At 43.6% G+C, this 285024-nt stretch overlaps 11 protein-coding genes across 20 annotated transcripts in view; 7 read left to right on the top strand and 4 right to left on the bottom strand.

Moving 5' to 3' along the window:
* RMND5A (required for meiotic nuclear division 5 homolog A) overlaps positions 1-43590 on the bottom strand; it is a 52576-nt gene extending 8986 nt beyond the window's left edge. Inside the window, exons 1-10 of one of the 3 annotated variants that reach the window (XM_082281965.1) lie at positions 43328-43590; positions 38651-38793; positions 32243-32377; positions 31989-32089; positions 27216-27382; positions 26349-26514; positions 23713-23815; positions 21483-21637; positions 19899-19985; positions 18251-18630 (exon numbers count right to left, since the gene is read on the bottom strand). In XM_082281965.1, coding sequence (XP_082138091.1) covers positions 19922-19985; positions 21483-21637; positions 23713-23815; positions 26349-26514; positions 27216-27382; positions 31989-32089; positions 32243-32377; positions 38651-38793; positions 43328-43469 — 1176 coding nt within the window. In that variant the 5' untranslated portion in view covers positions 43470-43590 and the 3' untranslated portion in view covers positions 18251-18630; positions 19899-19921. Of the gene's footprint in view, positions 1-18250; positions 19986-21482; positions 21638-23712; positions 23816-26348; positions 26515-27215; positions 27383-31988; positions 32090-32242; positions 32378-38650; positions 38794-43327 lie in introns of those variants that run through there. The other 2 variants (XM_082281966.1, XM_082281964.1) reach the window with 2 other exon arrangements.
* On the top strand, positions 1205-6734 carry LOC309573243 (T-cell surface glycoprotein CD8 alpha chain-like; the record flags this gene model as incomplete). Its single annotated transcript, XM_082282006.1, has 6 exons — positions 1205-1290; positions 1832-2194; positions 2789-2875; positions 3273-3389; positions 4375-4405; positions 6689-6734. The coding sequence occupies exons 1-6, from the start codon at positions 1245-1247 to the stop codon at positions 6732-6734; spliced, it is 690 nt and encodes a 229-aa protein (XP_082138132.1). The 5' UTR covers positions 1205-1244.
* Positions 10900-12551, top strand: LOC309573242 (T-cell surface glycoprotein CD8 alpha chain-like; the record flags this gene model as incomplete). The annotated part of the gene is made up of 3 exons (XM_082282005.1): positions 10900-11230; positions 11823-11930; positions 12409-12551. 3 exons carry the CDS (start codon positions 10900-10902, stop codon positions 12549-12551), a joined length of 582 nt encoding a protein of 193 aa, XP_082138131.1.
* Positions 43591-48029: 4439 nt separating the features above from the next.
* RNF103 (ring finger protein 103) lies at positions 48030-65532 on the top strand. 4 transcript variants are annotated; one of them, XM_082282196.1, is made up of 5 exons: positions 48030-49091; positions 49420-49675; positions 51734-51873; positions 61267-61382; positions 63416-65532. In XM_082282196.1, exons 2-5 carry the CDS (start codon positions 49450-49452, stop codon positions 64992-64994), a joined length of 2061 nt encoding a protein of 686 aa, XP_082138322.1. In that variant the 5' UTR covers positions 48030-49091; positions 49420-49449; the 3' UTR covers positions 64995-65532. The 4 variants fall into 4 exon arrangements, with proteins under 4 accessions (XP_082138322.1, XP_082138323.1, XP_082138321.1 ...); XM_082282197.1 differs by lacking the exon at positions 48030-49091 and having other exon boundaries at positions 49339-49675; positions 63416-63826; positions 64375-64515; XM_082282195.1 differs by lacking the exon at positions 48030-49091 and having other exon boundaries at positions 49339-49675.
* Positions 65533-69123: 3591 nt separating this feature from the next.
* Positions 69124-83692, top strand: CHMP3 (charged multivesicular body protein 3). The gene is made up of 6 exons (XM_082282202.1): positions 69124-69213; positions 74005-74065; positions 77463-77642; positions 80174-80295; positions 82094-82208; positions 83184-83692. Exons 1-6 carry the CDS (start codon positions 69169-69171, stop codon positions 83318-83320), a joined length of 660 nt encoding a protein of 219 aa, XP_082138328.1. The 5' UTR covers positions 69124-69168; the 3' UTR covers positions 83321-83692.
* Positions 83693-85498: 1806 nt separating this feature from the next.
* On the bottom strand, positions 85499-115186 carry KDM3A (lysine demethylase 3A). 2 transcript variants are annotated; one of them, XM_082282192.1, is made up of 26 exons: positions 115129-115186; positions 114527-114715; positions 111859-112008; positions 109566-109676; positions 107905-108007; positions 107161-107285; positions 106608-106680; positions 106439-106527; positions 104122-104273; positions 102572-103143; positions 101115-101316; positions 99464-99678; positions 96657-96809; positions 96331-96426; positions 95871-95998; positions 93996-94182; positions 93343-93509; positions 92333-92569; positions 91772-91943; positions 90742-90832; positions 90055-90185; positions 89125-89244; positions 88899-89038; positions 86943-87119; positions 86727-86861; positions 85499-86250 (listed from the first exon to the last, which is right to left on the bottom strand). In XM_082282192.1, exons 2-26 carry the CDS (start codon positions 114695-114697, stop codon positions 86170-86172), a joined length of 3978 nt encoding a protein of 1325 aa, XP_082138318.1. In that variant the 5' UTR covers positions 114698-114715; positions 115129-115186; the 3' UTR covers positions 85499-86169. The 2 variants fall into 2 exon arrangements, with proteins under 2 accessions (XP_082138318.1, XP_082138319.1); XM_082282193.1 differs by having other exon boundaries at positions 88899-89035.
* Positions 115187-132459: 17273 nt separating this feature from the next.
* Positions 132460-199759, top strand: REEP1 (receptor accessory protein 1). 3 transcript variants are annotated; one of them, XM_082282199.1, is made up of 10 exons: positions 132460-132629; positions 159567-159639; positions 162418-162494; positions 164347-164467; positions 166012-166125; positions 173029-173079; positions 178922-179090; positions 185432-185467; positions 193668-193807; positions 195807-199759. In XM_082282199.1, exons 1-10 carry the CDS (start codon positions 132598-132600, stop codon positions 195876-195878), a joined length of 885 nt encoding a protein of 294 aa, XP_082138325.1. In that variant the 5' UTR covers positions 132460-132597; the 3' UTR covers positions 195879-199759. The 3 variants fall into 3 exon arrangements, with proteins under 3 accessions (XP_082138325.1, XP_082138326.1, XP_082138327.1); XM_082282201.1 differs by lacking the exon at positions 132460-132629 and adding an exon at positions 132789-132805; XM_082282200.1 differs by lacking the exon at positions 173029-173079.
* An 851-nt stretch (positions 199760-200610) lies between these two features.
* On the bottom strand, positions 200611-202989 carry MRPL35 (mitochondrial ribosomal protein L35). Its single transcript, XM_082282072.1, has 4 exons — positions 202943-202989; positions 202704-202854; positions 201203-201347; positions 200611-200966 (listed from the first exon to the last, which is right to left on the bottom strand). The coding sequence occupies exons 1-4, from the start codon at positions 202974-202976 to the stop codon at positions 200778-200780; spliced, it is 519 nt and encodes a 172-aa protein (XP_082138198.1). The 5' UTR covers positions 202977-202989; the 3' UTR covers positions 200611-200777.
* Positions 202990-204150: 1161 nt separating this feature from the next.
* IMMT (inner membrane mitochondrial protein) lies at positions 204151-225277 on the top strand. Its single transcript, XM_082282069.1, has 14 exons — positions 204151-204285; positions 209091-209167; positions 209565-209754; positions 211113-211233; positions 214542-214643; positions 215113-215249; positions 216266-216369; positions 218228-218363; positions 219389-219518; positions 221262-221276; positions 222278-222501; positions 223339-223470; positions 223862-223991; positions 224332-225277. Exons 1-14 carry the CDS (start codon positions 204241-204243, stop codon positions 224937-224939), a joined length of 2151 nt encoding a protein of 716 aa, XP_082138195.1. The 5' UTR covers positions 204151-204240; the 3' UTR covers positions 224940-225277.
* Positions 225278-225647: 370 nt separating this feature from the next.
* PTCD3 (pentatricopeptide repeat domain 3) lies at positions 225648-242975 on the bottom strand. The gene is made up of 24 exons (XM_082281623.1): positions 242864-242975; positions 241186-241235; positions 240479-240518; positions 239448-239493; positions 238665-238733; positions 238144-238248; positions 237664-237787; positions 236891-237009; positions 236420-236493; positions 236018-236105; positions 235871-235931; positions 235505-235587; positions 234707-234851; positions 234072-234122; positions 233157-233240; positions 232233-232261; positions 231835-231938; positions 231047-231125; positions 230867-230957; positions 230139-230224; positions 228891-229039; positions 228033-228074; positions 226988-227146; positions 225648-226329 (listed from the first exon to the last, which is right to left on the bottom strand). The coding sequence occupies exons 1-24, from the start codon at positions 242953-242955 to the stop codon at positions 226251-226253; spliced, it is 2049 nt and encodes a 682-aa protein (XP_082137749.1). The 5' UTR covers positions 242956-242975; the 3' UTR covers positions 225648-226250.
* Positions 242976-243092: 117 nt separating this feature from the next.
* On the top strand, positions 243093-272968 carry POLR1A (RNA polymerase I subunit A). 2 transcript variants are annotated; one of them, XM_082282603.1, is made up of 34 exons: positions 243093-243224; positions 243700-243904; positions 244999-245148; positions 245239-245346; positions 246298-246383; positions 246487-246596; positions 248169-248255; positions 248918-249020; positions 249486-249645; positions 250601-250774; positions 250945-251067; positions 251855-252082; positions 253057-253311; positions 253667-253858; positions 254298-254441; positions 254879-255062; positions 256319-256401; positions 256513-256671; positions 257005-257103; positions 257969-258121; positions 258314-258396; positions 259150-259315; positions 259806-260027; positions 261111-261325; positions 261969-262136; positions 262808-262943; positions 263685-263842; positions 264763-264877; positions 265491-265607; positions 266326-266607; positions 267194-267394; positions 268135-268252; positions 269459-269623; positions 272086-272968. In XM_082282603.1, exons 1-34 carry the CDS (start codon positions 243148-243150, stop codon positions 272184-272186), a joined length of 5127 nt encoding a protein of 1708 aa, XP_082138729.1. In that variant the 5' UTR covers positions 243093-243147; the 3' UTR covers positions 272187-272968. The 2 variants fall into 2 exon arrangements, with proteins under 2 accessions (XP_082138729.1, XP_082138730.1); XM_082282604.1 differs by lacking the exon at positions 243093-243224 and adding an exon at positions 243382-243535.
* The last annotated feature ends 12056 nt before the right edge of the window (positions 272969-285024 follow it).

Raw genomic sequence — 285024 nt, 5'->3', positions numbered from 1 at the left:
TTCACTTCCATTTTACTTTCATTTGGTCTATTTAAGATAGACATCACAAGTCTCCCAGCCTAACAAAAGCATGAATTTCACACATCTCAGCAGGCCTAACACGAGCTTTCTTCACTCACCAACACACACTGAAGCCCAGAGAAATAAACCCAGTTCCTAAATCATTTTCAGTTATTCAGCTCTGAGCCCCAATAGAAACAGCATTAAACCCAGCAGCACCTACTTTCTGGCAGACCCAGGAAAAAGGGGATTTCTTTACAACAGGGTAAAGGGAAAAAAAATGCATATAGAAAAATGATCAACAGGAAAGCCAGGAAGAAAGAAAGAAATCAGCCCAGCCCCTTGCAGGCTTTGAAACCCGTGTTACCGTGTGTGCAAAGCTCCAGCAAGCATCGCTCACCCCCACGTGCAAGTGATCACCTGGAGGCAGCAGCAAGGGCCCTCTCCACTGAGGCACACAAGGGGTTTTTTTTGGCAGAGAGGAAGCACCTGTGGTGAGAGAGCCATGAGCTGTTAAAAAAAAACAAAAAGCAAAGCACGCCCTGGACACTGGGCACTCCTGTGAGGTTTCTGCTCACAGACCACCTGCCTTGTGCAAAGAGATTTGCAATTACAAAGAAGAATTAAACAAAGAAGAATTGCAAACAGAACAATCAAGCACCTGAAGAACCCAGCTGTGTGCCAGCAACACGTGTGCTTGGAGATAAATGATACGTATGATCTATGCCATGAAACACCTGCGTCTCGCCGGGTAACAAAATCGTGTGGGCTCTGCCATCCACACGGGATTCCCTGAGTGTGCTCAAGGGTAGGAGGCAGAATCCCTGCCAAGAAAAGCGAAGTGCAGCCTGCACCAAAAGCATGGGACTCATCCATAACTTCTGTGGAGCTGGGGCTGCTGTGGACCCCCAGAAGGCTGGGGACAGCAGGCTGTGGTGGCTGATGCTACCTCAGTCATGAGTGGCATCACTCTGGATCTCTAGGGAAGTCATCCAGGAAAAATCCTTGAGGCACCATTAAGAACTGATAAGGATAAAAGAACCCAGATTCTGATCTAGAAACTAATTTCTGCAGAAATACTTTTTTCCTCGTTATGCCACAGATGCTGAGCATGAGCTCCTTACCCAAGAGGGTCTGGATGACATCACATCCTCCCCAAAAAGCGACACAGCCTCCCAAGTGAAGGGACAAAGATCATCTCAGCTGTGCTGCACCAGCCCCAAGCGCAGACACCCCAGGAGAAGATGGACAGGCCTCCTGCCCTGCTCCTGCTGCTCACTCTGGGACTCTGTGAGTACCGACACGGGGTTGTGCAGCCCCTCCACCGGGACGGGCAAGGAAAACCCTTCCACTGGATCCAATAAAATGTGATAAATAGTTAAGGGGGGGAAATCAAACCAGACAGGCTGGCTTTGAGGTGTGCTCAGTAGGTTTGGAAGGAAAGGTGGCATCACCTCAGCCGGCAAAGGGCAGCCGCCCTGGGAAGGGAGACTGCTCTGATGAGTGGCCCTGGAAGGGAGGGAGAAGGGCAGAAAAAAAGGGGCTTTGCAAAAAGTGATTTCAGGAAGTCACTTTGGAGAAGCAGGGAAGGGGTAATGTCCCTGAGAAGGCACTGGAAGGGCAGCACCCACCGTAAAAGCCCGGGTGGCTGATTGCTGAGCACCCTCCTTGCACCAGCCCAGCAAGGACTCCAAGAAAACCTTCACATCATCCAGACAGCGCGGTCTTCCCTCTGCATTTGTACCTCCAGCCCATGGCCGGGGAGGGAGGTGTCCTCAGAGAACCCCTTTAGTCTTCCCAAGAGGTTCCAGCAAGGATTTCTCTCCTGCAGGCTGCCCTGGGATCCATGGCCAGTCACTTGAGATGAAGGTCAAGTCTCCCAAGGACATCACCCAGCTCCGTGTGGGGCAGAGGCTGGAGCTGGAGTGTCAGACTGACAAGAACAGTGGCGCATTCTGGATCCACCAGGACAAGAGTGGGACCCTTCACTTCATCGTCTTCATCAGTTCTGTTTCCCGGACCACATTCAGCAGGGATCAGAGAACATCCCCTCGCTTTGAGGCGGGCAAACACAACTCGGGCTATCTGTTGGTAGTGAAGTCTTTCACACCGCAGGACGAGGGGAACTATTTCTGCATGGTGAATTTCAACCAGATGCTGTTCTTCAGCCCTGGCCAGCCTGCCTTCCTTCCAGGTCAGCAACACCTTCACCCAATTTCACTCAGCCCTGACAAAATGCCCAGCACCTCCTGCCCACACCCTTTTTCACAGCTGTCTCTCCCACAAACCCCATTTCCCTGCTTGCTTGCCCAAGGCATCCTGTGACCAACCCACAGGTCCTCCTGCCAGAGGCTCCCTGCTTGCCACCTCTGTTCCTGGGACTGCTCCTGCCCAAAGGCAAAGATGACTGGGCAGACCCAGCATTGCCTCCCCATCTTCACTGCCCCATGCCACCCATGGCTCTGAAGGGAGAAGGCTAAAGCAAAGTCCACCACCACCACCCCCTGCTTCCTCAGCACACACAGGTCCCAAAAGTACTGCCAGGCTCAGGGGCTCAGGCTTTCTGAGCATGGTGTCAGAAAGTGAGAAATAAGGAGGCTGCAGCTCCCTCCTGGCTCTTGGGAGACCCTCCCTGGGGGAGTCCCCCTGCAAAACAGGCTCCATGAAGCTGTCCTGGAGCTGAACTCAGGAGCACCTGTGCCCTGGCAAGGTTAGGAGAGCAGAAGGGCAGGAAAGACCTGTTTTATTGTATTTCCCTACCTTCTGAATTAATCCATTTCACTTACAGTCACCACGACAGTGGCACCCACCACACGTGGACCCATCCCCAAGCGTGGCATAACTGAGGACTCCTACCCCAAGACTCCGGATCCAGGTAACCTGAATGGAGGGAGGGAGAGGGGAAGGGCTGGACTCTGCTCCACTAACACCAAGGGGGATCCTGCAGGCATTTTGGGATTGGGAGGGAGAGAGAAGATCCACAGAGCTTCTTTATCACAGATGCAAGGATTAAATTCCAGCATTTCATCTAACCTAATAAAGGCTAAAGATGATGTAAAAAGCACGAGCATGTCCCATGCCTGGGCACACCAGGAACAGGGGAGGGAGGGTAGAGCCTTGGGGGCTGGGGCTGCTTTTAGCCTCAGCAGGTGACGAGAAAACTTTTGCCCACATATTCTCCCTCGAGTCCCCAGGAGAATGGCTACACCAGAACTGGCCATAACACCGGCCATGAGCACCTGGTGGACCTTTCCTCCTCTCTATTCCTGCAGACAGAAGAACACAGGAAGATCTGGATTTCTCCTGTCACATCTTCATCTGGGTCCCCTTGGCAGGTGCCTGCCTCCTGCTCCTCATCGCCCTGGTGATCACCATCGTGCTGTGTCGACGTAAGGCTCACCACAACCCCCTCCAAATGCACCTCTGGCCTGAGACCACATCCCTGTCCCTCAGGGAGATAGATGGATGTTCTGGCTGCTTTGGGAGGCAGCAGATAACCAGAACACAGTCAATGCAAGAGAAGGACCACTGCTAAAATCAGTGTCTGTATTTTAATCCTCATCAGAGGGATTAAGATGAGAAAGAATTATCAACTTAGAATCATAGAGTCAGAAAATTATTTATGTTGGAAAAGACCTTCAAGGAAAAACCATACATTAGGAAGAGACAGTATTTACTCTATCAACTGTCTTGGCTCTACCAAATGGGTGTCTCAGAGGTTAAAGTCCCAGAGCCTGAAACATTCTGACCTAACTGGGTAAATATGCTCCAGTAAATGCTGAGAGTCCCATTAGCAGCTCAAGCTGGAGCCAGATGAGAAACTTCATTACATTATGATCAGTGAAAAGACCTCAGCTATAGTCAATTTCAGCTTCAGACCAAGCCCCTGAGGACGGATTTTTACCTTGATCTGAAATTAATGGCTGGACATTTTATTTTGCTGCATCCACCCCAAAGGAACAACACAGAGGCTAAGATAGGGAAGAGCATAATTAACTTAGGTGCATGCCATGTGGCCTCATTGCCATCACCTGCTGTAGAAATAATTGCTGCTGAGGGATTTTCAGCAATGTGCCAAAGTCAACAGAGACAGCAAATAGAAATAATTCACCCTCAGTATTCCCAGGCTGAGCCTGCTGCTGCTACCCACCCTAAAGATGAATTCACGAGAATATTTAAGTGGATTACTGGGGTAACATGAGCTGCAGCACCATTCCCTGGCATGGATTTCCTCAAAAATAGGTTTGGTTTATCCATTGTTAGTCTTAAAGATATCAGCTTCTGGGGAACACCAGCCCTGCCTCACTGGAGTGGTTCTTTCCTGAGCTGGGACTTAGTACCTTTGAACTAAAACATTTTCTCTCCTTTTTTTAGGAACCAGAAGACGAAGATGCAGGTGTAAGAGGTGAGTGATAGGCATTGGCATTTTTCTGTTCAACTTGGCAACATCTCACCCTCAAGAGATAAAGGAGGCTGGTGCCAAAAGGCAACCTAAAAATTCTTCATCTGATAGAAGGTGGTTGGGAGGGGCCTGAGTAATGACTTAAGGGCAAAAACAGAACAGAAGCTTCTCCTGTGCTCTGTTCTTGGTTTTGTTTGGGGCTTTTTGTTTGTTTGGAGGGTTTTTTTTTTGTTTTCATCTATTAAGTAATTCAAATCACTGAGCTCCAACCCTGCAGCAGATAGGAAACAGAAAGACAGGAGGTGCTTGTGGCAGCCCAAAAACTTTGTGCATCACCCAGTTCTCATAATTATCCACATTTCTGTGCTCCCAATGCACCACTCCCAACTTCAGCCTGAGGGGGACTGTATTTCATCCCTTCCCATCCCCAAAACAGTTCTGTGATTTCACCACTACACATTCAGATGTCCCCATGGATTACATGCGAGTTCCTGGATCCCAAATCCCCCTCTGCACCATTTTGGACCAACAGCACCATGGCTTCCTGACTCTGTTTCCCCAACAGGCACCAAGGAACAGTAGCAGAGAGGCTGCTGCAGCCTGGCATGACTCTCCTGAGAAACACTGGTGCAGACAGCAATAGGTTGAGGGGTAACCCAGTTTCTAGGGCACTCAGGAACCTTTTCTTTATGCTTTCCCTCCTGCCTCCCAGCCCACCCCTCACCCTGAGTCACCAGGAAAACAAGATCAGCATGAGAATTGCAATTCCCCATTTTGGAAGAGGAAATGCCTTTGCCCACACACATTTTGCTTCTGCAGATTGACCTCCCTGCAGCTGGTTTCTCACCTCTCCTGCTCTGCAGGAAACCACTTCTACACTTTTGCAAGCCTTGTGCACCCTGGGGCTTGTGGCAAGAGAGACACCGAGAAATCCCCACTACTGCTCAAGGGCAGCCAGGGCTGGGCTGGTGCTTGGAACAGCTGGGTTGCCAAGAAACTTTGGAACAGCACGTTCACAGCTCTGAAGCCTCATTCTTTGCCAGTTAAAGCATCTTTTAAATCAGATAAATTCCTGGTCCTTGTTATACATCCATGGTTTCACAGTAACAAAGGAAATTGTTGTTTACTTCTCCAAATTAATACAATCATTCAGAAAGAACCTCTCTCCCCAACATTAGCAGAAAATGGATCCCTACAAATTTATTTTTCTTTTAAAGGCAGGTTGTATTTTTTTTTACCTATCTGTGAAAGGGAACAGACTGTCATTTTCACAGGGGATATTTATTACACCCAGCACCCTCTTGATCCTCGCCTGCCTTTCCAGGGGAGAAATGATAAGGAAGAGCTCTTTGTGCAGCCTTGTTTAGGACTGTGTTTGCATTCTTCATTTATCTCAACCCCTGTTGCCAGCTCTGTGCAGGGATGATCTGTCTCTGTGGGGAGAAAAACACCCTGCAGAGCTCTCCAGTGTTGCCCTGATGCAGTGGTCATTAGACAGGGGTGTCAGGAAATCACCTCCTCAGGATGGCTCTCCTGCAGCAGCCCTAACTTGACAGAGCTGTGCCTTTAGCTATTGTAGCACATTTCAGTTTTTGTTTAGAGACGAAATTCCTGCTGCTCTGAGCAGCTCCTGCTTATTGAAAGGAAGCTCTTTGGAAGTTCACAGTGCAATTCACTCCATTAAGGAGCACCCCAGGATCTGGCCTGCAATCCTTGCTGGCAGCAGCAAGATTCATTTTCCACCACCAATTAATCTGCCCTGAAAATGGGTGCCAAATCCCCAACTCATTAGATCAGCATAAAACTCTCCGTCGATGGACACCAGTCATTTCTATAATTCCGTGTGCACGTTGACTCTCTGGAAAGCCTCCTTTCAAACTTCTCTGCAGGCAACACGTTCCAACAAGAAAAACTCTCTCTGAATTGATAACACCTTGTCTAACTCAAAAAAATCCCTGCAAACCCTGAGCTCTTCATTTCTTTCTGAATGTGGAGAAAGGTATAATGACAGGGCAGGAGAATGCAGAAAGTCGGAGGTAAATTTTAAAAGCCCACTTTACTTTTTAATTAATAAAAGAATTGACCATCAGTGTATGTTGAGAATATCCTTCTGGTGCCTGTCACTACTGGAAATGGTGGCAGATCTTTCCCTTGCACAAAGATGATTTAGGGACACTTTGCAGCCTCCTCTTGGAGGTCCCTGGCTGCAGCCCAAGGCTCAAGGAGCCTTAATTGCCTTCTTGCTCCTGTCCCATCTGAGTAAACCAAACCCTCTTCTCTCTCCAGGCCTGCAAACGGGAAGCCCCCCACAAAACCCAGGACCCCAAACTAACACAAATCAGCATCTGCACCTTCTGGCTTCTGGATCTTCTCCCAGGAGCTGTCAGCACAGAAATCCACCTCCTACGTTATCCACAATGTGACTGCACCTCACCCACTCTGCCAGGTTTGAAGAGACAAGATCTTGGGAGCACAGGCACACAGACAAGCAGCAGCATTTCCCTGTGAACCACAGGGGAAAGCACAGCTCCTTCCAAACCCTGAGCTTCTCCTGTCAATGCCCAAGGCCAGAGGCCGTCTCTCTTCCCAGTGACGGGGTTCAGGCACAACAGCCAGGCCAATCCTGATGCTGATGTGCCTCAGTGAGAAGCTGATGAGAAATAAGGACTTGAGCTGGACCTCTGCTCAAGGTTGTGAGCAATTTCCTCCCAAAATGCAGCCAAAGGTGGAATTTGCCACACGATGCCTTACAAATTATTATCCTCAACACATCCTCTTGTGGTACCCTCTCTCCTGGGGTTTTTATTGTGTCACGTAATGGAATATAAGACTGCACTGAGAAGCTAAATATGGATTAAAGGGGCTTATTTTGGAGGTTTTTACAGGGTTTTTACACTGTTCACCTCATAGTAGCCTGGTTCTGCTGCTACCCCCAACCCACCTATCTCTGCAGGAGTTTGGCCCCAGCAAGGAAAGTGGGATTTGCTTTCTTTCTGAGGGAAATGGCTGAGGGATCAAAATAAAAAGATCTTTGTCACTTGTTTTGGTTAAACAGCACATTTAACATGCTGATTTTTTTGGGACATGTTACAGACTACTGCAAGTTCTGTTTTTTCAGCTCTATATTTCATGTAAATATTTCCTTAGTACACTTGCAATTCAAGAACTGAGACAAAAAATAAAATTATTCTAGTCAGATTCATGACCATTATTGCTTTCTTTCTTCAGTTCCTAGTTTCACAAAAGCTAAAATCCTTCAGGAAGATAATAAAAAAGTGTTTGAGAAAGTTTTGGGTAACAGAAAAGCCAGTGATTTATACACCATCCTGAGCTTTAGGATGGCAGACTCCAGCTTCCAGCTTACCACAGCCTAAAATCATCTAAAGGTATCTTCCCAGGGATTTGCTGATGGGCCCAGTAACACTCCCACATCCCAGGAAGCTGCCATGAAAGTGCCTGAGATAAAGAGTCTGCGGGTACTCTGGAATTCCTGTCACGGGGATGATAAAAACCTGGCAAAACAAGGAGTGGAAGAAACCCTTTGATAATCTCCTCCTCTGTAAAGAAGATAGGAAGGAGAGAAAATCAGAGAAAAACAAAGTTCTTCCCAACTTACTTGTTTGTAAGAATTTTTAAAGAAATACAAAATAATTTGGGACTAGATAAGTGTATCTGAGCAAGAGCGGGCAAATACTGAATGACAACTACATGGCTCTACACACACTATGAAGAAAAAATTAACAGAAAAGCCTCAAAATTTGGGATATAAGAACAATTTAATTGTTGGGTGGTCTCTTACTGAATCAGTGAGCTAAAAGTTTACCTTAAAAAGCTATAGGTTTTGCCTCAGTATTCTCAGTCACTCTATCCACTTTTTCACATTACACATCACACCGCGTTCCTGCAGCCCAGGCAGAAGGGCAATGTGATCCTTCTGCTCTGGTGCTGATCCCCACACAGAAATCTTCTTCAAGCAGATGAAGAAATAGAAGCAGGATCTGTTTGCTTTGAGGGTTTTATTTGTTTCAGAGGGGTTTCTTTGTTGTTTGTTATTTCAGAACACACCTGATCACTTTCAAGCCCAGTGCCAAATTCAGGAGGCTCTGGGATGGCTCCTGCCTCCCTCAACACATCCTCACACTGATCCTCCAACCCACACTCTGCAGGCCACAGTTCACACAGCACCAGTGACCCTCACACATCTCAGCAGCCCAGCAGCAGCTTTCCCCACTCACCAACACACTCTGATGCCCAGTAATATAAACACAGTTCCTAAGCCATTTTCCATAACTCAGCTCTCAGTAGCAGCACAAATAGCAATGGCATCAAAGCCAGGGGCACCTGGATTCTGACAGATCCAGGAAACAAGAGGCTTCCTGGGAAAGGGTTAATTAAAAAAAAAACAAACAAAAAACCCAAACAAAAACCTTACACAGAAAGATAATCAACAGGAAAGCCTGTGTGTGCAAAGTTCCAGGAAACATCACTCGTCCCCCTGTGCCAGTGGTCACCCAGAGACAGCAGCAAGGGCTCTCCACTGGAGCACTCAAGGGGGTTTGGGGCAGGACAGAAGCAACCTGTGGTGAGACAAAAGAACCACAAGTAGGTAAAACAATAAGCAAATTACAAATTCTGGACTAGACACTAATTTCTTCAGAAATTCTTTTTTTCCTCAATGTTTTGCCACAGATGCCAAGCATTGTCACTTTACCCAAGAGGGTCCTGATGACATCACATGCTCCCCAAAGAGCGGCACACCCTCCCAAGCCAAGTGACAAAGATCATCTCAGCTGTGCTGCACTGTCTCCAAGGACAGACGCCCCAGGACAAGATGGCCTGGTCATCTCATGCTCTGAGTAGCAGCACCAATATCAAGGGCATCAAACTCAGCAGCACCTGGTTTCAGACAGACCAAGGAAAATAAGGAGCTTCTCTGCAAAGGTGTAATAAAAAAAGAAAAGCAATCAACAGGAAAGTAAAGAAGAAAGAAATAAATCAAACATCAGCCCAGCCCCTTGCACTCTGGTGAAACGTTTCTTTCCGTGCATGAAAAGGTCCAGGAAGCATCACCCATCCCCATGTGCAAGTGGTCACCTCGAGGCAGCAGCAAGGGCCCTCTCTGGTGAAGCATAGAAGGGTATTTTTGAAGAGCAGAAGACCCTGTGGTGAAAGAAGAGAACCACAAGTTTTGAAAACAAAGAGAAAGCAAAACACTCAGTTGTGCAAGGGGCAGTCTCAACAGGTTCCAGCTCCTAGACCAACTACCTTGTATGAAAAGGCTTTTGCTGAGCAATAGCAAAGAAGAACTGAACAAAGAAGAAGTGCAACAAGAACAATAGAGAAATACCTGTCTGTGTGCCAGAAACCTGTGCTTGGAGACAAACCACACCTGTGGATCTACACCATGAAGCACCTGTGTCACTGTGGGCTCTGCCATGTACACGGGACTCCATGAATGTGCTCAAGAGAAAGAGGCAGAATCCCTGCCAAGAAAAGCATTCTAGGGCCTGCACCAAAGGATGGGACTGGTCTGTATCTTCTGCACAGAATCTGTGAGGAGGGAACAGCAGGCTGTGGTGCCTGATACTACCTCAGTCATGAGCAGCATCACTCTGGATCTCTATGAAAGTCATCCAGGAAAAATCCTTGAGGTGCTTCTAAGAAATGATGAGGTTAAAGGGACCCAAATTTTGGACTTGAACTGAATGTGTCCTGATGGTGGGGTCTTGATGACATCACATCCTCCCCAAAGAGCGACACAGCCTCCCAAGTGAAGGGACAAAGATCATCTCAGCTGTGCTGCACCAGCCCCAAGCGCAGACACCCCAGGAGAAGATGGACAGGCCTCCTGCCCTGCTCCTGCTGCTTGCTCTGGGACTCTGTGAGTACCGACACGGGGTTGTGCAGCCCCTCCACCGGGACGGGCAAGGAAAACCCTTCTATCAAATTCAAGACATAGGACTAACTAGTTAAAGGGGAGGAAAAAAATCGAAGCAGAAAGGCTGGCTTTGAGGAGTGCTCAGTAATTGTGGGGGGAGAGGCAGAATCACCTCAGCCGGCAAAGGGCAGCCAGAGGGGTGGCTGCAGCACCACCCGCCCTGGGAAGGGAGACTGCTCTGATGAGTGGTTCTGGAAGGGAGGGAGAAGGGCAGAAAAAAAGAGGTTTATAAGTTAAGAGTTTATAGGGAGCTTGTATAGCTTATCACTTTGGAGAAGCAGGGAAGGGGTAATGTCCCTGAGAAGGCACTGGAAGGGCAGCACCCACCGTAAAAGCCCGGGTGGCTGATTGCTGAGCACCCTCCTTGCACCAGCCCAGCAAGGACTCCAAGAAAACCTTCACATCATCCAGACAGCGCGGTCTTCCCTCTGCATTTGTACCTCCAGCCCATGGCTGGGGAGGGAGGTGTCCTCAGAGAACCCCTTTAGTCTTCCCAAGAGGTTCCAGCAAGGATTTCTCTCCTGCAGGCTGCCCTGGGATCCATGGCCAGTCACTTGAGATGAAGGTCAAGTCTCCCAAGGACATCACCCAGCTCCGTGTGGGGCAGAGGCTGGAGCTGGAGTGTCAGACTGACAAGAACAGTGGCGCATTCTGGATCCACCAGGACAAGAGTGGGACCCTTCACTTCATCGTCTTCATCAGTTCTGTTTCCCAGCCCACATTCAGCAGGGATCAGAGAACATCCCCTCGCTTTGAGGCGGGCAAACACAACTCGGGCTATCTGTTGGTAGTGAAGTCTTTCACACCGCAGGACGAGGGGAACTATTTCTGCATGGTGAATTTCAACCAGATGCTGTTCTTCAGCCCTGGCCAGCCTGCCTTCCTTCCAGGTCAGCAACACCTTCACCCAACTTCACTCAGCCCTGACAAAATGCCCAGCACCTCCTGCCCACACCCTTTTTCACAGCTGTCTCTCCCACAAACCCCATTTCCCTGCTTGCCCAAGGCATCCTGTGACCAACCCACAGGTCCTCCTGCCAGAGGCTCCCTGCTTGCCACCTCTGTTCCTGGGACTGCTCCTGCCCAAAGGCAAAGATGACTGGGCAGACCCAGCATTGCCTCCCCATCTTCACTGCCCCATGCCACCCATGGCTCTGAAGGGAGAAGGCTAAAGCAAAGTCCACCACCACCACCCCCTGCTTCCTCAGCACACACAGGTCCCAAAAGTACTGCCAGGCTCAGGGGCTCAGGCTTTGAGCGTGGTGTCAGAAAGTGAGAAATAAGGAGGCTGCAGCTCCCTCCTGGCTCTTGGGAGACCCTCCCTGGGGGACACCCCATCCAAATGGGCTCTATGTAAAGTTCCCCCCAGCTGAGCCCTTTGCTGTGCACAGGAACAGCAGCGCCCGGGTAGGAGAGAAGAAAGGCAGGAGAGTTATTTCACTGTATTTCCCTACATTCTGAATTCATCTATTTCACTTATAGTCACCACCACTGTACCAGCAGCCACCACACCAGGACCCACCACACCAGGATACACCACCCAGTGCGGCATCACTGAAAAGGATTCCTGCCAGAAGGCATCAGATCCAGGTAGCCTGGATGCAGGGAGGAAAAGGGAAGAGCTGGATTCTCATCACTGATAACAAGGGGCATCCTGCAGATATTTTGGGTTGGGGGAAGAGTGAAAATCCATACAGCTTTAGCAGAATAGGAAGGATTAAATTCCAGTGTTTCATCCCCCCATAGGAAAGGCTAAGGATGATGTAAAAAGCATGAGCACATCCCATGCCTGGGCACACCAGAAACAGGGTGCAAGAGGGTAGGACCTTGGGGTCCAGGGCTGCTTTTAGCCTCATCAGAGGACACAGAAGAGCTTTTGGCCACGTGTCCTTCCTCCAATGCCCAAGAAAACACTGACAGGAGTAGAACATCTCTGCAGGCCCAGGGGAAGCTCTCTGCCTCAGGCACACCAGGCAGGGCCCTGGGCAGCTCCCTTGGCTCCACCAGAACTGGCAGTAACACCAGCTGTGAGCACCTGGTGGACCTTCCCTCTTCTCTATTCCTGCAGACAGAAGAATGCAGGAAGATCTGGAGTACTTCTGTCTCATCTTCATCTGGGTCCCCTTGGCAGGCCTCTGTCTCCTGCTTCTCCAGCTGCTGGCCACCACCATCGTGCTGTGTCGACATAAGGCTCACCACAACCCCCTCTAGGTTCATCTCCGGCCAGAAACCACAGCCCTGTCCTTCAGGAAGATAGATGGATGTTCTGGCTGCTTTGCAAGGCATGGGATAAACAGGTCAATGCAAGAGAAGGATCCCTGTTACCATCACTGCCTGGTATCTTCCAAAAAATCATCTCCACACTTCCAGAGTGACCTTCCCCTCCCACTCCAGCTCTTTCCAAAGATTTTATACAAATGAGGTGCAATAATCTGACTGCAGCATCAGAGCTTCTTTCCCAACAAAAGGCCACACATTATGAATGGGAAGCTTTGCCTTGAAAAAGTATTTTCTCTATTCAGTGTTGTTGAATGTGACAGGTGACACACACCAAAATTAAATGTATAAACATTGAACAGAAAGCCGTTCAGAAAACTGAGTGAAAGCATTTTTCTGTATTTCAATCCCTATAAGTTTTGTTATTCTTCCTAATTAAATTACTATGTCATGACCTAGAGATTAATTTATTGCCTGTTGTAGTGCTTGGGAGCCTACAGAGGACAATCATGTGGGGAGAGGCAGGACATAGGTATTTAAATTCAAAAAAGCATTTCAATAAGATGAACACATGCACAACAAAGTCCTCACTACTGCATTGAATCCTACTGTAGGATAAACAGAGAGAAATAAAACCCCAAGCAATAAAAAAGACCTATATTTGGGCATTAACTGATGTTACTAACAGTGATGCTCCACCATGCAGTGCTGCACTAAGACCCCAGTCCTGAAGCAATATTGATCCAGGAAAGTTCTTCTTGCAGTGAAGAACTGGAAGTAGGAAATCTTTGGGTTCGGTTTTTTTGGTCATTTTGCAGGGCTTGCTTGTTAGTGCTTTTTCTGCAATCTTTCATTTGCACAGGAAATCAACGTCCAGAAAAAGAATTGCAACATTGACAGTGGTAATTACCCCCCTGAACACAGCTCCAAATCCACTGCACAGTGGAATCTTCCCATTTTGGACCTCTAGTACCACTGTAACAGACATAATGAGTTAGCATAAGCCTATAAGTGAAGGGAGTTGAAAAGCAAATCCAGCTCTCCAGCTGTGGGTTTTCTGCGAGATCCTACACATTCATGGACTGCTGCCCATCCCAAGATACCTGGGGGTAAAACTCATCCTTTTGTCTCTTCTTACATGAGGTTTTCTATCACTGAGCTCCTTAAATTTTAGTATGTTTTACAAATATACCCAATACGCTGCACTGAACTGCTCTGATTCCACCTTTGCTGCAAAAGCAGCACAATCCTCTTTGCAGAAGGTCAGAAGGCTGAGGGGGCCAGAACAGCTTGGAGCAAGCACTAAAACCCTTTTGTAGTCACTGCCCCAGTTTCTCCCTGAATACCCCAAAAATTACCAACTTCACCACGGAAGCCTCCAGCAGAGGCAGTGACCCAGCACAGCTCTCCAAAGCAACACTGACTTTGCTTTGCAAGCTCTTCATTCCTCATTGATCAGCTCATGTTCCAGCACAGCTCAGCTTCACCCAGCACTGCACCCTGGCTCTAAACCTATGGCTCAAAAGAGCCTCTGATGTTTTCCATTGACGGGTGGAGCTGAGGAACAATATTCTTTATAATCCACTTACAATCTGGATTTTCTTTAGAAGACCTTTGCACCCCTACTAATAAGGTACCAGTAGAAGGCAAAACCAAACCCACATCTTTTGCACTAAAATGTTAAGAAGCAATTGCAAATATAAGTGCAGCAGTGAGAAGGGAAAGTCCCAAGAGCAACTCCAGCCCTGCATGCATACACCTCTAGCAAATCATGCAAGTTCAGAGCAGACTGGCTGGGTTTGTGGTCGAGTGGCAATGTCTGGGCAAGGAGCCTGGACTGCTGCTTGCTACTAATAAAAAGAGGAGGACTGGCTGCACTGGAGTCCAGAGAAGCAGCTCAAGGGTGCTTGCTTGTGCATGCAGGAAGCTGCTGTTGGACAGGCCCTAGACACCAGACAGCTTTTTGCTTACAGCATATGGAAGAGGTTCTAGTTCCACAAAAAGGAGACAGAGCAGGGTGCAGAGGCAAAGGCTGGAAGCCGCTACAGGCTGACACAAAGCAAACTGGAGCCTGGCATAAAGAATGACTTTCAAAGAGGAGCAGAAGGAATACATTTGTTCAGAGCTTGATGGTTACCTAATTGCACACTTGCTCTATACTAATAATGGAGTAGCTCAAAACTCTCAGAATCTGATGGGCTACAGACAAACAACCCAGGAGTTAACACTTAATGGTGGGGAGAGCAAGAGCTGTTGCACAACCTAAGCACAACCTCAACTAATAAAGGAAAAAAGAGTACAAGATGGTCACTGAAAGCCTATGAAGATAAGGCAGGCATCAGATGCCCCCAAAACAGAGCATCCAGAATTTATTGATAAACCCCTGGTTCTACCCCATCCACGGCTTCACTTACTCAGTGAACTTTTCTGAGTGAGCACGGATTTTGATAAATAAGCTCCAGATACATAATACAGCCAAGATGACCCCACCAGAGCCAGTAACTGGACGGGTCAGTTAAAGTCACTTTGTCTGTTCAAGCCTGTATTTGACAGATGACCTCCACAGGGAAGGCACCTAAACTCCACCCAGACTCCTCAGACTAATTCTGTGGTGCATTTTGTGCAAGTGCTTGGAACCATACCCTTGGTGCTGTTTCTGCAGCATTCAACACAGAAAAGCAGATTTAGGCAAGGAAAAAAAGTACAAAAGCCCGTGGAAGAACAGTAAATAGGCAGTGAAACACAACCTTCCCGTAAGTAGGTTTCTTTCTTCTGATTCATCTGACATCAAATCTGTTTGACATGCAGGATCAGCACAACCTATCCATTCTGATCATTGCTGATTCCCATCCTGATTTGTGCTGAATAAATTGACTACATGTAAATTTTTGTCATGGGAGATCAATCACATCTGTTTGTGTTCCACATTCCTGGAAACCTCCCAGGCAACTTAGAAACCTTGCAAAATACTGAATTTACTCTCAGTTCTGAGGGGAAAAAACTGTCAGTCAAAATAGCTATGTTCATATATTTATTTCCTCTCCCCCCAGGCAAATGTCTCATGGATAATGCTCAAGACTTGAATGGAGCATTCAAGGTGCATTATTTGCACCTTCCCCAACCCCTTGTTTCTTTAGCAAAGTAAAGGAAAAGTTACAGCCATAACCTGACAGTAAGAAGGAGGAAACCAAGAGCAGTGCCACCAGGTCTGAAAATAAACACAAGGCAGAGGAAATGCAGGAGAAAAGGGGATCTCCTTTTACAACTGCTGAACTCAGGGAAAGTTTGCTCACTGCAGCCCAGGTCACAGCACCCACCAGCTTCTGAGTCTGCAGCAAAGCACTAAGTCTCTGTGCCAGTCTGCACTGCTGTTCTACAACACCCTCTAGAAAGTGAGAAGTTCTGAAGTGAAATAGGAACTGGATACTTCCAGGGCTTTTGCATTTGAATACATAGATACAGCTGTCCTGTAAAAATTAGTTCAAGTTAATGTGATCCAAAACACCAGTTCCTACATATAGGCCCAGCAGGACTCAGTAAGAGCTTGTAAGAGGCCGTAAACAACTCCAGTTTCCGTATTTCTCTGCAGGACTGCTAATTTAATGCAAACTTGAAGTCACAGAGAAAGATTAAGTCACTCTCATCTCACATATATACATTTTTGTAAAACACTCTTCCTTTTTACATACTAACACTTGAATTAAATTCAGAGTAGTGATGTAACACCACGTTACAGTGTTACTCACTACAAATCATTGCTGCCACTTTTATTTTTTTCTCTGGTACTCAAAGCTTCTTTTCCTATTTCTCTTATTCACAAAAGGAAAATAGTAAGAACTGGGATGTATTAAAGAGCATTATATCCCTCCCTGCCCAAGAGACAAATCAACCTCTGAAGTGATAAGCACAGAAAGAAAAACTGTATCTTGCAGTGGGCAAACAAACCTTGCAAGGAAAATCTAACCCAAACTTACTGCCTTTAACTTGGCAAGTTGGCTCCGAGTGGTAACTCCAACCTTGAATTTTAGCAGCAGCCATCCTGTAAAGTGTCAAGAAGAAAGATTCAAAGCAACAGGATGGAGACAGTTCTAAGCTACCAGGGATCAGAAGCTCTGACTCATTACTGGTAACACACAGCATCCACTTCAGTTTCTCCACAAAATTAACCGGACAGAAAGAAGACTGAAATCAATACAGTGTTTCCATTGAGGAACACTCATTTTAGGAGGGAAGATTGCTAGCTCATCCATGTCTAGTTGCAATGTGCAGTGCTGAGGTCACAGCAGGAAAAGACTTAATTAAGAAATACTTCAGAGAGCAGCTGCACATCGAGAGTGCTAACAGGAGGTGAGGACATGAACTTTGTGTTAATGACAGCCAAAAAGGAACAAAACCTTTGAAGCTTAAAAAGGCTATATACTAATTCACTTTCTACTCTTTTTAAGTTTTGATAATGCTTTATAACACAAGTCAGACTCGAAACCCCACAAGAACACATCACAATACATTTCCTATTAAAGGCATTTACAAAAATTAAAACTCAAGTCTATTAATAGACATTGAACTAACACTACAAATAAGCTGCTGCTACAAAAAAACAAGTTTATAAACATCCATTCCTTTCAGAGCACCCAGAAGTTAAACTTGATATAAGCATGGTCAAAAAATTCTTGGCTTGATGCCCATCCACACCACTAACCAGTGCACTTGCTGCCACAGAGCTGCTGTTCTGACACAGTTTGCAAAGAGGAGAAGCATCAGCCAAGAATTTTTTGACCATGCTTATATCAAGTCCTGTACAGTCCAAGGAGTGACACAGTGATCTGGATACAGATACAAACATGCTGAATGTCTTTACTCCCATCCTGCAGCACTAAAAAACTCTTGGGGCACACAGGGCTAGTTTAGGGACTAGTTAAAGGCTTCACAACCTGGTCCAAAAGTGTAATGGAGACAGATCTCAGATACCACTGTAGCTTCAACATCCAACACTTTTTTTACTGTGGATACTCCCACCCCCTGTTACAGACAATGCACATCAGGTGCCAACAATATTTTAAGTATGAAAACCACAGGGTTTTATTCACTTTTCCCCTGCAAGTACTTTCTCCAGTTACCAGAAGTGTATCAGGCAGGAGAGAACCCACATCACAGGGCAAAATGTGCCAACCAAACTGCAGAACTGCTTCCCAAATGCCCAGCACAGCCTCCAGTTAGGGTGAGCACACAGGCTCTCAACACTGAACCGTGAGCATCATCTGTTGGTGGAGCTGCACAACTGCAGGCAAGGACTTTTGAGTCAACATAGAGGCAGATAGGAAAAGAATGGCAATGATCTGGTGAAAACAGCTGAGTTTTTGAATTAGCTATGGATCTATAACATGCACTAGTGAAGTGGTATTTAATACCTAAGGTGAATTTGTACCTTATTTCCGTTTAACAACTGTTCTATTCTTGGACTCTAAGCTATCAACATTTACTGGTGTTCACGCCAGTGCCAAAATACCATCAGTGTAAGAGAGAAAGATACAGCAGCACTCATACTTCAGGCTGGTTGTGAGGGGGTTTGTTATTATTGGTTGGGTTTGCTGAGTTTTTAATTACTTCATATGCCATTTCATAGAGATCCAAAGCATTAAGCAGTTCCAGTCAAAAGAAAATATTAAAAGCAATTTCAGCAAGACTAGGAAACCTACATGGAAAATAATATCCTCACCCGTTTATTGTTGATTTTACCACTTGGTAACGCGGCTGTTTGGAACTCAGTGTGAATACAATGAGGTTTTGCAGAAAATCACACACCAGTATTTTTTCACATGTATCAAACACATCTGAAGTTTAAAATTTGTGTGCCTTGACTCGCTCCTCATTTTATAATGCCTCTGTAGGTTTGTCCATTGTCACTGCTCCCATAAGAGTCCGACTCAGTCTCTCCAGACAGGTGACAGACAAATTCAAAAGGTGTAGATTTCCCAAAGACGGTCTTCTCTGTAGTGCATTGTGCTAGTGCATTCAACCAGTGTGTCAGTGTTCAACCAGACAAGCTCGGGGTTGGTTGGTTGTTGTTTTTTAACTACACAATACAGAAATATAATTTTACATGTAGCTTTGCATGCCTTATGGCTGCTTTGCCCTACTATAGGACAGTGCAATAAATACAAATATATGCACACTAAAAAAGATTTAACTGCCGTGATCTACATCTCCTTTATGAGTACAAATTTACCTAGTCAACAATATGACAAATTTAGCAGAAAAAGTGGCAATGGCAGTAATATTCTACTACAAAAACAAGGCTAGAAGCAAAGTGTTCTCAAGCTACAGAAAACTTGCTACCTCCTAATATATGATGTAGGGCCCAGTTCTGCCAAGTGCAGAGTCATGATCAGTAGATTGCATCAGAACATGCTTTTCCCCCCATTTAACAATGAATACTTCTACAATTTATTTGGTTTTGATAACTGTTTATAAATAGCACACTATAATGACTATTAAACTATACAGCAACATGACGTTTATAGCCTAATCCTGAATACAAAGTTCAAAGAACATGACTACAAAGGCCAGAGAGCAAATGTCATCGACTAAAAGCATTTCCACTTCAGAATTTATTGAATGTTCTCTTACACAAACACTTCTCGATCGTGAAACCAGAGGAACAGGATTTCCTACTCCCTCTCTGCCCCAGTAGTAATTTAGCCACACATCACCCTTATAAATTAGTGATGGATTTTAACAGGTAGCCCCTTGGGGCTATATATTTTATATACTTTATATATATGCACATTTACTTTGAATTCTAGGTAAAAGTTGAAAAAATGTTTGAAAGAAAAACTCAGAATATATCACAGCATTTTCAGCGAAAAAAATACAAATTAGTTTTATAACGACTATTCAATTTATCAAACTTTTTTTTTTCTGAAGTATTGACCTTTAATTATGTACACATTACAGGAAATAAAACTTTGTCCACAAACATTCTCTAAGATGACAGTTATCAGTAAAATGATAGAATAATAGCAGGAAGAATATTAAACAAATGGGGGTGATCAATTTCTGCTTCTAAAAAGTAAAAAGTCACCATATAATTAAGTACAAAAACCTGCATTGAATGACAACTGCTGGTGTAGTAACTTGATCAGGTATGGAGACCAAGAGTATAGTAAAGCCCTATGGTAATATTTCTGTAGCATTTCCACTTGGTATGTATTTACTAAATGTTGGCAAAGTTTCTGTAGCATTATCTTATACAAACATAGGAGTCCTCAGTCTGCTGCATAAAAGGGAACAAGTGTGTTTTAATTCTCCTGAAATGCACCTGAAATCCAGAGTGTCACTTACAAACTGCATAATGAAACTTTTCTTCAGAAAAATATCTGTTTGGCATCTCCAGGGCTCTGTTCCATTGGACAATAGGGGCATTTTAATCTGGGGACAAAGACAACGTGTTAGAATTGGGGCAATGTGTGACAACAGAGCATTAAAGGTATTGAGTTTTCCCCCTGTAGCATGAAACAACTGCACTCTTTAAGCCACAACACTTTACTCAGCTCCACTGAAAGTCACCTTTAGCTGAGAGAGGACTTACCATGCTTTTCCTTCTAGTTATAATCTTTTTCATCTTTCACCCACAAGCCCCTGAATTATTAGATTAATCATAAAGAGCAATTTCTTTGTAGTTATAATTTCTACTTCTGTATTCACTTGTTGCATTTTAGAATCACAGAATGGTTTGGGTTGGAAGGGACATTAAGGACCATCTCGTTCCAACCCTGCTGCCATGGGCAGGGACACTTTCCACTCGACCAGGTTGCCTGGAGCCCCATCCAGCCTGGCCCTGCAGTAATTTTAAATCAGCTGGTAGCTTTCCACTGTGACTTCCTCAATATCCAGTTCATTTTACTGTCTGGTTCCCAAAATGCTGTCATTTTCCAACCCACTTAGACCAGCTCTGGCAGGCTATAACTGAAGGATCTCCCTGTTGAGGTCTCCACTGATACAATCATACCTGCTTACAATATTTTTTCTTTTTAAACAAATAGGGATTTTTTGAAGCATTGATCCATTTTGCCCCCCATCTCATACATTTGGGTACTTTACCTTCTCCCCCCACCCCAAGTTAATACCATCAGAGCTGTGCTGTCACTAAAGCTGGTCAATGAAAGCATCGGGACTGAGTGATCAGGGACAGGAACAATGTAGCAGCAACTTTACTGCTTAAAATGGCTAAAGTCACCCAAAATCACCCACAAAGGCATCCCTTAAGGCTTTTCTAACAGGGCACAGAATGCAAACATCACTTGATATTTTCATTCATAGCCTCACTTACTTTCACACTGGATTTCCCAGAATGACTTACAGCTCTAAATTAAGCTGACAGCCTCCACAGAAGCTGTATATATTCAATCCAAATAACCACTGTTCTTCCTCAAGAAAATCTGTATAGCTTTCTTTCTCCTGTTTCCTGCTTCCCAAAAGCCTGAAGCACCCCACAGATGTCTAAGGAGGAGTATTTCCAGTTATAATCCCCCTTCTTGCTCAATTACTAAGCCATATTTCCCCCAGAGGTTTGATTTTATTTTTTTAAGAGATTTTTCAAGCATTACTAACCTTGTTCCTAAGGAAAAGCTGTGTGTAAAGCCTTCCAGTTTGAATTTAAGACAACACAATGGTGGTTACAACGTGAAAAATTACTCTGCTCACTGCATTCCTTCACGCAAGCTCACTTTCAACAACATCAGAGTGTTTATTTATGCTTTTCTCCAGTGCCTCAGCCCAGCTTTTCCAGCTTTTAAGCCATTCTCCAAGATTAACATGCTTCCACCAATAACATAATTATGGACTCAGTTTTCCCAAAACACAGCATTCTAGTTTTAAGATTAGACCTTGTGTATATGTTGCTTGAAATAAAAGAATGGTACTTACTTGCTGCCATTAAACATTTTATTCAAAGCATCTCTTGATATAATATGACCACAGACTAATTTCATAGGTGGATTATTATCTGTTGTTTGCTGACGAAGAATGGGACAGGCAAATATTGAATGATACCAGCACTTTTTACCGAGGTCCACTTCAATCTGTGAAAGAAATTAACATAAAAATTTATCTTGGGAAATTACATTTCCAGATAATTATCCCTTTAGGTCATGGCCCTTACTTAACAGATTTCACAATTCAGCTGTAAAAGCAACAAAATCCAATGTGTGGATGCCTGGCAATTTCCCACCCAAAAATACTTAATTGTGATCTTAAAATGGTGATTTATGTTGGGGATGGGGAGTAACAACAAAACAGCATATTCTGCCAAGGAACAAGTCCAAATTTTGTTGCAGATCTATGCCCTGGCAGGAAAACTGAGCTGGTGACCCAACAAGACTTTCTGGAAATTACTGGCCAGGAAATAAAATGTAGCTTATAGATTTCATTTTAGGGGGAAATTTTAAAAGAGAAAAAACCCTTGGATTGACTCTGTTCATGTCCTACAGCTTCTTGAAAGGCTCTGCCAACACCTTCATGTCATGTGAATAATAAAGTGTATCAGAATCACTAATTTTCAGTACCAACATAGAAGATACTTGCGCAGCACAACTCTTGCCATAAGGACAAAATTATTTCAGAAAGGGACATGTAACAGAGAAGAACAGGGCTGTGGCTTCAGTAATTAACAGAGAACTGCAAAAATTACAGCTTGTGTACCTAAAGCACCTGGCTCTGACCAGTCCTCTGTTCCAAAAGCTTAACCTTCAACAAAACCTGACAATGCGACCTTTTCATGCTACTTAATCTGTCTTTGCACCATGAAAGTAAAGTTTCCCACCCCCATACTGCCTTAGCAGAACACACTAGAGACCTTTCAGTTTAGAAAATGCAAGAAGACACATGTGTATTATTAACTTATTTGCATGGGACACCAATCTTTTTCCAAATGCTCCCTAGCTATTCATTCCTGGCTGGACAGCACAGCAGAAATCTGCCACGCTTGGAGGTTACACTCTCAGCATTACAGAAAACACAGCTGGGAGAAAACTCAGCACTCATCCATACTCTATAAATGAATCTCTTCCAGCTGCAGTCGAAGAGGCTAACTCAGTTCATGCCCAGTTTGCACTAAATAAGTTTCCTTTCCAAATCAGGAGCAGGTCACTGGAGAGCTGCACTCGCTCGGTAAGAGCTATAAAGGGAAATGGGGGTTTCGTAACAACTGAACTTCATTTCAACTGATATAAATGAGATGTGCTGGAAGCATAATGCACTGGATCCCAATCCCCATGTCCCCAGATGCAGCACTAATTCTTTCATCTCCTGTCTGCCTGATAAAGAGCCAGTGCAATGCAAGCTCTGGACTGAGCTCAAGCCTAGCTAGGGGAAGTGAATGTTTCTCTGTGGGATCTATTTTCTTTCCAGTTATACAGAAACATCTCTGGGTAAGTGGAAGGTGAGAGCATCATTTTCTTTAAGGTCATTTATCAAAGACCTTTGCAATGCAAAAGGGGATAACAAGCGAAAGGGGGAGCAGCAAACAAAACTGAGAGGTACAAACCTGACAGACAAAAAGAATGGAGACAAAAACAAGAAACAACCTTCACGGCTACACTGAGAGGTCATCAAGAAACTGCAACCAAACCCGGACTTTGCAACAGACAGGAATCTAAACCTGAGGGTCTCTGAGGAGAGGGGGCCAGTAGAAGTATACAAACTGCAAGAGAAAAGTGCAGGGGAAGGGGACTGGGAAGGAACAGCTGGAAAAGGGTGTAAAAGGGGCTAGAAGGGCCATGCTGTGATTGAGGACCTATGGGCAGGTGTTTACCTGTGAATCTGGAGTTGTGCTTTTACTGGTGAATGTCAATCACTTCCAGCCAAGGAGAAGGAAGGGATCTGGGCTGACTGTACTTGTGTTTTGTGCAAGTCCTGCGTGGGAGCTGCTGAGGGCAGTGCTGTGTCTGCGGCAGCCTGTGTGGCCAGTTGGGTCAGTGTCTGGGTGTGTGGGGTTATCTGTGAGCCCCAGGGCCCTGGGCAGCAGAGAGCCACAAGCCCCAGAGCTGCTGGAGGTGGTGGCCACATAAAACATCCCATAACATGCAGCACAAAAGAAACCTGAGAACAGCATTTTGCTGTTAGAAACCTGCCCTGGGACAGCTCAGCATCAACTCACCGGGAGTTCGTCCTTCTGGTTCCAAACCCCTGTGCACTGCCTTTGCTCAATTACTGCCTTGATATTAATTAGAGCTGGTAATGCTACACAACCTGCCGAAAAACTGCAGAAAAAGGACACATTACTACAAGGTGCATGTTAGGAGACCATTTTTCACATTTCTACTTTAAAGGTTAACTGGGACACATGGGTTTTGTATTTTTTCATTCACATTTTGTTCTACTTGGAGGGAGCTTAGAAGTACAGACCAGCAAGAGTTTTGGGGCAGGTTATCAGTTATCCTGTATTTTAGGCTGGGGCCCTCAGGTACTACATTCTGGACAGAAAACAACAGTTAATCACTCCTCTGAGTCTTATAATTAATTGATTTCTTCTACCACCTACTTTGATTTGATTTTGAGCTGTACAGGAAGAAGACATCACATTAGTTTGGTTGCTCTCAGCTATGGTAGAGTACGTGCAGCCTAAGAGTTTCCATGTAACCCACGCATACACACAACCCATAATCCTTTAATCACACATAATTACCATGTAAAGAAACATGTCTTTCCACTTTTACCTTAAACCAAGAAAAGAAATGTAGAAAAAACAGGTAGGTAAGGGAAGGAAGGAAACCAGGGCTTGTGATAAGAACAGCAGTATAAAACTGCCCAAAGTCTGTGTCCCAACAAACAGTTCAGCCTCCTCTGGGATTTACCCACTACCAGAATTTAGCACATTATTTGGAAATACTTCAGTGTGTTACAAAAGAGAGTATGACACAGTTTCCACAAGTTAACAGATGATTTGATGAGTTTAAGTCTAATGACAGTACTGCAAATCGCCAGCAACAGAAACAGGATTTGACCTTGGTATCAGCCTGCTCTGTTTGCTTGGCAGATTATTTTACTCTTTGTGCAAGTTTTATTGTCTACATAAGTCATGCCCTTCCTCTGCCTGAAACCTGTGGATCTCTTGCCTAAGCTAAAATATATATACATATATGTATAAATAAATTATATATCTCATCTCCAACTGGCCATTTTAACCTTTACACTTTGCTTTTTTGTTATTTCAGCCCTGAGTGTAACTTGTGTTAACCCTGTGAAAAGTTTAGACAAATAGTATTTGTGTGAAAACATCTCTGAAGAGTCCTTTCAGAGTATAAAAACTCAAGTAAATAGTAAATTCAAATTCCTGTAGTCCTTCAAGACCCTGAACCACAACCTCCATAACACTAGAGTTTTTCCACTGTCTCCACACTAAGTCAGACCATGAGGCCTGTACAGGATTAGATAAATACTGGAGAAGCCAATCAGCATTAAAAAAGTGCCCACTACTAATGTTGTAGTAAGCAAAGTATTTTATAGCAGGGATTTCACTTCAAGCTTGTTTAATTCCTAAAGGATCTGCAGCACTCCAAGGTCACACCAATTTAGAACAGTCTTGTTTATGATAAGAGCATCAATACCACCTATATAGTAAATACATTTCAGCACAATCAGTTCCACACCAGGAGCAGAGCAAATATCCAACCACTCCAAACATCAGTAACAGGGATTTTCCACTTCACCGAAAATCTCTTGGCCATTTGCACTGAAAACTGCATTGGAGCACCAGTGCATGAGCAATGAAAATCTAAAGGACTGCTGCTAACTTGAATGAAACCAGAGGAAGATGAAAGTAAAAACCAGAGATTTAAGCTCTAGATACATCTAAAACTCTCAAACTGAAACTTGAAAGTTTATTGTAGAAAAACAATTAGTCTGAAGTGCTCCCTTTTTGTTGTTTCTGTTGTATTTTGTGACAGGTACAAACAGGAAAAGCAGAAGGCGAGCTCTAAACCAAGCACAGAAGTCTAACAACAGTGAATGGAAACAGGGAAAAAAAAATCCCAAAACAAAAAAACCAAAAACAAAAAGAGGAAGCAGTGAAGCTTCTGTTAAGTACCAAATCCAGCCTAGAAAGATACATATAAATTATTTTCACTTTAACATCTGAAATGAAAATGAGAACATCAGGGGAATGTATTGGGGGAATTGACATGCAAAGGCTGAATAGCAGCTGATCTGTTTTATCTTCAGAGAAGCTCCAAAGAGATTAGGTTGGGTTTTCTTCATATTTCCAAGCCTCCTACAGATTTGCATTTTGTCAGATTAGCTACTGAGCTTAAAAGTGCCTCTTTCTTCTTTGCAAATGAGGCTCAGCAGACAGTTTAGAAATTTTAGCAGCTGAAACCACAACATAACTCTTAAACATTCTTCTAAGAAGACCAGTAATGTGTGGATTAAAAACCAAAATTATCAAATGCTGATGTAATCATGGCCACGTTTTTGGGGTTATTTTTCAGTTAAACAGCAGGGACAGTTGTCACACATTTGCTGTGGGAATAACTGGTTGATTGCCATCCTCATCTTTCGCACTTATGTCTGAACTATGGAAGATAAATTTCACCCAGGAATGCTTCCTCTTGAGCTGCAGTGGTGCAGGGTGAAGCCCAGCACACAGGAACCTCTGGTTATTAATCTTTGCAGATACCCTGTATTTAATGTAAGCTAGATGAGACTAACTTAAGAGCCACTTCTTTTGTCCTTAACAAGAAATAGGAACCAAACCACAAAGTACCTGGTCTCAAAAGCAAGAGAAAAGCAGCATACCTAACACTGAGAGGGGATTCAACTGAGAGGCCCAGGAGAGCACAGGCATCCCTTGTGAAGATGTCACAGATGTCAGCCCACTGGTTTGCATCCAAGAGGTGAACGTAAGGGGAGTTCTCGATGCCTTGCCGCAGGTACACCAGGCTGCCCATCAGAACCTGGATATCTGGGAGGGACCAGGAACAGCAGAGTTTGTGCAACAAACAAAAGCTTGTGGCTCCAGCTTTCACATGGAAAACAGGCAGATACACCGGATCAACAGCACACAGCCTCACCTCTACAAAGCACAATTACAGCCACCACTGCCAGGAGAGCTCCGCTCCACTAAGGACTGACGGGGGAGTTGCCAGGGTGTGCTGCCTGGGAATTTGCTTCTAGCAGGTTTACTTTTTGTAAGCTTTCTGACACACACAGTACCCTAAAAAATAGGCTTTCATGGATTCAGCTTGAGATGGTTCATTTAACTCACATGTTCTCCATTTTCCAAAAGTTTAATTTCTCTTTGTATTACCCCATGCAGCAGAAAATAGCAGATGACTATTCCAAGAACATTCCTCTGCATTTTTAGCACTTTACTCTGGCAGCAGGCCTATTCTGGATGTAATCTACATTTTATTTGAAGAGTCAAAAACCTTAAATTTACGCAAATGTGCAAACATTCAGATATTATTTTTGTGCTCTCTTGAAGAAAAAAAGAAGATAACTCAAAATGTAAGGATTTGGGTTATACATGTTAAATACAAAAAGAAGAAGCCTTTAACAAGCTGAAAATAATGGAGTAAAACATATTTGGAACATGATTTATATCTTACTACAAGGTGCCATATCCCAGTGCTTTAAATCCCCTTAATGTGACCAAAAATTTACCTTTCTGATGATTTAGGGCGAACGGCTGGAAGTTTTTCGCATACTGAAGTGCTTCTCTTTGATTTGCTGTTCCACCCATCAATAAACTAATGAAATATAATCTGTGCAGTTTAAATTCCAACGAACTGTTCTGTGCCATGAGCATCTCTCTGTTGGATACCGCCCACCTGGAAGAAGCGAGGAGGTACAATGGGACATGACACGAGAGTAATTAAGTGTCAGCCCACACCACATGAAATCATTGCAATTATCTATTATCTACCATCTATTTCAAGGAAAGTGTGACTGTTCCCTGAACTTCTGAGAGCCTCTACAGAGCACAGAAAATGACAAGGCCCTTTACAAGTAATGGAGCTACACAGGGTGCACAAAATGTGGACGATGTTAATTCTGGTGCTGCTGTAGAGGTTAAGCACTGCAAAATTCAACATTCGCTGGCTGAAAGACAAGACTAAATTAGGCACAATATAAGGCAGAAATAGCTCAAGCCTATTGTATTTCAATTAATAGCACTCTCAATCTTAACAATTACGGACAGTTCTTCAGCTGCATGTTGAGAAGTTTGACCGAGAACATTTTCCAACATCCTCATTCACTAAACATGTTGTCCAAGCCACTATGTTTGTGTGTGTGCATCCGTTGCCCTGGAGAGGGGAATTGCATCTATGGGATCTCAAAGACCGACATTATCAAGATCCCACAGTGGGGGAAAGAAAATCAGTTTTAATATCATACTTTACCCTGCTTAAACTTTGCTTTCTGTGCTATTTTCAACTTGGACAATAGAAACATTTTTCACGTTCTGTCTCTCATTCACCACGACAACACACATGTTTGGCTACTAAATAAAATGAAAGAATTCTTAAACATACATAGAATAACAGGAACTAAAATTTTCAAAGCATTTTATACAAGTTTTTTATTATTTAGAATTTATCCATCCCTTTCTTGGTTTTTTGGAAGGTTTTTCTGGTGCCGGCTTTTTTTTCTTTAATTCAAATTAGACAGGCCTAAATCAATCCAATCTTTCTCTTAAGAACATCAAGTTTCAATGGTCTCCAGTACATCTGTTTCTCATTAGTGGTAATTAATTCTACTATTTTCACTTTTTACAAGGAAGTGAGGAAGCTTCTGTTCCTTAAAAAAAACAGGGTATGTGAGGCTTCTTTTCAATCAATACTAAAATGAGAAAATTTAGTATTCTTACAGTATTGGGAAGGCTTTCAAAGCAAGTCAGCCTTCTGCATTAGGATGTAGCATTAATGAGCAAGTATCCACTTTCAATTTGTTGTGATGGAAGTATCAGGAGTCTGACTTCACTGTCAAGGCTTTGTAAAGACACAGTAACCTTTCAGTCAGAAACAGTGACAAATGGAGCCTTTGAACTAAGAACAAGCCCTACTGTCCCCAGTTTCAGGCAGTTTCAGTTGAGCAGCCCCAGAATCTCCACCAGGAGGGAGGAGCACACTCACTAACCATGGGTGGTGGGTGGGTTTTGGGGTGGTTTCGTAAGTTCAGGGATTTTTTAAATTGCATTTTTATGATCAGTGTGCACAGTTTAAACAGGATATAGTGGCAATAAAGTTCAATCCCAGCTACAAAAACAAGAGCCTGAAGCTTAGGCTCTGAAGTTTCTTATGAAAACCATAGACTAGTAAGTAGATGAAGGACAAAAAGCTATTATAAATAAACACTAAGACTAGTCCCACAGTGCCCTCAATGAGATATTAATCTCTACTGCATCAAAAGGGCCTCCATCCTCTCCCTGCCAATATTTGCACCCACATGACAGAGTACTTCATCTTGCTGAGGTCAAGTCTATTTTTCCAAATTAGCTTTTAGGCAGGCTTTCCATTTTTAGTTATTTGAGTGGCAGCACAGATTTGTATCAAAAGAAAGCAACCACAGAGGCAAGGCCTGAGGTGCTCGGTCTGGGACGTGCTGTTCCTGTTTCCAATAGAAAAACAAAAAAACCAGCAAGGGAGGTTTAAAACATTCAACCCACATATTCTCTATGAATGTCCAAAATTACTAGCAATCACATCACCTGTCTTTCTACCTCCTCTCAAAATGACACTCAGTGTTTTCACTTCTGAGACTCAAATCCATCTGAATTTTTTTAAAGTTTACACTATACTTTGCAAACCAAAAGTACACAGAACTCTCTTCAGCTCTCACATGGGATTTAGATGCTAAAATTAGTTTAACAAGCCCTAGTAAAGATTAAATTTAGATCATACTCCAAGGACCTAGCAAATACCAGGACCTGTGCACCTTGGTGTTTACAGGCAGAAAAGAAAGCACTTCTTTCCCAAATTATAGCCAAAGCTTTGAACTTCCAAGTCATTTCCACCAGGACCTCACATGGAGACCTACCCTGGGCTCTGAAGGGCCAGAATACACCCAGAAAAATAACTATGGATTTCCTTTTCCCATCTCCAAATCCGAGTGAGAAAAGTCACTGGAAATTAATGGGATCTTGCAGGTGTACAGAGATTACACATCTTAGAGTGCAGTGCCACACTAGGCATCTACAAAAGCACACCCCACAAGGGAAAACAAAAAAGTTATGGCCAGTAGCATTCTATTGAATCTGAAAGGTCGTATTTTTAAGCGTTGAAATTTGTACGAGAAAGAAAACCTGGACAACAAAAACAGTTAGGGTCTTTGAAACACAAATACTAATTTCTATCATCTCAGCAGGGCTTTGAAAGCCTTTTTGAAAAGTCATTAATCTGACAACTACCTTCCCGTGGCAGTGACCAGGAGCTACCTGTGTTTGTTTGGTTTCCAGCACTGAGTTAAGCTGAGCACAAGCACAGAGTGCTGGCAGAGCCAGAGAGACTGGTTACCTTTTAATCTCAGCCTTTCACAACTTTGCATGGATAAAACCTGCTACACTCCATTTTCTGGTTCAGGAGACTGTAATTAACCAGCCTTGTGCGACACTTTGCTTCAACACCACAGTCAGCAGCCTGACCCTGCAATGGGCCCATCTGGGACTGCTTGATGCATCCCTGAAGCTTTATTTACTGATGCCAATTTTAGCCCAAGGAGCACAGTGCCACTCTCTCTGTCTGTCATAGGGAGGCCATTCACACAGGAGTGGTTTCTATCCCTCCTCCTGAACAGTCATGTGTGCTAGGAAATAAAAAGGTAAATACCTTCACAAGCATCAGCAGTTCTGTGGGCAGTTAAGGCATGGGTTACCTCCTAAACCAGAGAGGCTAAACTGTGACATTTTGTCACATGTTGATCATCCTCCCCAAGAGCCATGGTTTTTACATCAGCAGCACCACTATAAATAAGGCCCCTGTGTGCCCAGCAGCAGCCAAGAGAGGCAGACAGCTTTTGCACTGTCCAGTTTAAACAGAATAAACATTATACACAGAAATAAGATGAGGAGGGAGAAGACCAACACACAAACTGTGCTGACAATACACCCTATTGTCTGCCCATTCAGCTGGAAAATAAAAATTCCTTTGAGGGACAACCATGCCTTGTCCTTTGTTTGAAAAATATTAAATAAATTGCAGAAACTACAAGATACAACTCAGTAGCAACAAGTAAGGCCTAAAGCACTCCAAACTGGAGCTAAAACAAATTTAGAGATTTCAAGAGAACAGACATAACAGCAAGTTACTGCTCCTCAGGGATTATCCTTTACAACAGCTCTGTTATTATTTGAACTACATGAGATATGTGGTGTAGGTGACAGTAAATCTTGTTTCAGTTGTAATACCAGTGCTGCTTCCCTTCAATTAGCCAATTCAACAGCAATAAACCACCCCAGCTTTCCACCTGTGTAACTAGATTCAAAGACCAACTATTTAGGTCAAACTTTGCATGACCCAGAGGCATTACCCAGGATTTAGTCGATGAACACCAGGGTTTGAACATCAGTGTCCCCGCACTTAGTTTAGATGCCAGTTAAGTGCTCAACTGACACACCCATGTTGCTTCATGTTAAAGGGAAAAGAAAATGTTGTTAATATGAAAATGTACTTAAGTGAACTATGCAAAAAATTCTATCTCAAGTATATGATTTATGCTCTGGAATGAAAAACAAATTTTAAATTTGTTTTGGTTTCGCTGTTTGTATTTTTGAAAGGTCACTTTAAAGTTGGTTAGGTTGTTTTGTTTGGTTGGTTGTTTCTTGTGTTTTGATTTTTTTTTTCTTACTTTTGAGACCAATCTTAGAAGAGTTTAAAAAAAATAGGATGAGGAGGTTTCAGGGGGATTCTCATTGTTTTGTTCAGGAGGAATCCCACTAACAAGTGTCACTGTCAGCTACAGGCTCTTCCCACCCTCTGGTCCCTTGTCTGGAAAGGGAGGGTGACTGGAGGACAAGCGAGAACTTTGACCCCAAGTCAGGTTCTGCTCACCCCAAAGCCTTCATGGTACCCAACATCTTTAATAAGTGCTGGTATCCTTCACAATGGGACCTTTTAAAAAGTTCACTAATGATTCAATAAAAGGCCAAGCACCATCACTGGCAGACAACTTTTCTTCCACATGATGTTTCTACCTTAAATCAGCACCACAAATGATTAAGTGAACCCTTAATCTAAGAAAGAGACCCTCAGTTAAGCACTTCCCATGGGGAGTGACACAGAGGGGATGGAAAAGGAAAGGTCCCCTCAGTAACTACTCCTCTCAAAGGACAAGCAGGGACACATCAGAATATACTAAAGTGAGTATTGAAAGTGAAAACTGAAGAACTGCTAAAAGCATTCTTTAAAAAAAGTGATGAGGAAAAAAGAGTAGACTCACTCTAGTGCAGGTCTCAAAACTCTAACTTTTAATGCTTCCAATATTCGATTTAACTCCACAAATGGTTCTTTTTGACTTTGATCTATTGATAGACCAGATTCCTGAAAAAAAAAAAAAAAAGGCGCTTTTTAATTAAAGCATGAAAAACAATGGGTTTTCTGACAGTTTAAATATTCACCTGAAACATTCAAATAAGGAAGCTAAACACAAAGCTAACACAGTGGATAACCTTCAACATCCACACTTATCATTACCTGACAAAGTTCCTCAGCTACATCCAGCATTCCCTGCCGGAAGAAGTGCTCCACCATCACCTCATTGAGGATTCTCTGGCTGTCAGCCTGCCAGCACCCATCTATCCCCACACTGCTGATGTCCGAGTCAAAATTCTGAAACACACAAATTAACAGTTAATATGCTGGAACAAATCATCCCACATCATTTTTCTTTAATTATGCAGGACACCTGAGTCTCCACCCTGATGCCTTGTGCCTATGACTCAGTTGGCCCTCAATTATCTCCAAAGGGAAATAAATATATGTCAGCTTCCTTCCTTACCTCCTGTGTAGGAAGAAGAAGAAATCTTTTAGCTTGCTCATTTCAAGTATGAATATTATTCACTACAAGGAATTACACCAACAAATTACAAGTCTAGCTAGAAAGTTAGAAATCTAGTTAACTAATAAAGGGGGTTCCAGCCCATGATGTATTTCTAAAGGAAACATCTGCAGAAAAGGCTTTTTCCACATGTGAAAACTGAAAACAGAGAATAGAAAATAAAATCACACTAGAATCAAAGCACCATTATCAATGCATCTCTGTCACTACAGCACACCAAACTACAAGCAAAAGCTTTAACCCAATGATTTTTTACATAGCTGGGTGGTAGACTGAAAAAGCAAAAGTCACTTCTCCCCACATCCAAACAGTGAAACTGAAATCTCTGAACACCTCAACATCCCAACAACAGGATGAGCTTTGAAGATCCAAGAGGTCTTTTTTAGATCCAACCCAGATGATCCCAGTGCCATGTATTTTTAGGCCAGTGGCCTACGGACATATTCCAGGAATAACTAAAGATACTGTCACGCTGACTCCTTGGTAACACTTGACACTGCTTGGCACTTTGCCTCTTGGCAGCAGGAGAGCAACATTTATTCTAATCCAAGATATAAAGTAGGATTTTTAACTGCTAACATGTTTTATGATCAGGGCAAGCAGGTTAATTTTAATAAAAATCCACTGCTTAAAACAAACCTCTTGCAAAATAGAGAGTCTAGAAGTCAGTGCATTGCTTGCTGCCTGACCTGATGACCATGGCTCCCTCTCAAGGACCTTCAGAAACCAGAATTTCAGTGAAAATAGCAGTGCTTCAGCTGTGGCTATGTGAGGATCCACAGCCCTGCACAACATGGGAACACCAACCTCACACAAACACAGGCTTCTGTCCCAGCAGGCAGGGTAGGTAACACCCAACTGGTACCAGCTATCTTCCCATGCACAGCTCAGCTTCACACTGCACCTTCCTGTTACTCACCACTTACTAATTTCCTTCATCAGCACCCCTTTGATGCTCCTCTGTGTCATCATGAGAAAGGGGCATCCCTGCACACACAGCTCCAAAGCCACTTCTCCCTTCAGGGCTCCCAGCAAACTTCCAGTAAAACATTAACCTTACTCTACCAAACTGTCTCTTCCATCTTTCTGAGATGGTGGAGCAAGGTGAGCATTTGAATTATTGCCATTGATTCATGTCTCACATTTAACAACATTTTTATTTGGGTGTCTTAACCTGTAAGCTCCTTGTCATGCTGTTCATCTCTAAGCTGTATCTTGAAAAACTTAAGCATCCTGAAGACTAAATAATACTGTTCTTATTTGTGCCACCATTTGAATCCTTAAAGGTTCACCACCATTTGCTGAGTCTGGTCTCAGTGTCCAACCACCAGCAGCAGGTAACACAAACTCACCAACAAAGCACTAAAGCTGTCTCACAGCTATGAGAGACAAGATTCAGAATGCACAAGCTTGCTTTTATTACCCAGCTCCAGGGTGGAGATCGTCAGTAATCTAAAAATAATCGACTTCAAGTTATTCTTCATGCAATTCCAAGTACCAGCAATGATACAACCCCCTAAGCAGAAACTATCCTTCTGGGCAGTTACCAACGATTAAAGCTGCACCCTATGCCTCAAACACCATCACATCATTCTTAGTGCTTGGGGGCAGAGGTGGTGTAACTAATCAGCTCCATGCTCTCACAAAATGCTCATTTTCTTCTGAAACAGCAAACCTTGTAAATCTTTACAAAACCTCACCATTAGATCTTTTCAAGTCACATAAAAGAAGTTATCAAGTTCCATCATACAACCTGAGGACCTCGGTCGTTCTCTGACCAACCCAGTCTTGACCATGCTCTCATTTCAATATTTTTTTTTTAGTTTCTTTTAAACGATTCTGAGGTCTGTATTATACATGGGATTCTACAGCTCTGCCTCCTCTGGGTCCCAAAAAGTTTCAGAAACTGACTGCACAGATTACAGTGAGTGACTGCCACATGTCAGAACAAATTATCACTTGCCTTTGGCTTATATATTTCACAACTGTCACGCGTACAGAATCTGCTGGTGACTGCAACCCTCAGTTTTGTTTTGTAAATGCTAACAGTATGCTAACTGACAGCATGTGGGGTTAGATAAGATTTCAAAAGTTAAAAGAACTTCTGGAAGTTAAAAACTCCACAAAGCTTAAAACCCAAAAACCACAAAATAACGCAAGTGTCAGTTAGTATTCCTGAGAAACATCTTTTTTAAAAGCTTAACTAGCAAGCCTACGGCCAAAATGCAGAGTATTATGTGCTAAATACACCAATGATACAATGTACAGCACATTACCAATAATTGCTAGAATGTGATGACTTCAAGATGCTCACAAACACAGGATGGACCTTTTTAACCAACATACAACTCTCCATGTTATTCATAACAGGATACAAAGAAGGACAATGATTAAGGACAGTTCTATTCCTCAGTTACTCAGTTGAGATTATTTTGTGTGTTCCTCCCTTCTGAATTATTACCCAAAATACAAATAAAACATTTGTTTACCTTCTCTGTTCAATCTGTTTACGTTTAAGATAAAGCTCAACTTGCAAGGACTCTGTATTTATGTAGCCCCATTTTTCAAAACAACATATTAAATTATGTTCAGTAAAGGTTTTTTAGTATTTCATATAGAAGTTTTTACATGAAACAAACACTAACTTAGGCAAAAGTTTGCTTTCCCAAAACAAAGACTGGATTATAATGTTGGCCTTATAACAGACACAAAATTCAAGGGGAAAATGGAAGGAACTACCCTTTACTCTGCTTACTTTCCTAAATGAAGGCATTTAACCATTACTCAGACTGATTGCTGCTAGAGGGAAAACATTTACCAGCCCATCAAACATACTTTGAGATGAATTCAAACCATTCTAGAAGAGTGATTGATTGACAGGGACGATGCTGGGTCTTGCTGAACAACGGCGACATGATGAGTTCTGGAAGCAGAGCGACTGCTAGTACAATACAGAAAAAGCTGGATACAAACACTTCCTTTCAAAGGAGAAAATGCTCTTTGGAAGAAAGGGTAGCCTTTCATGGATCAGAAGCATGCAATCCACACAGAACTACCACGACAAAAGGTTTAGTTTATTAGATAAACTTTCCAAGCAACACACAATGCTCTGGCTTTTCAGACTTTAATGTGCTTGACGCCAAATTTGAACTTCATTTTGCTCTAAGGGTTTCTGTTCTCAGAGTGGACCCTGCAGGCAGACAAGTCTAGGGCCCATCCAAGTTTGCAAGCAATTACTACAGTAACTTAAAAACTGACCAGACTAAACTTTTTATGTAGGTATAACCCTGCCTCAATACGTGAAAAAAAGAAATTTACCTGAAACTGCCACGAGCAGATAATACAGCAAGCTCTTTCACAATCCAAGCTTGCTAAATAGGAAGTCTATTGATTCTACATGCAGCAACAGCTACCATTTGGCTGTGTCACATGAAATTGGTACCAGTATTAGCGTGTTTCCCAATCTCAAACCAGGCCATTTACGTGTGCCTGAGCATGCACAGGTAGTAAGACCATAAGCAGTGCTTTGGAGATGTTCATCTGTCTGTAAAGTGAAGACTTACATGGGACAGAAACAAAACCAGTCCCATGAATCAAGGCAAGGGCTGTGCTTCCTTAAATTCTATTGACTGTTTTATTTTGGAAGCAGCAGTATTTTGACCAAGATGTGTTGAGAATCAATTCACTACATCAATTACACTTAATTACTTCTACTGGTTTAAGCTTAAGTATATTATGGTGAAGGGACAGGGGAGGGCAATTCCAGTTTGGGAACTGGGTGCCAACAAAGATTTTGCTGACAGGTTGTAAGCATATTTTCCAGCAGCACAGGGAAATTGCATTAAGTACATATGGAAGACTTGCTTCAAATGTTACTGTTCAGGGAAATGCTGAATTCCACCTGGATTTAAACATTACACATACTCATCTGACAAACAGGCCAAGACTTTGGTGTATATTTTAAAGTAGTCCTCTTAAGGTACTACATTTGGGGAAAACTAATAAAATTCAAACTATTGGCATTAAAAAAAAAAAAAAAAGTTCTACCAAGCACATATTTAAGGAGACAATCCTAACTTGTGCTCTGAACTTCATGGAACTACACTTCCTTTGTTACAAGCAGAACTGGGTATTTGTGCAGTTCCCAATTTTTAATTTTTTAATGCAAGCACCACAGACAATAACTGACATTGAAAATCCAGAGGAGCAAGCACACTGCACACAGCCAGTTGAGCTCATTTTTGAAGACCTCACTGAAACAGCCTGACACTCAACAGGAACAGAGCATATTAATGGGATCCTTTCTACTATTTTACCAAGCCACATATTTGAAATTTTAAAAATGCTTTTATTTACATCAACTTTTTTTCAAATAAAAAAGGTAGATAAACTTAAAACAGCAGGACAGAATACTGGAAAAACTATTCCCATGACAACTGAAACAGCAATTTGGAGATTAGACTCAAGCCTAAGCTTCACTAAGCTTGCAAGTGTTTTCTTTGGCTTATAAGAAATAACATTACCAATTTCTACTGAACACTTACACCCTCTCCATACAACCTGGGGCTGTTCCACGTCAGAGGATTTAAATGGAGAAAGCATGGCTAAACCTGAAAGTGTATTTGTAAAAGTCCACTTGCTAAAGCAGAATTGGAAAGTTTAAAAACTTAGGACAAGATTACATAGATTTATTTCAGGCTTCAAGCTGGTAATAAGGATGGAATTTTACTCTAGTTAATTGGTTTAGATACAGCAGCAAGGATTTGAGACAGATGCATCCTTAAGCTTTGGATAACAGTGACATGGATTAAAGCTATTAGTACAAAGGATGAACTCTCCATGATGGTCAGTCAGATATAAACAAAAAATGTAAGTTTCGTGGACGTTCTGCCCAACAGTGCAGCATTATGTACTTTGTTTCTTCATCACATTATTGTTACATTATGCTTTAGCAGATTATCATTACTAGCAAAGTTTAAATGAGATTCCCAAAGGATAAATCAGTGCTGTGTAATGCTGCAAATGTCTTTGTCCCGGTGAACATTATCTTCCTTAATAAGATAATAAGGTGCACCTCAAACCGAATGTTCAGACCCTGTCAGAGTCATGTTCTGATGTGAAGCTATCACAAAATGTCCATAAAAGCAAGTACCAGACTCCCTGCATACAGAACTATCTTTATATAAGAACAGAGATGGAGAAAAGCATGCCCTGAAAGTATACATGTAGCACCACTTCAGTATCATTTCAAAGAATTGTTAATATTTACCTAAAAATAGTTACAAAAATATTCCTGCCCAGTTATAGTTGAACTGGAATTCATATCTCATATGTAAAGCACCAAAGATAAGCTGCCCTACCTTATGATTTATTACAGCACAGACATAGACTGAGATGCTGAATCCACTCTCTTCACATTAAGAATACTGTCACAAAATTAACCCCCAAAACCAGTAACATCCCTGAAATAGATACAAAATGCCTTTCTTAAAAAATTCTCTGGTCTTACAGAACCACTGAATGTTTTAGATTGGACCTTAAAGATACCTTGTTCCAACCCCCTGCTATGGGCAGGGACTTTCCATTGGACCAGACTGCTCAAAATCCCATCCAGACTGGCCTTGAACACTTCCAGGGATGGGGCAGCCACTTACACTGCAAAATGGCACTTCTGAGTTATCTGCTATGGACAATTAACTAGAAATACATATAAAAACCCCACAGTGTTTCTTACTGAGGCAGACATCGAAGCAAACATTTTGCTAAATTGATAACACACAAAATATTTCTAAGTCCTGTAGCATCTATAGGGTATGTTCTGTAAGAAATTAGGAGATTTGAGCTGTCCCAGAAGGACTAGGCTGAGTTTCTGCAGTGACATCCAAAAGCAAATACTGTGCAACCCACTGGCTCGCCTTTGCTTCTGTAGCTGGCAGAAGATTTAGTTAAGACTAACTGTAGCAAAAATTCCAATTTTGGAAAGCAGAGCACACACCACACGTGTGCTGTAATGTGATAATGCAGTCAAACCACAAAATAAATACCTTATCAATGGCTTTTCCAACTCGGGATACACTGCTGTGAATATCTTTATGATCCGAGGCCAGTTTTTGGACTGTGTCTTTTATTCTTTTACAACACTGGGTCATAACAAGTGAAATCGTCCCCGACAAGTCCCCATCTTGATCTAGACAAAAGAGAGGAAAATTACCAACTTTGTTACAAACAAATGGCAATATTAAATCTCTTAATATGCAACAAAATAAAAAGATAAAAAGTGGTATTAAAAGAAAGAAATGCAATCTAGAGAGTATTTGCAAAGCAAGATCAGCTTAACTGGAGGCAGATGTACAGGAATTCACCTATGTGAGAACTCTCCCGTGGAATTAGGAATCCAGCTGGGTGCACAGTAACATTGAACAAGTGCAAGACTTTAAAAAATTAATGTAAAGTTCTCATGTGTCTCAGTCACAGCAGATGAATAAACATCTCAAGAAACAGTTCACAAATCTCTCAGGATGTAACAGAAGGATACTGAAGCTACTACAGGATCAGTTTTACCCAAAGGTACATGGGAACATCCTGTTCAACAAGGTGCCAACAAAATAAGGGTGCAAGCAAAATGCGGATTAATGATGGCCCAATTAATTCTTGCCCCCACAAGCCACCCACTGCTATTGGACTCTGTGTTTGAGCTGCATGAAACTTTTGCTTCCTGACTTGTGGCAGTAGCTCTGAACTGTCTCCAATTCCCCTCAATAGATGAGAAGCAGTCTGTGGAGGACCTGTGGACCTTGTTATGAGATTTATTCTCTAGAAACTGTGACATTTCTTAGCTGATGTCCAACAGGTTCAGTGCTGTATGACCTATTCTGTGAACAAAATAATAAACAGGACAGGCTTACAGGCCCCTGACCACATCACAGCACTTCACAGCTAACACCCTTTGTGCCTTGATTCAAACATCACTCAGAAGCTTGAGTCAGGAAAAAAAAACAACTTTTTTTTTTTTGAGCTTTATTCTGGTCCTTTCTTCCTGCTTTTGATTTAAAAATACAAGAAAAATCTCCTTTCCAGTCTTACCTCTGAAGGTCTCTCCTTTCTCAAAGTTCATTCTACACGAAGAATTTTTCCTTTAGGGACACAGACTTGGCAGCCTTCCACTGCATGGGAAGGCTACTTTAAGTGGGAGAGCAGCTCAGAAATGTCTCCCTAATATTCCAGACCCAAAACCTTCATGTGAAAAAAACAAAACCACCAAAATATCTCTGTAGAAGAAGGATTTTATAGAAAACATGTTCGCTTTTTAAGTTTGTTCCTTTTTCATTTCATATTTTAAAACATCTTTGGTTTCAGCAGCATGTTAAGAGCCCAGCTTCTGGAGAGAGCAAAGGAAATCCAGAAAAAACTGCAATCATAGGGAGTAGATAATTTCACAGCCACTTTTTCTAGGCACCTTCCTTCATGCACCCTCTGAAGGCTGCTGCTGACACTGTTAGACACTGAGCCACCTCCCTCTGACCCGCAAACTGCTGCTGTCCAGCCCCACAAGCCCCAGCTGAGGAAGTTTCAACAGCATCTTTCTAACAGCCAGAGGTTTTAAGAAAGAAAATAAGCTTTACCCTGCTTTTTTCTCCCTCCAGCCCCATGAAGCCAAGGATCATCTCCTGGGCAAAAGGCTAATGGGGCTCTGTATTTTTTTTCTAGTGGATGACTGAGGAGTAATAGGACTGAAACAGTCACTGCAGTGATTCTGTGCATCCCAAATTAAAATCAAAAATTCCACTCAGCTATTCAAAAAAGTTCATCTCCCAAAACTATTTCAAGAATAATGATTATTTCTTAGTTTCTACTTAATTTTTTTGACAAACGTTTAAAATAACATGAAGGATCTTCAACTGTCTCGCGAACTTTGCTATGGCAAAATGACCAGCCAGAGATTATGCAACGAGCAAAACGGATATACTCATTCCCCAACAGAGAGAGGCTAAAATGCACTTTCTGAAAGCCATTAAGATAAAACCCAAACAATCCACATGGGTGCCTGCTTTTACCCCAAGCAAATAAGTGAATTACTGACCCCTGACACTGTAGCAAAACCCCAACTCCAGTAAAGCAATGAAAATGACTACAGAGGAAAAGGCATCAGAGCTGTAAAAGGTTTCTCCTCTGCACCCCTCTCTTTCAGCTCCAATCAAACTATGAGCTACTTGCACTAAATCAGCAGGAGAAAGCCTGCAGCCATCCCTGCTGGTAATTCAGGGTTCACAGGACACCACAGCCCCACAGCTTCTCTGTGTGTGCACAGTCACAATTAAAAAAAATTTAAATATATCGGCCCACAAACACTGAGCACAGAGCAGAGTCCAATGCCAAGTTTACTCAGCCAGACACACTTATACCACTGAAGAATATGCAATCCTTGGGTACTCCAGAAGGACAGATATATTAAGGGAATAGAGAAGAAAAGCAAACTTTGTCTTCCCATTCACAGGCCTGAGCATAGGGCTGGTCTGTCCTTAGGCTTTAACATGAAAGCAGCTTAAGTTTTAGAAACTGTGTGAGGGGAGGAAAAGAAAACCAGTTTAGAGGTTAAAGCAGTTTCTAATAGTTTCTTTTTCTCCACCCACTTCCTTTTTATATCCACTGCCTATTTAAGGTCTTTTCATACATCATTGCTCTCAGATCTTGTCCTACAGCATTAACCTCTTCTTCAGCACTGAGGGCCTTCATTTCTCTTTCTTTTTTTTCCTTCATTACATCCAGGAGCCTATTTCTGCAGTTCATATCCCTGAATTAGGGTTCCATATTAAGATGTCTGGCTGCTTTCAATCCCATACATTTCAAAAATCCTGAAGATAGTGTATAAAAGCTGAAAATACCTGTTCTTTTTAGAAAGTTATAAATAACATGTTAAATAAAAGAGAAAATAGTAAAAAATTTGGCCCCTATGAAGCCAGCTCACCCTCAGATGCCAAAACTGAGGAGTCAGAGTGCACTAACAATGTACTGGCTTCATTCTAAAGCATTTACTCAAAGAAAGCTCAATTTAGGATGTGCTCTCTGGGACAGCATCACTTGGTAAGCACTGAAAATATGTCCAAAGCCTTCACTGGAGAGTGCCAAAAACTGCTGACCCAAGCCTGGATAGAAAACCCAAAGAGGACCCTGAAGGAATCACACACTGGAATCTTCTACATTTATTACAAAGAGAGTAAAAGCTCTGGATCTTCAACAGGAATCTCACAGTCAAACCTTTACAGCCCAACAAAGACCAACACAAGCATGAGGGTCACACACACAGCTCTCCAGGCAAGGTCAGCACCTCAGTTTGTGAAGACACATATTTTAGTGACTGCCCTCAATGCCCAAGCCCAGGCTGTTTTAAACAGCACAAATAACAGTTACTGAAACACAGTTCAGAACAATGTCAAAAAGACTAAGCCTTATTTCATCCCAAATAAACACCTCACAATTGGAATTCACTGTTTGCTCTCTATAGAAACTGCTGGGTACACACAGAGCAGCTCCAGCACACTCGTGCTTGTGTTCCTGGAATTATCCACGCTACTGAGTGAGCTTTGCACCTGTATTTACACAGGACCACGGGAAACACATTTTTCCCCGACCCAAACAAAAACAAATGCAGAGCAGCAGCACAGTTGCTCTCAAGTTTGTTCTCAGGAGCCTGCAAGTTCCTATTTTTAATCCCTGAGCCATCACTCGCTTCCTGCATGGCCTTGGGTAAATCACTTCAGCTGCCTCTCCGTTCCCTCCCACTCCATCAATAAACACGGCACTACCTCCATCTCCGGGATTTCGCAAGGTTTAAATGCCCCGTGTTTACAGCCCTCGCAACTGCCCAGCATCAGCTGTGGCACAGAGACAAGGTTTGTTTGCCTCCTGCTAAGCGCGGCTTTACCCCGATCACCGCCAAACCCAGCCACAGCAAAGGAACGCAAAGGGACACAGGAAAAGAGAGACAAAAAAAAAGAAATGGGGGCAGAGAATGGAGCAGGGAAAGCAAACAGGTCAGCTCTGCCATATTTCCACGGTCTTTCCCCTGGGGTGACCAACCCCTTTGTAACCCAACATAAAGGGTTATGAACACACTGACCAGGGTCACGCCAGACCTGCTGACCAGGAACAAACAAACCTCTCCAGCAGCACACACGAGGCAGGAGAGGCCCGCCAGGGCCGAGAGCGATCACAGACTCATGGAATATGCTGACTTGGAAGGGTCCCACCAGAATCATCGAGTCCGGCTCCTGGCCCTGTACAGGACAACCCCAACAATCCCACCCTGCGCCTGAGAGCATTGTCCAAACGCTTCTTGAACTCTGCCAGCCTTGGTGCTGTGACCACTGCCCTGAGGAGCCTTTACAGTGCCCAACCACTCTCTGGGCGAAAAACCTTTTTCTGATATCCAATCTAAACCTCCCCTGCTCCCACCTTTTGAATCTTCCCTGTCAACAACGACCCCAAAGCTCCGGGGGCCGAGGGGGAAGACCCCCGGCTCAACCCCCAGCACAGAACCCTCAAGCTGGGGGGGTCCCTGGAGCAAGGACTCTCCTTAGGGGGGTTCCCAGCCCACAAAGGCCAAAGTTTTGGGGGGTGTCCAGCCCACATCGCCCCAAATTTTGGGCTTCCCCTCCCCGGGAGGAGGAGCGGGGCAGCGTCCCCTCGGCAGAGGGGGGCGCGGGGGGGGTGTCTCCACGTACTCTCGGTCTGCAGGATCTCCCTGCGCAGCCCTCCCGCGTACTGGATCAGCTCCTCCAGGCTGCGCTCGCAGAGCTGCCCGTATCCCGAGAACTTCTGCAGCACCTTCTCCAGCTCCCGCTCCACCGTCACGCACTGGTCCATCGCGCCCGGGCCGCGCTCCTCCTCCTCCTCCTCCTGCTCCTGCTCCTCCTGCTGCCCCGCGCCCGGGCCCCCCGCTCCGCCCGGGCCCCCCGCCAGCCCCGGCCCTCGGGCGGCCCCGGCCCCGCTCCCGCGCGGCACCGTCGCCTCGGGCCGCCGCACTTCCGCGCAGGCAGCGCCGCAGACACGCAGGGGCCTCGCAGCGCTCCGCGCAGGCAGCGCCGCGGACGCCTCAGTCAGGGACCTTCGCGCAACGCAGGGCGGAGCGGCGGGTTTCAGTCAGGCGGCGCGGCGGGCACCTCTAAACCCCCCCCGCCGGCGGGGGTGGGCGGGTCGCTTTTCCCGGTGTCCCGGTGGGATCAGGAAGCGTTTCCCGGTCAGGTGGCGCGTGGGAGTCAGCCTGGGGAAGGGTGTCCGGCAGGTGTTGCGGATCAGGCAGGGAGGTGGGCAGCTAAGCGCGGGGGCCTTGAGGGCGCTGTTGTCATGGCGACGCCGAGGCCTGAAGAGGGGCCGGGCCCGGGGAGGCCTTGGGGGGGGGTGTTGTGGTGTCTCCTTCGGTTCTTGATCCTTTGGGTCGAGGAGCGGCTTAGGGCCGTGGGGTGGGTGTGGTGCTATCGGTGGGGTGACCCCCGGGTGGTGCCCGCGGCACAAAGCGTTCTCTCCCAGCCCCTTGTGGGGGTGGCGTTTCGTAGCTCCCGCAAACATCGCAGAAGTAACGCCGAGCAGCGGCTCTAAGCTGCGCCAGGGCTGAGTTAAGAAGCCCGGCGAGCCGAAAACGAAATATTTAACCTGTTGTTGGGTTGTTAACTGGTTGGTAAACTTCCTGCTGGGTTTTGTTGGCCGACAGACTGAAGTGCATTGCACTGGCAGCGGCTTATGAAAATGTGCTCTAAGAGATGCCTCAGATCGAATTCCACTTGGTTAACACCAGCTCCAGGCGAATTCAGAGGAGACCACCAAGTTGATGAGAGGATGAATTTTCTGACTTCTATGAGAAAAGGTTGAGAAAATTCGGATTGCTCAGCCTGGAAGAGAGGAGGCTTTGGGGTGACCTGATTGTGTCATTTCAGTACCTGAAGGGAACTTACAGGAAGATGGGGCAAGAGTATTGACAAGGGCATGTCGTGACAGGACAAGGGGGAATGGCTTCAAACTGAAAGAGACTGGGTTTAGATTGGATATTAGGAAAAACATTCTTTGTTGTGAGGGTGGGGAGGCACTGGAACAGACTGCCCAGGGAAGTTGTGGATGCCCCATCCCTGGGAGAATTCAAGGCCAGGCTGGATGGGGCTTTGAGTAACCTGGATTAGTGGAAGGTGTCCCTGTGTATGGCAGGGGGTTCAAACTAAATGGTCTTCAAGGTCTCTTCCACCTCAAGCCATGCTTTGATTTTATGATGATGAACTTCGGTATTGGGAGGCAGTAGCCCAGGACACACAGGACTCTGTGTTTTTGTGTAGTACAGTACAAGTAAAGCTCCTAATAAATTTGGACAGAGTTGACTGGAAAACTAGCATTTGGTCTGAGCCTGGGGCAGTGTTGCTTCATCTGTGTCCACTTTGCTGGGCAGGATGGGAAAATCAAGAGTTCTGTATTCTCACAAGAACACAGGACTTGTGTGATGCTTACGTTCAGAAATTGGTCAGATTTCGGCCCAAACTGCTGTTTTATGTGTTTTTGCTCTTTATTCATCACAAATTATGCTTAAACACAAGCACTATCTTTGGTTTCATAGATCATCAGCACAGGGGTTTAATTTGTGAAGTTCTCTAGTGCTGTGGGCTCCTTGGTCATCTCAGCACACTCAAGCAAGGTCTCCTTATTTATTTATTTTGGACATTAAACAGAGCTTATCTTCTCCAAGGGGACAACAAATAGTTCTTCGCTAGTGCAAAAACAGAAAATGCAAACTGCCAAGGAAAAAAGTGTCTTTATTTGAAGCTTTAATTAATCTATTCTGCTCCTGTAGGTTGGTTTGTCCCGGTTGATGTCCGTTTCTGTGCCGTTAGCACTCTGTGTTTATAGGCAAATCAGATTCCCGCAGGGGGTGTCCATCAGCTCCAGCTGTGGCTGCAGAAAGCCCTGATCACCTGCCGGGGTGTCACAGCTGACCATGAACAGGGGGTTGGGCTTCAGAACCTCCTGGCGTCCTGTCCAACCTGAATTCCTGTGTGAATCACCAGCAGATCACCGGGATTGCCTCACCCAAACGGCAGGGGGTGGAACTGGATGGTCTTTGAGGTCCCTCCCAACCCAAACCATGCCAGGATTCCGTGGTTTAACAGTCAGGACTTTAGCTGAGCTGTCAGTAGTGGTCACTATGTTACAGATTCTCACTTCTGTTAAATCTACTTCCCATTGGCCACTAGTAGATAGCCGGAAACATCTTCTGATTTAAAATTCCTCTGCCTACGACACAATAATGTCTGGGCTGCTGCCGTCTTGCTTTGAGAGTGTTATAAAAGCTTCTTTGTTTTATTTAATATCAGATTACGCGGAGGTACAGTTTCATATCACACCTGAAAACATGTTGAGATGCACCCACGTTGATAAAGAAGCCCATCAAGAATTTCTGTGTTAGTGAATTCCCAGAAATTCACAGAATCATAGAACATCCTGAGTTGGAAGGGACCCACAAGGATCATCGAGGTCCAATTCTTGTCATCGAAGTAAATTGTATTTACAGAGTTGGCTCTTGGGAAAACTGTCTTTCAGGTTGTTTGAATACTAGTTTGCTGAACTCTTACCTTGAAAAACTCATAAAAAAGGTGTGACGTTATTTTAACATGGTAAAGGATTGAATTACGATTTTAAATCCTCTGTTTTACTGATTTCAAAATGACAGTACTTATGTTCCCCACAGAAGTCTGGAAAGCGGATTATTGTCCGTATTCCCAGGCTGCACAGTCAGCAACTGCTCGTAGGAAAAGATGGGGGAGGAGAGGGAATCCTTGCCATTTATCAAGGGGCAGCAGATAAAAAGACTGCAGGTTTGGCTGTCTGACAGGGAAAGGTGGCTGTCCCAGTTCTCAGCATTTGGGCTCATTAGCTCCTAAATGATAGTAAAATAGTGTTGCTGCCAAAATTATTTAAAAGCAGATCCTTGCTTTGGGCTTTTGTTTAAAGGTGGAATTTATATTCTCCATTCTCGTCACATTTGTAATATTTGCTCTGTGAGCATAGGACTGACTGACTGATGACTGTTTAATGCTGTTAATTAAGTAGTGTTAACCCTGGGGTCTTTAAAAATGCCAGCACGTGTCATCTTTGTGTTCAGCCCAAATTAATTTCAATTCACTGTTAAGATATTTAGATTTTCCAGATAATTAAAACTCCCTGAAAGATTGTTTGCAGGTGACATGTCAAAGACATTCTAGTTGCAACTGAAAACCAAAGGACAGCTACATCTAGAAAACAGAACCTTTTCTGGAAAGGTCATCTTGGTGCATCAGATATGTGGAGATGGGGAGGGAAAAGAGGACCAGAGGGCCTGGGAGAGGTGCTGGATCCATTTAGGTTTGCTCTGCCAGACTTTTGGTCAGCTCATCACCTGCAGTTCCTGGTTGTACCCACCCCTCACCTGGCTGCTTCAGTGCTGGCAGCTGCTTTGTTTTGGGTTGTTTCTGGGGATTTTGAACACTGGCTTGAAATACCATTTGTACTTTCCTGAAACGACCCCAGGGCTTCTTGAGTTCTGGCAGATGATTGGCTTTGTCTCTGCAGGGGCCTCATTTAGTTCAGCCCATGAGCACTCGGAAATGACACACTGGTGACAGCCTCCCCAGCAGTTGGTGTTGCAAATAGTTCAGCTGTGAGTGTAGTAATTGTTGTGAGGTGCCTTCCTGCCGGGGGAAGCGAGGGCATCCCCGAAGAAATTACAGGGGAGAAACACAGGGATCTACTGGAGTAGGGTCTGAGGTGCTCATGTAAAACAAACCAGAACAAAACCCAAACCAAAACAAACAAAAAACCCCAACCCAACCATGTTTTCCAACTAAACATACAAAGTTCTTCTTCAAACTCCCACCCATCACTTCACACGGGTGGGAGTTACTTCACACTCACTTGAAACAAAAGGTAGAGAAATCAGGCAAGTTCTTGTATGTGTGACAAAAGAAAGGGGCCTTCACAAAGCTTCTGAAAAAGAACCTGGGGCACTTCAGGGTTCAGAGCCTGCCTGAGCCCCCCTGACAGGTGATGGGAAATGCCTATTTTATTGACTGTCCCCTGGCTCCACCAGCTGCAGGGACAAAGCCACTCCTTTGGTTTTTGCCAAGGGCAAAGGATTCATTTTATTGATGCTTTGCCACCTGCTCATTAGGGAGATGGGCCCTGGCTTTGGCAGGGGAAGTTCCCCAGGCTGCAGTGGCTGTGAAGGAAGAGAAGAGCACTTGACCCCCTCTGTGAGCCCCTCCACCCCTGGTACCTTCTGTCCGACCTGGACCTGCCACCCGAAGCTCACTGCAAACCCAGCAGAGCTGCCAAAATCCCTTTGTATTTAACCAAGCAACACCAGCAGATACAAGGTTTGCAGTCCACTTTTATGTTTTCCAGATAAAAATGTTGAAGAATAACGTTGTATGTGACTCCCAGTAGAAGAGCACAACATTTACCAGCCCGTAAGGGCATTGAGAGCAGCTACATCTGCAATCCCTCCACTCTTCCCTTTTCAAGAACTAAAATGAGCCCATTCTTGAAGAACACAGTGTCATGATTTTCTTCTGAAAGAGGCTGTGGTGGCTGTGTCACAGAACGAGCTGAACCTGGATTGTTGATTTTTTTTTTCCTTTTTAAATCATATCAGCACACTGAGAAACCTGTAAATGTGCTTTAAAGGCTCTGAGGAGTACAGTGATTTAAATGCTTTTTTCCAGATCAATATTAGTGTGCCTTTTTGAAAATTGATAGTACAGAATTACAGCGTGTACACTCTGGGGAGTTCTCAGTGTTTTTAAAATTAAGCTGTGCTATTTTTGTGCTCATCTGTGTGAGCTGCCAATTTTCATGCAAATTATGGATTCTTAAAATAACTAAACATACAAAAGCAACGTTGAGTTTCCTTCAGAGGAGAGCCTTCATCTCAACGCAGCAGCTTGATTTTAGTACGTTTTTTGTAGCAGACTAAATTGTATCTTTGCAGGCCAACATCTCTGGTACAGCCCGGGATGGTTCTTCGTGGATCCACTTCAGCGGGGACCCACGCTGTGCTCCAAAATGCTTCCAATGTGAGCACAGATCCAACCTAAACCCTTATCCGAAGTCGGGGTGCAGCTCACGCTTGCCTTTGGCTGTCCCTTTGGCACAAGCTCTCAGCGCTCGAGTGCCAAGGCAAAGCTGCAGAGTCCGGGTTCCGACCCGTGCAGATGAATCTCGCTGTGGAATTTGCTTTCGCGCCAGCCAGGGGCTGGGAACGGGGCTGGCGTGCAGGAATGAGGAGCGGAGGGATCATCCCTACACCCAGCAGCCCGAATCCAAATAAACTCTGTCCACTAAGCTGCCCTAAAACTGCCCGAACAGATCGGCCCTGCAAATATCGGCCCCCAGTTCTGGCTCTGTAAATATTTTTCTTCTCATGAAAAGTGCCGGCCGGGTCGGATCCTGCCCTCTCCCTCCCCGATATCGGAGGTATTTTATATGTTATTTTTCTCGCAGCAAGCACAGCCGCAGGGTCCAAAGTTGCAGCCGGGGGCAGGGACGCGACCGCCCCCCGAGCCCGGTGATGCGGGGTCGGGCCGCAGTGCTGAATCACGGCGGGGGAGAAGGAGAAGGGGAAGGGGAAAAGGGGAAGGGGGAAAAGGGGAAAAAGGGGCAGGGGGGCGGTGCCGCCTGCTCACGTCACTGTTATGTCTCCGCGGCTCCGCCGGGGCGGGGACAGCGACAGCGGCGGGCGGGAGGCGGGGGGGCCGCGGCCCCGCTCCCCTGACAGCCCCCGCTCCCCTCCCTCCCTCCCCAGCCCGGCCTCCGGCTCGGCGCTCCCGGGAAGATGTGGGTGAAGCTGTGCTGTTTGCTGCTCTACTTCCTGGCGCTCTTCGTGCTGGCCCGGGTGTTCGAGGCCGTGGCGTGGTACGAGAGCGGCTTCCTCGCCACGCAGCTGGTGGACCCGGTGGCGCTGAGCTTCAGGAAGCTGCGGACCATCCTGGAGTGCCGCGGGCTGGGGCACTCGGGGCTGCCCGAGAAGAAGGATGTGCGGGAGCTGGTGGAGAAGTCAGGTACGCGGAGCTCCCCGTGACCCGGGGGGACGAACGGAGGTCGGTGTCCGGCCACCCCGCGTGGGCTCTGGCCGCCCTTGGATGGAGACCCGGGCGCTGCTTCCCTTCGCAGGGCGGGTTTGGGGAGCGAGCTGGCTCCCCCCAGCAAGGGGGCCCATGGAGGGAGGCCGGGGACCTCGGGGGGTGACGGTCAAAGCCCGGCGGCGTTGTGAGCCCGAGCGGGCTGCGCCGAGGGAAAGGCCTGCGCTGGACGGGGCACCAGCAGCGGCCCTTCCCTCCCCTTCGCCGGGAGTTCCGCTGCGGGCGGTCGGGTCAGTGCGGGGGGCACAGATGGGAGCGAATGTCGTCTGCCGTGAAAAACGAAGAGGAGAGACACCAAATAGCTGCGGTAGGCTACTGTTTACAGCTGGGGCCAGCTTGGTCCCGTGTATTCCCACCCGTTTGCTGGGTTTATTACAGGTACGGCTATCAAGATGGGCCTCAAGGAAAGCGATGATTTCATAGCTGAGGAGCAGAAGGGATGGGTACCCAAGGTTGAGGTGGTTTTATACAAGGGGAGCAGAATTAGTTCCTGCATACAAAAAACAGCTTGGAAAAAGGCAGGGAGGCATTTCGGCAGTAAGGAGAACCAGATGAAGGAGGTGGACTTCTTGGGGGTGATGAACAGCGAGGGATGGAGAGCAGTGGAGATGTAAGAATGGCAGAAGTGTCCTGAAAGTAAGGATGCTGCCTGGAGCAGTCAGAGGGAGCTGGCCCCAAGGACTGGGAGGTGGGGCTGATGTAATAGCTGTAGTGCCAGCCAAGCAGGAAAATGTGCGTAGCTGGTTTTAAATCAATGATGGAAGGGCTGCTGATCCAGGAGAGAGAGAAATCCCAGCGATCAGGATAGGCAGTGAGGGTCTCTAATATCTGGACAGAGAGGGAGAAGGATTTAGAAGGATGTAGTGCCTGCCATATAACCTTAAAAATTCTAGTTTAAATAATTGATATTAATCCTGGGCATTTAAATCTAATTTGCTGTTACTGTTCATTGTTTGTTTATGTTTTTATGTTGGTTATTGGCTTTGCTGCTCCAACAGTAAAAAGCACTTTCACTTTTGTTTCCAATCACTTTCACTCCTTGGCTGTCAGGTACTTTCATGATGTCATGATGTTTGGGTTGCATATGCTGCAGGGAAGTGTTTAACTCCAAACAAACTGTATTAACCAACTTCTTCAAATGTCATGGAAACACTTCTCATACCAACAGGCTTTGCAGCATTTTTCCGTGGTTGTGTTTTGGTGGTTGTTTTTCCTCTAAATTTTATGAATATTTTTACAAACCCCTCAAGGGTTTCAGCTGTTACACTTATTTTTGTATTTTTAAGGAAACTGGTTTTGGACAAGACTTCATTTCTTAAAGCTTAGTAGATTAGTTACTAGAATGCTGGTTGTCATTAACAGTGTTTGTAATGATTGTGAAACAAAACATGAGAAGGAAATGAGATTGCGAAGGAATCATAATCAGATGATTTTACTGTGAGCTCTTTACATCGCTGCAACTGGAGTTCATGGGAACTTTTCCCAACTGTGCAAACAGAAGCCAACAGCTAAACTGCCTGAGATTTTTACTTTACATTGGGTTTTGGTCCAGAATTAATGATTGACATTTTGGAAGTCTGTTTGAATTATCAGTGTTAAGAAGTTGCTTGCTGCAAAATTGCAAGCCTGTGAAATGAAAGCAAAGATGTACTGACTAAAATTGCTCTCAACCACTGAATGTTGTTATTTGCAGAGAATGAACCTTAGATGTTTTTATTCCTTTGTGTGCTCATGCGTGTGGTACATCTGTGTAATCAGAAACAGAGCGTTCGTGTCTTCTGTGGTCTTACTGAAGTCAATTTGTTCATAGTCATGTCACCAGAGATAGAATTATAGTAACAACTTTAGCTACCTTTGTACTGAAAAGGTTCTCTGAGCAACCATTCAAATATAGTTAGTTAAGCTGTTACTAGAATTCGTGAAGTAATCTTTCTCCAGTGCCATTTTAGCTGAATTTCTCCAATTGTCCTTTTTCAGGAGACCTCATGGAAGGAGAGCTTTATTCAGCTCTCAAAGAGGAAGAGGCCTCTGAATCAGTTTCCAGTACAAACTTCAGTGGTGAAATGCATTTCTATGAGCTTGTAGAAGACACAAAAGATGGGATCTGGCTGGTACAGGTATATAAATTTTATTGTTTATTTTTGTATATTTATCACATGCAAAATGTGTTTCAAAGGAGGAGTTTATGAGGGCAGTTAACTAGTTGTAAAAATGTGTAACAAAGAGATGGTGACAAAGATAAACTTCATCTGGGAGATGAGGAATAAAAGAATAAAACAAGAAAGGCTGGAAGTGCCAGAGTTCCTATACAGACAGGAAGAAAAAAAAGCCTGTTATTCTTTAGATTGCTTTTTGAAAAGCAGTCACTTTAGAACCCGAAAACAAGTGAAGCAGCACACACTGAAGTACACAGAATATGTGAGTCCCTGGCCCTGGGATTGTAAGAGCCTGTGTAATGTGTGAAGTAGGTGCATTAGTACAGATGCTCCCAGCTGGTACAGGCTCCTGGAGCTGCTCTTCCTTTTGGCTGCATTACATGCTCAGACCCAACCAGTTTAAGTTTCTGCTTGTCTGAGAGGTTAGAGCACTTGTAAAATCTCTGTTGGCTCTTCACAAAGGCAGGAAGGATCTCAGTCTGCTAACTTCCCAGACTAGCAGACTGCTTCTACAACATATTCCAGTGGCTTAAAGTTAACTTTCTCCCAAACATTTTGGGCCCAGCAATTTTAGAGCATGCTTCCCTACAGCTGCATGAGAACAAGAGATCATTTTGGAAAATAAAGACAGACTTTTTCCAATAGGATTCTGAAGCAATTAATCATCATTCCTGAGAACATAAGTAGCCTAGACCAAAATGTAGAAATTATTTTTCTGTGTCAACTTCTCTGTTGATAAGAGGGTGTTTTTAAGTCATAAGTTCCCTGCTAACAGCCACATCAGGCAAATCCCCCACCAGGCAATTAATTGTTCAGTTGACAGCTCCTACCTGATTTGTCTGGTTTCACTTCATGTTTTCTCTTTAACAGCAAGTCATTAAATCTTGATAATCTATTTATTAGACCTGCGCTGTCACCACATCAGATCTCACCCCAAAATAGACAAGAGGACAGATTATCTTCAGACTTGAAACGGCATTTGTGTTTTTGGAAAGATGTATTTGGAGTTTATTGAATCTGAGTTTGTGGTTTAAATCATACAGGAGGGCAGAGAGAGAGTGTTGAAAGGAAGTTTACATGTCCCCAAGCTAGTTGACAAATACAAGCATGAATATGCTGTGAAAAACCTTCCCTCCTCCCCGTGCAGTGCCAAGGGGTGAAATACGGTAGTTCTCTGTTGTCTGTTGCTTGCAGAATTTTACTTGTAATATATTTTCCACTAGCATCCTAATAGCAGGTCAGATAGGCTGTGTTTTGATATCTCTAGTGTGATGAATGTTGTCATCATTCTGGGAGTATTTGCACAGCTATTCAGTTGGTCACAATAGCTGTGGAAAAAAAAATAGTGGAATTTACTGGATAATTTACTTGCTCAACACTATTTGTCTGTTTCTCTACAATAAAAACCACAAGACATGTCTAATTTCTATTTTTCATTCTTGCTTTTCTAGTTTTCATCACTTTGGAGTTTTCGTTTGTTCCATTCCCCACCACAACTCCTGTCTGGATAACTCCCATGCTGGATTCTTTATGTCCTTTTCACAGGTTTTCCCACACTCTTTTCTTAGACCTCATCCCTGCAGAGCTAGTTTTTGCCATCACTTCTCGGTTCTAACTCTTGATTCTCTCCCTTGCCCATCCTCCTTTGCCATTAGGAATCCTGTGGAAACTTTCCAGCTAATTAACCAGCTCAATGCTCGTGCAGGGGAGTGAGGATGCCTCATGGTTGGGTTTGGTGACCATGGGCAAGGTTGGAGATTCCCCTGCTGTGTTGCTACTGGCTGGGAAGCAGAAAGGATCTCCAGATCCTTTTCAGTATCCTGAGCCTTGAATCCCTGTTCTATGGGGTTGCTGCAAAGGAGCAGAGGGAGAGGAGCAGTTCTGGCTCAGCTGGCACAGTGGCTGTCGCTTGAGTTGGTTTGAACACTGTGATGATGTATGAGAGGACTGAGATTTTGAAGATGATTTTTATTTTCCAGTGCATATAAATGAAATTTCTGGTGTGGCACAGGCTGAGAATGTGACAGTCATCACTGTCTGCAGAGAATCAAAAGGAAAAAAAGAGGAAAGGATTACTATTTTTTAATATGTTTGACAAAAATTGAGGTGTGAATTTATTATTTAGAGTCAGCAAGATGAATTCCTTGAAGAAAGTCAAAGTCAATACACAAGGAATCAGTGTTTTGTGGCTTTGTTTCTTTATTTTCTGGAAATCCACATGCAAGGCATCCCGGTTCAGTGGGAATATGTTTACCAGTGTAGCTGTTCACAGGTCCCGTGTGGCGCTTCTGTAGAGGCACAGACAGCAGCATGTTCTTTCTCCTATTAGCTCATGATCTCATCACCTTTCCTTTTATGCCATTCTTGCTTGTCAGCTGCTGTGTGCACTTCTTTGGCTGGCAAGGAGGGTGACTGATAGTTTCTGGAGCTGCTTCTCTTGTTGGTTAGGAGAGTAACATGCCTTACTTTTCCAGGCTCTGGTTGGTCTCTAGAAGCCTGTCACATCCAACAATATTGTAGTCACTATGGCTTTTGAAAAGGATCTACAGATAAAAATCCTCTTTGAATGAAGTTAAAATCTAAATGAATGTGTATTTTTTATTTTAAAAGTCTCTGCTGTAACATAGTGGCAGAGAGAAGTAAAGGGAACTTTCTTCCTGGCATTGAAGTATTAGGACGGACATTTTGATTGTGTCTGGTAGAGGTGCAAAGGCCATTATTATGGATATAAAATTCTGCAGTCTGTTCTGCATCTCAGTTTCTAGTTCAAGTGGTGTAGTCACAGGGCAAGGGATGTGCTTGCAGTGTTCTGGTGGTGATGGTTTGTTCTTTCTTTTGCTTGCATGTAGGATGAATAATTTTCATATTTATTTGCCTTTTGAGTTTTACCAGGTGATCAGCTGTTTTTGCTAGAAGGACACAAAGTAGAAACACTCAATCTTTCAAAACACATCATTCAGTATTTGTGTCTTTTCCAATAGCCCTTCAGGATCATTTACCATAGGATACCTGATTTTAAGTTTCTGTTTTCTTCTTGAGAGGCTTCATATCCAGTCAAGGGTGCATGATACCATCAGCTGGAATGTAATAGTCCTTGTATTGCCTGTGTGTCTGTGTTAATTCATTGCAGAAGCTCATTTATTCTCAACCTCTGACTTAACTGAGAGCTTAACTGACTGTCCAGATCAGTGCATAGATCACCTCACCTCCCTTGAGAAACTACACGTAATTTTGAGGTGGTTAATTTTTGCGTGCTATGATGGATGTAGTCTTTGTCTATTTTAACGTGATTTCTCTCAATCTCTTTCTCAGTTAAGAAAGGCAAAAAATCTTCAGATATCTTCAGTCCATATGGGTGGATTCTGAATGAGTTGTGAATTCTTAGGAAAGAGAGTCTAAGTGGAAATTCAGTTCCATCAACACATTGTCAAATAATAAACAGAAAGTGAGATGTCTCAGAGTTAACAGAAGTGCAGACATTCATGTAGAAACCTACTGACATTATGTGGAATAAGTGAGCTTTTTTCCAAGTTTCTAATAAGTAAATTACCCATCCATTTATACTTAATTGTATGTTTACTTCTATTTTATCTATAGAAGCAGAGTTTGCAGCATAGTTGTTGATGAGAAAGGGTTCTGTGACTAGAGTGTTTGAAACTTTTTATCTTTGTGGATCCCTAAAAATCCTCCAGGGCGTGCATGGAATCTTTACAGTAATACTGAGTTTCCTCTGCTCTTTTACCCTCTGCAAGCACTGTAGCAGAGTTCATGGGTGTCTCAAACTGGAAACCACTGAACCAAACAGACAATTCTCATGTTTATACAACCTTACCAGTTAGTTAAATCAGTTAGAAATCAGTTTTGTCTTTGGCAAAACTACACAGGTTTTTTCCAATTCAAATGTCTGTATTCCCTTACGTGGAGAGTGACTTGCTGAGGCAGGGTGAGGACTGACTGCTCCTGAGAGAATTACCTGTATGTGTGTATGTGCAGCAGGGAATGATGTCTCTTACTTATTGGGTTTTGTTCTTCCTGGTGGTTTGAAGTCTGTCACAGTGCCCTAGTGTCCAGAGTTGAGGAGCACTTGAAGTTGTCGTCTTCATGGCTGAGCTGTAAAACCAAGTTTTGACTGTGTGTTCAAAATTGTGTGCTGTTGGTATGAGCAGGTGTGCCTGACACTTGCCATCCCAGCTAGAATTGGTTAAAATAATGAGAGCTGGAGTACATGAGGTGTTTGTTCTGCATTTGCCCATCTCTGGCTCATTGTCATGCCTTGTGATATTCGAGCACTTTTAGTTGTGAGTGAGCTTCAAAACTTACTGAGAACAAATCTCGTTCCTGTGACCTGCTTTGAAATCTCTGCATGCCTGTCTGAAAGAAATTGAACAAAATCTGATTTAAATGCACAGAAAACAGGAGAATGCTCAAGTGAGGTCATTATCATGCCATGCTCAAGTACTTCAGGGGTTCCAGGAGAGGAGTCTGTCTTTGCATATTGCATTGCTACAGCAAATTCTAACATCAGCTGTTTCCTCAAGTCTCCTCAATTTCAGTCATACTTCTACTTGTATTTTAGGAATCTATGTTTCATAAAATAATTTTTAAAATGCTTAATGATACCTGGAAATTAAGGAGTAGCTGGATTGATGATGGTTATAAAGTAGCTATTGCAATATTGATGCACCTGTCCAATACATGTTGGGTTTAGATTAGGTGAGAGAGTCAAAGTGCTTTGCTGACTTAGTCCTGTTTTTCCAAGTGTTGGTATCTTTCTGGCTCCAGGATATTTGCTTTTAAAGTCTATTCTTTAATATCATAACTATGACTACTTTAACATATAGATCAAAAAAATTATATTTTTCTAATTTACTAATTTTTCTAATTACTTTCTTGATTGAACTCTTTGGGAATAATTCTGTGTAATTCAATGTCATGAGAACTCTTCCAATGCAAAAGCTCCCTATTCAACTGTCTTTTGAAATCATCAGGATCTCAGCATTTTCAGTATTACAGAGATGGTAATTCAGACCCTGCAGTCAGAGCCAATCCTCTGGCCTGGGTTAGGTGTGAGTTAGGGAGCAGATCCATTCTGTGATGTGCAGTTGTTGAGTAGCAGGGTTACTGTGATCCTGTTGGATTCCCTTAGCCTATTAAGATGATTAATGAATTAATTGAGTTACCCTCATTGTCTTACTTGTCACTCTGACATGTGATATGTCACAGATTGTGAACATAGCTAATAATAAGCAAAGCTGGAAGGATTTGGCTTCTCCAAACGTGGTGTTTGTTTCCCAGCTGTGTTAGCTGATCTCCTAAAAGGTACCTTCTATGAGCTTGGGCTTTATTTCTGTAACATTAAATGGAGTGTATGATTGAAAAGGATCTTTTTGATGAGCTAGTTCAGCTTTCTGCTACACTGTAAAATTTGTGTTTAGAAAATATCTTGCTGTCTTTCTTACACTGTAAGTTGTTCAAATACTCCTGTTGACTGTTTTCTTCTTGGAAATGTGTGTCTGACTTCTGCTTGACTGTATTCAGGGCTAATTTGTATTGGGCATAAATTGACATTGCCTTTTAGTTTCACTGAGTCCTGATGTCAACCCCACTCCTCCCAGTAAGTGAGGTCAATCAACCAGTTTGTTTTGTAAGGTGTGATATATCCTGGGCTTTGCTTGTTTTGCAGCCAGTTAATATTGATGGCTCATGTTTTCTTGTGGAGCAACTGATAGCCCCAAGCATTTCTTCCCATCGCTGTTTCTAACTGATGAACTCCCCAAGTGTCCTGTTCATTACTGAATTCAATTTCATGTGTGACACTCTGCATTACAAGATTTGTGCAGCTCTTCCTACATGGTGTTATAATCCTCTTTCCCACATAGATGTGCTTCTCAGTTTTATGTCTTCTACAAATGGCTTTGGGAGACTTCAAGTTCCCACAGGAAGGGCATTAATGGGAATATATGCTGAACTGAGCTCTAAGGTAAATCTATTAAGATGTCTGTTAGCACCTTTCTGGCATTTTGATGTCTTTTTGCTGTAGCCGCTTTCTTGCTCATTTTAAAACTTTTTTTTTTTACTTACTATAAAAGCCTATATGCAGCTCTCATGTAAATTTTCCATGTGGCATAATACATGATATAAACTACAGACAGGGTACTACATTCCCTTTTTCTCTTAAAGCTTTGTTCTTTTCCTTCAGGGAAAATATCTCTCAATCAGGAATGATGTATCTTTAGTAATTACATGCTGGAAAGGGGTAGAAAATGCCATTGTCTCAGCATCTCTAAAATTTCTTCTACACTTTTGCATCCTATTGAAATCAAACTGGTGGGATTTTTTTTTTTTTCATTTGCTCTTTAAATATAGCTACAAACTTGTTATTGTCCTGTCAAAATGTGAATTGTTCTGACATTCTGACAGGGTTTTGTAAGAATTTTTCACAGGTTCACCTGTGATCCTGTGTGTGTGCTTGTGCTACACTTCTGGAATGGAGATTTCCTGCTTATTCTGATTTAAGTGCATTAAGTTATGTGAGTTCTGCTTTCACCTTCAGGTTGATACAGTTTCTTCCCATTAATTTGCTAACTGGTCCATAGCCAGCTGCCTCCTCTTCACAAAAAACTGAGTCACAGCATTAATTTAACTTTAAAACGAAAATTATCTTACATTTCTATCCTGTCTTCATTGTTTGGTGATCCTGATGCTTCTCCCCCTGTTCTATTCTTATTCATATGACTGAAAAACCTTTTGGTACAACTTTTAATAGTCTTTGTATGGTCTAACTTGAATAGCTCATTTTTCCTTACTTTTTTTTTCCTTGCATATCTTCCTTTGATAGCTCTTCCTTTTGACCTTTTTTCAATCTTTGTAGATTGTCAAACTATTTCTAACCTCTCTTTGGAAGTGATTGCTAGGAAGAAGTAAAGGACTTGACAACCTTTTTTTCTTCCTTACTTGAAATATAAAATTCTGATAGCTTTAACACCATGGGCTTGAAGAACTTCCAGGCCTCTTCCACGTTCAAATTCCCAGTCTCCTCAGTCACAGGTTTTTAAGCTAAATTTCTTAACTTACCAAAATTCACACTTCTTAAATAAAATCTGTTACAAGTGTTTGCAGGTTATTTTTAATTTAAACTGAAGTACATTTTGATTGCTTAACCTGCAGTATTTTCTTGGACTCCCTCATGCACAGAGGTGGTGACTGCTTTCCAAAATACAAAGCCTTGCCTCGGCTTGGTGAACTCCCAGTGCTGTAAGTGGGTGTTGTCTGCAAGGAGCAGCTGCAATGGACATGTTTATTTGGATTTTTTTCCATAATGACATAAAAAAGCATGAGCCCAAAATATTTTACAAAGCTTCAGTGTGCAAAACCATAGTAGGGTTCCTCTACGTAGTTACAAAATACAGACTGCTACTTAGGTCGTTGTTCGTCAATATAAATAACTTTCTCCAAGAGGACTTTTTCATAGGAAAGGAATTAAGCTGGTGTTAAAAATTCCACCAGTACAGGCAGATGACAGTAAAATATAATGGTGACTGTAATAATGGTAACAAATTTTTGTCTTGACATTTAAAGTGAATGTTGTGGTGCCAGGCAGAAGGAACAGTGAGCAGGATCTATCCTCCTGCACACAACATTAACATTCTCTCATTACTGTTTTGGAACATGCACACAAGAGTTTTGGAAGAAGCCAATCTCTGAGTAGTTGTACCAAGGAGTAATTCAGTCACAAGTTTTACTTCTGTGCCTACTAATATAGTAATTCCTTGCCATGTTGGATGCATTTATCATGCCATAGTAGCTCCGAGGATATTCTGGCTTTAAGGTGTCCTTAGGAATTTGGTCTCTCTTGATTGAAGTGTATAAAAGGAAGAAGTTTAAAATATCCAAGGCTTCAGTTACATTGGGTGATTAAAGAAGCCTCAGTAATACAGCAGATTTCCCACCTGGTTGTCTCGGTGCATGATGGTTACATTTATCTAATGAAAAAGGGGTTTCTATGTGATGTGTATGTTTTGAGAGTAACTTGAAGGATTCTTACCTAAGTTTTCACCTCTAGTGTTATTTAAACATTTTGGGTTTAGTGGAATGGGAATGTAATCTGTGACTTCAGTTTGTTTCCCTATGTAGAACGTTCTGCTTGGTGAATTCTTTTATTTTAAGATTCTGCGAGGCTGCTACTTAGCACAAAGCAGATAATATGTATGAGTCTCAAAGGCTGGACTCGCTTTCTAGGTTGAATCTCAGCATGTCCACAGAGAACTGTTAATCATGGTGACAGCCCAACTTCCAGGGGCAAGCTGACATTTGAGGTTATTAAGTCAGAAAACGATTGGAATAAGTTTACTGGCGAGTAAACAAATATCTAACAAATGGAAGTTTCAAGATTTAATTTAAAAATATATTTTAAGTGGCTGCCAGTCAGCCTGCAGAAGCATGTGAGGCATTTCTAAAATAGAAAATGTGACGGCTCATGGAATAGTGCATGATCAGTCATGTCATTCAAAATTACCTGTCAGCTGCAGGAAGGCAGGGTTTTCTTTTCCTTGTGGGTTTTTTCCCCCTCCCTATACAGTTATAAGTCAGAGGATGAATGCTGCTGCTCTGTCATCTGTGTCAGCAGAAGCTTACGGCAAGGTAACCTGAAGTATGACTTTAATATACTGTGTTAGAACAAATTAAACCTTGGGATAGATCACAGCAAATGATCATCCTGAAATGGCAGATGGGACACTGGAGTTGGTGGAACAGTCACATAAAGTTGCAGAGTGAGTCACAGGCAAAGCTAGAAAGGAGTCAAGATTCTTAGGGATTATCTGGGAGTTTAATCAGTAGTTTCCACTGCTCAGGAATGGCTGTTGGCAGTTTAATCTGGTACCAGGTACATGCATTCCCACTCATTCTACTTGCTCTGAGACAACGTTTCTTTGGTATGTTGTAACTTTTGAGGGAGAATTGAAATGAAATAATGGTCTTTTTTTTATTGCAAAGAAGAGGAACCTGCTGCATCCCTTTCCTTTCTCCCCTACTGTCGACTGTTAATGATAGTTTTGTTATTTTACCACAAAGTGGTAAAGTTTTTGTTAACTACCACTGATTTTAGTATCTTTACATGTACTCAATATGATGATGCACTTCTGTCTCTCTGTAGAAACCACATTTCTGTCTTAGAGCTCACTTGCCAAAGACATTTACCATGATTCCGAGTTGTACATTCCTGCTCTATGTCCTAACAGAAGGGGAAAGAGTATCAAGCATGACTGTCTCTGTTTTCTTGAAACTTGATCTTCATTTCAGGAACCAAACTGACTAATATTGTGATACTAAACTAATACTTCTTTTTGGCAATAGGTCATAGCAAATGACAGAAGCCCACTGGTGGGTAAAGTCCACTGGGAGAAAATGGTGAAGAAAGTCTCAAGATTCGGCATACGTACTGGCACTTTTAACTGTTCCAGTGACCCCAGGTATATCCTTAAAGGATTATCTAAATCCCAAGAATATCTTAAGACTCAGCTGTGTTCTGGCAGCAGGGCTTGCTGTGACAGAAGGTGGCTTTATTCATGTTTTTATCTCTCCTAAAGTCTGCTTAGAATGCTCCATTACATTATTTATCAGCTCTGCAGCTTCCTAAAGCGTAGTGTGGGAAATGCATGATTAGACTGTGGACAGGATAATACCGCAGTGGAGAGGAATGAACAGAAGAGTTTGGCCTTCCAGTCCAGGCATTCAGGGACAGGAATTGTGCTTGCTTAGGACAAAGCCAAATATATCAGTTTTAGAGTTGTTATATCACCATCTGGAAGGGGGAAGCACAGGTTAGCATGAACCTCCCAGAATTACTGACAAATCCTGTTCCCTGACAAATGTATGTTTATATATAAACTGGCACACACCCTTGGACAACACACAGCGTGCTGTGCAAGAGTCACTGTGTTTGCATATGATTTCGAACAAGGAAGAAAAGCAGAGCCAAAGAAGCTATTAATAATTCTCTGCTACTGTAAAAAGAGGCTTTTTTTTTAACATTTTGTTGGAGGCGTTTGCTTTACATGACAGGAGACTTTGTCTAGAATTCCAGTGGCATGTATGGATACACACATCTTATACAGCTTAAGTCCTAAATGTTTACAGAAATCTCAATGTTAATCATAAGAGGAAATTCTTAGGCTTTGTAGTGCTTATGCAAAATAATCTTGTATAATCAAAACTCTGGTATTTGAACATCTTAAAAATTTGGCAGTGCTTCTCTTTGCATAGCTCCTAAGTAACCTTAATGTTCTGATCAAATACTATGTTTTAAATTAATTCCTTTTTTTTATGTTTTGTCAGAAAGAAATGTTTTGTCAGGTAAACCCGTGTAAATAGATTTCATCAGGTTGCAGCTGAAATTCAGAAGAATACTGCATGCTGCAGTAATCAGGATACCTTTATTAGTAGGGTAATATCTTATGGCTCCTTCTAAAAATGCTGCATTCAGATTCCTGGGAAGGGGAGTTGCAATTGTCTAAATACATGTTGACAGACCAAAATGAGAGCGGATGTAGGTAAGATGGCTGGTGAATGAGGCTGGTGGTCCCCAATGTGCAGGGTTGTCAGAGATAGTTTGTGTGCCTGTTGGCTCTGTCATATTTTGATTGTTGAAGCTTGCCAGATATTTCCTTAAAGGAGGACTAGATAATTTGGTGTAGTGATATTGGTAGGAAAGATGCATGAGAGAAGGGATCTTGTGAGTCAGCAGATTAATCTCAAGAGTTACTGGGCTCTGGACCATGGGTCAGGGTTCAGCCATGAAGAGCCTCTTCTTTTAGGTGTGGATTTGGGGTTCATCCCATCTTCCTGCCAGACAGGATTATTTTTTAGCCCAAATCATCCAGCAGCATGTGTCTGCTTCCCGCTCCGCTGGTTTTGTGGCCAGCTCTCTCACCTCACCCCTTAGCCTGTCTGCATCCTGCCAAAACGGTCCCAGTAGGAAGTGGCACTTGTCAGCTTCATTAAAGGAACTGCGAACAGAGCAGTGTCTGCTCAACTTCACCCCATGTCTGCTTAGCAAAACCAGGATGGAAGGAATCACTGGGAAAGCTGTGGGATATTGAGTTACACTGGAGTGGTTTTCTTCTTGGCTGGAAGGCCAAGGAAAAGTAGCTTCTAATACTAAAGCTTTAAAGTAAAGAGTCAGCTTGTGTATTATTCAAATCCAGTTACAAAGCATGAATGGCTCCATGGCTTTGTTTTCTTTAATGACCTGTGAAAATTAACACTATTTCTCTTCCTGTTTTATGAATACATAATCTCTTTACAATATTCCTGTAAAATATAAACATATGGTAAGAACAAATATGCTTTGCCAGAGAATATTGGGTGCCCTTATTTCCTGCTGTTATATTGTAAGGGTTCCCAGGTGCTCAGCATGTCTCATTTTTGGGCTTAGAATAGAAATGTAAGGACTCAGTTCTGGGGCTATGAAACTCTGTAATCTAACCTGCTGTTTTCTTTGTAGATACTGCAAGAGGAGGGGCTGGCTGAAATCCACCCTCATTATGTCAGTTCCACAAACCAGTACCTCCAAGGGAAAAGTCATGCTTAAGGAATACAGCGGGCGCAAGATTGAAGTGGAGCACATTTTCAAATGGATCACGGCCCACGCTGCCTCTCGGATCAAAACCATCTACAACTCAGAACATCTGAAAGAAGAATGGAACAAAAGTGACCAGTACCGAGTGAAAATTTACCTATTTGCCAACCTCGACCAGCCTCCAGCGTTCTTCTCTGCACTAAGTGTAAAGTTTACTGGAAGAGTAGAGTTTATTTTTGTGAACGTGGAAAAGTGGGACAATAAAAGTTACATGGCAGAAATCGGTATCTACAAGACACCATCATACATACTTAGGACTCCTGAGGGGATTTACAGGTATGGAAATAACACTGGTGAATTTATATCACTACGTGCCATGGATTCCTTTTTGCGCTCATTGCAACCAGAAGTTAATGATTTATTTGTTTTAAGTTTAGTTTTGGTTAATCTGATGGCTTGGATGGACCTGTTTATTACACAAGGTGCCACTATAAAGCGTTTTGTGGTTCTTATAAGCACTTTAGGGACGTACAATTCACTATTAATTATTTCCTGGCTACCAGTGTTAGGTTTTTTGCAACTACCCTACTTAGACAGCTTTTATGAGTACAGTTTAAAACTCTTCAGGTACTCTAACACAACTACTTTGGCTTCTTGGGTGAGGGCTGATTGGATGTTCTACTCTTCACATCCAGCCCTCTTCCTCAGCACATACCTTGGCCATGGTTTACTAATTGATTACTTTGAGAAGAAGCGAAGACGCAATAACAACACGGATGAAGTAAACGCTAATAATCTGGAGTGGCTGTCGAGCCTGTGGGACTGGTACACCAGCTACTTGTTTCATCCCATTGCTTCTTTTCAACATTTCCCTTTTGACTCAGATTGGGATGAAGACCCAGATTTGTTCTTGGAGCGGTTGGCCTTCCCTGATCTCTGGCTTCACCCTCTGATACCAACTGATTATATAAAAAACTTACCCATGTGGAGGTTTCAATGCCTCGGCGCCCATTCTGATGAGGAAATGCTGGAAACCTTTCCAGACAGCGAAAGTGACTCTGACAGTGAAAACAAAGAGGTCTTCAGTAGCGACAGAGAAGTCTCGGAGGACGATGAGCTGAGCACGTTTCACAGGTGCAGTGAAGGAGAGCGTCGGTGCGGCGTCGAGACCTGTTTGTGTGCCAGTCAGTATTGTCACCGTGAGCCATCTGAACGCAAAGCCAGGTCCTACGGCTCGTACAGCTCCACAGGTGACATGGAGCCAGACTGGTCCGCCTGGCCCTCCGACATGTTGCACTGTACGGAATGTGTGGTGTGTCTAGAAAATTTTGCAAAGGGCTGCCTGCTGATGGGCTTGCCGTGCGGCCATGTGTTCCACCAGAATTGCATCGTGATGTGGCTGGCGGGTGGGCGACACTGCTGCCCCGTCTGCAGGTGGGCGTCCTACAAAAAAAAGCAGCCATACATACACCCGCAGCCTTTGTCGAGTGAGCCCCCGTCTTAGCTGTGTGCCCATGTCCTTTGTAAGCTTTCAGGATATTACTGCTTGCCTTTTAAATGTTAGTCACTTAAAAGATTACGTGGTTTGAAGTTTTAGTTTAAATGTTAGTGCAGTGAACTAAAATATACATGATGCTAACGTTAATGACAGAATCATTTGGTTGCCTTGTATGTTGAACTGAATGCAAACTTACCGTACAATAACTTGTCCTCTTCAACATCTGGAAACTTGATGCTGTTTTTGTAAGCACAAAAATCAAGCCTACAAGAGAAGCGTATTCCAGCAAACGTTTACAAGTTAGGATGTGGGTGAAATTGAAATTCTAATCGGAGACAATTGCTTAATTTAAGTGTTTCTTATTTTAGAGTCTGTTCTGGACATCTTTGTTGAATAATGTATGTTGTAAGACAGTACCATTTAAAAAGAAATGGATGAAATAAATTATTTTAAAAGGAGATTTGTAATGTTAATTGTTTTGATAAATATTTTTTGTGTATGGTTACGGATGTCTTGCTGGCCTGATTTATCTGTGAAGACAATAAAAATATAACACAACTTTTATGACTAATAAATCATCTCCTAGGGATGCAGGAATTTAGTGCTCTGAGCCACTAGCCAAGGAGAAGGCAATGGTGTTTCACTGGGAACTACTTCCTTCATAAGTCTGCTGTGTTGATGTGCTTCTCTGCTTGATCAGTGGTTTTCAGTTGATTACAAGCTGCTTTTCCAGATGGAGACCCTCTTCTACCAGCTGTCTCTCCAGCACCCTCATCTGCGGACATCTAGGGAGACTTTAGGATAGCTCCCTCTACAGCCTCAAAGTAAACTGTTGTGAAGGAGCAGAGTATTGTCATGCAGTGACAAAAGTGGTTCGTAATGGTAAAAATTGCCAGCTTCCAACTGTGCTGGTATTCTGAAGTGATTTCTGGTTTCTCTGATAGTTCTTTGGTGCCATAAAAAATTGAGTCTGTTGTTTTCTTTATATTTTAATATGAAGTTCTGATTTTGGTTGTACCTTTCAGAAATCATCTGGCAGAAAATAGAGAGGAACTGTTGGTTGGAAAGAAAAAGGTGTGTGGGGGGGAAGAGCAGGAGATGATATGAGTAGAGGAAAAGGCTAAACTAGAAAGATATTTTCTATTGTCTTGTTTCATTTCTTTCCTAAATCTTGCCTATGTGATATGAAAGGAGAATAATGACAAAAAGATGATGATAATAGGAAATACAAACACAGTTCCCTGTTGCAGTTACAACCCTCTCCCTCTGTCTTTATAGATTTGTGGGGCTGGTGCTCACAGAGCTGCTGACATTTTTTTATCTGTCCAGGGTACCTGGGCACACTCTTTTTTATAAACAAATGTTTCACAGCTCTGTCACCAGGTGTGTTCCCAAGAGGATCTTCATGTAATTAGCAGAAGAGCTGTTTTTAATTTACTGAGTCCTTTTTCCTCTCTCATTTCCTTTTTCCCGTGGCAGTACTGAAGCAGAGAGGTTCAAGGGGCACAATATCAGCAACTCTCCTGTGGTCCAGAAAGTCATTTTCATTCCAGTTGAGACCTGCCAGTACATGCCCTGTCTCTGTCATTACAGCCTCAGCAGAGCAGTGGAGAGGCATAATGAGGGCAAAGATCATTTCTGCTTCCAATTTGTGCAGCACTGTGGCATATGTGCTTGTCATGAGTAGCTGAAATCCACATTGTTTCAGGATTGTTTTGAAACCTGCGCTGAGGCCAAGGCAATGGAGAAGTTTTGTGAGTATAGATAAGGCTGTAGCTGAGGTGCTGACACAAGCGAGGTGCTGTATCACAGCCTGCTGTAGCCTTCGCTGGTACGTCGGCAATTTGCCAAACGCTGTGAGTGCTAAGCTGGAGTAATGCTGTGTCCTTGAAGCACTGAGTGCTTGTGGAGCGCACCTCTGCTGCTGAAGGCTGACCTCCTCACCCTCACTCACAGCCCCAGCAGCTCTGCCTCTGTGCCCTGGGTCAGCCTTGTTTGCAAACCTTTGTGCACACCTGTTTCAGCTAAAGACTTGTTTTAATGGTCTCAGTTGCGCTACTCATCCAGTTCTTTTGATGGATGACCCAAACTGCTGTTTAATTAGCAGGAGGGCCACTGAGGGCACATCCATAGGAGCAGGTAATTATGACCAGTAGGTAGCTGTGGCAGAAGGTTTGGTCCCCTCGTGTCTGGGTTTATATAAATTGTTGTGGTTCAGTTCCCAGCAACGCATCTGTTACAGAATCTTGAGCAGCTGGCACAGTGTATTGGGAGTCCCAGCAGGACAGAAAAAGCAGTTGGATGTGTTTATTTTATGAAATGCTTGTGTCAATAGCAGCAGAAGCATCCAAGTAACATTGTTTTCTACCGAGTGCAGGATCTCAGACAACCCTTCCTCACAGGCTGACAGTTGAACATCCGGAGAAGGGAGCAAAGGAGCAAAGACTGTGCCTGTAGCAGGGTCAGCAGTTTCGCTGCTCACATGTTTTGCCTCGCAGGGCTGGGTTGTGCTAGTACTTGTGAAGTGTCTTAACTGAGATGCTAAACATTCCTAAAGTGGTATTTTATTCTCTCATGCCTCGTGCCTGGAAGCTAGAGACCAATTGCAAACAGAAAATGTCAAAACACTTGAGGTGAGGGTATTAACTTATTTGTTAGGTTTAATAAAGGTGATGGATGTTTTGTGCTGCTATTACAAAGGATGAATTTAAATAATCTCTGAAGCTCTTTGCCACTCTTGATTTCACCAATTCTTGTTTTATTAACACTGGCTTTCCCACTGCTGGTGCTCAGTCCAAAATGAGAGGAGCTCTCCTTTCCAAAGCTTGTTTAGATCTTTGTTCTGCATTAGATTTTGGAGGGAAAGATGACAAAAAGTGAAACTGTACATTTTTGTAACTGTCATTAAAATGTCTGTCTCCAGTAATTAAATAATGAGGGTAAGCATAATTGTAAGGTATTAAGAGTTAGATTAAGTTAATAGCACCTTTTCCTTCCTAAACTTTTGCACTCTGGGCATCACTGATTTATTTCTAGTGCTTACAGTCTCAGATTGCTCACCGAGGTGTGAAGAGATGGAATGACTCGCTGGAGCTCCAGCAGAGCAGCTCCAAGCTGTCCCTTCATTTCAGCCAGGTGATCCTGCGGAGAGGAGGGTGGAGATGAGCCAGGCCTGGCTGGTGGGATTTCTCCAAAACAGCCCCGGCAGCTGGGGACGAGGTGGGCACCGGCTTGTACGGGCTTTGCCCTCGGTGTCCTGCGGGCCGTCCCAGGGGAAAGAGCAGAGTGGGAGTCAGCCCTTGCACCAACAGGTCATCGAGGTGCTGGGGTCCCAGAGAAGGGAGCGGAGCTGGGGAAGGGTCTGGAGCACAGGTGTGATAAGGAGCAGCTGAGGGAGCTGGGGGTAGCTCCGCCTGGAGAAAAGGAATCTCAGGGGAGACCTTATTGCTCTCTACGGCTCTCTGATAGGAAGGTGTAGCCAGGTGGTGGTCAGGCTCTGCTCCCAGGAAACCAGCGACAGGACGAGAGGACGGAATTTAAAGCTGGGCCAGCGGAGGTTGCGCTTTAGGAGGAACTTCTTCACAGAAACGGTGACTGGACATTGGAATGGGCTGCGCAGGGCGATGGGGTTAACAAACCCCGGAGGTGTTTTAAGGAAAGACTGGATGTGGCACTCAGTGCCGTGTCGGTGTTCGGTCATGGCTGCACTCGGTAATCTCAAGAAGTCTTTTCCAACCTAATTGACCCTGTGAATGGGTTATCAACACGCTCAGTGTGAGAGACCGAGCACTCCCGCCGCCACCAGCGCCCGCCCCGCCCCGCTGCCCTCAGAGCCTTCCCGCCCCTCCCGCGCGAGGCGGGGCCGTGCGCAGCGCCACGTGACCGGCGGGACGCCGCGAGGGGCGGGGCGAGGGGCGGGGCGAGGGGCGAGGGGCGAGGGGCGGGGCGAGGGGCGGGGCGAGGGGCGGGGCGAGGGGCGGGGCGAGGGGCGGGGAGAGGGGCGGGGAGAGGGGCGGGGAGAGGGGCGGGGAGAGGGGCGGGGAGAGGGGCGGGGCGGTGCGCTCGGCACCGCCCCCCCAGCGGAGGGGGCGGGGTCTGCGGTGCCGGTGGCGCGTGCGCAGTGCGGTCTCCGCCCGGCCCGGCCGAGGGGAACCCGGAAGTGCCGGGCGGTGCGGCCGCCATGGGGCTGTTCGGGAAGACCCCCGAGAAGCCGCCCAAGGAGCTGGTGAGGGGCCGGAGCCGCCAGGGCGGGGCTGGGGTGCGGCGGGGGCCGGAGGCTTGCGGGGGGACTGGCGGCAGGGCCGTGTGGCGTTGCTATGGCGTCGGGCGGGGACTGCGGAGGGGCCTGGCCCTGGCCCTGGCCCCGGCCCCGACCCCGACCCCGGCCCCGGCCCTGGCCCTGGCTACACCCGGCCCTGGCTACAACCGGCCCGGGACCGGGCGTGTGGAGACCTCACAACACCATCCAGTATCTGAAGGGGCCTACAGGGAAGCCGGAGAGGGGCTCTTTGTCAGGAACTGGAGTGACGGGACAAGGGGGAATGGGTGCAAGTTGATAGAGGGGAAGTTTAGGTTAGATACTGAGAAGAAATTCTTCCCTGTGAGGGCGGTGAGACACTGGAACAGGTTGCCCAGAGAAGCTGTGGCTGCCCCATCCCTGCAAGTGTTCAAGGCCAGGTTGGATAAGACGTCGAGCAGCCTGGTCTAGTGGAAGGTGTCCCTGCCCAGGTTGGAGCTATATGGTCTTTAAAGTCCCTTCCAACCCCTTAATATTCTATGATTCTAGCTCCTCTTGCAGATATAGCCTTAAAATTAGGAAATAGTAGCTGAAATGTTGGGACTTGGAGGGGGAAGGTGAGTCTGTAGACAAACTGTGTGTTTCCACGAACAGCTTTCTGATGTCACAGTGAAATGAAATAATGAAGACACTGGTGAATTTCACTTTTGCCTTTCGTAAGTAGCTACTAATGTGTTAGTGAAAAAGTCTGCTCTTTGGGGAGAGGAAGATCAAGTACATTAGAGGTACTGGAAAAGCAGCAGGAAGAAGGATGACAGGCACAGAAGTTGAAGGCTTAGACAAGCTGTGGATGTTCACAGGTGTCCCCTGGTGCTTTGTAGCAGCTGAGTCTGAGGGGAGTAGGTTGTGGTTGTTTCTTGTCAGGTGAGAGAATCAGATGAGGAATGTGCCTTTGGGAGTGTCCTTTCCTTTCCTGCTCTGCCTGTGTCTGAGCATTCTGTGGGCTGGGTCAGTCTCCTGTGTTCCTGAGTGTGGTACAGGAGACCACAGGGAGAGCTGGGATTGGGGACTGCTGCTCTCAGGGCTGGGGTAACACATCAGACAGCTGTGTAACCCACACATGTGGTCGTGCTGCACTGAGGCGTTCCTGCCTCGTGTCTGAGGGCTGCTCTTTTGCCTTCCCTGGTGAACTTGTCATGTTTTACAGTAGCACAGTGCCTGCTGGTCATCTTGGAGCTCTTGGAGGATGGTGCCATCCACCTTGAACCTTCTTCTTCTTTTTCGTGGTGCACAGCAACAGGACAAGGAGCAAGGGCCATAAACTAAACCACAATAATTTCCACCTCTGCATGAGGAAGAACTTCTTCACGCTGAGAGTGGCAGAGCCCTGGAATAGCTGCCTAGGGAAGTTCTGGAGTCTTCCTCTCTGGGGACATTCCAAACACACCTGGACACGTTCCTGTGTCACCTGCTCTGGGTGACCTTGCCTTGGCAGGGGGTTTGGACTGGATGATCTCCAGAGATCCCTTCCTAACCCAGGGATTCTGTGATTCTTTGCAGAAAACCCTGCCCAGGCTCTATGGAACAGGTGTAGGGAGAGGTGACGTGAGTCTCTGAGGGCTGCAGGCTGGCATGGTGACTTTACAGGCCACAACAGTGATATTGAGAAACCCATTAATAGTAAAAAATTCCTTTCCTCCTGTACCTAACTGCAGCTTTAGAAGGAAGAAAAAGTAGTTCCTAGCTGATGGGGAAACAGCACCGCTTATCTTGTGTCTGCCAGCAGCTGTGCACAAGATACAGTCCCTGAGCAGGGCTGGAGGGAGCCATCCAAGCACTGCAGAACGTGGATAATGATGGGGAGAGGTTGAGATTTTGTGATGGCAATGTTTTGCCCTTGGTTCATTTGTCTGCCCACTCTGCTGATATGAGATAATTTATTTATGATCAATACAAGGCAAACATCTCAGTCCTTGTGAAGAGCTGGTGATGCATTCCAGTCTGTCTAAAACTGGGGATTTATTATACTTTTAATGCCATGTCTGGATCGTTTGAACTTAAAAAGTGGGTTTTCCTCCAGTGTAGTCTGAGTTGGCTCTTTTCAGCCGAGTGCTTTGCTGGCTGACTCTGGTGTGATGCAGTGCTGTGAGAGTGATGGTTTTGTTTAGATCAGGAGTGGAAGCAGAATAGCTTCATCAGCGTGGAGTTGTGCTCAGGGTAATTGTCTTTGCTCAGCTGGACCACATACTCCTGTTCCCAGCACTGCTGCCTTGTGCCATGGTTTGTATCCATGTCCCTGTGTCCTGTGTGAGATGGGCAGTGTGGCTTCTTTGCAGCTCAACAAATTGCTGTCTTACGTAGCTGGGAGCATGGAGTAGCCTGGATGAGAGTCAATGGGATTTCCTCCTCCTCTTACACAAAACAGGAGATGAGTTGGGAACACCAGGGAAGGTGTAAGCACCCAGCTCTGCCTTTAGGACTGTTGTGTCAAGCAGCTGATTCCTGTCAAAGCTAGGGATGAGCTGTGAGAGTTTTCAGCTATCAGAGTTGGCAGGGATTGATGACAGCACACAACCAGTCTTGATTTAATGCTGTCTTTGTGCTGGGTTGTGCATCCCAGAGACAGAAGCTGGAAATCCTGCTGTGGTTCATTTGACAGTTGCTGATTGTGCTTGTATGTGAAGGCTTGTTGTGTGTTCATTTGTTCTAGAATACAAGTTGTAGAGCAAATCTCTGGTAGCTGTTGCATCTGAGACAGGACAGTTGGCCAGCCAGAGCTCTCTCATGTTTTACTTCAGTCTCTTCCCCCTGCTTTTTTTCCCTCTCATGTAGCCCATACTCAAAAAAGGAACCTTCTTAGCTTTCTGTCAGGGTGAGGAATGACTCTCCAGGACAATATTTCCTCCACTCTGAAGAACAAGAGGGGACGCTGCAGTCAGTCCTGCAAGGGTTTGGGTTTTTTTTCCCTGTAAAACCAGGATTTAACTAAAGGTACAGGAGCTTTCTGAAACCTGTTAGAAACTTCTGCACCAATGCAGGGCTTTGGGTTGTTTGTGGGGGTTTTTAAGCAGATTTTGTGCTTGGGCACCTCAAATGGTGGCTGTTGTCTGCAGTCAAAACGTGGTCTTGTTCTCCATGACCAAGAGAATGTCCTTTGAGACTGGTAAAAGTCTAAATGTGTTGCTCTGCTGGGCTTGTGCACTGAAGAGAACTTGCATTACAAGTTTTCAGTGCACAAGTTCTCTTCACTCTGCTTCCCTAGAGGGGTGGTCTTTTAGGTCTGTTAATAAACTTCTTTATATTAAGTTTTGTGCGTGCTTTGCTTTCTCCTAATTCTTATCTCACAGAAGGAAAATAAGTAAGTAATGGATGTTTTGAACCGAACCACTACATCAGGGCAAGTGGAGCTCCCCACCTCCTGGGTGAGCCAGACGGTCTGGAACAGAGAGATCTTGGCAAGTGCCAGGAGGGAGCTGTCAAAGGAGTGGCTGTGTTTGAACCCCACCAAAGACAGGGGAAGGGAAGCTGGAGGGCAGAGGGACCTGAGCAAGTGGGAGGAACGTAGCAGGAACCTCATGATGTTGAGCAATGCAAGACTGTGCAGGTGAGACAGCCATCCCTGCACGCAGGGATGTGCAGCCTGGGACTGGCTGGGCACCAGCTCTGCAGGAAAGGATCTGATTTCCCATGGATAATAAACATGAGTTCCCAGTGCACCTTTGCAGCAATGAAGGCAAATGGGGCTGTGTTAGGAAACTGTAGTCACAGTGCTGAGCATTCAGTCACTGTGCTACACAGCATTAAAGAGGCCACATCTGCAGAACAGTGTCCCAGTGTGGGCACCCAGTTCAGGAAGGATCTCAGCAAACTGGGGAAGTGTGGCAGAGGGCCATCAGGATGGTGGAGGGCTGGAGCCCTTGATGCAGGAGGAGTGGCTTAGGGAACTGGGCTCATTTTGGCTTGGAGAAGAGAAGGGGGTTTTTTGAGGTGTCTTCAGTGATAGGAGAGGTGCTACAGCCACAGGTGGCCAGAGGAGAGTTTTGAATTGGACATGAAAGGCCAGATTGGATGGAGCTCTGAGCAATCTGGTTTAGTGGAAGGTGGCCCCACCAACAGCAGGATGTAGATGGTCTTTAAGGTCCCTTCCAACCCAAACTGTTCAGGATTCTGTGAGGAAAGGTCTTCCTCACAGGAGTAATTTAAGTGCAGTTGCTCAGAGTGGCTGTGAAGTCTCTGCCCTCAAACAGTATCAAAACTCAGTGGATGAGGCCCTGAACAACCTGTCTGAAGTCTGAACTTGATCCTGCTTTGAGTAAGGGTTGGTTTGGAGACCTCCTGGGGATCCTCCTGACTGAAATGGGCAGTAGCATTCTTGCTGCTGTCATCCTGTGTCAAAGTCTGTCCCTTCTGCTGAAATTCCCTGTGGCAAGTTCACTCTGTACAGTGACATGGCTGTGATGTGGGAAGTTAGCCACGCACTGAGCGTCTGACTCACAAATCACATCATGGAATCATTGAAGAGTTTTGGTTGGAAGGGATCTGTAAAGGTCCTCCTTAACTGCTTGTCTGAGCATTAAGAGCAGTGCAGTAACTGGTGGTATCTCTGCAATGTTTTGGGGTTTTATTATTTGAATAATGAAGTATTTTAACATCACTCATAACTTAAAGCTTGTGCATTTTGAAGTGCTGCTTTGATACTGAATGTTTAAGTTACATGCAAATATAAAAGCATAGTTTTAAAGATGGAATTTCAAGTAACTCTCTCTTTCTCTTTTTAAGGTCAATGAATGGTCCTTGAAGATAAGGAAAGAAATGAGAGTGATTGATAGACAGATCAGAGGTTTGTACTTGTGTCTCGTTTTTTTTTTTACTCTCCCTGTCTGCCTTCAAGTTTTTTTTGCTTTAATTGAGGTAGGCTGTGAAATTTAATAACCTGGGGTAGTCTATCGCGTTTGGAATAAAGGAAGATGAATGTGATCCTGGGGCCAGACTTAGTCTGTGCTACAAAATGATGTCGCTGTGAAGTTATCCAAGTAAAATTTTCAAAAGAATATGAATATTTCATGCTCCCAGTAAGACATAATGCTCTTAAATCCCTTTGGATAACATGTATTAGACTTATTATCCAGAATTTCACCCACATTGATTTAATAAGTAGTATCAGTGTGGTATATAATTCCACATGTAGGAAGTTCCACTGATATGTACTGGTGTGAAAAGTGCACAACCCAAGCAAAAGTAGCTTGCTGTCAGCTTGGGAAAATTACAAACAGAAGAGAGGAAGGGAAAAAAAGAAGTATTTTCACAGCAGGTGGGTGTTCTGCTATTAAATGATGAGCATTACACTGCTGAATGTGTTTTGAAAAACAGAGGAGTTCCTTTTTATTGCACTGCTGTTAGTTCAGAATTTCTTCTGTCTGCCATCCCTGAGCCTGAAAATAGGTTTGGGTCTAGGTTTTGTTTTCCCCTTCTTTGTCTTCTACCCTGTCCCTGGGATTTGCCCATGGGATGTGCTGGTGAAGGATATTTTGTGTCAGCATCTGGTTACTAGGCACATGCCTGTTTTGTTCTCCCTTCCCTATTCCTCCTCAGCCCTGTGCCTCTGGAGTAACCTGACAGGGTTTGTGTCTTCTCCCTCCCATAGACTCGTGTGATTTGGTTGGAGAAGGTTGCTTGTGCAGTACAAGGTCTGTCCTTGTCTCTAATATGAGGAACAGAGTTTGTCTTTCCCGGGAAAACCAATGTACAAGAATGTGAATTCTTTTGCTTTCTCCAGAGCACTTTGTGTGGCTGTATCAGGCACAGAGGAACTGCAACTCTGATCTTACTAGCAAAATGTGTTTTAGAGGTTACATCTTCCACAGGAACAAAATACCCACATGTTCACTACTGATGTTTCTTGAAATTTCGGGTTTCTGTTAACTTTTTACATGCCATAATACTTTTAATGGCCTATACAGATACTAGGTTACGTGGTAGTGTGATATTTTGATGTGGATGCAAATCTAATTATTTTAGTGTCTCTAAGCATGTCTGTATTTCAGAGTCCTACTTTCAAAGAAATACAGTTCAGCACTAACCACCAACCATCTGCTATTGTGATAATTTCCCTTAAAATAAACTACAGAATATCTTTGTGCCAGGATTTCACATTTTACCAAGTGTCACCTATGGAAGTACGTGGTTCTGCTGGACACTTCCCAGGCTAGCAGGCTGCTCCTGAAGGATAACAGCCACGTACCACTGAAGGTTTTCTCAAAAATTACTTACTGTAGTTGGATTCTGCTGTGCTTTCTCCTTTCAGCTGAGCCTTACACAGGAAATCCCTGCAATCTCTAAGGATGCTAAGCTGGAACCTGCCTTAGTTTCCTTGGGGAAGGCTGTGCTAGATGTGTTTGGACAAGGCAATGCTAGATCCACCTGGGATGAACTGAGTGGGCTTGGATCACTGGAACACTTGGCTTGCCTGGTCAGTGCAGTTACTAAAATAGCAACACAGTTTGAAACCATCTGTTGTTGGACTCTTGCTGCTCTAGTGATTTCTCTTTGGGGTAGGTTGTTTTTCAGGGCTTGGAAGGTTAGGAGAAATGAAAGGTATCCTTGTTAGTTCAGAATTAAATTTTTTGAGTTGATAGAGTTGGAGTAATACAGTAACTTTGTGTTTAGCTGAGCTTTCAAGTCCCTCTCACATGTGCTTGGGCTGCTTTGTGCCTCTTGTGCTTGATAGTGCTGCAGAGAGACTGGGGAAGTGACTTTGGCTTCCTTGAGGAGTGTAGCTGGCACTGACCTTCAGAGATGGAGTTGGCTGTTCTTTCATACTTGTGCTGCTGATCTCATACTCAGCAGTTGGTCATGCCAGTGAAAGCATTCACTCGAGTACAGGCTGCCCTACACTAGACTGAGTGTAGCAACACAATACTTGTGGTTGTTTTCAGCCTGAATGCTGTAATTCCTCACTGCTGCTGGAGTTCTTCTGGTGCTTTCTGTTTCGTGCTGGAGCACTTCAACTCTTTCTTATCTGCTCTGATATGCTGGGACTTGGCTCAGTCCCGTGTCTGACATACAAATGTCTTCAAGTTCATGGTATTTCTGAAAATAATAGTGGGAAAGCAGCAAGGGTATGTTTTTCTGATTATGATCCTGCAGCTTTCTGCTAGTCCTTTGAGGTAAAGACCCCAGTGAATGATAGTGAGAGAATAACTGGTCTTGAGTACAGAGTTCATTAACTCCCACTCGAGAAGCTGTGTTGAAGTCTCCAAGTCAGCCTGTGCCTGAAAGTGTGTGTTGATGCCTTTATTTTTATAAAAGGGCAACTTCTTATTCTTCCAATGTGTAACTTCGTCTGGCATAAATCAAGAAGACTCAAAACTAAATTTGAACTGAGGCTTTCCTTGAAATAATTGTTCTTGTGGTCATTTCAATCAACTCTTTGCAGGAAGGTGAGGCTAATCCTTATTATCTGAATTCTTTATTTACTTTAGGATCATTTTTCTTGTGGAATCTTAGATCCACGTTTCGTCAGTGGTTGATGTATTGCTGAGTCTGGAAAAGGAAGGAGGTTGATATTGTCCCTGCTTATTCTTGCAGTTTTTGCTCTGGGCTTTTTGGAGTACCTGGCTCCTGCTGTTCACAGCCAGTGTTACCTGGCAGGGCAGAACTGTGAACAATCTCATCAGATTTGCTGGAGAAACCAATGGTATTTAAGGAGGCCTATTTAGTGTTTAATATTTCAAATCCAACCAACTCTTTGGTGCTCATGCTTAGTTCAGTATTCCTGCTTCAGCACACTCTTAAAAAACAGCTATTGAACAAAGCTGGATGCCAGGAGAGTTTGAACAGGATGTTTTAAATTGGATGTTTATTTTGTATATATATATTTATATCAGGCCAGTTTAATAGGAAGTTATTTTGAAGTTGTAAATTAAATCATCCTCTCAGAGTGCTTTGTTCTTAGCTCAGCATCGTGGACATTCTCAGACAGTCCTTTAGAGTACTCTTGGCTGCAAAGGCAATTACAGAGCTGGATGTTCAGTAATAAGAATTTTCCTATTAAGATTTAGCTGAATTATTCAACTGACATGTAAATCAGCCTAGAACAAGGTCTGTGAGTAACAGAGGGAAACTGAAATCAAGCAGAAACAATTCTTTGCATTGGAAACATACCCCAACAAATGACTAATTTCTCTTCCATATTCTTGGGAGTTCATCACTATTTGCTGTGTTTTTCTGTACTCCAGATATCCAGAGGGAAGAGGAGAAGGTGAAGAGGTCAATAAAGGACGCTGCCAAAAAGAATCAGAGAGATGTGTGTGTGATCTTGGCAAAGGAGCTGATCCGCTCTCGGAGGGCCGTAAGCAAACTCTATGCATCCAAAGCTCACATGAACTCTGTTCTCATGGGGATGAAGAACCAGCTTGGTAAGAACAAATTCTGAGCCCAAGCACAATGACTGCTCTGACAGTAGAGGTGAGATCTGAGGTTTTCTTGTCCAGAACCAAAGTCAAATGCAGGCAGGGCTTGAATGTGGAAGCAGCCATGCTCTTGTGAAAGGCAGCTGATTCCAGTGGGCTTCAGGAACCTGGGAAGATCCTCCCATAGCAAGCCCAGAGCTGTGAGGCTGCTGCAGTTCTACCCCCTAATCCCAGCAGGCACATGCACCCACAATCTCAGAGCAGAGCCTTTGCCACCACCCCATAAACACACACAGCTTTCACAGACACATGAACAGCTCCATCCTGCTCTTCCTCTTCAGCTGATAAGGACTGAGGTGCACTGGTAGAACACATATGTACACAGTACATGGGTTGTTCCACGAGCTGCTCTCAGATGCCTTGTTTAAGATGGCCAGATATCTGAAACCTGGCCCCAGATTTGCTCTGACTGAGGTGCTGGTACCTGGTCCTGCAGCCCCCTGAGGTTTGTGTATTCCCTGATCTACTTCGATCCTTCCCCAAACTACCTTTGGTCATTCCCCTAAAATTCAGTTAATTTTCCCCTAAAATTTAATTATTAAATCCTGTAATCCACCTAAAAGATCTATCATAAGTTTTCCCTGTGTCCAAACATGCTCTTTCCCCTTACATCCCTGTAAGGGAAAAGAGCATGTATCCCTGTAGGCAATAACCCCCCTCAGTCTGTGGGATGTTCTGAGGCTGTTTGCCCACTGCCCTCTCTGGATGGGTGTCCCACCCTGGGCTCTGAAGTAGACAGGGAGCTCCCAGTTTTAGTTTCTTGGGGTTCCTGCCCCTCATTGTTGCCTGCATCCTTGCTGGTTCCCTGTTTCCTCTGATGAGCTGCTCAGCAGATGATCTAACACCTCTCCTCAGAGCCTGAGGGTTGCAGTGATGTGAGAATCACATGCTCTGAAACTGAACTCTCAGCAGTTTGGAACACGTTCTTAGTGTGCATTCCTAAACAGTTTGAATGCATTCCTAATATCTCTGTATCCTTTTGGAGCCTGTGTCACTGATTTTGACAGGATCTGTCACAGGAGTAGAATTCCCTTCACCTTGTAGATGGTTGTTTCTCTAGCAAGAGTCTGGGGGCATTTACCAATACCTACATGGGGGTGGGGGAGTAGTGTTTGATTTTCTTGGTGTGGATGAATCCTTTTGCGCCTTGGCTTAACACCCATGTTCTGTAAACCCTCCTTGGTCCTTTGTGTTTCTCCAGAACCAGCATATTTCCCTCACTCCTTATCCACATCAGAAATCTGTTGTAATAGACTTCCTGCAGTGTTTTCCATAGCTGGAAACATTCCAGCCAATAACAGGCACAACTGAAAGCTTTAAAGACAGGAGAAGACTTAGTGGAGGTCAACATGCTGCTGAAATGTCAAAGCATTTCCCCCACCCCAGCATAATCCAAGTAGATTTTGACACTGGATGAATGATAAATCAGGAGTCACATTGTGAACTTCAAGTGTAATTTTGTCACAGTTCAAATGTGGTTCCCCATGGAAAGGGAAGTAGGACTATCCTTGCAGCTTGAGGTGTCCCTTAAAAGGAAAAACTCAAAACAGCCTCCTCCTTATTACCACTGCCAGCATCTTCATCTTCCTGGGAATGTTCTGATACACTTAGATAGGAAACATGAAGGAACCTAGAATTCAGTCTGGGGTCTGTAGTAACCTGAGAAATGACCACTCAAGGCAAGGTTTCTGTTAGTTTGTTAAAAGTGTAAGGCTCTTAAAAGAAATTACTGAAGTGAAAAATAATATATGCTATACCTTCATTTTGCTTCGTTAAGGAGTGACCATTTTATATACAAACAGGTAAGTTCTCCATGTCCAGGAAACTGCAAAGTTAGATGGCAGAATTTAAAAAACTTCACAGTACCCTTAATTACTGCTTTTTGATCTTGGTATATTGATACATATGAGGAGAGCTTATAAGTTACATTATGAGAATAGCCTCTGGAAAGAGTCTTGTTAAATTCAGTTTAAACAAGCTTATTTTCAGCTTATCTTTTTCAGTATTAATGTTATAGCTTACTCTTTGCTGTGAAGCTGTTGCAGCAGAACTTCTGCCAGGGTTAGCTTCCAGTTCCCGGTGTCAGGCAGGAGGTCCCTGGTTTCAGCACTCACTGCAGCTCTGCTGCTGAAGCCCCCAGCAACACCTCTGGCTGCTGAGGGGCCAGGCAGGAGCAACTCAGGCCTCTCTCTCCCTGTCTTCAGTGAACTGGGTGCAGGTGGTTGAAATCTCTCTGCAGACCACCTGGGTTGCTCATTGTGCAGGACCCATAGCTTTGCTTTAACTGTGGCTTTTTGAACATGGGTACAAGTTGGGCTTTCCCAGGAATTTAGTCAGGAATGAAGAAGTGGAATCCCCATTTCTTTTTAAAATGGAATTGTCTAAATGTAAACAAATTTGCATGTAGGGAGGATATAATTTCTCTGCTTTCAGCAGTGCATGGATTGTTCAAGCTGTTCTGTGCCTCTCCTTCACAGCTGTCCTCAGAGTAGCAGGTTCATTGCAGAAGAGCACAGAAGTCATGAAAGCTATGCAAAATCTAGTAAAAATCCCAGAAATCCAAGCAACGATGAGGGACTTGTCCAAAGAGATGATGAAGGTAAGATCTGGCACATAAATCAGACCTGGGTGAACATGATGTGGTTGCTACTGAGCTGTGCAATCGCTTGGGTGGCCTCTTTGTCAGAGGGCTTGTGTGACCTCAGGACATTCCACGACACTGTGGCCAGTCTGATACTGGTGACACAAAGAGTTTTAAACCTAACAGCAAAAAGCTGTTAGACAAACATTCTTAATAACAATTTTGAGTCAAAATTGGGAACATATTGGGAATTTATTTGCCATAGACATGTTCAAAGAAACAACAATTTTCAGGCATTTATATACACTATAACATCCAATATTTTTTTATAGACACTCGAAAAATCTGCCCAATTTACTGCATCATGGTAGAGGTGTTTTGTTTCTTTTAACTACTACCAGAACATCTCATCTGTCTTTCTTTAATGGATAACCCAAGTTTTATTCAGCTAAACAGTGCTTTATTAAATCTGCTGTCCTAGTTAGACAATTACTATTGATTAAGTTTTTTGGGGTGTACAAGCCTATGAAGTGGCTCCCTTACTGCGCCTGCAGTGTGTTAATCAAATTTTCTGGGGTGTATAGGCCTTTGACTCCTTAACTCTCTGAAGATACCATACTTGTTCCATGACATCTAATTCATCTCTAGTTACATAATAACCATTAAACAATTCTTTATTGAATTTTGTTCTTCAGTATTAAGTTCTCTAAGTGGTATGGGTCCATGGAGTTCATTTCTGCATGTGCAGTGAGGTAATTTCTCAGGGTTTTCTACTGACACTGAGCCAACACAGATCTAAATCAAAACCAGCCAAAATAACACAATCAGACATTCCTTAACTAATTAAACATAGTTCCTTACAAAATTTTTAAAGAATCACAAAACTCCTGGCTAATTGAGATATAACTCACTGTCACTGGGTTTGAAGCATCTAGCTCAGTGTCTCCATGTGATGGGAGCGCTCTGATTTGAAAGTATACAAAGTCTACTGTTATGAACATTACATTTTCAACAACTAAAGTTGTTTTGCTTTTTCCCTTCTGACCACTCTAGACTGTTTAGTTCCAATATGTTTATTTCTAAATAATTTTGCTATTGTGCACCAGCATGGTTTGGCCATATCTAGGTTGCAGGGCCTGCAAAGGAATGTTTTCAAATGCAGACAGAAAAAAACCCAAGCTGTGTCAAAGAGCAGTTTTACAGTGTGCTACACAATTCATGCTGCATGACTGAAATTTACACTTGTATTTCACATGCTTGGAGCAGGCTGGCTTCTTGGTTTAGATGTGCAATAACAATAAATAACCACGGATTTGTAGAATGGTTTGGGTTGGAAAGGATCTTAAATATCATGTAATTCCAGCCCCCCTGCCATGGACAGGGACACCTTCCACTAGACCAGGTCACTCAGAGCCCCATCCAACCTCGACTTGAACACTGCCAGGGATTGGGCATCCGCAGCTTCTCCGGGCAGCCTGTTCCAGTGTCTCACCACCCTCACAGGGAAGAATTTCTTCCTAATATGTAACCTAAATCTCTCCTCTTTTAGTTTAAATAACTTGAGGTTTTCAAAGTGAGAACAGGTGCCTTTAATCCCCAGTTTTCTTCCTGCTTTTCCAGGGCACCAGTTGTAGAGATACATCCTTACACTGCAGGGGGTCTGTTGGCCGCCCTTGTGCAACAGCCTCCATTGGGAAAGCTGGAGCAGGGGGTTGTTACATGCCTGGATAGGCATAACCTCATCTCCCAAGCGGGAAATGTGTCCTCTTACTCTGCTGTTTCCAAGGGCATCACAGGCTGCCTTGTTTTCTGCTAGGCTGGAATTATAGAGGAAATGCTGGAGGACACCTTTGAAGGCCTGGAGGATCAGGAGGAGATGGAAGAGGAAGCAGAGGCAGAAATTGACAAAATCCTTTTTGAAATTACAGCTGGTGAGTTTGTGGGTGCTGCTGAGAGCCCTGCTCTGTTCAACAAGATGCAGCAACTGAAATCTTCATCTCTTTTGACTGCACTGCACTCTCACAGTGGCATCTCTTCCTTTGGTGATGGGCAGAGAGCTCTGACAAACTGGTTTCTCAGGGAATTCTGGCTGAGAAGGTCAGTGGGGCTCAGCAAGGCAGAACTAATATCCATCAGCTGCTGTCTGTGCAGTTAAGTAATTGAGGCTCCAACAGATCTGTGTTTGGCTGTGCAGTGAATCGTCTAAACAAGGTGAAACTTACATGATTGACTAGGTACTGTTATTAATGAAGCCAAGAAATAAACTCAGCTGCACTGCCTTGAGTCCTAAGCTGTGTTTTGAGTCCTGGCAGTAACATGCTGTGTCCTGTTTGGGGGAAAAAGCCCGAAACGAACACTAAAACCCTCTTAAAACCAAAACCACAATTTCTGCCTTCCAGCTCATGAAGTAATGATCTACTGGTTCAGTTATTTGACTTGGAGAGTGCTTAGAATGCTCCTTTCACCTGGATTGCTTGTGATGTGGTGTGACAAAAACAATACCAGGGCTGCATTCAGCTGTACCACACTGAAAGTGCAGCTCCCACCTTGCTGGCACCTTGTGCCCAGCGCCTGGCACATTGTCCTCTCCTTTCTCATATCCTAATTTGCTTTTTCCATCCTGTTTCCTGGGACCTCCCCTCCTCCCAGGCAGGCAGTGGGAGCTCCAAGGCAAGCAGCAGGGCTTGGGGGGGAGCTTCCTCCCAGCAGGGAAGGAGTGCAGAGGCTCAGAGGGGCTGGCAGGTCAGTGCTGCTGGGCAGCCAACAGCCCCGGGCTGGCCCTGTCACAGCTCAGGGGTGTGACCTCCAGGAGAAGTGACTGGTTGGGTTATTTTAGATGTCCCTGAAAGTCACTAATTATTAAATGCAGACCTAAGACACACTAACGAGCCTGTTTGTTGTTGCAGGGGCCTTGGGTAAAGCACCCAGTAAAGTGACAGATGCTCTGCCAGAGCCTGAGCCCATGGGAGCAGCTGCTGCTGCTGTGGACGAGGAGGAGGACATCGAAGCAATGCAGTCGCGGTTGGCGACCCTGCGGAGTTAGGGCCAGCATGGATGTGTACAGTTGGCTTTATTTTATTCTGTCCTACCTTCAAAATGCAAAACTTAACTGTATTCTCACTTATGTAATATATATATATTTTTTTTTCTTCCTGAGGATTTTATTCTCCAAGAAACTACTGTAATATACTTCTTGGGGAGTGTAGTCTCTTCCAGTTTTCTGTGGTGATATGGCAAGGGTGGTGTAATGTTATGTATTTTTAGATACAAAGTCCTGAAATACATTCTCATCTTCAAGCAGCATTTTTCCCTAACAGGCACTTTGGTTTAATCTGCTACCAAAAACCTCCAGCACTGTCAGATCTGTGTTTTCCTGAATCACTACAAATTTTATTAAAGCTGCTTCTAACAGTCACTGCCCTGCAGCAGTTTAGTTTGCATCACTTTGGCCTCTGTCACAAACAATACCCACCTCTAACACCTCCCTTTTGGTTTTGTAACACCTTTCTTTAGCACATTTAGGGCCTTCACTGCATAGTTAAAGAGAAGTTTTCAGTCAGTTCCAGCTCTGTATGATCACAGGAGAGCCTGTCTTAGCCAAGGCTGTGGCACAGCAAGAGCAGCAGTGGGAGGGGTGGCCCTGACTCACCAGACTGTTGGCAAAGCTTCCCCAGAGCCTGTGGCCATGCCAAGGCCTCACTGCTGCTCCAATAGCACATTTCAGGGTCAAAAGAGCTGTGTCTCCTCCCAAGGAAAAGCTTCAGGGAAAACAGATGTCACAGCTCACAAAAGGCAGTTTGCAAACCAAAAAATTCTGACCCAAACCTGTCACTACCACAGGCACCTGCCAGGTAAAGGGCAGAGCTCTTAATTTTAAGGAAGACGTACCAAAAGCAATCTAAAGTCTCTAACTAATTGTATCCCAACAGCAAGGGTAGAAAAACACACAAGGTACACAGATAGCTGGATGGGGGGCCAAGCACTGTTCACCTTCATGCTCAGGGAGGCAAAGTATCCCCAAGGCTGTGCAACTCAAGTGTTCCATCTCCACCCCAAATGCAACACAAAAACAGGCAAGAGGGATAATTTGGTTCTTGTGGTCTTAAAAAAATCCAGAAAGCAGAGATAGAAATAAAAGCAGCTGCAGAGTGGAGAGGGTGAGAGCTGCAATAAACCCAGACTGAACAACAGCACAGTGGTAAGAGCTCAAAATCCAGCTTCAACAATGGGTCTTTTCAGATGTTTGTGCACACAGGGCGTGTAAGATCAGTGTGACTCAGCTCCCTGGGAGGTACCTGTACTCCAGCTGGCTCCAAGGAAAGCAATTAACCTGCTTTATGTCATCTACTTCAACTTGATAGTTCAAGGGAAAATGTTCAGGTAAGTGGTGTTTTTAAGCATACCTGACAAGTTCAAGCACAAAATGCCAAATCAAGCCAGCTGAAGGGACCAGAACAAGTTATTTACTGTCAAGAGGTGTCAGCAAGTACAGTTGGAGGAGAGCTCTCACTGACCCCAGTGAAGGGCTGTTGTGTAGGCAAATCTTCTGTAAGTCCACATAACTCTAGTGAAAGACTCCTACTCCCTGCACACCACTGCAGCCTGTCCCCACTCCTGAGGGAGCAGTGAGAGGAAGTTTCTCTGAAGAAGAATCCTGTCACCCCAGACAGACTCAACAGCTAATGCTGATCACAAACAGCAGGTGAGGTACTACAGGGAGGGGGAGCTGCAGTTCCTCTGTTGCATAAAGCTCAGAAAAGTGACTTTGCTACCAAGGTTTGCTCTCCTGTGCAGCTGTTCCCAACAGCCATCCTGCACCTTTCAGTGCTGGGAAGGAACTGAAAGGTTAATTTTATCTCAGGGTATCTCATCAAATGAGAGATTCACTTTTCCACCCATGACCGCTCTTCCCATTTTAAGTTTTATGATGTTTTCAGTCTTTCTCCAAATAACCCTGAGTTGTGTGTGTACCACTTCAGATTGAAGCTGCAAAGCTCATGTGATACAGAGCACAGGAGCAGCAGTCAGGCAGCTAAGTCATGCTTAGGTTAACCAAAAATATCTATAAACAGGTCTGCTGCTGTATTCCATACCCTAAGCCTTCAAATACTTTAAAAAACAGTATGAACAGTTTATGGTACACCATTTTCTTTTGCATTTCAAAGTACTGCATCAAATTAATTACACTTTAAACAGTCAACTGAAGAAGACAGGCAAGGAACAGTATCTGAAATAGAGGAATTTTTATGTAACCATTCAGTGTTAAAAACAAGAGAATCAAACATCAGTTCAAATTAAAGAGCAATTTCAAACAGAAGACATTTGATTAAAAGTTTCTTTTAACATTTAGAAATTTAAATACATTTACCTAAAGATGGTTAACTCCCATCTCTATGTTACTATACAATAGCTTAAAGCTACTTTTAAATGCTAGTTCTATGTTAATGTGAAATTCCAGAACTGCATTCTTAACTTTTTATGTAAATTGGTTATTAAACTGAGTGATTTCATACTTCCTCCCACCCCAAAATAAATTTTAGAAATTGAAGCTTTACAATGCCTTGAATAATATTTTTCAAACGAGTAATTTGGAATAGTTCTCGACAGTTCTATAGGAGGTATTTTGTACAGTTTGGAGAGCAACTCCGTATAAAGTTCTATTGCAACTGAGCATTCACAGTATGCCACAGTCCATACATATTACTACATATACATATCAGGTTTGTAAACATTGGAAGAATACACAGAACATAGTACCACGATCCTCTGGTACTGCTGAAAGGAAGATGAGGTAACATTCATATAATCTCAAAGTCCACAGAGGTCCTGACTGAGTAGGTAGAACAGCTGCCAACGCTTCTGTTTCATAGTGTGTGGTTAAGGCGCTCTACATCACGGTCTGCTAAGGCTGGATTCGTTAGCTCTCAGTATCCCAACTGCGTCTTTAACAGCGTGGTATATGACATTCTTCACCTGCAGGAACAAAGGAAAAGGTGCTTGGTTTTACAAGCAAACAGCACAGATAATTTTCCAGCTTTCCCACTTCCTTCCCCTCACCCTGTGCAGGTCAGTTCAGACACACTCATCTGCCCAACCTTCAGGTAAATCACAAACTTGGGAAAACAAGGTTCACATTCTAACAGGAGATAAAGTGAACCCTGTAGCCTGAGGAGAGCATTGCTCAGCTGGTGGGGAAACAAAAGAAATGGCAGAAGAAGGCATCTGAAAAGAATCTCAGGAGAAGCTTCGGAGGGCTTTCTCAAAACTGCTAAAAAACTACCAGTTCAAACACTACTGAAATTTCAAGAACCAATGCATTAACATTGATCTGAACACAAAAGCAACCTGGGTTGCATGGCCACAGCCCTTCTGGGTTTGGTGAAGGTTGTCTGTTGTGTTTTAGTGGGGCTTTTGTAAAGGATCAAGAGCACAGAGCATTGGAAAGTTACCTGCAATTTATCTTCATGGTTCGTATGCGTATGTGACAGATATCTAAATTCCTGAGTGAGCCAGAAGCAGTGTTTGACATGCTCTGGGGATACAAAGTCTTCTGCAACTTTAATACAACTGTACAAATTATGAACCTAGAGAGAACAAACAAGCATTAGCCATCTGCTCCAAGGGCTGCCCAAGCAGTCAGGCCATCCCATGTCCCTGGTTCTTGCCTGGTGTGGAGCTCCTGCTGGGATGAAAACTACATCTCCTAGAAACTGTACAATAGCCCAGCCTTGAACTCCGTACTCCTGATGAAGGCGTTTCCTCAGCGATCGGTCCAGGTACCAACTCTGATCATGAATGGGATCGTGATCTACAGGGTTTTCTTGGCCTTGTTCTTCTGCAACCTGGAAAGTCACAAGACAGCAGGCATTTTAACACACCAGTCTGACTGGACAGTCAAGCTCTATCTGTGACATTCCATGCAAACCTGTGCCAGAGGGACTTGCACCATGTGTTCAGGTAGGAAAGTTAGATAATGAAAGTCTGGATCCTTACTCAGACCTTTGTCAAGGTTTCAACATTTCTCAGGTCCCACTGGCCTCACAGACACATTGCAAGGGTGGGTATGGAAAGTGCAAGTAATCCCAACTGACAGTGGCAAGGAACAGAAGGGTGAAGCAACTCGTGTTCACGTGAGAACCCCTCTCACACATGGAACCAGTGTTCTGACACTACTAAAGCTGGAGAGGGATTGTGTAGAGGGGCATGAAGTGACAGGACAAGGGGAAATGGCTTTAAACTGAAGGACAGTAGGTTTAGATTAAAGAAGAAATTAGGAAGAAGTTCCTTCCTGTGAGGGCAGTGTGGCCCTGGCACAGGGTGCCCAGGGAAGCTATAGCTGTCTCATCCTTGGAAATATTCCAGGCTACATTGGATGGGGCTCTCAGCAATGTGGTCTAGGGGAAGGTGTCCTGCCCATGGCAGGGGCATTGGAATGAGATGGTATTGAAGCTCCCTTCCAACCACAGCCATTCTGAAATTCTCTGACTCTACAACTGGAAGACACTACCCAAGTGTGGAATTCAGCACCTGTCTGCCTTGAGGCCACAGTCAGTCAGCACGTGCTCACTGACCCAGAGAATGCAAACCAGATTTTCAGGAGAAACAAGACTGGGAGGCACAACAAGCACTTCAGGACAGAAATTTGAGGGCTGTGGGGAAAGAATTTCTGCAAGAAGTTCCTGTATAAATCCAGCTTGCTGCAGCAGCCATTTACACCCAGGACTGTAGCATAAAACCCCATTTGGGAGGAGATGAACAGCTTGGTTCTCCACTAAAAGCTGCTGAAAGCCCCACACCTGCCAGCAAGTGTGACACAAGGGACTGAGGTGTGAGACACAGACATCAAGACTCCAAGTGCTAATGCTTATCAAACCCAGGAGCATGTTTTATCAACTGCAAGATTTGTTCTTTGTTAATATTAAATAAGTCTGCTGCAGCCTCTCCCAGCTTCCACCAAGACAGCCATCAGCCTGACCAGCCCAACAGTTGTTCAGATCATCCCATTTATCCTTTTACGTATCAGCATATTGGCTCTTTCCATTTTCAGAGCACCAAAGAAGTTTCACGATTAAGACCACAAAACTCTGGGCTACCTGAGGTAAATTTAAACACTAAATCAAGCCCTTTTGGATGTAGTAGCACATCTGTACTAAACCCTTACCTCCCATAAAAACATGACAAAATACCTCGTGCTTTTCCTTAAATTCAGACATCATCAAGGTATGGGGAAAAAAAAGGTAAGACAGAGAGAACAAGGAAGAGCTTTATGTACCATGTATTGCTTTGAATTTGCCAAGAACATCTCACATTCTTCTAAGAATGACCAAATTAAACTGTGCTTTTCTTTAAATCTAAACCAGCTATTTTCTTGTTCACTATGTAACATTACTCATCTATGAGAAGAGTGGGCAGGAGGAGTAGCTACATACAAGGTAACTTCAAGCTTCAACTCTCCACCCTTTTCAGATCCTACAAGACTCATGGCTCTGGACAAGTTTTGTCCTGGATACAACTCAAGTACTTGTTTCCAGAATAACTGGGATATGAAGGAGAAAAGCCTAAGGATAGAGACTTGCAAGCCTACACAGCCTGAAGACCAGTTTTTAAGGTTAACATCTTACCTTCTTAAGGAATTCCCGGATTTTCTCTGTATCTTTGGCAGCATAAATGTGCCACAGAGCTCCAGGCTTTTCTCGGCTTTCAGTGAAACGCTTAATTGTCAGTTCATCAGAGTCACCATCCTGTATGGTCTTAAGCACTTCTGTGGGGAGCCAACACGAGCAGTTACACGAAAGGATCTGCCCTCCAGCCACAGAAATATCCCCACAGACACCACAAAGATTTTACCTTCTTCTTGATCAGCCTGGCCTTTGGGGATCCCCACGTAAACCATGACATTGGCTGCATCAGACACATCCAAGTGGAGGTTTGTTGTGCCGTATTTCCTGTCCTCTGGTGTTATTAAGCCTGCGGGAAGGAATCAAAGGGGGGAAAAAAAAGGAGTAGCAGATCCATTGGTAAGACAAAGAAGTGTTACACCACTCTCAGCAGCACTTTCTGAAAAGATTAGAGCGCTTTTACTTCTACCAACAAATGCTTCCAGAACAGCAATATGCTTTCTATCCAGGACCTTGCTCCATCTTGTGGCTTCCCAAGTGATCTGCTGACACATTGGTCTGTACCAGCCTATCTCTAGCTAGCCCGTATGATAAATAAAAGTCGTGTTCAAGACCTGCTAGAAAAGAGTTTCTACAGCCATTTAGAAAAAAGCACTTTCAGAAGCAGTCTCTTTTTCACTCTAAACAGCAGCTGCTAAAGGATTTACTAGCTACGATCTCTTTAGTGGCCATGATGCTGCCCAATTTTAAATGTCTTTTGAGTGACAGCAGATGAACCAGCCATGGAAAAAAACTGCTCAAGGAGAGAATAAAAGGTAAATGATACAGCCCAAAAAGGAGAACCACAAAAGCAATACAGCCAGAAGCAGCAAAACAACAAATACATGTTGCTAGCTACAGTAAAGAGGCTGTGAACAAGTTGACTGGGAGACTGGGAATAACTACTATTGGCTTGAAACCACCTGGACAAAAAGATATTTAATAAAATAAATCATATCATGCTCTGGACATCACTGATACCTATAGGTGAGCCAAAGTCAGGCTTTCTGATCCACGGGATTAATCAAATTGTCTACAACAGCAAGGATTCACATAATCTACAGTAAATTTAAACAGGAACATGTGGTCAACATGACCTTTAGACTGAAAAACTCCTTACCATATGCATTGTACATTTTGGGGCCCAAATCCGGTCGCACAAAATAGTTGGGGAGTCGAGAGGCAAGGTTGAGCTTGCCACCTCTCCTGGTGTATTCTGGCAATGGGATATTCTTCATCAAATCATCAAACCTAAAGTAATGCAGCAAAATTTAGCATTAGGTACTGATAAAACCAAAAGCAGACTAAAACAGACTGCAATAAAAGCTCTTTCCAGTCAAGGAAGTGTACTCCTTCCCTCAGGGGGTTTGCTGGACACCATGAAAAGGAACTGAACAAAGCAAGCACACAAATATAGCAGACCAACAAATTTAACTGCTCTGGGGTAATGCTATTTCCTTGTGTAATCATGTCAAGGAATATCAAACAGCCTAAGTCCACATACTTAAAAATGTTTGGCCAAAAACTAAGCTTCAACTGAACTTCGGATTTCTAAGGGATCCAGGCTTTTAGGAGCAGATTTAGGTACTCACTTTACTTGGCAACAAATACAATGAACTACATAAAAATTTATCAGGAAACTTGTGCAGGATTTCCATTTATGTCAGGCATCTCTGAGAAACAGAACTGTTCACATGTCACCAACTCCTGCTCAAAGCTGAAGCAGGTATCAAAATGTGACAGTATTCCTACTTTCCACTATTTTGGGGGTGTACCACACAAAAACATTTCCTCTGGAAATTCATACCGAGAGGGCATCATATCTCTGAAGTCTTCTCCTGGAGGCCAGTCCTTAAGCTTCAATACCATTGGCTCACCCTCTTCTGTTCTCAGGCGACCTAATGTGAAGTTTTAGCAAGTTTTCATTTTCAGTAGTTGTACAACTCAGAATCCAAAGAACCAAGATAAAGAAATCCTTATCTCAGTTTAAAATCATGTTCATTCCACAACTATTCATGTAGAACCAAAGACATACAAGCTCATCTGACACCAGAGTAGGGTATCATGTCATGACAAACATGTTACAACAGGAGATGTCAGACAGACAAGCAGCTTTTACTGTTTCCCTGCCCAAGCATTTCCTACAATTTAGCTCAGCAACTGGTTTGTGTTTGAGGCCCAAAGTACCTGATGAAGCCAAACTTCTTCAAAGATCAAGTAACAGAGAAGAAAGGTGAGAGTCTTCCACCTCCCACTCTTCTTGCCCTAAGTACCAAATTCCCTCAGCTCACAACTAATTTAAACAGCAAAACAGATCTTTAGATAAGAATGTGTAATAAACAGATAAAGTAGAACTCCAAATGCAATAGCAAGTATTAATTGTCCTGGAAAATCTCAAGCTCACCTCTTCTAAATCTATTTTTATAAGAAATTACTTCAGTTCCTCAGGACCAAAAAGCACCTTCAAGTTAAAACAGCAGAACCCATTTAACCTGTGAGCACCATCTCTACATGTTCTCATCTGTTTCACTCAGCTGGAAAAAAAAAAAAAGCTGACAGGTGAACTTAGCTGCTAGGAAGATCTTAAGTTTCCTCAGAATGCTTCCCCAAAAGACTAAAGGCAGCCAAACATACTCCTGAAGGAATGAAGGTTTCTATCCAGTGCACAATCCTACAAGTAAAAATGTCAGCAATGTATCCTCACCAAACTGTCCAACCAAGGCAAAGAGAAAGCCTGGAACATCCTTCACACTGCTTGTGGATCATAGGTCTGTGCTAGGGCAGAACTACTGCTGCTAAATATTTCACCTATTGGAACAAAGATTCACAGTACTTACTTGAAATATCTTCAAAACCATCCCAGAAATCCCCTACAGTAGCTCCAGTGATGATTTCATTGGTCCTGCAGTTAACCAGATCTACTTCCTGTTGGCCAAATTCCTTCCTAAAAGACTCCGGTCTCCAGAGGTCTGCATTTAACTTGTGATGCACTCCTGACACCATTACAGGCTAGGAAGAAAGATATATTCTGAAGAATTATTAAACAACCAAAAATTCTAACTACAACAGAGTCATACATAAAATACACTGAGCATTTGAATGCAGGCATTTTGCAAACTAAATGCTCAGCCTGTCCTACCAGAATTCTGCCTTACCATGCATCTGAGCGTTCCTTGTTTCAAACTGAGGCAGCTTTTTATACAGAGCCATAATTTCAGCACTGTGTTTAGAAACTGATTTAAACAGTAAAACAGATCCTTAGATAAGGATGTGTAACAGTGTTAATGTCATTTGATGAAGGTTGAGTGTTGCTTATCACTACAGTGGCTGTACCTGTGCTTCAATGACAGGACAAAGCACATGAATTGCAAATGGAAAGAGCAGGAAAATGAAAATACCTGTCCCTGCTTCCAGCACTCCCTGAAGACATTCCAATTGCTTTCATTGTTGGGATCCTGAAGACACAACAGGCGGTTATCACATAACCAGTAGTGGGGCGTGTCAAAGCCCATTATCGTGGGCTTTATGGTCAGTCCTTGAGGTTTCTTAGGCAAGTCTGTAATGGCTCTATTTTGCACCAGGGAAGCAAAAATGTCATCAAGGATTTTGGGTGTACTCTTCAGTCCATTGTCTGTCTGATTAAAAAAAAGAAAGAACAAAAAATGAGTGCTCTTTTCTGTTGCCTTGTCCTGCAGGCTTTAAAGAAAGTATTTGCCACTTCTAAAATTTTTCACTTGAGATTACAATCATACAGAGAAACAGACAACTGCAGAACTTTGCTGTCTAGAAATGCACCACGATTAAATGCCACTGCCATTTCTGATACTTTGTCTACAGAATTCTGGCACAAGTTCTGCTCTGGTTTACACCTCAGCAACACTGCAGAGACCCAGGATATGCAGCAGGGAACAGGACTTGCTTTGTATCAAAGTGCAAAAATACAGTTTTAGCAAAGAACTCTCACAGCCAGTACTTTCCCCCACCACTTTCAAGTCACATCTAAGATCAGACAAAGCCCAGAAACACCTGAAGTGAACCAGTCTACAAATGAGGTATGGGGAAGATACCACAGAAGGTTCTTCCCTCCATCTGCAAGTTCATTGGTACTTCTTTTTTAAGTCTAAAAGACATCCCAGTCAATGTACCTGCCAGATTTTAACCTAAGGAAGTTAATCTGCTTTATCACTCAGTTCCCTGTTCTTCACCAAGACTTGCTGATAGTACCACTAAGCTACTACTAACAGAGCACTGAGACATCCAAACTGAATTAGTCCTTCTTCCCAAACAAGGACAGAATTTTACTTACTGTGACAAGTAAGTAAACTGCCTGTGGCAGCTGTTCCCAGGTTTAGAACAGAATCTAAGCCTGGAAACAACTCAAACCTGTAGGACAGAATTTTTCCTGTACCTTTCCTGCAGAAGAGTTCAACAGATTCCGCAAGAAGCCCGTGTTGTTGTTGCTCACAGGGCTTAATATTGCACTGTTGAACGTCTGCAGGGCTGTAGCTGGCTTGGCTAAGCTAGGGAGTGTCTGGAGAGGTTTGTTTTCATTCTTTGAAATTGGTAGAAGTTTCTCTGAAATGAAAAAAGGAAAACCATGAGAAGCATATACTTTGCATTTTTTTTTCCAAAACAAGATCCTCCTACATGCATAAACATTATATATAGCTCTCCTCCCAATACACACAGATAAAATATTTCTTTCACTTATCTTTCTTCAATAAACCAAAGGTTTTAAACTCCCACATTCTAAAACAAAAAACCAAATCCAAAAAAACCAAAACAACCCCACAAAAAACAACAACAAAAAATATTCTCAAACTGAATTTTCAAGAATACTTGCATCAATGGGATTTTAATCCAGTTTTTGAAACAGAATATGCTAACTCTGCCAGGCTTCACTCCAAGCCACTGCCACGGCCAGATCTGCAGCCCAGACACTGAACACCCACCCCAGCAGGCAGATGACCTCACTCTCAGCACAAGATATTGCTGGGTCTGACCTATATTCTTCTGACAAACAGCCACAAAGGGTTTACTCTTCACTGGCTCTGCACATACCTTTGTTTTCTTTATTCACATTTCCACTTGTTAGGTTTGAAAACCAATTTAATGAAGGAGAAGTATTTACAGAAGCAGCTTGTTTGCTTCCAAGTGCTGACTTTAGAGGAGGATCGTGTGTAGTGACTTGTGGGCTCAGGACAAAAGTGTTGTGTTGAAGGCCGGGCCTGTCTCCGGATGCCAAGTGCTGAAAAAACAAAGCGAGAACTTGATCAGACACAAACACACCCTTACTCAGAAAGGGAAAGCAAGCAGTAACACATCCAAATTCATTCTTTTAGAAGTAAAATGGCTTGGCCCTTCAAAACATGTCACCTCCACAAGAGGTCAGCATTGCAGCTCAGGATCGGGAGATGACAGATCAGCAGCATTCAGGATCTCCCAACTTCAGGAGCAGCCAGAGTTCATCATGCCTTAAGACAAGCACAGAGAGCCAAGTTTCCCAGGTGCATTGTCTGGGATTGCTTTGGGAACCAAGTGCGGTTTTAACAGCAGTTCTGACAATTCTAGTGGTAGCTGATGCTCAGGCCAGGGCTAAGCTGGAGCTCTAGTTCAGAGGACTAAAACAGACATGGAGCATTCCTACATTTTTCTCTTAATGTGGTAGCAGAAGTGCACTCACCTGCCAAGTCTGAGCTACACCTGCCTGAGTGTAGCACTGGCCTTGCCAGCACAATCCAAGTGTAGGACTGTCCATCTCCTTTGCAGCTGATTTATTGGTCATTTGGAGGTTCTAGGAACAGACTAACCAGAACCACTGCTTTGCCCTGGCATTCCTGCGTGACTGGTGGCATTTCCCCTCTCTGCTCAATTTTCGGCTAAGAAATTATTCTGCTCTTTTGTCTGCCTATTGCTATGTTCTCTATTTCATCTCTCATTGACTGCTGATGCTTGGTAAGGATTCTAAACATGACATAATAGAAAATGCTTCAGACTTTAATGAGCTTATGCTCACATAACCAGTGCAGTATCTAATTCTGAAGAGGAGTAGATAAATTTAATGTAGCTGTTTATCCAGAGTCATAGGAAATCTTGATCCAGAAGACTGAAACCAGGTCAGTCACATGCTAACTTTTGATTCACATAACCATCTTCCAGACTTTTAAAACATGACATTATTTTTCATCTCTTCTGTTCATTACTAACACCAAAATCAAATCCAACCTGCTTCTTACACCTAAAGGAAACATTTATTTTCAAAATAAGCTTATGAATAAGCTTCAACAAAATTAAAATCACTGAATTCACCCCATTTCTTCCAAGATACTTCCAAACTAAGCTATTAATTTGTGCTATATTTTCAAAAGCAAAAAAAATACTACATCCATTTATAAATATACAGATCTTGTGGGGTTTCATGTGTTTTGGGTATTCTTTATATACAGAGCAGCAAACCTACTAGACTGCTAGAGAAATCAGTGGTTTTCTACACTCCTCTAAATCTCAGTGTTTTTCATGTTTAGCTCTTTTATGAATCCCAGTGCTCTTCCACCTTATTCTTTTAGATGCTGCACGTATTTTATCTCCAGGGCTCAAGGAATAGCCTACACTTCACAACCATTCCCATTCCTCTGTTCTTCATACTCTTCTCAAGTGATCTCAATCTAATCCCATTTTTTCTCTAAGTCCTCATGAGCCTTTTTCAAGGACAGGTCACTACTGAGGCTCAGTGTCAAGGGGACACAATGAGATTTTCCCCAAAACCTAAAGAACTGAATCAGAAAGATGAACAGTGAATACAAATTGTCCCTGTGTGGTGGGGTTATCACAGAGGTCAGGGCTGGCAACCTACGAAGTCAAATTAGCAGGGGTTTCAAGAACATGCAATAGACTGACACAAACTTAACTGCGCAGACATAGAGGCAATAACAATACCTGTTTTGAATCCTCCTTTAGTGTTGGCTTTGATAGTGCTTTGAACTGCTTATTTGCACAAGGACAATTTGCCTTTATTCCCCATTTTGTTCTTACAGAGTGAACAATGTCACCAACATCGTAGAGAGCTGAAGGGAGAGAACCGTCAGTGAGCTCACATGCAACCACAACATCCAGCAGCCACAAAGACTTTTAAAGAAATTGTGTGTGTTGTGCAGATAAACAATGATATGTGAATACAGTTCATCATTAAACAAGAAGTTCTGCTACTTCTTTGTAAAGGTCAAAGATAATAAAATCAGATTAAACACATGAGCTACTCCCATCTTTGGATAATAAATGCTAAGTTTTTACCAACTTTACTACAAAAATCAAACCTCACTCAGTACAGTATCAACAACATACAAAAGACAGCAAAATCCTACAGAATGTTTTTATGCTAATCAAATATTTCCAATACCTTTTCCAGGAATTATTTGTGTAGGCATGAGATTCTCTGGTTCATGTGCTTGCCCCTTCACACACTTAAACCAGGAGAAAGTATCCGAGTCATCGTCTGTAAAACAAGACCATTACACTGTTTTGTTATTGCATCTGTCATCCTGCTCTGGAAAGCCACATACTTTACTATTACTGATATATCCAACCACAGGTCTACAACATGCCCTTCTTGTTGGGAAGGATTTTTTTGTCTCATTTAAGGTTATCACTGACTTCCAAGTTCAATACACAGATTTTATTTCCTCTCTTCCCCCTTTGTTCAAGGTAGCAATAAGCACTCCCCACCTTCATGTGAGCTTTTTTTCCTCATCCTGTAGCAATCCACACACACCCCAAAGCCACACTTGGAGCAGACCCAGTGCAGGTTGAAGATCGTGGTGTCACAGACATCGCACATCTCGCGAACGCCACGAACCGCACGCTTCCAGGCCACCTGTCCTGCGGGCAGCAATGGGACAGTCAGAGTGTTAGTTCAAACAAAATTCAGCATTTGCGTGTTAAATACAGTCACTTGAAAACTACAGTGATATGACTCAGACTTGGTTTTGTATTGGAACTCCAAAAAATGCTTTTGTTACAAAACAGTCCAAGCAACCAAGACTGCTTTGCTTCCTCCAGTGCAGCACCAACCACAGCTCTTAGTCCTGACATCTGTTTGCCCAAGTTGACAAGCACACTGCTGACACTCTCCTAACTGGAAATTCCACAGCTACTCTAGGAAATAAATTTAGGTACTGCTGGCAAGCTAAGCTTAATGTGGAGCTTGCCACAACCAGTCTGCCCTTGTTCTCTATTCAGCAGCATGGTGGGCAAATAGTTCTCTCTCTTCCTTTTGGGAGGTTTTATATGTTTCTAAATGTGTACCTGATCTTCTCAGAACGGTGAATTTTCTTCCCTGAAGCACTGACTGCAGCTCTTTCCTATGGACTCACTATATTCCTCTCTCCTCACCCCAAGCCACTTCTTCAGTTCACTCAAAATATCCCAAACATTGACAGTATCTTGCAAACAATTACAAGCCCTTCCAGGGTTGTATTCTTTTTCTGTGAATCTGTGATTATGCAAGAATTATTTTAGCCTGATCTCCATTTTCCTTATGTTGCCAGCTAGGAAACCAGACTAGACAAAAAGCACACACCTGCCTCCTCCTACCACCTTCCACACTTGTAACTTCTCTGAAACTTTCCTGCCCACAGTGTTTCTTAATTTTAAAAGCAAGTTATGAGAGACCATGTCCTAATGCATGCTAAAAAAACCATACCAGGATCCAAGACATCTGTTGTTCTTCTTCTGAATAATGTCCATTGACTAAGTATGGAACAACATTGGAATAGCTTAGCACAATTTGTTCTTAAGTAGGAGGTAAAAATTGTTTGACTACTTGCTTCAGAATTCTTCCAAGAGACACAGGTCTAAATATCACCAGCTCCATTCTTTGTCTTTTAAAAACATACACTATATTTATCATTTTCCAGGTCAACTCTCCAATTTCCCCCAAACAGGATGAAGGTTTTTTTGTTCTCTTTTGAACGTCATTTCCTATCTTTTCTGAATCTTATCCCCTTCTACTCCTGTTTTTTTGGTTCCTCTCTGTAGTTTGATCCTGTTTCCTTTTGGCATTTGGTGGCCAAGGAACAATGTGACCTCACAAGCTGTTCTTCTACACTGGTCAATCTTTTACCACACAGGGGTTAATTCACTTAAATTTACCATAACTTTAAGTCAGGGTGGCAGAAGAATCTCGCTTTTCTCTTTGCTGACTGAGTACTCTCCCACTGAACTGTTTGAAGAACACCATATATGTAGACTGTAAATTACTTCTTCCCTGCCAGGGCATTCAAAATAACCTCCATATTAATGAAAGTGAATTCCCTTGCCCTCACTAGTCAGGGCAATAAAATAAAAAAGGAATTAATGAGATCTTGCTCTTTTTCAAGCCAACTCCAAAACTCACACACGTCTGTGTTTTTTAAGCAGAGAATGTTCCTGGTAGCCATGCCAAGAGATGCATCCTCTGCTATTAAGAAACACCACACCCTCCCCTTTGCTTCATGAATTCCACCCAAAGCTTCACCCTCCTGAAAGTGTTTCTGTATTCCAGACTGTATCTCACCCTGGATACAAATAATTTGGTTCCACTGGCCTGAATATGTTGCAGGTCGAGAGAACAGCAAAGCTTGCAGATTCCAAGTAGCCCAAGGTAAGACCCCACTGCAAGTATTTCTGGAATATCTCAAGTCTTCCCTCCCCTTCTGAAGGGCATTCAAGCCCGTTCATTTTTTTTTCTTCTTTCAGAAGAGTGGAGTGACTGCCAAACTGAGAGGATCTTTATCTAACGTCAACACTCCCCAAACACAGCAGGCAGTGGCAATCTCCTCAACTGTGCTGCACCCCAGCCATGCACTTAAAATCCAGAAAACAAATAGTTTTAAGAGTCATTCTACTCCAAGAAGTGATTATGCAAGGTCACAGACTTCCCCATTTCTCTGCTCACATCTGCTACAGAAATATTTTGATGTGGCCAAACCCCTGTGTTTGAGGGCACCAAGTTTGCCCTATCTGCACTAATTAATCTCCCCAATCAGTTATCCCCTCACCAGCACCTCTCTGGTCTATTCCCAGTAGGGCTGCACACAATCACTTCTAAAAGTGCTACTACAAACTGAAGGTGGAGGAAAAATCTCTTTTACTGACAGACAGCATTAGGTCCATGATACAGTTACAATAAAACAGGACCAAAGCAATCTAACAGACCCTGCACAAAGCAAAATCTTTGTTTCATTTACACGTCAAGAACAGATTTTGTTGTCAGCTACCTGCTGCTTTATTTAAATTTTTTTTTTACATTTTGTAACAGGAAAAGTAATTTGATTAATTGAGAAAACTTCTGACAAAAAAGGGTGGAATTACCCTGCCCTTTCCCCCTCCCTGTGAGAAGCAAAGAGTTGGTGACACTGGTTCACAGTGGCTCTTAATCATTCCCTCTCTGAGAATGACATTTCCAAATATATGCAATTCACTTTCACACAGAAGCTTAAAGCTTCACATAAAGCTGTGTAAACACAGACAATTTCAATACAAGCTGATCTTACTGTGTGGTTCAATCGTTGACATGACTTCCTTTTCAGATATCACCAGCTGGCAGAAGTGGTCTCCAATGTTGGCGAGGATGTACTTTGCTGTGTCCAGATCTAGACCCACAACATTTTTGGATAAGGGTAGCCACAGGCTAATAGCCTCGGGGTCGTACTTATTTGGAGTTAAGAAACCTTCCTCACGCAGTATTCCATGCTTATTAAACTGCAGCCTGATGAAAAAAAAAAGGGGGAAAAGGAGAGAAAACCCTCATCACCTTAAATGCTGTACTGGTTTAAATTCATTCCACTCAGTCTATGCTTGAGTTGCAAATGTGTGTACTGTATGCCAATGAATTTACTGAAAGGTTACAACAGATATGGGTAAACATACTGGTCACTAGCATTAAACATGTTCAATGCACTGCTTGTTTTACAGAAACACTGAAAACATCCAGGTTTTTAGTTAGAAATCTATCTTACAAGAAGTGTAGTGCTGGGTTTTTTAATTCACACAAAACCAAATCAGGTTTACAATTTTTAAAATGCACTGGCATTAAGGACCACATTTAGAGATGGCAACAGCAATAATTTTATCTAGGACTACATACAACTCTCAAGAGAGGTTACAGCTCCTTAAATATAGACTATATTTCAGTAACAATTCATTTGGAGGCAGCTGTCAAAAAACATCAAGCAAAATTTGAGTAAGATATATTCCTGAGTGATTCTGAGTAGGTGGAAAGAATGAGATCTATATTGTTAGTAGTGTCTTAAATGGCAAACATGAAGAGTTCTGCTCAGGAACCTTTTTACTAAATGCTGTAGAGGAAAGTTGACTTCTGATGACAACGTGTGCTCACTGTAGTGTTAAATGTGGCAGGAGAACATGTACTGGCAGCTGCTGTCATCAGACAAATGCTATCTTCAGATCTGACAGATTTCACACAATAAAAAGGGAGAGTTCCATCAGTTTCAAGTTTTAAACTGAAGGGTTCATCTGATTTGAACTGCATTGCAAGTCTGGATTGTTACCCTGAGAGGATGAATTAGCATAGTCTGTTACACTGGTCTCACACATCAGATTATACAAAGAGCTGCTATAGTAAAATCCCTAATCTGAGGTTAAATAGCAGATTAGTAGCACATCTGCCTTTTTTAAACCTTTAGCAACAGAACTGAATTCTAGTGGGTGCACAGATTAAGTGTTTCCATGGCAAGCTTAAATGTCTCCAGCTGGAAGCCCAGAGCCACGTACTGCAACTCTTCCACAGCTCTGGGTTCATGGATAACCTTTCATAGGTCCAACCACAAAACTTTGGGAAACCAACATGGAATCTACCCTCTCACTGCTATCTCCAATTCTACTGAGCTGTAGCTCTCGAACTAAACTCATGTTATCCTACTGGCACTCAGCCCAGAACAGCAAAATAAAGAGCTCTAAGTCCTGCCAAACTATTTTCTATTCAAATGAAGAAGTTGTATCATTTCTAAGGGCTAAAAAAACCATAGATAGCCACTCTTTAGTGGGGTATATTGGTCTTATAGCTAGACACCAACAGTGAGAAGCTTTGAAACATGAGACCATTCCAGACATGGAATTGGGGCTTTTTAACCTTTCACATTTAAGGAATATTAAGGTGTTTAAAGTATCCCAAGTTGTTCTTACCTTCTGAAGTGAAAGAAGCGGCAGAAGACGGTGGAGTCTCTCTGCTCCTTGTTCTTGCGGTAGCTGTCCAAGCGGCATTCCCTGCACTTGTGCAGGTGAGGGGCGATGTTATTGCAGGAGCCATCCTGCACAAATGCCTCTCCACTCTGCTGCAGCTTCTTCACTTTAGCAGCGTCAGATAAAATGGACTTGCGAACAATTACTGCAGGGAAGAGCAGCCAGGATTAGAAAAGCCTCTGTTTTTCACACAGAAGTGCCAGCAAATGTATTTTAGTGATAGAACCACGTCAACTTTTCCTCTAAGTTTCACATTACATTGAAATAAAGTTATGCTAAAAATCTTTGCAGTTAGCAGAAACCTCTTCTCCAGTCAGCAGGAACTGTCTCAAGCTACAGTTCCAGTGGAGTCACACAGTCCGTGGACCCAAGCTTAAAGCTCCTTCAGCTTTTTCACAGAGGAGCACTTTGAAAGAACAGCTGCTTTTAAAGGAAGTTCTTGAGCCAGAGTTGGAATCCTGAGCAGATTAGGGCATGCAGCAACCACATCTCACAAGAAATGGGGACAGAGTACAACCTGGCCATTTCTCAGTCCTGTTTTCCCCCTTCATGATGCAACAGCTTTCACCATCTTACTGTAACAGATGCCAAACACTTCCCTTCCTCCTACGCTGCCAGTGAGGCCTTGCAGGGGACACAACAGCAACTGCTTGGTTGGCTATGAATTCATGCTAATTATGGAACAGCACGTGGTAATCCAAAGCCAAGCAACAGGAGATTGAAGAAAATAAAAAAAAAAAATATGGGTATGTAGGGAGATTCCCAGAATCCTGAACAATCAGCAACACCACCTGATGAACTGCAGGATACATGACACCAGAGTCCAGCTCCTTAAACAACCCCAGCCTTTCCTCTTCTGTCCCATGTGAGAACCTGAAGAGGTCACCAAATGGAAAAGAAGAACAAGGGTGGTTTTGGGGCTGGGTGGGTTTTAATTTGTGATGGTGGTGGTTGAGATTTTGTTTGCTTTGCTCTTGGGACAGTTTTTAAACTAAAGCCCCTCTTGAACCGGCCTTCATTGAGAACAACCACCACCTCTCACTATGTTTGTAAAATTTTAGGACCATTGCTAAAAGGTAATCTCATCATGCCATCAGCATCTGTGTTTCAAACAGAACCTTGTTTTTGTAACTTCTGCCATTCTGTTCTTGCATACATTTTTGTAACAACTTATTTCTAAACATTAATGATTGGTCTGTTTCCTTTATCAGGAAAGGGTCTTTCTCAACTTTATTGCATACCCCTCACAAAAAAAAAAAACCACACAAGTGATTCCAGTTCCTGATTTACTCACACATATGCAAAATTAGTAATTTAAATTGTAACAAATAACCTACTTCAAGTCACTAGACAGAAGCTACAAGAACTTTCAAATGACAGGAAATTTTAGAAACACTTACTATTATCCTGAACCTTGGCACTTCCAGTCCAAAAGCTTTCACTTTCACTTCTGTCACAAAGAATCTCATTCGAATTTCTTCTAATGAAAAACTCCATGTCTGCGAGTTCATCAATCTTGTTTCCTTTGTGGCTGCTGTGGCTGTTGCAGCTGCTCTGTGATTTAACCCCACACTCACTGAAGGACAGAAGATGAGCATCTGAGGTTGAGGGTCTGCAATCTAAAGTTCGCTGCAGTTCAACCATGCCACTGTCTCTGGGTATTGCTATGGAAGGGCTGGGATGCTGCAACTGTTTTACAGCAGTGCATTCCTTGGGAAAGTTTGTTGTGGCCTTCATAAGAGGTTCATTAGTATTCTTCAAGTTGGTTCCTTTTTCATTAGCTGAATCAGTCAAAGATGAAGATCTTGAGGTTGTCAAAGAGGTGTATTTACCTTTTTGATCACTAGGATTTTGTGTTTGTTCTTTAGACATAAACCCCGCTTTAGGAAAGGCTGTCAGATCTTCCTTCAAAGCTTTAATTCCAGTATTAAGACAGGAAGGATGAGTTTCTGGTAGGCTTCGCCTACATGTGCTGAAATGCAACATGCAATAATTAGGGGAAAAAAAAGGTGTCAAAGCATGGCATCAGCTGCTCAATCTAGTCACACTTAAAGCTTGAAAGAAGAAATTTAGTTATTTAATTATGTGCTTTGAGTTCTGCTATACAAGTATTTTAAATTTTGTGTGAGGCTAAAGAGGTTTGTGTTTTTCAGGTGTTTTTTTCTGGTTTTGATTTTTTAGAGGAGTTATAATAACAAAGCTCTACATCCATGTAGGCAGACACAAATTTGTGTACTGCTGTTACTCCACTACCTTCTCTCACAATTAAATAGTTGCTTCCTTGTTTTCTCCATGCAACTGCTGAATAACTAGATGCATTTCATTTGCACCTCTGTGGCAAGATTCTCAAGGAACTTCTGACTGGCACCACAACTCTATGCTAGAGACTGTAAAATCTCTCACTAAAAAACCTTTAAAACAATCATATTTTCTACATTCAGCATGTAAGAGACAAAACTAGTAGAAAAACCCCTATAGCACTTCAAATTTGAGTTCTCCTGTCACACTATTTCTACCATTACATCCATTTTGTGACAGAACTGGGGGTAACAAAAGTTCAAAGGCACTGGTGCTCAACAGGAATACGACTGAGGACCTGCAGTTGATGTGAAAGAAAGCAGACACCTGCCTGAATATATTCCGGTTTTCTTGGGGGCAGGGGAGGAATGCATTTGACAAAGTAGGCACCACACCCGTGTATCCATTTACAGATGGGGTACAATGAAGCAGTGACATTGGCCTGGGACATTGAAGGGCCACTTCCTCAAAGATAAATACAAATATGGCATTAGGAAGTAAATTATATATCCAGGGCAAGCAAGTCTAACACTTTTCTATGCTGGTATTATAGAGGAGTAGTTACTACAGCTATTAAAATGACCTGAGTTTGTTGTGCTAAGAATCAGAATTATTCTTGGAGGTAAAAATCTGCATAAAACTGCTTCCTTACCCCTGAGGAGTTTCTGCACCAAGGTTGGGTGGTGAGTTAGCTGGCAGGGGCAGGCCTGGGTGCCTTTGGTCTTTATTTGCAGGAGTACATCCCAGCAGTGCTTCACCCAGCACAGTTGGTACTGACTGCACGTGTCCCTGACTGGGAGAAACCTGCAAGGGAGATTTTAACAGTTAGGAAAATCCAGCATAACAAATTATGGCTTTGCAGGGTTCAGCTTGAAAAGAAAAAAAAATACTCTTCCTACCATGTTTAATAAAACTAAATAAAGACTCACTCAGTTCAAGAGATGGAAAGACTTTAAAATGTCCTTTTAAACCTTATAGGTTCCATGAAAGACTGTTGATGTTAATGCATTTTCCCCCAACTAACAACAAACTTTTTTGGGGGAAGTGCATTAAGCAAATGGAAAGGAAGACAGAAAGCCCTGCTCTTGGTAACTGCCAGTGCAACAATGCTTCTAAATAACTGCAGTAACTGGCAGGCAGAAATAGACTTCTGAGCTCAGCTGAAAATCCCAGAGAAAATTAAAACTGTGAAGTCTGACAGCACTACCAAAAATCTACACATGAACTTTCCTGCAGCAAGAAAACTCTTTGCACCAGGATTCTAGAAAGTGTTAAGTAAAGAAATCCTGTGTTGATTAAATCACCAGCCTAACAAATCTGTAATTCATTTAGGAATACAATAGGCCTACCAAATTAGCAAGCGTCTTTAAAACAGTAGTTTTCTGTGGGGGTCCTTCCTCAGCTCCAACATCCGTATTTTACTCCCACATGCTCCACTTACTGCTGGGAAGTTACACTACAGGCTCATCAGCATCAGCTCCCAAAATATTTCCTTTTTGTTTTGGTATTACACAGCTGTCAGGCACCAAGTCAAGAGCTCAGAAATATGCTGCAGATAATTAACTCCACACTAGAAATGAGTCCTATCACATACTTATTAACAAAAAACATGGCTTCAGTTCATCACTCCCACATACTCACATCCACCAAAATCAGAGAAACAAACAGCTTCTGCTTTCCTTACTAGAAAGCACACCCACTGTAACCACTTGGAAAAATGGTTGCAAGGCATTTCCCCAAGAGTACAAAAGTGATAAATGATCCAGTCCTCTGAAGGAAGGCAGACTGGAAAATGAGAAGTAAATCACTACTTTAAGGAAAAACTATGGTAAAACAAGTTACAAATTCAGATCATGGTAATTCTTCAGCAGCGCAGTTGAAATGTGAAATACAGACCAGCTTTGTGAGTATCAAGCAGGCTGCTCAATGGCTGAATTATGCAGAAAACTGAAAAAAAGGCAAACTGAGCACCAAAAGCTGCTAAAGGCACTCAAGCATGAGCTATGGAAACACAAGACTGCAATGCTCTGTTACTCCATGCTGCCCTGCTGCCCATGCTCCTCCTCAGCAGTTAATACAGGACAGGACACTTCCTTCATTGAGGCATCTTATCCTGTGCTTGTTACCTCATGCTGGTTCTTTGTGAGGTTGTTAAAGACTGCTAATGACCATATCCAGCCATTGCCAGATCTGCACAGCTGACTCCACACAGGACTGACTGCACAGAAGCAACACAACCCCCTTCCCCCCCTTCCAGAGCTTCCTGAAGACCAGCTACTCCTGCCTAAAACACAGGTTTTGGTCTGAAACACTGGGCAAAATTACAGGGCAGGTTTGAAGTACTGTTCTTCAGCCAAGCCACGATTATTTGTTTGCATTTCTACACTTAAGTAATCCAGATTGTCTTTTGCCCTTTGAGAGTTTACTTATCTCTCAGTGATACCTGGCAGGTCACTCACAAAAGAAACAAAAGTAGACATGAAAGTACTACAAAAGCCACATTCCCTTTTTGTACTGAAACAACTTTCAACTGCTCCTCGTGCAGCTTCAATCCTCAAAGCATCCAAGTGCAGCTGAAGGTTTTGGGCTCAAGTACAAAATAGTTAAAGAAAGAACATGAAAAACAAAGGTTATAAACTTCAGAACTCCTTTGTGTTTTCTCCCATGGAAGAATACATGACCAGGCAGGCCAACTCCTAAGCGGGAGGAGGGGGCAAAAAACACAGTAAAAACAAAAAACCCCAACCAAACAAAAAACCCAACAAACCACTAACTTTCAAGGCTTAGTAGCTTTGGCTCCAATTATCACAAGGCAAGATGTTCAATTCATGCCCAGACAAGCTTGAAAACTCAACACACCCTCCAAGGGATTATATTTATTATTCTACTTTCCAATCTAATCCTTAAGATGTTTTGAGAGGTGACATAATCATTATGTAGCAGCCATATATAACAGAACAAGACATTACCTCAGGAGAAGATTTTGTGTGTTTAGCATCAACACTTCCACTGTTCTCAGATGACTTCCTTTTCACACCCCCAATTCTTTTTGATTTATCTGGAAGAGAAGGTGATGAAGATTAGTCTATCCCAAATAACCTACTTCGTGTTTGAAGGACAAAAAGTAATAGGTCTTACCACATTTTCCATTGTTGTCATATATGATTTCAACATGAATTAACTCTGGATCAAGAGTTTTTAAAGCTGGAATCTTGAAAAGGAACAGGAAACACAGAAGCAGCCATTTAGACAGGTGAAACTTTATTTGAGTATATTTATCTTAGATGTGGTAGCATGGACTAAGCTTAGACACTAAACTTCTAGGTTCTTTGAATACCAAGCTGAATTTAACAACATTCCATGTGACAGTGTCTCTGCATAAAAACACAAACTGGTGCTTGAGAGCACTGCCTGCACAGCACAGAGAGCAAAGAAACCAGGATCATTTTTGCTTCACTCTTCCAATAAAAATTCCAGGTCTCCTTCATTTTTCATAGAAGGACATTTCTTATTTAATAATCTACCAGCAGCATAAAGAAACACTTTGGGTTATATTGTTCTGCACTACACTGTCACCCATGTTTGAAGATTACAGTAAAGACAGAAATAAAAATGGTTTTGGTAGAGATATAAATAAAAGTTTGCACCTATTCCCCAAATACATTTGTACACCACAGCAACTGGTTCCTACCTCCTGACAGTTGACTTCTAGAGTTCTTGTAGCTGGATTACCATTGACAACAACTGCTGTGAACCACTGAGTAGAAGGATCCAGGCTATAAATCCTAATTTTTGAACCAATGATATTTTTTCCACCTTCAAAATTGAAAAGAAAAAAAAAAAAAAGAGCTTAGGACAAAGAAGGCATGAATATGACCACAGTTATCAAAATGAATTTTTCCTGTCCTTACAGTAGGGGAAATTAAGATGCAATATTTACCTTTTTATAAGGGACACTCCCTGCATGTGCAAGCACATGACTACAAATATGCTGGTATGAACCCGGTAATTAAGAATTTAAAGCTGACAAACAAAACTAACAATTTTAAATTTGACTAAAAAAAGAAGCCTCTATACAACACCTGGAAGTTTTCACAAACAAGCAACAAACCGGGAAAAAAAAAATCAAGTTACTGAAGCAATAAACAACTTGATATTACTTTGTTCAAAATTACTTCATGTTTGATATATTTCACAAATACCAGGCCACCTAGAAATGCTTAAATTACATACTCTTACTAAAGAAATACCTGAAACTTAAACATCTACAATCCTTCACATTTTGCATTCACAGCTGTGAGAATAAAATCAGTATTCCTAAAAAGCTTTTATCCCCTAGAACAGATTACCAATTAATTAAACCAACACTGCAAGGATTTCCCTTTGGACTTGAGCATTTATTGCCAGAGTTTTCCACTCCACAGTATGTTTGTACCTTGGACCAAGCGTGTCTCATCAAGGTGTTTCTTAACCAGAGCCTGAATTTCTTCATTTACATTTTGATCATCCTTAAGAGAAAGCCTGGAACTGTCCACATCCTATTTCAGGGAAAAAAAAAAGAACTGAAGTTTCCATTCAGGGTAATGCTTTTAACAAAACCCTGCAATATTTAAAAACAAGATGGCAGCAATTCATAGAAATCCAATTCTCATTAATCTGTGTCCCATCAGTTCTAGGATGTTGGATTGGAGGCAGACATCAATTTCTTACCACTAATTTGCAATAAGCATCTGCAAGACAGACTGAAGTGAGTTCTCCAGGTCCACTTTAATATGGTTCTGAAAACAGCCCAGCTTTGTTGTACTACACTGCTAATGAGCACTGATTTTAATTGAACCATCCATTCTTAACTTAGGATTTTAAATTCTCAGAAGCAGCAACATATTTGTCCAGAGCAGACACAAATGAAAATACTTCATGTTTCTATTTATGATAATGCCAGGATGCAGTCCATTTAAAGACACCATTATAAAACGTTTATAGGAATGAAAACAGAGCTACATACAAATTATTCAGTTCTTCAGCATAATGTATGCATATTATAGTATTTTTTTCCTCTCGAATTCTTGACTGAGAACTGATTCTGAAATGGAAAGGTCAGAGCAAGTTTCCACCCAAGACTCAAGAGTGCTTATAAGAAAATGCTTTGGGGTTGGGTTTTATCTTTTTGTCCCAGGCACTGCTCTGGTATTTGTAAGAGGCAGAAGACTGAAGAACTAGAAGTCAATAAACTCTTATTCAAGATGGCAGTAAAGCAATCTTCTCCACTGCAGTGCTGAGATAAGGATTCTGCATAAAGAGATCTCTACCCTGCTGTTGAGCCAACACAAGCAAGACAACCACCTACAACTCAAATTTGGCTTTTAGTGACTCTCTTGTCAGTTTCTCTAAAGGACTTGAGCATTTGCTGACTGTTAAAAAGTCAAAGTAGAACACTAATGATGGCACTACTTGCAGTCTCAACATGGGACATCCATTACTATTTTTATTTCAGATTGCTTACAGGTCTCAGGAATAGTTTCCTAAAAAGGCTAAATCCTGTATCTTTAGCAGACACTATTCCTTCAAACACCTGCCCAGCCAGTCACAAGGGACAATTGTTTCAACCCATCTGTACCTAACAAACTTTCCTCTGGTGCTCAATAAAGGGACTACAATTCACCCATCTCATTTACATTCTGCCCAATTCCTCATTTGTTTAGGATTAGTAGTGATGTGCTTCTGTTAAATAGCAAGATTTATGCCAGGCATTACTGTGCAAAGAGTTGCAGGAACAACAGTCCTGTTCAAAAGAAGAAAGGGAAATTATTCCAGGTTATCCCCCAATCAGCATGATGCAACTGCTGTCCCCTGGGCTGAATAACTGTCCTGGCAGACTCCCTCATCCAGCTCTCCTAAGTGACCATGTCCTGAATCAGCTTCAGCAGGTTTTAAATCAGACACATTACATTCAGAACTGATATTTATGAGTCACAGAAAAACACCTACAAGTTTTTACCCATCTGAAGTTTGCATTTAGATTACATTAACTTGCTATATCTTAAATACCAAGACAAGAAATTCATCTTTCATCTTCACAATGCCATTCAAGGTTACCTGGATGGGCGTCAAGAGGTCTTTAGAAAGAAAAACACACTTCTCTTCACCCAGATAGCGCACTGAAACCAGTGATCCCATTCCAGCTTTGTCCACTAAGGACTTGTAGGTCTAAAAAAAGTGAAAAACATGCTCTCAGAGAGTAAGAATATTTCATCATTCATCATCTGCATTTAAAAAATTACTTTAATTTTGCTTCTATTTCTCTGTTAAGTTACCACACCTACACACAACTCGTGAAAACAAAACTAGTTTCCAATAAAACTTCTAATACACACCTAATGAAAGAGTTACTGGACTCCACCTGAAATTCATTTCATTTATCAGCATGAATTAGGAATTCAATGTAGGTGGCTGTCATTAACAATTAATCAATCATTCATCTCCACATGAAGATTTTATTAATACAGTAATTCTAATTGTAGATATATTTCTAACAATCCTCCTTATGGTAGACTGGGGAAATAACTAGCAAATCAATGAATGTCTGCAGCACAGTTTACACTGAAGTTCTGAAAACTTGTGCAACACTAATAATACACCAAAACCTTAATTTAAGCACATGTGATGGCTTGGACAGCCTCACTGCGATGCAATGATGAAGCTGTGTTCAGGTATACCAAAGGCTTTAACAACAGATAAGAAACAAAAATTTCCTTCACAACCTTCTGAACACTTCCTAACACCTTCAAAGTTCAATTTTTTCTAGTGACAGTAACAGATCTGAGAGGAAAGGCACCAGGAGCCTAAAACAAAAGAAGTGGCAAGAGTAACTCCTCCCTACCTGAAAGGTGTAATTGAGCCCCATTTAAAAAAAGGAAATTGTTCTGATAGGGGAAGGCAGCCTTTCTTTCATCACTCCTTCAAAAACTCAGACACTCTCTTGTGTTCACCTCAGCTAGGACAGCACTGGCAGAGGGACAGGACCCCCAGAGGAGGGGACATGAGTCTCCCCAGAAGTAACTGGGCATTCCAAGATTTCTACAAAGCTACTCCATTCATCAGAAACACTCTCCCATATACTTGAATCAAGAAGTTGTGATCAAATTTTAAATAAATTAATCCACACACCTCTTCTGTGACCTCTGCTTTCCTTCCTTGTGTGATGATAAAGGGATAACAAGTCTTTTTTTTTTTTTTTGCCAAGGCAAGCTCCAGCACTGGCCTACATTTGAGCCTACATCTTCCTCTGTGAAACGAGCTTTGGAACATGTACCCTGCATGAACTGATCCGTCAAACACATCAGGAGGAACACCTTATGCCAAAACTGAAGACAAGTATCCAGTAAGAACTATTCAGATACTTGGAAATGGACAACAGCTAAGTTTAAATAAGGACATTTTCAGAACAAGCTATCAGCAAAATTTAACTGTGGAACTGCTGATATTAATGCACAGCCCAGTAAATAAAATTAAGGATTTATATTTCCTCCCATTCGATTGGGTGCTACTTCCAATAAATATCTAGATTGACTATGCTTAACGAAAGACCAGCTAAAACTCAGCAATATGAATTACAATGCACACTTTATACCTAGCAAAGTTAATAGCATTAAAACACAGATTACAATTTCAGCATAATTCATGTTCAGCAACTTTACATGTTTGCATCCTCACTTCTTGCACTATTTTCTTGAGTAGCAATATCCAAAGTAGTCAAGTACAACCGTACTGGCTAAATACATTAAGAAATGTTCCCTGTTCACCTCCCCTGGCTAATGCTCCTATTCAGCCATGCATGGCAGGTACAGAAAGCTTAGTTCCCTCCTTGTACAGTGTAGCTCAGGTTTTTGTGTGCAGAAAATCTAAATCTCACAAATCATTTTTGCCAGGCGGGCATCACGTAAGTCACTTGAATTATTTTTTTCTCAGGATCAAGAATCACCACACTTGATGTAATTAACAGTACTTGAAGCAGAGTCAAATAAAAATTTAAAATAAAACACAGACTATCCTTAGAAACCTATTATTTACACTTTTTCTCTCTAGTCTCAAAAGGAATTTTGTGGAAGAAACAAAACATGAGACTAGAAAGAGAATGAATTAACAGTGTACAGAACAGCGGTCTAAGGGAGAAGCAAAGTCATAAAAATACATTCTTGTGTCCACAGGCACAACACACCAACTTCAAATGCTGATGAGCTCTGTCAGTTCAAGCTGCACAATAAGGTTTTCTCCCTTCACAAGACACCCAAGACTGAGGCTGCACTTGAGAAATTCACACTGGTGACAACACTGTCCCCAGAAGGTGGAACTGCAGGAGCAAAGTGAGTCAAGCCAAGAGTGTACTTGCCATCGCAGGCCACTGAACAGGAGGCATGGATTGGGTTTTTCTTTCAGCCAGAACCAGCTTTTGCTCCACCAGGAATGCTATCATCATATGGCTGTAGACTTCTATCCATCTTCGCTTTTCCCATGATTCATCATCAAATTCTACGCAAATCTACAGAAAGGAAGCAAAGTGAATGAGTGACTACCTATAAAATCCAGACACATTCAACATGAAAAAGATAAAACCACCAATTCACTCAAAAATAAAAAAATCATTGAAAGTACTTATAATTCCAGCATGATTATTGCCTGTCACATAATCAAGCAATCATTAAAGCATCCAAGGCTGACCCAGTACTTTTCAAGTAATAGTCAATGTTAACTGGTTTATCATCATTACTCTCACATGAAATATTAGTATCTCCATTTAACTTTACAACTTCCCATCTCAAAAAGTTCTGTGCTGCTCAAGAAGAGCTAAACATGTTAACACTGTTACTGGTGTTTACAAGCAGGGAAGAATACACACACCCCTAAGAAGTCCACTAAAACTAAAGGACTGCCTACAGCAGTGGCACATAGATCTTCCACAAACTCTAAAGCACTGGAATAAAAAAGCTGGGTTTTTTCCAGAAATATTTTAAAAATACCAATCCCAAAGAATAACTTCAGCCAATTTATTCAAAGCACAAATGACAGAAGGACAGCAAAGGTGATTAAATTATGCAGTGTGAAGAAGGTAATCTCCTGTCTGCTTTTAACTGCAATTTATCCTTAAGAATTTCAGAAGCAAGTATGTAAATTTTTCAAAAGGAAAACAATTTCATGGCAAAAATATGATGGCGTGACCATTGTCTTTGGGACAGCATTACCCTAATTTCAAAGGCAACATGGGAGATCAGCAAATGATTGGGAAAGACCACAAATACAACTTGGCCTGAATACAGGAACTGGAACGTCTTGGTAGAGAACTCTATCTTGGAAAAAATCGGAATTCTCTCTTCCCAAAGAATACAGCGATCCAGCTTAAAACACATTTCACAAACAGCATAGAAATCTCAGCTGAGTGAATCTTAGTAACATTTCCTGGTGTTTTATTGTCCCTCTCATGGGAAAGGCAAGTGAAAACATGCACACAAACAGCATTACCACAGCCAGGAGTCATAGAACTAATGGGTGCAGAAATGAACTCAGTAATTTTGAGGTGCACAGAAACAACGAAAGAGATAAGCAAGTAACTACCAGAACCAGAATAGCTTGTTTTGTCTACTCCATCAGTGCTGCATACACAGGAAAACACTTGAGAAAATAATTTCAACAGCAGGTGACAACCCTTCCATACAAAACAAAAATGGAAAAAAATACTTCTATTTTTTTTTTACAGTAGAAATACTTACTCCCCCCTCTCAGTCCATTACTATTTTGGGTCTATCATGCTTCCACAAGAGCTGTGGGAGGAAAGGAGGTGGGATGTGTTTTGGTACAAAGTTCTCCACATTTCCATTGTCCATTCTGCAACTCCTTTAACACTTCAACTGGAGAGCACATCAACTCGATCGCTTCTGGCAGAACCGTAACCAGCTACAAAGCTCACAATACAGTCCCCCTCAGCACCTGCTTCTTCTTCTTCTTTACAGAGAAAGTCCTTAAGAGCTTTCTGCACCAACAACCTCCTCCTCGCTACAAGCACGGCACAGGGCACAGCCCCGCACCCAAAAATGGACGAAGATCCACCCCCGCCGCAGATCCACAACAACAAACTGATAACAAAGTTTACGCTTTCAAGAGCGAGTTAGAAACACCCACAGTTCCTTTTTGTTTGACAAGGAAGGGGCGCTTCTTAGGTTAATCAGAGGTCACCAAGTTCTCACTAACAAAAAAGAGGAAAGGAGACAGTTTAAATGGAAAGATGGTGCTGCTGTTCCTGCTGTCACAGGACAGCCACCGAAGTCCTCCGTAGAAACAAGGACAGCGCTCCAGATGCCGCTGCTACAATGGAGTTTTGTCCTTGGGGAGTAAGCACTCAGTCTGTACTCCAGTAAGTGCCCAGACATGGCTGAATACTTTTAATGACTACAGCTGCCAAATAAAGCCCCGTAACAACTTCACAGTCAAACCGTAAACACCGCTTGACTTCCACACAAAATACGCAGCTGACCAATTACACCACGTTGCAGCAACTGACTGTGTGTTCAAAAAACCACTTGGTAATCATTAATAAGAAGAGGCCACCATGAAAGAAGAGTCCGAGGGACCTCCAACACCAAGCATGAATTTGGTATGATTTTAAAACCTAAGTACTTGTTCATGACCAGCTACTGCAAGGAACAGGAAAGAAAAGTCACCAATCCCAACAATACTGGAGAGCTTCGGTTTCAACTCTGGAAGCAAAAATCTGTTCACAGCTAGCAAGACCTTAAACTACGTTTAAGAAATAAACCATAGGCATAGTGGGTGTGGTAAAAACCTGCTTTTCAAAATGCCGGTGGAAGAAAGCACATTTATAATTAGTTAAGTTCCGGCATTAGTACACGGGGGGCACTTGAGCAGGGGTGCGCGTTTCCAAGCGTGTTGGCCAAGACGCCCTCTCCCCCCGAGAACAGCATGTGCACACACGTGTATGCACACCCACACCAACTTCCCCGGTCACACTCTCGATTTCGCAGGTCTCTCTGAAAGTTCCCGGTTACCTTCAGGTCTTGTTTGGATATGTCCGTGTGTGACACAGCCCGGATCCTGCCCGACTTCCAGGGCCATTCCGAGATGAGGCTGGCGTCCCACGTCCTGTCCTCCTCCTCCGACAGGCAGAGGAACCTCTTCCCTACGAGCAGCGACCAGCTCCCCTCGAGCCTCAGCACCATTTTAACTCATCGGGAGGCCTTCAGCGAGGAAAGCGACGGAAGGAGGAGAGAAATACACAGGGCAGGGCGGTGAGCGCTTCCTCCTTCCTCTCCCGGCCCTCCCCCCCCCCCCCCCCCCCCGCTTCTCCGAGCGGCTGCAGCCGGACCCCCGGGCACCCACAGGTCGCCCCCCCGCCGACAGTCCTGTTAATCACTGCTCGGAAGGGGGGAGGGGGGGTGGAAAAGAGCAACAGAAGCTATTTCTAGAATGGCTGCAGCGCAGCTCCCGACCATTCCCACCCCCGCCGCCTCTTTGTTCCCTCCTCCGAGCAGCCGGAGCGCCGGGCGGCAGCCGAAGGGAGGGAGCAGGCGACCGGGCCAAGCTCCTTCCGCCTCACCAACACCCCGGCCTGCCCACCCGGGCAGCCCTCCAGCCCTGCCCCTGCCCTCACCTGCTCCCCCCCGGCCCCGCTGCCGGCGCACCCCGCAGTCACACCGGGCACAGGTCCCGCTCCCCTCCACCCCCCCGCCCCGACCGCCGCCGCGGCCAAGCGACACTGTCGGCGCCGCGCCGCGCACACGCCCCCTCACCCGTGCGCGCGCCCCCGTCCCGCGCCCCTATTGGCTACTCCGCGGATGCAGGGCGGGGCCGGCGGGGAGCCTCCTGCCGCGATTGGCCCGGAGGGGCGGGGCCCGCGCGCCCGGCCACGCCCCCGAAACCGTTGCTCAGCAGATGGCGGATAAAAAAATAAAAACGATATATCCTTCCGCTTGAGCGCCGAGGAAAGGAGTCCCTCGGAGCCAGCTCGCGGAGCGCCCGCAGCCGGGCCCCAAGGGAGGCACGGACACGCGTTGGGCCGCGGTGCCTCCCCAGGTCCGTGTTCCCGCCTCGGGAGCGCCGAGCCTCCAGCTATAGGAACAGCGTTTGGAGGTGGCGGAGGGATCCGAAGCGAGGCCAGAGGGTGTGATACGACCCCTTATACGTGCAGCTCGCGGCGTACTCAGATATAGCACAGGGGGCGGTGGCACCTGCGGGGCGTCTCTGCGCATGCGCGCGGGGGTGGGGCCAGCACCTGCGGGAGGCCCGCAGGCCGCCATCTTAGCATGCTAAGGGGAATGGGGACAGGCGGGCCCTGCGGGGCACGGGACAGGGCACGGGGCGAAACAGCACAACTGAACTGCGTGCCCGAGGTTCCTGGGGAGGATGGCAGGCTGTGGAGGTGCTCCAGCTGTGGTTGATGTAGGTTGTGGAGTTGTATCTAAAAGCAAATGGCTTCCACCAGCTCAAGCCTTTAACATGAGACCTCTTGTGTTCTTAGGAATAACAAGGCGAGATGACAGAATCATAACTTTTTTGGTTTGGAAGGGATTTAGTGCCTCACTACCCTCACAGGGAAGAATTTCTTCCTTACATCTAATTTAAGGCAGTGCTTTTCAGCTGAAAGCCACTCCCATAACCAGCTACAGAGAAAGAAGGAGTTTAACAGAGAATATGACCGTGATCTGGGTGATGGTGTTCAGCACTGACCCAAAAAGACACGCGTACTCATCTACTGTAAGACTTTCCACTAGAGCATGTGGGAGGAAAAGACCAAAAGTGCAGAAAGTACCCAAAGCAAAGAAGCTGTTGACTCATCCAGTTTACTAAAAACTAAGAGTGCTCAGCTTGTGCTATCTCCAGGGCTTTCTATCACCAGGGATGTCTGAGCTTCAAAAACCCCCATCAGAGTTGGATATTCCTGCCATGTTCTGGTCTCATCCTCCATTTTCTCCAAGAATATATTTCCACACTTAGGTTAAATGTATTTTTAAAGCCTTTCCCACCAATTTGCTTCACCTGATCACTTGCCTACTACATTAAAACAAACACACTCATGTATGAAATCAAAAGGCACAAAAAATTCCTCACCTGCCATGATGAGGAAATTGCTGTCCTTCACTCCATGGAAATCAGACAGTCCAATTTCCATGATGACTTTAGGGAATCTCCAATGATTTCTATCAATGAGGTGAACCTAGTAATCGGTACAATTTTCAGCAGGGACAAACAAAGAAATAAAAGTGAATAATAAAAAATTGATGGATCAGCAACCGTGTGCAGTCTGAAGAACTACTCATTAGCTGGCACTGAAAGAGAAACAGCTATGTTTGCTTCTCAGATGTAAATATACACTATATAGACCAGACCTGCAAAGTGGAATTTGTGATAAGATAGTGTATAAAGCAAGCTACATGTGAAAGTACCAAATTACTTGTTTCATCGTAAGCTTTAGGCTCGTGTAGCAGTGACAGTACAATTGACACATCACACCATGTAGGTGTTGCATAACCTCCTTATTTAAAGCCCTTGGTTTATGTGCAGAGAGAACACTTTGCCTCAAAGAGTATATGATTAATACATGCAGGAAGAGGGATGTCAGGCTATAATGAAGCAATATTAGTCAATGCAATAGATAAAACTGTTGGTAGCACTCTGGTTGCCTAATAGTAATTTTTTTCCCATTAGCATCAGAATAAGGGAAAGCTTTAAGGAGAAATTTGAACGACAACAACATGAGTTTTGTGAATGAGCAGCTCCCACATGCAAAGAGTGGCAGGGAGGTTGGTCAAAGATGTTTTAATGTTTTGGATAGGTCCTGGCTCTTGAAGGCCAAGAGTACGTGGTGACATAGTACATCAATGCCCTCAAAAATGAACTTATATAGGAAAGGATGTTAAAAGATCCTCTGATGAAAATACAAGATTCTAAAAGTATATCAAATAAAATGAATTGGCAGAGACCAGAAGAGATGGGGAAGCAGACAGAGCACAAGTTAACAGAAGCCTGGACAAAACTCAATCATCCAGGGTACAAACAAGCTTTCAAAGTCCTGAAAGAGTAGAGGTATTCAGAACCTAGGGGGCTAAGTAGAAGCCACATAACTGAAGATATTTTTCTTTTGAAACAGAGAAGGTAATCAGCTGCTTGCTTCCCTTCCTTAGGATTCTAAATTTTGTGAAGTTAAATCAGGACCAAATATCTTTATTAAATTATCTAGCTTCTTCAAAAGTTATAAATTAAAGGTAACCAGTAAAGTCCTGGGTCAAAAAGTGAAATACATAAAATTTCAAATTATGACTTTGAACATCTCTGAATTTTCTGCATCGTTTAAGAACATGTTTCCCAGTATTACAACCATACAATACAGGACAAAACTACTGTTGTTTTTCTTAACTGATTATTTTATCACCACCCGCAATAGTTTCCACAAAAACGAATGTCTACTAGAAATATTTTGCTTGTATATGCCCACCTTCAGTCCATCAAGAGAAACATCAAAATGTTCATAAATAAGTTTCAGACTAACCCTATGATAATGGCACAGGTGCAGCTGTCTCACTCTGCATTACTTACCTCTGGAAAACACAACGTCTGTTGAAGTACCTGCAAAACAAAGCAGTGTGGTAAATAAGCAGAAGTGATTAAACCTCAAAACAGCAGGTTTCAGCCTGTTCTTCTGCCTGCAAGAAGTCTTGAGCATAATTTTTTCCAGCTGGCCTTACCTACTGTGTTGAACTGGTAATAGGTAAGCCTTTATCTCCTACATGAGAAAGGAATAATCTCTGCAAACAGGAGCTCTTTAAACAGTAACTTCAGAACACATTTGAATAAATTCTTCCTTTCAGCCACCATTAAGTAACAGAAAATTTCTGTTGTGCAAGGTACCACTAAGAAAAAAGCAGAAGAGGCTTTGAGGTTTGAATTTAATTATTTGAATTTAACAGTTCAGTTTAAATTGGAATTCAGCAATAAAACTCAATTGCCAATTTTATGCCTAAACAATTGCACATTCAGGCATTTACGCCTACCTCTCTGCATATAAAATCTGGATGTGCTATTCAAATATTTGTGCTTGAAAATTGGCCTCCCACTACCTAGAAGTATTTGATGTCACAGGCACTGCAAGAAAGGGACGTTTCAATCAGACAAGGGGCTGTAGGTAACGTTAACTGTCATGGCACGTGTCATCTCCAAAGGTGTTTTCTTTATGGGGGAGCAGATTGTTTTTCAGGGCTCTCCTTCATTTCCAGGCTAAACCTACTGATGCCATGATGATTTTTTGTCTTTTCTTTTGTACATGTTTTATATACCTTTTCATAGCTTTTTGTATTCTTACTGGTTTTTAGCCTACATTCTTGGACTTATTTTGTTAAGATAGGAGACTGAACATCTTAGAAGCCCCAAACACCAAGGCCCCCTCCAGAACACATTTTGTAAACTAAGATAGGACCATCCAGGGGAAAGCTTCCTGGGGGAGGGAGGCTCACTCAAGCCTCTCGTTGGGGAATCTTTGATAGGTATGCTAATTGGTAAGGCCTGTAATGTTATACCCGATCTATCATGGGTGTGCATTGCGGGGTGCATTTCAGCGCATTCTACCTGGACATCGTGCACCTAAGGATCCTTAAAATAAATACTGAGGTAAAACCCCTTTTTCCCTTCTAACCGTGTTTGGTTCTTGATTTTAAGACCAGGAAAAGACATCACTGCAAGTGTGTGTGCAGCTACAGCAAGCAGTGATCAGTGCAAGATGTTATGGACACCGGGTTTTAAAATCTCTACTGTAGCAACATTTAAGGGTCTCCATTCTTAATCAGAGGACCTCTGAATAGGGAGCTGTACAAGCACAGAAGAGGAATATGGAATCCTTTATGTTCTAGTAATTAATGATGGAGGTGTAAGGACATGTAATTAAGGCTGGAAGTGCTTATGGCCAGGCTATGAAACCACCAGCTGTGCTGACAGCATGGTGCCAATAGCACCAAGGTTGTGGGTTCAATCCCTATAGGGACATTCACTTCAGAACGGCACGTAGTGATCTTTGTGGGTCCCTTCCAACCCAGAATATTCTGTAAACTGGTAATGGGGCTTTGGGAGATAAACCAATAACTCATTTCTCCAGTATGTCCTGAGATGTGGTGCTAAAGAATGAGTAAAAACAGACTGCCAGAAACTTTCTTATTCACTAGCACCACAGTGATGTAGTTAAATTACTCCTTAAGTAGCTAATGTAGATCAGTCACTACTCGTATCCAACCTGGCTCTAGTTATAGCAGGAAAAGATAAAAGCCGGTTTGAGCTCTCTGCTCAGGTTCAGCCACATTACCTCAGCACACCTCACCTGGATCAGCTTTGCAAGAGTGGCAAGACTGGTTCCAAGTCTTTTTTTCCGTGATTATCTCTTTACATAAGTTAAAATAAAATAATTCATGCCTAACATTAGTTAATATTGTCTCACTGTCTGAAGCTGAAGGAAGCACATATTTTGATACAAAGTACATTTTGGTTTTATGTAATTAAATTTACTTGCTGAAGGAAAAACTCTATGAGAAATGCTGGCCTACTGTTTTCCATTCCCATACATATTCTGCAGTGGGGACTGTCTTTTGCTAGCAATGAGTTAGTAGGACTTTGATTTGTTATCCCAACTGCAGAAACAGGAAATTGTGAGAGAACTCTTAGGATGATAAATTAGGATCAATTATTAAATTTTAATTGACTATTAATTTAGCATTTAATTATTTAATTGGGTGTTAAGTATTGTCTGGGGATTGGAATTAGATATTAAATTTTGCGGATTAATTCTAAAGTTAAATTAGCATTTATAGATAGAGTGATGCAATAACCTTTACAAAGTAACCATGAACAAATATTAGACCTCAAACATGGTGGGTAATTCTATGCTGGTTTTGTTTTTCCTTGACTGGAGGAAGAAGGCCTATTGTGGAAAAAAAAAGCCTTTTCCCCTCTGGTACTAATACATTATCAGTTAATAATTCAAAGAGTTTGAGGTATCATTCTTCATAAAAGAATGCAAATCAATATTATCTTGATATATGTAGTTGAATCAAGTCTTAGAAACCAGCACCACAACAGGATTGTCTTGGTGATGTACAAAAGGAGACACTGAAAGGTGGGTAAAGAGATGCAGTGAACTTTAAGCAACATTGTTTAATGATCTGAGGAAAGTTGTTCTTTGTTAATTAGCTTTATCTCCAGAAGCCTTACAACAAAACTGAAAACAGAACGTGTTACTCATATTTTGCTACTTAATAATGTCCGGTCTCTATCATCATTGAATTAACATTACCTGGCTTTGGCAAAGTTAGACTTCACACCATTCCCTGCCTGTGCCAGAGAGGTTCTTACAGCTTATTTCAAGTCCCTCCTGCTCTTTCTTTTAAATAGATCTGTTTTGTGATAGAGTGTCTTCCCTTGGGAGAAAACGTACACCTTTCTCTTGTGGATCTGACAAGAGATTTCAGCAGCTCGGGCTCCTGGGCATGTGTGGGTGTGAGGTCAGTGAGTCCTGTACTAGTGATAGACATTGTTCTAATTTTGAACTACCCTGTTACATGCTTTTCTAAGATCATTTGGACTGAATTTGCAGTGCTGCTTTTGATTTTTCAAACCCACATCTTGAAAGTTCTCTTTCAGCACCTGTAATTTAATGCAGTTTTTAACAAAGTAGTGAACATGTGAGAAGTAGTGATCGTTGAGTTAAAAGTATGTGCAGTTTGGACAAGAACTTAGACTGTTCTTGAATGTGTATTCACTTAAAAAGAGGCTCAGCCTCTTAGCTGGAGGAAGGACACACTGGAGAGTGATCTCAGTGCATGAATCTTATTGATGGACTGCAAATCCTTCCACCCCCACAGAGGACACCAGCTCTCTTGCTCTAATTCTTCTGTCCTGTCACTTACCAACTCGTCCTTGAACTGGAGCAATGGATATATTGTGTGGTTTACCTGCTACTGCAGTAACTTTTCATGTCAAGGGTCAACTGAGAAATAATTCCCTTTTTTTAAAATTCTGTACATTGTGCTGATATCCTGTTAACAAAGCTAAAATAATGTATCGCTGAAGCTAAAAAATATAGAAAAATTGAAATATTAAGAAATATTAAGATCCCAGATACTGGTGAATATAGAACTGGGAATATTTAAAAGTTGCATGTTGCTAAATGTGACCTAGTTGGTACAGCACAGAACTGGGAGCCAGATCTGGAATCCAACACTAAGTGTGTCATAAGGCAGATCATTTAATTCACCTCATTTCTCTGTAAGTTGGGGATAACAGTAATCATTCTTATGAATTGCTTTGTGTTGTGCACCTGAAAGATGATGAGTATTATAGCTACTAATTAAACATCATTTTAATCTTCAAATTTACTTTCCCTGTTAAGCTTTAATAAGTGTTTATGCTCCCTTAATGCCAGAGAGGAAAAAAAGCATGATTGTGAAGCAGCTGCTAAGAATTTTTCCCAGAAGATATTTAATGTTAAATTGGGATTGAGTCATCTGTTTCAGATAAAGGGGCAATGCAAGAAGTAATATGTGAGAGTTGAAACTTTGAGTAAAATACATTCAAAGCAGAATCAGAGCAGCTGACACCCCTGTTCCATGAAACTGGCTCCCACCCCCCCCCAGTACCCTCTGTCCAGAAATTGGAAATGGGGATTGTAATTTCTCTTTAGCTTAGAGCAAATGTAACAGTATTGCTTAAAAAGAGTTATAGCTGCAGGTTACAGATTGTTCCTGTTGTTCTCTCAGTGTCGGCTCTCCTGCCATGTGCAGAGGTCTCTGCATCTCCAGCCTGGGAGAAGGGAGCACTGGGCAGTTCTGAGGCCACTGGTACTGCAGTGGACTCCAGGCTGAAGCCTGCAGTGCAGCTGGGCATTGGTACTGGCACTGGTAATTACAGCACTCAACTGTTTGTCATTGTAAACCACGTAGTGATTTTCTACTCCTCTCTGTAAGGTTCTCTGAGTCAACCACATGTCAGTGAAACTTCAGAGTGTCTTCCCTAGTCTCTCTTCACAGCTGTCAGAGATTAATGGCTGCTCTCCAAACCCTTGGCTTTGATGGTAGAGTTTTGTGCCTAAAATTAAAACAGTGGTTCTAAAGCAGATTCCCGACTCCAGTGAAACTAGGAATTTCATCCACTGATTTAAGAGATGATAAGTCAGCCTTGTCTTCTTGTAAGAGGAAGATTGCAATCTGTCCTGTCTCTCCTCTCTTCTGAAGAGCATAAGAAGGTATATTTGAACTTTTCCTGCCTCCCAATATCTACTGCCCTAAATAGCATAATTACAGTTTTCTCAAAAATGGAAATGACATTTTCCAGTTTCCTGTGCAGAGGAACTTCTGCTGCAACGTAGTTTCTAATGCTGCTTTTTACTGTTATTTCCTATGCACAGTTTATTACGTAATAAAATTTATGGCTGCAGTTTTCTAATGGGAATATAAGAAACACAGCCAAGTTACTCCAGGCTGTCTCTGTTGTCCAACAAACTTGGACACATAAACAATGAGGAGTAGCTTAAAGCCTGTATGTCTACAGGTTGGGGTAACTGGAGATGGATTTGTTTCAAAAGCAAGTAAGGAAATATTCTATGTGATTGAAATAATTGGCAAGGCTGAAAATGATTTTATAAATGCAGTATTGGGAAAAAATTTAGCAGATCATTGGAGGACTTTGAGTTTCAGCAGGCATGGGTTTATGTCAGGTGTTGGGTTCCTTGACTCACTCCATGAGATGATTAGCATTGTGCCTCTGGTTGCAGCAGAGGTTGGATGTATCTCACTTTGTGTAACATGTAGGTCACAAATTGCCAGCACAGAAAATACACATTTAATGAACTTCTTCCACCAGAAGGCATCTCATTGTCTAAGCCTACTCTGCAGGGAGCAAAGAGAAGCATCTCCAGAAGGAGATTCATACTAAAATAGATGTCTAGAATAAGTGGGACAAATTATCCCTCAGAGATGTCTGATCTTTCTCATTTGCTGTAGAGATCCCTAATTATTGACTTATGTTCCACCCTTTCTGCTGGAGTAAATGCTGAACTAGATACAAACATAAAGTGGCATGGTGTCTATGCTACTCTGGTTTACACATTGTTGCCCAAATTACACAAGCATTGAAGTTTTGGGGTTTTTTTCCTTTGTCAGTAGCTACTGCAATGAATGCTGGTATGAGGCACTGATGGGCTAATGAGGGCTCAGCTCTCAGAGGTTTCCTGTGGTACAAGTGACCTTATGATCATTAGAAGAATAATGTCTATAGACAGGAGTCACAGGAATTGGTTGTGGATGGTAAAGGATCTTTTAAAGAGGGAGAGAAATGAAAGCTTTGTTCTTCATTATTTTATTAGACTCTTTTAAACGTATCTATTGTTTATACACAAAGAATGCAAAATAATCACTTATGACCACAAGCTATAAAAGATACATATAAAAGTTATGGATGGTTCAGAATGTTTACATTTGACTATGCCATAGCAGTGTGTTAGACACGCTACAGTGCAAAGCAAAGTACTGTAAGCTGTATGTTTGCTCCCCAGATGTATTTGAGTAGACTCTTTCAAAGTCAGCAAAACATGAGTAGTGAAAATGGAGCTTTAACTGGCAATAGAAATGTTGCTTTATAGGCAGCCTGTTAGCATGAGAGAACAGGATGTGTTGTGATTGTTAGGACTTTATGAGCAGGTTATACCAACCTGTGGCTCAAGAAATGCTGTTAAAGCATGTCTGGAAATAGTGCTTCTGGTTCACTGTGTGGAACTGGTGTTATTACTTCACCTCTTTGCACTTATATTTTCACCTTCAGGATTAACAAATATTTACCCACCTTTGAAAGGTACCTTCTGTTCTTCAGAGAAGTGCTGAATAAATACAGCATAGTATTACCCTCATCAGCAGGTAATCCTGTTATTCTAGCATGCACTCTCTGTCCATGTTGAATATGTTCCATGCTACTTGATCATTGTAGTTAGATTAATGAAGGATATTACAGGGATTAACTCTTAAGCAGTGGCTGCAGCTGCCCACCATGTGTGTTTACTATAACTCAAAGCCAAGATTTTAAATCCTCTTGCTTATAGCGAATAGAAGGAATGCACTTAACTTTTGCAGAACTAATTTTCCACCTGAAAGAGCAACATCTTGACCTAAGAGGTTGTAACACAACCTGTTGCACAGTGCTCTGATAGCTGCTGTGCTGCTGGCACCAGGGGAGACAGCTTCAGTGCTAAGGCAGCTTCAGATCTCTGCCCACCACACCAGTTTTACAGAGTTGTTGTAAGGTTAAAACTGTCTCATTTCTCACTGCACTGTAACTGCTACAGGTCACAAATTCATGTCTAGACTATTTTATAAAATACTATCTGGAGATGAGGTCCTCCCCAGTGTAATGCAGGCTCAAAGTTGGCCCTGCCTTGAGCTTCAAGTTGGACACAAGGACATCCATGGGCTACTTATAACTCAGCTGTTGTACAAAGTCAGGTGTAGCCTCAGCAGCATGGAGCTTGGCATGAGTTGAAAATCATCCGCAGGGCTCCTGAGGACATTCCTGTGTAGCTTCCTCAGAGTAAGCTCTGTGTTGCTACAGCAACACGTTTATCAGCAGCACCCTGACTGGTGTCAGGGTAGTTCTGAGAAGACCATATGATATGCTGGCACACTTTCCATGGGATAGAGATACACCTTCACAGCACTGCTGTTGGCAGTGCTATTCACTGGCTCTGTTTTGTCCATTTCATTTCAGTGGCACTTGGAGAATCTCTGGGCTCTTACAGATGTGGGAAGTATTTTCAACAGAGGGTGTCTGGGCAGGTGTCTGAGGGAGAAGAAAGCACAGAAAACACTGCATCACCTGCATGCATTGCAATTATGAGTCTCTTACTGGAGTATGGAGGGAGGACATGTGCTTTGTTCAGCAGTTTGAGAGGTTGGAACTTGCAGTTTTCTGGCTGGAGACTGATATGGAAAATGGGGGTTGAGCACAAACACTATTTGAAAATGATGATGAAGAAGATGATTTTTTTAAGCAGTTTTCTTTTTTTCTGTTCATTAGAGTACATTGTGGTATTGAAGTATATAGACTGCTAGGAGTCCAAATTTTCATTTTCAGCTGTAGCTTTTTCAAATCTTATGCTAAGCAGATGTAGTGGATCACTATTTGTGGGGAGAAACTACTACTGCTTTCCTCAGTCAGGCATGCATGTTTCAGAACGTGTTAGAATACTTTCACTGCCCCTCTCGAGTGTTGGGAGCTCTCTATATGCAATACCCACAGCACACACTTTGACCTTTGTGAGCTGTAAGCAGGTACCAAGCCAAGGAACCATTATCTGCTCTCATTAACAGTGGCATTAAAGTGAGATATTGTAAGGCTTTAGAAGGGAGTAAAGTGTATGGGAATGGGGGGGAGGGGCATCTCTATAAATAGCCTGTAGAAGGTAATTTGAAAACTCTTATCACAATGGATGAATTTTTTCTTTGTCTTTTTTTTTTTTTTCTGAAGCCTCTAAGTTGTTTGGTTTGGATCCTAGTTTTTTTTTTTTTCTGTTTCAGTTTTGGAACGTAGCCTTTTTTTGTCCCTGGGAAAACGATTAATTCTTGTTCCTACTGCCACATAATGAGAGGGAGAGAAGCAGGATGATGCTGCAAGTTTTTCATATATCCTGACTGCAGAGAAAAAAATTAGTTATATAACTTGTCCATAAAAAAAGGAATCCTTTCCCTGACATCCTTTTTACTTTTCCAGAATGAAATAAAAGTGGAAGTAGCTTAGTGTGGTGGAATTTCATGTTCATGAGTATACATAGTATGAGAGTTGGTGTCTTTAATATGCTCCGTGCTTTGACACTCAGCATTTCTCTTTGCGTTTGTAACTGAGGACAAAGCAGCTGTAAGGCAATGGGTGGTTTACACACCTTGAGAGGAACAGAACAGGACACACATGGGAGAGGCAGGTATATTCTTGTGTATGGGAGGAAGAGGAAAATCCTGGCAGAAGTCTGAAAAAATCCCTGGAGAAATCAGTGCACTCACAGCGAGGTTGCTGCTCACCTGCAAGTACCTCTGAGCAGCTCCTATGGGAAGGCATCTTTGCCAGCTGTGCCAGGGCAGCTCGTTTCCATCTGCCTCCCTCGGGGCTCTGCGTGGAATTGAAACCACATTCTGGTTTGTGCTGGGATTTAAATTGATCCGGAAGGTCAATAGCAGCCTTTTATTAAAACTTACCACCAAGTAGTATTTATACAGTTATTAAAACATGTTTTTACACTGCCATGTTAGCCTAGTAATTGCTTGGGTGGTTTCATCTATGTGCAGGATATTGCTAAACAGAGCAGTGCCCCGATACCAAATTAGTTGGTTAAAGGTATTTCAGTAAGGGATGGTGAACAAGCTCACTTTGCTTTCCTCTCTTATTTCCTTCAATTCTTTTATTACATCAGTCTGTGAAGACAGTATCTAGAAACTGCTAAGACCAGTCTGCAGCTTTCTCCTGACATAATTAGGGCTATGGATAGCCTCCTGCACATTCTTTTTCTGTTTCCTTGAAGGAAACCTCTCTTCTACTCATCAGAGGGGCCCCTTTCATTATTTACAGCTTCTTGTTATCGTTTGCATTCCTGTTTGCATGGCATGGCGCCTCAGTGAAACCTCAAGGCCATGCACTGACCATATTTCTCTCAGTATCTCTCTTGAGCAAATGTCATGTTCACACTGGCGCTTAATTGCCTGCCTCCTTTCTCTCTGTGTCTGCTTTAAGGTCAAGAACATGGTCAAGTTATCCTTCAGTACATTCACTATTGTTGTCATCATTAACCACTACACAGTAATAAAATTCAGAACAATCCATCCTTCCAGAGCAAGAATGTAAGGAGTGACCCACTGGATCAAACCAAAGCTCTGTACATCTCAGTATCTCCTCCCTGGAGGCAGTTGATAATAAGGGCCCAGAGGGACACACACGAGCAAATTTAGAGCATAACCATCCCCTAGTCTTGACTCAGTGTGCATCATCCACAGAAGGTTGCCATGGCCATTAAATGTCCTGTTTTAAAGCTAATATAGGCTTGGTCTTTCTCCTGGTTTCAAGTTTTGACAGTATGCCTTATTATTTAAAGTCACTTTTTAGTCACTTTTTGTTGTTGTTGTTATTGTTGTTGCTGTTAGGAGTGGGTTTTTTGATTATACGTAGGGTTTATTATTGAACTGTTTCCTTTCTTTTTGCATTTCAGTTGTATGCTGTCCATAGCAGGGTGTTTAGGATGTGAGCAGTGATAGGCCAGTGGAAAGATGGTAGCAGCTAACAAGGAACAAGGGATCTAACTTGAGTGTCAGATGTACTGTAATAACAGTGGCAATTTATTAATGTCTTTGTTGACTTTTAAGGGTGAAAAATTAATTCCCAGTTTAAAATACAGTCCTTTTTTTCATCAATTTATAAAATGCTGCAAATCAAGCATTTTCTTTGTTCCTTATGTGTCCCTTCCATCTCAGGATATTCTATGATTCTAGGGTTCTGAAATAGTAGGGTGGAAAACATGCTGGACTAGGATAATTTCTCATGGAGCTGGAGGGTCTGCAGAGACCTCAGATCCACTAATGGATTATTCTAAACCACCTGTATTTATTCCAAGGCAGAGGCCTCTTGTATCATGTAAGTTACAGAAGAGGATATGGAAAGCAGAGAACAGACTTCTCAGCAGACACTTTTGATGCACAATCTGAGGTATTCAGAGCTTAATATTTGAGATATTGAGTATCAGTGGCTGAACTCTGTGCTGCAGAGTTTTGTATTTGGATAATTGGGGCTAAACTCTCCCATTTTGGTTACCTAAAGCCAAATGATACATTCAGACATGCTGGTCCCCATGTTTTCCCCAAGTTCTTGTAGTGAGTCACTGAAATGAGGAGTGTTTCTCAGGAATCACAATTCCCGGTGCAAATGCCCGACCACACCACTTTTGAGACAAAATAGGCATTTCTTAATCTCTCATTGCTAATGGCCATAGCTCTGAAACAATTAATTCAATAATAAAGATAGAAATAGCAGCCAGGAAATACTGAATGTTTCCCCATGCTTTCACAATACTCCCCATGAGTAGTATTAACCTTCTCCTGTCTGCTCCATATTTGTTAGTAAAGCTGTCATTTCAGAAATGGGCATTTTTCATTACTTTGTTCAGGAGCTGCATTCTTCTTGGATTTTTGCTCTATTTGTCCATGTTACCCTGTTAGGTTTTTGTTTATTTGTTTCTTTTGTTGTGCTTCCCAAGTAGAAGTCAGGAGATAAATGCAAGGAGTCACCCATTCTATTCCAGTGGGTGGAACACCGAACATTTCTCTTTCAAGAGGCTGAGTATATTTGTCTATATGTATGTGTGCATGTGCATTCCTTGATGGGATGCAGAATATTTATTCCTGATCAAACTATCTGTTTTCTCCTGATACTTTTTAGGTGCTGTAACAGTACTGCATGATATATGTGTGCACTATGGTTATGTGTATTTTATTTATTTTTATATTTATTTTTGGTTTTGCCAAATGAACTTCAGCACCCAACTATCACAGGTTTTCTGTCTGATATTTTTCTCTATTCCTGGGTACATTTCTTGGCTGGGTTGTCTGCACTTCAGCTGTTCTTAAATGCCTCTGGTGTAGTTTTGATCCATTGGAGGATGTAAGAGTTGTCTGCACTTGCTCCTTCCTGACCTTTTCTAGATTTGGTGACAGAGTGCCCTGTGCATGTATGTCAGTGACGCTTTTGTTCTAAGAAGCCCTGGCTTGGCAGTTGTTGTTCAGCTGTGAGGCACAGATCCCCTTTCCCTGGCGCAGAGAGGAATGAGTCTGATTATAGTAGAGCTGTTGGGGGGGTCTGACTTTTCCATGGCTGTGAACTTCTCAGGAAAAGTAGTTGCTAGGAGAAGACTGCATAGTATTTAGGGCAAGGGTGGTGGTTCTGCCTTCATTAACAGAGCTGATATGTTTTATAATTTGGGGAACAGAAGTCAAACCATCTAATGGTGCAATCTGTGTAGGATTTTTCACTGCCAAACTTTCCACTGCTAAAGCAGTTCCAAAATATTCCACTAGCACTGGATGGCATTTCTGCTGAGCTGGCTGTGTAAATTAATTCATATATGTTCCTACACTTTAACTCTTCTTTTGTCTCTCCATTTTTTGGTGGTCTTTTTGTTTGTTTGATTTGGTTTTTTATAGACTGGATGAGGTGGTTTAACAGCAACGGGAAGGCTTTCTTCAAGCAAAGCTTCTTTCCAGGATGCTTGGGATGTCACATGCAGAGCTCGTAGACACAGAACTGTGTGACTTGTCCTAGGACACAGCCCATGAAGAGTAGGTAGGGGGCATTGTCACCCTTCCACTGGTGACTCAGTGGAGCTGAATTATCTCCTTCACCCTGTGTTTACCAAACAGCCGTTTCAGTAAAGCTCCCTGCATTCATAGCCAGGCTCCTTAGGTTTGCCATCACCAGACTACCTTGTTAATTATCTGTGTACATTTGAGGCTTAAGATCAGTCAACAGTCATCAGGTGGCGATTGTGCCAGTTGTGTACAAAGCAGCACAAGAGGGGTCCATGTCCTGCTTGCCCCTGTCAGAGATTGCTGCCAGCCAGAAAAAAAAATCCTCAAACTTTTCGGAGGTTTGCTGCCCAGAAAAGAGCAGTGAGGTCAGCAGCGATGGCAATTGGCAGGAGCTGCAGTGGACATGGTGAGCTGGAAGAGGCTGGAAGGAGCCAAGAGGACATGAGGCTGAGTTATGATTTGAGCACTAAAACGTTTTGCTGCAGCTTTGGGTGTTGTCCTCTGTATTAGCTGTCTTTGTGATCCAATATCTTCTCTTGTTGGTCCAGGAAATATGCAGCAAGTACTGTGCTTGAAATATGCAGCAAGTACTAAGTGGCAAGTTCTGTGTACTGTGGTGATTACACAAATATTCTTGCAGAGAGATCTGTGCCTTGTACTTGATAATATCCCATCATTAACTGTAACAATGTTGTCGATTGTCTGCCAACATGCAGTCTAAAAGCTCACACTAAATAATCCTGACACAGGAAAAATCTTGGATAACAGATTTCCAAGTACTTATTTGGCTACGATATACAAGCAAGACAGCCACAGGATGATTCACTGCTTCAAGAATTTGGGCTGGATGATCTAATGGCTTCTTTTGGAGAGAAGGCAATTCTTGCTTAGAGCAAGCGTGCCTGGAGAAGACGGCTGATTTACGCTTGCTTGCTGCAGCACACCACCCAGCCCCGCCTTTGTGGAGCCTGTACAGCAGCCAAAATGCTGGCTGGAGCGATGCCGCTACTGTCAACCCTTAGAGTCGCTGAGGAAGGGGTGTGTGCCCCATAGCCGCAGCTGTGGTTCGCAGCCCGTGCGCAGTCCGGGATGCCGTAGCGCAGCGGCGGTGCCGAGGGGACGGCGCGGTGCCGGTCCCAGCGCGGGGGGGAAGTTCCCCCTGCTGGAGGAACGGATCCGCTGCGGCCAGCGGAGCGGCGCGGCCGGGCACTTGTTCCCCGAAAATTAATTTCTAGAGGTGCTGAACTTCAGCTACGTGTCTGTCTCTGTCTGCAGCTTTACCTGAGGGCTGTGGGTTGTTGGTCTGTCTGCCCGCCGACGTATTGGTTTTCTGAGGACCAGATACAGAGAGCCAACGGAAGAAAAGCTGATCCTGTTAGGGAGGACTTTTGAGCTCAGCAGAGGAAAGGTGAGGTGTCAGGTCAGGCTGGATAGGGGTCTGAGCAACCTGGTCTAGTGGGAGGTGTTCCTGCCCATGGCAGGGAGTTGGAACGAGATGACCTTTTAAGGTCTCTTTCAACCAAACCATTCTGTGATAAGGGCTGGATACTGTGGACAGAACTACGAGGAGGTCTGTGGTAACCTGGGACTAGAGAAGTCTGTGATCAGCTCCTAGAACTGCTGCCTCTGGTTTGAAACGTCCAGTCTCTCCCTGCAAGAGTTTTTCCCAGGTTACTCACAATACATGAGAGATTTTCAGCCTCTTTCAGGTATGCTGTCGCAGAATGACGGGGAAACTTTGCTGCAGATGCCCAAAAAGAACAATGTGTGGGGCGTGGAGACAAGGATCCTGCCGTGCACCCAGGGTGGCTGGAGCCCTGGTCCTAATGCCAAAAACAGGCCAGCTGCTTCACAGACCAGCCTCCAGCTGAAGCTTGGGGATGGTCTGGTGGCTAGCTTGAGATCTCAGGATTACTGCAAGACAAAACCTCATCATGAATTGCCATGGGCATATATGCTTCCAGTAGAAGGGAAAAACCAAAGCAGGGAAGATGATTTCAGGCAATCTAACCACATTTGGCATGTGCTGGTGAAAGAAAGGAAAAGAACCCAAAGGAAACTTAAAGAGAACAACCTGCAGGTCAAGCCAACATATGTTGTTTTGTGTTTGGGCAGCTGTTCCTCATGGAAATTGGACTTGACAGCCGTGAGACCCCCTAATGAAAACTGATGTCGAGGTGAGATTGCTGTTTGTCATCACTGATGACGATGGGAATTTACCTGGATCATGTGGCCAATACCCTTGTCCGTTGTGCCTGGACACTCTGGGGTGTGTGGGGAAATGGGGAAATCCTTCTCTTTCTATGGAGCGAAGACACTCCTCGACCCCGTGCCTCAGCTGTGCCTATACTTTGATGTGAACAGTCCGTAGGATTTCCTTCGTGTCCTGCTCGGCTGCAGTGGTCCAAGGAGCGCCCGCGCACCTGCCTGCTGCCGCGGGTGGGGCAGGGACCCCCTCCGCACCCGAAAGCTCCGCGCACGCCCCGGGGTCTCCGGCTGGAAAGTCCGGCGGGAGCGGGGAGCGTGGGGGGCTCCTCCTCCTCCCGCGGGGGGCGGCTGCGGGCCCTGCCCAGTGTGGGCGGCGGGGCCCGGCTGCGCGTTGGCTGCGGGCGGTGCCGCCAGTGAGGCTGCGCTGAGGCTGCGGGGCCGGATGGCCGAGCCGCCCTCCCCGCGCACTCGGGCGGCGGCCGGCAGCGGGCGAGGACACCGGGCGAGCCCTCCCTGCCGGGAGAGCCAGCCCTGCGGCACACGGCAGCGCCATGGTCTCATGGATCATCTCCAGGCTAGTGGTGTGAGTAGCTGCCGCTCGGCACCTGCAGCGTGTGCCCGGTGTGCCCGCATGTCCGCGCGTGTGTGTGCGGTGTCCCCGCCGCCGGTCCCGCTCGCCCCTGCTGTGGATACTGGGCTAAATTTAGCAGGTTGTTGTCGGGGCCGGGGCGCTCGGCTGCCCGGCGGGTGAGGCAGGAGGTAGGTGGGTCGGATGGGATTTTCCAGCATGAGAAAACCACCGGGGGGTGGAGGGCAAAGCGCTGCCGCGCTGCACAGCGCAAGGTGACAGGGGAGAAAGAGAGCGGGTGGCATTGCCCGGCGCTCGGCGATGGACGGGCTCGGGGTCCGGAGGGGGAAAGGAGCATCAACGGGTGGGAAAATGGACATGGATTTGGGCAGCGGCGCTTTGTTACCGGGCTCGGCGCGGCCGGGGGCTCGCGAGGGGGCGTGGGAGAGGCGGCCGCGGGGTCTCCCAGCCGCCGCCGCCGCTTTCTTCTGTCTGTTTTGCAAAAGAAATACCAAATATTCCTTTCCTCTTTGCAACTTGCCGCCCACCCTCTCAAAAGACAGCCTCGCTTTCCCTTTAACCTGTCAGCCTGGGAGAAGAAGCGTGGGGCTCTTTGCACTTGGGTCCGACAGATTTTCCATGGCCGAAATTGCTCTAGGTGGGAATGTGAAAATTCCCTGAAAATTCTTCCTAGGCAACAGGGGGAAACGGGAAGCTCGACGTGTATGTTTATCTGCCTCACCTGAGAAGAGGTTTAGTGAGAAAAAGGCATTTTTGACGCTATTTGGAAAATTTGTGGAGGAGGAGGATTACAGGTTTAAGGTGGGGCAGCAGGATGGCTGATCTCCCTTCTGGAAATGTGACTGGGGAAGGCTAATATATGGCATTAGATGTATAATTTGCCAGTTTTCTCTGTCAGGTACATATCTGCATTTCCTGCAGATTCAGGAGAACATCTGTTGTGCTCTTAAGTTCTTTTAGAGGGTTTGCAAGGCCCTGTCACTTTCTTTGTCTGAAAGAAACCGTGCCATGATGTTGCACCATCAGTATGTTTCCAGAAAAGCATTTTCAAGGTCTCTTTGCCATATGAGATGAAACATCAAAAGGAAAACTCACCTTCATCTTAGTTATGTCTCTGTATCAGTAAGACATTGAGTGTCAGATATGAAGATTTTAGGGGGCTCCAGAGTTGAATTTAGCCCCTGGAGGTCTGTCATCTGGATTCAGCTGCAGCTAGCATTATTTGGCTTGCACTTCATTCTGGGAAAGCGTGTTAAATATTTAAAAGATTTAATTTGAACAGTATAACTGCAGATATCTCTGCCAGCAATGTGAGACATAGCATGTATTGTCTCAGGCAGCTTTTCTTTCTTCTTTACTAGACTTAATTTCCACTTTGAAAAAAACCACATTATTGTGTAACCCAGCTAATCCTCAAGAACAAAGAATGTCTACACAGAGATGGTAGTTTAACTTACTTGTCTCAGCACATGCACATCTACACAGATGATTTTGTCTAAGACTCATGGACTGGGTAAAAATCTGATAGGGGCAGGACCTAGAGCAGTTGACCAGTCAGGTAATTAGCTGAGGACACAGACCTTCCTGTTCTCTTCACTTATGTTATCTGAATAACATGTCACAGCATGGAATCAGCTGTGCAGAGGGCAGTAACAACTATTTGTTATGCTGCATATTCAGTAGCAAATAATGAATATGCAGTGTAAATATTAATTATTTAGTAGTCATAGTAATAAGTAAGAATTTTTGCAAGGAAACCTAGGGCAAGGCAAGCTTGGTCACCACTTTCTTTCCATTACTGAGAGTACATCCATCCTTTAAGAATGTTTTGCACCAGGAAGTGCTGGTTTGTTATGATCCCAGCAAGAAACTTGGACTCTTTAGAGTATTGCTTAAAACACCATTTGCTAGAGGTAGTATTGCAAAGAAAAAGAGGCGAGTACATCTTACATTCCATCAGATCCTGGAAACCCCGAGGTGCCTGACATGGAAGAGCCCTCCAGTCTGATGCAGCACACCATGCAGATCTCTCTGTGGAAAGGTTCCCTTACACTTTGATCTTTTCAGTATTTGGAGCATTTTCTATTTATTTCTGAAGACATTTCCATTCATCACGCCTACTGCCAGATGAAAAGGATGTTCACAGGAGAGCTCATTGCCACACTTAGATGAAGACAAACATGGCTTAATGTCAGGTGATGAGCGAGTTGCTCCTGCATCCAGGAGGTATGTGCATCCCAACACAGGCCAGAGAGCCAGGGTACACCTGCAGCACAGCACAGACCTGCACCCATTCAGGGTAACTGTGAGCTGGATCCCTGACTCCTTAGTGTACAGTGGTCTTCAGATTAGGATCATGACAAAGATTTAATCTATCTAATCCAGTTTCCCCATCTCATTATGAATCACTAGTTGATGCATCAGTACAGATAGCTGTGCTTTAGGTAGAATGGCCACCTGGTCAGGCTTTTTTCCCCTCTGCTTGTGTCCATGTAGTTGTTTTTTCATTAAATCTTATTAGCTGATAAGGATTATGAGGAAAGTGGTGTGGTTTAGTCACACTGTGAATATTGCTTTGTGCTCGTATGACTTCTGCTGATCTCCACAGGGGTTATGTCTGATATGACTCAGCTAACAGAAAGGGCTTAAAACAAAAAGCAAGGCTTATCTTTGTCTCTTTGGTGCTTTGCTGCTTCTTCTGTCTCTGATTTGGTTGTTAGTGGCTCTGCCCTGGCAGTTTCTATTTCTAAAACATTGCTGAAGGAGAAGAACCTGTGAGCACTTCTCACCTTTTTCAGCAGGAAGTCAGCCTGCAAACCTTCTCTTGCCTCATTTCACCTTTAGTGTTTGGGCTTTGTGTCCAGAGTGCTGGCTGGTTCTGTTCTGCCTGCAGACCTGTGTGCTGGGAACCCCCAGAAGAGAAACGATAACTTCAGAGCAGCATCTTATACTGCCATAGCTGTGTGTTAAAGACTTTATTATGTTCAGCATCTGCACCAGGTGCTGTACAAATGCAAAATAAAAAGATAATCATGTCCCTGGATATCTTTTTCCTCTGGCAGCTCAATTCTCATTCTCCTGTCATACTACTCCCAGGTAGTTTTTTCACTCGTGTCAGTGAGAACAAAATCGGGTTATTTCTTTTCTCATGGCAGTGGATTAAGTGACTTTTCCACCAAGGGATGCCTGTGATCTCTGGAATTGCAATTGTTGCATCTCGGAGTTACTTGTTCCTATGTCTCTCACAGTAACTGGAATGGGATAATGTTGTTATTCATGGATTAATTACAGCCCCTTCTTCCTCTCTGAGTACATCTCAAAGGACATCCTAGAGCGTCTGTATCTCAGTTTTCTCATCTATGACGTGTAATGAGCTGTTCTGAATTTATCTTCCCTGAGGCAGACCAGAAGGGACCAATGGTCTGTCCTACCAACTACAGGTTGTTGCTATTCATTTCAAAGGAGATTCAATCTGCCTGAAATGGTAGAGGCCTCTCTAGGAGAAGGACTTGGGATCTGTCTTCATTATTGCAGACCAGTTCAGCTACAGTGCACAGCACTGGCAGTCTTGGGTGGCTACTTTTGGCTGTTGTCTACAGGCACTTTGGATTTAAAAGTGGTGTGTACAAATGCAGCCTGTTGTATTGGCATGGGAATTCTGTTCTTTCTCAGAAACATGAAACTTGGTTTATGTGCTTGAGATTGTGCAGAACAGAAATAAAGGTTTCTGGCTCCCATTCTGGAAGTTAGGCACATCGGCTCCCATTCTGGAAGTTAGGCACATCGCAGGGCCTGTTGAAAGCCTTTTGATCTGGAACATGTGGCAGAGGAAGGAAATGTCAGTAGAAGTGAGGCTGGGTTAGACAGGTTATCAGTAGATGAGATGATACTGTGTGATGACTTAGGCATTTGAATTCCTCCTGTGAGAAGCTTAGAAGTGCATTGCAAATTATTATAAAATGGTTAAATATGTTCTTCATGTTGAAAATCCAACACCTTAATTATGCTTTTTTGCCTGCATTTCTTTTCTTTTAAATCAAAATAACATTAATGGCCTCTCTGATCTCTTATGTTTTGATGTGAAAGAGAATGGCAGCTTTAAATATGTTCATTGGGAATTCCTGTCCCTTTGTGGAAGTAACAGGGATTTGGGGATGTCAGAGGCATCCTTTCTTCCGGCTGTCCCAGGAAGTAGTTGGATTCTGAACAAAATCAAAGGGTAACCAAAGAATTCTTTAAACTGATGCGCGAAACTTCCTTCCCTGTCACAGTTAGTCAGCTTTCTCTTTCTTGGTTATTGTGATGCCATTTTAGCAAGGCTGAGTGAGATCGGCCACCCCCATCCTCATCTGGTGTCAATCCATAGTGCTACTGAGTCAGACATTGATTTCATCTTTATATCAGTAAAGAACTTCCATTTTAGAGAAACTTAGCAGATCCTTCCTCCTGCCACTTTTCATGTGTATGGGAAGCCTGAAGAAATTTATGAATGAAACAAAACCTGTGAAGTCATATCATGGATATTACCTGATGATAGAAAACAGTAACTTGTGTCTTCTTTATGAAAGGGAGAGACAGGATCCACACAAGCAGGCAAGGGCTGCTCTCATAAAAGCAGAGCACAGCTTCAAGCTGTTGGTTATTGATACGTCAGCACTGGGTGTCAGTTGATATATATCACTGAATATATATCATGTATTGGTTATTGATACATCAGCATTTGCATTTCTGCTGGCATACATCACACCTGTGAAGGTCCTTCACAGCCTGCTTTATTTACTTGGTGCTGGCAGGTGACATGAAGGATCCAGGTGTTCATTGCTCTCTACAGGCCTCCCACCAGCAGTGTATCATTATCTGAAAATACAGCAAAGGACCCAAACTGCAGCTTGAACTCCCGGTCAAGGCTGTGGAAAGAGTTTGCAGTAGACTCTTCTGTGCTCTGGAGCTGGGAAATGGGAAGGGCAGACCACCTGCCATACTTGCAGAGTTTACTAATAAACTTTACCTCTAAAAAAGGTGGTGTAATCCCTCCAAAACAGAGACTGCAGGCTTGCACTGCTGCTGTACTTCGTGTGAAGAGCACGTGGTCTCTGTGGCTGCCAGCTCAGTTCATGTGCATCCCTGCTGCAGCCTTTGGCCCTGCTGAGGGGGCAGAACCTGCTGGTGACAGTAAGTGACAGAGGAGCGCCCAGCGCAGGTGCGACATTTGCTGTGCCCTTGATGTGAAATGTGACCGTGTGATCACGCTGCGGGGGACAGCACTGCCTGCTGCTCTGGCAGCCGTGACCCAGATTCTCCTGCCCAAGCACAGATGTGCTGGAAACGCTCCTGGCCCCAACGGGGAAGGTTTTCTGGTGTGCACATCTCAGATTTTACTGCTTCTGGTGTGGTAAGGAAGGATGTTTTACCAGCCTGGAAGCTATGGAATATAGCCAAGGGGCTTGGCCTTTGCACCTGCCTTAGTACAGTATTTTGCCTTTGTGGGACCCTTTCCATTCACTGTATTAAAGCACTTTGAAGCATTAATTTGGCATTAATTATTGAGGTTTGCACTTCTAAATCAGTAGAAGATTTTTCCTGCCATTGTACGGGTAAGGATGCCGAGACACACGGCGATCAAGTGATGTGTCCAGTATTCCACAGAGGAACAGGTAGCATATTTCCTCCAGACTCCCTGCTCAATAAATTAATAAAAGGGAATCTGATAAAGGGAACTGGGAAATGTGTATGTGGCTTTTTGTATGGATTTTTGATGGTTGTAAGAGAGAGAGCAAAACTACAGACTTAGATGCTACCTGAAGCAGTCAAACAACGAAAGGCTGACGTACTTTGAATCATGACCTCTTCCCTTTCAGATCCTGAGTGCTGTCCTTAGTGTCAGTCAGCAGAAAGCAACAGCCAGACTGCCTAATGCAGGCTAAGTCAGGCATTACACTTCCTAAAATTGGTTTCCTAGTCACAGGAGGGAGATTTAGATCCAAGGTACTTGAGCTGTGGTTCACAGATGGCTGGCAGTCCACAAAACATCAGTCAGTCAATGGAAATTGTTCAGCTCTAAACCAGAAACCCTCATACAGTTATGTACTAACTGATTTAGACAGAAGATACCATTTTTTACTTTATTTTTTTAGTTACAAGTTTTGTAATTATATCTACTGAATGACAGTTTTGTTGAATATTAACATTTCAACATTTTGTCTATTCCATGTAACTTATTATTTGTCATCTATCCTTAAGCAACAGTGGGGTATAAAATGAGCTGTGTGTTTCTTTTAAAGGTTTACATGAAGTGAATGGGAAAGGTTGAGAAACACTCTTCTGTGCTCTTACTGCAATTAACAGAGTGAGACTGGCATCTCTAATGAGCTTCCATCAGAGGTTGTGTGTTGCATGGAGAGCTGTTGGGTCAAGGGGAAATACTTGGTACACACTGGACGAAGGAGGACGACACAATCACACCTCCTACTTCTTGAGCAGTTGCTTCTGAGTACTGAGCACTGCATTTGTCTTGCTGCTTCCGTGTCTCAGCAGACAGAGCTGATATCTCGGAAACTTTCAGGCTAAACATAAAGGTGGATGAAGACCTGAGTGCTGCAGAAGTATTGGCCAGTTTGGATTGCTGCAGAACCTTTGTATCATGAAATTTCTTCTATGTCCTCATTAGGCAGCAAGGATCTGAGTCTAGATTTCCTTTTGTTGTCTTGTCCACTCGGCTGAATTGGGCCCACTCAGATTTCAGGTAGGTCTTTTGAGGTGAAATGGCCCAATGGAGGGATGCATCCATGTAATCAGGCTCTTTGCAAGCAAAACACTTACATGGCAAAATCTCCCTTAGATCACCTGTATGGTTAAAGTTAATCACATGCTGCTTTTTGCAGGGAAGGTCTCACATACTTTTGTTATCACTGGTATGCTACTTAGATTGCAAACTCTTTTGGGCAGCAAGTTCATTTAGTATTTTTAAATGAGCAAGATCATTTAGTATTTTTTATCTTACAACACCTAGACAGTGGGGGTTAGTCTCTAGCTGGTTCTTCTATGTTCTGTAGTAATAGAAAAATAAATAAGGTATGAATACATGCAACTCTGCATTCTAGGTGAATGATTCTTGAGACTGATCCTATGCTCCTCAGAAATTTCTCTGTGACACTATTGCTGGTACAGTGTTCATACTCTGATTTGGCATTTCACATGCATGTAGTAAGGCAGAATTTAAACTGATAAAATCCAGGCAAAACAGATGGTGAGCAGAGTGGTGAGAAAGAGCTAGAAGAAGTGACAAAATGAGGACTGTGTTTTATCTTTCCGTGACTTGTGTGCTTTTGAAGAGAGTGACTGAGGTAACAGGACACGCCTGCTCATTCCACAGGTAGGACTCGGCAAGGCACTCTAGACCTGGAGCACCATGCCAGAGCTAGAAACATGGGTGGTACTTTCCCAAGCTTTGTACACAGAACCACTCCATCTTTTGCTGTGAGCCTCAGAATGGGCATAACTCCTTAGCAGAGTACCCTGCTGGTTTTTTCTTGCAGACACATTTTGCAAGAGAAGGGGAGGGCAAGGGATTTTAATTTGCTCTGGGTGGTAAAGCAGCCACCTGCAGGCTGGTAAAAGTGGTCACAGAACCAGAAGAGGGGCAGGGGTGGCATGAAAGGAGGAGAGAAGCTGGTTGTACAGTAAGTAGAAATGAAGAGCAAGGATTATGTTTCAGAAGGGACACACATTTATGTGGAGGCAGAGGATTGGGTGTCAAGTTGGAGATTTAATCTTGGCAGTGATGGGGGACAGCTGGTGTCACGCTTAGGAAAGGCTTGTTTCTTCAAATGCTACTTGCTGCATCCCATACTGCTCATGTACTAATTGCTAATAAATAAACATTCATTTTCAAAGAAGGAATCAATCAATTGTCAATAAAGCTGCAGTCTCTCTTTCCCCTTTCTCTCTCATGGAGCCAATAGTAATATGTCGCTTTCCAAAAATGGCAAATTTTACAGGAGAACAAAACCAATATTGAAGAACCAATTCGTGAGGAGCTACAGAGAATGCTCCTCATGTCTGAAATGTTGTGCCTTCTTGGATGGAGCCCAGGGATACCAGGACCATGTGTGCACCTGCCTGTGAATCTACCAGGCAGTCCAGTGCTATCAGCATCACTGAACAGTTGCAGCTCCTGCAGAAGGAACACTTCTGTTGAGTTCATACTGCTGCTTCCTTTCATTCAGCTCATTTATTCTATTTTTTGTTTCCAGCCTATAAATAAATGTTTACAGTGGAAAGCAAAAAACTGACAGACATTTCTTGCCTCATGTTTTGGAGGGAGGCTTATAACCAATAACCAACCTCATACAAGGAAAGGGCTTGTGCTGCAGATTTTGTATGAGAATACCGAGAGCCCGGATTCAGTGCAGTGCTGTAAATGCCCTGTGGGAAGAAGGCAAATTATTTATTCTTTCCTGATTTGGTACCTGTAAAACAGTCTTAGTGATAATCTCTGTCCATGTAAACTACCAGTTCTGTTTTACACATGGTAGACCTGATGTGGGAATGAGGTGCCCCCACTGGAGCAGAACTGGAGGGGCAAGGTAAAATATGAATTCTGAGCTGAAATTTCCAAGCCAATGATCAGAAGTCCAGGGATACTCTGGGATGTTTTACATAGACAAGCTTCTTCTGTGGCTGTCAGTCCCTGAGGAGCACTCATGGAGAAGTGAAACCAGGAATCTTGTGTGGCATTTCAGGAAGAACACCCTTCCAGGGAGGATAATTGGGAAACACCTGGTGATGGTAAAGAGCAGAGCAATCACAGAAGGATAACCTTCTTCATTCACCACACTGTTTCATTGTCACCTTTGTCTTGATGTCTTCAGCACAAATGCTCTGACAGTTGCTGTGGGCATGTGAGGAGAGCAGTTCTCTCCAGCTGCAGGTCACATCAAACAGCCCTCGTGCTGAGGTGGTTGTTCTAGCTTGGGCAGTTCCCACAGGACTGCTCTGCCTTTGGCCCTTTTGTGGATGAGCCTCATTCTGCCTGTCCTGCTGCCTTTTCTGCTGTGAACTTGGGAGGACATGGTCTGTGCATATCTAAACTTAGACCTATGAGCCACTCAGGTTATGTGACCCACAAGAAATTGTCCCTGGTGTTAGATCAGGCTTGATAACACCATCTGGCTCCTAAATTCTACCTGCAGAATTCATAGTGACGTGTGAAAGAGAGAGATGGATGCTGGAGCTGCCGTGAGCTAAAAGGCTTTGGGTTTAGTCACATATTTCATGGGAAAAAATGAGTGGTTTGATTTGAGAATGAGCTCAAGACAGGTGGTTATATGAAAATAAATTGATGGTCAGTGTTTAGATTCCACTGAGCATGTCCTTCTGCAAAAAAAGCCCACTATCCTAGCTGGCATTTTTTGCTGAAAATCACAGCAGAGAGGCCAGGGGCATGGTGGATACAAGCACTGAATGAGACTTTTCCCCCTTCCAAACAATTTTTCTAGGTCTGAGCTGAAGCACATTGTCAGGGCAGCCTGAAGGCTGTTTGCATTTTCCCTGGCTTAATTGTACCTGTTTTGTAGCTGAACAAAGGACTCTGCTTTCCAGGTTTACTGTTTTCATTCTGTTTATAAGGATTTTGGTCAAAACAGAAAGATGTTGCTGTTTAGAAGGAACATAAATAATTAAAGTGAGATACTCTGGGGAATATACCCCATAAGGCTGGATTTGTTGAATTTAAGTAGATCATAATTTCCATGGCAACACACTCTGCTGTCCTATATACAGAAAGGGTCTTTCTCAAATGCAGAGAGGAAGCTGGTGTTTTAAAATATACCTTAAAAACACAGACACTGAAGTAAGAGTAAATTGTTTCCTATGTAAATATTGTAGGAATTTTCTTACGCTTGTTATACTGTGCTCACCTCTTTCCAAAGCTGTCAGAGCGCAATCAGTCAAACCAATCCCCTGCTGACTCTAATGATTTATGGAGAGCCTGAGGTCTAATGATGCTTTCTCAGGATATAATCTATCTAATAGATATATCCATATCTGGATATTTATATAGCTGTAACTGTCATGAGCCTGCAACACAGACTTCTGAGGTCATTTTGAACAGGTCTGCAAAAATCCTTGTGTTCTACTGCCTATCCTTGCATCTGCTTGTGATCTCCTCTCTCACTGTGCTAAGCAAAGCTGGTTTCATCAGTATTTGGACAGCATTGTGAGATGCTTGTGTATGGTGTGTTCTGTTACAGCTGACTCTAAGATGGGAATTCGTAGCACCTGAACATTTAGGGATAACTGAGGAACCATACATTCACTTAGAAGATTTGGAGATTCTTCAGTCCATCAGGAATTGCACAAACTCTCTTCCTCTAATCTAGCAATCAAATAAGTGGATCGTTTCATGTGCTCAAAAAAGCCTTACAGCCACATGATCAGAGTTACAGAATCTGTGTGAAATGAAGTGTGATCATCCAACCTAAAATGATGGAATTCAACAGAAAACTTCTTAATGTAACTTTTTAAGAAAGAAGTCACCGTACATGAGGGGGGGGAAAGTTTGTATCTGAAATAATTACAGCTTCTCTATTTTGTACATATAAGTAAGCTAAGTGGTCCATTGCCAAATTTTAGCAAGAACTGCCACAAAAATTCCCAGTCCTGGTTTGTGGTAAACCTGAAGAATTAAGGCTGGATTTTCTGCAAGCAAACTAAATAAATAGCTGAAAAATGCTGGGTCAGTGCAAACCTCAAAAATTTTCTCATCCCTAAGGCAATACCAGAGCTTCAAGTTGTGTCAACTGGTGCAGCTTTGCTAGGGTCAGTGAGCAGTGTAAACCTACCCAGGTGGGAGACCTAAGGCTGTGTTCGTAGCTGGGAATGGTGAGGGCCTTGTAGAGGGTGCCAGCTGCATCCTAGAAAATTGAATATTACAGGACAGAAGTTGGCCAGTTCAATGGAGGACTTGTGTTCTTTATGAGCTGTGAGTTAAACTGCCCTTTGAGTGGTGACAGGTCAAGGATGGAGGGCTCCTAAAAGCACGAGTCTGTCAGGACAGATATTTTATCCTTTCATTTCAGTATTGGGAATTTCATCCCTAAATAGGAATATGGCTTTACCTGCGCTTCAGCAACCAAAGCCAATCGAATGGGCCATCCCAAAGCCTGTAATCAAGACACCTCTGACCTCAGCTCTGGAACTCTGATGAGCTTCACTATTGAGCTTTTCTCTAAGAAGTGTTAATACCCACTGAAAGCTGAGCATGAAGAGCATGACCACCTTCTCTTTAGATTCAATCTAAAGAATCCTAATGCCTTATTGCACCCTAGCACATATATTTTTAAAGCTACTTTAATCACATCAGACAGGTAGAAGCTCTGTAATCTCTCATGCTTCATGCCTTCACACGTGTGTGAATCTCTGTTACAGAGGGTGCTGGCTAAAACCATGGCTGCTGCCATTAGCTCTGGGCTCCCATCCCTGATCCTGGTTGCCTTAAACCAGTGCTGCTATGCAGGCTTTCAGGACCTGGGAACCCAGCAGCTCACCAACAGCCATTTCCAGGGCCTGAGGGCATGGGACATAGGTGGTTGATGATAAACACCCTATGCCTGTTTCTACATATTGTTCCTAGATCACTGCAGAATCAGTGGAGCTGCCTGAGAGACTGACACTGAAAGATCTTGCCTGCTGTCCATGAGGCAGGACATGCATTTTAAGTCTGTAAATACTATGCCTGATTTTGCATGGTACTTTTAAGTCTGCTTTCCATGTAGTTTGGGGTAATTCATTATTAATCTCATGTAAACCCATTCTGTAAAATCATAGCCCCCACCCCCAAAGATTTACTTATAGATTTGATATTTTTCATCTCTTTGATATGGTGTGTCCTGAGGTTTTTGGACTCAGATGTGCTATGCAGCCACTGCAATAGCTCAGCATTCTTTTTCAATTATTATTCTGCTGAGGTTTGCAGATACTTGGCTGTAGCAAATCAGGTCCCTATTCAAACACTATTATAATTTATGTATTTTCTTGAAACCAAGAAACCTCACTCTGGGCAGTCAGACCATAAATGGCTGAAGTCTGTGTAAATCCAATTCTCCAGATACATTTTGTACAGCTACATGTGTTTGAAACAGTTTAACCATTTCATTTCAAAATAGCAATGCTTTGTTTAGAGTCTCACTTGCAACGTTGTCATCCTTCTGTGTGAATCCCCTCGCCTGGGAAAGAAAGCAAACACTGGACTGTGGCATTTAAACCAGCAGTATTAATGAATAAGAAATGATGGAAATCATACATAAGATAGCACACAGTGTGGGCGTTCCTACAAAAGTACAAGCTGCCTTCTCAAGCAGCTGCTTATTTAAAAATCTCTGAAATGGTCCCAGAAGAATTGGCTGTCTTCCCCTTTGCTTTCCTCTCAAGTTATTTCTGTGAAGTCTCCATCTGGCTCCTAGGCCTCAGTTTATACTTTATTTTATATTTTATATTTTGAGTAGCTGCCAGCTGAAAGGTATTTGTGTGAGAGGGAAGGTGAGAATGCAAAAAAAGGTGAAGTGGCTAAGCCAAAAGAAAGAAGAGGGGCAAAGCCTTTTCTGTTCAGAATTGTGCAATGCACTGGCTTTTTACCCAAGCCTGAGACAAAGTGGTATTCCTCATGGTGTAGGAATGGAGCTGTGCCTGTGTCACAGGCTTTGATCTGAACACATTTGTGTTTGGGGAAATGCAGAGTAGGAGAGAGTGGCATGATTTATCCCTTCTACTCTCTAAGGCTCTCAGCTAAAGCCTGAAATTCAGAGATGTATGACAAGTCTGGGAGAGATCAAAATTGATGCAAATGGGAACATGACATCGTCTGTCAGAAGGAGGGTTGAGTATCTGGATACTGCTGTCTTGAGGCATTAAAAAAAACAGAGTCAAACCCCTTCATAGCTTCACCAAATTGTGAAACTGGATTTTAAATCCCAACTTTTATAATATGTGCATATATTGCATGTATCTGTGGGCATCAGATATTTTGATTTGTACTCTGAACCTGCAAGGCTGTGTGCATGCTCTTTTCTGAGAAACTATTGTCTGATACTTTATTTTGAATGGAAATGTTCCTGTAATTGCTTCCAAGAAACCACCTGATGAGAATAAATGAGTAAAGGTGGGAATTGCTAAGATGTCCTCACAGTGAGATTGTTTCCCTGGGTAATGATGGAGGTGGTAAAGGCTGGCACAGAAGCAGTGCCTGGAAACTGCAACTTCTCTTTCTAGATCTCACACCGCCTGGGCTGTGACCAAGCTGCTGATTTCCAGTGGTGAAAGCCATTTAATTTCCAGCATGGTCAATTGAACATGTAGATATTTGTCATTTCAGGCTTTTCTAAAGGTTTTTACCCTAGGTATCTATTTGTCCAAAATCTACAATTGTCAGATGTTGTTGTAAAGCTCTCAGTATGAGATGCTGTGCCATGAAATGCTTTAGCAGATACCTGTCCTCACTAGTGAGTCTTGCCTGCTCTTTAGGTAATAGCTGGTTGTTAAAAAATGTAATGTAGGAGAATAGTAGTTGTGCTGTAAAAAATTGGTGGAAGTGAAAAGAAACCCCTTTCTCTCTCTTACCTTTAGTTAAAGACCCAAACTTTACTTAGTAGAATATCACAGGGATTGAAATCTAGTCTTTAGTGTAAGAGGAAAGTGTTTAACCTGTTAAGCTTCAGGAAGAAGCTATGGTAAGATTGGAAAATATCAGAAATTAAAAAAGAAATCGAATATTGGTCAAGGAATACAAAACCTGGAGGTACTTAACAAGATAAAATTATTTGGGAGGAATAGGGAAGGAATTGTCTTTTTGTAGCAGAAATATATTCAGTTGGGAGGTGAATCATGATGTAGGAAAGTTAAATAGATGTAGAGAGATTTCAAAGTTCAGAAGAGAAGCCTTGCATTTTAAGAAACATCCCAGAGTGGGTAAGGAAATGTGTCTAAGTTCCAGTATTTCTGTCTTGGTGTATATACACCTGTACATATATACTCTGTGTGGAGCAAAACCAAAGATATTTTAGAATGCTCTGTACAAATTGCATGAGTTGTATCTGTCCCACAGACCTGCAAAGGGAATTGCAAATCAGAAATATTTAACCTGAGCTGCAGTAGTGGGCAATACATAAGTGTTACTGAGGGGATGGGCATGAATTTTGGAGGCTGAATCTGAATCTCCACCTGGGGTATATTAGTCCACCCACACTCTGTGCTGGTATGCTCTGAGCCAGAAACAGTGACAATATTCTGTCCAACCCCAGCAAGTTAAAGGCAGAACAGATGCAGCTTTTGTGTGTCAGCACTGCGTGATGGATGTCCAACCAGAGGAATGCTCAGCTGGGCCGATGTGGAACCAAAATGTACTATGGGGTTCTGAGAACTCCACTATTTCCCAAACACTTGGAGAGAACCAATTGAAGATGGAAATACTTACAGAGGTGCTGGTATTTTTGTGCCTAGGGTACTGCTTTGTGCTTAGTTACAGTCCTGGAAAGCCTCTTAGAATGATTAGATCAGAAAAATTAAAGATTCCTGGACCCTGGGGTGTGTATTTGTCCTGCTACTAACATAGGTCAGCCCTTCGACAGTGCTGAATATAATTCTTCTTTGGATCAGTTTCATTTAGTCTTTCTTCATTTAAGCTGAAAATACAATTCTCCAACTTCTAAAGGATGAATTTAGGGGCTCTGGAGGAGATTGTCGTTTAAGAAAGCCCTTTAAATCAATTTTAGCTTGATCAAGGCTTTGCAGCCTCTGATCCTTTTAAAAATTATCATAGCGTGGCTATTAGCCATGTGTGGGTAATTCACTTTCCCTGTGAGGTTCCCAGCTCCAGCAGAAGAAAGGATGTGTCATTTTATCTCTAGATATATACCATGGTGTTTGGCATAGGGGTAAATAAGCTGATAATGACCTCTCTACTCGTGGCTTTCAGTAAGAATAGATCATGTTACAACATTACCATAAAACCATTGTAATGAACTGCACAGTTAATGACACAAAGTCTTGTATGTGAGTATGTGGCTGTAGAGATAAGGGAAATCTAGCTGTTCCTCTAGCTCACCAAAAATGGCTGAGCAAGAGAATTAAAGCAGTGTTTGTAAATATTAATTTCATCTCCCTACCCCTCTTTTTGAAGCTCTTTGCTAAAAGTACTCGGTCTGTGTTAAGTCCCAGAGTTAAGACAGTGTGGTGCTATTCTTCACATGCTTCCCTTGGCAATCAAGTAGGTATTCCCCAGCTTAGCTCCTTGGGGACAGCAGCAATTGCAAAGGAAAGGTTGTGCTGGGGCTGAGGAAGAAGGTTCTCCAAGCAGCAGGGAAGAATCTCCTCATCATTCAGGGAGTGGATCCCTGGTGCTTCTGTACCTCTGATCATAGGAATGATGTGGTGCTGTTCTCTTCCAGGGACAGACATGGGGTTGGGTTAGTAAGAGGGTTATCCAGCAGGTTGAAGAAAGTGATTGTTCCCCTCTATTTGGCAACTGTGAGGGGATGTCACAGTTGCTGGCTGGAGTAGAGTATCCCATCTGAGTTTCCCTGATATAAGGAGGGCCCTGGCAAAGTGCAATGAGCCCAGTGGAAGAGGACTGGACCATATGGAGCACCAGCACAGATGAGTGGGATGTTTGCTCAGCCTTAGTAAGAAATGGTGAAGGGGAGATGTCATTGCTGTCTTCAAAAAATGTGGTGGATTGTTACAGAGAAGGTAGAGCAAGGCTTTTTGTGGAGACACAGCAAAAGGGTGAGAGGCAATGGAAACAAGTTGCAGCAAAGGAAATTCTGATTAAACATAAAGAAAAGAATTCTTCAAAGCAAGGGTAAGTAAACACGAACAGGAGTCCAGACATGGAGATACTGAAAATTTGACTGGACGGCGCCTGGGGCTCATGATTTATCTCTGGCAGGCGTTTGGTGCTGCTCCTTTGTTCCTGGGTGAGTCTGGTTCCTCCAGATTCAACCCTGGAGGAAGTGCTCTTGCTCTGCAGTGAGCACTATTGATGGAAGCTCAGAAGCCAGTGTGCTGGGTGCTGGCTGTCCCACATATTCTCCGGGAGAACTTCAGAGGTTCAGTAGGTATTTTACATCATGACCATTGTGGGTGAATATGTGAAGGAGAAGATGTGAAACAGGAGGTGCCACTGTAGCATCATTTTGGTGTGCTTTTCTCTTCATGTGTGAGCCCTAGTCCACTGTCTGCCCATGCATCCCATAATGAGTGTCATACCTCTGTAGGTACTAACCACCCCCAGTCTGTGAAGTGCTCTGGGGAGCCTCTCCCATTAACCTGTCATGATGGGTGTCACCCCCATGGGGCTGATGCTGCCCTGGGACAGCCCTAAGAGGTGCCAGGTCAGGGTATTATTTAGGCTCTCCCACCTGCTGTTTTGTACCACTTATCCTAACACCATGATTTAGGATTAGCCACTAAATGGTCATTTTTCTTCTAATTTATTTTAATTAGAGGCAAATAGTTGTCCTGGTAGTTGAAGCGGAATTCAGGGGTGTAACCAGGAGATCTGATTGATTATTCATCAGTGGTCTGTGGCTTCAGAACAGAGGTGTGTTTCCTTCTGCTTTCCTCTCCCGTACGTCTTGATTAGACTGGAGGCTGCTCTGTATCAGTTCAGCTCCAGCTGGAGATCTCTCCCTTCGTGTTTATCTCAGTTGCACCATGCATTTCATTACAATGCTGTTATTAGCTGTATAAAATGGAGGGATTAAAAAGGGTGAATGAAATGAGAAAAGACCCTGGAGGAAAGAACTCTATTAAATTCACACTAGAAACCCTTGTAAAATACAAGAGAGAGACTAGAAGTCTCTTTTTTTTGAGCTGTTTGACAGTTTCTTGTTTTCCTTTGTTTTAAAATAAAAATTATGCAGGTCCTAGTAAGAAAGCAGGTGCCCAGCCACTCCCTGAAATGTTTATAGTACCCAGAAGAAATACCACTCTGTGTCTGTGGGCCAGAAAGAGAAACTTGGTCTGCATCGGCTGTGAACTCCTGGCAATGTCGCAGCTGTTAAATTTAGCATGTGGCATTCTGATCCCCATGCTAACCAAAGCATGGAGCTGGGCTGAATATTCTGAAATTCATCATCTTGAATTCATCTTGCCTTAGCTTTTCTACACTCTTGCTTTAAAACTGGAGTTGAAAACTGGGAGTTGTTCATGTTACTGATATGAGCTTTCTGTTTGATTTTAATAAGTCTCACTTTCTTGTAATTTAAAATAGATATAAACCACTAATGAAATAGAAATAATACAAAATCAGTAGTAATGCCACTAGCTTTGATATTCACATCAATAATATTTATACTGCATTTTGAAATCCTTCTTTGAAGTGTGTTATCAAAATGAGAAGAAATGTTTTAAAGATGTGTGTGGGTTTTTTGTTTATTTGTTCACTTAACTAGGAGGTAGATATTGGCTCTGGAACACAGAGGTTACAACTGAGTTGGGTCCCACTTGTTTTCAGAGGCTGGTCCCTCAAAATGTTTGGTCTTCTGGTTAATGTCCTGGAGTCCTCAGAGATGTAGGAAAGTCAGTTCCTGATGGAAGGAGTGACACTGTTTACTGTTGATTTACCAGCATCCACCATATCCACCATGTGAGTGGAAGGTGGCCCTGCCTACCACAGGGGGGTTGGAACAGTAGTAATATTTCACCTCAGGCTGTTTTGCACCAAGCTGGCCATGACTATGCCTGATACCTGTTTCTCTATCAAACTGCTCTCCTTGGCTAGGGGAGAGATCTACCCTGGGTTTCTGTCCTTCTCCAAGAGCTTGTGGAGAGCTCCAAGACCCAGTGGTACTCACAGCAGCCTTGGGACTGCTTGATTTGTTACAGTGGATTGAATCGTTGGTAATCTATGGAAAGTCAATGTTTTTCATTGCTTTAGCTGAATATTTGGGCCAAAGAGATCTTCTGGTTTAATTTTGAAATTACATTGAGCTGAAATACTCCTTGCATTTAGTTAAGCACTTCTAGTAATTTTCTGTCCCTGGGAAGCTGGAGTAACAATACTCTAAGGAGATTATGTTGCAATTGATTTGGATGTGTTATAGTTTCATTTAATTTTTTATTCCTGTTTTGTGTCCCATGAGTACACCACAAGAAGTCTAAAACTGCCTTTCGGTGAGGGGTAGATGAACAGGAGCTTTTGTGTTTTGCTCCACTTCCTCAGACAGTGGTAGCACTTATGGTTTGATGGTGGAAGTCTTCCTTACCCTGAACTGAGTTTTCAGACAGTAGTAGGATTGTGCTCTCAATTAGGATTTCTGTACGTGGTTACACTTCCTAAAAGGTGATTCACATAGTATCAGTCAAAATAGTTCCAAAATAATGCTTCCAGCGTGATGAGGTTTTCTATGAAAATAATGCAGGGCTTGTCTGTTGATAAGCAATCCATATTTCATACCCTTTTTTAGCCTAGAAATTAGTTTGGTTAGGTTATAAGTTTTTCTGTTCCTTTTCATATCATGAGCCTACCGTAAATCTGTAGGCTAACTCACAATGCAGATTTTGGACCATCTGTCATCTCTGGAATATAATATCAGTGCTTCTAAAAAAGCCTTTTCCCACATAAACATCCCCCTCTCCAGAGTCAGGAAAAGCAGCCCTTCCCATCTAAAACATACCATTTAATTTTCAAATTGCCATTTATTTGGCTTGGAAAAAGCCAAAGCTCTCAAAGCCAGAACTATACAGTCAGTACTGGATAAGGAAAACATCGGGGCAGTCAGACCCTGAGCCCTGCCTTTTTGGAGCAGTCAAGCTGGGTGAAGATCTGACCCGGTCACAGAACAGGAATGTTTTCTTCTCTAAAAGGCACAGATTTTATTGCCCTCAGTACCCCACTTTGATGAGTTATTTCTTCTTCCCCAAGAGAGTGATGAAGCCGTGGGCTGTGCCAGTGCTGGGAGTACGCTCGGTGTCGTGGGCTGTTTTCTGCTGCGGTGCTGCTGCGCTGGAACACGCAGAGGGGAGCAGCAGTGGCAGCACAAATGCCTCTGCCGAGGCCCACTAAATATTATCTCTTGCAGGCAGCTGCTCAGAGCCTCTTGGGGTGTGCCAGGCACAGTGTTTGTGTTGACTGCAGCTTCTCACCGTGGGTCAGGGCCCCACACCAGCCCCACACGCTCCCCACACAGCCCCCCTTTCAAACATTGTCTCGGTGACAACAAATTCCCCTCGCTCATCGGCGCTCTGGGCCCGGCAGCTCTGCTGAAGGCAGCGTGAAGTAGAACAGACCAGCTTAGTAAATCTCTACCTGCAATGAATTTGCTTCCTAAAATAGCTGCAGAGCTGTGGGGTATTTTTATAGCAGCTGCATGGGCATTTTCTGTTCTGAAGGACTGGAAGGAAGCTTTAAAGTGTTGGCTTGTGTGTAAATGGAATTCTGCTTGAGTTTGAAGAGAGTCTGGAACAGTAGCCCTGGGAAGGGTTAAGTACCTGCCTAATCTTGAATGGACTTTAAATATGATACTCAAGTTTGTCCATGTAAACGTAAACCTGTGAAGACCCTTCACTGCTGGTAGTTTTTCTAGGAATGTCAGGCTTTAGTAGGCATCACGTGCATTATCATAACAATCCCAATATTTAAAAAGGTCTCTCCATCAGTAATAGAGTTATTTTTGCACTTCTATCTTCTTCCTGTAAGAGGAACTGTGGAAAAGGGAACTTTAGACTAGTCTGAATGTAGGATCTCAATGTGAGTAAACGTAATAGTTCACAGAATCACTCAATCATTGAAGTTGGAAGATACTTTCAAGATCATCTCATCCAACTGTCAACCCAGCACAACCATAATCACCCCTAAACCATACCCCAAAGTGCCACATCCAGATGCCTCTTGAACACTTCCAGAGATGGTGACTCCACCACCTCCTCGAGCAACTTATTCCAGTGCCTAACTACTCTATAAGTGAATTTTTTTTCCTAATATCTAATCTGAACCTCTACTGGTGCCACTTAAGGCCATTTTCTCTCATCCTTTCATGGTAGGCACAGCTGAAGAGACCCACTCCACCTCACTACAACCTGCTGTCAGTTCTAAAGAGCAGTGAGGTCTCCCTGAGTCTCCTCTTCTCCAGACTGAACAATCTGAGTTCCCTGAGCTGTTCCTCATAGGACATGTCTTCTAAGCCCTTTACCAGCTTTGTTGCACTTCTCTGTACATGCTCCAGCACCTCAACATCCTTTTAGAAGGGACAGACTCAAAACTGAACACAGCACTTTAGATGCAGACTCACCATTGCCCAGCACAGGGAGACAATCACTTCCCTGGAATTGCTGGCCACGCTATTGCTGATACAGGCCAGGATTCCATTTGCCTTCTTGGCCATCCAGGCACACTGCTGGCTGTCAGCTAGCATCCCCAGGTCCCTTTCTGCTGAGCAGCCTCTCAAACCACTCTGCCCCCAAATGCATGGGGTTGTTGTGACCCAAGTGTAGTTGTGTGACAGCTCCAGGCTGGCCAAGGCCAATTCCTCCACCTATCCATGCTGCTGTGTCTCTTCACCTGTTTGTGCCTGGGCATCTTCCAGCTCCTGTGTGAGGAGTGCCCTGGCTGAGGAAAGCTAAATGGTCATGTCAACTGGAGAGGAATATGTGCTGCTTTGGGAAGATGAAGACTGCTTAAATTAGAAGCATCAAGGGCAGTCCTTGACTTGCTGTTTCTGCTGGAAGGCCAGTCGGGTGTCCCTGTGCCCTGCAGTTACGCCGGGAGGAGCGATTGGGTTTCGTCAGCCATTAGGTTACATTAACCAAGATGAGGTTTCACTTTGCTTCTGTAGTAACCTGGCTGAGAAGTCACAGGTGGATCTGGATGGAAAGCAGAGCATCTTTGTGTTAGGTACAGAGCTCTCCTGGGTCTGCCTTCTGCTTCCTTGGTGCTGTGGGTCTGCATGGTGCTTTGGAAGTGTGGATGCGAGGACATGGTCTCAGCAGATCAGAAGAGCTAAGCAGGTCCTCCACCAAGGAGATGCAGAGGAATGTTTCCTAAAGCAGAGGGATGTGCTGGGTGTCTGTGCAAGTAGTGCTTTACCTGCAAAGGCACTGCATCACTGGCTGAGTGACATGGGCACATCTACATGTTTGTCCTTGGGCACTGAACCAACCCCACAAGGATGTTTGATTCAAGTTGCAAGTGGAGTTTGAAGTGAGTCTAATTTGCCTTGGGAGTATCAGGGCCCAGAGCTTTCCTTGGGGGATATTTTTGTCATGGGTATTCTCAGAGTGTATCAGGATGTCAGTCTGGCATGGTCAGGTATCCACATCTCTTGAGGCCCAAGGTGGGGATGGTGTCAGCTGTCACCCTGAGGCTGAACAGGGAAGTTCCTGACTTCCCTGGAGCCACTGTTCCACTGCACAGTGACCACAAGGAATTTGCAGGAGCCACCTCCTAGGGAATATCAGCCCAGAACCTCCTCTGCACCTGGTGCTTCCTTCACCCCAGCCCCTTCTTGAATATCAGGCATTTGGCCTGTCCAGGGACTCAAATTAACCCTTTCCCTGACCTTTTGCACTGCTTATTTTCACATCCCCAACTGCTGGATTTCAACTGGAAACCTTCAGTGCAAAGGCAGCGCCATTTATTTTTAATCTGTGGCACTGTGTCAACATTAATTAGGACTGATAATAAGGAACAAAAACCTTTAGGACTGATAATAAGGAACAAAAACCTATCGGCAGCCTTCTTAGTGATATCATTGAAGAATGCTGGTGTGGTGGCAGCTCAGCTGCTGCTCTGTGTGTAAGAAGCATGCACTAGCCAGTGAACATGTTGAGGAAATAGGAAATATCTCAGTGATTCCTAAATGTGTCCACCCCTGTGGCAGAAGTTGCCATCTTGGCTGCTGTGTGCTGATGAAGTGGGAACATTAGTTATTTATGGGCAAAACAAGGCTGTTCTATTTGTGTTGTGGTAGTACAATGTTTTAAGTGTTTGGGCAGCCCAAACACTGCTGGTGGCATGGTAACTAGAGGAGTAAGACTTGGATGGCTTGGGATATAGACAGCCCATGCTGGTGTATTTGTAACAGTGGGTTACCACCCAGAAAATATCCCTGTGGTTAAAAATGCTCAAGGGAGTGGATGTGCAGGCATTTCTGGAGGTAACCTGAGTCCTGGCAAGGACTCCTGAGAATCACTGAGAGCCTTTCCATTTATTTCAGTGGCTACTTCGTGGAGTGTGAGAGTTAATTTTGTGGGTAAATGACTTTCCATGAGGAAAGCAGCATCACCAAATCAGAACTCAAGATTTCGTGTGGGACCCTCCCAGGTCATGGTAGCAGCTCTGAGGCTGTTCCCCAGGCTGTAGCCTAAATTCTGTCAGGAATACTGTCACATCTGGAATAGCCTGTGCTCTGTGATGGTCAGATCACTGCTCCAGTAGGTCCAGAGAAGGAACAGAAGGATATAATAGCCAAGTCTGACTGTCGCTGTCCTGGTAAGTGGAGACAGAAGGAGCTTTGGTGATGGTGCAGCTGCTCCCCTGGAATATGACAGGGTTTGCTCAAGAGGAGCCAACAGTTCAATTGCTTTACTATTCCCCTGACAATCAGGAAACCCCACAATATGGGAAGCTTCATCCTTTCCTGTGTCAATTAATGGTAAACTTAAATAATGGAAACCAAACCCCAAATCCTGCATAATGTCATTATATAAATAAATGCAGTTCATCCATTGCACATAATACCTCCTGGAGATAGAGGGGGTTTCTTCCCTCCTTTTGCCTTTATTCTCTTTATTGAGTTGAGCATCCCCTTACACTGCATCAGGAGAAGGAGTGAATAACCTGTTATTTGTCTTTGTTGCAAAAGACACAATTATAGCCTTTACAGTCCCTCTTACGGATCTTTCCCACTGCAGTTCCACTTTCCTTGTCTTTCTCTTTCCCCTCCTGCCTTCGTGTGTCCCTTTTGACAAAGAATGACCAGAAGCACATGTAACAATCCAGACTGGGGATTGCTGCTGCTGAGGTGCCTAATAGGATTATGAGATTTTCACCATTAATCCTTATCCTATTCTTTAGGCAGACTAACCTTTTACTTAGATTTTTGCCTCCTATTGCACAATTATTTGACTCTTCAGTGATTTCTTTACAGCTGCTGTTTTGTCCTTTTTCAAGGCGATTGTAATTGGTGTAGACCTCCATCATGGAGCAGTGTAAGAGCTGTAAGGCTTTGTAGTTATTTGTTTAGTGCTGCAAGAGAGATTGTCCTAACTCACTGATGGATGTCATCACTCCCTTGCCTCTCCCTATACCCTGAGACTGTGTGCTTGCTTTAGCCCAGACTACAGAGCATTTCTGTAGCTTTAAATGCAGTAACTACTCTACATCAAGCTCTGGGAGGTTTGATGATCAGGATATCTGCTTCTGCACAGAAGGTAAAAGGGCCAAGGCTTTCCTGGGTACACGGATCTTTCAAAGGAGCTTTAAAAGATGGAAATGGGTGGGGAGTGGGTTGATGCTGCTTTCCTAAGGAAATGAGACTTAAGTAGTCAGTTTTTCCACTGCTGCAAAACTTTTGGATCTGAAAGTGGTTGTGGCCAAATAGATGGGTCGAAGAGGTCTCAAATATAAATTTTCAACATTATTCCTAAGAATTAGCTGCTGGATAGGAGATTGCCTCATAGCACTGTCTGCTAGGAGGCAAAAGCTGCAGTGCTGACTCCACAGGTAGGTCATTAATTTGGCTGGCCAGCACCAGGCAGACAGACAGTGCCCGTAACACAGAGGGAGTCACAGTGCGTCTGAGTCCCAGGTCAGCTGGCAGCTGTGGGAGGGAACTGAGGGGCAGTCCTGTGATTTTGGGGATGTGTGAAGAAAGCTGAAGGTCCTATAATCTGGTTCAGAGAACACCAGAAGTGTTGCAGAAGAAGAATATAGAGATGAGGAGGACTGGGGAATGATACAGTTGGAATTGGTGTGACTTGGGCTGCTGCCTCTCAAACTGGCAGCTGTCAGGATGACTGCCAGGGAACAGCTTATTGTGGAGGTGATGGACTGATGTGCAATGGAGGAGCAAGGAGCACAGGAGCTCGAGGATGTGGGAGAATACATACAGGGAGCAGCAGAGGAAGAAGGTGGTGGCACTGCAATCATTAAAGGAGAGAAGGGACCAAGGTGGGATGTGATGAAAGAGCAAACAGCAGTAGTTAGGAACAACGTTTTTCAGGCATGGAAAGCAAAGATAAGTTACATCAGCTTGTTAGACTGGGAGTGGAGGTGATAGGGACAGGGGAGAGAGGTTTAAACACTGGTGCATCTGAGTGGGGTAGAGACCACACAGAGGAGGTGGAAAGGAGACTTGGACAAGGGAAGACTTTATGGCTTAGGCAGAGGGACAAAGGATCAGCCTTGGGTTTGTGTATAGCGTGCAGAAGGAGTGATTTGGCAACAGTCTGAGCATGGGGATGAAGGAAGGCAGGAATCAACAATAACTTTAATTACACAGGAAACTTGGATGAGGGGGAAGTGAGAAGTATTGTCTTCAGCAGGGTAGAGGAACTGAGGGAAGAGATAGAGGATTGATGTATGTGTTTGAATTAAATCAATTGTACTCAACCCTGATCTAGAGCCAAGTGAAGTCAGTAACTTCAAGAGACTTTTTGGAACATCCCTATATGCAAATATTTATCATAAAAACCCTGAATATGCTTTACAGAAATGCCCAAACATCTTTTGTCTTCTATTTGTAGAGTTTGCCCAGAAGTTAAATGACCCCAAGCCACTTAATAAGCCACAGCAGTGACAAGACTGGCTTCCAACGTTCCTTAAAACAGTTTTCAGTCTGGTAAACCACAGCAGTAATAAATGTCCATATATGCACACAACACACTGCAAGGCAGATCAGTGAAACTCTCAATCTCCAGTTTAGGGAGATCACATCACCTTATTAACTGTCCCTTGCTCTGCGCATGCAAAATTACTGCAATTTCCTTCCCTCCCAGGACTTTTTTTCCAAGTATTTATTGTCTGCAACTAATTATTTTCTAGTGTTCCTATAAACCATTTGCTGCCTCAGGATCCAGTGACTTTCTGTTACCAGCACAAACTGAGGAAATGAATATCAATCATTCAGTGATTATTTGCAGGAAATAAAAGCGTGAGATAGCAGCCAGCCCAGGCCAAGAAGGAAGAACAGCATTGCAGTGCTTTTTATAAGGAGAGTCAAAAATATTATTCATGTGCTCAGCTGTTATTTTCTGAATATTGTAGCTTTCTTCCTTTTTGTGAACTCTACCTTCTCTGGATTAGGTCCTGCTACCACTGAACTCAGAATATTTCTTATTAGCCTCAGTGAGAACAGGATCAAGCCATTGTCTGTGTGCTTGTCCTTGCCTTAACCCATGTTGTTATTTGGTGGGATACTGCAAGGAACAAAAATTCTTTTGGTTTCCCAGAATCTTTCTGAGTGTTTGTATCTGATCCTTGCAGATAGCACAAGCCCCTCTGGGTGAAATATGTTTGGAGCTGATGGTTTCCAGCAAAGCTTTTTGAAGCCACTGTGAAGCCTCTGTAAAATGTTGAATCTCCTCACTCCGTAGCTGCTTTTCTGAAGTCTGCATTGTGCTTCAAGTTCTGCTAAGCCATGCTACAGTGAGCATGATGAATAGCAGGCAAATTGCCTTCAGTCACTGCTTTGGAAATCAAGATGTGTGCTGGCTCACCCCATTCTTCCATAAATACCTTCATGAGCTCCGGGAAGTACGATGGTGCACCATATCCCAGAGTGTTAATTTTTAATGTCTTATGCACGTAATGGACTTGACTGTAATTACGAGTCCCATGATACACAGTCACTGCTGGCAGGATGAAAAAAGATGACTGCAGGTCCGTGTCGCTCCACAATTAGGGATTGAAACATTGATCATTTTCATTCCCAGGAGCAGAGGAAACAGTTGTACGAATTTAAAGCGAAAGCTTCAACAGAAAGATGGGTAGTTGCAAGCCAATAAACATTGCCCTGCTATCTATTAAATTTAGACTTTGCAGCATCATCCTCCTGCATTGAATTAAACTGACTGAAACCTGGGCAGGGCAAAGTGGTTTTGACAAGCCTATGCTTACGTCCAGAATAATCCAAGTGAATAAGCATGTAGGCAGTGATGCAGAGAAAACCCAGGATAAAAAATTCTCCACGTTTTTTTCTTGGTAGTGCTATTTTTAACTTACGGATCCTTGTTTCTTCCTTACATGAAATCTTGAAGCTGACAGCATCCCTTTCAGACTTGAAAATGAAAGGAAGCTGTCTGAAAGAACAGCAGAGATGGGATTTTTAGGCCTGATCATGTTGGCATATCTTGGTGGGCAGATGCCTCCTCCTTTCCTGAGCCCAAATTGACTTTACTGAACAGTGCAGGGTTCTTCCCTATACCAGGTTTAATGTAGGATGAGGCATCCAAACCCTTGCACGAGTATAATTTGGATCCTGCTTCATCATCTGTCAGCTTTTCAGAGCATTGAATAGAGGTGGAAGGGATTTTAGATAAATAATTCTCTCTCTGAAAGCTATACTCCCGTATTCCTGGTGTCACAGTAGATTGTTTCAAAATCAGATTTTTAATTTCCTTTTGAAAGTGTGGTGGTGGCCTTTTTTGTTTGGTTTGGTTATTTTGTTTTGTGTGTAACTTATAAGGTACAGCTTTGGAAACCGTTGCAAAAGGAAAATCAGCCTGAATCTCTGCTCTTCATTCAAGTCACTGGCAACAGCTGCTCTGAATTCAGTGATGCAAAATCACTCCTGTACTGCACTTAATGTACTCAAGCTTAAATCAAATCCTAACATTTTCTACCAGGGCAAAACCCACATTTAAAACACAGGAAAAAAAATCTTTCACTGTGAGAGGAAATCAATTTAATCCGTTTATTATTTGTTTGTTTTTTCCCAGGCTTATATTTGGCACACTTTACCCTGCATATTATTCTTACAAAGCCGTGAAATCAAAGGACATCAAAGAATATGTGAGTAATGAGGTTTGTGGCTGTGCTGGGGGGTTGTTTTCTAAGATTGCTCCTCACCACATTGTAAAGGTGTTGCCTGTGTTCTGGGAAAGCTCATAAAGCAGTGCAAGGGGCAGACTGGCCTGAAGGTGGGCTGGTTGATTGCTGGGCACAAATGAGACTTGGGTTTTTGCTTCTGGCTCCTGTGCAGAGCTGATGTGCTCCTTGACAAATGTGTGCTGTTCCTCTGGTGGTGAGATATACAGCTGACTTAAAAGGCATTTGGCATCCTGAGCTTTGTGTGCTCTCCTTTGTTTCTGAAGAGCAGCATAAATCAAAGCCTTTTCAAAAAGCCTTGAAGCTTTAGCTGCTCATTCAAAACAAGGATAAGAGGAGGCAACTCCAAGTACATATGACTGAATCCTCAGACAGAAACATCCTTCCTTGCAGAGCGACCTATTTACAGGCAGGTCTGGAGCTGGGTGTGCTCTCTTTTTTCTTTTTGCTGAAAAATCTTCCCTGGGCCCTGGTTTCTAAAGGCATATGGGACAATCAGGGAAAGTGAAATATGGGAGAATCAAAAGCACTTGGATGCTGTTGGGGTCCTGTAGGATTTGTAGTGCTCTTCACAATCTGAACTCTGTTAACTTCATTGAACCCAGCTCAGTCTCCAGATCTTGACTCTTCAATCCTCTCAAGATCCCAGGGATAACAAGCCCATTTTCTCATCTGGATAACAGCATAGATGTCTATCCCATTAAATCTTTAGTGCAAGCTCAATCTGGGACTCATTGTGGCTGCTAAGAGTTTTGTTTATAATTTTCCTCCTTCAGAAGGTGGTTTTGGGTATTTTGAGAATCGTGTTACAGATCATAGCAGATACTTAAGGCAAAATGTCTTTGCAGCCCTTGCACAGCTGTGCCTCTCAGAGCCTGTACATGCTTTGCTTGAAAATGCTGAAGACATGCACAAGCATCTCCAAGCAGGGTCTGCCATTGGTACTTAACGTTTCCATACTCCCTTTCTGGAAGGTATTTTGTTGAAGGGTCCAATTCCTGTTGGAAATTTAATTGTAAGAGAGGAACTCGCATCAGACACTTGTGGTTGTGATGCAAATGTGAGAGCAGCTGATCTAAGACCTGGTCTGCCTTTACAATTGATTTCAGTTTAATGCAGCAGTTGTGGCAATGTATCCATTAAGGCCTGATTAAAAAAAAAAAAAAAAAAAGTAATAATTTACACTGACACAGGAGGATCCTTCATTTATTAGTCAAAACTTGTATCACTCTAATTTTATTCTGCTTGGTAATAGTAATTTTGATATATGTTTTAGGCTGATCCAAGCCCATCCACAGCAGGTCTTGGTTTGGGTTTAAAAGTTTTACTGGCAGTAAGGTCTGAGAGAGCCATGCTGGCACTGAGGCTCTGGGGAATCAGTTATGTAAAAAGTCTGGCAGAAACTTCCCTGGGAAGATGATGCTCTCAGGCATTTGGCAGTGCCATTATTGTTGTAACACTAAATATAAATATACACATAAATATAAATCCCAGGAGGGCAGTTATGTAGCAGAGGGACAGGTGCTTAGGGGATAATTCCAGTACCTACAGGGAGATGGAGACTACCAGTACTGTTCTCACTGTATTGGGGAGAAGATGGGGATATAGTTTCCAAGCTGGTGAGATCCAGATTTGTTGATGCCTCCATCTTCCATTCCCCAGAGCAGCACCTGGTGTAGGTGTCCCTCTTGTACTGTCTTCCCTCCAACCTCTCCTTAGTCTATTGCAATTATATCAGCCTTAGCTAACATGGTCCAATTCTCTAATTCATGGATTTTCATGGATTTTACTTCCTTAAGCTTTCTAACATTCCAGCAAAGCTGCTTAGGGATCTCCATTTTCAGATACACCTAATTAAACAACAGTTGTCAGTTAAATTAACAACCTTTGTCTGACCATCTTTTTCCATCCTAAGAAGAACCAATACTACATACATCAGAGCAGTTGAACCGTGCTTTTAAATGCCATTTAGTGCTCAGTGACAGAAATTCCCAAATTCCTGAATTACTTGAGGTACTACAGTTTATCTGACCAAGTCACCATCCCCAAAGACTGTTGCTGTGGTTCCAAAAGAAGCCATCCATCCATGGCAGTGGAGTTTCTGTAGCTGAACAGAGACAGCACAGCACATGTTCTCACTACCAGTGTGAGGTAAAACACTCCTCCCTAAGCCCCAGGCAAGGGATTTAAACTATTGCCCTTGTCCTTGTCACTGCACTGGGTGTGGGTTCGAGCAGGCACAGCCACTCCAGGGGTGCCCCCTGATTCAGTACATTGTGGTGAGTTGATTGTGCTCCTGAACCCTGGATTATGGGATGGGCTGTTACCTCTTTACCTTTTCCTGGCTAGAGATGTTATGTAAGTAATTACATTTTGTCTTAACTGGAGTTTGGCCAACAAATTATATTAACATTTGCTCTTAACATGAGCCAAGTGAGATTTTTAATGCCCTGTCATAGGGCTGCCATGCTGTACTGGCCAGTGGAGTTTCTGTAAGGACAGAGTCAGGCTGCTCTTCTTTTCCTGAGGCCAGTCCTAAAGGCCACAGTCACCTTCCCAAGGGCTGTGTAAATCTGACACGTGTTATGTGCTGAAGTGGGGCAAACTGGCACCTTCAAGTCCACAGTAATTGCTAAATACACAGCAGGGAGGGTGAGGGGGGTAAGAATTTTTTTTCCTGTGAGAGTTATTCTGTGCACTTGTGCCTGTAAGAGATAGTTTGAGACTGTTTTTGTTTACCAGGTCAAATGGATGATGTACTGGATCATATTCGCGCTCTTCACGACAGCAGAGACATTCACGGATATCTTTCTTTGCTGGTAAGCACCAGAGGGGAGAGGCTCTTTGGCATGAGATGAAAAGAAAATGGAAACGTTTACAAGGGGAAAAAAGGCACACAAAAGTGCACTGACTCCTGTACAGGGGTTCAGCAGCTTCGGGTGCATAGAGGGTTTGCGTCTGCAGGAGACATGCTTCCTTTCTCAGTGCTGTCACAAGAAAAACAAGAAAGAAGTGGAAGGGCTCAGTGGTATCTCATTAGTGGGAAATCATTACTGGAGTCTCAGGCCCTGCCTGTCATAGAGGCACAGCTGACTGCCCAGCTGGATGCTTGCAGAGGTCATCACATAAATAACAGTTGATTTAGCTACAGGCAGAGCTCTAGATGTGCCTGGCTGTATCCTACAGTAAATACAGAGACTGTGGATCAGGTACAAACAGCCCTGCAGCACAAGACTTTGTAGGTTGTTGTGTGGGTGGTTGCATCTGAGCTGTTTTGTCAGACCCGTTCTTGGTTAGGCTGGTCTGATGGAGGACAGTGACAGTCCACACTGATGTGGCTCTCTGGTGCCAGTGGGAGGATTCCTGGTGGCCTCTATCAGGATGAGAGCACATAAATACCCAGTTATCAGATTCAGTTCCTTTTGGATGCTCAGGTTTGGAAGTGTTTGTTGCTTGGTTGCCCTTTATAGTAAAGCCTTTCTACCAGAAACCAGTGAGATCAGTAGACTTTAGGATGAAAATTTAACTGTAGTGCATAGCCCTTACTTACAGCCTGTTCCTGCATAGCATGGCATGCCTTGAGTGAGTCCTCCAGACAAAGGAGATGAGGAGAACTTGGCAACATGTCAGATCTATTGAAAAGGAGATAAAAGACATTATTGTCTATCTAATTTTCATGCAGATCTACCTCCCTTGTGTTCATCTGGAGCTTTGTTGTTTTTAGAGGATGAGTTATGTGGTTCTGTCAGGAGGAATGGCAGAGGGCTTATCCAGCCTGTGAAATCAAGTGTGCTGTAGAGATCCTCATTGAGGTGGGAGAACAGCCTGGCACATTCATGCTCAGAGTAGAGCATTGCAGAGGCTGCTTGGGTCAGACCTGGGTGCTGGCTGGCCCAGCTGGCTTGTGGCAGTGCTGTGTGGCACAGCAGGAGCCTGTCTGAGTCCAGCTGGGCTGGTTCACAGCCACCACAGGTCTCTGCACTGCTCTTGCTTGCCCCTTCCTACAAAGGGTAGCAATTGTTCATCACACTGCTGGCAGCAACATGCCTGCCCACAGGAAGATGCTGCTGGCTGGCCAGTCTTGGCCTCTGGGCTTTGCCCCCCATGAAAAGTCTGGATAATTTAATCTCAGGATGTCCCTGGCTGCTTGTTACAGCTAAAGCATGTCCTGTTGTTAATGTCCTCCATATTTTGCAGCCCTATCTGAAAGTCGGTGCAGATCTGCACCTTTATGATGCTTGGACAACAAAGGTTCTTGTATTTCAGTTTCAGTCATGTAAGTGTTATCTTAAAAGCTGAAAGGCAGAGAGATAGGAAGTGCATAAATATATAAATGAAATGTTGGTTTGCTGGTTTGTTCTTTGCTCTCTGACAGTGACTGGGATACTGTGAAGGCAGCACCTGTGATCTTTGCATTTAGAAAGCTCCTTTTATCACACAGCAGAATCTCTTCCAGACCATTGAATAATGGTCCTGATAACCAAGCAAAGATTCGCCCACATGCCTTATTGAGATGTGTTCAAAACTGAGTCAGTATGCTTTAATCTTTAGATTCCTTGGTAAGCAAAAGTTGCCTTGAGCTAGGCTGGCAAATCCCTACCTGTGCTGAGCATCTCTAATTAAGGGCAGTGGTTAAACTGGGAGTAGACAGTAACCCTCTTTTTCTTCTAGGTTTCCATTCTACTATGAACTCAAAATAGCTTTTGTAGCTTGGCTTCTGTCTCCATACACAAAAGGCTCCAGCCTCTTGTACAGGAAATTTGTCCATCCAACACTGTCTTCAAAAGAAAAGGTAATCACAGGTGCCTGGGTCCTCTCTGGGTGGAACAGAACTATGGTGTGTTTATTCCAGTCCTTGTATCATTCATTTTCATGGAAGGATTGGGAGTTGCTGATTCTCTTCCTCTATCATTTGATCCCCTCCTTTTGGTTGGTGTTTTTGTTCTTTGTGGTTGTTGTGTTTTTAAATACTGGCATCTGTTCAGTGCACTCACACTTATTAACTCATCTTCGTGCAGTGGAGAAGTTGGGAGGGAGGGGGATAAAAATACCTCCTGAGCTGCTTTATATGTACTGGCTGATTATAGCTAGAGTGTTCTGTTGTGGCTGGATATAACAAATAGAGAAACTTGGTCTGGCAGCCAGGACTCCTCAACTTTGTTCCCAGCTCTGCCTAAAACATTGTACAGCAATGAGACAAACAGCCCAGGCAGTCTAAAATGGGCTTAGCAAGCACATGCCTGGCTGTGTAGTGTGGTGAAAAAAGGCAGGTAGCATATTGAGGTCCTGGGTTAAAGAATGTCTTGCTCAAATTAAGGATGCTAATTTTGGGAGAGGGATGTTACAGCTTGGATCATTTGCCTGCCTAGGAGATTCCTGTGGCTGTGAATGGGACACTGTCAGGCAGATCCATTTGGCTCATGTGAATTAATGGGCCAAGAACAGCTATTGGTCATATATCAACATGCAAACTGCTGGGTGAAAAACTGTTTTCTGCATTGGCAACTTGAAAGCTCTCTGTTTAGCCACAGGCAATGCAGGGAACAGTTGGAGAAGGAGAGTGGGGATCAATCCCCTGTCTTTGCTTCCCTTTGCTTGTGCTTCTCCCAAGTAGGGCTCATGCATTTTGAGTTGCCACCTCTTGCCTACAGGAAATAGGGAGAGCAGCCAGCAACTCCTCACAGCCTCCAGTCCCTACAAATGCAGCACATCCACCAGCTGAGTACTAGGATCACTGCCATCATTATCATCCAGACCCTAATGTCTTGAGGAAGGGAGAATAAGGGCAGGAACCTCCCTAATGGTTTCACTGTATACTGAGCAGCACCAAAGCCCGGAAGCTCTGGGCCTACCAATTCCACGGGCATCTGAAGCTGGGGACTGCCATGATGTGCAGAGATATCCCAGATATTTCTGAGACCACCTGTCCTGGACACAGGGCAGTGCAGCTTCAGCTGCCCAGTGTGATCATATGATTATTTTTAACTATGAGGCAATCCCGTTTGTCTTTAGAGTGCGTGGTTTGCAAATGGCTTTGGTCCATGCTGCTCAGGCAGATTTCTCTTGCTTCCAGGACCCCAACTTTGGGTCCCAATCTTCCACTTGTAGAATAAAGAGTTCCCAAGCCCTGCAATGGGAGTTACTGCCCCCAGCAAACTCTTCCTCTTTGCAAATGTTGGCTGTGAACTTCTCTCCAGCCACGGTGGAGGAAATGGGGGACATCTACCTCCATAAAGGATGACCTGACTCTACCAAGAGTTTGAGGCTGGGAGCATAAGCCTGAGCTTGTCCTTCTTGTGCTTTTTTAATTGTTTGTTTTGTTGTCTGCTCTGACAGGAGATCGATGACTGCCTCATCCAGGCAAAAGACCGGAGCTACGATGCCCTTGTGCACTTTGGGAAGCGGGGGCTGAACGTCGCAGCCACGGCAGCTGTCATGGCAGCTTCAAAGGTAATGGTGTAGGTCAGGATGGTGGCTCATTAACATCTCATCTGCATCCATTGCCAGCAGCAGCCACAGGGGGAGGATGGTGGGGGTAGGGATTCTCTCACTGATTTTGTATAGTGACCTATAATTTGTGTAGTGGCAGGAAGGAGGATGAAGTTCATGAAAACAAAAAGTTCTTCTGTGAGGCATACACGTAACATAACAGGTGCATAATTCTCTGCAGAGATGTTTATGGAAGAGTTAATGGGAAGTGCCAGTAGTTGCTTTTGGAGGATGAGTAGATATTGGAAGGGGGGGGGGGTTTCATCTGAAGGGGTGTATCCTGTACTGTCTTCCTGGCTAAGAGTCAAAACCAGAAAATAGCTGTTATCTGTTGTTCCTTTTCTTGCATAAAAGCTGCAAGGACTTGATAACTGCATTTTGTGGTCCTGCCCTCTGGCCATGGGCTATCATGGCTTAGAGTCGATGTGCACAGTGTGTTTTGGGGGTGAGGCTTGGCTACAACACGTGTTGCAAAAGGATAGTTAGAAACACATGGACAAGGAGGGTACTGGTAGTAGGAAAAACATGAGAATGGGAGTTGAAGGAAGATATTTTCCTCTGCCAAATGCTTTTCCTATGACTTCAGGCACATCACTTTAGTATGTCTTGGCCTTACTTTTTGTAAAAATGCATAATGCATCCTTGGGAGGCCAAATACCATAAAGTCTATAAAGCCTGTTGAGTGCAAGGTGCTACAGAATGGGGGAGTCCAAGGGGTGTGCCATGCTCATGGGATCACAAGGATATGCAAAACCCAAAAATTGCCTCCCTTTTCCCTGCCTAGCATTTTGCAGACTATGTTGTCAGGCCTGTCTTCTCCTGAACTGTTGTTCTTCATTAGAAAGGCTCTTCTAACCCAGGGACTGTGAGATAATCCAAATCTGGACTGAAACCTGGGATAAACGTGGAGCTAGGGCAGTGCATATTTCAAATGCCCAATGAAATAACATTTTTGTGATGCCTTCAGGACACTTAACACTTTTGCTGCTGCCATGTAAGCCTGAAGAAGTCACACTGGGACATAAATAGGCTCTAGGAATGCCAGTTTTGCTGCACTGCCTTTGCTCTGAGCCCCTTCCTACAAGGTGCTGCAGACTGTCTGTGCTAGAGCTGTTTTTAGGACACAGTGAGAAACTATGTGTGAATCCCAGAGGAATTCTGGCTCCTGTCTAGGTAGCTCCTGAATATGAGAAGCTCAACAGTAACCCAAACCCACAGTGCCAACCTGTTCCTCCATCAGGACTGCAACAGTGTCTGCATCAGCTGTTCAACTGGAGCCAACAGTCAGCAGCAGTTTTCCTTCCCACTCTTCCACTTTTCTGGTGTTTTTCTTAATAATCTCTCTGCCTTCAAATGTGGCTCCAGTGGCAATGGGGGAAAGAGGGAAGAGTCTCCATGGTACAAGGAAGCTGTTGTTTTTCATAGTTGATGAAACTCCCCATTCAGTGGTGGAAGAAAACAACTCAGTGACTCGTGGTATTGTTGTGTTGCACATCTGCCAACACAACTTGATAGAAAACTGTTAAGATACTGCAACCTGTAAATAGGCCAGAAGAGTCTGTCCTGCACACTACTTTGGGGAGGGGAAAATGATTTGTTAATAAGATTGAGAAGTTGTTATTGAATAGATTGATTTTTACAACAAAGCGAGGACTGTTCAAGTATTTCCTTCAGCCTTGACATTTAAATTACTCTGGATATGTGAGGAAAAATAGGACCCCTGGTTTCCTTCACTACTTTGGCTAGTGGCCTCCAGCAAGTTGTTTGTTTCTGTGTGCCTCAGGGTGCAGATCCAACAGAGTATGAGCCAATCTGACAGCCCTCCTCCTCCAAAATGGGGTAATGCTCCAGCTCCCAGTGTGCACCAGCACTCTGGACCTCCTCAGGTTATCTTTAATCTATCAGAAAATTAATCCTGAGAGAAAAAGAAAAGGATATGTTGTTTTGAGCCCACAAATGTATCTCAAGTGCCTGAGCCAGCATAAAGAAAAGGATTGAGCTGCATGGTGAGGAGCATGGCCAGAGGAAAGGAAAGCAAGATCATCCCTTCCTGGTCTTGGGAAGCAGATGGATTAGCTGTGCTGGTCATGGAACTACACCCCAATCCATTCCCAGTCTAATATCCAGGAATGGTTAAAGCAGCTTGTGTCCCTTGCCCTTCTGAGACGGAATGTGCCGCTGTTCTGGCAGGGAGAGCTGCCTGGTGTGAGTTTCAGCCTGGTGTGCTGCAGTGCAGAAGTGCTGAGCTGGGGTTCCTCAGGTGTTCAGGATGTGATTGGGTGGGTGTGGATGTGTCTCCGTGTAGCTGGCCCTGCTACTGTGGAGGGAGTTTTCCCAGAGAGGAGTGATACAGCAGGCAGGGGTGGGAACAGTTTCTGTTGCCCTGGTTTTCAACTGCTGTCAACTACATGTCAGCGCCCTTACTCGCTCACTTGAGAAGGTATAACTGAGCCAGATTATCCTGTGTGAGAGAAGTTTAAATGACTAATTATCTGGAAAACACTTTGAGCAGACAGATGCCAGACCAGACTGCGGTGCTGTCCTTAGGGGGAAGTTTCCAGGGAGGGAGGAAAGAGAATACTATTTCTAAGAATTACCATGGCTTTCCCAACGCCAAGGTTTAAGGGTATCCAGCCAGTCTGTGATAACTGTTGAGTGTAGATGGGAAAGGGAGCCTGTTCATTCGGTTTCAGCCTTTAAAGGATTGTGTTAAATTTGGAACCTACAGAGATGATGATTTATTCAGAAGCTCTGAGCTTCTGCAGCTTCCACGGAAAACATGGCTTTTACCAGCAAGTGAATGTGAGGATTATTTACTGCTTCACTTGGATTACTGGGTGAGGAAAAGATGCTTTTGTATGCAGAAATAGACCCTCAGACTTTGCAAATCAACATCATGCAGTGGCAATACACAGTGAGCTGCTGGGCTGAAAAGGGACTCTGTACAGATCTGTTTTCAGTAAATGAGCTGAAATCTAAAGTCTCCTCTACCTGGAGAACATGACTCACACTGTGCATAGCCCTGTCCTCTCCTTTCTGTCTGAGCTGTGATCCATTATGGTCTTTTGTCTTTCATGATAAGATCTTTGGGCAAGGCCCATCTCTTAATTCCTTTTATCCATCATATTGTTTTTATCCATTCTTTTTGTCCATCATATTTTTTTATCCATTCTGTTTATCCATCATCTTTTTATTCGTGCAGCACAATGTGTCTGACTCTCTGATTACCATTTGCGTGTGACAGGCTGCTGCTTACATATTTACTGCAGGCTAAGATGCTGCAAGCTGTGCACAGCCACAACTTCCTTATCTCTGATTCCCTGGCCCTTTCCTTTTTTTATCTTAAATATCCTATGGTTTCAGTTAGCCAGCTGCAGGCTTGTCCTTTCCCCTCCTCCTGCTCACTTCCCCTGCTCTGTTTTGTTTTGAAGCCACAGTAGTGCTAACGCTGGCACAAACCTGTGCCAGTTCATTTTACAGGCTAAGGAGCTGTCAGTGTCCCAAGCACCCCGAGTCTGCCCAGCTGGCTCACTTGGGTGTTTTCTCTCTCTCTGGAGAGTCTATTTTTGATGCTCACTAGGCAAACAGAACGTTGGATATCTGGTCTTATTACCCCTGCTAGGTACTCAACACAGATCTTTTCCCTGCCCCCAGCAGCTCACATCCCCACCAAGGAGCACAATCTCATTTGGAGCTCTAATCCTGTCCTCATCACTTGATGATTCTGTCACATGTAGTGGCTTCAAGTGGGTCAGTCCTAAGTGGTAGGATTAAATGACCAGGCAGTAAATCCTGCTGCTCTTTGTGTGTTTTCAATTAGTTCCAGCTAATTCAGCCATTTCCATTCCTGAAGAAGCCCTGGGCACTGACAACCACTGTTTTCCAGCTCACCTTGGTGGGGAGAAGAGGCGCAAGAAAGGAGCTTGCTTTTGGGTCACAGCAGAAGGGGAACAGTAGCAGCAGAGTTTTTACAGCCCCAGTTGTGGGGCAGCTGCAAAGCCTTGGCCAGGCAGTGCATCCATCAGATGGATCCTGGGCATAAGTGGGCTTTTCATTGCCATCAGTCAGGTTTCAGTGTAAGCAGCTGGGACACACATGGCTGCAGCAAGGAGAGGCACCAAAGGCTTGGAGGCAGCACCAGCCTTCTCCAGTGCACCTGTATGTACTCCCTTGCTGTCACCACCCTCCCAGCACTTATCCTCACCTGTCACCTTGAGCCTCCTACCCCTTTGCCATGTCCCCAGTCCCCAACTCTTCTATCCCTGCTGGCCTTCCCAGAGGCTGCCCAGCTCTGCCATTGCCTCCTTTTTTTCTACAGCCCACACTTCACCAGTTTTACACTCTTCCCAGCTCTCTCACTCTCTCTTTCAAGCTCCTGGGTATCCCAGATCCTGTTTGGATTATTATTCCCCACCCTTTACAAACCAATTCTGCCAAACAGTCCAACATCTTTCCCCACCTGAAGACAAATCCTGCTCCCAACCACTTAACCATCCCCAAGCTGCAGCCTCAACTCTGCTTTTCAAAGGAGATCTGGAGAAAACATCCCACTGCCAACAGATCAGTGTACTCCAGAAGTTTCTGAAAATGTACCTTCCCCTGCCTTTTTCCTGTCCTGCTGTGGGTAAGGTGGCAGAGCACCTGCTGCTGTGGCCCGTTGCGTGCCCGCTTTTACACAGGGGAGCGGGGCACGGCGTGGTGCTGGCAGTGGGCACAGAGCCTTGGCAGGAGAAGATAAATGAGGTGGAGGGAGCAGGCACGCATGACTGATGTCAGTGAAAAGCCCATTTGTGCCTAATAAGTCTGAGAAACAGTCCGGGAGCCTTTCATGCGTGGGGAAATGTGGTTCGTGGTGCTGTCAGAGCCAGCAGTCGTGCCACGTAGCGCTAAAAGGGGCAGGCACGCAGACAAGCAGGAGAGTTTCAGGGTGTGCAGCCACCTCCTTAACCAATGCTCAGGAGTGCAGCCTCAGCAGTTCCCAAACCACCTGTCTGGGCTGGCATTTCTATTCTATTCATTCCTATTTCCACCTTTGGACTCACCTTCCCCTGGAGGGTTATAGCTTCATTACCTTAGGGCCCCTTAGCCCAGGGAATTTATCAGGAAGTTTTTCAGTACATTTGCTGCTTTTTAAACCAGGACACTGGGAGGGAAGTGCTGGTGATGATTTAGGTTTTATCCTCTTTAGACAAGCAGCATCTTCTAATTAATTTCTAGTGTCTGGCTGGTGTAGCCAGTGCAATTGCCTGAAAATCAATATTTATATCCCTAATTTACCATGCAATTTTAGATCTTTTTACTGTGGGAACTGGGAGAAAAATACTTGTGTGGGAGAGACATGCTGCCTTTTGTGGCATAACAGTGGAGAACTGCACTTTACTTGAATTGGGAAAGAGGAAGACAGGGGGTGGGGAGCATCCTTTCCCTTAAGATGCTTGATAAAGCCTCTTTGTAATGATTAGATCCCCCTGCTCAGAGGGAGAGTGCTCCTTTGCTGAGCAAACATATGGAAGCACAGTTCTGGCCAATCTGCTTAGCACCGTATCTGCGATGGCCACATCATGTGCCCTGATCAGTAACGTGGCCTAGAGCTGCAGAGGTCAGGAGTTATTTAGAGTTCACTGTCTGAGAAGCCTTTGGGGACACATCACTGTTATCTCAGAGGGGCTGAGCTTGTTGCTTTTGAAAGTAGCTTCTTTTAAAGGATCTCCATTTGGGATCCAAAATCAAAGATCTTGGAGCCATGTTACACCAGTAAAGAGGAACAACAAATGGTTTTCTTAAAACATATGGTAGCATGCCACTGATTACAGTATTTTGTGAAGTATTCTTTTCATGTGTGATGCATCTTTTATTCAGAAGTCTTTAAAATTTGTTTTTCACAAATCTATAGAATCCCAATGCTGTTTGAGTTACAATCCATGTAACTCTTTTCAGTTTCTCTTTCATGTTGGCTGTTTGGTTGGTGTCTCCAACAAGAAAACAAGGGTCACTGAATGCACAGGGCAGCAGAACCAAAAAATAAATTTATACAGAGAGACTAGTGCAGGAGAAAAAATAACAAAGAGTTCCCTGGAGAGGAAATGAACTGCGCAAACAAAAAGGGTGGATGAAATTACGTTTCCACCATCAATATTAACGTCAGCTGGTTTCCCTTTGAGTCTTTTTACTGTCTGATATTTCCAAACAGGTAGCTCTTCCAGACGAGGCACGGCACGCAGGCCCTGGCCATCAATAAGGACATTGCTTGGAGGATATTTGTGTTCATATGGTGGCAGAAGCAGTTTACTCCTTCACTCGTGCCTGTGCTCAGACCATAAAGCTGATGGTTTTGCTCAGGGCCTGCCTGCAGGCAGACACAAGGAAGCTTCTGTGTGCAAACTCCTGCTCACTGCTGTGAGCAATTCCCCACTGTCACCCTACTGCTCAGGAGAACTGTCAGTCACCAGGACTAAAATGACTGCCACGTGTCCCTCACGTAATCCTGAACTTGAATTAGCCATTAGGCCTGACACTGGGGATTTCTCCAGTGGGAAGCATCAATCAAGTGCAAGGAGTGGAGTAGCAGCCCGTTGTGTTTATAATTTGCTTTACTCTTTAAATAAAAACACATGTTAGGTGACACCTTGTCAGCTGGGGTTATGGGGTGGTTTCTCCATCTCTCTGGGAAAGCTGAGGGAGAACCTACGTTCAGAGGTGTAGTCCACAGGTGGGTGTCCCTGCTTTTTATGTGTACGTGAGTCCCTGCACATGGTGCCCAGTGTCATGCTCATGTCTCACCTCGATTACTTATGCTTCAAATAGATCTTACTCTCAAAGCTTTTATGTGTGTTGCCACAATGGCTCTCTTTTTTCCCTTGCTAGGTCTCTCAGCTACTCCATTTACACTTGTATTTGGACCAGAAAAAAGGGCAGGTAATCTGCTGAGTGTTTTTACTAACCTCTAACTAATGTCTGCTCCCCGTTAGACTAGTTGTTAGACTAGTTGTTAGAGTAGTTGTTAGATTAGCTTGAGCTGTTTTCAGCTGAGATTGGTCAGAGGCCAAATGCCGGCTGCTCTGCTTCCCGTGGGTAGATCCTGCGTGCTGAGCTTTAAAAGCTTGTCCTTGATCTCATCAGCAAATTGCCTTCCAAGTCCTCTGCTGGCAGTCGAAGAGACTCCAGCAGCCAGGCAGGGAGCTTTTACATGGAACATTCATTTAACTGGGGTGCTTACTGCCTCATTGGCCAAGCTGCTGTGTTTGCTGTTGTGTTCTCACTAATGGATGAAGGGAGCCTCTCTCCCTCTGCTGTGATCCCTGCAAGGATGGTTGGGGCTGCAGTGGAGCTGTTGAAGCCAGGGTCTCTGACCAGTGTGGTTGGGGCAGTCCTGCTGACACCATAGGCATTACTGCTGTCCTGGGAACATGCACTACACCTTGTAGTGGACACTGGCAGGATGGAGGCTGCAGCATGCATGCAGACATCTGTGGAGGAGAACTACTAACCACAGTCACAGCAAAAAGCGAGGAGAACATTAACAGATTGAGTATTGTGCTGGAAGTGTGCTGAGTGTGACTTAGTGTTCCCTTGCTTGTTCATTAACTGCTGATCCTAAGATGCAAAAGGCCAGGAGGTGCCATCCTGCATTAACACTGATTGTGTTAAAAGCTTCTCTTCTGTGACTTGGCAGTTTTGGGTTCCTGATTTGTCATGCTCTGTTGTAGTTTCCGCAGCTGCAAAATGGAATTTGTAGGTATTTGAGGTGTTTTGAAGCCTAAATGATGTGTACAGAATTCTTTCATATTTTCAGACGGAAGGAATGATAAAATCTAGACACGGTTATTTGTTTGTATTTAGATCATATTTAATGGGACTGTTATATGAATTTCAGATTTTTAAATTATGTGCTTAATTTTATTTACTTTAGCTTTAGCTACCTACATATGTTAAGTATTCATAATGAATAATTCCACTGAATGCAAACCCAGTTTTTCCCAGACTCCTAAATGCACCTCCCTCTAAGAAGTTTTAGTTCAAATGTGAATGCAGAGACTGATTATAAACTGACAGTTCCAGCTCTTGCTGATGGAGTACCTTTTACAGTGCTTGTCACAATGCAGATGTCAGTTTTTTGAAAGAATTTCTGATCCTTCCAGGCAAGTATTGGTTGCATCAATATTTGTGCTCTGGACCCAGAGAGGTTGATGTTTTTTTCTGGAGATGATGATGATGATGATGTCTGCAACATGAAGAGGAAGGCAGAGTACAGGTTGCTGGCTTTGGAAGTTCAGTGTTTTAATACTGTTTTGTCCTACTCTTTAAAGCAAAAAGGAGAGAATGTGAGTAAGGAATGTCTATACTGCAGCTGTCATTTTGACCAAATCAGGCAGATATACTTAAATTAGTTTTAGTTTAATTACTATGCCACATGGATGGGAGCTTTAACATCACTTGGAATCACAAATGAGCTTCTGCAGCTTGTTTTGATGGCCAGTGCCCTCACACTGTTGGTGCAGTCATGAATCTAAATAAGGTTGATACCAAGTGATAGCAGTGACGGGGCAGTGATATCACCATGTCCTTTTAGTATTTGTCTTTTATTCAGTAGCACTGAACCCTGGCTCTTCCCTGTAAAAAGAGAACTTATGAGGTTGGTAGATCCTGGGGGAAGAAGAGGCAAAGGAAGCCTGAAGAGCTTCATTTTCAGTTTGTGCTGCACCTTCACCTATGGGCAAGATCAGATGAATTTGGGGGCAGATACACCACAGTGATTGGGGAACAGAGAGACACTGGTTCCCACCTGTAGCCACCAAAATCTCACCATCTAGCAAATTCACTGTCTGTAAAATCAGAAGTGCCATGCCCACAGGGATGCTCCATGTCTTAAGAGAAACTGGATGAGATAGTAGTTGAGTCTAGGCAGGGAGTCTTGTGCCCAAGGAAGTTAAGGCTCAGTTTTCCAGCACTGCTTCATGCTTGTGTCCTCTAAAGTCCCCAAAACACAGGTCCCACACTGCCAGCACAATCATCCTGATGATTGCTAGTGTTCAGTGAGGAAGAGAGAGAGGTGGTGTCATCCTTAGTCCCACAGCCCTCCCAGTCACAATTTTCAGAAGGCTGTGTAATAACATCAAGCTGTTTTGCTGTTGACACAGTGAAATGGTGTTACTACAGCTGCTGTCATGATATTACTGCTGACATGCTCTCTAGGATAAAACTAGCCCAGATCTGTGTGGATGTGCTGCAAACATGCCTCTGGCCTGTAGCGTAGGCATAGCTTCAGGACCTGGATCCTCTCTCTGTGCTGAAATTCCTGGGATATCTCTCATGTCTGTAGCAGTTGGAAGAGCATCTGCATGACTATGGCCACAACAGTAAACAAAAATCCCCCAAACAGATGCTCTTCATCTTCCACGTGATTGTTTTAATGAAACACAGCCTGAATCATGTGCTGTGCTAAATCTATTCTGTTGAGAAATAAAGCTATTAACTTGTTATTTTCTTCTGCTAATAAATGATAAGTCTTTTTGTGGAATAATAAGCATTACATCTGGATAAAGTCTTTATTTCTAAAACATAGCAGTGCAAACCCTCAGCATGCTGGCTTTTCAAATGTCTGTGATTTCATATACACCAGCTGCTTATGTGGCAGGGAAATAAAGGCTGGTAAACATTATTTTCCATTTTACTCTGAAACCATCCTGATTCTGTGGTAATTTCTGTCATGTTTCTATTTGGGGTCAAGTAAAAATGTGGTAACTGGGAAAAAAAATTGTGAGTGTTATACTCTGCTCTAGGAGCAATAAAATCAAGTCTATCCCTACAAAGGTACAGCAATTGGAAAGAAAATGAATGGAACTCTGCAGGTTTTCACAGGTGTTCAGTGCCTTCACTTAGCCCAGGCCTTTGCTGTTCTTGCCATTTCTGATATTTGGACAAATTGTTTCACAGAGTGGTAGGAACAGTAAGAGTAATATTTTGGTATTACCTGTTTTATAAACAATCTTTATTTTTGCTGTTAGAAACTCAGGTTAAACTAAAGCAAAGATTAAGAAAAGGCAATTTTAATTCTTTTTTCCTGGAGAAAGTCAAAATTGTTTAGCTCAGCTGGTTCAGTCTGTGCTCAAGGCTCTGCATTACATGCTGATGTAACAGACCCACAGATGACAGGAACATATCAGACCCTTGTTTCAAAGCTCTCTCTTTGATCATTCTATGCCTCTGTATCACAAGGTGCAGTGCAAGAATATTAACACATCATCTTCATTTTCAGTGTGTTAGTGTCTTCTTCCCTGCCAGATTGGTCTGACATGAATCTCGTCTCTAACCTGACTCATGTCCACATACAAAAATTGCTGGCTGGAATGAAATGGAATTTGGGTTAGCTGGCTGAGCAGAGCAGCTGGGGGGAGGTTAAAAGCCTGAGCCCTGCTGACACTTGAGCTGGGGCTGAGGGAGGAATACAGCACTCAAGTTACAGTAGCTCATCAGTTGCTAACCCTCTGGCTTTGCTGGCCCAGTCATTCTGCAATAGCAAAATATTATTTAATGGTCAGCTTGCTCTCAGCTTGCTTTCACTGGAGACCTGTCTGTTGTAATCAGGCTGCAGGGTAGGATATCTTGTGTTGGCTTTGAATCAGTCACTGAGAATAGGGTGTCTGTGTAGGAATTCAGTGCAAGCTCCAAAACCCATCCAGAACTGCACTGAGCTCTGGGCAGCTGAGATCTCACCCAGCTGACCAGCCATGCAAGGCAACTACAGTTACCAGCCCAGTAGCATTTACAGAGTAGATATACCTTACACTGGCCCAAGAGGATTAACTGGAGATGCCTCTTGGAGTGAGAACATACCCCAAGAGTGTCTCAGCCACTGGCAGGAGTAGTCAAAATTCAGGCATCAGCTCTTGTGCCAGGTTGGAGAATGCAATGGCGGAGGTGAGAGTTTAGCAAAGCATAAGTTCTCAGGGCTTCACTGACATGCATATAAAATCAGCAACATAATATGTCTTGGTATATAAGCAAAGAAGCTCCATTCATTTAAAATACTTTAAAAAGTTGAATAGGCTAGTGGGAAAGAGCAAAGTAAGTCTGCTGCTTCTCTGTAACAGGCTGCAGGAAAGCTAAATCTGGAGCTGAGAAGGAAGTTTGAACCCATTTTTCTTGTACAAAAAGCTTCAGGCTGAAAAGATGGGAGATTACTGGTCTGTCATTTTTCCTGAATGTTAGAAGTGCAGACTGTCACAGTGATTGTAGTTATAAGTGCCTGATGCCCTCTCTACTTACACACCCTAAAAGTAAGGTGCTAAGGAATTTGTATGAGGTAGAGACACTGATTTTCCTTTGCTGTGCATGCAGAATTTCTGAAGTGGTGTTGATAAATCAGTTAGTAAATTATTGCATTGCCTTCCCAATGGATCAATGCCAGTATGTAGGGGACAGGTAGTGTTGCCTAACAGCTTTAGCAAAGAATGTGTCCAGTCCTACCTTCGGTTGTAGATATTCAAGGTAAGTCCTTTCTCTCTGCCAGGCCAGCACCAGAGTGAACTCTCCACTGGCCTTGACCTGCACACTGGGTCAGGATACTCAAAAGTGCAGCCCAGAAGGGAGCAGTGATATGTTCTGGTCCAGCCCCAGCCTAAGTCCTATGGCAGCGGTCAGGCTGTGCTGCTTGGACAAATACAAGTCCAGATGAAAGTGGCCGGTGAATTGCTGCAGTGTGCCTTATCTTTTTGTGAAACAGGACTGTATTTACTGTCTGTTATTTGCCATCTTTCTGATCTCATCTCCGTCAAAGAATCCATTGAACTTTTCCTAATTTACAGTTGTAGAAAGGATGTGTTAGAATCAGGCTCTATGTGTTTACCTCAGTATTTTTTTCTAGATTATATGCTATGAAGTATCTTTCAGATCCTCCCCCCTCAACAAGATGTTAAAACGTAAATGTAATTTTTATCAGTTATGCAATTTATATTCCAAATGTCATTTAATGTAGCTTAAAGGTCTCTTCTGACTTCAACAATGCTATCATTCTGTATGGATTGAATTTTCTGGTGTTCCTACTTTATGGCTGTGCTGTGGCATGAGGGTTACAGAGTCAAGCTTTTGATGGGATACAGTTTTAATGGAAAGTGTCATTTAATCAACCCATCCTTTACAAAGAACAGTTACATTCCTTTCACCAAGGAATATCTTTGTTTTCAGATTGAGAATTAGTGTAAAAAGAAAGAAAAATATTGCATTACTTTATTTCTTCCGTAAGCTGCATGCAAAAAGCATTGTTATATTTCTTGGAATTTAACAATATCTTTTTATTACTTTAAAATTTCAAATTTTCTATGCTCTGGAAATGTTGTGTATTGCTGAGAATGGCTGAGTGAATATCATAATAGATGATTAACCTCAAAAGGGAGTTATTTTGATGCAGGCCATTTAATTGTGATTCTGAAGCCAAGCACCTGTTTGACTCATTCCTAGTGAAGAAAAGTACCTACTAGAAAGATACAACAACATCCTGCTCCTTTGCACATGGCCAAGCTGCTCTGAGCTCAAGTCACTGCAGTGAAGAACCAGAGCTGTTTGCCATAGATCCACTCCAAAACGAAGATCCAAGAGAGGGAATGATGCTTTTAGCAACTCATTTTTGCCATCTCTAGGTTACTGGACCAGGCAATTTTTTTCTCTTCCTATTGTCCTGATGGATTTCAATGAGCAAGAGAGAAAAGAATCCCAAAATGTTGGATCTAACTTTGTGTTGTTTACTCGCTTGTTTAACTAGGGACAGGGAGCCCTGTCTGAGAGGCTACGGAGCTTTAGCATGCAGGATCTCTCGACGATTCGTGGAGACAGCAGCAGCACTGTTCCCCCTTCAGTCACTGTACGAACAAGTAGCAAACAGAGCCAGCCAAAACCATCCAGAAGTGCATCAGAAGGCACTGGCAGCTCAGGTAAGTGCCAGTGTTATTTTCAGTGTTGTGTTGTCTGGAATATCACACCATTCAGTGAAGTCATGCCCTTGGCAGGAGCAGAGAGAAACAGACACTGCAGGCAGCACATAATTCCCAGGACACAGACATGCTGCTGAGTCTTTTGGCACTTAGGAGAAAAAAACAGTATCATCATTTGATTGTTACTATTCCTGGCTGGTACCAAGGGTGGGACTTGAGTGTGCAGGGAAGCCAGACTCAGTCCTTGCAACCTGAGCTGGAAAGTTGGGCTGGGGGCTGCAAGCCATGCTGGGAAAACTGTGTTTCTTAAGGGCAATGGTTTGTTTTCTAATTCTGAAAGAACAAAGGGAAGAAATATCATGCTGTGAGTAAGATCCATTCCTGAGTTAAAACATTTATTTCAAGCTTGGTTAAAGAAATTTTTTTGGGTCCAAATCCAAAACATTTAATTGGAGATAGCTTTGCAGATTAGATCTCAAAAATTGAGACATGGGGGGTTATCCCTAGCAGGTGGCTCCAGATGACTTCTGGAATTCCCACACACCACCAAAGATCACTCAACTCCAGTGCTGTGATGAGAAGCCACGGAAAGTTGCAGGCGTGTTGCACTTGGTAGCTTGTGGAACATATGCTGGCAAGTCAGAAATTCAGCAGTTCCAACTTGTGTGCACTGAGGTCTGTGCAAACACTCGCTGTATTTCAAGCCTGTGTAGTTGCTACCTCTTCTAATTTGCTTTAGTTTTGGAATGTATTAGAAATGTCTTGTCTCATCTTTCCTAAAGAGCCTTTTACAAATTCTGAGAATCAGGCTTCTTTTTTTTATCTGTTGAGTACATTTTCTTTATGGGTAAACTGAAATGTTGGTGCACAGTGGTTTTATTCTCATCTTTATGTAAGGTCTTGTGTACACTTCTCTTGAAATAATCAATCTGAAAACAAACTGTTCGCAGACAGAATATAAAAATCTTTAAAAAATCACATATTTAGACCAAAATAATGTTACAAGTAAAGCATAATTCAGTTATCTTAATTCCATGTTGAGTAGAGCAGTCTTTGTAGTTTTGCTCTTAAGGTGGCAAAGTCAGCTCACCTGGCCACAAACCCCTGTCTCAACACACAAAAGTTTTTGATTTTGTTCTGGCTTTTTATCCATACTGTTCAAGGATCTCTCAGAATGAATCTCTGAAAAATTGTTCATAAACTTTTCAAACTGAGCCTAAGTGTTTATCACAAATTTTTGGATCCAAGTAATTTGACATTTTGTGTTTAATTTATTTTTTTTTAATGAAAACTGCACAAATTCACCAAGTGTTCCAAGACCTCTATCTGTCCCATCTCACTTGGTGATTTCGCTGAGGTCCCTAATTCTCCACCTGCAGAGAATATGGACAGACTCCTCTGGAGGGCAATTCCACTTGCAGGTGGTGGTGTCATGCTGTGTGAGAGACTCCAGCCACAGCTTTGCTCTCACTTTTAATCCCATTAAGTGAAAAATACAGTTCTGGTCTCTCCAGCCCTTGTGCTGTTTTGTGTGGGCACCATTTTGAATGTAGTCAGGATGTTTGGAGGGGAGAATTGATCAGAGTCAGCTGTCGCGTGTGTGTGTGTGTGTGTAAGAATGTGATGTGTCAGCCAAACTGTGTCACATCCTGAGGGCCATATTCTGGTGAGATGACACTGCTCTAGGCACACTAAGCCCAGACATAGTTCCATCATTCCACCTTCCATATCTGTTTAGTTGGACATAAGCGGGGGACAGACAGAATTTGTCTCTGCCCATTAGTGTGCTGCACATACATGTAATATATGCATATATGAGAATCTGCATGAGCAGTCACTACAGAACAGCAGACACACGGCTCTTTCTCCTGTCCTAAAGCCCTCAGATGATATAAATGTCCCTGCCAGATGTCCCCACTGCCTCACAGAAACACTGAACTCCTCTTTTTTTCCCTGCTTTAGAGATAGTGGGACATAGTCAGTGTGACATCAGATGGAGTCAGTAAAAATACCCCAGACTATGTGTTTGGCATGAGGGTATTCGCATTTTAAATAGCCAACTCTTCTTAACCTGCATTGTATTTCTATTTTCTTGATGCTCTATCACCTCTTATATCAGCAATCTGTCACCCAAAGCAGGCTTAAAGTAGATCTTTTTGGTTTGATTTTTTTTTTTTTTTTTGCTGTTTAAAGGTGTTTCCCTCTCTTTTTTCTCTTCCATCCTAGTCCCACTGCCAATCCACAAATTATGTTAGCAACGTTAAAAAAAGAACCAACAAAAAAGGAAGCATTTTACCCTTTCCTTTTGCAAGTGTTTTATTCCTGGTGTTTTAAGAGAAACCTTGAAATAGGAGGATAATGATTCCCAAAACAAAGGTTTTATATAATTCAAAGAAGGCTTATGTTGATTGTCCTTGACTGCTGCCAGCTAGAATTGTGCCTGCTCCTTGATCTCTTTGTGACCACACTAATTAAGGGAATTAGCTGAGGGCTGGAGTTAAAGGTTATGCTTACAGTAAAGAACACAGAGCCATGTTCTTACCTGTTGTGTTTTCTTTGACTGACAAGAGAGCAGAGCTCAGTTTCTGAGGGGTAACAGCCCCTGCTATTATGGAATTTTACATGAAGCACTCAGGAAAGAAAAGCAGACCAAAACCACCATCCCTTTTTGATGAAAGCTCTGAAACTCATATGGTTAGAATTAAGGTATAGCTGGAACTATGAGGTCTCAACATAAAAATGCATGATAACTGAATTACCCAATAACAGCTAAACCCCTGTCATCACAGGGGACCTGTCATGGAGGATGGTGAGAGCTGACCCCACTTGGATCTGCTGCAAATACCAGCCAGAAGTGGTGGTTTTGCACTGTGCTGGTCCCTTCCTCAGGCTGTGATCTTTGCTCTTTTAGGCTGAAGAGGGTTTCTTTGGATTTTATATTACTATTATTATTATTATTATTGTTATTATTTTCATTATCATTATGTTGTTAAGGGGGGCTTCAGTTGCACCTGACACTTAGCATCTCTGGAAGTGTCCAAAGCCAAGTTGGAAGAGGCTTGGAGAAACCTGGTCTAGTGGAAATTGTCCTTGTCCATGTCCATGGCAGGGGGCTTGGAACAAGATGATCTTTAAGGTCCCTTCCAACCCACGCCATGCTGTGATTCTCTTAGCCCATAATCTGTCTTGGTGATGAGGTGATGGAACAGCCCAGCTCTGGCTACCCAAGCCATCCAGTAGTAGAGAGCTGTGAACTCAGAAGAAGAAATCTTGAATTTGATGCAGATTGAAAATATCTTTTTGTACTATTTTTGAGGGATCATTTTTAACTCGAGCAAATTTGCTAATCTGCATTATTGGAAGCCTCCAAGATTTCTGTTTTGGGAGACTTTGAGGGACGTATGAGATCCAGAGGCCAGGAACTGGAAGCTCCTCAAGCCAGCTTTGCTGCTGAACAAATGGCATATGGAAGCATATTCTGACTTACAGCAGTGAGGCAAAGACAAGAGAGGGCTCTTCAGGTTGAGCTTACAGTTTTTTAGCTGGGTCCCATTCCCTGAGCAATGGAAACACAGCCAGTAGAGAGAGGTCTGTTGTCTTCTCTGCACAGAAGAGATTGCTAAAATTCAGTTTTGTTGGTATTAAACCCCACCAGTCCCCCAGTGAGCACCAGCAGCAGTTCAGGTTCTGGTTTCACAACTCTTGGGCATGTTTCCAAGCCCACTGAAGCACGTGAAAAGGCTCTCCTGACACCAGTGGGCTGTAGCTGTGGCCAAAAGCTGGCTGCAGGACCAGGCTACACAAACACTCACCCTGTTTCATTTCCACTATTGTTATTTTTATAATGTGAATGGTGCTGGTTAGATGGATTTGTGACTCTTTGAATCCCCTCTTGACACTGTGTGATGAGCTTGGCACTTGGTAATGACCTCATGCAGACACAGCAAAGGTTTTTTCTGCCTGCTGAAGAGTGTCTTATGAGGCCAAGGAATAGAATAAGCAAGAGCTGCCTTTGACACAAGGGGAGTGGCTCCTTTTTCTCTACCTTTTGCTACTTTTTTTCCCCCCTCTACCTTTTGCTGTCTTTGCTGTGTTTCAGTGGTGCCTGTCCATTGTGCAGTCCTGCTGTGAGGATGGTCCTTCTGCAGGCATGGGACTGCTCAGCACATAGTGGGCTCTAGGTGTATTCACACTCCTCCCGCAGAAAGACCCTTGTCCTCCTCCTCACACCCGGTCAAAAGCCACACCAAGATGACACAAAGAGGCAGAGGCTGCTTTTGCCATGATTTGTGTGTGGCTGCCAACCTCTCAAACAGCACATCCCATGGGGCATCACCACTGCTCCAGGGAAATGTGCACAGCTTCCTTTGTCAGCACTGAGGACACACCATGATTCCCTTCCTCCACATAGCAGGCCCACCATCTCTTCATTTGATGTTTCACTTCACTCTTGGTTCAGCGTTTTTCAGTTTCTGGTCCTGGCACCCAGATGATAGACTCTGACATTTCAGCTTCGATGCCTGTTCCAACCTGTGCTTTTTCCACAGGCAGAACTGCCTCTTTCCTTTGGGAACTGTAAATGTCATGTGGCTACTCATTGTTATGGAAAACTGTCAGTTCCAGAACAGTATTTCCAAATATTTTTCAAGGCAATCCTGTTGTTCTGGCAAATGTCCAGTAACAATCCACATAAGACATGTCCTTATTAACAGTGAGGAGCTTTTGCACTTCTTAACTTTACAGTATTGCCTTAATTTGTGTTGCATCACAGGACAGTCAGTGTCCAGAGCTGATGCTGCCTGGGCCAGAGGATCACAAACACTGGAGCCACCCTCTGCATTGCCCAAACCCAGTGTTCTTTCTGCTTAAGCTTGCCCCAGGCTGAGATCATTCTCACCTGGAATGATTTCAAAGCAGAAATGGACAGTGTGCTTTCTGATACTCTTCGTTCCTCTGAGCAGGAGAGACTCAAGGCTGCTTTTTAGTCTTTTGCTGAAGGACCAAAAGCTTTGCAGTACAGAACAAAGGTGGGGGAACATCAGCAGTCAGGATGTGTTTGGGTATTCAGTCCCCATCAACCAGAAAGATGTGTGAGAACAACCCAGGTAGTCTGAACTCCCAGAGAATAAACCATCATAAAACTGTGATCAGCTCCCTTCTGTGTAAAATCAGAGGCTGAACCCACAGCAGATCTCTTGAGGAAGCCCATAGTTTCACAGCAGCATCCAGCCAATGTGAGGCAGCTGTCCCACTGAAAGGATGCAACACAGCTTGCTTTTGGCCAGTGCTGTCTTTTCCTTTGGATATATTTAAATCTTATTTTTACATGCTGACCCCAGTCAAGGAGTGGGTTCAAGTTAAATGCTGTTCCTTGCTTCCAGGTTGCTCTTGGACTGGGTCAGATCCTCAAGCCAGTAGAGAGCAGCAGCACAGACATCAGCAATGGGACAAGGAAGGTTGAGGCCAGAGTGCAAGGGACAGTGGGACATCTGCTTTCAACAGCAGCACTGGTTTGTGCTGCTTTAAAATGACTGTGAAACTATGGAAGAACTTCCAGTGTCTCTAGTGCAGAATAATCATAACCAAAACCACACAGAGCTCAAAGCTTTTCTTCTTCGAAAACCTTTTTTTAACGTGAAGTCATTGATACCACTGTGAGCATTAAATTGAAAGGCTCAAACTGGAAATTTAGGCTGTTTCCTGGAACACAAACTGTGCTCAAGATGAAGCTGTAAGCTTCACACTTCCATGAGCAGCTATGAATCACCTGCATTTGCACTGAAGGGTGCAATGCAATTCCCTTCATTGCTTTCATTCTTATGGCAGTTCCATCAGGATATTAATTCCTGTAGGACCCTCCTGGTTTAGGAAGATCGGGGATCTGTGGATAATTTTCTTTAGAAGCTGTGTGAGTGGTTGCAGCAGCTAGATGACTTCTACAAGAAGTCTAAATCTACTGAAAAGAATTCAGGCACATAGAATTACAAGTCCCAGTATTGTACCCTGTGTTTGTTATCATACAGCCTTTTGCACTGTGTTACCCATTGCTTATCCACACTCCCATTGCTTATCCATGCTCCCAGGTCCCTCCAGTCAGGAGTTACTTCTGTTCAGTGGTTTGAGAACAGAGCCAGGGAGCTGTACCTAACCCCATCCTTAACACCCATATGGACACAGCCTGGATGAGGCACATTCCTGAGTCTGTGCTCCATGCTGGTCAGTGCAGACACTCATCTCCCTGTGCACGAGGGCCTTGAAGTCCACTTCAAAATGGTTCCAAGTGTTTTCTAAGAGTGAGTGGCTTCACCTGATGAGTTCCTAACGCTCAGCTCCTCTTTCAGTGTGCACATGTTGCTCAGTATGCCGACTCCTCAGAGGTGAGTGCTGGATTTCCTGTGTCCTGGTATCCATGCATCCCTTTTGGGCATGGCTGCATTCCCCAGCCTGGCTTGCTCCTGATGCTCTTGCTCACTGGGTTTCCTAACACCAGGGGAACAAAGCAGGGGAAGGCCAGGCTGCAAGCAGGTTTGGGAGCTGTGTGTGTGAGCTGGTGGCAAGAATTGCAGTGCTTCTCACCGTGCTGACCTGTGTTACCCAAGGATGGGGACTGTTTCTCTGGAGAACTTCATTCCTTTCTCTTCTAGAGGATGTGCCATGTCCTTGCTGTGCAGTGCAACTCCTCTGCCCCGTGTCCCCAGTGCTGGTGTAAATCCACTGAGAATGCAGCAAAAGCAAACCCTCCTCAGTCCCAGTCCTGTTCTGCACTGTTACCTAAGGACTGGCATGTTTCTCCATTAGTGGGGAGGACATTTGTGTTTGGGATGAGCAGGGTAAAGCCCAGTAGCAGACCCTGGTATGAAAAAATAGGTTTGAACAGACTCTCCCTGCTTCAGTCTCTGGCAGAACCATTTTTGAAAAATGTCCCCACTGTCCCCAGCATTTATTGTGTTTACAAACGTCGGAGTGCAGTGAATGGTTTAGCTGCTGGTGGTCTTTTCAGTGCTGTGCCAGTTAGCTCGGTTGCTAAGAGCCCAGACATGTCACTTCTGCGTTTTTTCCCAGTGGCAGATGAAAGGAGTGGGAGAACTCCAATTTGGGCATGCCAGAGGATGGGACTGCCAAGCAGCTTGTCTGGGGAGAAAAAAGAAATACAGACTGGCAGCATCTCATATTCGTGGAGGCAAAAGATCTTAGTAACTCGTTTTCTTCCCATCTCATGTGCTTTTTGTTTATTTTGCACACTAATCAACCTGGAGACAGAAGCAGAGGGACTAAAGGATCACAGTGCTGCTACCCTGCTGCAGCCCCCATGCTGCAGCCACCTGTGCCTTCCCACAGCCCTGCACCTGGTGCCAGAGCCCTGTGCACTGTTGCTGCTTGGAGGCTGATGGTTCCAGCCTGATGCAGCCTCCTTGCACCCTGCATGGGTGGCAAACCCACCCTCACATTTGATTTGTTACCCTCCCTTTTCTGGGTGAGTGTGCCACTGTGCAGGACAATGAAGCGTGTTTAAGGTGATATCTGTTGAAACAACCATGAAGTATTTGTATTCACAGGGCATTTTATTAGAACCCTTCTAATTTTAGCCTAAACCAATTTTATGGATTTGACTTCAAAGTGCTATTTATAAAAAGAATCACTGAATCCTTATGCACTTAACAGTCATGAGTTAATCTTAGGAAAGTCATTTAATGATGCTAAAGCAGCAATCAGTCCAATATGTTTATGAATTGGACCCAAAGTAATTTTGATCTGATTGAAATTGCATGCCCTGTCTTTCACATTGGCTTGTTTTACTACTCCCGGCCCCTCTCCAACATAATCCAGTCCCTTAAACCATGTCAATAGGGATGTGCCGAGGCTCTGTCATAGAGGGTTCATTCTCCACAGGCTGCCCTTTCTCTGTCTCCAAGGCAATAGATGCACTAATGCACTCTCAGACAGTGGCCTGCCATTAAAATGCTCCTTTGTAAGTGCATCTTTGGTAGCTTGGAGAGCTGACTACATCACGTGAACATTTTTCAGTGCCACAAAAACCTGGGGGAAGAAAGAATCTAATTTTGTTTAGCTAGGACTAAGTTGCCTTGAGCTATTGGCACTCATCTTTCCTTGATGCAAACTTTTGTGTAGCCAATTTCAGAGTCCCATCATTAACAGTTCTCATTTCCAAAGAGTTTATAATCTAAATGGGCAGATAGTCAAGCCTTACCTCAAGAAGGAATATTAAAGTCAAGGCTGTAAAGCACAGCCTTGATGCAGCCTTTTTGGCAGGAGTAGTTGCCTTAATGCTCTTGCAGGTAAAACTCAATTATTTCACTGTCTGACTCACAGAAAACTCCACAGCTCTAAGGAGAGCACAGGCTGGTGGAGCAAAAGTCTGAGCATTCTGCTCCCTAGATGATATCCTGAGAGAAGGTGTCATGAGGATAAGGCCTGCAGGTGCCATGGAGTGTGCATTTCTACGGAGCCTGAAGGCCAGGCTGAGCACAGCCTGAGCCCCCTGGGCTGGAGCTGTCCCTGTCAGCAGTGGTGGTGAGCTGGGTGCTGATGGACTCCTCTGTTCTGGAGCACGTCTGTCCCTGTCAGCAGTGGTGGGCTTTGTGCTGAAGCTGTTGGCTTCTCAGGAGAGCCCTTTCCTGCCCAGCTGGATGGCTCCCGCTGGCCTCATGTTCTGTACATGACAAAGCATTGATGCAATTCAGGACATTCATCCTCCTGTGCTCTGGGCAGCTTCACTAAAGTGCAAGCCTCTTTGACAGATGTACTCCAGCACATCTCTTTGATATCTCCTATGCCCGCTCCTCTTGCTCTTGTTCAGGGCCAGGCCTTTGCTGGTGGAACTCCTTCCACGTCTTTACCCAAGTTTCTGATTTATCTTCTTTGTGTTCTGTGGAAAGTCAGGCTGCAGCATTCAGGAACAACAGTACAATTATGTAAGAGCTCTTTCTCCTCTTCAGAGATGACAAAGTGAAAATCTCCAGGGATGTCTGTTTGTCTTTTGGCAGTGCCTGGCAAATGCTTAAAATGCTGCTCAATATTAAACAATCTGCTTGGGACCAGCATTCAAGAAGTAACAAATATTATGTTTGGTGGTGTTCTCTCAACTAACGTCTTTTAGGTGCTGTTCCAAAGACCTGGGGCATGGCTGAGAGGGAAAAACCATTTTAATTCTTGTGGAGAATAAATATATCTATCGTGAATTGAAGAATCAGCTGTGTATCAGGAGAACTGTTGGGACTGCAAGTACCTGAGGTGGCATTTAATACTAAAATGCTGATCAGAAGCCTTAGGCAGTGTAAGAAATGTGCAGGGACATTAGTGATGAATGGGTCTGTTTTGGGTGTGCACTGCAGGGTTGTGCTCCACAAGGTGACAGATCACACATGACCAGCAGTGCAGCTCACCAAGGACCTCGATGGGACATCCACTTAACTGTGTTTTAAACAAATCACCTTATTGGTCTATTAGCTGAAGCCAACCCCTTCTTTGTGGTGTGCTATGAACTGCACATGAGTTATTACAGTGGAAAGTGCTTTAAAAACACTAATTGACTTTGTGTCAAGGGGGCTGATTGTACAGCTCTGAACTAATTCAGTTAAATGGTGTAGGTGGTTTTATTTTGGTTCTTAGCCAGTTTTGCTTCCAGCTCTCATTCAGGGGATTTTTTTTCACCTTATTGAACTTAAAGAACAAACAATTTTCTGTTGCTCTAGGCATTTGGTTCCTTAAAATTTCCCTTTACTAAATACTGAAGCAAATTTTTACAGGGCTGGTTTGCATCACTTTGCACTGGTACTTCTGAATGGCAATTTGTGATTTTCTCTTTTTGAGATTTAAAAATAGTTTCATATTTATTTTGGTAATTTCAGGGAAGAAAAAAATTTCACAGAAAATCAGTAGTTTTTAAGTACATATGCATTTTACCAGTAGAAAGTTAAAACATTAATTGTTGTTTAATAAACTCCAACTGAACGACAGATATGATAGAAGCAAAGATGAATATTTCTGTGTTCTGAGACAATGTTCCTTCCCCCTCTGCACCCAAATGTTTTCTCCTAACAGTTTATTCTTTCTTTTTCTCTATGTAAATATTATGGGACTCTGATGTAAGTGTTACAGATTGCATGAATTTTCCTCTGAGGTGTTTGGAATAGACTAGCACTTAACAACTCACTCATTTGTGGGATGTGTTTTCATTAATGGATGACTTTGTTAACGTGATTAGGCTTGTTTGCTTTGGTTGCATTTGACTCCAGCTTTGGAAAGGATGCCTGCCTCTGTTTGGTGGCTCCTGGGCAGTGTGTGCTGGTGTAGTTGGCTGCTCCTAACTCCTTGGTTTGGCAATGAAAACTGCTGGGGAAGTACAGGACTTGGGTCAATGTCTTTTGGAAATGATGGTGAATTTATCTTTGTTGCAGGGGAAAGAAGCTGATGGCCATCGTATAATAAATATCTGTTCTCCTGTTCTTATTAAATGGTGTGCAAACCTCTTTATATGAATGATCCCCTGGAAAGGCTTAACTTTGGAGTGACTTTACCTTCCATTACAATAATACAATACCTTGCTCTTGGTTTGAGTAGTCTGTGACTGTGGTTTTCCCCATTGCTCCTGAGGAATTAAAGTGATGGGAGGAAGAAGTATTGTGCCCAGCAAAATAAGGGGAGGTCCAATTTCTCTCAAAGTTGCCTGATTCCCACTGTACCTGTATTTAAGTGTCCAGATTTTTCAGAGGATCAATATCAAAGTAATTTGCTCGCTTTTACTTAGAGTGGGCCAGGTCCTGACTTCTGTTGTACTCATGAAAATCCACAGGAACTTACTACAGATTTACACAGCAGCATGGACCAGAGTCTGAACCAAAGTGATTGCTGAAAAAAACAGCACACTACTGAATCCCACATATTGGTGTAGAAAAAGTTTTGCAAGTGAGATTTCTTAGCCTTGTTGAATCACAGAGATCGAAGATTACAATGATCTGGCCCTACATTTCCTGGTCCATGCTGGGTTGTTCCCTGTGGTGCATTAACAGCTCAGGTCCCAACTCTGCAGAGCACTCAGATGTCTACTTTAACTAGAAATGTGCCCATTTTCAGGGCTTCCCACACAATGTGTTGGCTGTATCAGTTCCCTGGGAGGAATTATGATAGTATGATAGGAACTGGAATTAAAGGGTCCATTTCCTTAGACTGTTTACAGTCAGATTCTGTCTTGCTTTAGTGGAGAGAGGAGTGTAGTCTGGTCTGTGCACTGAAAAGGTGTTTGCAAGAGGCAGCAGCAGCTTTAGTCCTGGAACACCAGCCCATTTCCCACTTCTGCAGCAATTCAGCCCCTCCACACAAAGATGTGGAGCCATCTGAAACACAGCCTGCCCTGGGATGGGGAGTGAGAGTCTTCCACACAGAGTCAGGGCAAAGATCTGGTGTACGATCCATATTTTTACACAGCCACCTCCTGGCTGTGACAGTCCCTGGCATTGTTGGCTGCTTCCCTGGAGCAGCACACACTGCTGACTCTGCCACTTTGGGGACATCTGATAGTGACCTGAGGCCCCACAGCCTCAGATCCTAAAGATGGCTCTTAGAAACACACTGGAGGTCACCCAGGGCCAAGTGCTGTCCTCAAAATGCACGCTCCAGCCCTGACAACATGTTTTGCTCCTCAGTCTTTACCTTCTCCAATAGCCTTGGTGTCCCAGAACCCTTACATTCACTTCAAACCTCCATCTCCTTTCTCACCAGTTCCTCACGTGTGTTTGTTCTTCTGGTTAACCCCTTGCTTTACATTTTTACTCACTCTCTTGGTGTCAGAAAATCAAATTTTTATCATGTCATCACCATATTCACAAAAAATAACAAACAACATCAGAGCTGGCGCTCACACAGCAGCCACCCTCGGAGATGAGTTCTCTCCCATCCCGCAACAGCATAATGCTTCCACAAATGTGGGACAAAGTCTGGCACCCCGAAGTCTGGCAGATCAATGAGAGGTTGGGTTGCTCACAATACAGGTGTCCTTCTCAAGGCAGGATGGGTAGGGAATCCTCCCTTCTTGTTCCAGGTTGTAAGGAAAGTGCCCTGTGTATTCAAGATCTGTTTCTTCAATGGCCAGAAAAGTAGTGCAAAGGCCTGGGATAGCACATCTTCTTCCCTTTTCCAGTTCAGTGAGGCTGAAGCAAAGCTGGTTCCCATTTGGCTGGTTTTCAGTGTCCCACTGACAGTGAGGTGGAGCAGGGAAGAAGAGGGTGTCAGCCCAACTTCCAGTGGATTTTACAGACCTCTCAGCTGCAGGGATCAAAGCAGTATGCACCAGTTTGAAGGCTGAGCTCTCCTCTTGATCTTCATGGAAGCAGCTTCAGGACATGGATGTGATGCTTGGACTGATGGGGAGAACAGAAGAGCCTGCAGGAGACTGTGCTGTGGACATGGCTGGCAGAGCTCTCTTGGGATCTTTTTTGCCCAGGATCCAATTTAAGAGAGAGAATAGTAACAAAGAAAGCAAAGTATGCTGCAAAACCATGGGATTCACAGAAGCATTACCAGGCTGACAGTTCTTCTGTCTCCTTTTCCAGTGGAGCAGCTGGTTGTAGGAGAAAGGGAGCAGGGCATATTTGCATGATCCTGTCTGCTCTCAGCAGCCTCAGCAGCCAGTGTCTCCTCACTCTGGTCACTGAACACCCTAACTCTGGTTCTCCAACACCCCTCCATCCTGTCCCATTCAAAGTCCTTTTTCCATGGGGAAAGCCCCTGTCTGCTCACAGTAGCACATGGCTGGAAGTGTGTTGTTGGGCCACTGTGCAAACTTCAGTGAGGCTGTTGAAAGAAGTCCTGACCCACTGCTACTAAACTTGACTAAATTTTGATTTGGCTTAGGGAGGCAGCAAAGAACAGCTTCCACATCCAAGAGGGTCTAAGCTAGGTTGCTCCTGGGTAGCTCACTTCCCAAGTAGAGGGATAAAATAGCAAACCAAAACATTCCTGTACTGTTCTGCCATGTGATCTAGAGAACATTTAATTCTCCCCACAGTGCAGGTGTCACACTACAGTCCTACACAGAAGAAAAACATTTCAGCATTGTCCCAGACCTCTCTGCAATGTGCCATCAACACCTTTAGTACAGCTGGGGGAAAAGTCAACTTCCAGCTCTTCCTGAAAACCTGCAGTGGTGTCTTCCAGCCTGCCCATGTGAATGGTGATAAGGGGGTATAAACACGGGGTCAGTGGGCAGAGGATGGTGTGCACAGGCTGCTGTCTTGAGCAGCAGCTGCATCCTGTGGGCTGAGAGCGATTAGCTGCTGACTTTAATTTGGCACTGGTGAGAGCCCCAATGACCTACTCATGACTCCTGTCGCTGTAACCAAATAATTTCCCCTCTGTCTGTTACCCAGCTGAAAGAGCTGTCGAAGAATTTGGTTCTTTTGGGCTTTAAGAATCAAAATGGATTAGTAAGTATTAAATGTTTAAGAATCCTCTTTGGAGTCTTTAGGGTTTAGTCTTTGGTCCAGTAGACTCCTAGAGTCAGGCTGGGACAAGAAGCACAGAGCATTATTTCTACGTATGTTCATGCAACCATTAAAGCATAGACCCAGCAATTGTCATTCATGGCACCTCAACAGCAAATACTTCCACTCCTGACGTGTTCAACATCAAAAAAGCCTTCTCAGTTAAACAGAGAAGCCTCCAGCCCTGCTGGTAAGAAACTGTGGACATGCAGGAAGCTTGGTTATGTTGAGCTTCCTCTTCTGTACCCCTTGCTTTGGACTGGTCATTAAAAATACTGTCTCATTTACTGTCTGTATTTAGGCAGCAAATAGATTGTGTTGTGTAACATGACCAGTCCCAAAAAGATTGTGCTATAAGTTACAAGGATAAGAACCACCAAGAAAGTATTTGTGGTCTGTAGTTATGGGGTGATAAACTGCCTTCAGATCCATCAGCAGAGCTAATGCTCCACCACATTTACTCCAGAATGACAGAAGAGAGACTTTTCCCTGCATTGGTCTTCCAGCAACACACCTACTTGCTGAGGGTCCATTCAATGCCTGGTGAAGCTTTTTGTGAACTTCAGTGGATCTGTCTGAGTGCTTGCCTTGACCACTCTCAGCTTCAAGTCTGTCAGTGCTGCTGTGTTTCCGATTTCTGCATCCCAGGCAGGTCTCTCTGTGCTCACCAGAGGGCTTCAACACCCATTTGGAGCCTTCTAGAGGAAGCAGTAGATGCAGGAGTTATGGATGGAACCAGCAGCTAAAGAAATCAGTTATTTTATTTATCCCTGAACAAACAAACAAACAAACAAATCTCTTTCTAGTGTCAACCTCCCAAACATCAGAGGCTGTGAATTTAGTCTCAATTCTGTGTAAAATAATCAAAATAATCTTAATAATGGCTTTGTAAAGAGGAGCCTTTTGATTTCTAACCCCACAGCTGCTATTATTAGAGTGTGATGTGTGTGACCCCTCTATTAACCCCTGGAAGATGCATGGCTTTGCAGTGAGGTGACTGATTTGTGTAAATCAAGCCATCACTGATTTCCTCATCCTGTGTCTTCACGTTTAGGCTGTAAATGGCTTTGTTAAATAGGTGAAATAAGCGTGGACAATAGGTATGAGAAGCCACCTGAGACAAACTGTGAAACAAAAGGCTCAGTGTTCTCAGATGATGAAGACTATGATTGTGCATCCATGAACAAAAGGCCCAAAAAGAAGGATCAACCCCTTGAGGTACTTCCGTATTGTCAAGGCTGCTCCTTCTATGACATTCCTTGAACCTTCAACTGGAATCTTCAACTGAACAAACACCTTTCTTTGGTCTAAACTCACTAAATACACTTTAAGTTGCTTCATGTAAACAAAAGAACTAAAGGAAATGCAGATCTCACTCTATGGTTTGCCAAAAGCGAATTTAGCAACATTTTGTTATTGAGGAAATAAAATCTCTGTAGGAGATGCCATAGGCAAAGACTCCTTGCAGGTCTGGGTAGGGTGGATGGTGCCACAGCCAGCAGCTGAGATCTCCACCTGTGGAAAGCTGATTTGTTCCCTCCTTCCCTTGGCTCAGGGTGAGGGAGCAGAGCAGTGTGGTTTGGTCAGCAGGTGCAATCCCTTCTGCTGGGTTGTCCTACCTGTGGGGGCTTTCACCAAAGTCTGGGCTGCTCTGTTCTAGCTGTGGAAAGGTGCAGCCTCTCAGGCTACTCCCAGAGCTGTCCAGTGGCCTCCCAAAGGGCTGCTCATTCCCCATTTAAGAGTCTTTGCTGTGCAGTTAATGACAGCTTTGCTTTAAGAGCCACATGGCTTCCCAAAGAGCAGCCCTCTCGCAGGCTGCAGGAGGTACTGCTCTAGTGGTCCAGCTGTGTCCCTGGGCTCCTGGTTTATAGATAGCTGCTCCAAGCCAGCAGCTCTGGAGTCAGGCGTGGTGTGGGATCCATTACTGCCGTGCATAGCAGCTTTGCCACTCAGCTCTGCTCCAGCTGTGCCTTTGTGGGCACAGCCATCCCATCCAGACCTGTTGTGCTGTTGGGGATTCACTGTGGGGACCTGGAGTAAGATTTCAGGCTTGGAAGATGGGGTGAAGTGTTGGATTGGTCCCATCTTATTGAGAAACTACTTTGGTTTACGGTCAAGCTAGAAAAAATGGAAATTTAGGTGGAGTCTAAACAAAACCTCACCATGCTGCAGTCCCTGGTCTATATGAATATTTACACCTTGCTGCATCACAGGAATGCAGAAACGTGGCACGGTCTTGTGTTTGAAAGTCCTATGAAACAGAAATGACAAAGCCCTCTCTTTGGTCCTGTCAGGCCCTTACAGGTAAATAGGTTGATGCTGTTAAAGAAAACAAGGCTGTGGGTATTTAGGTAAATGGAATAGAAGAGCCTACCACACCTTGTTACTTGATGCTGTGACAGGGCTCCACACTGAGAATCCAATATCTGATAACCGATTCTTGCTGTGAAGCGCACAAGGCACAAAGCCACACCAGAACTCTTCTGAGAGAAGTAGGCACTGCAGATTAGGGTTATTTCTTTCATTTGTTTGCTAGCCTAACTGCTGTCTGTCTGAGTCTGGAGAACAGGGTTAGCCACAGGAAATCAAATTCATGGAGTTGGTCTGCCTCCTCCTGGGCATCCAGGGCTCCTTGTAAAAGCTCTGCGTCAGCTGACTACAAGGCAGAATTCCAGTAGCTGGTTTCTAAAATAATTTCAACAGATTGTGTCTGGCCTCTTTTCCAAGCAAGAGGCTGATTTTTAAGAATTTTACCTCATGAGAATTACAGACCCGTTGTGTTTTACGTTGTGGACCCCTTCAGCTTTGTAATGCCATGAGCTGTACCCTCTGAGGAGCTGTGGATGGGTTGGACAGTGCAGGATGGGCTGGGAGACACCAGAGCTGGCTCCCTGCCACCAGTTTGATGTCTTGATCCATGAGCTGCTGTAAATGGCAGCAGTTCGTCCTGTCTCTTTCAACTGTTGTGTTATTAGCAATCTTTAGCCACACCTCTAAGCAAGCGCCAGAGGGGAAGGTGTTAGTGTAACCTGAGTATACAACAGGTTTCTTTAAGAGATTAGTCTTCAACTGGTCATTAATTAATGATCTTTAGGGCCAAAATCTGCTTCTCCATTACTTCATGCCTGGAATGGGACCCTTGTCACAGAGGTCCCACAAAGATGGGTGAGTTGTAAGGAAAAAAAGGCCACTGAAGTTTTGTCTTGCTTTTCTGCAGGCACCGCCTAGGACCCTTAGACCTCGCTTCAGGAAGAAAAGTACCTCGTCCTCTGCCACTGAAACAATGTGAGTGCAATGAGCCAATAGCACCAAGATCCACAGAATGTCTCTCTTCTGCCTTAAAGAGCTACTCGTTCAAAACATAGGAAACAGCAGTGGGATGGATGTGCTTTGATGTACAGCACTGCAGACATGGCCTTTCTCCCTCCTCTCTCCGCATCCCTCTGTGACACGCTGCTGCTGTTTGTCCCTGACGTGGGTTGGACAGTCTGGCAGGCACCTGCAGGTGAGGGGTCCTGGTTTGGTTTGCAGAGTGTGCACCCACCCACACTGTACATTTACAGTTTCATTTGTGTCTGCATAGCTCTTGCTCTGTGAATGCCCAGCGGAAACAACAATAATCAGTTACTCATGATGCTACATTGACAGTGTATTTATTTATGGCTTTATCATTGATGAAGTGGATTTGCAGAACCCATGGAATTCTCTTTCCTCCCTTCCTCCTCAAGACTGTGAATGATGTAACAAATGTCAAAGTACTTCGACTGTACAAAATGTCCAAGATTTGTTAGTGAAAGCTGAGTGTAACTACGTTTCTCTTTCTGCAAGTAGATCACATGTTCTGAGAAAATCATTGTGCTAAACCCACAGAGACAGAAACTCACAGAGGATGAGGAAGAGACATGCAAGAGAAAAGAAATGGTTTCAATGATGTAATGAAGGGGGAGGGAGTTCTAATTTTGATCAGCCTGAGCCAAGAGAGTATTTTGTGGAAAATGATGGGTAGAAGAACTAAATCCCACCATTTGTGGCCAATGTTCTACTGCAAGTTTTAAAGTGTGAGCAAGCCAGGCTTGAGCAAGCTGCAGCAACAGAAGTTAGAATTGCTTTAGTGATGTATTTCCAGGGAAAAACACGCCTTTATTCCCTGCTGCATGAATGCCAGTCCCAGCACTCTGCTCTCCTGCTGAGGGGCTGCTGTTCTGCTTGCATGAGCAGAGGAGGGTGCTGGGTCTGAGCTGCTTTTTGGAGCCTGGAGTTTCTCCTCTAGCATGGAGTTTGGTTAGAAACACAAGAACCAGATGGAGTGGTGTATTTGTATCCATATATAAATGAGAAATATAAAAGAAGAGGAAGACACGGTAGGGTTTGTGTATTTGTGCTTCAAGTTGGTGTCTCTTGTAAGTGTTGAGCATGTGAGATTCACACATAAGTTAATTAATTACGTGACCCTTTGTGTTTGCTCTTGGACCTGTCACATAGACTAGAAAAGCATTTAGCATTATGTAGGATGTGCCATCACCAATGGATCAGCACGGGGGCTCGATGGTGGTCACTGTTCATCTGGCGCAGGTGCAGCAGCCCAGGGTGCCAACAGCCTGCTGGAGTGTGCCAGGCTTGGAGATAACTCTGAAGTGGCCTTTGAAACCATTTCTCTGCTGGGGATGCATCCATATCCCAGCTGCCCATCTGGTGGATCCCTGAGGTCACCCCCACAGCTTCCTACATGTGTGGGGAAGAAAGAAATAAATTATGCGCACACAGAAATGTTTATCTGGCCTGGCTAGGAAATGGAAAAAGCAAGCAGGTACTTCCTGTGTCTGCCACAGTATTTGGCCTCATTACCTGAGAGTTTTATTTCCTTTACATGTGCTGATTCAGTCATATTTTGCAAATTTTGAAAAAGTCTTCAGAAAGTAAATTAAAAAAAAAAATCCAAACAAACCTGTCTAAAGAGCAGTTACAGAAGAGTCAGTCCCTGGAAGATACTCAGCAAAAGCTTTGAGAAGCTAAGCTTATGTATTTTACTTCTAAGCAGCTTTAGAGTTTATTTTATTTCTTTTGGCTAATGTAAAAAAGAAATAGAAAACTGCCTGCACTGTTAGCAGAAAATAAAATCCTGTTGCAAGCAAGCCATGTTTCCCTGCTATGCAATGGGCTGCTGTAAGATAAAAAAGAAGCCGACAAGTTTGCACTCAATTATGCCAAATACCCCAGCCAACATAGAGCTGCATAACATCTGACAAGTTCTAATCTCAGACACGCTGTATTAACATTGATTCTCACTAAAACTATTTAATGTGCGTCTAATCTGCTGTTTTACTGTAAACTTGACTGTTTAGCATTTCTTAAGTGCTGAGGTGAAATGTTGACAAGGGAGTTGCCTTATATCTCTCAAAACATTCACTGTATAAATGAGAAAAATAAACCTTTTCATATCTCTGGAAAAAAAAAATGTATTAATTTATCAACGGAGCTGTATATTTGTGTATAGATAGGCAGATGTGAATGCCTGACCACGTGCACTTGTGCTCCTTGTGCTCCAGTGTTCTGTACAGACGAGAACGGCCACTCGCTTTGATTCCTCACCTTCCTCGCCCAGGTTGTTTACAGGGGCCGCCCCAGGTCAGTTCAGTGTTAAGGCTACGTGTGTTCATTCGGGATAAACACCGCCCGTGAAGTCTTTTGTTCCAGCTTTTCTCTGGAGCCTCCGCCAAGGAGCGAGCCCGGTTCGGTGAGTCGCCCTCCTGTGCTGCTGCTGACCCCTCCTGGCAAAGCAGGGTGTGCAGGACCCGGGACAGGAGAGGAGGCAGGGATGGATGGATGGATGGATGGATGGATGGATGGATGGATGGATGGATGGATGGATGGATGGATGGATGGATGGATGGATGGATGGATGGATGGATGGATGCTTTCTAGGTGTGTGTTGGGAAGGAGCAGTTCTCAGCTCCCTTCCAGTTGCAGCTGAGTGTGCAGGCCGGCTGAGCACTTCCAGATGTCCCCTCCTAAAATCAAGCAATCTTTCAGCTGATGGTTTAAAATAGCAGCAGATCTGGCTTAGTTAACAAAGCCCAGTTTTGGGGCCTTTCAGGCAGCTGGCCCCTACCATCAGTCCAGTAGGGCAGGCAGGCACCTCCTCATGTCTCAGAGAGGGACAGGAGAGTGGAACCCTGAAGGGAACAGGCCAGCCCTAGGAAATAGCCTTTACCCAGCTCAAGGCTCCAGTGAAACGTGCATTACTTTAAACATGTAAAATCGAGGCTGAGGGGAAGGAAACTGCAGCTGGATATAAACTATGGTAAACAGGCCTGCAAATTACCTCCCCAGTTTACCATAAACTCACTCAGTTATGAAGAGAATAAGCTTGGAGCATCCCAGTGCAGCCCTCTGTGCCTCCTCTCCTGCCATAGGGGTCAGCATCAGCGCAGCTCCAGCGGTCGCCAACTGCTGAATCAGGATCACATCCAACACAAGACAGACTTCACTGTGTCCTGGTCACCCTGGAATGAATTATTAACCTAAATTGTGGCAGTGCAAACCCAGCACAGAAGGAAAGAAGATCGGGCAGTTTATTCCTGCTAGGAGGGAGAAAGCTGCTTGGAGAGAGACAATGCTCCTGTAAACAACCTGCTGCCTCTGGCTGCTGGCGAGTCCTCGTGTTGTGATGAACCCTTATGCTCCTCGCCCACAGTCTCCTTTTTGCTGTTAGTTTCAGGTACCTGTTTTGCATCCAGCACCATATTTGAACTAGCAGAGAACACGTTGGGATTTGCATTTAGACAAACTATTTAAGGCTCATAATTGTGCACTTGGTGTGATTTCTTTCCTGTGATGGGTAGAAAAGGTCTGTGATACAATGGTACACTTGATGCCTCACAAGGACGGCCATTACAACAGTATTCCAAAGGTTGATGTTTTGCTGGTTTTGTTATACTGCTTGATATACATCTTGAATAAAGTCTTAATCTTTTCTTTATTAAAAAAAAAACAAAAAACAAAACAAAACCAAACATCTTTAGTCTGTTCAATGTATCTGGCAGGCCAGAAAAATCACTTTGATCGCTGTATTATTTTTATCTGAATTCTGGCTGACTGTATATAGATGTATTCACTAAGTGCTGCATGTCCTTCAGAACTTTCTGTATCATGAACTGGAAAACGAACAAAATACAGCTACTGAACACTCTGAGTAACTAGTGAATTCATTGCAATGCTACAGCCTTGTACTGCAAACCACCTCTGCTATACAGGCAGCTCTGGGGCTGATACCCAGGGACTGTCTGCTCAAAAATGGGTTATCAGGGAATGCTTTAAGGCACTGCTTTCATACACTTGCTGGAGTATCAGCTTTGTAGAGAAAACATCTGATCCAACCCTTAGCAAAACTAGGGTCGAGTTGCTCTGCACACTCCAAACAGACTCCACGATAAACCCTTGGGTTTGTTCCATTTATGTGTGACCAGGAATGTGCAGAGTGAGGTGTCTTAAAGGAAAAAGAAGCAAGGAAATACTCTGATTTGTCTGCTTGAGGATGTTGTGCAGGACCTAAGGAATATATATTCTACTACTCAAAAGCCAACAGAGGACACAAAATTTGAGTCCTGTAGTGAAAGTCAGTGGCCAATACATTTTAAAATCAATTATAAACACTGCATGTAGCCATCAAACTGGTTTTGGGGGTTTTTGTTCCATATGCTTCCTAGCATGGACACAAGGCAATAGTGTGTTATTGTGACAGGCAACAATGCTCAGATAGACCCTGCTCTTCTTTCTCCTCTTCCCCAGAAGACTCCATTCAGTGAGCCACGAATAAGTATGGATACAACAAAATAGGTCCTGGGGTTATTTAAACATATTTCTTTTCAAAAAATAAGGTTAAATATGTTGAATTATTCACTTTTAGTGCCATTTAGACTATATTCCTCCATGTTAGACAATCACAGGAAACCATCAGACATCAGAATGCGTAGGTGACCAGCCTGACCTCTGCTAAGTAAAACACAAACTGCAGATGAAGACAATCTTGAGTATTCCTTTATTTTGGGCATTGATTCCCACAATTCTGTTCAGATGATATGCACATGTTTATTTAAAAACTTACAGGCATTACAGATTTACGTTCCAAAATTCAGACCATGCCACATGACCACTCCCCCTTTCCTAGAGATGTGCAAAACCAGGATTTCTACACACGAAGGTTTGTGCGGTCGTGGTACTTCTGGTAGGGATCATCAATGTACCAGTTCCTCCTTTTCCAGAAGGAAGTGGTCATTTTATCCAGGAGTTTACACTGTGTCCTCGTGCACAACACAAACTCCCTCAAACGCTTCTTCTGGGCAGCCGACTTCTTCCAGAGTTTCTTCTTGTAACCAGACTGTCAGGAGAAAACACACACACAAAAAACACCCACTTCTTAGCAGGTCACTGCAAATACACAAACAGCCACACTGCTCAGCAAGCCTGGATAAATCCCCTCCTTTCAGGAAAATGGGAGTCTCTCTACAGAGCTTTTCTTCATTTTATACCAGCCACTGCCCTCCAAGGGAAGGAAAACAACTACATTTTACACTGACTATAAAGAACAGGCTCTCATTATCCAAAAAATCTCACCTTTCTCCTAACCCAGAGGCCATTGTGCAGCCGGAGGAACCTTTTGACCACAGATTTCACACTTTTCCTCTTTCCCTTCCGTAAGCTGCAGTAGGTAAGGGTCCTTGCTGGCTGCTGGAGTAAACTTGGAAGTAGAGGTGTGACACTGAAAAAAACCAAACCAACCCCAAAACAGGGAGGAAAACAGAACGGAAATGAAACACCTTTTTCTAGAAGTAATCATTGCCTTTATCACACATAGAGAGATCAGAAGGGCTGTGCCTTGTTTGAAGGGTAATAAGGACTCCTCTAATATTACAGCACAGCACCTAATGAGTGTAGAACACCAACTTCAGGGCTGGACTTCTCAAAATTCAGCTCAAAGTTATTATTCCACACAGAGCACCTTTTTTCTTTAATCTACTAAAAGCAGTCAAACATTCAGAAGCCAATATTCAGCTGTTACTTGGATTCAGAAATTACTTTTAGAATATTTATCACAAAATAGTTTGAATCGGAAGGGACCTCGTAAATCATATAGTCCAACACCCATCAGCAGCAAGAGAAACAGTAGTGATGACAAGACTAACTATAAAATATGGCTGCAAAGAATATCCTAATTTACTTCCTGCTTCAAGCATTTAATGGTGATGGAAGTGGGAGGCTTGGGGCTAACACAGACCCACTGCAGAGTGCAAAGTGCCCAAGTGTGACAGACTGAGGTTTATATATTATACGTGTGTGTGTGTGTATGTATGGATTTTATATACATGTATATGGGTGTTGGGGTCAGTCTCTTCTCCCAAGAAACAAACAACAGGACAAGATAAAATGGCCCCAAGTTTAGCCAGGGCAGGTTTAGATTGACACTAGGGAAACGGTTGTCAGGCACTGGCCCAGGCTGCCCAGGGCAGTGATGGAGTCACCATCCCTGGAGGGGCATAAAATCTGTGCAGATGTGGCACTTGGGGACACGGTTAAGTGGTGGCCTTGGAAGTGCTGGGTTAAGGGCTGGACTTGATTATTTTAGAGGTCTTTTCCAACCTAAATGTTCTATGAGTCTATGATATTCATGTATATACGGGGGAGTTTCAATATGTACACTACATACATATTATATATAATACTATGAATTATTATATAAAGTATGGACTATATAAAAATAATACAAAATTAATACACATGATGCTATATTAATGTATTATGGGTAATGTATATATGAGACATAAATTTATAGGATATAATATGACATATTATATGATGTGCAACATAATAATGTAAAAACATATGTAAAAATATATTCTTAAATATATTTACTGATGTAATTTGGAAAATATTTTATTTTTAAATTACTTATATGTTTATATAAAATATACCGTATATATGAAGTACATAAGATACATAAATAAAATATATAATAATTACACATATATAAATATCGATATATATTGAAGCTCCTCCATATATACCTCAACCCCCTTTTAAGGGTTTTTGGCACGAGGGAGAAGCCGCGCAGCCGCACCTGCTGAGCACCGAGGGCGTCCCTGCCCGGGGCCGGTTCTCGCCGAGCGGCCGCGGGGTCCAGAGCGGGGCCGGGGCCGGTCCGTGCCCGAAACACCGAGCGGAAGGGCCGCAGAGCGGGAGCGCGCGGGGAGCCCAGCGCCGCAGGATCCCTGCGGGGACACGGGAGAGCCTCAGAACAAACGTCCCAGCCACACACCCCCAGCCCCGACACCGCCCCGACACCGCCCCGGTACCGACCCGCCAGGGCCCCGCGCGCCGCCGCCGCCGCCATGGCCACGCTGCGCCGGGCGGGGCCGCGCCGGGTCCCGCCCACGGGGGCTGCCCGCGGCACCTGCGGCCGCTCCGGCCCCGGGGTCCCGCAGCCGCCCGGAGCCCTCCTCGTCCGTCCCGTCCTCGGAACCGGCCGGGTCCCGCCCACGGGGGCTGCCCGCGGCACCTGCGGCCGTACCGGCCCCGGGGTCCCGCACTCGCCCGGAGCCCTCCTCGTCCGTCCCGTCCTCGGAACCGGCCGGGTCCCGCTCCGTCCTCCCGCGCACCCGCCACCTTTGGGTTACAGGCACACACCTCCCTTCGCCCCAGGGACTTTAAAGCCTGTTACTAAAGTCTCGCAAAAAGTCACCAAGTGGATTTTACTCATTGTTTGTGAACATTACGGATGTATGCTATTTTTGTTCTCTTCATAAATCTGGCCAGACTGGTTGAAGGATGAGATAAAAATGGCTTCTGAGAGCTCTGAGCGAGAGAAGGTGTGAAAGATTACACCTGTAAGTTGTTAATAAATGCTATAAAATGTGCTGTGTTAGCTTCACACGGAGGGATTGGAGCATCTCTCTCCTGAGGAAAGGCTGAGTGAGCTGGGGCCGTTCAGCCTCGGGAAAAGACAACTGAGGGGGGACCTCATCAATGTCTGTCCCTGTCTGAAGGGAGGGCTCGGAGCAGGGACCGGCCTCTGCTCGGTAGTGCCGGGCTATGGAATTAAGGGAACGGGCAAAAACTGGTGCCCAGGAAGTTTCACCTGAACATGAGGAAGAACCGAGCCCCGGTGGAGTGACCGAGCACTGAACAGACTGCCCACAGAGGGTGTGGACACTCCCTCACTGGAGATATTCCAGAACTGTCTGGTTGCAATCCTCTGCAGCCATGTGCTCTGGGATGACCCTGCTTGAGCAGGGAGCTTGGACCAGACGAGCCGCTGTGGTCCCCTCCAACCTGGCCTATTCTGTGATTTTGGTTTTTATTTTATTCTATACTGTGCCAGCCGACCCCTTCCGGCCGACCCCGGGAGTGCGCGGGCCCCGCTCCGCGCACGCGCCCCCCGCGCGCCGGCACCACCCCACCCCGCCCCGCCGGCGCCGCGCGCCCCGTCCCCGCCCTCCCATTGGCCATGCGCGACCCGTCACACGCGGCCGCCCCCTGGCGGGGCGGGAGCGCCCGCGCAGGCGCAGTGCCCGCTGAGCGGGGGGGGGCGGAGGCGGCGCCGGCAGGACCCGCGCACGGCGCCTTCCCGCGGGCCGCGCCGGCCGCCGCTCCGAGCCATGCTGCGGGCGTGCCGCCGAGCGGGGCTCGCCGCGGCCAAGCAGGTGAGCGTTCCCCGGGGGAGCCCCGCGACCCATCCCCGCTGTAACCAGCCCTGCGACCGGTGCGGCCGAGCCCGGCCTGCGGGGAGAGGGGAGTCCCCGTGACCGCGGCTCGGCGCGCGCTGAATGACTCCGCAGGCGCGGGCCGCCATTGGCTACGCAGCCTTTGACGGGCGGGCGCGACTGCCAACGGAGGCGGGGGGCGGCCGCTGGTTGGTGAGGTGTACTACCAGTCCCAGCGTGCATCGCGGCAGAACAGCGCGGGACGGAGAGAGGCGCTGCCGCAAGGCGCTCCGGGACTCGTAGTCCTTAACGGGGTGGCGGGGGCGCCGCGCTGCTTGCTGGGGGCTGTAGTCCCGGCCGTCGTGGCCGCGCCGGGCCCGCTGCCCCGCTCCGCCGCGCCCGGCCCAGACCCCGGGGCAGCGCCGGGAGCCGCGGGCGCGGCCGGGGGGTGGTGGCGGCTCGGCGGGGACGCGCACACCCCGCCGGCTCGGCGCGGGTGGCGGGTGGACGGGTGGCGGGCGCGCTCCCCGGCGGGAAAGGACGTGACCTTGCCTTCCCCGGCGCGGCCTCCTGAGCAGCCCCGCCTGGACCCGGTGGGTCCGGCCGCCGATGGGGTTGGAAGCGGCGGGTCCCGGTGTGTAGTGTGGGGACACGAGTGGTATCAGCGCTCATGTTCAAGGGGATCGTTCTGTCCGCACACTGGGACACGAGGAGGACACAGCCCGCGATGCCAGGGGCAGAAGTGCCCGTGGGACTCGTGCTGTGTGTCCTGGACCTTTGCCTCTCCTTATCAGCAGAGATAAGGATGATGATGTGCTGTGGAGCCTTTTTAAAGCAGTAGGCCAACTTTAGGACGCCACGGGGTTTTATAGTTGAGAGTGACTCCCCTGCCAAGGCCCCAGCTTGTATTTCAACTGCCTTCTTAACTGATAAAATATAACCTGATTAGATCACTTTTTTATCCTGCTCTCCACCCCAGTGTTCGTTACCCTCCATTCACATGGTTTAGCAAAGGAGAAGCTGTACATTCTCCCCTCTAAAGCTCCAGCCTTTCCCACTGCAGCAGCTGCATTTCCTCTGCTGCTCTATAAGGCTGGAGAGTCCTTGGGTCACCTGATGCCCACTGAAAAAAGGCTCTGGGTTTGCCGGGCTGTGGAAAGTTTCATCTGGAAGTTGAGAAGATGGAAACCAGACTTTGGCAGATATTTATCACTTGAGGCCATTTGCATGTGTTCGGCCTTTAGCAGAACGTGTCTGGAATGACTGTACAGCTCCGGAACAGGCAGGGTGGTGGTTTGCAGCTGGAAGTTGGTCATCGGGCTATAAATATTTAGTGGAAGAGTCACAGAGTGGTTTGGAATGGAAAGGACCTTAAGACTATCTCATTCCAAACCCCCTGCCATGGGCAGGGACACCTTACACTAGACCAGGTTGCTCCAAGCCCTGTCCAAGCTGGACTTGAACACTTCCAGGGACACCCACAGCTTTTCTGGGCAACCTGTGCCAGTGCCTCACCACCCTCACAGGGAAGAATTTATCCCTAAGAGCTGTGCAAACACAGAGATGTCACAACACTCTGTAAAGTTTGTTATCTCTACCAGAGAGCTTCTGGTGGAGACTGGAAAAACTTTATTAATTCATTCCTACTGTGAGCTCTGTGCGTGGAACATCACTAAACTTGTAGCAAGTAAATTGGAGTTGTGGCTTTGAGAGAAGGGGTTCTTCATCATTTCAATTTCAAAAATGTTTTCTGCTACCTGTGCTACTTCTCTTGCTTGAAGTATTTTTGTAGTTTTCTTTAAAAAGAAACAAGACTTTTAGTAAAAGTGTGTGATATTTGGCAGAAGTCTTGAGTGGTGGGAAATCAGAGTTCTGTGGTCAGATGTTCTTCTTGTATCGACCTTTGTCTTAATGAAGAAAAACTTCTCTAAAGTTTCTGGTTTGCTCTTTGTGTTTAAGTGCATGAATTCTACATTGCAGAAATTCTGGATCAGGATGCTCGAGCCTGGTGCTCAAGAGAGGTTGAACAAGGACTGAAGGAACAGAGGATGTTGTGTCCTGTCCATGGTTATTTAAAGTTACACATGAAGTATAAACCTGCAAGGCAGATTTTATTTGTTTAATGATGTTCTGCTGTGCTTCACCTCCCCTGAGCACTGTGCCAGGGCGAGCTCACATGGATATCCCTAAATGTCCTTAAATCACTGGGGCTCATAATATTAACCAGAGTGAAGGTGTGATGTGCCCTGCAAAGTGATTCTCATGGTGATTAAATAGTCGATAACGAATGTAAAATAATAAGCGTTTATGAAGTTGAGTGAAACCAATATTATGCAGAATTGCTGGAGGAGGAGAAAGAAACAGAAACAGCTGCCCTGCAGTGCCCTTGCTGTGGGCATCCTTGCTGTGTCTGTGCTGCCTCATCCAAAGAATTTTCTGTCTTCTGCATGACAGAAATTGGTTTATTTCTGCCTTTCGCAGGGCACAGCAAAGCATGTCTGATGTATTTCTCCCAAATTCTTTGAGGCATTACTACACATAAATAACAGGGGTCTAAAAATTTGCAAACTCCTGGAAATTACACAGAGGGGAGATTAGAAACTACCTGCAAGTTTCCAAATTATGGTGGTACAGCAAATATAAGCAATATTATTATGGTGGCCAAAAGAGCACAATGCTTCTTTAAAAATTGATCTTTAAAAGATCAGTGATTTTTGGAGGTATTAGTGTATTTGGATGTGAGGGAGGAAATTTGAACTTGGGCTTCTATTCATAAGACATGGATACCTACAGATTTCCAGATTTGCTGTTCCACTGGCCAGCTGTGAAAATTTATTGCAGTGTCTTGAAAGATGGAGTTGGTGAGGGCTTGTTTTGGGTTTAATTATTGCTCCCATTGCTACATGTGTGAGAGTCCCAATGCCGTAGATGGAAGGCCTGTGTTTTGGTTCCTCTCATCTTGATGAAAAATAAATAGAAGTGAGGATTTGGCTAAATCTAGAACAGTCCAGCTTGGAAGAGATCTTGAAAGATCATGTGGTCCAAAGGGCATGTGGACTAAAATCAATAATCCCTCCAAAAAACCCTTCCTGCTGTATAAAGCGTAAATGCTGAGCTAAGAGAAGCAGGTGTTCTCCTCTGCCTTGGTGACTCCAAGGGCAGGAGCTGATGTGTTTGCTGAAGGTGTAGAGCTAAATGGGTCTGGTGTTGTTTGCCCTCACTAGGTGTGAGTAGGGGTTTTGGCCAGCAGGGACAGGGGTGAGCTGGCCCAGAAGGCAAGTCCAGCCCGAGCAAGGATGTGGGAGTGACAGTGGTGCAGGGTGGGATAACCTCCAGAAAGCCTGGCCAGGAGCTCAGAAGTGATGGCTTGTTTCCAGGAGTGCACCAGGCAAAATAGCCTAATCCTAAAGTGTTGGAAGGGACTGGAAATTCGGTCTGAACTAATGAATAGAAAATCAGGGGTTTTTTCCCTTCTCATTTTATTGAACTGAGCTGTATGCATAATGCTGGATTATTTTGCTCCTCCTGAGCTTCACAGTGTAATTGGGATATACTGAGAGTCAGGAGCATGTTCAAAAGTTGATAACAAAATTATTTGCGAGGCTTTTATTAGTGAAATTCCCCTTGCAAGGACCAGTGAAGCCTCAGTAAGTGCTCCTGGGGCAGTCAAGTCAGATAATCAGAAACAGTGCGGAATATATTTGTTACTTTGTTGCCCATTCTATCCATCACAATCCAGAAAACCAACCATGGAGCGCAGTGAGGGCTCCTGAAGGTCTCAGGGGTAAGAGGAGCACGCTTCCTCTTGCTGTACATGTGCTCCTGCTACTAATTAAAAGTGTTTTGGCTGCCTTTGTGGAAAGAATAAGAATGCAGTGTTCCTGCCTTTTCCTGTCTATGCTGTTGGACAAGGATGGGACCTAAACCACAGAAATTGTACATGTTATTGCCATGTGCAAAAGGAAATAGAGAAACTTGTCTTCTGGGGTTATGTTGTAGTGAAGCATCTCCCAGTTTTTTTCTTTTTTAAAGAAAAAATTCCCAGTAAGGCAAAATACCTCAACTGTAGGAAAAGTTCTTTTTGTGCCTTGTACTTCAATTTCTTATGAGTACTGTATTTCCCTGTTAGTAATTCCCACGTGGGGAAAAAACCTCTGAGGGCAACAGTGCGTTTTCTTCAGTAGGCTTAGAGTAGCTTAACCAGTCCTTCAGAGAAGATAAAAATCTTAGTACTGTGGATTTTGTTAAGTAGAATATAATAAAATATCATTCTTCATATACTAATTTAATTTATGTTATAATCTGATGTCTGTCTGCAAAGTGTACATGTTATTAATTATTTTAAGGAAGAAGTCTTGGTTTGGAAGCTCAGGGAGAATTGCTCGTATATCTTAAGAATTAAAAATAGTTTAAAGCATTTAAACAGCTGTTGTTGTGTTCTGTCCTGCTCACACTGAGCCGTTCTAGTGCGTGAGATTGAAGCACATCTGAACTAACCCAGACCAGAGGTAGGAAACATAAATCAGCAAAGTAAATGCAAAAATAAGCTGGGTAGAGGTTTGTTCCTTCTCATTTTTCAAAGTTCCTAATGACTGCTTAAAAAGGCCTGACCCTGGGAGCTGCACATGGGAAAGCTCTCCATGTGTTTAGGGAAAAGAGTCCAGTGTTGCTGTCCTAGTGCCGCTCCCAGCTTTCCTACAGACACATTCAAGATATGGCAATGGAGCAAACCAGCCCAGTCCTGCTGTTGAGGGGGGAGCTGCTTCACTGTGCTCACTGCTGACCCCTGCCTCCTCCCCCTGCAGAACAGCCGGTGTGTGAGAGCCTCACTCCGTCCGTCACGGCTGTACCGCGGATATGCCACCCACTCCGGAGAGTCCGGGTACGTAGCGGGCTTTGGGGGGTGGAACTGGTTCTGCTGGTGCATTGACCAAGAGGGAATCTGCTCCTTGGTTTCACATGAGAGCAGACTCCTGGCAGTGGGGTTTTTGTGTGGAGTAACTCTTACTCTCATGGGTTTGTGTGTTCCTTGTTTGGTTCAGTCAGATGAAGAAAATGAAGATGATCAATATTTATCAGGGAGGTTGTGGGCTGCCATCATACCTTTGGGTTAGTCACTAACCGGTATTGTACTGGGGTGAAGGTGCTTTAGAGCAGGTGCTGGGGTTGTTGGCAGCTCCTGGAACAGAGTGGTGGTCCCCAGCTGTAAGCTGAAGACTCACAAACTGTTCGATGTTTGCCATATAATTACATCCCTTTCACTCTTCTTTCCTCCTCAGTGTTTCTGTAGGCAAAGTCATTGGTGCAGGTCTCCTGTTTGTGGGTGGAGGGATAGGTGGAACCATCCTGTATGCCAGCTATGACAGACAATTCCGGGAGAGCGTGGAGAAGGCCATTCCCTACTCTGACAAACTCTTTGAGATGGCACTTGGCCCTGCACCTTCCAGCACACCAATGCCAAAGAAACCAGTAAGTGTTTGCCATTCACCCCCACACATTCATTTTTCTGTTTTTTTAAAGAGAGTTTCTGCCCTTAGGTTTCAAATTCTGATTAATTTTGCTGTGTGCTAAGAATTAAGATTCCTTAAATTGAGAAGGTTTAAGAATTGCTACTTTGTGCTGCATAAGTGATGCTTGTATGTTTCCCATTATCATATGATTGTAGTCTGTGGGTTGTAAAACTTATTTTTATTTACAGTAAAATAATCTAATAGAATCCCACCTGAATAGCTGCTCTGCTTATACTCAGAAATAAACTGGAGAGAGAGAGAGAGAGAGAGAGGCAAGTGACAGGCTGGAATTTAACTGCTTTACTAGAGGCTTAGTGTAGTTAGTGGTGTAGTAGGATTACAAAACTTACTCTAAATGAACTTATTTTAAAGAGGACTGAAAACATTCTTGAATGAGTAAAGATTTGAATGGTACAGAGGTAGGTATAAGCATCATCCTTGGAAATCTTAGTGGCACGATCCTGCAGAAGGGAAAATCTGATACTGCCTTTGGCACAACTCTGGAAATTGAACCTGGAAGTTTCTCTGCTCCTGCGTGTGAAAGGAAACACTTCCCAGTTATCAAGAATACTGAAAATCTGCTCTGGCCATGGTTTTTCTGAGCTTTCAGAAGCCTTTTGGCCTTCAGGAAACCCAAAATACTTTTTATTGGATTTTAAGAAAGCTGTTCTTAATGAGTGGGGGAATATTAGTCAACAAAATTCTCTCTCTTCTTGTTTTAGCTACACTTCATGTGATCACCCAAGCTCCTGGTGCCTCCCAGGTACTAGGGAATTTTGCAAACCAGATTTATCAGCAGAGTTATCACCTCCCCAGTCATGGCTCTAACCCAGATGCTTTTATTTTTACCTTGTGACTTTCCAGAATGGATATTAAGGAATTAATATCATAAAAAGTTACAATACTCTGTGTTTGAGTGGTATCTGCCCCAACCACCTGCATCTGAAGGCTGTCAAAAGGAAATCAGTGAAGCCAAACTTAGGGTTTCTGCATTCAATGCAATCAGAAGTGTTCAGAATATTTGAGGCATTAAATTATCTGCTTTTTATGCATAAGTTAATAAATATTTTTTTATAGCGAAAACCACCACAACTCTACTTGCATTTTTGGAGAGGTGAAAATTGTAAAAATTCATTCTGTATTAAAAATCAAGGCAAGAAATTAGATGGCCTTGCTGCTATTTTCATGTGTACTTTGAAGCTCTGATTTATGGTACAGACACCTGGATATGGAAAAGTTCTTTTCCATTACACTGGAATTGGTGAAATCCAAGCTGTTTGAAAAACTGATGATATTTCTTATTTTTGACTTTTTAAGATCCATCAAGGTCCACTGAAGATCTCATCTGTAGCAGAAGTAATGAAAGAGTCTAAACAGCCTGCTCCCAAATCCCAGATAGGCAAACCAGAAGCTACTGGCCCTACAGAGGAAAAAGGAGGTAAATTTATAGAATGTTATGTATAAAGAAGCAAATGACATAATAATCTCTTGTATCATATATGTTAGAGTAGATTAAAATTGTCCTTTGAATGGTTGAAGGTAAATGTTGTAATTTCTTAGAATTAATCTTTTTTTCTTTCCAAGTCGTAACACTTGCCTAAAATGGCTTTAGCTTTTTTTTTTGCCCATTTTTTTAGGAAATCTGTTTACTTTGTAGGATATTTGGAATCTAAGATAAATAATGACTAACCTGCATAGTTTAGATATGAGACTCAGCAGAAAGAGAATTTCAGATGCTGGAGACTGAGGCTCTTGCAAGCACAAGACACTTAATTTTGGATAATTACTGGGCTACTGTAAAGCCAGATCAAATGGAACTCGTTTAGAGAGGAGCAGTTGTCATGTCTTTTTATGTTTATCGCTAATGGCTCTGTGTATGTGTAACTAATATCTTGTTGCTGTTTATCCAGGAAATCATCTTCTTCTGGAAATAATAACATCCATATCCAATTAGTATGTTTCTACAGAGGAAAAAATTAAGTCTTATATCCCTCTTAGTACATTATAGCACTTACCGTGGAATGGTTTGGAAGGGAGCTTGAAAATCATCTAATTTCAACCTCCTGCCAGGGGCAAGGACACTTTCCACTAGACCCAAAAGGCCCATCCAACCTGGCCTTGAGCACTTCAAGGGATGGGGCAGCTACAGCTTCTCTGGGCAACCTGGTCCAGTGCCTCACCACCCTCACAGGAAAGAATTTCTTCCTAACATCTAATCTAACCCTGCCCTCTGCCAGTGTGAAGCCCTTCCCCCTTGTCCTGTCACTCCATGCCCTTGTCAAAAGACCATCTCCAGCTTTCATGTAACCCCTTGTAGGTACTGGAAGGTATTAGAAGGTCTCCCTGAAGCATTCTCTTCTCCAGGCTGACCATGCCCAGCTCTCCCAGCCTGACTCCATAGCAGAGGTGCTCCAGCCCTCTGAGCATCTTCATGGCCTCCTCTGGACTTGATCCAACAGGTCCATGTTCTTATGTTGGGGGCCCAGAGGTGGATGCAGCACTGCAGGTGGGGCCTCACCAGAGCAGAGTAGAGGGGCAGAATCACCTCCCTTGACCTGCTGCCTGTCCTGCTGGGGATGCAGCCAGGACACAGGTGGTTTCTGGACTGCCTGTGCACGTGACTGGGTCATTTTGAGCTTCTCTTCTGCCAGCACCCCCAAGTCCTTCTCCTGGGAGCTGTTCTTGATCTGTTCTCCCCCCAGCCTGTGTGCTTGGGATTACCCCGACCCAGGTGCAGGACGTTGCATTTGGTCTTGTTGAACTTCATGAGGCTCACACAGTCCCACCTCTTGAGCCTGTCCAGGTCCCTGTGAATGAACATCCCTTCCCTGCAGTGTGGGACTGCACAGCTCAGCTGGATGTCATCAGCAAACCTGCTGAGGGTGCATCAATCCCACTGCCCAGGTCACTGACAAAGATGTTAAACAGTCCTGTTCCCAAAACTGACCTTGAGGAGCACACTTGTCACTGGTGTCCACTTGGACATTGAGCCACTGACCACAACGCCTTAAGTGTGACCATCCAGCCAGTGGTTTATCCATCTGCTCCGTGTCTCTCCAGTTTTGAGACAAGGATGTCATGCAGGACAGTGGCAAATGCTTTCAGAAGTCCAGGGAGATGATGTCACTTGCTCTTCCCTTATTCAGCAGTGCTGGTCCCTCAGTGGAGGGCCTCATCTACTCTGTCATCCTACTCAGGCAGCCTGTAGCAGACCCCCACTGTAATGTCACCTATCCCTGCCCTCCCTTTAATCCTGACCCATAAACTCTTGGTTGGCTCCTCATCCATCCCCAGGCAGAGCTCCATGTGCTCATTGATAGAGAGGGTGATCACACTCCTCATCTCCTGTGCCAGGCCTTCCTGAAGAGCCTTCATCCTTCCATTCCAACGTTCCAGTCACTGGAGCCATCCCACCATGTCTCTGTGAAGTGAGGTTTCCTTTTCCAAGGTCCCCTCTCCCAGCACCTTTGGTTTAAGCCCCTCCTCACCAGCTCAGCAGGCCCCTGGCCGAAGATGCTCTGGCCTGTCCTCCTCTGGCAGATGGAGCCCGTCGCCCCAGCTGTACTAACTGGTGTGTTCTGCAAATGTGTTTAACAGCAGGCAAGGCTGCAGCACAGATCATCTCTGCAACAGGGGTAGCCATGTCGGTGCCAGCTCCGGGGATACAGACTGAAGAAGGTGAAAAAAATCATTCAAAAGAACACCCAAGTCCTATAGTTTCACATGCATGCATTCTTGCTTCTGTGTTGGTATTTGTCAGTGTTTGAAGGTGTGAGTTTCTGTGCCTTTTGCAGAAAACTTCCATCATCTGTTAATAGATTTTTAACACGGTGAGAAGCGGAGATTGATGCTTGGGACAGGTATAGGTTTGAGCACAAGAGCAAAACTTGACTTTATGCTGAACTGAACTTGCACATTGCAGTTTGCCTCTGCTCTTGGTGGCTTTATGATTGCTGTTCAGAAGAGCATCTCTGCCCAGGGCCAAGTGAAGAAACTGTGTTTATTGTTAAACTCAACAAGAGACACCAGCCTCTAGATGTTGGTCTCTTCCAGATGAGATTATATTATATTAATTCCTTTAGGTATCAACACATTTCTTAGAAAGCATGCCAGGGGTAAGTACGTGCTGCAGAGTAACATCAGCATTATTCAGAGTTGACCTGATGGGTTTTGTCGCAGCTTGAGGCTGAGAGCTCTGGGCTCTCCCCTCAGTTCAGATTGCTGTTGGTCTTGAGAGCATTAGTTAAGTCAATTCTCACTCTTAAAGGCAATTTAAGTGGCCATAGGCAAGGGAATAGAGTTTAATTGTGATTCACCATAGCCTTCTCACTCATCCTTCGTTGTTTTGGTTGGGCTCTGTAAGTATGCCAGAGGAGAACTGAAAATAGTCAAGAACAGAGATTCATTCACTTGAAATTTAAACTTGGCTCCATAAGTGTTTCTCACTTCTTGCTTTGCCTTTTACTTCTGAATCTTGTGTAATTTTGTAACTAGACAATGTAAAGTCTCCAAATGCATGTGAGGTGTCCATGCAGTTGTCTTTAAGTTATGAGAATGGCCTTTGCAATTATGGATATAAAGATTCTTCAGGTAGTTTCAGCATGGCTTTGAGCAGAAGTCAGATGTACAAAGTGATACCAACTATAAAATTCAGTTTTGTTAAAGTTACTTCCCTACAAATAACCTCTGCACACTAATTTGGACTCTTCACTTAAACAGTTTGACTCTTTTTTTACTTCTGAATAGGTAAAGAACAGGCAGGTTCCTACGCTATAAAAGAACGGCCACCAGAAGAAGTTGCAGCCCGGCTTGCCCAGCAAGACAAAGAGGAGCAAGAGAAGGTATCAGGTAAGTCCACACTGTCACTGTTCCTGTGTGTGCTGTTGTCCCTGTGCTGAGTTGGCAGAGGGAGTAGTGGTGAAGCTTCTTCCACCCACTCAGAAGGAACTGAGAATTGAAGAACAATGGAAACTTTGAGGTTGGAATGGACTTCGAGGTTCAAGGAAGATAGGAAAATTTACTTGTTTTCTCTTAAGAGCCATTAGAACAAGTGAACATGGGATATACCTGCAAACCCATGGGAAAGGTGTTCCACTGGGTAGTGTGTTGCTGTAAGTGCAGACTTGTACCTTAATACCCCTGCTCTAAATGAGGAGAGCGTTTTGGTGACCTTGTTCTGTAGCCTGCTGTTTAGTTCCCAAGCTGACCAGCTCTTTTAGGTCATGGAAAATAATATAAAGAGACACAGAGAATGTAACATGTCATTTTACTAGTTATAAAGCTCTTTATTGTTTAGTTGACTTAACTTCTTTTCCAGCCCTAGCAGCAACTCTAGAAGGAGCCCTAAACACAACTGCTCGTGTAACCCTTCAGGCTATCACTGCTCAGGAGTCAGCTGTGCAAGCAGTGAATGCCCATTCCCAAATACTGAAAGAGGCCATGGATGATTCTGAGGTAAACTGGACAACTGGGGACAATTTTTTCTTTTTCATTGTGTTCAGCAAAACTTTAATCTCAGTTAAAAATAAACTTGGAATCTTTTCTTGCAGTGCCTTTACATTTATCACAGTTTTAACCTACCTTTCCACTTGCGAAATGTGGTGTAGCCAAATAATAGTTTTGATTTTGAATTTAGTTGGGTTTTTTTTTTTTTTCCCAACTCCTCTGTTTTCTTTCTGCAAGGAAAAAATTCAAGTTAAGACATTAGTAGATTTTTCACTGTATTTTAATTAATTTTATTTTAATTCCCAAGATTTTTTTTACCTAGTTAAGGTCACGCTGTCCGCCCCAATAATTCCACTGAACTTATTCCCTTTGCCAACATCCTCTTGCTGGATTGTTTGTTTCTTGTCAGGAAATAGGAAAGGGATGTACAAGTGATAACGTCTGTGGTCTTGGTGTGCTCATGCTGGAGTTGTGTGGAACTGCCACTGCCCATTCAATTCTGGAGCAGAGATAAAATTCAGTTGTTAATCAAGTAGCAGGGACATGTGGGCAACCAAGCAAGTACTCGAGAGTTAATCTAGTAGTTAGTAAAATAACTGCCTGAAAAGATTGCTTTTAAGCTTAATTACTAATCTTAATTTAAAATTACCCACTTTAAAGTATTACGGTACTTTAAGTATTAAGTTTAAAAGCAATTTTAAAGTATTGGTAAAGTACTTCAGTACATGAGGAGATTTCCCCACAGTATGTTGTGCACCACACAGTGATCCTCATGTAAGCTCTTCTGCATGGACAGAGGTCTGTGGCTCAGGAAAAAAAACGTTAAGAATCAAACAAAACCAAAACAAAATTGGGAGAGAGACATCACTTGTAAAGCTTCCAGCTGTGCTGTTGAAAGGCACAAGAATGGTGCTCAGTTTGAGGGAAATGTTCAGCGACACGTGAATCTCTGTAGGCTTTCACTCTATGGTAACTCTCTTGTTTAGTGATTGTAATGACCCTAATGAGGAATCTGTGCTTCCCAGGGTGCTGGGGAGAAGAAATCCTCCCAGTGGCGCACGTTGGAGGACGCGCTGAAGGACCGCAGGAGAGCAGTGGATGAAGCTGCTGACGCCCTTCTGAAAGCCAAGTGAGTTGCTTGATTTAAATCTTGGAGTAATAAGTTACATTGCTCATGTCAGGGCTGGCAAACACTAGATGAGTTTCTAGAAAGTCTGGAGTCGCCTGTGTTCATATTGAATGATCTGTTTGTGCCAAATCAAAAAACAGTTTAATACTCATTAGCATGAGGATTTTAATTTGATGTGTGTAAACCGTGGATGCCTGTGCACAAAGTCCTCCCTGTACCAGAGAGTCTGAAACAGTTCTGTTCTTGTAAGAGCTTGTTTATCTCCTTAGTACTTAGGTAGAGTGCTGATAAGTTCAAGTAAGATTAAAAGAAAACAAAATCCACTGTCACTTTAGTATTGTTGAATAATTTTGTTCATAATAAACCTATTGTAAGGACTTCAGCCTGGAGAAGAGAAGGCTCTGGGGAGACCTTCAAGCACCTTCCAGCACCTAAAGGGGCTACAAGAGAGCTGGAGAGGGACTTCTTACAAGGGCAGAACAAGGGGGAATGGCTTCAACTGGCAGAGGGCAGGTTTCAATTGGATATTAGGAAGAAATTCTTCCCTGTGAGGGTGGTGAGGCACTGGACCAGGTTGCCCAGAGAAGCTGTGGCTGCCCCATCCATGGAAGTGTTCCAGGCCAGGTTGCATGGGGCTCTGGTGGAACAAGATGGTCTTCAAAGTCCCTTCCAACCCAAACCGTTTGAGGATGACTCCATGACTGCACTCTATGTATTGAGTCAGTGACATCACCAGCTGCTTTTAGTTGTAATGAAACATTAAACCTTGCAGCATCCTTTGGCAGTTCCCTGTGTCCACAGAATTGCTTTTCACTAATTGCTTTTCAAAATTAGATTTTCACTAGGCACATGTCTAAGAAAAACTTGAATTCTGAATGGGAGCACTGCTCATGCCCAGGGCTCTGTATGAGCTGTGTTGATGTGCTGCGAGCGTGGTCTGCAGGCACTGGAGGAGCAGAAATAGAATGACAACAGTATCTCCAAGATGCCCTTGTAATGAGGGTAGAAACAAATCTGGAAAGCCTTTGTTACTTCTGAGGCTGAGAGGGTAGCATCATCCTTGAAGCTGCATGGTTGCTATCATATTATAAACTTCACTTATCTTCGATGTTGCTGTGCTGACTAAAATTAGTGGGAGGTGTTATTGAGGTTTCATTGTTAAAGCAAAGCTAATGCAAACCCCACATGCACCAGCTTTCATTCTCTATTGCTCTACTGGATATCTTTGCTTTTATTTATTTTCTTAATCAACTTATTTTAAAGCTTGTTCCTTATTCTAATGAGGTCATTGGAAACCTCCATTGATTTGAATGGATTTGGAAAAGGAACATTTTCTCACTTTTTCCTTGATTTCCAATTGTGTTAAAGGAAAGCAGTTCTTTCCTAATTACAAAAAACCATAATCTATCTTTACAGAGCACTATAAATTTTTTCCCATCCTCATTAATCTCCACCAGTCACCATGTCCAAAACACTTCTGCAAGCGTAAGCCATCTCTGTTAAAAATGTTTCCTTGCTGCTGTTATGTGCTAGAAATGTCTGCTGTCTAACTCTTAACCTAGTTTTACTAATACTAACTCCTTTCAGTGAACTTCCATCTTCCCTTCAGCTAAACCCTGAGTACTAATTGCAGTATAAATAATTCTTATTTTACGTGGAATAGCCACACTGACATCTTTAGGTTTCAGGCTGTGGGAAAAAAATAATCCTTAGTCAAAGCATCTTAGAGTTGGTAGATAGGAAGCAGCAGTAGAGTTACCCAGTAGTTCTTCCTGTGAATACCAACAGCAAAAAGTAAATTTTCTTTGAGGTGATAAGCCCTTTATGTGTTACATTTAGCAGCTGCTTCTCTTTTCAGAGAGGAGTTAGAGAAGATGAAGGGCGTAATTGAGAATGCCAAGAAGTCTCAGCTGGCAGGAGCCAAACCTCACATTGTCACTGCAGAAGAAAATCTCCATCATATGATTGTGGACTTGGACAATGTGGTGAAAAAGGTAAAGCTTCCTCAGGCTGATTATAATTGTCTCTAGAGTAGGGACTCCTTGGCAGCTTGTGCAGACCCCCCCATTCCCAAATCCCTTGCAGGGGGTGAAATATTTCACAGAGTCACAGAATATGTTGAATTGGAAGGGACACATCAGGATCATTGAGTCCAACTCCTGGTCCTGTACAGGACACCCCAAGAATAACACACTGTGCCTGAGAGCATTGTCCAAACACTTCTTGAGCTCAGACAGGCTTGGTGCTGTGACCACTTCCAGTGCATTGTAAAGTGTAAATCCATCCTTTTGTAGCTGTACTCAGTCTTTGAGCTGGTGATATTGCCAGTAATCACACATGGCAAGATCTTCATGAGAACTTGAACCTGGTCTTGAAAGAGTCTCCAGGTAGCTTGATGGTGCCAGTCCTTTCTGTTGGCAACTTCTAATTCTTCCCACTTGATTCCAAGGTGAATTTACCACAGGGTTAGGGAGGAGTTCAATGTTCATTGGTAATGACTTGGTGGGTAAATCACTTTGCAGTTCAGAAGACTGGGAAGGAATTGTAAAGGTGAAATTTATCTCCCTTTGCAGGACAGTTAGTAATTCATCAAGTGTGTTTGGAGTGAATTTAGCCCGATTGTGGGAACATCAGAACTCACTGAGGAAGGCAGCGATCGCAGGCATTGCTTACTAGGCCTGTATGATGGCTGTGAGCAGAGAAAAGGAGCTGGAGATGGTTTAAGATATAAACTGAATTCAAGATACTCTTGGTCCTGTCCAGGCTACGGACTGGCTGTGTAGTTACAGTGGGCATGTGAGGCAAAATGGATTAGTGATAGTTCCAGCACATAATTATTGTGTACAATAGGTTTAATATCACAGGGTGGGTTTTTGTTCTCTCCCAAGTGATTTTCCTATGATTGGGCTGGGGGGGGTGATATGTGCCAGTATCCCAGGGCTTGGCTTTAAATTATATGTGCCTTCAATTTCAATCCTTGCCTTGAAAAACAAATTAATCTCATTGTTGTTTGTTCCAGGTTCAGGCAGCACAGTCTGAGGCCAAGATCGTGGCTCAGTACCATGAGCTGGTGGCTAGAGCCAGAGAGGAGTTCCAGCGGGAGCTCGACAGCATCACCCCCGATGTCAAGCCTGGCTGGAAGGGGATGAGTAAGTCTCCCACTGCGGGGTTACCTCATGCTTGGTGCACTGTGGTTTGTAGTGTTTGGCCACTCAATGTCCAGCATCCCAATTTTCAAATTTTCACAGTATTTGGTTGGTCTGAAGTGAAAATTATTTCACAACTAAATTAAATAATCTAAAGCAGGTGTTATGAAGAGGATTAGTTCTACCTGTGCTGTATGGGAATTGTCACAAAATGTAGCTCTTCTGTGATAAATATCATATGGTTGTATGAACATCTCTCCCCTCCCTGGTGTTCCAGGAAGGGAGCCAGGTCGTTCCAGATTTCAATCAGATCTGTGTTAATAAGTGATCAGATGCTTGGTTGACTCTGTGATGAGAGGTATTATAAAACACCATTGTTACAGGGTGATAAAGAACTCCCTGAGTTTTTCTACATCATCTCTGAAACTGAGAGATTTCATTGCTCATACCCTGCCTGTTCCAGTACATTTTATTTCTGAATTAAACTAACAGAGTAATGCAGCTTTAACAACTCAGTGCTGCACAAAAGCACTGAACAGTCAGCTCACCCACAGTAATGCTCCCTGCACACTCCTTGCCACAGGTTCCCTCGCTCACCTTAACTGCTTTCATTTTAAAGACAAACAGAGCTGCAGAAGGTGGGATGTGTTCACCATTACTGTGGATGAGCTCCTGCCAGAACCCATGTGTGGTGTGCTCATGGAGCAATTAGTGCCTGTGGTAGTTCAAAAAAATTAATTGCCTAAAAAAACCCAGCTTTCCCAGATACTTCCACTCAGGGTTTAACATAATGTACTATGTGATCTCAGACTTCTCTAGCTGATGTGTTCAGAGGCAGATGTCAAGGCTTTATGTCCGAGTTACAGATTTTTTTTATAGAAGTGATAACTGCCATTAAAAAAAAAAAAAAAAAAGTGGTGTTAGTATTGCCTTAATATTTTCTTGAAGAATACAATGCAGAATTACAACAAACTTTCTTAATGCTACTTTATGCTTTAGACATGTGGACCTTAGTGCACAAAATCATTTTCCTGGCTAAATGAATACACCAGACCTTTGGAATGGTCAGTTTTCATTTAAAAAACAGCAAAGTACACACGCAGTATATGTGGGGAAAACATCTGAAATTAACAAATTGTTTGTGGAGTTTGCTTTTGGGGTGTTAATAGTTTTGAAGAAAAATCACTTATTTAGGCTCCCTGTGGATAGAGCTGCCTTTCCTTGCACAGGATAAAAGGAGAACATCTTGGGTTTTGTGATCACTGCCCTTCTGTGGGAGGAAAGGGAAGCTCCTGGCAGCTTCCATGTGCCCCATTTCTTACTGGTGTGACCTTCTGAAGCACATGGGACAGATTTGTTGGGGTCCCTGACTCTCACTGCCACTGCGAAATTTGTTTCTTGGCCAACTGCTTCTGTATGTAAGAACCTAGAAAAGTCAGACTAAAATTTCCAGTGTCCTGTTGCACTTTTCTACTTCAAACTTCTGTTCCTTGCTTTGGCTGAACTTAAATGTCCATCTCTGGGTTTCCAAGGGTGGTTTTAGTGGTTGGGTGTCTTGGGCTACATCTTGCCTGTAATACAGAGACTTTTATACTCCACATACTGTTCTTCCTGAATTCCTAAGGACTTGGTCTCACGTTTAAGTCACTGTAGATAAGCTCTTAGATTTCTATTTTACTTTTGCATGTCTGCCTTCCTGTAGTGAATGTGCATTAACTTTTCCAACCTGTCTCCTTTCTGTTGCAGAGATAGCTGACTTAGGTGAGTTACTGTCACTTGTTCTGGTCCCGTGAAAGTAATCTCTTCTCTTTGTCCTTTGTTTGTGTGGGGCATGACTCTAAGTTACATACTCTATGGGGTGAAATGTAGCATTCCTAGAACATTTTAGTTGTGTGAGGTGTGCCTTGGGATTATTTCCAGTCATTCTGCACACCTAGCTTAAACCACAAACTGATCTGTTTCTAACACTGTTACATGCAACAGCTGAGCTTGGTGCTGCTGGTCAGCTTTCCCACTGGACACGAGCATCACTGCTCCAAGTCCTCCTGTGCCAGTCTTTTTTCCAGCACTCAACAGCAAGGTGACTGAAGGACTATGCAATCTTGCTTGCTTTAGACCCTGCAGGAATGCTTTCCCAAGTAGTCCCAGTTTTCCATGCAGCTGCTTTAGCTGGCAGGCAGAGCAAAATGAGATGCAGCGTTCTATAGAGCCCTTCTCAGGTCACCAATGCTGCAGGGGTAGCTTGGGTCCTCCTCTCCCACGTACTATGTGGTTGTGAATTGTGCTGCCCTCTGAGTAGGCAAACCTGAACGGTACAATCTGGGGTAAGGAATCTGATTAGGAGCAGTTGATCTGGAGGAGTGTTGAAGAGAAAATGTACTTCTGGCTGTCCCTTACAATAACATTCCCTGCTGCTCTGTGTGCTGGCACAGGGGAAATACTTGGTGGTGTAAAAACCAAGAAGTGACAGAGCTGTTGACAGTCTCTGAGTGTGACATGGATATGGAAGTGTGAACTGTAGCTGCGAATAATTTGGAAGAAACTAAGATAATTTCTCTCCTGGAATGAAAATACAGTTCAGAAAGTGGTCTCGGGTGGGCATTAGCACAGGTCAAGGGCTTGAAGTGCTCGGAAGCTTTCCCTAGAACAAGCTCAGTGGTCAACAACCCCTGGGAGCCCCAGAGCGCTCGAGTGGGAGGCAGGTGAGCAGTGCAGCAGTTTCTGTTTTCCATTCCCTCCCTCATGCCCTGTGTTGCCTTTAGCTGGGCAGTTGTCCACAGACGACCTGAACTCCCTGATCGCGCACGCCCACCGGCGCATCGACCAGCTGAACAGGGAGCTGGCGGAGCAGCGCGTCAGGGAGCAGCAGCACATCGAGTCCGCCCTGGAGAAGCAGAAACTTGAAGACAAAAAAGCATTTGAGGCAGCCGTGGCCAAAGCACTGGAGCGTCACAAAAGTGAGATTGAACTAGAACAGGATAAGAAGGTAAAGTGGCCTAAAGCACCTGGTTAAATCTTTGGTTCAAAAAGGAGGTAGAAGAGTTAATGGAAATGCCCAGAGGGACAAGTGGGATGTTCTGAGTAGTGGGAGACTTCACGTGGGTGACCCCCAGGTTAAACATGAAAGTGCGATGTTGAGTAAGGAAACTCCTGCAAAGTTAGAATGGTAAAATTCATACAGGGAATGACTTTGTAAAGCTACTTGTCTCCTGTTGGAGATAGGATTACTGGGTCAAAATAAATCCTAAATGATTTGGGTTGGAAGGGACCTTCAAGATCACCGTCTTCCAACCTCCTGCCATGGGCAGGGATACCTTCTACTAGACCAGGTTGCTCATGCCCCATCCAGCATGATGTTGAGAAGGGACTGGAGCAGCCATAGCTTCTCTGGGCAGTCTGTGCCAGTGCCTCACCACCCTCACAGAGAAGAATTTCGGTGTTGGATCTGACCTTGTGTGGCCATTATAGGGCTATGTAGGGAGAAGGTAAAGTCTCTTTGGTTTGGAAGCTGGTTTATAAACACCCGAGTTTGTGATTTGATGTGTTACTGTATTTTTTAGATACTATTTTGATAGCTGCACTAAGTGCCTACTGAGTAACCAGCAGTTACTGACATGGTGGACCACAAATCTATTCCTTAACATCTTTAGGGAAAGGCTCAGCTATAAAGCTGGACCTCAGCAGGTCTTTAAGATGAAAGCCAGGCTCTGTCAGTGCCACTGCTCTAACGTGTGCCCTCAGTAATCACTGATGTGACACTGTGACAGTGTGTGACAAGCAGCTGAGCAGTAGTGGTGCAGTAACGCCCCTCGTGTGTGTGCAGGTGGAAGAGGTGCGAGAGGTGATGGAGAATGAAATGCGCACCCAGCTCCGGCGCCAGGCTGCTGCCCACACCGACCACCTCAGAGACGTCCTGAAGATCCAGGAGCAGGATTTGAAGGTGGAATTTGAGCAGGTAAGGAAGAAATGTCCCCAGGGGAATTAAAGGGATATTTAAGCCCTTGTAAAGCACACGTTTCGTGCAACAAGTCTTGAACCATGTTCCAGGGGATTGAAATGGGGGCTGGGGAGGGAAGCAAGCTTACTTTGAGGTGATACAGAGTGCCTCAATGTGTAGGTTTTAGTCACACTGGTCTGAAAAGCTTTTGCTATAGGTGACAAATTTTTGACACAAGTGCAGTAACTGTTAAATTCACCCCAATAAGGTTTCTTACTGGTACATTGTCTTTACGGTATGCACTGGCCCTAGCAAGGACAAGAGATTTATAGAAATGTGTCTTAAAAATAAGGTAAATGTAATTAACCAGCTATTCCCGATCTGATAGACGCATTGCACTCTGTTCCAGAACCTATCGGAGAAGCTCAGTGAACAGGAGATGCAGTTCAGACGCCTTACTCAGGAACAGCTCGACAACTTCACCTTGGATATAAACACTGCCTATGCCAGGCTCAAGGGAATTGAGCAAGCAGTTGAGAGTGAGCACTGAATTCCTCTTTCGTTAAGGACTAAAATTGTGATCCCCAAAGGCCCTTTACCCAAACCTGGGTGTTTAAACCCAGGCTTAGGTACACTGCTCACAGGCCTGGGTTTGCCACACTGCTGAGCACCCAGCAACTCACAGATGAGTGAGTGCAAGGTGGTTCTTCCAGAAGTTGTCTTGTTCTGGCTCTGAATTGTGGGACAGACTTGCCTTAGAGCATGTGTTGAGCAGGCAGCTGCTTTGGAAAGCAGAGGGTGGAGAGGGAAGGCTGTTGCTGCTTGTGCTCAAAGCCACGTGTGCCCCAACTGAGAGTCCCTTCTTGGCTTCCCTTGCAGGTCACGCAGTAGCAGAAGAGGAGGCCAGGAAGGCCCATCAGCTGTGGCTTTCCGTGGAAGCGCTCAAATACTGCATGAGATCAGGCACAGGGGACAGTCCCATGGAGCCCCTGGGGAGCGCGGTGAAGGCCATCAAAGCCAGCTGCTCCGACAACGCCTTCACGGAAGCCTTAACAGCAGCTCTCCCACAGGAGTCCCTGACGCGGGGCGTGTACAGCGAGGAGGCCCTCAGAGCTCGGTTCTACACAGTCCAAAAACTGGCTAAACGAGTGGCCATGATCGACGAGACGAGGAACAGCCTGTACCAATACTTCCTGTCCTACCTGCAGTCGCTGCTGCTGTTCCACCCTCAGCAGCTGAAGCCGCCGGCTGAGCTCAGCCCCGATGACCTCGACACGTTTAAGTTACTGTCTTACGCTTCCTACTGCATCGAACATGGAGATCTGGAGCTGGCGGCCAAGTTTGTCAACCAGTTACGAGGAGAGTCGAGGAGGGTGGCACACGACTGGCTCACGGAAGCACGGATGACCCTAGAAACCAAGCAGATTGTGGATATCTTGACAGCGTACGCCAGTGCTGTGGGGTTGGGGACAACTCAAGTGCAGTGAGTTAGGATTGGAGCTTTGGAGGCAGTTCAGCTGTTCTGTGCCAGAGAGAAAGCCCGTGATCTCCTGAGGGTTCAAACAGCTGTTGGCAGGGGCTGGAAGCGTTAAAGCACGGGTACCGTCTTGTTTCCTTGCACTGTATTTAATTTCACCACCTGTTGTATTTTTATTGGTTTTGAGTTGTCATGACAACCAACTTCAGGAAGCTTCCCTACAATTTGTGTAAAAATTAATGTTTCCCCCTCGTACCAAGTGGGCTTGTGATCCAACCAAAATAATGTTTGTAACCTGCCATTAATCATTTGCCACTTCGTCAGCTGAATAAAACAAGACTTCAACCACTTGCTCCTGCTGTTTAAGTGTCCTGTTTAAACATCAACTACAGCTTGGCAGTACAAGCTCAGTCTTTCTCCATGACCTGAAGAGCTAAAACTCGGATTTACTTCTTTCAAGGAGCAAGAAAGTGAGAGTTCACTGATGTGATTCATTAATTTGTACAGCATTAAAAAATACCAAACACATCTTTGAGTAACAGGATATGTACACAAACTGGTGTCAGACCACATCCCGTCATGATTTCTGCCCTGGTAGCTTTCTTGTCAGAGCTGCTCTGCTGGAGTTTTAGAACACCAGGTATTTCTACCAGAAAGGCACACTTTGGTTCAACCACAGTTTTTGCTCAGTGATTACCAGAATACAGCCAGCTTTAATGTCAGCCATTTATTAGAGACAGTCTCCAGCTGTACAAAGTGTAATTTAACATCTACACTCCAAAACCCGTCCCAAAGCACCAAAAGGATGAGGAATAACACCACAGGTGCTGAGTATTGCATTATTTCAGTGTTTATATACAGAGTAGACTCAGTATTTAAGTAGTTCAGCAAAGTCAGATGGAAAGGAATTACATCTGGTGCAGGGTCAAGTGACAGCAGGCCCACAAGAAGTGCTGAAGCTGTGGAAGTCTTGTGCCTGTCCAAGCAGCTTCCAGGGTGCACAGCACTCCTCTCCCTGTAGCCCTCCACTCCTCAGTGATGCTGTTTATCAGGAGCCAGCTCTTGCAGGGGTGCTGGGGAGGAGACCTGGGGTAGCCCACACTGTGTTCCACATTACCAAGATTTAACAGGACAGCTTCCAGCTGGCACACAAGGACGGTGTCTCGCCAAACAGGTCCCGTATCAGAACACTCCACGCACTCGTCAGTGCTGCAGCACCTCCCAGAAGCCATTCCTTCTGTAACTCCACTCCTCCCAGAGCATCCTGGCATCACAGCAACAGTTGCTCCAAGTTTTCCCAAGAGGAAGGCAAGAGGGACAGCTACTCACGGTCACTGTCACTACTGTCACTGTCACTATCGCTGCTGTCACCATCCCACTTGATACTCTGCAGTGCCTTCCTGCAATGTAAAACAGATCAGTTGTGTCACCTGTTGTGACTCTTGCTTGAAAAGAGAGATCCCAAAACACAAGGCCAACACAGAGAACTTTATGAGCTGTCTACTATGCCTAGTGTCCTCAAAGTGCTGAGCCAGCCATCAGGGGTGCTGGGCTTGTATTTACTCCTTTGGAGCAGATCTGGCTCCAAACTGTGGTCCCTCAAGGCTAAGCCCTGAGCACCATCTGAGGATCACCTGAGCTTGGCTGCAGCAGCTCAGCAGTGAAGTGTGAGGTGACCATGGGCCTCAGAACCGGGGAGCCACATGCAGGGCCATCCTGTACCACCCCCTGCTTTTACTGGGCTGCAGCAGTGTCTTCAGGCAGCCAGACCCAGCTAGGAAAAGATTCTGGGAAAGAAAGGTGATAGAGAGCAGGACTGAGGAGTGGGTAAGGCTAACCCCACCATGGAAAATTCCCTTCCCTCCTAGGTGAGATAATACAGCATGGAATGAAATGCTGAGGGGCCACTTCAGTCCTGGAGTCAACACACCAGGACATCATTCTGAAGCCAGTTCTCTGCTCTCTTGTCAGAGAAGCCTTTCCAAAGGAGTTTGTCCATCCCAGACCCTGTCTACTGTACCCTTTCAGCATGAAGTAACATGAAATATTCCAACTTACTTCTGTGTTTCAGAGAGTTCAAATTTCTCCTCCATCCTGCTTTTCAGCCTTTGAGATGAAGGAAGCCCAAGGGATGCTGCCAGCTTTACCATCTTAATTGCCTCATCTGGGGAATTGGTTTGCTTAGCACAGTTCAAGAACTCGTCCATCACCTTGTCACTGCAAAGGCAAAGGCAAATGGTGACTGTTCTCAGGGTCACAGGAGAGGTGCCCATTAATTTGCAGCCGGTGCTTTAGAGAGGGAGAGGAAGTGACATTTTCAGATCACTCAACCAGTCCATCTCTGCTCCTGCCAGGAATTTCACCTCTGGTACAGAGTGAAGGCTATATGGTAAGTTTGGGAATTCCTGTCCCAGCAGAAAAGGGCAGGCACAGAGTGCCATTAGGTGTGTGGGCCTTGGTACCACACACCCTCACGGTGTTCACTTGGGCAAGCTCCAACTTTATTTTAAAAAAAACCCACACCCAAACAAATCCATTACTATTCCTTACAAGTTGTGTTCTACTTCAAACAATTCCCTCTTCCAGAATCCTGAGACAAGCAGGCTGGTGTAGCCTAACAGGTACCACCTAAGATTTAGGATTTGACTTGATAAACTTGTCTTCAGAAATCCAGGCACCTCTAAGACACCTGTGCTTGGTTAAGAGCAAACTGGCTTTTTTCTGAGCACATGGGAAACCAGATGTTCAGGAGTCCTGCTCAGACTGATTTGCACCGCTGAGTTCCTCAGTGGCACTGCTCTCCATGACCCAGAGCTTCAGTGACCAACCACTTCACTCCCTCTCACTTTGCATTTTCAACACGTTTGGAGACAGAAAGCTCCTGGAATATATCCACTGGATAAACCAACAGCCATGCTCACAGGCAGAGACACACATTCATGTCTGGGAAGTAAATGGACCACTACTGTCAGTTGTAACTGGAGGCTGGACTAGCTGACCTTTGAAAGTCCATTCTATCCCAAACTATTCCTTCATTCCGTAACAGAAACTCAGGATCTCAGCCAAAGAGGAGACAGTAACTGAAGAACCTAAAAATACTTACGTGGGAATCCTATTGATTTGCTGGAAACGCTCCATCATGTTCCTATTCAAAAGGAACAAAATAATAATTAGAAAACCCCATGTAACAGGAACAGACAGATATTCAACGTCTTGGATGAACCTCCACTGACATAAGTAAGCTCAAATTCATGGAACAATCTTCCCCATGAATCTCATGCCTTGCAAATACAATCTGTACCAGCTAACTTCACTGATTAGTTTAACACAAAACATCTTAAACTCTGCAGAAAATGGAAAGTGTAGCTGGTGGGCAGTTTCCTTTAAAATACTACATATTTTTAGTATTTTAAAATACTGCAATACTCTTTTGTTGCTACTTCTTTGTTTCAAATCAATCAGTGCACAGGGAACATCTGTATTTAACAGAAAATATCTCAGAATCTTAAACTGGAGGCTAGATATTTTAACCTGTATTTCAAGTTCAGAGCATGTAGGACAGTAAATTCTAGCTATTAGAGTTCTAAAAATAGTCTGTTTAAGAGTTTTAATTAGGGTTGATGCTAATTAAAAATTTAATTAAGCTAATTAATCTCTTTATAAGTTTGAATTCCATAGAGTTCTAAAAATCAGAAAATGGGAAGTTCTGGGCAATCAGGGAAGTGATCTGTATGAAGCTCTACACCAGACACGTTCCTTTCTAAACCATTTTGAAGACAGACAACTGTAACTTGGTGCCAAGAATGAACAATAACAAAGCAAAAAACCCATCACACTCCCAGCAGGCTTTATCCCCTCCCTTTGTCTGCACTGGCATTCCAAGGCTTCTGTCATTAGCTTTTGCTTTTTGTGACTGAGCCTTGAGCTGCAGTGTCAGCAAGCGCAGAGAGCCCACACGTACCAGGCATCCTGGGTCCTCCCAGCCCTGGAGAACAGCACCACAACATGGCCCAGAGCGCTCCCTGTCCACTCCAACGGGACCTGCCCCAGCCCAGCAGCCTCATGGACAGCTTTGATTTCTTCAGCACACTTGGCAAATGCCAGCTGAATCTGTGAAAACATTGTGCTATTAAGAAAAAAACCTCTGAAATTAAGAGAAGTTTTTCAGGGCAATTTCTCCTGCAGCTCCTACAGGTTTGCTCTGTATGTGATTTAAATTTGTGAATTAACAGTTGCTACCCCTGGGAGACAAATCTCTCACTTCTGTCAGGACAACTGTCCCCCCTAGGCAAGCTCCAAGGTGGCTCTGCAGGGACAGCTGTATCTGCCTTCAACACCGTTCAGCTTGAGAAGGCAGTTACTGCAATGAAATCCTTGGCAAAAATCCCTGGATTTTGCCATGTGCTTCCCCAGAGATGTGGCTGGCTGGGCTGCATTAGTTTTCCAAATCCTGGTAAGGCAGGATCCTGCTCTGTGTTAATTTGAGGTTTCTCTATAGAGAATCCAATCTAGGCCAATCCAAAGGGTTTAGCAAGCCTGGAAAAGCTCACATGGATCTAGAAATCTGCAGTGGCAGATGCAGTGGAACTGGATCTCTAGGACTGACCAGGGATACAGCATTTACCTACAGTCTAGGGAGACACCACTACTCTCTACTGAGCTTCTGTGCTGGGGTTGGCTGGGATGGAATTAACTTTCTTCAGAGTTTCGTCTTTCTTACTATGGGGCTGTGTTTTATATTTAAGATGGAAAGTGCATTGTAACACCAGGATATTTTTGTTATTTCTGGGCAGTGCTTAAAGAGCATCAAGGCTCCCCCACCAGTGAATGAGCTAGGGGTGCACAAGGAGTGTGGTACAATAAGGAGTTGGGAGGGGACACCTCTGAGACAGCTGACCCTAAATGACCCAAAGGATATTTCAGACCACAGGATGTCATCATGCTCAGCAGATAAAGCTGGAGAAAGGAGGAAGGGGGGATACAATTGGAGTGATGGTGTTCAACTTCCCAAGTAACTGTTCCACAGGAGCTTTCCAGGAGCCTGGCTTTCCTAGGGATGACTGAACACCTGCCTGTGATGGGAAATGGTGACTGAGCTTGAGTTTTTGCCCTTTTACTGTCCCAGTTCCCTCCACCATCCCACAGGGGAGGAGTGAGTAAGCAGCTGTGTGAGTGCTCAGCTGTTCACAGGGGTTATCAGCTTCCTTACCTCATTAGGGTGCTGGTCCCTGCTCATCAAAGACAAGAACTCTTCCAACAGGTCTTGTCTCCTACTAAACCCCAGCTGTTTCACATCTGTTTAGAGAGAGGCAGTAGTTGGTAGGTGTGACCTGCATCCCTGTTCCCAACTCCTGCCAATATAGTCAGCACAATTTAAGAAGGCAGAGCCATTCTCTGTGACTGAGCAGGTGACACTTAGCTCCCTTTCTTTCCCCACATTATAAGGTCCTGTGCACCAAATACATGAACCAATCTGATTTCTTCTTCCCTTCCCTGGGTATCAGCCCAACTACTCCCCTCGGTAACGGCCTTCAAGGTCCCCAGCACTGACCAACCTGGTGGTGGTGATGACCCTGTCACAGAACAGGGAGGGAACACCACAGAGCACTGTGTGTAACAAGTTACCAATCCTAAGGGGGAACACGGACCCAAACTGCTGCTGAACAGCGAGGCCCACAACCCCCCGTGGCCAGAGACCTCCACCACTGTCAGCTGAGGATGAAGGAGTGACTTGTATTCTTTCATATGTTTTTTGGGGCTAGATTAAATCTTAACCAAGGATCTGCAGAGGTTGCACGTGATCAGATACACAGGCAAGCACTGCACCTTATCATGGCTACTCTGAGCAATGGGAAGTTTCCAAACTAGCTCCAACTTTGCACTGCTCCTGGCATTTGCCACACAAACTGCCTATGAAGCCATGTGGCCACCACTGACCTTCCCAGACTGAAGGGATCACTTCCAACTGGTTGGCTGCATCCAATGCTTGAAGGAGACCCAGTATATTTTTAGGAGATGGATAGAAGAGCTGATGAAGGAAGAGAGTCATTTCAGTCACCTGTGACTGCTCCATTTCTCCATGCTAAAGCTCTGCAACTCTTAACCTGGTACACTTACTGAAAATGACATTTCTTTGTACCACTTCAACACCACCTCAATTTGTTCCATCATGCACAACAATGAAAAGAATTTTGACCTAGAGAGAAAAAAAGGATCTAATCATCATTGAATTAGGACAACCAAACTATACAGAAGTACCAGCAAATGATGGTGTGCTGATCAGATTTGTGTTACAGATCAAGGAAACTTCACTGATTGCAACACTCCATGCAATCAGAAAAGCAGCAGTGTTTCTTATGACAGCTTAATGCTGACACTAGATAACTGGCAGAAGTAATTAGAAGTTAGACCAATGTGTTTTAAAATACAAAAAAACCTGCAATCTTCTTGCCTGATGCCAGTTTTAAGTAGGGTATTTATGTCTGAATCTGTCTCAAATGCAACCTTTAGATATAAGAACTGAACTAAATTACCCTCGTTACTTGTGCAAGTTCACAAGTCAAGCCTGAGTCCTTGGTCCAGTGCACTAAAGCATCCCTACACTAAGAAACTATGCTGTTTTGGTGTTACCTCCAAAGCTGCCACCCTGGGTACACAGAACAGCAGAAACCACAACTGGCTGTTCTAGTTGTCAGATGGGTGTTGAGATGAACTGATGCTCCAAGACACTGGACTTCAGTTCAAAGTCCACAAACTGAAGACAAATCCTAAGCAACCACTGCTCTTAAGAAGGATCAAATTCCCAAACTGGACATACAGTAACCAGCTGGTGTTCAGTGTTTGAGTCCTAGTTTGTATTGAAGCTGACAATGACATGCAAGATGCTGAATATGATCTCCACTCACCAGTAGCCATTTAACCGATCTACATCCAAGAATTTCCAGTTGTCTCCCTTCTCCAGTGCCTTATTTAACTGATAGGCAAGCTTGATATCCTTAAGATCACAGCACTGCAATAAACCACTCAGATCTGAATGCTAGCAAATGTAACAGTCAATACATCCCTCAAGACTCACTTTCACAAAGGTACACGCACATGTCACAGACATGCAAATTACCAGTTAGGGAGAAGTCAAGCAAAGGACTGCAGAATTATGGCAGAAAGTTACAGGAGGTGATGAGCACAGATGAAAATGGGAGATATGGAAAGCCAAACCTTGTATGACAGGATGTAAACTCACAGGCAGTTCTCCAACAGCTGGAGAGGCTCAAAGGAATTCTGATGGCAGGGAAGAGGCACTTACCACTTGCATGGCGGTGGGAAAAAAGCTGGCTGAAAGGGAGCAAACGAGTCTGTTAACTTCAAGCTTCCAAGGAGACATAAACCAGCTCATTAACCCACCCTCCCAGGGGACAGATAAAGCATATTCAATTAGAGACTCAATCTGTAGCTCAGTTTGACAATATAGCAGCGTCCTTCACTTTCTTGGTAGAGTCTTAGGTGTGGCACAGGTGGGTGAGTTTTTTTATACACTTCTGGCAGCAACTTGGACCACAGAAAAAACAGTTTACCACACTTAGCTGCACAGAAGCAAAGGAAGGAGGTGTACAACATTCTGACTCTTTCCAGCACTTTGTTGACACCACATTGTCTACAGACCTTTCTTTGCCAAACCCATCTTCAGATGGAAGCTGCATCTGCTTCCAAACGTACAGAAAGGCTTATGAACTTCCCAGGGCAAAGCTGTGTACATACAGAAGGCAGGAAGAGCCAGTAATACATGGGATGTTCAGAATATACCCCTCCTACAGACCCACACTCCAGTTTTCCACGAAGTTTTATTTCATAAAATTTTCTGAACAGGATTAGGAAGAACTAAAATAGGAAAACTCACACACCACACTACAAGAAAAACCTGCCATTCACCTGATGTGTATCATTTGATGAAGTTGTTGTCAGATGTTCCTCCTTAAACTGATCTTGTAAATAGCCTTGGGGTACTAATTACATGGACTTAAAACACTCATTCACACAAGCTACACACCTACTTCCACACAAAAGCCAGTGCACCAATGCACAGCACAATTCCCAGTACTGGAATTTGCCCTTCTTTGTCTCCAGAAGTATCAGAAGGGACTGAGAGAAGCAAACTGCATGCATTTATCCTAGCTGAGTAAAACTACCTGAAATTCACAGGTACGTTTTTACCCAAGCTTGAAGTCCTTACCATCATCAGGGTCCTGGGCAGTGAAACTCCTCTTTTCAACCTCATTTAACACCTCAGAGATGATGTCTGATGACTGAACATCAACTGTGGGACAAAGAGACAAACAACATCACATCTCAGTTGCACCAAGCACTTCCTTAGTGAAGAGCATCAGCCTGCAAAAACAATTTGAAATTGGGAACAAGCAACATAATTTTAAACAAATGTAATTTCTGTGGTGCTCCATGCCAGCTGCAACTTAATTTCCTGTAAAATTTGCCCAGCTATTGCCAGATTTCCACAGCACAGCAGGGCATAACCAGAAAGATATAAGTACTTTCTAGCAAGGAATCAAACAGGCCTGGTGGTTTGTCTGTTAGAAGGCTGCACTGAAAAAAGCAAAGTATTTCATAACCAAACAAACAAAAATTTAAAAGGGGAAAAAACAAAACACCAAAAAAAACCCCCTAGAACCAAATACAGACTCCAGAGCAATTTCCTCACATTTCTTAAAACACAAGGACTGCAGTTAGGACTACTCTGCCTATTTTCTTCCTACAGTCAAAAGTCTGTGCGCATGGGATCTCGAACAGTTGGGTTTCTGCCTTCTAACACAGCTTTTTTTCATGACAGCTCTAATGCACAGAACTGTCGCAGGAAAACAAAATCCCTGTGCAGTTTCACCCCTGTAAGTGGCACAGTCTATGAAATCACACCCACTGTGGTCAGATCCAGCCTCCACAGCGACTGAGTAGCGTTTACTCCCGGGATGAGGTTATTGTTCTTTTTTTTTTCACCCAAGCAGAATCAGGCAGCACACTAAGATCACACCCATAAAAGGCTGACTTTTAATCCATAAGTGAACTGCCTTCACCCATCCCATCAAAGCAGCTGCTACACAAGGCACATTCATGGCCAAGCTGACAGCACACGTACCGCCTTTGTAGTACACGGAGAGGAGATGATCATAGGATGCCAGGCTGGGCTCTGGAAAGCAAACACATTCCAGTTACTTCAACATTCCTGGCTGAGCTTCGTGCCACAGCTCTAATTCACAGTCTGCTTCTCCAGTCAGGCAGCATGCACAAATTTAATATCTCTCCCTGCCCACCCTAATGCTGGACCAGACCTCACATACAGACACCTGGGACCACCAGCTGAAGCACCCTGTTTCTGTGGGGGGAGCAGCCAAACCTCCCTGTTCTAAATTAAAATCAAAACCACTTCATAGCTAATTCCCCTTCTCCTCACAAATGGAATGTTTAGCCTACCAACAAGCATGCTGCTGGGGCAAAGCACACCCCACAGGACATCAAATCAATTCTACACATATTCTCTGTTTCTGCAATATTTATTTGAAAGAAAAATTATCATCTAGATCAAAAGCTTTTTTCTGTAGAGATGTAGATATATATACCTGAACTGGCTTGGATGGCTTGTGAAGTACATCTTCCCTGGAATCAGGGAATCACCATGTCGTGTGGTGCAACTCCTGAGTTAACTGTTCTGTTCTGGAGGTGGCACTGGAATATCATAATCACTGCACATAATAAATACTCTGGTTCTCTTACCTATATCAAGTGCTTCCATTTCCTTTAATACCGATAAAGACATACTTCTGCCCACACCACCACATCTTCTCAGAGCCTTCAGTACAGAATTAAAAGTCAGCAGAGTTGGTTGCACTTTCTGTTGAGCCATGTGAGTCAGGAAGTCCTTAAAACAAAATCCCCAAATCCTTAGTGCTTCACATTGTGGATCACAGTTCAGCTTTCAGGTGGGTTATACCTACATTTCCTCGACCTAACCCTTCTCACCCCCTTCAAGTGAACAACTCCGTTCTAACTCATCATTTATTAAGGGAGTACTGTCTAATTTTTAATGACCAAAACCCAAGGCTACATTACATCAGAATACATCTTGAAGATTTGCCTGTAGAAATAACAGAAATTTTTATAGTTACATAATATCCTTCCTTAGTGATGTGTCAATAAAACTCTAAATTCCATTTCTGTCACAACACCATGAACTAAGACACAAATTCAAAAGAGTTTTTATCTAAAATTGTGCATTTATTTTATTTCCCAGCAGTAATTTCCCCAATTACTTTCTGTCCAGCCAGTTCCTGGATCAAGTACGTTCTCACAAGGCAAACCACTCTGCAAAGGCAAGGTTGGATTTTTCACATTTGCCACTCCTCCACAGTTAGCTTTTCTGTTTAAACTACTGTACTTCCTTACAGCAGATTAGTATTTGGGGACAAAGTTCTTGATTTCAGTCTTCCAACAACTACAAAATTTTACTAATAAAGCAGGCCCAGAACCCACACTCCTACCCCTTCCCCACCTCTTTTGCTCTGCCCTCCTTACCTTGGCTAATTCCCATCTTTCTATGAACTTCTCCTTTAGATACGGGACTGCTCTAATCAGTGCATTGAAGGTGTGCACATCAGCTGGAAAATGTAAGAGAATCCATTTTAAACGACAGTTTATAGTCTAAAGGAAACAGTTTGCTCTAGCATGGCTCAGTTTTTGGCAAAGTCTCATGCAAACCTGTTTCCAGTGAGCCAGCCACACGCCAACTGCACTGGAATTAGCAGTTTGCATTCAGCTCCCATGATCCAGCTGAGGTCCGTACCCCTGCGCCAATCATCACTGCCATGAACAAACACTCCTGTGCCCAACACGGGGTTTCTGTACTCAGGAGACCACAAAGCACAACCAAGAGACACTCACCCTTGTGCCTTTCATTCAGCAAGTCTATGTACATGTCATATGCTTTAGAATAAGCCCCGTGCTGCAAAAACAAAAATAAACAATCTCTGACTGTGTGAGATTTCACAAGCTGAAAAAAAATCCCCCAGCACTGAAAAATAACTTTACCTTCACCATCCCACGGATCATCGTGCAATAGGAGTGTGCATTCCTCTCCGGCATTATCTTGAATATCCTTTCAGCATGGTTGTTCTCCCTAGAACCAATGAACAAGACAGATGTTAAAGAACCAAATAAAAGATACCTTTAGGAAAAGGATTCAACACGCAGAACAAAAAAAAATGGGCTGTACCCCAAAAGACTGACATTCACATATCACACTCATGGTACTTGGAGCTATTCTACAATCACCTACCAGATTTCCATGAACACTTTAAAAGATCAGCAAACACAGGTTTATTTAATAAGTAACATTTGTGAGTATGGGCTGCTAAAAGACTTAGGTCTGTTCTATAACAATACAAGTGCATAACCCACAGAATATGGGAATACAGGCAACATTTTCTGTACCTCCATCTGGGGCCAGATGACTGAGAACCTCTTTGGAGCTGTCTCTTTGGAGCTTTCTGTTCTGAAGCATTCTCCTGGAGAGATTTTTGCAAAATTAAGTTTCTGAAGTTGAAAATTATGATTTAACATCAAATGACATTATTTGCTAACAACACTGAAGTTCAGCAACATGGACCAAAGATGGTTTTTAATGGGTTGTATTAGAATAATTTCTATCATAACATTCAGGAAGCAATAACTGGATCAAGAATAACATTTATGTTACCAAACATATTTACACAAACTACTGTTGCTACTAGGTCACTCTTGGGATTTTTGTAACAGATTTATCTCCTGGGAATGTTGACTGCATCTGATCCAGCTCATAGCATCTCCCATGCAGACAGTTACAGTACAAAAATTTTGACATCACCTTGATATTCTCCCACTATGTATTAAATAAATAAACAGAGATCATCAAGTTTTCCATACCCCTGGTTCTTCCAAACCGTCTTTTTCTTCTTCTTCTTTTTCATGAGTAGGTTTAACATCTCCATAAAAGCACAACAAATCTAAAAGGCTGTTTGTGGTCTCCAGAGATACAGGGGTACCTTTACAAAACGAGAATTTACGACAGTCAGAGAAAGTGAAGAGCTCACAGCTCTGTAGCCATATCAGAAATCCTTTGAACACCACTTTGCTCTCTTTCAACACAAAGACATTCTCTAGCAAGTCCCTAACCCTGGGTGTGACACCAGTACTACCACAAACCCACTCATTACAGGAGACAATTTTAACACTGAACTAGAGTATGTTTTTCTACTGAAGCCACTGAACGGGTAAAGTTTTCCTGATAAAGTAGGAGAGGGAAGTGACAGCTGGCAGCCAGAACTGTGAAGCAGCACAGCCAAATACAGCACCTGAAATTTCTAGAGCTTTTCATAACTCTTCCTAGGATACACCCTGCTGTGAAGAACACTGTGTGTTCCACTTCCTTTGAAAGACATTTAAAACCAACAAAAGGTTTTAATCTGCTTCCTGTTCAAGCAATCATTTGTTGTCCTTATCACCGAAGTGACGTGTCAGACAAGCAGTAGCTAAAATTCTCCAATTAATTCTAAAGAACCACCTCACTGGACCAGAGTCAGTTGTGAAAGGAGCAACAGGGTCACAAAATTGTCTCCAGAGCCTATGCCAGCTACTAAAATATTTTTGGCACAATTTAAGAAGAGCTCCACCACAGAACTTGGCCTGTGACCACATACCTGCCTGTAGAAGCTGATCAAAAATGTCCACCGACTCTTTCACCATTCTGAGGTGGATGCGCTCCCTTAGAGCTTCCTCGCTCACTCCTTCAGTCTGAGGTGTGAGACTCTCAGGCATCAGGTACTAAAAGCAAAGAGTGGAAGTCAGTGATAAGCTCAAACCTTCTCTAAATAGCCTCACTCTTCACCCAATACACTGCTTGCAGCCCAACAACAGCAGTCCTTTTGGTGATGAAGGACCGCACACATCTTCATCCCTCACTTTTGTGCTAGGAAGCAACATCTAAACAACACTGCTTTTCTTACTTTTAGCTCCAGAACCTGATGTGATACTGAACTCCCAAGGGAAGATAGTCACTACAAAAATACAATGTTGTTTTCATACTGTCTGAGAAACAAATTATCTTATCTTAGCTTTGGACCAGTCTGACATCTGATTTCATTGACAAAACACAAATACAATGAAAACAAAAAGCTTACTGGTATGTTGGGCTCTGCAAAAGTCTTGTCAAAGTACTGAGGAAAGTTCTTTATAATGTATTTTGCAGCATTTCTCCCAGACTCCTTTGACAATGAATACAGACGCTGCATAGAAATGAGAGACAACAAGATGAAGAAATAAACGAATTACAAGGCTGAAAGTGAGGAGAAACATTTTCTTTAACATTGAACATTCTGATGGGATCAAATTAAACTCATGCTTCATTTTCAACTTAGTAGAATCACAGGAACAATGTTCCAGATAAACATTCTGGTATCTGTGCCAGTATAAGAATGTCTATTCTTTAAATGCCATTGTATTCTACTTCCTTGTTACTTAGTCAAGGGACACAGTTCAGATGTCTAAAAAGCTCAAAAACATGTCATTTTAGAGAGAGGAGAAAATTCAGAAAATAATCTGCTACTTCATTTTCTTTTGTAATCAAAACCAGGCTTCAATCAGATAAGAGCATTCACAGCCCAGGAGGGAAGCTATCAAGGAGCTGAGAGGAAATACCTACAGAATTAGCTGCGTTTCTTGGCATAAGGAAGGGGTCATCCTGGAACATGTAATGAGCAGCTGTAGGATCCTGTAGGAAGAAGAGCCCAGGATTGAAAGGTTTATAGCTATGTGCACAAGCATAACACTCTGCCTCATGGAGTTTAAGGCACAATGAATTCTTCCATGCATGCTTTACAAAAGTTCATGTTCAAAAAGGTGTAGCCTGTTTGGAAATAGTTTTAAAAATATTTCCATCTTACACACACACTTGCAGGCTAACATGGTGACAAAAAAGGGTCCTTATTATAACATGGCAAGCATTAAGTGTCCTGCAAATCAAGCAGGACCCCAAGTGTAACAGTCTTGGGAAGCTGATGGGACTTGCAGGTTTTGATTCAATTTCCAGAATTCAAGATAGACAGGATTAAAGAACAGCATGACAGCATTTCCAGGTTTTGCCCAGCAAGAGTAGACACTCATTGCACTTTGTAATGCCTTTCTGGACTGAGATTGGGAAAGACATCCTGGATTGGGAAGCTGAACTGGTGAAGGAACTTGCTCCCTATGTGAATGAAAGCCTTACCAAAGTACTGCAGCTTTCACTAGTAACTGCAGATCTCTCTTAGCACAAGAATGAGGCCTTAAGGACACCCCAAAACACCCTGAGACAAAGGGAAAACCCTGATGTGTAAGTTGCATCTTTCATTTATGGCCAAAGTAGAAATTAAAGGCCTCCTGAGCACAAGGCTATTGCACAAAATGGACAACCTGACCCATTTCCACAATCCCCAGAACCACTCACCCTGTTCACAGTAGAAGCCAAGGTCTGGAGCACCGCGAGCTTATCCCTGAACACAAGGAGTTTGATTAATACTCAGCTGCAGACTTTGAATGCTGTGCATTACATTGTTTGGAGAACAAGCACAGGATTAGCCTGACCCATAAACATGTTCAGTTCTAGGAAAAAATGGTTTTACTGCACTTAAGGGAAAATGCAAAAATGGTCTCAGCTGTTGAACAACCGCAGGAAAAAAAGATTTTGAGGAAAACCAGAAGACCAACTGTGTTTCCTGCTATTACTCCTGCCCTTATAATAGATTATCAAAGAAAGATCATAGGGAACAGACACAAAAATAATTCCTTGGAATGCTGCTCCTAGAGCATCTCTGAGGGACAAATACATCGAGTCCCTCTCCAACACACGTTTTCGCGAGAAAAAATAAACCAAACCAAAACCAGTTATCTCAGGACTCCTGTGCCTGTGGATCCTCAAGACTTTGGTTGTTTCCAGCAAACAAGGAAAGGCCAGTTAAAGTGTTTAGGTGAAGGTGGCCTTACTTTAGGTTTACATGCAGACACCATTTGACCATAAACTTAATTTTTGCTGTACAGACATGCAATTCCATCTTAAGTGCTCCCAACAAAATAGCTCTTGTTCAGTTTTGTGATTTTTAAGCAGGATTTATTCAGCCAGCTATCAATGATCAAGTTTTATTTTGCTGGAAGAAACATTCACATGCACACAGCCAGGTGAACTTGATTTTACACGTCTTTAGCAAATGTGATCTTTTACAAAGAAATGGAACTATCCTTAAAAATGCACTTGTAGCTATTTGCAAAAGAAATGTCAGGAATGCAGTGTACATAGTCTGCACAAGGGTAAGAGGCAACAGTATTCACAGAGCTCCAAATCAGCAGGAAAACCACTAGTGGGACATTGCATCAAGGAATACAGGAACCTCAACTTCCTTTTTCAGATTTGGTGGGCAGATTACATTTAGCTGTCTACCTCTGATTTTCTTCCAAGTCAAGATTCCAAAAGTAAACACTCACCATGTTTTCCTTCGTGGGAGCACAATTTCTTCTTGAGTTACTGTGAGAAACAATATTAAAATGGTCATTAGAAATAAAGAGATGCCCTCAAAAAATTCTGACCTCAGCTGTAGTAAGGTGGGGGTTCATCTCTTCTCCCAACTAACAAGTGACAGGACAAGTGCAAATGGCCTCAAGTTGCACCAGGTGAAGTTTAGATTGGATATTAGGAAAAATTTCTTCACTGACAGGCTTGTCAAGCATTGGAACAGGCTGCCCAGGGAAGTGGTGGAGTCACCATGCCTGGAGGGATTTAACACATGTAGATGTGGCACTTAGGGACGTGGTTTAGAGGTGCCTTGGCAATGCTGAGTTAATAGCTGGACTCCACTAACTCACAGGTCTTTTCAAATCCAAGCAATTCTACGAGTCTATGACAATTAATAAGTGGACCCAGCTGAAAGTACTAAAACAAGAATTTTAAAACCATAGTTTCACATAGGCTCATGGGGCTGCACAACTCAGTTCAGGCTCCTGGAGCATGGAGCTGATCGGTGATGAGGTAAGGAATCAAGTTAACCCAGGAAATTTCTGCACAATGAAGACAGGGAGAAAGAAAATCCAAGAAAAGGAAAGTAGGGTGTTTACATCATATTTATTTCCTGACACACTGTGTTGTTTCACGATTAAAAAAAATATTCAAGGAAACAGTAATGAACACATCTTACCTTGTGAATTGTCCACAGTCTTCCCAAGAGCAGCACTACTCGAAGAGCTCCTATAAAACAATCAGGGATTTGAATTTATGGCAGTCCCATTAATACAGCAAAAGCAGAGTAGTGAAATTCTGTACTAACTAAAACATTAGAGGGAACTGGAGTGCATTAGAGTAACTGGCAATGTTGCACTGTTACTAACTCCAAATTATTTACTACCATAAGACTTATATTTGATGCTTTTCTTAAGGCCCTAATTTCAAGAAACAAGAGGCTGTATGTGAATAATTATATTACAAAAAAAATCCATGATTATTTAATACCGGGATAGGATGTTTTTGAAGTAGTTTTCATTAATTAGTACATCTTAGAAAGAAAATCATGGACATAAATCAGAAAGGACACTCTACGCTTTAGAGAAAGGATCGTGCTGGAAACAGCACTTTAAAAAAATACTTTAGACACGAGTAGGATTTACAGAAGGAGAAAACCCAGTGTTGATGATGCAGGTGAATCAGCCCTGGTGAGTTCCAGATGCCCGGATGTCTCTACAGAGCTACAGAAACTCCTCACAAAACCACAGTTAGAGCAGGCACAAACACATGAACTTGCTCAGCTGAGTATCACAAAGCAGCTGCTTTGTGCTCACTCGCAAGCCACTGCATCAAATCTTTCTCACCACTGTTCACATTTTACTGCTTTTGACACAGACTTAGGCTTACATTAAGATACTTTTATTTGTTTTGGTCATGAAGCAACCTAACAGTAAAGCTTACTGCAATTTAAGAGTCTTCAGTGCCTCCACAGTGACCTTGACCCCGAGGCAGAGGCTGTTAAGGTACAGCTCTGTGCTTTACTGTGCCACTGCAAAATTCTACCTGCTCCTGGAAGTCTAATAAAGTGATTAAACATGATTTTGCTATCCCAGATACGAGTTATGAGAACCCAGTGAACTGGGACTTTTTCATTTGAGGCATTCCCTGAACAAAACCTCCTCATTTCATACAATGATAGACTGTTAAGGGGCTGAAAGGGACCTTAAAGATCACCCAGTTCCAACCTCCCTGCCGTGGGCAGGCAGGAAACCTTAAACTAGACCAGGCTACTCCAAGTCCCATCCAATCTGGCCTTGAACATAGCCAGGGTTGGGGCATCCATAACTCCTCTGGGCAGCCCGCGCCAATGTCTCACCAACCGCACAGTGGCAAAGAATTATTCCTTCGCCTATCACTAAAACTCCTGACGAGAAGCTCCTCTCTGGTCTCCTGGTAGACCCCTTTCGAAGAGTGCTATGAGGTGTCCACGCAAAATTCTCTTCTCCAGGCTGAAGAGTCACAGCTCTGTCAGCCTTAGTAGCGGAAGTGCTCATCTGCTTTTTCATGGGACTCATCTCTAGGGATCGCTTAAACGCTCAAAGTCTCTTCCGGTGAGGCTCCGAGCCGTCCAAAACCAGGGAAGATCCCCGAGAAAGGCGTCCAAAAGCAGAGAAGAACCCCAGAAAAGCAGCTCCCTCCGGCCACGCCGCCGCGACCACGCCAGCCCCACGAGCCACCGCACACGCGCCCTGCAAGCGAACGCACTGCGCCTGCGCGGCCTTTCCCGCCTCACCCCCACACCCCGCGCCCGTCGATTCCTCCCGGTGCCGGTGCCGCCGCCGCCCCCCGGCCCTTCCCTCCCGGCGGACCCTCACCGGCAGCTCTCCCGCCCGCCCGGGAGGCGGCACCGCCGGCCCAGCCACAGCGCCCGCTGCCAGCAGCCGCCCGCCACTCGCCGCGCCGCCATGCTGGGCCCGCGCGCTGTCCTCTGGGAAGGGGGGCGGCACCACTCCCCCGGCGGGGCCGGTACCGCCCCTCCGCGGCGGTGGTACCGCCCGGCCCCGCCCCCCCCCCGCGCCCCGGACCGCGTGGTGCTGCCCGTGGCGCGGCACTTGCAAGGGGAGAGCGGGATCGGCTGTCGGCCGGGGAGGAGATCGCCATGAGGCCGCCCAAAGTGGTGCCGTGGCGGCGGCTGGTCGGGGTGTCCTTCGGGATGTACACGGCCGAGGAGATCAGGTGAGGGTCCATGCGTACGCGTCCGGAGCTGTGCGGGTGCTGCTGGGCACTACGAGTCCCAGAGTGCCCCGCGGCAGGGCGCCGCGGAGCTGCGGCAGGCTCTGGCGCGCGGCCTGCTGGGACATGTGGTCCGGCTGGGCCGGGGCCCAGACGCCGGGATGGCGGCAGCCGAGTTTTATACAAGCTCTCGCACCGCTGGAGGGGACACACAGGCAAAAATACGTGATTTCTTAGTAGCATGGATAAAGATATAAAAGAAATATTTGCTGTGGTAGAAGTGATTTTGCTTTGCTCAGATGATGAAATCATTGGTACGCAAATTCCCGTTGCATCCGCAAAATGTTTTCAGAAAGATGTTTTCATCAGTTAAAAAGATCGCACAGATACTTAAATGCCCATTTTAGTCGTACCGCTCAAGTGTGTGTCATGTTGTTGTTTGCTGCCGTTGATTTTTACTCATCTCTTTCACCTTAAGGAAACTGAGCGTAAAACCCATAACAAACCCTCAGTACCTGGATAATGTGGGGAATCCGGCTGTAAATGGATTGTACGACTTGGCCTTGGGACCTCCGGACTCCAAAGAAGTGTGTGCGACTTGCATGCAGAACTTCAGCAACTGCCCCGGACACTTTGGCCATATAGAACTGCCTCTGACTGTCTACAATCCCCTGTTCTTCGATGTATGTACACTTAGTGATTGCTCGTAAAAGGGGGGGCGGTGGTGCCCGAGCTGTCATGTAGTTGCAGTCCTTGAAAATAATAAAGGTGCCAAGATCTGTTTTTCTTTTAAGTGTAATAACAGCAAATGTAGTAGAAAAGGTTTGTTGTGTCATGATAGTTCAATACAAATAGGCCTTCTGAAAAATAAGGACTTCATTGTAACTATTATTTTACTCAATATTGATAGACAGGTGAGGGGGGAATGAATATTTGTCATGAGGTGTGTGACTGACTGTAGGATGTCATGCTTTAATTAAATGGATGGCACAGTAGAAATTATCATTTTTTCTAACGAACTACTGCACATAAACAGCTGTCTACTCATCCAGTTTATAAGAAACCTGAGCTGGGATGAATTTTCTCCTGAGGTGCTGATCTCACCATTTACAGTAGCAGCCTTTTGCACAGGCTGCTAATCGAGAGTCAAAATCTCACTTTCAAGTGTCTAAAGTTAGATGAGGTACCCACTTCTAGCCTTGTTCCAGCTTTAACTCAAATGCCTGTATTGATCAAGGATTAAAATCCTGCAGCAGTAATTCCCAGCCTTCAGGCCACGGGGGCTGTGCGCAGTTGGAGGGAGAGAGCTGTGTTAAATAATCACACTCAGCTGTGTTAAATAGTAAAACCCACTGATAATTTCCCAGACCTTGAGGAGAATGTGATTATATGAAGGATCTTGAAGGATTGAGACCAGAATGTTTCATTTTACTAGTGTGGGGGTTTGGGTTCCCCATTGTCCCGTGTGGGATGAGCTGTTAGAAGCTGTAGTCACCGTGCTGTGTAAGAGCAGCCTTGGTCCCAGAGATGCTGTAGATACCACAGGTGTTTCATGTATCCGTTATGTGCAGAGAGTTTATCTACAGACCATGCTTTGCATATGAGTTTGGTTGAAAGAAATTTTTTTCAAGCACATTCTTTATGATTAAAATTACTGTTAGTCTAATTTCCCTATTATAGTAGCACTTTCTTAAAGTACAAACAACTGTATTTACTTGCTTACTGTGCACGCTAGTAAATCTGCCAGCATAACATTTTTTTCTCCTTTTCTTTCCAGAAATTATACCTTCTAATCCGAGGATCTTGTTTGAATTGTCACATGCTGACATGTCCTCGAGCTGTGGTTCACTTACTGCTAAGTCAGCTGAAGGTGCTAGAGAAGGGGTTGCTTCATGCTGTCTATGACCTTGAAATCATTCTGAACAGGGCAAGTACTGTCTATTGCTCCATCTCTTTTGGAGTTCATAGTCTCATAACTATAAAGCTATGCCAGTTTCTTTTCTTCTGTTCCTTTTAGTTTGTAGAGCAATGTGCAGATGCAACAGGCTCAGAAATTGAAGAAGAGTTAAATCGCCATGTCCAGGAAATGTTACAAAGCTCTCAAATAAGTGATCGGTGTTCTAATGTAAGTACAGTCAGTGCTTCTCCTGAGGTCTTGGGCTTTGTCCTCTTGGCAATGTGCAGAACAAAGCCTTTCTTTGACTGTGTAGGTGCTGGATTTTGTCCAGGAGTTCTGACCTGTGTTATGTTTAGAGGGCTTTTTGAGGGAAATGTCTGAAATTAAACTTAAAAAGGATTTTATTTCCTGTTTGTATAACCACTGAGTTTCTGGAAAATAGGGAAATGTCTGTGTAGGGAAATGTTTTGATGGTGTAAGTTGCATATAAAAATCTGATACTGCTGTCAGTACATCACCTACAGATGTTGATACTTACCTGTATGATGCTCTGGCTGTTTTGAGTTGCAGAACACATTTTGAGAACTCCTGCATCCAGCAAACTTGCAGAATTAATTACAGTGGCATTTTTAGAAAGACTTGCGTAATTGCATTCTAATTTCCATTTAAACGTAGTTTAATATGTATGGTTAGTAAAGTCAAATATGAGTGAAGAAGATGTTTAAAAATGTAACATCATCAAGCAGATTTGTTTATAAGCCAGTTTTAATTCCTTGATCACTTGTTTAAAAACTAAGCTTAAGCACTTTGTAAATCATACATTCATAAGCTGTAAAAAGAAGTGATTTTTGTCATTCTTATACCTTCTTAAATCATCATTAGAAAAAAGCTTTAAATTCCAGTACTGACTTGAAAAATAAGGACTTTATGGAATAAATTGAAAAAGGAGGGTGGAAAGGAGGGATGTATGTCTCCAGCAAATGGGTAGATGATGAAAGAACACTACAGATCAAAGCATGAATTAATCAGTACATGGATGTGTGTGCATTGGTACTAATAATGTTCATATTGATAGTTAATGTTACTTGTATCATGTTTAGTGAATTATTTGTGTAAGATGTTTTATTTTATTTTTATTCATATTTTTAAGGGTTTGGTTTTTTTTTTTTCCTTCATCAGGTCAAAAATGTGTGTGAGTGTAGAAATAAACTGATAGCACAGTTCTGGAAAGCGCACATGGGTTCAAAGAAATGCCCAAACTGCAAGTAAGTTTAAGTCCATGAGGAAGTAAATAGCTGGTTTCTAGTTAAATACAGTATTTCTATTAACTTGTATCTGCCTGTCCTGTTTGGTTTTTTTTCCTTTAAGATCCAGGAGATCACTGGTGCGAAAGGAGCACAACAGCAAGCTGACAGTAACCTATCCTTCTACAGTGTACCATAAGTCAGGAGAGGAAGGCATTCTGGATGAAATAGCAGGTAAAATATTTTTCTTCTACTCAAATATGTTGGTAATTCTCCCCTGAGTTTAAGGGGCAGCGATTCCTAGCAGTGAATGTGCACTTGGGACTCATTTATAAAAAATACTGATTATAACTAAACTAGTAAGCTTAGGAGTCAGAGAGAACCCAGTTCCATTAAACTTCTATTTGAGAGCCTGCTGTGCTTTGCAGCTTCAGTTGTCTCTGTGCCAGGAAAAGAAGCACAACAGCATAATCTATGTCAGTTTTACGGTGGTTTTTGGGGCAATTCATTTTTGGCGGTAGTTTTTCTGCTGGATTTTTTAAACAGAGCAACTAGAGATAAGATTAATTAGGAGAAAGATAACCAACTTCAGAAAGAAAATGGCATGAATTTCCTCTTACAGAGTAAAAGACAGAAAGAAAAGTAGGTGGCACTTTCCAGGATTAATTAATCTATTGATTGAATCAATTTAAACCTCCTTTTTCCTCTTGCATCCTTGATCCTTTACACGAGACAGAATTGAAGCAGATTTTTGTGTGTTATTTAGCCCTTAGAAAAGGCTTCCACAGAGAGTTTATTTTGTTTGCTACTCTGTGATTTAAATACTAAATTAAATCTCTGGAGCTGTGGCTGAAGAAGCAAAATGGGAAGTATTCTATATTCTGAAATGGGATGGACCACACGGTTAGGTACATTCTGCGTAGCCTATACATGGTTAAGTCCCAAAAGGGGGTACCTTTAACCTTGGCATTGGTGCATTTCTGTTTAAGGGATGGAAAGTTCTTCTAGGTGAATGGAGAATTGAACTTACAGTATGCAAAAATCTGCATTTCTGGACCTTAGCCAGAAAAAGAATAGGAAACTGTGTGAGGTCATGGGAGAATTGCTTTTCATCAAGTTGTGTACTCTGGGACTCACGGGGCTGGCCTGCAAGAGAAGTGGAAATTGAAATCTAAAATCTCTGGCTTTGTTTTTAAAATAATAATCTTTTTGCTTTTCAGTAGCAAAACCATGTGTTTTCCTTCCTCTCCAATGCAGAGGTAGCCCAGACTCTAAATTATAATAGGGAAGGATTGCTGGCTGGTGCTATTGTCTCCTCCAGTTGAGTATTTCATGGGAACCTTGATATCTCACTGAAGTACCTGAACCCCACTGAAAGGCTCCCCAGCTGCAGGCTGACTCTTGATTTGTGTTTTGGTCAGGGGATGAGATCATTTGAAGAAAGGTTCCAGCTCACTATAAATAAAGCATAAACTTCAGATGTTAAAATGGAGTCTATTTCTGTTACTTATATTCATATTCACTAGTCACAGAAATGGTTTCTTTCGGTAGTTCATTTCATATTCCCAAAGCAAACATTTAAATGATAATTTTGATGTAGATGTCAGCCAGTATATTTTGTATGTATTTCCATTCCTTCTCTGAGCTGGAAGCACTTACCACTATAAGCAAAAAAACCCCCTTTGACAATAATCTCTTGAGGGTTTGGGGTTTTGGGTTTTTTTGGTGTTTTTGTTTGGGTTTTTTGGTTTGTTTGTTTGGGTTTTTAGTAAATATTTTATTTTTATTTTCTTTATTACTTTTCAGGTATTGATGAAAGCCAGTTAGGGAAGAGAGGATACCTGACACCAATGACTGCCAAGGAATACATCCTGGCTCTGTGGAAGAATGAAGGTAATGGTTGTGAAGAGCAACATCACTTTGTTTTCTGTACCTTTTAGTGGATGAAGCCAGTAACTATTCCAGTGTGAACTCCTTGTCAGATCTTTGCCTTTTGCCTTAAGGACTCCTGGTTACAAGATAGGTTTTGTGACAGGAGGAGTGGCAGGCAGTGAATGCAGAGACCTGGATTCAATTAACACTTTGATCAGTTATTTTTAAGTTGTGGCTCCCCACAGATCCCAACTGTTGTTTGCAAAGATTTTGATTTTCCTGTGGTGCTGCACCTCACAGTTACCCTAGTTAAAGCCTGAGAATGGATTTATCAGCCTCTTTTTTGAGTTGCCTGTACTCTGAATCTGTCTGCAGTTGCCAGGAGAAAACAAAGCAGTTTTGTGATATAGTCACAGTTAGTAGCTGGAAACTTTCTTCCTCTTGCTTTGCTTTTTCTTCTCTCTATAAACTATATTTCTGTCCAGAGTTGTTTCTAAAATACGTGACTGAAAAGAGGGTGTCCGTTTTTTCTGAAGTATGTCTAAATGCTTTTATTTTAAACAAGCTCAATAGTGTTTAACTTAGCAGATTCTTTGGACTTGGTTGATCAAGTGCATCTGGGGGTTTGGATTCCCAAACAGTAGCAGTGAGGACGAGTTTATATTTTCATTGTATCTTTTTAGGTTTCTTTCTGCATTATCTCTTCCCTGGGATGGATCCCCATGAAAGTTCAGGATTCAGTCCAGACATGTTTTTTTTAGATCTACTTGTGGTTCCACCTTCAAGGTAAAATCTACCCCCCCCATAATTTTGTAGAAATCACAGGGTTTAGTGCATCCTTTGCAGGAGTTGGAGATCTAAACTCCTATAGCACAGACACTGGCCTGCTGAAGTGTCAGTGGAGTGTTAAAATAATAAAAATCACAGTAGTAATTGGTGATAAGTTCTATTGTAACTTCCAAATAAGTTTGTTAGAAGACTGAAATACTAATTATGGAAAAAATATATTTTAGTGTTAGTGTTTTAAATTACTATAGAATATTATAAGTGTACAGTACTGATAAAATTTCATGTTAAGGATCATTCCTCTTTTATGACTGTCCCAGTAGAATATAGGAATTTTTAAATGCCTGCTGTTAGTTTGTTTGGATTAGTTTCCATGCACTGCAGATTTAGCTTAGAATGTTTTGAGGTTTATCATGTTGCTTTTGAGTGGCTTTAATCTTCTAAAGTAACTTTGATTTGCTGTAGGTATCGTCCTGTAAATCGCGTTGGAGACCGCCTGTTCACAAATGGGCAGACTGTGAACTTGCAGGCTGTGATGAAAGATGCCCAGTTAATACGGAAGCTCTTGGTTTTCATGGCAAAAGAGCAGTGTCAGCCAATAAAAATTGCAGAAGAAATTCAAACAGTAAGAGTTGCTGGTTATCTTATTCTTTGATTTTTTGGATGTGTGGGTCGAGTTCAGGTAGGCTCCTGCTTAAGCTGTGCCAGTAACAATTTTTGACTGAGCTGTTGGAGCATCTGCTGGTGGAGATGTTCTCCATTCTCCATAGCTTCCCCCCCCCGACCCTTTTCTACCTGGTGCAAAGGAAAAAAACATTTTACTCAGATTCTCTTAGTCGTGGTTTTTGGTATTAGATTGCTGTACGTGAGACGTAACAGGCTCCTGTTTCTGGAGAATTAAATCTGTACAGCACAGACAGCTCACAATAAAACTTTGCCAACATCTCATCACATGAAAATAAGGGAAAAAAGCCACTGTAGCTTCTAAGCCTAGTGGAGCCAGTTGTGATTGTGTTTCTTTTTTGACAATTGATGTCTAAGTAGAACCCAAAATTTCACAAATAACATTAATTAGTAACAACGCTTGGCTGCTTTTGACAGTTCACATAGTTGTATAGTGTAAATAATAACATATGTCAGCTTGCCTCATTCCATGTTTGTTCAAAAGTTGTATCATTGACAGGTCTTTGACACTGGACTCAGTTTCAGCTGACCTTGATTTAGATCTTACGTGTAAAAGATCTTGGAAACATTTTTAGTTACTCAGAAAGTAGCCACTAGATGGAGATAGGTTCATAAAACGTTTGACAGGAGGTTAATGAGTTTTGGATGTGACTGCTGTAGCAGCTTTTAGACTGAAAACGAAGGGGGATGTAGGTGGTAAAAACTCTTGGATTTACATTATTTTTATCTAAGAACAGGATTTTTTAGTTACAGTGATTCCTAACCTGGACTGACTACCAGTGCAAAATAATGGTGAATGTTTCATTTGTTATGTTTAATACTGTAATTAATACTATAATTTCAGCCTAGTAAATAGAAGATATTTTTTGTTAAGTCCAAGTTTCTAATTTCTGTAGGAGACAGGAGGGGATAGTGAACCTCTGGACCGTTCTGTGCTGGCAACGATTCCTGGACAGAGCATTGCAGATAAGCTGTACAACGCTTGGATACGTCTCCAGAGCCATGTCAACATTGTGTTTGATAGTGACATGGACAAGCTGATAACAGAAAAGTACCCTGGTATTCGTCAGGTGGGTAGGAGGTGGAGTCTTAGACAGTTAAAAAAGAGAAGCTGATGGAGTCAGAAAAAAGTGAACTATTTGTGGTTAGTAGGTGGTCATTTTCATGACACTCATCATTGCAAGAATCCATCTGGTTTTCCATACTTTCAGGTTTTAATTGTTACCTTCTGTTTCCAAAGCTGCTGGAGAAGAAGGAAGGGCTGTTCCGCAAGCACATGATGGGGAAGCGCGTGGATTTTGCTGCTCGATCCGTCATTTGCCCCGATATGTACATCGGGACCAACGAGATTGGCATCCCTATGGTGAGCATAAATAAAGGACTGTGTCTTTTTGGTGCAGCTCAGGGCTGAACTACACTGCTGACACTTGGTAGCAGTTTAGAATGTGGAGAGTTTCTGACTCGTCTGAACTCCTTCCTGCCCAGTGTTAATAAGGAAAGAGCAGTGAAGAGCGGGAAATGCTTACTGTTACAAAGCAAGAACACCACATCTGAGAAAGGGGATTTAAAAAAAAAAAAAAAAGAAAAAACTGTACATGCTTTATGGGATTAGGAATTGGTGCAGGCTTTAAAAGCAGATCCTGTTTCTCCTATGGTCTTTGTACAAGGTGTTTTTGAGGTATTGCAGCCTTAAGAGAAGTCCATGATAATGTCACCAACTTCGTCCATCGTTAAGGATTTTTAACCACATAGAGATGACACCAAGCCTGAATTTGAGCTTTTCATTATCATCATCATCTTTGAAGAAAATAATGAACCTGGTGATAATGTGCTTTTTCTCTCTATTTGTTGGCTTGTTTGCAGAATTTAAATCTGTGCTTTCTTTCTTTAATTGCTAATTGAGTTTTATACTGCAGTAGAAAATAGAAAAAGACATTGTTTCTATTCTTATTGTAGAGGATTTTAAAACAGAAATGTATTTATTTGGCATTAGAGTAGACTGAGGAGGAGATGCATTCAAGAGCTTAAAGTAATTTATGTTTGCATTGTATGAGTTAACATTTGATGCTGTTTTATCAGTGACTTTTTTTACAGTTTGAAACCAAAATTGAACAACATGTTGTTTCTCTCCTGCTTTCCCTCCTGTCTAGGTATTTGCTACCAAACTGACTTACCCTCAGCCAGTCACTCCCTGGAATGTCAAAGAGCTGAGGCAGGCTGTCATTAATGGCCCCAAGGTCCACCCTGGGGCCTCCATGGTCATTAACGAGGACGGGTCTCGCACGGTGCTGAGTGCCACCAGCCTGACCCAGCGCGAGGCCATCGCCAAGCAGCTCCTCACCCCCTCCTCAGGGGCACCCCAGACAGGGCTGAAGATTGTGAGTATTGGCAGAGCCCTCCTCCATCTCTGGTTGGGGACGTAAGAAGTTAAATGTGATACTTTTTCAAATTCTAAATCCCATTTTTCCACACTGGATTTTACTTTCTTCTAACATGCAGTGTGTGTCATTCAGCATGCCAAGATGCAGAGTATTCTTAGTGGTGGCTTTGGCAGTGCTGGCTTAGCAGTTGGGCTCCATGATCTCAGAGGTCTTTTCCAACCTAATTGATCCTGTGTCAGTTGTTTCTTCTCTTATCTCCTCTAGCTTAATCAGCCTTTGAAACTTCTTAACTGTATCTCCATCCCTTGCAAGAGTTGAAAACTTACTATTTAGCTGCTAGGGCAAAAGTTTTTGTGTTTAATATAAATGTTTTCACATTATGTATTACCCTGTCTCTCACAAAGGCTTAGCAGAGATTTGAAATTTGAGTATTTCTGTGATGTCAGTTCTTTCAGATCCCGTCTCAGAGTTAAACATAACAGTATGTAGATTGTATAAACAATTTACCATACTCCTGTTGGTAATCACTTAAGTGGATATTTGGATGTTACAAACAGAAAAATTACAATGAGACTGTTTTGAGAGCCTGTTCTAGATAAGGATATATTGTGTTGTACTCAAACCTGAAATTAAGAGATTCCCAGTGTCTGCTTCAGCTTAAGGTTATATTACTATCTTAGTCTAGGGTGTCCAGGACTGGGTGTATTGTGAGAGGTATCAATTCAGCCCAGTGGGCTTTGGATGAAGAGCTTATTGATTTGATCACTGTGGGTTGGGGGAGTTAATGGGAGGTATGTTGTTTGGTGGAGAGCAGAGGGCGCTCAGGGGCAAGTAGTCTTGATTCTCTCTGAGTTCTGCACAGAACATGAACACCAGAAAGAAGATGTTTTGGATGTGTGTATTTAAAGATAAATTAGTCCTTTCTGAGGCATGGCAATGCCTTGTAGGCAGCAACCAAATCTCTTTTGCAGGTGTGTCGGCACATTAAGAACGGGGATGTGCTGTTACTGAACCGCCAGCCCACGCTTCACAGACCTTCCATCCAAGCTCACCGGGCCCGAATCCTGCCTGGGGAGAAAGTGCTGAGGCTTCACTATGCCAACTGCAAGGCTTACAATGCTGACTTTGATGGGGATGAAATGAACGCCCATTTCCCGCAGAGCGAGCTGGGCAGAGCGGAAGCCTACACCTTAGCCTTCACTGATGAACAGTACCTCGTGCCAAAGGCAAGTAAAACTGCCAGATAAATTTATTCCTACATGAAATCACTCTGGTTTGTTTATTTTGTCTAATGAGAAGTGAGGTAATTTTTAAAAAACCTATTTACTTATTTTTGAGGTTTATGTCTGTGTTCTTTCTCCACTTGTGGTTCTGTTCCCCTAAAGAAGGCCCAGCAAATCCAAACCATCTTGTAGCTTTGAATGTCAGTGTCCAGAAGAGATTCAGTAGAGAGTTGTGCTGTAATGATGAGTTCTTTACAAATTATTTAAGTGCATTTATCCAGGGGGAATAATTTTGGGAGCTGGAGGCACATGACTTACTAACCCCCATACCACCACCTTTTTCTTGTTACCTCTTCAGGATGGGAAGCCACTTCCTGGCTTGATCCAAGATCACATGATTTCTGGAGTCAGCATGACGATCCGGGGCTGCTTTTTCACCAGAGAGCAATACATGGAGCTTGTGTACCGAGGACTGACAGACAAAAAAGGAAGAATTAAAATCTTTCCTCCTGCCATTATGAAGCCACAGAGATTATGGACAGGAAAGCAGGTAGTTTATCATTTACAGGGTTAAAGAATGCTGATGGTTTCAAAGTAAGCAGAATGCTAATAATAAAAGCAGTGCTGCTTAGGGTGTTTGAAAGGCCAGATCCCATCAACACCATGTGGGTCTTGGTGTGTGTTTTTGAGCTGTGAAACCCAACAGACAGCTTTTTTATTTTTTAATTTTAATATATCTAATTATTGGAAAAACCTTTGCTGTTTTATATTTCTGAATAATGATGTGTCTCAGCTCATTGATCCTTCAGAGGCTAGAGTAGCAGAAGGATATTCCTGCTACTTGTCAGGTTTCCAAGCTTTCAAAACTTTGCTGTCAGTGGAAAGAACACATGCAGGATGCTGCTTTTTTCATCCATGCCAGATTTTGTATATTGAGAAGGGAGTATATAAAATAAATAATTCCTTCCACTCATCCTGCTTCCTTATAGGTTGTTTCTACATTGTTAATAAACATCATTCCAGACAACCATGCTCCACTGAATTTGACTGGGAAAGCAAAGATTGGTGGGAGAGCCTGGATAAAGGGACCTGCAAAAGGATTTCTGAATCTTGATTCAATGTGTGAATCTCAGGTATGCAACAACTCTGGGGGTTGGGCTGGGCTGTGTTGTATTAAAATGGCGTGAGAAATGGGGAGGGAAGCAGGGAGGTGACAAAGTTGGAAGCAGATATTTTGCAAGAAGTTACTGCCAGAAGTGGGTGATTAAAGGATAGGCCGGGGAGTCAGGAAAAACTCTCTGTAGTCCTGACTTATGTAGATTCCATCTCTTTTTGTTAGACCATGTGTCTTTATTGTTAGACTTTATAGGTGGAAAACCAGAGATGGTGTTAGAAATTTCTACTATAAATTCTAGTAGTATAGATAATCTGACCATTTAACTGTTCACCAATATGTGAGCTTTTTAAACTTAAGCCTATTTTCACATAGATTACACACAAAAACCTGTAGAGGTCATAGTAAGATCAGAATTTCTGTTTTCCTGACTCAAAGCTGTGTTCTATTATTTAGGTTATTATCAGAGATGGGGAATTACTGTGTGGAGTCTTGGACAAAGCTCACTTTGGCAGCTCTGCCTATGGCCTGGTCCACTGCTGCTATGAGATCTATGGGGGTGAAACCAGTGGGAAAGTGCTGACGTGTCTGGGGCGCCTCTTCACTGCTTACCTGCAGCTGTACAGGGGATTTACCATGGGTGAGTAACTGCAGCAGTGCAGTGCTTCAGTGCAGCACCTCCTGAGGTATAAACCAGACATTGTTGGGCATAATACATGCTAATTCTGTTAATAAAATTTGGCAAGACTGCCCTTGAGTGGGATAGCTGCCTGCCAGCCTTTTTTTGATCTTGTTTTTTTGTTGGTGCACAGCTGGCCTTCTAAACATAAAGAGAAAACACAAGTCTTGAGTATGTCCAACAAGTTCTCTCTTTTGTCCTGCCTAGTCAAAGTTTGCACAGTCAACATGTCTTGGGTTGAAATTTTGTTTAGAGCAAAACCTTGTGTTTGCTTCTTGGAAAAATAATTATTGCATAGAAAGCAGAACAGCTGACAAAGCTGTTAAGGGGTTGTTAATCAAGTCTTGCACATCACATTCTACGGTAAAACTTTTGGTAAATGTTTGACTTTCATCACGGCTTTTCAAACTCTCACAGGAGTTACAGAGACACTGTTAGCAGTAGTGAGGGACCAACAGACTGCTGTGAGCAGGGAAAAGGGAAGGGCATCTTTTGGAGTGAAGAAGGGGATTGATTGACTGTAAGACACAGGACTCTTGAGAGCCAGGGTGCAAAAACTAGTTAGGAAAAGATAACAAGCCTGGGATCACTAGGCAGTTAAAACATCAGAAAAACAGAGAAGTGAGACTGGAGCAGGAGTTTGGGATTTGGTGTTTTGACACAGCCATTTTAGTGGCTGTGGCAAAGCTCCTTACAAATAGCTTACAAGAGTTAGGGTTCCAGTGTTTAACCTGTTCCCTGGTCCTGTCGTCACAAGAGTCTGTATTTTTTATTTTTCTTTTTTAAAAAAGCTAAGAAATGCCAGATTGTAAAAAGTTCAGCTAATAGGAATTTTGATGTGGATGGAAGAAGAAAAGTAGTTTGATGTGGCTGGTCCATAAAGCATTAGTTTGTGCAAGTGCACCAATTAAGATTTTTTCAGAGACTGTTGGAATTTAAGACTTCTTAAATTAGGCAGTTGATTTTGCACCCTCATTGCTTAGCTGATGTTGCTCTTTTTTTTTCTTACGGTGTACAGTAACTTCTCCATCCAAAAGCTACTCAGATTTTTTTCTTCTTGTCAAACTGCAGACCCTGAGTCTAACCATTATTATTAACTTCAATTGTAACTTTCTTTTCCTGACACCAGGAAAAGAAAATCCCTGACACCAACTGTGGTTCCTTCCTTGATTCTTGTTCAGTTTAAACCATTGTATTCTGTCTCTTACCTTTAACAGGGATTGAAGATATTTTGGTTAAACCTGAAGCAGATCACAAAAGAAAAAAAATCATTGAAAGGTCGAGGCAGAGTGGTATTGAAGTAAGTCTGTTTTGCAAATTTTTTTTTTCTTCCATAATGCAAAATTTTTGAAATCCTGCCTTGTTCAGGATGCCTACTTAACACCTAAAACTTCCTATATTTTACTTTCAGGCTGTTAGAGCTGCTCTTAATTTGCCAGAAACAGCATCATGTGAGGAGGTCCAAGGGAAGTGGCAGGATGCCCATCTCTGCAAAGACCAGAGGGATTTTAACATGGTTGATATGAAGTTCAAGGAGGAAGTAAACAATTACAACAATGAAGTTAACAAGGTTGGCATCGAGGCATCTGTGCATACTAATCTTGTTTGGAGACTTTGTTATTAAGTTAGTGAATGTGGCTAAGTGGTGCCTGACTCTTCTAGAGGCTGAAGCTTTCCATCTGTCCCCAGTATGAGGCTCCACATGCTGCCTCTCCTCCTCAGCCTTGTCCTCCCTGAGTGAGAAGATGGTTTAGTATTCAAGATGCTTTTAAAATTATAAATAGCAATGTTTGTGATTACTCATTGTTTCACTTTGTTAAAGCCTTGAACAGGAATTTCTCTGGTTTATTGTTTTATTAATAATGTTTGGTTTTGTTCCCTTCACTCCCCCACAACTCTGTAGGTTTGCATGCCTCTAGGTCTCCACAGGAGCTTTCCAGAGAACAATTTGCAGTTGATGGTACAGTCAGGAGCCAAAGGATCCACTGTAAACACAATGCAGGTAATGACAGCCAGAATATACTTAGCAGCTGTGTGTGCTGATGTGATGTGTCCTAGAATGTAAGCTGTTGGGAAACTCTTCTGGGGATATCTAGTACCAGAGCAAGGTTTTCATTCTGGACTTTGGCATGAAAAAATGTTAGAAGAATGTAATAAAGACCTCAGTGGGTGATGGAAGAGAGTCAGTGTTTATTGTAGCCTATTTTTGAATCGCTCCTCAGTACACGAGGATTTATTGAAATAGCAGACCTGCTTTTAGAAGGAATGCTGCAGTTTATACAAACAAACCAACTGTAGGAGAAATAACTTTTCCTGGCCTCTGTTGAAGACTGACCCTCTCCTTCTTCAACTTCTGAATAGGAACAACATAATCTTTGGTTTTGGTAGACGTGTCAAGGATACATTTTCATTTTACCTTTTGCAGCACAGACACCAAGCAAGAGACACTCTATAAATAAACACCATCTAAAATGGAGTCAATGACCACAGCTCAAAAGAGAGAGCATTTTGGGTTGAGGTTTTTGTTCTGGTTTTAGTACACTGCTGAGAGGTGGTGAGGGTAATGTAGGGACCTAAGTATTTTAAGTTTCACATCTCCGTGTTAAAATAAATAAACAGAAAGAGAATGGTAATGTTGAGGATGAGTCTGGGTACTGGAATAACTTAAAAAAACCAGGTGAGATATCCATGCCTTTTCTGCCCCTTAATAGCAAGAACATTTTGTGAACAATTCCACAATGAGCTACAGAGCATTTACTGAACAGTTGACCTTTTTTAACTGTATTTTTCAAGAAAAAATACTAAGCTTATGTGAACAGAAAGTTGGATGGAAAAGTGATGTTTCCTTTTTTCCTGTCCCCATTTAGATTTCTTGTTTGCTGGGCCAGATTGAGTTGGAAGGCCGAAGACCCCCACTGATGGCATCTGGCAAATCACTGCCATGTTTCCAGCCTTATGATTTTTCCCCTAGCTCAGGAGGATTTGTGACCGGCAGATTTCTCACTGGGATCAGACCTTCTGTAAGTTTAATACTGCTTGTGTTGATACTGAAGTTTATTTGAGTCTTGGTATTTTAATACAGAGTATCTGCAATTTTGGATAAATGGAGTTTGTTCACCCTGGTTTCATATGAAGCTTTTGAGGAAGAACATAAATTGCCAGTGTTGATGCACTTGTTAGCAGAATGCTGATGGTATTGTGCTTGTGTTCAGGAATTCTTCTTTCACTGCATGGCTGGCAGGGAAGGTCTTGTGGATACAGCTGTCAAAACCAGCCGTTCTGGGTACCTGCAAAGGTAAGAGGCCTGGTTACCAACTGGAGCCTTTAAAAGGTCCTTGGTTGGTTGGTTGATTTTTCTCTTTATTATTTTTTTTTTTTGTGAGAGGGTACTGTAGGCTGGAAGTGCCTGTATTGCTTAGATTAACTTCATTGTACTTGATTTTTTACAAAAGAGTCTGAATGCTGAATGTCTGTTCTAAGCCAAATTTTCTAGAGATCTAGATCAACCAGAACATTATAATGTCAAGCTTGTCTCTGGCACATAACAGCAGTTGCTTCTCCTTTTGCAGAAGTCTTTTTCCTCATACAAATATAGATAGGTGTACAAGCTCCAGGCATCTCTAGTTTTTCTTGGCCACATTGGGTGGTTCTTGTCTTTACTCAAGCAACACCTCCTATATATATAGAAGAAAATGTAACTTTTCAGTTGTTTCAGAGGGTAGTGAGGAGTTCTAAAGGAGGGATGCCCCCTTCTTTCAGAAAACTGTTAAAGAGTGACAGCAGAAATAGAGAGTAATTTACTGTTTCATTTTAAGTCAGATCAGTCCAAGGAAACTGGAGGGAGCAACATGCTGCAAGCTTTGCAAATTAAGCATTTCTCATGAGTGTTGTGTCTATAGGATTTTGGCTTCCAGAATTCCTGATCAGCCCTTAAATACACTTAATATAAGTTAAAAACAGTGGGTTTTGTGTTAGTTATATCATCCTTGTTGCTTTGTAGCCTTTTAACAGCATTTTTCTTTTCTTTTTTTTTTTCCCTCTGGGATAGGTGTATCATAAAACATTTGGAAGGGCTGGTAGTTCAGTATGACCTGACTGTACGAGACAGTGATGGCAGCGTGGTGCAGTTTCTCTATGGAGAAGATGGGCTTGATATCCCTAAAACTCAGTTCTTACAACCTGAGCAGTTTCCTTTCATTGCAGAAAACTACGAGGTAGAACACCTAAATCTTAAGCATTTATGAGGGGTGAAGGGGAGACTGAAACATGTGGTTAACATCTGGCATATCTGTCAGGGATCCAGGGGTAACATTTGTTTGTCTCAGTTACTTTCAGACTAATACACAATTTTATTTGCCATTGTATTCAAAATATGGAAGCAATCTGAAGTCTGCAGCGTGATTTAAGCAGTCTCAAGAGCACCAAGCACTGTCTGTTCTAACTCTGCACTTGAATTCAACAATGATGACTTCACTTTTCAGTCTGTCAAGTTTGATTAACTTCCTTTTACCAGTATCATCACTGCTTATTAGAGAATGGCTATAATAACATAAAGTATAAGGAGTTTTGTCTCAGTTGAGTTGAAAACCAAATTTGAAAATTGTTTTCCAGCAGTGACAGCAGATGACCTTTTCAGTTTGCTTTGCCTTTTCTGGTACAATGACGACAGAGAGAAGAATAATCACACAAATTACTTTCTTACAGGTAATCCAGAAGACAAACCATCTGGATGAAGCTTTAGCAAGGATGGAGTCTTACCAAGCTAAGCAGCAGTTTAAAGCCATCAAAAAGTGGAGAGCCAGGCACCAAAACTCTGTGCAAAGAGAAGGAGGCTTTCTGTTGTTTTCCCAGAAGAAACTGGCAAGTGTGAAAGCACAGCTTCCAGGAGGTGAAATGAAGAATGGAAGAGATCCTGCTACTTTACAGGTGACACAGTAGCAGTTGAATTGACCAACCCCTTCAAAAGAAGTTGCAGTAATCAGTTTTGGGGTTTTTTTTAATTGCTCTGTGTATCCTGAAGTGTTTCCCAGTCTAACTAAACAAGTTACCTTTTAAAGGAATCATGTCAACTGTGTGGATGATGAAGCTGAGATTTATTAAGGTCTGTGGGCCCTAGTGCTAGGGTGAGGCTAAAAACTTGGATAAATCTGGTTTTAGAAAACAGGTCATGTTTGTGGATGGTTTGGGTGGATTGTTTTTGTTTGGTGGTGGTGGGTTGTTTTGTTTTTTTCATGTACACAAAGTAAATCTCCCTTGCATGGACAGCTCTCTGCTAGCTGGATGAGAGCCTGTTTGAATACCAAAGACCAGAAGGCTGAGCCAGCCTTGCCAAGTGTTTCCAAAAAATACTCTTGCTTAAGCCACTTGTCCATCATGGCACTGATCTCTATGATATGGCTTCTAAGGAAGATTGTGTGTATGGACACAAAATGTAGACAGGTCCTGCTTCACAGCCTTGCTGTCCCAAGGAATTTACCCTGGTGGAACAAGGGCAGTTAGCATGAAACTCCAGGTCGAAGGTGTTGAGAGATGGCTCTGTGAGCTTGTCTGCAAAAGTTGTTTTTCCTAATCAGTGGTTCATTTATTGAGCTGTGCTGAATTTGTGTTGCTCTTGACACTTTTTGATAACAAGCTCCTTTGTAATGCCAGCTTTGGACAAGCAAGGTGAGAGTCAGCTAGGAGCAAAGGTTTAAGTATATTGAGGGTGTTCAGTCCCAGTTGAAATTACTCTCTGAGGCCTTATTTCACTGATTTCTGGAGTAGTTACTATGGATACATCAGTTGGGATATTTCAGGCTTGTAAAGCATCTTGAAATCATTTGGGCTCAAAAGTGTTAAATATCAGAAAAAGGAGAGCACCATATTTGTAGCTGAGCTGTTTGCTGTGTTGTGTACACCCTTACATTCTGCACAGCTTATCTTTTCCTTCTTCACTGCTGCTTGATTGCTCATGGTCTTACTGCTCATGTGGATAAACCAGTCAGCTTAAAAACTTCCTCTCATTTTCAGTTGTTGAAGATGTGGTATGAGCTCGATGAGAAGAAACGAAGGAAGTATCTGAAGAAGACAAATAAGTGTCCTGACCCAAGCCTTGGGGTTTGGCGTCCAGATACCTATTTTGCATCTGTTTCAGAAACATTTGAAAATGGAGTCGAAAGTTATATCAGTAAATGGGAATCTGAGAACAGCCGGAGTTACATGCAGTCAGCACTTTCTGCTGATAGGTAAAAAGCTCTGAGTGTCTTCTTTTTTGCATTGAGCCAAAACTCAAAAAAGCCTTTTAGGAGTGGGTTTGCTAAAACTGAAAAGTCTTTACCAAGTCTTGTTTCTGTTGTGGCCTTTGTGAAACTAAGCAGTGGGTTTCAGCATGGGTCTTGAAAGCCAAATGTGCTTAGTGTGCAGTGGAGAGGCTCTGGTTATCTCTTCCTTCCAAAACTGAATTTTCTGTGCTGCTGAGAGCTTTAGCAAAGGCTCTCTGGAACAACAGCAATGTATTGCTGTCCCCATACATATAAAATAATACTTTATAGTAACCTTGAAAACCAAAGTATGCTCTTGATGCTCCTTGGAGTTAGCAAGGCAGTTAAGAAGTCCAAGTGGGAATAAATGGGCTCTCTTTTGACATTCTGGGAATTGGCAGCAGAAACAAAATACAGTTTGGCCAAGGCCCCAGTTCTGTGTTAATGGGCTGTGTTTGTCAGATCAGATGGGGATAGACAATTTTACCGTTTCTGGAGTATATTTGTCTGTAAGCTACCAGGAGTGATTGGCTCAAAGATGTAACTTTATTGAACTGAGTAATGATTCATTCTTTTCTGAGTTTATTATTTTTTATGTTGAGCTAAACCTCTTTTTCCCTGTCTACAGATTAAAGGATCTGTTGTATTTAAAGTGGCAGCGTTCTCTTTGTGACCCAGGAGAAGCTGTGGGGCTTCTTGCAGCTCAGAGTATTGGGGAACCTTCGACACAGATGACTCTGAACACCTTTCACTTTGCTGGCAGAGGTGAAATGAATGTCACATTGGGTATTCCAAGGTGAGAAAACTGTGTCCTCAATGGGCCCTTTATTTTAGGCACTTAGAGATATAATTGTGCTTAATCTCACTGGCAGGTATATGTGTGAATATTGAGGGTGAACAGTCCTTCAGTTTACTTGTAAATTGTGCTTGTTCAGAACTATTTTAATGTTCTAAAATTTTCCAGTTATTTTGGTTTGTTTTCCAGATTCTAAATATCTGGGAAAGTCCCTTACTGTAATCTGATATACAGCAAATCATCCGTTTATTTGGAATAATGTGGGTCCTGACCTGGCCTCATGTGGGAGTGTGTGATGCCTTAGGTGGGAGGGGATTGTGTTGCTTCAGAGAAGCAGGGGAGGGGAAGAACATACGAGGAAGCATCCATTATGCATCTGTAGGAAAAAGACCTCATTAGTCCTTCTGTTCTTGGAACAATTTATTATCATCTATTCTCTTCCCATAACTGGGGGAATAATCTAATTGAGGCAGTGGGGCTGCTGTTGTGCTGTTCCTGGTGGGGAACCAGAGCAGAGCAAAGGAGCAGTGCAGTGTAACCACAGCTCTTGGTGCACACGGCTTTGGTGGAACTGCCAGTTGCTGCATGCAGCCCAATTAAATGAACTAGATAATTACTTGATTGCTTAGTGCTTTTATTGCTTAATTTGAATGGTCATTCTTTGTTTAAAGGTTGCGGGAAATACTGATGGTGGCCAGCTCAAACATTAAAACACCGATGATGAGTGTTCCTGTGTTCAATACCAAGAAAGCTCTCAAGAAGGTGAAACAGCTTAAGAAACAGCTCACGAGAGTATGCTTAGCTGAGGTGAGCCTCCTTTTCAGTGCATCCTTTGAGAGTCAGCAAAACAAACTCTCCTCTTTGAGCTCATCAGTGGTTTGCTGTGCCACAGTCTTTGGCTTTTTCTCAAGCACATTTTTGTCAGCCTGTAGACTTGGAGGGTTTCTGTTTTATCTTTGAGACAAGCTAATCTGGCTGTGATTGACATAGTCAGAGCCCAGATAAAGACCTTTCTGTCTGTCCCCCACCCCTTCCTAATCTCTCACAAATGGCTGTGCTCAGTAGAAGCAAAATGTGTCTCTATGGAGACTCAATACATGGGGATGTGTTCTGTGTTCCCTCTCTTCCTGGGAGGGTACCCTTGTGCTCTCCTACATGCCCTATCCTCTTCTGTTTTACTCTTGAGAGTTTCATGAAAGCAGCAAGGATCAGGTTAAGACTTAGCTATGTGCTGGAATAGTGTCCTGCTCCATGAGCATGGTCAGAAAAATGAAGATGTTAGCACCCTGAGAAGGGTAATCTCTTGTGAAGGAGTTGGGTGGGAGGTGAGGCTGTTCTTCCAGTATTGTCTGAATTAATTGTTGGGAAGACTTTAAGCCAAAAAGTGCAGTAGGGTAGAGTCCTTTTACCCAGGAGCAAAGCCTCCAGAAAAGTTTGCAAGTTAGCCTTGTGTAATTCTGGTTTCCTGTGGAAAGCACTGGAACTGCAGGAAGTAAATGAAGTGTCCTTATTAAAGGAGTAACATTTCCACTTGGGAATGTTTTGTAGGTCTTGCAGAAAGTGGACATTGAGGAATCCCTGCATGTGAAGCACAAGCTGAACAAGCATCACCTCTACAAAATCAAATTCCATTTCTTGCCCCATGAGGATTACCGAGAGGAGAAGTGTGTGAAGCCCAGGCAGATCTTGCACTTCATGGAAACAAGGTGTGTGTGCTTTCAGATACTTCAATGTTTGCTCCTCTTTTGCCTTTTTATGGGTTTTGCATGTTGTTGATTACAGCTGGTGTGGCTTCTAGAGCAACAGTTCCAGCAGATGTGCAGAAAGCATTTACACAGTTGCTTTTATGTCTTGCACAAAACTGTGGATCTGTGGCATACTGGCCATGCAGAATTGCGTCAGGGCAGATCTTTCACTTGTCTCTGATACACTCATGCTCAGGAACATCTCATTCCTTTGGATGCTTAAGCATTTATTACCAGCAAAAACATTTGAATGCTTTAGGCATCCTTTGGTGCTCTCATTGAACAGAACTAAACTTTATTTCTTACTATTTATAAAAAATCCATTAATCAGAAAAGGCTGGTTTATTTTTCCCCCTTTCTTTTTAACCCTTGTTTCTATCCTTTTGACTGACCAAATTTGTGTAGTTAAAAGTAGAACATTTAATGATAAGGGTCTATTGAAAGCTATTTTTTGCTTTGTAAAAAGGCTGCATTGATTTCTTCCTCCTGCAGGCCACATGAGTTCAATCTGGGTTACTTTATTTTGTATGTGTTTGTTGGTTTAAAAAAGAAAAAAAGTCCAGTAATGAACCATCTCTTCTGAAGGTCAATTTGATGTGCAGATTTTATATCTAGATGAGTGTTTAATTTTATGCTTTGGATGCATGGCTACATCTGTAACAATAACAGAGCTCATACCAACCTTTTGATTCCTAAGTGAATGAGAAAGAGCTGAGAAAAATGATTTGCCTTATCCTCGAAGTACTTTTGCATCCAGTAGGGAATAATGTGAATTATGAATTGACTGTTTTCTTAATCAAATTAAATTAATTTTTTGACAAATTCAGACTGACAGTGTGGCACTGCTCAGCTTTGACATTCTGGGTTGCTTCTTCTGTCAGGTTCTTTAAAGTTTTTCTGGAAGCAATTAAAAGAAAGACTACAAAGATGGCATCTTTTAATGAAGTCACCACTCGGAAGACAACTCGGAAGGATTTAGATGATGACCAAGACAAGGTACAGAAGAACATTACCTGAAAAATGCCTCACTTCCTTTCAGTGTTTTTGGGAAACAGAATTTGGAAAAGTGTAGCGTGTTTCAGTGTACACGAAATGTGTGAATACTAAATTACTACTTAAATGTTTTCTTCACATGTAAACTGTCTTTGCATTCTCATAAAATTAACAAGGAAATTAAAGTTTTTGTGTATTTAAATCATGATTTACTTAGGGCTGTATTCCAAAGTGCCTGTTTATTTTAGTTTCTCTGAGACAAAAGCATTTTACTCTGCTTGCTCCCAGATCAATGTCCTGTTGTAGCAGTGGTTGTCAAAACTTTGGGGAAGGTCCTTTGTTCATTGAAGTGCTTTTGCATGTTCCTTCTGCCCCTCCTCTCCCATCAAGGACTGTCAGAAGCAGAGTGACAGCTTATCCATCTTGTAGACATTCATCTTGTTACAGTTACCAGGCGTGTGAGTTCATTTCTTTATAGTAGTGGACATACAGAAATTAATTTGTAAAGGTAGAACATTGGACAAGGGATTGTAAAACTCCAGATGTTTGGCTAAAGCCTTTAGATGCTTTTGATACTTCCTAGCAGTCATCCTGATTCTCTGTCATGAATCTTTAGACACTGAATAGTCTGGAAGCTGTAGCAGAGGAGGAAGAGAACATTGTTGATGCAGAAGCTGATGAAGGGGATGGTGATGCCACAGAAGTAAAACGGAGGAAGAACCAGGAAGAAGAGGTAATGACTTCTGCTCTTTAATTCCCTGTTTCTTCCGTGTTTGAGTTGGGAAGAAAAACTCCCACTGAAACAAAATGCTGAAAAAACCCAAAGCCCACTTGAGAGGAGATAGGAAAGTCTCTGCTTTGGGCTGAACAGTTTTCATTTGGCTCTTTTCTGAAGCCTTGTTCTTCAGGCATTTGGGTAGATGTGTCTGGCAACCAGGCTTCTGTGCTGAAGTTCACCTTAACTTAACCTTTTGCTAATTTTAGGCCATTAATCATTTTTAAAACTTTGCTTTTACTGTGGTTCTTAAAAAATATTCTCCCTGCATGTTTCTCTGTGTTCAGTACTTCATAATTGCATCTTAAAAGATGGGGTGCTGTAATATCAGCAAGAGGGTGGGGTAATTGAAAATCCTGAGGGAATCCCATCATCAGAGTTGGATTATGGGAAGAAATTAGACTTTTCAGGGAGAGAAAACGAAATTCTTCTACAGTCTCAACATCCTCTAGCATCCTGGACTACGCTAAGGAATAATGGTAAGATTATAGAGAAATAAAGGCTGAACTGAATCTGTTATATTATTTTCTTTACAACAAAATGGCATTTTTTTTGTGCCATAGGGGTGAAATCCTTGCAACTCAGCAGTGAAGAATATTCCTGAATTAAACTGTTCATGATATGCTGTCTCTGTACAGGTTCTGGCTCAGATAAACACAACAATATTTCTTTGCAGGTCGATTATGAGAGTGAAGAAGAGAACGGGGAAGAAAACGTTAATGAGAATCCAGAAGATGAAGAGGCTGAATCTGAAAAAGAAGAAGGGACTCCTGGTGCTGAAGAGGATCAGAACAGAGCAGAGGGTGAAGATTCTCAGAATCCGTCCTTTGTGTCTCAGACTGAAAAAGGGAAAGATCGATTGCTTCAGTCAGCAGAGGTGCGCGTGAGCGCTGTTGTGGAGAGCCACCCATCCATACAGGATTACACGTTTGACACTGAAAACGAGCTCTGGTGTGAGGTAAGGTGGAACATCTGTGGGTGGTTGCACAGTGGTTTCATGTAGCTCCCACAACAAATGGATCTTTTCAGTGCAGTGCTGTTGTTTTGTCTCAGCAATCCTATATGAATACAGAAAGTGGCACTACAAGTGTCATTTTTAGTAATGTCTCATTTTCAGAACAATTCATGTAACTTTTTTTAATAACAGTTTTTTGACAGGTCTGTTGTGTTCTAATCTTTAAGTATATAATGGTCTGCTGTGTATCCCTTGATGAATAAAAGTGATGGCTGGACTGCTGAAAAAAAATGTAAACATCTTAAAAAACAAATAAAAGTATATACCTGTCCCCCTCCAAAAAAAAAAGCGCCATCCCTAAAAAGCAGTCGTTGTAAATTCAGAGACCTTGAAAGCAATGTGGATGAATTATCCTGGGATGGGGAGTGCACATTAACATCATTCAGCTCTAATTCCAGTCAAACATTTATGTTCCTAAACACACAACGAGGGTAATTGCAGTGGTCTTCTTTTTGCCTAAAGAGAAGTGTGTTGGTTATTGAGCCTGGTGTTCAAGCCTCCTTACACTGTGGGGTTTTTTTCCCATTAGGTTTCCTTGGCATTGCCACTGACCAAGGTGTACTTCGACCTCTCCTCGCTGCTGGCGTCCCTGGCGCGCAGCACGGTGATCCACGAGGTGAAGGGCATCACACGGTGCCTGCTGAATGAAAGTACCAACAAGGAGGGAGAGAAGGAATTCGTTCTCCACACAGAAGGGATAAACCTGGCAGAGCTCTTCAGATACTCTGATGTGTGTAATCTTATTTCTAATCCCAGACTTGAATGATGTTTTGTGTTCTGGGGGAGATGGTGGATGATGGATGTCATTTCAATTTCTCAGGGGTGATGTGTAGCCTTTTCAGCTCTTGAACTGTCTTCCTCCTCCTTTTTATTCTCAGATGTGTCCAGAGCTCAGCAGACCCTTTTTTCAAGGGCAGCTTGGGAATCAGTGTTTGTGCAGCAGCCAGTCCCTAATGACAGACGATTTCACACCATTCTTGTCTCTCATGTCTCTCTAAATGTTACTTGAGGGAGTTCTTCCATCTCAATGAATTGCAGTGCTTGGAGATGAATAGTTCTGTTATCCCATCTAGCGCATAGCTCTCCGAATACAGGATTGTTTTAAGCTGCACCTTCTCTTTTGCTGAAAGTTCTGCCTGGCTGAGATACACTGGGCATTGCATTGCATTGTTTGGAAGACTTTAACAAGTATTTTACTAGTTTGGCTTTTGTGATTTCAATTAATTTTCTCCTGTGGTGAATTTTGACTCCAGTACTTCTATTCATGTATTTCATGCCACTTAACACAAATCCTCAGAATCATTTTTGTCTGTTTTTCTCTGAGCTGCTGCCTAGTTGTTCTGTAACTGTTGGTGTTGCTTAAGCTCATGAAAACTGGAGGGAAAAATTCTATCTTAGTTTAGCTTAAATTATTTAGAAATACACAGCAACTATTGTCCTAACTTGTATCTCTGTTTTTTCTGCTTTCAGATTTTGGACCTGAACAGACTTTATTCCAATGATATCCATGCCATGGCTAAGAATTACGGAATTGAATCAGCCCTGAGGGTGATTATAAAGGAAGTAAAAGATGTGTTTGCTGTATATGGTAGGATTTCTTTGTATTTTTAAAGATAGTCTTTAATACCATTTAGATGGGAAAATGCAGCCACATGCTTACAGTTACAGTTTTTCATGATCTTTTCATTTATGTGCGTATTTTTGAGTTGCAGTTTTTCATTCTTTTAATCATTATAGTCTCTTCTGTGAAGACCTTGTTAGTTAATTATTAGGTTTCTTTTAATCAGTAGAAAATTTACTAGGTGAGGTTGAATTTATTCCCTCTTCACAGAGTTCTTCCATTCTGGTGTATTTTTTGCAAGCTGAAAGGTCCAGACCAATTAATTATTAACGTCTGAGGAAGCCAACTGTTAGGCTTGTACAGTGGCCTTGAGAATAGGATCAATCTTGCCTCACTTTGCCTTTTTAATGGTGGGAGTGTAGGCTCCTGAGTTTTTGTATCTTTCCTAAAATAGCTGCACCACGTTGCCTGAATGTTTTTATCTGAGACAGATGATTCAAAGAGCCCAGCCTGGGGAGGCTGCATGATTTCATAGGCATAGTTCAGTGAGTGGAGTCTTGCTGTGAATTAAACTACTGAAAAGAGGGAAGATCCATACAGTGGGAATTTTAGCAAGCAGTTATATCAAACAGATTCGCCAGCTGGCAGCCCAGAATGGTCTGACCTTCAAGTTGTTCAAGAACGGCTCAGTTAATGTTGACAGCTGTTAATGGTCCCCCATTACACTGAGTCCACAAGTGTTATTTAGGAATAAGTGCAGGTTTTTTTAGCCTAAACAGGGTTTTCTGTGAATGCTTGATGTCATGCATAGAGGACATCAGAACCTTTCTGACTCTGGGGCCCAGCTAATGCAGGCCACCAGGTGAGGGGTGGGAGCTCTGTCCATCCCAGATGGATGGATGTGTGATCCCCCTTTTGTGTAAACAAGGATGGTGCAGACCTTTCCTGGTATTAGAGAAACTCTGTTGCCTTACAGCATTCTTGACACTGCAGTTTCCCAGTCTTTTCATTTCAATTTGGAGAGATACTGGTTTTGTATTAGAGTGAGGTCTGCCTCTCCTGGATATTTGAGGGGCGCAGTTAAGCCAGAGACAGACTGCCAGAAGAATGTTAATAAAGATCTCCTCCAAGCTGCTTGGATTCAAGGGGTTTGATTTAGACCTGATTTGTTTAAAAAGCCCCACACACTTAGTCCTTGAATGCTCTGATGATTGCTCTTTCTTGTGTTCTAAGGAATTGTGGTAGACCCTCGACACCTTTCACTTGTAGCAGATTATATGTGTTTTGAAGGAATTTATAAACCACTGAGTCGTTTTGGAATTCAGTCCAACTCCTCCCCTCTGCAACAGATGACGTTTGAAACCAGCTACAAATTCTTGAAGGAAGCAACAATGATGGGTAAGTGGTTTAGTTTGCAATCTCTTGCTGCAGCATTTCACATATGCTTGCTTTTTGTTGTAACTTTCCAGTATTTTGCATAATGCATAATTACATTAGAAAAAATGCCAGAGACAGAGATTTTAATTAAGCCCTTGCCTAGGAAAATGTTCCAGATGATTTTAGTAAAATTCTGTCAGCTGAAATAAAGCTAGCTCCCACATGTTATTTGTGGGGTCTGTGACTCCTTTCTTTAAGAATTAGGGATTTTTACAACAAACCTTAAGGTTGTTAAGATTTGTTGCAGCAAAGCTTTATAACAGACTACTAAATCTGCCTTCTTCTGTCTCTACTATTAAAATTGTCTTCTCTGCTTTGTTTTTGTGCCTATGTTATAACTTCCATATCTTTCCCAGCCTTGCTATTCAGCATTTTATTTTGAGAACAGACCTCCTGGCTGTTACTTCAATTTAGCACTTTATCTTTGCTTTTTTCCATCCAAGACAGACAAAGGGTCAGACTCATTTGTCTAATGGTAGGTTTCTGGTGCCATTTGAGATTCCCAAGAGTATCCTTCTGCCCTCTAGTTGCCTTTCTGGAAAGTGTAAAGATCACATGGCTGTGTGGATCATTTAGGACATTCGGAACAGCACTAGCCATCTACATTTAAGGCCTTCTATAAAACAAAAATTGTGCTTTAACTGTGCAATTTGACATTTTGTGTGATCTCAGGCTTTGGATACTAATTACATCTCCCTTTTGCAAATAAACTTGGTTTCTGTCACCTGCCAGTCAGATGCTTGCATTGCAAATGCTGCTGTGCTGTGTCCTTCCAGTTACAAATGGGAGGAGCTCTCAACATGATCTCTTCAGCTCCTGTCTTAAACTGCCTTGCACAGATGTCAGAGATACTTCTATCACTGAATTGCTTTTTGATAATGCTGCTTTATACCTTTTCTGGGAAGAAAGGTTGGGTTTTAATTAATAGCACTGGTTACAATTGACTTAATCTGAAAAGCATAAAAGGAAAGTGTAAATCCAGGGTGAAATTAAAGAGAAGAGGATGTTTCTCGCTCAGTTTCACTCTCTGGATTTATGTTGTATCACATACTGACTTAGAAATGAAATCAGAGGAGGTTTTTTCTAAATAAAATGTAATGTATGGATAATATTATGAATAAAGACATGCAGTGCATGCTGACAGAAGGGCAGGGTGGCTTGGCAGGAACTGCAGTGATTACAAGCAGAGGGAGTTAATGATTTCACCACGCTGGAAATCAGAGTCATAATGGGGATTGCAGCAGCCTGGATCTAATTTGCTTTAATGTAACTGGTAACTTGACTGTACAGTTCAAGAGACACTGCAAGGATGCCTTGGGGCTGATGCCTTGAGCAGTAGGAAGGAAAGAAGGAGGTTTGTGAGGCCGTGCACAGCTGACATGAGCGGGGCTGTCAGAGCACACAGGCTGCTGAGCAGGACTCCTTGTGCAGGGAGCAAACTGCATCAGCAGTGAGATCCCTTGGGCTGTTTGCTCAGAGAACAACTCTTTGTTAACATCACATGAGCAAACAGGGCAGTAGGACTGTCCTCTTTAACAATCCAACAAAGGGGCTTTTTTTTCCTTCAGCTGACACACATTTAGGAGCAGCCATTAAATTATCCAGCTGTGACTGAGATCAGAGCAGTGAGCACATGCCATACACAGGGCTGTGTATGCTCCTGCCCCCACCCTCTGCATGATGGAAAGTTGCGTACATTTTGCTCAGTAGAATGAAGATAACCAAACTTAGCAGAAGTTTAATGATTTTATTTCCAATTTCCTACTGCTCTAATGATAAACTTTCAGCTTGCTGTAGTTAGGATGAATGAAAAACAGCCTGGATGCTTACAAAAACAGTGGAAGCAAAACAGTCCCAGCCATCTGGAGTGCTTCCAAATTTGTGTGACACTATTTCGCTACAGTGAGTAACCACAAAATCAAAGGAATTCATGGAATGTCTCTCCAGTGAAAAGTTCTCTTCATATCTAGCCAGAAGGATTTACAATACACATCAAAAGGATTCACTCTAACAAAAGAAAAAGGCAGCAATGTCAAGGGAATCTTTTTGGTTTTGCCTCATGTATTTTTTAGTGATCTATTTAGTCCACAGGATGTGTTCACTGGAAGGTCAAATCTGTGTTCTCTTAGAATTCAGACTGTTTTGTCTTTCCATGTGGAACTGGGAAATTTTAGTAATGTGTGACCTAATTATTTGCTTGGACCAAAGATCGGGATGAGTTAATAGTTGTTGTAGGAGGGGTAGGAAGAGTTCTGGACTCCACTCCCAGAAATCCCAGTTCAGTGTGAACAGCAGGTGGCAGAACCTTTCTGAACCTGGGGGTGCTGAACCGGATGGCTTCTTGCACATCAACCAAAATGGTTTCTTTTCAGCACGAACCTTTGGGAACCTCCTAATAGGATTTTGTTTGAATTCTGTTGCAGGTGCCCATGATGAGCTGCGATCCCCTTCGGCCTGCCTGGTGGTTGGAAAAGTTGTCAAAGGAGGGACTGGCTTGTTTGACCTCAAGCAGCCCCTGACGTAGTGTTTGGGTGGTAACTTAAGGATTCTGATTGAAATGTTCATCATAAGAGCTGCATGTGCTCTGCAGCTACACAATGATGGCACATGCTGTGTCTTCAGACATCTTCCCTGTGCCAGTAGGTTTGTTAATCTGGATACCCAGTCAGCCTTATCTATTTAATGAGTATAGGAGCTAGCTTTTGATCCCAAGAAACACTTATTTACTGTTCATCAATGTAAAAAATGAGGTTATTTGTTTACATAGAATAAAATGCAGGAGTCAGTCTGGGTCTCTGGTTGTGCAGCAGTTCTGGCAGGCAGAAGTGAAAGCAGAATCTGTTTAATGCTGTTTGATTTTTGTGGGGCAGAATCCCATCAGGGTGGGTAGTGCCAGCTGCCACGTGGACAAATTTCCAGTGCTGGAAACAACATTCCAAACTGGCAGGTGTAGCTGGCACCGCTGTGCTGAACCTTCAACACTGCATTGGAGCATCTATGCTCAAGGCATTTCCTCTTCTTTTGCTGCACTTGGGTGCACTGCCGTGACTTGCATAAGCTTTAAAGGATGCATTTTCCTATTCTGCTACTTCATTATTAAGAATAATGTGTCTGTGACACAGTTGTTAAATGTCTTTTAGCCGAAGAGTGGAATTCAGAGTTTTCATGGTTTTTGTAGGCATTTTCCAATGCTTTTTTATCTTCTTTAGGTAGAACAGATCTCACAAACTGAGAGACTTGACTTTTGGTAAAGATTTATTCTTTAAATGCCAACATGGGCTGCTGTAGGAGTGACTACGCAAAAGACTCCTGTAAGAATTACCAAAACAGAGATTGTAAACTATTTTTGCTTAAATATTCTGTATCAAAGAGGATATTTAATAAAAGACATTGCAAAGAAATATTCTGAATGCCCTATTATGTGGTTGTATTACCAAGGGGAGTTCACTGTTGACTCTGATGGCTGTTAAAATCACGTGGCCAGGGCCATTTTCCACTTCTCTGAAATCAGACTCGTTTATACATTTGATTTTAATCAGGATGCACTGCACACAAGTAGTTAAAGCTCTGTGGAGTTTGCTCACTGCCATCTAGGCAAGTTTTCTAACAGATCTCAGTGCCTGATCATTCTCACAGGTACCTCTGCACCAGTGCAAAAGTGCCAGAGCAGAGAAGGGCTGCTTCCAGTGGGGCTGCACTGATGGGGGATCAGATCAGATAGTGGGAGATGTTGATTTGGGATTGTGAAAGAGCATCTGTGGAGCCTCCTGATTGAGCCTGTTCTCAGCCTCAGCCCCTTAAAACGGTGTCACATGTCCTGCCAATTGCACTGAAGCTTAACAAATGCATTAACTTAGCAGGTGTCCAGTTTCACTTCAAATCTCTGTAAAAGATTTCCTTGTTTCTTTCTCCAGTCTTAGCACCTGCTTTGTAGTTGTCAAAAACATGTCATTCAGCAAAGAATCATGAGAGACTCAGTTTGGTACAGTTTGGCAAACAGATGGGAAAGAACATTGTACAAAAAGGCTTCTACTTGAAGGTTACATCTGTACTGCTACAGACAGTTTGGTGAGAGAGATCCCCAAGAGGTGTTCACAGTCCTGCAGTGAAGAGCATCTATGACATTTCCTAGCTGGAGATGTGGCATCGTTTTGGTGCTCAAGAGTTTGATCTAAGTAATTCATTCAAGTGGTTAGTCAGTGCTGCTCCCAGGTTATTTAGCACTGATGATTTTTAACTAGAGCCATTTGGAAAATGGCTCATCAGGCTATGGCAGGATGATCCAGCTTTCCCTTTCCGTGTTGAGTTGCCTTTAAAATTTTGGCACAGACCAGGATCCAAATCCTGATTCTGATTGTACTGAAGGAATTGGCACTGTAGGAAAGTCTCAAACACAATATCTTAGCTAGAGAAAGGAAGTAGGTGGCTGTCCCTGTTCATGGACGAAAGTGATAGGGGAGAAACACGACCTCAGATGAGAGGCCGTATCTCCAAGGCTGGAGAAAGGTAAGTATTTTGGCATATAAATGGGCTTATTTTATACTGTGAAGGAGAGGCAGCTGAGGTAGCAATTTCTCTTAATCCCTGGTGTGAGCTGGTTGGCTTGGGGATCATCTAAATTGCCCTTTCTGAGAAAGGAATTTTGGTTTGCTTAGAATTCACGTGTGTGCAGAAAACGGAGGTAGAAAAAAGTCCTGTTTCATGTAGTTAGAAAACTTTACTTTCTTTTCACATCCCATGAACCTCTATGCATCTAGATCTTTTATTTTAATGTGTCTTTACCTTGCACTCATTGCTCTTGCTGTACAGTGGTTTTTGAGGAAGTGTGAGCTACCTACCCCCAAACGCTGTGTGGAAAAAAAGCTGCAGTAACAGGTGGCCTAGTGGAAGGTGTCCCTGCCCACAACAAAGCGTTGGAATTACATGAGCTTTAAGGTTTCTTGCAACCCAAACCATTCTGTGGTTCCCACCCACTTGCTGATCCAGATTTTTTACCTTTAAAACAAGGATAACAAATCTTTTCAGTGTATTGGTAACAGTGAATCAGCTTCTATTTGCACAGCAGTTGGAATATCAGCTATGTTCAATTTCAATAAATCATAATAGAAGGCTTGTTTTTCTCAGTAAATGAAAAAAATCCTAAATTGGGCAATGAGAATGGATATGAATAGGAATTAGTTCTTCTTTCATCTGAAAAGCAAAGCTAAATATTAGAAGACAGGGAGCAGAGAAGTTTGTTTTGCCAGGTCACTGGTTCCCATGTTGCTATGCTTGTGTAGGTCAGTAACCAGGCAGTGGCCACAACACAGCTCCCAGAGGTCTTTAATCACTCGGAGCCTTGCTGGACAAACCACTTGAAGCTTGCCAGTAAGTGCTGAAATCTGGAAGCAACCTCATCTGCTGAGGAATTTGGCAAGTGGGAGAGCATGTGGCATCTCAGGGACGCTTCCCACAAGGTCAGATTGTGGTGACCAGGCCGTGCTCCCAGACTTGGCTGGCAGCAGGCGGATGAAGCCAAAACAAAAATCTTTCTCTGGGATTAGGTCAGATGGGAGAACTTGTGAGCATTGCCTGTAAGGGTTGAGATGCAAAAAATGTTTGCAAGGTTTTGGTGCTGAATGTGGCAGTCTTGATCATTGGGGTGGATGTGAAGGTGTGAAGATGACTGCTGTGGGGTGGGGGAGAATGAGCTCTGCCTCCCACAGCTTCCTGCGTGGCAACCAGCTCCCTCAGCCAGAGGGGAACAGCAGGAACTTTGTGCCTCATCAGTCCCTGCTTTGCCTTGCTCTTTTATATAGCACAGATGATGCTTCACCCTGAAGACCCACGAGTTTTGCTTTGGTTTTTGGATAATACAACTAAAAGAGAGCAAATGGGATGTCCTTGACAGTGCACCCAGGGAAGAAGCAGTGACCCATGTCTGGTTGTGCCTGTGAGCCCAGGCAGTCACTGAGAACACCAGAGCCCTGCTCTGGCCCCTCTACAGTGCCCTGAGGGGCTTCAAACCTCCCCCCACCGAGTGCACTAACCACCAGTACAGAAACGTTTCCATTTTCTTGCTCCAAAACTTCTTGCTGCTGCTGGAAATAACATGCTGTTCACAGGGACAAGGGCAGAAGGAGGTCAGCTCCATTCCCAGAGGAAGAGAGGGGAAGCTAGGGCTTTCTTGGAAGACCAGAGAAACTTTTCTCCTCGTGTCTGTGCAGCCTCATCCCGAAGGGCGGAGAGAGATCCTGCCTCAAAACAGTATTGCAGTTACGTCTTTTCCAGGATTTAAGGCATTTTCCTGTGGTGAGAAAGACAGGCTTTGTAAGTCCTCAGGGAAAAGAGGGTTGTGAAGCCCTGTGAACACTGTTAACTCCCTGGTGAGACAACCACCCAGCTCCTTCAGCATTGCCTTTCTATATGAATTCTGATTTACAGTGCAATACAGGTTTGATGAGGCCTGAGGATCCTCCCAGTGGGGACTGCACACCAGTACTGCAATCCTGGATGCTGAACAGGAGGTCTGTGGGGGTGCAGTGGGGTGCTCACAGGGCTGTAGGGTAGGAAATGAAGGTATCTACAGAGCCCAGCTGGCTGCAGGGTCAAGGGGCAGCTAAGTAGCATTTTTCAGAGTGCAAAACTGATCAGGGAGGCATCATTAGAGCATCCTTCACAGAGGCCTGCAGTGCTGAGCTGAGCTGTCAGCCAGAGCCATCCCCACAGTCTGTTCCTGCTCCTGTTACAGCAGGTGCCACACAGCCAGGATTAAGAAAGCTGCTCATTAATGTTTTACAGTTTCCTGGCTTAGATCCCTCGAAAGAGCTGACTGTCCAAACTGCCCTGGAAAAGTTCTAGGTCTGATCACAGGGATGGAGAAGATGTAGAGCTGTTCCTGTTTTCCTAGGCACAGTGTGCCCTGCCAGCCTTGAGAAGATAAATGATCCCCCTTGGTGGAGCTGCTTTGAGTCTGGTGGGGCTTGTGGCTGTAGTAACACTGCTGCTGTTGTTTGGGTTTTGGAGCCCTGCCTGGCACTACAGACAGAATAATGAGTGATCAAGAAGTAACAGTGGAACAGTACTGCAAACTGCAATAAATACAGAGATGCATTATTAATGGCACATTAAAACCAAAAGGGCAAGTAGAGCAAATTGTATGCTGGCAGCACAACAGCTCTGCAGAAAAATCCCAGGGCTGTCCCTTGAAAAAAAATCAAGTGTTTCGATACAGGGTTCTTCTGCTTGCGTTTTCCTGTATTTGTTCTGCCTGGGAGCCTGGGTTATTTCTGGAAGATGCAGAATTTGAGATGCATTTTAGCCCCAGTAGCCTCCTGAGTGTAAATAATGCTACAAATCAGGGCAGTGCCCTCAGCCTGCCACAGAAATCAACTGTGACTTAATGGATCTTCTTTGATTTTGGGTTAAGCTACAGAACTGAATTTTACAGGTGTGGAAAGACAGCAGAGTCTGAATTACCGCTCTTGCAAAGCTCAGGCAGGAGTTTGAGGCTGGACCCAGACTGGTACCAAGTGAGGGGCAGCAGCAGGAAAGGGCCCATTTCATTCCGTCTTTGCATAAACATCAACACCGGGGACAGATTTATGGAATTTTACAGTAACTGAAGCTCAGGCAGAAGCTTTTGGCTTTGTCTCATGTTCTGGGGCTGGTCCAGAGCTCTGGGGAGGAAAGACCTGCTGAAACGGCTCTTTTAAGGTTCTGATGCTTCTACACCTCCACTCACCGTGGTGCAGATCTGCTCATTTATCTCTGGTACAGCCAGATCACGACAAACTCATCTTCCTCCATCAGAGACCAAGATAATGCCCATGTATGTGCTCCAGCTGAACAGGCCAGCAGCAACTGGGTGACACAAAGCATGTGGTGGGAGCACAGACAGACCCTTTTACCTTCACCACAGGGCTCTCATTGATCCAACTCTTGGCCACCAAGTGGCTTCAGGTCTCTCTGTTGGCCCCTTGAAGCCAAGTCCTCGCCAGGCAATGCTTTTACAGTCTCAGCATTACCTTCCACTTGCAGCGGTTTCATAGGTGTAGCTTTGGCTTGCACAAACAGCTCTTACAGCTGAAATCTCCAGCCAAGTCAAACCTAACTGTGTCCAGCTTAACTGCATTCCTCTGCTGTGTTCCTGGCACCCCAGTTTCCCAAGAGCCTCGCCCTTGCTTGGTGGTGATCATCCCTTCCAGAAGCCCACGATGGAGTTACCACTTCTGTGGTTCATGCTGGCTTGTCCAAGTGGGGCTGGTGCTCTGGGAAGGGGAAGTGTTGGGCCCTGTGCTGCTGCCAGGGAGGCAGGGAATGGGCACGGGTCACTGCTGCCTTCCCCTTGTGTTGCCCAAAAGCTTCTCCCTCTCATCAATACAGAAACCTGTCCCTCCCTTCCTTTGTGTCAAATTCAAGGAACTGAAACTAATTTGGCTTGTTTGGGATTTTTTTCTCTTTCCTGTCAACATCTGTCATACCGAACTGTTTTCACACTAAGCTATTTAAGAGAATGAGTCTGCTCATTCATTTTGGGCATGAAATGGGAGACCTGCACAGAGAGTGAATGACCGATGGCACATCCACCTGGTCAGGCCATGGAGTGTGAATCCAGGCTGGGATTCATCCATTGCAGCTAATCCCAACATTACAGCCCGGGGACTGTGACACAGGGGTCTGTGTTTCCCAGGGCCCCTCTGACTGTGACTCTAAATTGACAGCTGGGCTTAATTCCACACAGTCCTACAAAGCCATGCGAGGCAAATATTTTATCCTCCTGGGATTCATGGGTATTCTTTTAAAGGAAATGTTTAAAATGAATCATAGAATCATTTAGGTTGGAAAAGACCTCCAAGATCATTGAGTGCAATCTTTGACCTTCTCTATTTTTTCTCAGCTTTAACTCATGACTCCTGTGGTGGTAACAGTCATGAATTTATGTCATGTGGCATTGGGGAATTCTTTCAGAGTTTTAATTCTTTGAAAACATTTGGGATTTTTTTCTTTTTTTGCAAGAAGTCTCATACTGTGATGGTTACCACTAAGGACTTCACCATAAGAACTCAGATCATTAAAGGCAGAAAACAAAGTAAACTCAAAAGATGTTACTCTTAAGAAACATTATGGTATCAGGTAGCCTCAGAATATGAATATCTGGGATCATTAATAATAAAAAGAAGGAAATACCTCATTTAAGTAGCAGTAAAGACCTTGGAAGATCGAAAAGGACACAGGTGAATGAACAGAAGGAAAGAACTAGTGGTCTGAGTTTCTGATAAGCAAAACAGAAAACCTCTTTTCAGTAGAAAGATGGGAATCCAGATACCATAGGCCTTCAAAACACAAAAGATCAAACTATCGAGTGTGTCTGTAGCCATGAGTATATCAGAGCTAGACTGTGTCCTGAGCCACTTTTGTGGCCAACAACCTCCTGCTGACAGTTTTGACAAAGAGGTTTTGCCCCCATTGCCTTCCCAAGCCACCCCACCCTGTCCACTGCTCTTCTGGCCTGGTGGGAGCTGCCAGGAAGGTGCCTTTCCCAGATAAGGACTTTTTTTTTTTCCTGCTTGGAAAATCTCCTGCTATACATGTGAATGGCAAATGCTGGTCCAGCCTTGAGAGCTGAGCTCTGGAGACACCATCTTGGTGAAGAAAGTTGATATCCACCCTCTCCAAACTCCTCTGCATTTGCTGGGTGGGCCTGGGTCCACCCAGCCCTCAGAAGGTGACCAGACCTTTGTACCCAGCATGAGGTGAGAGAGTTAATTATTACTTGCTAGAACAAAATGCCAGACCCTGAGGTGAGGTTTTACTGTCTGGGATAAGTCAATACATGGAATTTACTTTGGTAACATCAGAGAGGGCCGGTAGTACAGCACAGCTCTGCAGTGTTCTCCATAGCATTGGCCAGAGAGGGGACAACAAAGGCTGGAGGACCCCAGCTGAGATGTCCTGAATTCCCAATGACCCTCAGTCCTAGTACCTCTGTGCCTTCTTGAGTGACCCCCTTGAAACATTTCTGGCTGCATCCCTATCCTTCCCACCACCTCTCAGCACATTACCCATGACCCAGGCATCACCCTTAAAGGTGCTTGTCTCTCTTTTTTGGGCTGCGAGTCAACACATGCTGAGGATATCACGGATATGCAGGCGATTCACCTGCTGTTTATTTGGTCATCGCTGCTTGTCATGAATTAAAACCCCAAACCTCAGGTCTTTGCAGCCCTTTGTCAGAGCTGTCTGCAAAATCACCTCCTAGGCTGAAAAAGTACCAGGGCTGGGGACAGGACAGGGCTTGCAGAGGCTGTTTTTGAAGACAAATCAGGCTTCAAGAAAAAAAGGGAAGATGTGATGACGATTTGATACTGGCTTAATACAGGGCTTAAATGCCAGTGCTAAATTAGGGCATGACATGGATAGTGCTCAGCAGGGAGGAGGAAGGGGAAGCTGAAGGGCAGGAGAGTATCTTTAGAAAGGGCTCTCTGCTCCCACTTCCTCACTGCTGGTCTGGATCCTGATACATGCAGCTGTGCTAACCTTTGTACTTATGATACATGTATTAGTTATTTATACATATATATGCATATTATTCAAGAATATTCTTTCAGTTATGCCTCTGGGAGGATTTCACCCTGCTAAACCCAGCTGCAGTGAGCAGGGGGTTGATCAGAGCCAGCCCAAACCCACCACCTTGCTTTGCAAGCAGCATGTGCCAACTGAGCAGAGCAAAGGGCCAGAGGGCACCAGAGCTGCTTCTCCTCTCCCCCTCTGTGGAGGTCTGTGCAGGACAGCAGTGCCCCAGTGCTGCTCACACCCTCACAGAGGCTGTGAGATGTCCCCATGTGTTGCTGGCTTCCTTGGAGAGGGACTCCACAGTTTTAAATAAAATCTCTCTACTCCTTCCCAGCACAGCTCATGGAAAGGAATCACAGAATTATTTGGGTTGCAAGGGACCGTTAAAGGTTTCCTAGTCCAAACCCCGTAATAAGCAGGGACATTCTCAACTAGATCAGGTTGCTCAGAGCCCCGTCCAACCTGGCCCTTAATGTTTCCAAGGATAGGGCATCCACCACTTTTCTTGACAACCTGTGCCAGGGTTTTACCACCTTCATTGTAAAAAACTTCTTCCTTATATCTAATCTAAATTCACCCTCTTTTGGTTTAAAACTATTACCATTACCCCTTGTCCTATCAAGGGGGACACTGCCAGTAGCTGACATACAATTAAATATTCTATGCAAAGCTGACAACAAATTACAAATGAGCAGGCAGAATTTGGAGCTCTTCTCACTTCTCAGGAGCAGTCCCTAATTGCACAGAGCTAGCACTTCACTTCCCCTTCCAATTCCAACCTGTTTACTTGCTATCCATCATGCTGTGCTCCCATGTTTTACTGCAGGCAGCAGGTAGGAGAGATAGGAAGCAGTTGAGAATTCCTCCAGGGACACTTTATGGTCATATTCTGCCAGGTGCCAGCTCTGAAACATCAGGCAGTTTGCACTCAGGCTTAGGAATATGGTGAGGACAATGATGGGCTGTTTGTACTGCACCATGCTATTTTTAAAAGCCCTGCCCCTAAGCTGAGATACAAACCCTTTCTTATGGCTGTTAGAAGTGACACACACTGCCTTCTCATTGATCCTTCCTCTTTTTAAAATTAATTATTTTTAAATTCTCAATGTGTTTCCTTTTTTTAGCAGAAGCATAAAAGGTTATCTCCAAACTATGGTCTGATTGTATGTATGTGTATATATATAGGTACATCAATATACGTATTTTTTGATGCATCACTTCAACTTTTCATGAAAGATTGAGATGCAAATAATATTCCTGAGGAAATCAGAAAACAAGGGTTGGACCCAGCAATCCAGTGTTACACAAACTGCGCAGCTCTGAGCGTGCATACAATTATGCATATAAATACAAATAAATAAAAGACTTCCCAGTATAAAAGACTTCCCAGTAACGAAGAAGTTAATCATAGCGATTTCTTTGCACAGCAATAACTGTTCATGCAAATAATCTCCTTGAAATCTGGTGAACACCTGCCAGCTCAATTGCTTTGACACTGTGTGCCACAAGACAGTTTATTCATGTTGCCTTTGCAAGGCTGGGAATGAGCAATTGTGAAGCACATGAGACTGATGTCCTCATGGCACTGCACATGTGGTTGTCTTTAAATCCAGTTTGACTAAGGGGCAAAGGAGGAATTTCCTTGGAGATGCTAATCCTGTGGCTTTTCTGGCTCTGCTAAGGATGGAAAACCAGAGCTTTGCATTGGAAAATACACATCTGAGTGATGTAAAGCTATGGAAAATGTGATTTATGATGAGGTTTAAATGTTGCAGCTGGGAAGTTTGGCTGGATGTAGAGAACAAGTTGATCCAACCACCAAGAGAGGAGAGATAAAAATTACACAGAGTATTTTTTCAAAACACTTATTTGGCTGAGAATTCAAAACTACCACAGTTCTGGGTTAAACAAGTTGATTATTGACTATCTATAAGGAAAGGCTCCTTCTCCAATGTATCTGCATTCAGTGGAGAAACACACACCTGAAAAATCATGCAAAATTTGACCTGGGAAATTCTGGCTTCCCTCCCCAATTTCAGGTTTGATGTTAAATGCTCAGCCAGAGGCAGATTGGTGCACCACAGCAGCAACCTCTCACTTCCCCTGCAGCTTATTCATCCTTTGGCCCAAGTGTCAGGTGAATAGTTTCATGAATTCCCATTCCTTTCCCACACAGACTTTTTACCAGCTGCTTAGCATATGGAACTCAATCCTTGCCCTTTGAGCATCCTCCACCCCAGCAACAGCACCAGGGCTCACCCAGACACTCCAGGCTTTGCCTGTGGAGGACATTGGCAAGAAACAGCTTTAACCACATAAAAGGAAACCATTTCACACCCAGCAACCATTGAACCAAGGAAATCCATGCCACAAGATATGTCAGTGATGAGAAGTCTAAAGGGGTTTAAGAAGAGATTAGGCCAGTTCATAGAGGACAGGGCCCTCAGAAGCTCTGGGGCCAGCAGGCCTGGTCACACCCTCTGCTTCAGGAAATCCTTCCATCACTAATTGGCAAAGTCTGTGAAATAATAACAGAGAAAGGATCACCCTCTACCTGCCTTGTTTTTTAGTGGCGCTGTTGGAAGTTATACTGGGCTATGGACATTTTTGACTAGACCCAGTGTAGGTATTTTTCTGGGGTTGCTGGATGAAACCCCTCTGCCTGAGCCTGTTGTGTGTGGCCATTTGAAGCTGTGGTGAGGAGACATCAGGCCAATGTTATGGTGGTGTTCTACAACTGTTTGATACTGCCACGGTTAACTGGTTCAGAGCAATACCAACTCAGCCAATATACACCAACAAGGGTTTCCATTTTATAACACTACTCATCTGCCCTACAGTGGTGTCAGGGAGCTGCTCCTTGCACAGTCCCTGTGCCTTGCGCCACCACAAAACCCCAAAACTTTTAAGTTGAGACCATTGTTTCAATATTTTCTTTATCTTTTTTTAGTCTTTGGCCATTGATGCTGACAGTGTTGAAACACAAGAAACTGTATCTTCGCTCAGTGGTTTTGCTTCCCAAATCGCTACACCTCTGGGAGAAGGTGAGCTTTCAGAAGGATGTCTCTGTGCTGTGATGCACTGCCTTGGTCTCCCTTTCTGATTCTGGGGAACGTGACCATGTTACAGACTCTTGCAGCCAGCCATGGGGTTTTCCTGGTTTTCTGAGCCTGCCCCTTGATGACCACTCTGATTTTGCCTTGACCCAGGGTTCAGTGCAGCCTGTTATTTCACTGACTTCCTTGTCCAGACTGCTGGGTTGGGACACCAGAGCTCCAGAGTTTCTGTGAGTGGTCCTTACAGCTTCTCTTTTCCATCACCTTCATCTCCTTTCCAGCAGGTTTAGCTACTCAGAAATGCCATTCCCATAGTCAGTCCTGGCTTGAGGCAGGAGGTGGAACAAATGGTCTCTCCTTCAGTTCTAACTATTATCCTTCCTATTTAGGTTTTGTGGTTAGGGAGCTGGGTTATTCCTTGCAGTGGAGAGGTGAATTTAGAGTTAGCACTATGTGATAGTCCTCCCTGCCTCTGGATCCACCAGCATCCAGTGCAGTGCTGGGGTGGAGCTGCAGAAACAGGTGATTCTGGAAGTGCTTTCCTCTACGTCCCCTTCTTAAAGGCCATAAGGCTGCTTTTGGCTTCAGGTCTGACCCTCACCAACTAACTGTGCCATCAAGCTGTTGGCAATAAACCTGTGTACAAAGCAGGGTGGTTCTTGCTTCAGTAAGTGTCCCGGTGGAGCCAGGTGAGGGCTGTGCAGAGTTACAGGCTAGTGCTAAGGCTGCTGACTCTGGCTGCTGGCAACGACCCTAGCGAGCCTCCCCTCGGAAACCAGGAGACCAAACCCAACCAGGCTGGGGTCTAAGGCAGCATGGTGGGAAAGCTGTTTTCAAATTCAGCTCATTAATCCCCAGCACACATGTATGCTCCAGCACAGCTGGGCTGAACAAAACCATAAATTTAGATCATTTGACATCTGGCCATAAAAAATGATGAATTCATGACTGAATGAATTATTTTGCTCTTTCATCCTATCTAGACTCCGATCTACATTAACTAAACCAGTCAGTGCAACTTTTCTAAATTGATTTTAAATTGACCTAATTAAAACAATAACAGTACATAATGGAGCTGTACTTAACCCAATTTAACCCTTCCTTACATCAATTACACTAGAATTCAGTAATTTGCAGGCAGAAACTAAAACAATTTAAGAAAGAGTTGGGACAGGTTATGAACCCTTGTGATACAGGTACACTGAAGACCTCAGAGGAATGGGGAACATGCTGGTGCAAACTACCCATGGTTATAGGTGCAAATATCACCTGAGCTTCCCATCTGAGTTAGTCTGGATTCAGTTCACCTCATTTCTCCTGCTGCTCTTTGTTTACTATTAAAGTGGTCTTTAGCACTAGTGAAGGGCTTGCTTTTCTTTTCTCCCTGAAAGGAGAGAAGGAGTGAAGATATGTCAACTTTTCTATCATTTTCAGCAATGTTGCCATCCCTGACTAGTAATTGGTGTTGTCAAAGATAATCAGTAAAGTCAAAATTATCGTTACATGGCAGTGAGTGGGGTGTATGGGTGAGTGCTCTCCAAACCACTAAGACTTCATTAATTAGGGTTTAATAAGTACATTTGCTGAGGGGTGGATCTGAGCTACAGAAGATTAGGTTGAAGAGACGGGGAAATCCTTGCTGTGTTGCTCTACCTCTCTGGAAGTGGCAACTCCATCACTCATCACCTCCTGGTTCCTTTGATGAACTGAATTCTCTTCCAACTGGTCCATAAAGGCACCATTTCTTCCTGG

The sequence above is a fragment of the Coloeus monedula genome (genome assembly GCF_965178545.1).
Source record: "Coloeus monedula genome assembly, chromosome: 5".
Lineage (NCBI taxonomy): Eukaryota > Metazoa > Chordata > Aves > Passeriformes > Corvidae > Coloeus > Coloeus monedula.
Note: the sequence above shows the minus strand (reverse complement) of the source record. Positions and strands in the feature narration are given on the sequence as shown.

Bases quoted from the DNA above. Each gene is read 5' to 3' on its own strand.
- RNF103 (XM_082282196.1), top strand. From the start codon at position 49,450: ATGTGGGTGAAGCTGTGCTGTTTGCTGCTCTACTTCCTGGCGCTCTTC. The intron at 49,676-51,733 runs GTACGCGGAGCT...GTCCTTTTTCAG, and splicing joins GGAGCTGGTGGAGAAGTCAG to GAGACCTCATGGAAGGAGAG. The intron at 51,874-61,266 runs GTATATAAATTT...TTTTGGCAATAG, and splicing joins ATGGGATCTGGCTGGTACAG to GTCATAGCAAATGACAGAAG.
- CHMP3 (XM_082282202.1), top strand. From the start codon at position 69,169: ATGGGGCTGTTCGGGAAGACCCCCGAGAAGCCGCCCAAGGAGCTG. The intron at 69,214-74,004 runs GTGAGGGGCCGG...TCTCTTTTTAAG, and splicing joins AGAAGCCGCCCAAGGAGCTG to GTCAATGAATGGTCCTTGAA. The intron at 82,209-83,183 runs GTGAGTTTGTGG...TTGTTGTTGCAG, and splicing joins CCTTTTTGAAATTACAGCTG to GGGCCTTGGGTAAAGCACCC.
- KDM3A (XM_082282192.1), bottom strand. From the start codon at position 114,697: ATGGTGCTGAGGCTCGAGGGGAGCTGGTCGCTGCTCGTAGGGAAGAGG. The intron at 99,679-101,114 runs GTAAGAACAACT...TTTTTTCATCAG, and splicing joins CGCTTCTTTCACTTCAGAAG to GCTGCAGTTTAATAAGCATG. The intron at 86,251-86,726 runs GTAACTTTCCAA...TTGTTCCTGCAG, and splicing joins ACCATGAAGATAAATTGCAG to GTGAAGAATGTCATATACCA.
- REEP1 (XM_082282199.1), top strand. From the start codon at position 132,598: ATGGTCTCATGGATCATCTCCAGGCTAGTGGT. The intron at 159,640-162,417 runs GTGAGTAATGAG...TTTGTTTACCAG, and splicing joins CAAAGGACATCAAAGAATAT to GTCAAATGGATGATGTACTG. The intron at 162,495-164,346 runs GTAAGCACCAGA...TTTTTCTTCTAG, and splicing joins ACGGATATCTTTCTTTGCTG to GTTTCCATTCTACTATGAAC.
- MRPL35 (XM_082282072.1), bottom strand. From the start codon at position 202,976: ATGGCGGCGGCGGCGGCGCGCGGGGCCCTGGCGG. The intron at 202,855-202,942 runs GTCGGTACCGGG...GTGTCCCCGCAG, and splicing joins GGCGCGCGGGGCCCTGGCGG to GGATCCTGCGGCGCTGGGCT. The intron at 200,967-201,202 runs GTGAGATTTTTT...TTCTCCTGACAG, and splicing joins GCCTCTGGGTTAGGAGAAAG to TCTGGTTACAAGAAGAAACT.
- IMMT (XM_082282069.1), top strand. From the start codon at position 204,241: ATGCTGCGGGCGTGCCGCCGAGCGGGGCTCGCCGCGGCCAAGCAG. The intron at 211,234-214,541 runs GTAAATTTATAG...ACTTCTGAATAG, and splicing joins CCCTACAGAGGAAAAAGGAG to GTAAAGAACAGGCAGGTTCC. The intron at 215,250-216,265 runs GTAAACTGGACA...TGTGCTTCCCAG, and splicing joins AGGCCATGGATGATTCTGAG to GGTGCTGGGGAGAAGAAATC.
- PTCD3 (XM_082281623.1), bottom strand. From the start codon at position 242,955: ATGGCGGCGCGGCGAGTGGCGGGCGGCTGCTGGCAGCGGGCGCTGTGG. The intron at 235,932-236,017 runs GTAAAGTTATTT...TTGTTTTTGCAG, and splicing joins TGATCCGTGGGATGGTGAAG to CACGGGGCTTATTCTAAAGC. The intron at 233,241-234,071 runs GTACGTGTGCTG...TTTGTCCCACAG, and splicing joins CTCCGTGTACTACAAAGGCG to TTGATGTTCAGTCATCAGAC.
- POLR1A (XM_082282603.1), top strand. From the start codon at position 243,148: ATGAGGCCGCCCAAAGTGGTGCCGTGGCGGCGGCTGGTCGGGGTGTCC. The intron at 249,021-249,485 runs GTAAAATCTACC...GATTTGCTGTAG, and splicing joins CTTGTGGTTCCACCTTCAAG to GTATCGTCCTGTAAATCGCG. The intron at 268,253-269,458 runs GTAGGATTTCTT...TTGTGTTCTAAG, and splicing joins AGATGTGTTTGCTGTATATG to GAATTGTGGTAGACCCTCGA.